Source organism: Anarhichas minor, unplaced genomic scaffold (genome assembly GCF_050575085.1).
Source record: "Anarhichas minor isolate MPS153535 unplaced genomic scaffold, ASM5057508v1 ptg000028l, whole genome shotgun sequence".
Taxonomy (NCBI): Eukaryota; Metazoa; Chordata; class Actinopteri; order Perciformes; family Anarhichadidae; genus Anarhichas; species Anarhichas minor.
In genome coordinates, this window is record NW_027466474.1 from 6,485,304 (window position 1) to 6,728,096 (window position 242,793).

Consider the following 242,793-nt stretch of genomic DNA (forward strand, 5'->3'; position numbering starts at 1 on the left):
GTGAGTTTTGTTAGGACACTTGCTTCCAGGGGTTAGGTGTCTGACAGTGGAGTGATCATTTCCTGACACTACAATATATGAAAATTTGTTTTAATTATGCTCAAATGACAAATATATAAAATAAAGTTGCCACGATGAGTCACCAGAGCAGCTTTGTTCATTGTAACCCATCTGTTAAGCTAGAGTAAAGTAAAACATGAGATGCAAACGTGACTAAAATTCAAACACTACCATGGTAAATACTTCCATATTTCTGTTGAATCTCCACTACTTTACTCTGGTTGCTATGTTAGTCTCTCAATTCACATAGTCCACCTTGGGGACGTCATTGCTAACATGCTACCTAGACTGAATCTATCATGTCATAATAGATTGCCTTATGGGTCAACACTAAAGTGATCTATGGCAATTTAAATATTTCTGGGGCCCTGTTGACTCCGTTTATGGCAACAAACTGACAATAAGGGACCATTGTGGTAATGTCTAAATATCATTATTTAATGCTGACATGAACTTCCAAAGTGTAGATATTTATTTTTGTTCATAAATACAGAACACCTGTTCAGTCCTCCAAAGAGCAATAATATCTAAAAGGAGAATTTGCATGAGGTCATGTTGTGACTCACCCACAAAAAAGGCGTCGATATAATTTCAGATTGTGACTTTACTAAAAAAATGTATTTATTTATATATCTAAATGCAGTTCTTAGTTACCATGCCATCGGTGATTCATTTTAACCTACTGCGGAACCAATGTGCAGAAACGAAGTTTTACCCGGAGCCAGTTTACTTCCGTGCTAGTTGCTAGCTAGCTAGCGTCCTATAGCTCTCTAGCTAGCAGTCTGTTTAGTGTGTTTGTGTTTGATGCGGTGTGTGGAGGAGGAAAGAGGAGATGTGGTCCTTTTTTGCCAGGGATCCTGTCAAAGACTTTGCTTATGAAATTCTGCCAGACATCCAAGAGAAGTCTGGAATATGGAGTCTCCATCGGGGGAAGCGAAAGGTAAAAAGAGGCAAACCGCCACTAACGATTAGCCGTTAGCCTCTTTATGGAGGCCTGCCACTTGGCCGGCTAGCTAGCGTCTGTTTGCTTCTTTGATTTAGACCTTTAGATACGATGCCCGGTGTCATATTCTCGTATCTACATGTCAGCTCTGGTCGTATCTTTCTCCTCTTTCTCGCTGAATCAATGTCAGTGCTCATTTCTTTTATTTTCTTGCTCTGAGCATCGTTACCTTTCGCTAACGAAGTGGGTCAAAGCTTTGTTTACTGTGATTAGACCGACACGTCTTTTCTCGCCACGTCACCTCCTTTTTAAGCAGAGTTTAGTTACTGTTATTGAAACCGTTTTCATGCTAATGTTTTATCACATAAATAAAGATACCGTCCCTCATCACCGACAGCAACTCGCATAACTAAGATGATTATCGTTGAGCAGCTCAATTTGGACTTTTTAAGTGTCATCATCACTGCATGACCAGGGAAAGACAACCAAGCACCTGCTTCCTGTTTTAAGATAAGATAATCCTTTATTATTATTACATTTACAGGATTACAGCATAATAGAGGATAGTGCAAACAAGAGACATAGTAAAAACAAGATCAAAACAAGTATTATAAATAAGTAATAAACAGTAAAGAATATTAACTAAGTAAAAAGTAAAAAATCCACAATAACTAAAATATATCAAAAAATACTATACATACAGACACAATCAATTTTTTTGTTGCATGGTGTATTAATATTGAACAGATTTTTAGAGTTGGAATTTATGTTTGATGTGATTACAAAGCATAAATTGTAAATATTGTAATGTCTTAATGATCACAAATCACTGAACCCGTGTGATTAAGTAATTTTACCCAAATCTGCATCCTCAGACCAATGGAGAGCCAGTGTCGGTGTTTATCTACGAGCTGTCTCAGGGAACAGAGCAGCAGACCCAGCTGGCCAAGGCTGCCTTCAAGCGGATGAAGACCCTGCGGCACCCGAACATCCTGGCTTATGTGGATGGATTGGAGGTGTGTGTTTGTGTGTATTTTGCATCTGGTAGCTCTACACACACAATGCCATTGTTTAAAGTGTTCAGAGGACAATGTCACTCAGCTTGCTCAATGTATCTGTCATATTATTAGTGTCTCATCTCGGCCATCTTGCTTTTCATTGCATGTTTACGTTCAGATAGAGGTGAGTGTGAATACGCCAAAGTAGGCCTTTTAATATTTGTAGTGAGTAGTGTACTACATAACATAAGCAGATTCTTACTCTGTTTTATCAGTTTTGTGTTCCTAACGAGATCATAAAACACCCTAACTAACTATGCTGTACTCTCTCATTACAATCACACACATGAAATTGGTGCATCTGTTGCATGTCTTGCCAAAAGTATGAATTGAAAATCAAATTCATCAAGGAAAATGGGACAGTTGCTTGTCCGCCTTTGTTGGTTGCATATTCATAATTCTGCGGAGGCTTATCATTCAATATAACTTACTAGTTTAGTATAATTCCTGCCATAAATTCCTTTTAAATACTTCTGTGCTGTGTTTCTCTCACAGTTTAGTGGGTCTGGGTAATAATTCAGTATTAACATTTACTGCCTTTTAATCTGTGGTGATGAAATAATGTTTATTATGAAATAGGGGTTTTGCGATATACTGGTATTGATCATAGAAGTTACATAAAAAAATAAATATTGACATCATGTTAATAATACACATTTGATCATACTGAGTTAATAATCGAGGGCCTTCTAAGTCATCGTATATATACTGTTATGGTTACAGACTGATAGCGTTATTATTATTATTATAATGTTTTATTTATCATATTTTATAGATATCGTGATAACATTCTTTTGGTCACTATGACGTGTTGTGAATATCTGATATTGTGACAGCCCTCTATGAAACATTGTTGTATAACATAGATAACAAATAACAGAGTATGTTTGTTTGTTTTTTAAACTTGTGGTCGTTTCACAGACAGAGAAGAGCCTGTACCTGGTTACTGAGCAGGTGACACTGTTGGCAGTCCACCTGAAGGCCCAGGCAGAGAAGGGCGGATCTGGGGAGCTGGAGGTCTCCTGGGGACTGCACCAGATAGTGGTGAGGATCGGAGAGAGCGCCATCGGATACTCTTAGGGGAGCCATTTCTCCATAAGCCCTTACGCCACTTCTTCCGTTTGCCTCCTCCCACAGAAAGCTCTGAGTTTCCTGGTCAATGACTGCCACCTGCTCCATAACAACGTGGGTGTATCCGCTGTTTTTGTGGATCGAGCTGGGGAGTGGAAGCTGGGGGCCCTCGATCATGTGTCCCCTGAGCAGGGTGACCCAAGTGGGGTCTCACTCCCCACCCCAAAGGCTGTTTACCCAGACATGGAGAGATATGACCCACCAGAGATGTCCAATAGCAGTGGAGAGAAATGGTGAGAGAAGGGTGTGACAGAATAATAATAATAATGTTTTACAGGAAGAAAAGGGGAGCAGCAATAAGAATATTTGGACAAAGTAGAAATGACAGAAAGAAGAGATTCAGAATAGGACTCATTGGTTACTGCCTAGTTTTTTGTGGATAGGTTTGTATTGAACTGTATGTGTGTTTCTTTTAGGGCAGGGGAGGTGTGGCGGCTAGGCTGCCTGATATGGGAGGTGTTCAACGGGCCACTGCCTCGCACGTCCTCCCTTCGTTCACTGGGAAAGGTACGACACCCCCACAGTTTGTGTTATTACCGCATTATTGTCATTGATTCCATGGCATGTTGATATTCTACAGATGCTTCCTGTTGTTGTAGTTATAGGTATTAAAAATGTGCTTTGGTGAGGACAAATAGGATTCTATTGTTCAGCATTTTCTAAAAATTAGAAATACTGAAAATTAGACACACATAGATGATTCTGTTCTATATTTATTTCGCATTAGAGAGCAGATATTCTGCTCATGTAAAGAAGAAGCATTCTCAATTTGAACTTGAGAAGAGTAACAGAGACTGCGAATGAGACGCACATGTTTTTGCTAAGTTGCCTTCAAGCAACGACTTCAACCTGCAGTTGCTTCATGGTTTCAGTGGCTGCTGAAAGGATTGTAGTTGTTCACAGTCTTGTGTTCTCTCCTGTGTGTCCTCTGTGCCCACAGATCCCCAAGGCCCTGGTCCCTCATTACTGTGAGCTGGTGGGGGCCAACCCCCGAGCTCGGCCCAACCCGGCCCGCTTTCTCCAGAACTGTAGAGCCACCGGGGGATTTCTCAGCAACAGCTTTGTGGAGAGCAACCTTTTCCTGGAGGAGATACAGGTCCACAGACTTGCATAAAGACATGTATATCACTGGTGTTTGTATTAGTGTTTGAATCGAACCTTAACAGTAAACAAATCGAGTTCTAGTGGAACTATCATGGGACGCATCGTATAATTTGATAAAGTAATTACCAGCGAGTAGCGTCGTAAAATGTATGATAACTAGTGATAAGACAATAGATTAGCGTATAGCGTATATTCAAACTGTCTCTCTCTCCAGATCAAGGAGCCGGCTGAGAAGCAGCAGTTCTTCCAGGATCTGAGTGACAATCTGGACTCCTTCCCTGAAGACTTTTGCAAACATAAGGTCCTTCCTCAGCTGCTCACCGCCTTTGAGTTTGGCAATGCAGGCGCTGTAGTCCTCACACCGCTCTTCAAGGTGAATCTTTCAACTTTCACACCTCGAATATCAGACCGTATACTCCAGCGTCTCTGATCATTTTCACAGTAAAACATAAAACATTGTTACTGGTATTATTCTCTTGTCATTTGGAAGTTATTCTTCTATCCTCTTTTGTTTTTAAATCCCTCATGTCTTTCTGTTCGTCGGCTAGGTGGGGAAGTTCCTGTCGGCTGAAGAGTACCAACAGAAGATCATCCCTGTTATCGTGAAGATGTTCTCCTCCACAGACAGAGCCATGAGGATACGACTGCTGCAGCAGGTATGTGAGGCCTTTTCCATCTAGCCACTGACAACGTCCTGCAGTGATACGGTGGACATGTTGGTTGTGTTTTTCCATCCAGCACGAATACAAGACTTTGCAGCTCTAGAGCAAGGGAAGAACATTCAGTTCAAAGTAGGATGAAATGTCAGAAACAGCAGTAAATGATATCCCTATTTGCCATTTTTAAGCCTGTGTTAAAGGTTTTAAACATTTATCTGCTCTAACATTGTTTCTTGTCTCTGTCCATGTCTCTTGTGTTTCAGATGGAGCAGTTCATTCAGTATCTGAATGATGCAGCAGTCAATTCCCAGATTTTCCCTCACGTTGTTCACGGCTTCACAGATACCAACCCTGCCATCAGAGAACAGACTGTCAAGGTAGTTTGCATGTTTTGAACAAAAGCACAAACCAGGAGGTGTTACCACATATTACCTGTGTACAGGATGTTGTCGGCCTCCTGTGCCATCACTCTTCTCTGTTTCTCCGTATCACCCTCCAGTCTATGTTGCTGATGGCTCCCAAGCTGAATGAGAGCAACCTGAACCAGGAGCTGATGCGCCACTTCGCCCGACTGCAGGCCAGAGACGAACAAGGCCCGATCCGGTGCAACACCACCGTCTGCCTGGGCAAGATCGCCTCCTACCTCAACGCGGGGGTAGAGTACACCCACACCACTGTGCAACACTTAAGTCATTTCATGCCCAAAAACCACTTGAACCAAAGTTCAGTGAAGATTCCGTTCAAATCCAAGAATTTGTTCATCCCTCTCTTCACAGACTCGACAACGTGTTCTGATTTCTGCATTTTCACGAGCAACTAAAGATCCCTTCCCGGCTTCACGCTCCGCCGGCGTACTGGGCTTCGCCGCCACACACAACTTCTACGGCGTAACAGAGATTGCCGCCCGCATCCTCCCTACGCTCTGCGCCGTTACTGTTGACCCCGATAAGAGCGTCAGAGACCAGGTACACATGACTAATGGAGATTTGTGACATGGTGCTTCTTATGGCTTGTTACGTCCCTACAACCACAGTGTCTATAATATCTTTGATCAACTTGCTGATGTATTTCTGCTCACGGTGTTCTCTCTTGCCTTTCTCTCTCTGTCAGGCATTCAAAGCCATCAAGAGTTTCCTTTCCAAGCTGGAGACCGTGTCAGAAGACCCCACCAAGCTGGCGGATATAGGTACGTAGCACACTGCGCTGAGCTGCAGAGTCTGCTCTCTACTTTAATGTCTCATTCAGCAAGGAAACCAGTGTGTAACTTGAAACTGTCTCGTCCTGCAGAAAAGGATGTAGCGTCCTGTGCTCAGCCTGCAGGTGCGTCTTCCAGCTGGGCCGGCTGGGCTGTGACTGGCATGTCCACGATAACTTCTAAGCTGATCCGCAACGCTCCGGGGACGGAGGGCAGCGCAGCAGCTGAGGACAGCGAGCCCGCCAATGCCACCAGCCCTACCAGTGCCACAGATGGAGCACCTGCACCTGGTAAGGTTATCACTTGTTATTTGGAGCGTTTTTAAAAGGAGTATCAAAGTCGATGCAGCAGAACCAGAGATATTGTCTTTTTTTTATTCCACACATTCTTCTTCTTTGTCAAAACCTTCCTCTTTAAGAAGTCCTTAATATGTTATCTGAAACCATATCTCTTGTTTTTCTTTCTTTCGCAGGTTCTGAAGAGAAAACTCGTGAAGCCCCTGTGACTGACCACGCTGCCTCCAGCCATGCCAACCAATCACAGACTCATGAACTAACGGTCAATGATGAGGAGCCAATAGGAGAACGCTGGGATGAAGAGGAGGACTGGGGAAGTTTGGAGGTAAGATTTCACCACTTTTGACTGAAAAACGGATTATGTTTTGTATTATCTGTAATTGTAATTTCTGTCTCCGATAGGCGCCAGAGAAAACTCTCACTGAGCCAGATGACTGGAACACTGACTGGATGGCATCATCCAAAAAGAAAGCCAGTGTCAAAGGAGTATGATCCCTTTAATCTTTATCCATTATACAATACTATCTGTAGTGCTAATACGACTACTTCCAATGCTACCAACACCACTGGAATCAGTATTATAATATAGTTTATTGTGTAGGTTTGATACTGGGCTGAAATAGTATATGTGTGGAAACCAAGACAATATTCAAATTCAATATTTGTTTTTTATGTGGATGTGAAAGAACCAAAGAAAAATCCCACACACTTATATTCACTTTATTGACAGTGTTTCAGTGCTCAGACCGTAATCGTGAACAGTTCATAAATCCAAATGTTGTGACAGAGAGCTGCAGGAATGAGTACTAAAACCCAGAAGGGCGTTTGCATTTTTGCACCTCCGATTCCCTCGTCTCAAAGTAGATGTTAGTTCTTTTTTTTAATGGGTTTTTGGTGAGATGACTGAAATAAGGTCTGAGGTTAACACACGCTAAAGAGTATTTCATGTTTTTCTTATTCAACATGCAACACGTCACTAAATACTAAAATGTGTTTCTAAAAATGCGGCTGCTAAAAACTGGCTAAATGAGACAACAAAACGTCATCACACCAAACACTAGTCCGCCTTAATAAGCTTAGCGGTGGTGACATGAAGTCACATGACGGTGGTTGCCTAACATTAGTCCTTTGCTTCTTATTGTATTTATGCTTCAAAAATCATAAAAGTGGTGTCATCTTTTGTTCTTTCCCCGTCACGGTTTGTGATCTAACACCAAGAATGTTGTTGTCAGCGTTTTCTATGTAGATTAAAAAAAATAAGTTGTTTTAAAATAAATATTACTACAATTAGTCTCCATCTCAAGCATCAATCTTTCCCCATGTCCAGGTGGGCCGGGCGTCCTCCTCCATGGCGGGGAAGAAGCAGAGCGCTGACTGGAGCAGCTCAGGCTGGGACGCAGACGACAGCTGGTCCAACGAGAAGGAAGGGCCGGGTCAGAGCTCTGCGGGCGAGGAAGGCTGGGGCAACGACTGGGGGGAGGAGGACACGGACACAACCCTGGCCAATGCGACGCTCCCCCTGCCAGAGGGAGTGCGGTTAGCCAGCGAGTACAACTGGGACGGCAGCAGCTCGGCCACCAAGGCGGCCAGTCAGAATGACCTGTTCGCCAGCGTGTCCCAGAGAAACACAGCCGGCACTGCTGCCACCGCGGTGAGGGAGGAGGGAGGCAAACACACAGAGGAGCGAGAGAGAGACAGAATAAAGTGGTGTTGATTGGATCATTCTGATCATTCTGAATGTTGGTGATATCAGATGTATTTATAGAGTTGTCCTCTGAAGAAGATATTAAACAGAAACTATTGGATGACATGGAAGATTCAACCACCTGCTTTAAAGGAATAGTTTGACTTTTTGTAATACACTTTCTTGCTTAGCGTTAGCTCGTGTCTGTACAGTGAATATGAAGCTAGAATCTGCAAGCAGTTAGCTTAGCTTCCAGTCAAGACTGGTAATAAACTGTCCAAAGGTTAAAATAATTCACCTACCAGCACCTCTTTAGGTCACAACTTGACATTTCACATTTGTCTAATCTCTACAACAACCAAAGTGTAAATACAACAAGCTATGGTTTCACAGGGAGTTGCATGCTGAAACGTTTTAAGGTTATAAGACTGCACTCACTTGATGAGATATTGTAGGTCAAGAAATCTTGATGAAATGAGGACTATCATGACAGTACAAGCATTTCAGTATAGTGACGTGTGTATTTTCTCTGCTTGTCAGACTGGGGAAGGCTGGACTGCAGAGGCAACAGGAGACTGGGGAGCTGAAGAGAGCTGGGAGTCGGTGGATGGGAACCAGGGTAAGTCTCTCAGCTGGCCTCCCTTATCAGAGATATGAACCTTTTTTTACTTCTCTGTCCGACTTCTTCTGTATTCACACAAAACTGCAGTTATTCTTGTTAGATGACCATTAACTAATGTACTGTATGCCTGTCTTCATTGTCAACCAGGTATCAGCAAGGCCGAGCTTTCCAAGAAGAAACGTGAGGAGAGGAGGAAAGAGCTGGAGGCGAAACGGGCAGAGCGCAAAGCTGCTAAAGGTCCTCTTAAACTGGGCGCACGCAAGCTGGACTGACAGGGATGCAAAGAAAGATGTGAGGGTTGGGTTGGAGAGGGACGAACATGGACCACAGTGACTGGACCCAGAGCAGTAGATGGAGGCTTGACATTCCACAAACAAAGGACCAGAAAGAACAGTCAGAAGGAAACATTACTGTTGGTTAGTACAGTAGTTGACCATCAGCTCTGGGATTCCTGTTTTTCTTCATTCAGGAACTGACAGATGGGTGAAGAAGCAACAATCCAGTCCTTTATGAATGCATTATTGTGGATGGCAGAGCTGAAACAAACAGAGACAGAAACGTGGAAAAGTGCCACAGAGCAGCACTCCCTGCAGCCCGAGGGTTCCTTTTTTTTTTTTTTTTTTAAATACATAACATATAAAGTTGCAGTTGTAAAGTAAATGTATATAAATGCTGCATCTTGTCTTAAAATGACAAAGAAATTACCCTTTTTTTTAATTGAGAAATATACAGCATATACAACAATATTTCAGAATCAAACATGTATTATTATACTGAATGTTTTTCAGCACGTACACACACACACACACACACACAGTGGATATGAATGTTTTAGTTCAGCCGTCACTTACAGATTTAAGACTTTAAATCGATCCATGCATGCACTTGTGTATTTTTATGGCCTAACAAAAGGTTTCATGGCCCAGAATTACAAATATGTTGTGTTTACTTTGCACATTCAACACTGCATTTTGCTGTACTGAGCTGGCCTGACGGGGGACACGTTTGACTGGTTTCTGATCTGTTAACGTGTCACATGCACTGCAGACACATGATGGAAATAAGTAGTTAAATTGATGCTGGTGAACTGGTTTCAAGGGAAAATCAATGTATGTGTTTACATGCCTTTTTCCTGTGTGTCCTGGTAGTGCTGTGGTGGAGGAGTTCATGAAATCCAATGAGTCATTTTTTAAAGTAATGGGTGTGGTCAGGGTAAAGGAGTTCCTCTAAAAGTTCCTTTAACTCTTTTATTTGTGCCTTTATTTAATAGAACAGATCTGCTCTGTAGGATCACTTACAACAGCTCAAGTTTAAACATCTCCCGCAAGCAGATTCTGTGTTTTCATCAAACCTTTCAGTGTAACCCCCATATCTCCTGTCTGTGTTGGATATGGTATTGTTAGGTTTGGTGTTGCGCACCATGCAAGGAGCTCTGACTCAACCAGCAGCCGTCACCTTTGGAGCTAATGTCCTGGTGTTCAGGTCAGGTAAGGAACTAAGCTGCGTTTAGTTCAGATTGACTCCAGACTGCAACCTTCCACTGATAATCCAAATCATGTAGCATGTGAGCTGTTCTAAAAATAAAGATAAGTTATATAAATGTATGTTTCTTTTTTTAAATTAAAAGACTGTAGACATCATCCTCCCCAGTAAATATATGAGCCAAGAATGTATTGAGTTGTCTTCAGGAGGACATCTATCTCTGAGATGTCTGCCTCCACCACAAAACAGGTGAAAATGTCTTCAGACCTAAATGTGGACTATTTCTTCAGTATAAAATATGGGAATTATAGAAATACTTTTGCTTATTATCCATTCACCTCCATTGTACTGGGCTCTGATTCTGGAGAGAGATCTTGCTTGTTTTGTTTTAAATGCTGTAAGCGACACAAATGAACCTTCATTCATTTGTATTGAGGTGCAACGAGAGGTAATAAATAGTCTAATAAATAATAGTCCGTAATAGAGGTAATAAATAGTCCGCTGTAGAGTTTAAACTCCATACACAAACATTTTCTTTTCTAACTACTGTAACCGTTGGTACAATAACATGTGTTGTCATTGTTAGTAGCCTAACTATTGCCATATTTGGTTCTTTACTTTAACGATTAGAGAGATTGCGTACAATAAATGAAGGCACATCCATGCGCACCATAGCCTAAAGCCCCCACTGCCAACATTGTGAGACAAGGGGCATTGTAAATATGCAGCAACGCTTAGACATATAAACTAGACATTTGTATGTACAAACATATATATGACGTTTCAGAAAAACCTCGGGTGGCATGATGAGGCATTGGTGAGACATAGACATTTCGATCAGTCACCTAATAGAGATGAAATTGTTGAAACCTCAACGTGAAAAATGTTTTCTGATTTTGGAGACGTTGTGCGTGCGCCTCCGCCAAACACGTAATCGTGGCTTTTGCGCTGTCTAGGCCTGTATGTTTATGCAATGTTGATTCTTAGTGTACGTGTGGAGAAGGACTAGAAAGATCATGGTGGATCTGTCCTCTGCCATACTGTCAAAGTTAGAGCAGCTCAAATTACACCATACCATACCGGAATGATATCAATTTGCAAACAGATCCAGAAGAGCAGTCAGACAGAGACACAATATGCTAAAAAAACTATTTACAAATGCAACGTGTTTGGACGACCTGCTTCACAAACGGGCTGACAACTTTATAATCACTTATAGTATAGCCCAGATTGAACACATGAAGTCATTTTATCTGCGACCAAATGAACGTTTAGAGAGAAGTGAAAGTAAAAGTAACCTTTGTTATTCTCATGTATCAGGGTGAGATATAGGAAGTGCGCTTCTATCGAACAGGAACACTTTGCTCAGTTGACCAAAGTACGGATGTTGCTGATGAACAACTGAACACCCTTCGGTCTATCTGAACCGTATATTAAATAGTTCTTTTTTTTTTCTTGGGAAAAAAAGAAGATGGATGATAAGAGGTATCAAAGTCTTCTAATGATGCTCTTTGTGATTACAAATGAGTTCAGGAGTTTTATGGAACACCGACCGGGGCTAACGGAGGTACGCATTTACATTTAGGCACATTTTAACGGTTAATTTGCAATAACAGTTCTCCGTTTTTATATATTATCTTAAATCATGTTTTTTTTGTGCACTCTTGGTAGTTTTGATAAGATATTTTTAATACAAATATTTTTTATAAATGTTTTTTTATTATTATATTTAGCCTATCTGTATTCATTTTTAAAATGGCCTTTATCTGAGACACACACAAACTTTGTTTGAATTCTTTAACTCCAGGATATGAATATGCATGATCTGCAGACAGGACTGACACACAAGCAGCGACTGGATTTGGATTCTTGGATTTTGAATGATTTGGATCAGGTATGACACTACTACTAATAACAACAATAATAATATCTCCCTGTTTGAAAGGACTTGTTTACCAGAATGAGAACAATAAATCTTCCTCTCGCTACCTATATTACCCAAGACAAAAGAGACACGTTTTAAGATTACACATGTACAGTATATATATATATAGAATTCTGGAGACAGTGTTTTAATCTAGATGACAACTGCAGTAAAGGCATTGAAACCACAGACCATCTTCTTGTCACGCAATGGGTTTCATTTGCCCCCCTATTTCTAGTGGTGGACTGTACTACATTTATTTATCAACATCTGTGACTAGTATACTTTGCAGATTCAAATTATTAATACAAACTATAAATCAGCAAATAAAATATCATGTAACCTAAATTAACACTGGGATACATATGGTTGAAAATATATGTAGCTGGTTTTATGTACTTTGGGCAAGAATTCAGTAATTAGTGATATTTGAACAGTTCAAATTTCAAATGACCACAAGGAATATATACATCATCAAAGGTTAATATTAGCAAAAAATAATAAATGAATATTAATAGAAGATCCAAAAACCAACCATCAAATAATAAATATATACGCCTAATGATGAACAAATATTGCAATTTATGAAATAATGAAAAATACATGCAGATTAAATAATGAATAGCTTGCCATCAAGTAATTGATACAAAATAATAACATGCAAATCACCACAGTCCCAAAATTAACCTCCATACTAATTAAATGATTAAATGTACTGTCTGCTTATAATGTTCAACAACCAATGATTGAAAGAACATAACATTCCTTGAAATCATAATGTGATTCCAATTATCTTGAATATCAGTTGACAGAACTAGAGGAACAGTCTGTTGCGCTGGAAGAAGACCTTCGTAGAACGATGACAGAGATTTCAAGATCTCAGAGAGGCATGTCACGATGGTTGAGGCATGTTAGTAGACTACACAGACACTTGAAAATACTGCAAGAAGAATTAAGAGCCACCATCGAAATCCTGGAGGGTAGGTCAGCAAGGAAATACCGGTGCTGCTTTTTCTCCAGAAGAAAGTCCATGCTGGAGAGCCAGGTAAAAACATATTCTTATTTCACTTTTTTTTTTAACTTAAAACTTTGTGCATGTTTAGATAATAATAATACAACTCATATTTTCTGTTCATCATAATATGATTTGTATGTTTATCCTTTTGACAGACAATTTGAAGGAATACCCCCCAATCTGTGTAATCCTGATATTGTGATATGTGTAAGGGTTACAGATACTAGAACCCAAAAGCACAACTCGGAGACAAGATACAAGTTCAGTTCTTTTACTAGAGTTCAGGCAGGGTCAAAACCGGGAGGTCAGTCAAACAGGCGAACAAATCCAATAAGGGGCAGGCAAAAATCCAAGGTCGAAAAACAGGCAGACAGGGTCGGAACAGGCAGATCATGAACAATATAAAGGTACGCTGGAGAACTTGGCAATAACACACAAGACAATCTGGCAGGGAACAAGTGAAAGAGAGGGAACCTAAATAGTGAGGGCTAATGAGGGAATGGGCTGCAGGTGAGATGGATGTGGAGGACCAGGTGAGGGGAATGAGAGATGATCAGGTGTGAATGGTAGGATCTGAAATGACACGAGAGTTAATAAAACAAGCCGACAGGATGAAAACAAACTAATATGAAGGGGAATTCGTGACAGATATGCATATTATGTGCCTGATTTGCAAAGTGTACTATATTGATAGACCACCTAGGCCTAATTATCTATTAAATGTCCGTAAGAGCAATTAATTAAGAAACTGTTTGAGAGATGGATTGTCTATTTCAGCATACTACATTTAGCATGTAGAATTACACAGGTAACATGCTAAGCATTACTCTCAGCCATCTCAGTCAACTGAAGACTACTTTAACAATAATGCTGTTCTGAACTCTTCATGATACTGTAGCTCTGTATCATTTTGATCAGCCAGGTATGGCGCGTTTCATCCCCTCCCAAGATCAAAGAAGTGATGTCTCTCATTGTTAGAAAGGATATATTCATTGTGACATGCAATTAAAAAAAGGGGCATTTTTTCATGTGGTAAGCAAGTATAAGTCATTTAATTCTAGGCAGTTAAGACGACATATGTGTACACTAGGTACCTGCTTTAAAACTTTAATGAGAAAAAAATAATAAAATAATATACTAAAACAGACTTTATTTGATAAAAAAACAAAAAGAGGCTCATTAAATTGATGTCAATCACTATTCACAACAATGTTCAGTGTTCATCTTTCAAGTTTGCACTTGAAGGTTAAAGGAGTTATGGACAATTCTACGAGCCTCCTATCATCCTCCTTTTATTTCCTTGTATTGCCTCTCTTCTGCTTAGGTGAGAGAAAGATGTCCATTGCGTTTCCAGTCTTGTCCCAACATCCCATCAGAAGCCCTCCTCAAAGACTCTAAATTACATTGTCTCAATAAGTGGAGCAGCTTGAGTAGAACAATACGATTTAAAGACTCTTTGAAAGACATAATCAAAGGGTTTGATGACAATGTTGAATCCCTTGAAATATCCTGCAAAAGCATCATGAACAAACTGGAGCGGACCTGGCACATTGATTTCCACCAGTCTCAGCAGCTAACACCTGGCCCTGGCCACCGAGATCAAGACAACACCACTTTACCGTCATCCCAGGCTGCAGGACAGGACCTTAGATCTGAGTTTCAACCCAGTACATCTCATTCATCTAGGGCCGGAGAAACAGCACGTAATGCTACCAGTCACCACTCAGATCAGAGTGTACGACACCAGGTGAGTTTGCTTTCATAATATTTCTACTGTGTGTGTGATAGTTTATATTACTGTACCATGAGATAAGAAAGTGTTTTCAGGCTTCAGATGTCAGAGTGAAACTGCAGAGTACCAAACTAAAATAATTTAAGAGGGGTCACAAAAGATACATAAACGGTGGCAGGATTACTTTTGGTTTGAAATTATTTTACCCGCTGTTGAGTCTTTTTAAACTGAAATGAAGAATATCGTGAAACAGAACTTGTCTTTTAAATTATTTATTTTTGCAAGAAGAGGCACAGTTATACAGAGTCACAAAGAATCTGCAGAAGTGCCCACTGCAGAGTTCACTAACAAGGACCACGGCAATAACAATATGAGTTTCGAGAGGTTTATTGCGTGATAGAATGATAGGAGAGGGATTAAGGGGTAGGGGGAGGCAGGGGTAGAGGGATGAAGGGATGTAAGAGTGTAGGGGAGAAGAAACAAGGAGGGTATAAGGTCGTAGAACAAAGGTTGGGCGAGCGATGGGGGACCGTTGGTGTCCAATGGCTGGCGGGAACTGGGGGAATGGAGACTGTAGAGTGGGGGCCGTCTCTTTGGAAGCTCTGGTTGTGCAGAATCCCCTGTTGTTCCTGTAAACCAGAGAGAGAGAGAGAGAGAGAGAGAGAGAGTATAGACAAAAACGGGGTTGGAGGAGAGGGATGTGAAAGCAGAGTCGAAGAGGAAGTGAACAGCTTCGTTGTACTTGTTAGCCATCACAGAGAAGAAGAGGAAATGTGTGCAGGCAGTCAGCTGCTGCATAGATCACAAGTCTTATGATGCAAGCATATAATACACTGTTTTATAACAAGTTATAAAACAGTTTACTTATAAGATTATAAGATACTCATAAGAATATCAAATTTCCATTACACAAACAGCAAGATACATTTGAGCACGTACTGCATGTTAACACAAATATTCCCCCTTTTGCCAAGTTATCTCTGCTGTGAGCTAATTTAGTGTAACAATGGAAGAGATCACGTGGCAATTGTCTGGGCCCATCCATCCATAATTTGTGTAAGCTGCACCAGATGAGGCCCAGCACTTTCACTCTGCAGGGGTAGCCAATGTCTGCAATAATTGGGATATTTCTGTTGTTGTGAGCTGAAAAGAGTAACCTGAACAAAAACGCTTGCTTAGTTGCAGCATTTCCTGTTGAAATAGGGTCAGAAGCGTAAGTGTGAGCATACATTTCATACCACAGACAGTTTTAGCGAGCAGTATGGCGAGCAGAAAGTCAGCCACAAGACGATGGTGAGAAATGGGCTTGCCAGATGATTTCAGAAAGCACGTGTTTCCACAGAAAAGTAGTTTGCACTACATCAAAGCTGTAGCAAGAGTCTGTGTAAATTTGAACTGTTTTGTCAGCAGAAAGCTTAGAGCCACAAGTTCTGCAGCTTGAGCAGAGAAGTGTGATGGCAACTTATCGCTGCACAGAATGTCATATGATGAGACTACAGCAAAACTAAGGGTGAGACTAAGGGTAGTACATCGTTTCACAGTAATTTTAGGCAAATCTAATGGATTAATCTAATTTAATGCGTAAAACAGCACAAGGAACCATGTCACAATGTCACAGCACGACTGGTAAGACAGGTGAAAAGAAAAGCACTCCATATCTCTTCAGAAGACTTCTTCCTCTTTTAACATTGATGGGCCCAAAATAGTCAACTCCAACATTTGTAAGCGGAGCTTTATCAGGCAACACTCTCTCCTCCTGCAAGTCTGCCATCTTCTGTTCACCAAGCTTTCCTCTGTTGTGTCTACAAACAACACAGTCAGATATGACTTTCCTGGCAGCAGAGTTTGCATTTATGATCCAGTACTTTTGCCGTGACCTTGACAGCATGTGATTTCTTCCTGCATGTCCCAGCTGATGATGGATATGGCGCAAAATCAGCGTGGATACATGCAGGTCTTTGGAGAAAATGACTGGATGTTTGGATTTTTTTTCAAAAAATCATGCGATTAATCGCGATTCAAAATTTGAAACGTTGCCCAGCACTAATAAATATACAGTAGAGTAATGTCTACCTGAGGAGAGAATACAGTCACTCTTCCTCCGTGTGTGTTGTTATCTGAGCTTCTCCTGTTTTGTTAACAAGCTGGGCCGGCTGCGCATGCTTTTAGTGTATGTGAGTGTGCCCTTCTGGTTAGATCATGGCCGCCAGTCTGCACTGCTTTCATACAGCTACAGCTGATAATACCGTCCGGACCGACAGCGTTGTAGCAGAAGTGTATCACCAACCCTCTGGTATCCCCTTAGGTAAACACTGTTAACTCTGTCAGTACTTCGCCTTAGTTTGTACTGTTAGCACTGTTAACGTCGAGCCGGTGGCTCGAAGCTAACATGTTGAGAGCGGTTGAGAGGCAATCAAATTGCTCCAATACATATTTAAGGAAAATTATCATACAAACAAAACAAAAATTTGAGTGTTACTCACCAAAACACATTGTTTGTGTCCTCCAGGTCTAAAATCTGTGTTAAATATTTTCTTCATCAACCAATTGCAAAGCCCATTTTTCAAAAAGCTATCTAGCTTGCAGTCTTCCTCTTGGCTGCCTTTGTTGTATATTACTATGCTTAATGTAGATCAGTGTGATATTGTGAAATCATGGGACAGAACAAATATTACATGCTCGCATGCCCCAGCCATGGCGCGAGTGTGCTGCTCCATTCACTGACATAAAAAAAGTGCTGCAAATACAACACATAAAACCAAATAGAGAAACATTGCAAGTCATACACAACATTTCTGTATTTGCTCGTGTGTTCTATATTTGTCGCTCGTTTCTTTATGCCGTGTATGTATTGTCAAATTTGCAAATGTGTTTCCTAATTTGTGTTTTATTTATTTGCAGAATTCTTTGCAATTGCTGCCATATTTGTTGTCAAATTGGTTACAATGCTTTCTTCTTTTGCTTGTTTTCTTAAGCTGCATTGTATTGAACTCTCATTAACAATAAAATGCAATTTGTGAAGAAAGAGATACATAAGCTATCTAAGCATTGAACATCACTTTATGATGTTACAATGCACAGAGTCAAAAAACACACTATGTCAAAATTAAATAAAACAATATAAAAACAAGTGTTATTGCAAGAATAAGGCTGATTCTTTCTTCAATTTCTTTTTTAAAAGATTTTCATGGGAATCGGCCATTCTGGAACCTCTGCACAACAGGACAATGAATCCCACAGTACCAGAGTGAGGGAGGAAATGCGTAAGAAGGCGCCTACCACAGCAGTGAAGACTGTCGTAGCCGAATCCATTGGCAGCCCATCTGTCTCTCTGGCCAACATCAGCACAGCTATATATAAGACAATGGCTGCCAGCTGTGCTGCAATTTTTATTTTCCTTTAATTTTAATGATTTTGAACAGAATAATCTCACCAATTTGATAAAACACAAATCAGAATAAAGCTACGATAAATTCTCCTTTTAACAGCCGGTTTGCAAATAACGGCAAACAAATGAAGTACGATTGCTAATAAAGGTTGGGGGGAAAAACTTGCTGGGGGTGTAGGAAATACCTTTAGCCTACTATGACAGTTTATACAGTAAATTAAGTATAATGTACCTTTCCGCAGTATTAATTCCATCAATAGAACAGTGTCATGTTATAACGTAACGTTGCCAGACACGAAGTGGGCTCTGCACAGACTCTTTAGGACCACCTGGACCCCAATCTGATCTTTTAATGGCCTCGACCCAAAGCCTCCTTCTGATCGTAGGAAAGGCATTTGATCCCTTCAGAATATTGAACATTTTCCATCTATCTTTTTTACTGGTGCAGTTTACTGCACAACAACTCAGTGTCATCTCAGCTTTGGAGTGCTGCTTTCAGCCGAGCTGCGCTTGTCTCTGTTACAACGTTGGACAGAAACCCATCGACGGGATAAATTAACTATGGATGCACAAAACATAATTCCTATAGATTATTAGTTCAGCAAGGAAAATCATGTGATTGCTTGTGTGCGTCTGTGAGTGAGTGAGCACCTCTGCGTCTGTCCACGGATAATCTTGTTTTCTGTTGCAGCAAACTGCATAGTATTCGGGGTGCTCAGGTCCTTGAGTCTGCATGCTCAAGGACCTCTTGTGGTTGCAGAGATTCAAACTTTCTCTGAACCCCTGTTATTGGCTGTTTTATACTGCCACTGACTGCTGGCTGACTCCTCACTCACCACTCCTAACCAGCTCCCTGCCAGTAGGGGATGCAAGTGATAAGACAGCTGAGTGCATCGTCTACCCCCAGCGGCTACGCTGCGCCCAGAGACACAGAGGGGGAAAAAACACTTTGCACACTTTTATTTTTTTGGACGCTGTGTTTGGCTATCAGCTAACGGAATTACCAATCCATGTTGAGAACATCGCTGCCACTCATTTTTTTAACCTTCAACTAGTCTTGTTTTTTCCTCTTCAGTTGTTGGATTCTGTATTTAGTACCAGCCAGATTAAAGCTGAACAAATATATAAAAAATGTAAAGCCTTATATTCAGTCAAATTCTAGCACTTTATCATCCATTAAGGAAATTAAAGTCCAGGTAACGATAAATTAATGGTTTAACGTTACACTGAATACAACTTTACAATCTGCGCTTGTCAGTGGCAAAAATAAGTACTTTTAAAACGTAAATTGAGGGTGAGGAGTTGTCGCCATTAGTCACTTTGACACAAAAACATGGGAAAATAAGGTTTAATGATACCAGTTTACCCGTTAAGTGCACTGATGCTGATATTCTGATCAAAGAATGACAATCATGTATATAGCTTGCTTTACATTTGTGCACACATTTATATGCGCACATTATTATTTTGTGTTAAAATGTAAACCATTGTGTTATATCCAAGTAATAATCACCCTGTAGCTTGTATGTATGTGGGGGTGAAAGTGAATAGAATGTTATTGATTCAAAATGATGTTTGCTGTAGGCCTACAAAAAAATTAAATTAAATATTTTGAATATTCTGGGCAAGTCGGAAAAAGGACAACAAGGTCAATATGTTTTTGTAAGGATCGCCAAATATTACACAAAATATTGAGAAACCAATCTCAGGTGCATTTGCTGTTCATGGTTCACTGACATTAACATATCTGGAGCCAGTGTGTAAAGTGTGTGTAAAATGTATACCACAGTAGTCAAAACATGATCAAAGATCAATACTTATTGGATTCAGGCAAGGTGGCAAAGAAATAAATGTCTATTTTGAGGATAGGAAAGAATACAGTGCATGAACTATAGCACAAACGTGATCTAGAGTAGCAAGACAAATTTTAAACTGCCAGGAAATGACTAGGAAAGTAACAAATTTACATTGACGATTAAAGCAAATCTTTATTTTTCCATGACTTGCCTAAAGTGCATTCACTTAATTGTGTTTTTTACATTCACATATTCAATGATTTATTTTAATCATTTAACTCATCAGTGTAACTAAACAGTTAAACATCTTTTTTTACCAAATATGAATGTAATTTTTTTGTGATTTCTTTTTTTTTTTTTTTGATGTAATCATGTAATCAGTCATTTGATCTTTTATATTCTGTGTGCATTTCTTTGTGACTATTCAAATTTTGACTTGATATCCTGTATTTACTGCTTTTTACTTTTTCATTGGTTAAATAAAATTCATATTGCTATGTTTTCCCAATGCAAGTGGGTTGGAAGTCACACTGTAATGAGCTAGAAAAAACAAATGATTCTGTAAAGTCGCTTAAATTAGCATCAGGGTTTTGGGATGGACAGGAGACACAGGTGTAATGTAAAGATGTTTAAATAAAAACAAAGATTTCAGAGTATTCAGGGATAAAAGGAGGTGGCTTGTCTCTACAACACTATACTACTAATATGCGGCGTCTAACAAAATGAGTAGAGATTCAAATGAGCAAAAGTGACTTAGGGAAATAAGTGAACAGTGAAAGATGAAATGCATTTAAAACTGACAGGGACCACATGGTTTTCAAGAACCATGACCCTGTTTGAGGGGACACTAATGACATCAAGAATCACACAAATTATTCTTTATTCAAAACACTTACACACAATTAAATGTCAGAGATGTCATATGAAAACTGCAGGAGTGTTAGTTTGGTCTCCTCTCAGCCCAGGATCCCCAGTTTATCAAGGTGCTTTTACACTAAACAGAAAACTGTAGTGCATTACAGAGCTTATCTTTTAGTACAGCCAAAATATCATTATATTATCTGATTTTTGATTATGTAAAATATTCTTCTTGTCAATAGGTTCAACTCAAGTAAGTAATATTATTTCTTTATAAGCAAAGACCGCAAACAATTTTTGTTTTTATAAATAGAAAGGACCCCCACAAACCTTTCACGTCCTTTACAATCCAAAAAATATCAACATTCATCTTCAAAATCTTCATTTTGAATTAAAACATTTAAACATATTTCATCTTGGCAGCCTAATTAGGTTAAATATTGTTTGTTGTGCTCATATTTGCTGTCTGTAGAAATGTTAAAAGGTCTGAAAAATACAGGAACCAACCAGCTTTGTACTGTTAATCAAACTAAAGAGGACATGCGGGACACATGTAAGTGAAGTAGGCAAGATAGTGAACGTTTTCTGTGAGTGATCTTAATAAGTACAAGTTAGGCTTTGCCGGTGATCCGTTCATCAAGTCCCCGAACAGGCGACGCGGGACTTCAATCACTCTGTGTTCTTGTTTTCTTTTCTGCCGCCGCTCAACATATACATGAAACCCAGAACCACCGCTGCAACCCCACCGGCCACCAGGAGAGTTTCTCCGGCCTTACGCACCTGCAGAGGGAAACAGACACCTTTTAGTTATTCACAACTCTGGGAAATGCATCACTCACATACTAGGACATTTTTCAGTACCACTGAAATTCCATTTTCTATTATAATATAATGGACAGCACCAATGTAGATTATGCTGTGAGGATTTATTTCAGGTCTCTATAGTAACTGACATAACTTTTACCTTGCCTGCTTCCAAAAAAGTTATGAATTGCTTATTCATATAAATCAATTTGTGTCTTTATAGTCCATGTACAAACATTTGATTCCTTTAATGCATTTATGTTTTTTGTCCAACACAATGTTCACCACCCCACACGGGTCCACCGACCTGACGGGACTCCGCCTTTCCGTAGCGCAGCTCGTTTGCAAAGTGCTCACAGTTGCCCCTGAAGACGCAGTAGGGCAGCTCATCGCCCACCATCGCACAGGCCTGCCTCACAATGACGTGAGCCGGGCGGGGCTGGTACTGCTTGTCCAGGCTGTTGTTGATTTTCCAGTGGTTGCTTCCCACCACGTCCCACAGCTCCTCTTTCTTCACGATGGCCTTCTCAGCTATTACAGACATCATACTGTTGGCGCCCGCCCCCGGGACCTCAGCTATTTATGGAAAAGAGTGACAGAAAAAGGGGAGACACAGACATTACTTATGTGGGGTGATGCACTAAACATGGTTTGTGTTTGAGTTTTTTAAGTTTTGAGCTTAAACTCACAGGGTGGTGCCAAGTGGACAATGAAGCCATCGCCAACATACACAGCCCAGTGCTGATAGGAGCCCCGGAAGATCTCAATCAAGTCCCCGACCTCTGGTTTCTCATCATACTTGGATTACAACAAAAAAATGTTTGACTTTGCAACAGACTGTTTGGTAACAACTGCAGTACATTTGACCTGACTGGACTCTCTGTGGGTTGAACGAAGATAAGATGAGACTTGTATTGGGCTAAATAAAACATTTTTTGACTTGACTTGAAAACGTTTAAACTCAATAAATTCAATGAAATGCTACATACAGTAGTACACACGTGCTATACAAGTGGCATAATGACATGTAATTGCTATAATAGAACACAAAAACAGCAAAACAAAAAAACTCTATAGTCCAATTTTCTATAATCTGATTAAGTGATCATTTCCTAACCAGTGTCGGGGCCATGTCAGTGTTTCTTTTGTCTGGTTTGGACCGTCTGGACTTTCAGCACCTGCAGCACCAAATCACAGACCACATATTAGCACACAACATAAGATATGGAGAAGAGTAAAAGATACAGAAAGGTTTAAAAAAGAAAAGTAGTTCACTATCCCTTTGATACTTTTGATACAGTTTTACTTGTTTGCTCGTGATTCATGTTAGCTCAAAGGTGTAACACAGCATTTTAAGAAGATAATTACATGTAATGCTGTACTTATATTATTATAATATAATGTTAATGTGCCATTTAGTATTGTGTGATCACTCATTGTAACTATAATAACAATCAGGCATACTGTCCTCACATGTGGATTATCAAGTACCCAGATGATGTGTGACATGTCATTACAGCTCATCTGTAAATACTAAATCTATATACACTCAGTTGCCAGTTTATTAGGTACACCTAAACCAATGCAGTCTCATACAAAAGTCCTGTAATATATCCCACCTTCATGAACGTTATAATAGTATAGTATAATTTTAGAGAGGCGCTTATTCAACTTTCACTTTTCATTTTAGAGGCCGTAGTTTATGGCGCTGTTGACAGTTTCTGTTATTTAGTTTACCCTCATTGATATAAATGCGGTGGACAAAATAATAGATACAACTGTAAAACGCCATTCAAGTCAACAGCACCACAAACTACAGCCTCCAGAATAATCAGAAAGTATATTATGTTATGATAACCTTAACTTAGATATTTTATGTGCGTGCGCTTTAATAAAGATATTCTTGATCATTTAAACAACATCCTTCTGTAATGTAAACAATGTGTGTCATTCGGTTCAGATTTTAACTTTCAGCAATCTGTTTCAACAAGCGACGAAACATGAAGGTACCCGAAAGCTAGTGATTAGCACGTCTGTGTTGACGTCACCCAAAGGCCTTTAACAGCCGCTGGTTTGAAGCCATAACGTCACATCATCGGTCAAAACACCGCCATTCTCTGACATTATACGGTTCACTTTGTTTAAATGTGTCAACGGTCCATCCACCTACCGCTGAAGACGATGTCCACAGCTCGTTTGAATATTAGAGACCACGGCAAAGAAACGACGCCAAAACTCAGCTTTGCGCGACCAGCTGATCGTTGCTGTGTTTATCCGGAGCACGTGACCTTCAGAACAAAAGCCTAACCCAAACGTCAGAAATTACGCCGATACTTCAGTAACAACACGTTAGTAACTAAATAATTGTAATAATAATAAAGGTAATAGTAGTTGTTTAAATAATAATAATAATTAGTTCGTAGTGATAGCTTGTGTTTAAACTGTTTAAACTGTTTGTTGTTTATATGCTTAAACGTTTTCATGAAATGGAAACTGTAAATGTGAGAGCAAGCACATATATAAATATAATACCAGGAAGTGCAATTTAAAAGCTGTATATTGCAATTCAAGTTTTGGGATTTTTTACAGTTTACAGAGGACACCGAATTATTAGTTGACACGGTGGTAAAGGGAGGAGACAGACAACATTGACACCAGCTAAATAAAAAAAACGATTCCACTCAGTACCACCAGGTGTCGCCCGTGACGTCAGCTGTCAGTGTCGGCTTTTCCTTTTTCTACCAACGAAGAAGTCGCAACATCCGGCCTGTGGCGCCCTTTCGGTGTATTTCTGTCCTGAAATTGGACAGAGAAATCAACACAAAAGCTGTCACAATTGCTCCCGTCGAAGCCCTACAGCCCCGGGGAGGATTATTTTATGTAAATATTAAATGTTAAAAGACCAAACGATGTCCGTGGTGGTGGACGGGAGTCCGCTGAAGGCGATGCAGAGCTCACACAGTCACACAGCGCAGAGCGCCCTGAGGTGAGTGGGAACGATCACTGTGAGAGAGGAAGCGGCAGGTCTGACAGAACATAAGCTCTAAAGTCACTTTACTACATTTTATATGGAAGTAAACTGTGCAAAGATGAGTGGGTTAGACCGTTATATGTTCCTATAGTATTCTTTCGAGACAATTTATTTTGTAAATTACAGAATTAAGAAAAGACGTCAGGGCTAACGTTACATGGAGCACTTATCAGATTAGATTATTCATGTGCTCTATTAAAGGTTTAAAAGACAACAGACACACGTGACAAGTTGTTAGACCCCCAAAATGTTGTTTTGTTGTTGTTTGTCCTTTAAAAATGATATCAGTTGGAGCAAAGCTAGTATTTGTAGAGCAAATGTTTTGTGTTTTTATTTTATATAAGATTTGATTGGAATATATTTTACATCTGCAATGTAAATAAGGACTATTTCCATTAATAATAACAGTTTTTATAGAGTGGTAAGTCTAATTGTATACAAAGATTTATCAATGAGTTGATAAACAGAAAATTAATCAACTTTTTTTGAAGATTTATGAATTGTTTTTAAAAAGTCAGAAATTGTCAACATCAAGTTGCAGCTTATTAATTATGGGATTTTCTGTGTTTCTTTGTCTTATGTAATAGTAAACTAAACACGTCAACATCTTAAAACACATTTGCTTGCAATAAGTGATTAATCGATACATTGAGAACAATTATTTTTAGTTCCTTCCCTTTTCTGTTCATAATTCTTTTCCATTAATCGGTCGATTAGTGTATCAGATATCAGAAAATAGTGGAAACATGCTGACCACAACTAAGAACTTAAGCCTATTCAGGTTACAGAGATATGAAACAGTGAAAAGCAGTAAATTCTAAGTTAAGTTGGAAACAATGTGCTCGTCATTTTTGTTCAATAAATGATAAATCGGTTGTGAAGGATTCATTTTCTGTTGATCAACGAGCCTAATCGATTAATAGACTATCATTTTAGAATGATATATCTTACGCTTAATCGATAATGAATATGATTAATTGCAACCCTGAAAGATATCTTTTTCCGTCTGGTTAGTAGTGATGTATGAATAGATCTTTATGTGAAGTCTGAATGAACCTTCCCTACTCTCACACACATTCCTCATCATCTCATCATGTTCACTCTTCTCCTCCAGCGCCCAGGAACTCTCCCAGGAGATCAAGTCCTTCATCAGTGGGGTCGACACCGTTCAGGGCCGGAAGCTCAGTGTCCGGGAACACGCCCGCTGTGCTGTGCGCCTGCTGCGCTCGGTCCCGGCCTGTCGAGGGGCAGTGCTGGAGCACTTGAGGGGCGTGTATGATGAGCATGTCTCCGCCTTCCTGCACAACCTGGAGACGGAGAGCGATGCCAGCTCCGGGGTCAGCTCCAACCTGGAGGACATCATACAGGTGTGATGACAGAGTCTATAAAGATTAGAGCATTACATTGGTTTCATGGGCCCACAAGAGGAACAGATCCAGACCCTGTCCAATCTCCCTAACCTAGATGTTTTCCTGAATTCATAGAAAATACAATATATTTTCTGTTATTTCTGTTTGTCTGTAGGAGGTCCATGGTGTCCTGTCAGAGTTCATCTGTCTCAACCCCCGAGCCTGGGCCCCTCTGGTGTCCACCTGGGCTGTGGACTTGTTGGGCCAGCTGAGCAGCAAGCACGCCGGCCGCAGGGTGGCCCCCCACTCGTCCAGTCTCAACGAGCTGCTCCAGCTCTGGATGTCCTGCGCTGCCACCCGGTCCCTCATGGAGGCCTACTCCCAGTGTTTGGCCGCCATGCTGGCCTGGTGCCCTGATGCGTGTGTGGATGCGCTGTTGGACACCTCAGTTCAGCACTCCCCGCATTTCGATTGGGTGGTGGCTCACATCGGCTCCGCCTTCCCGGGTACGATCATCAGCCGAGTTTTGGCGTGTGGACTCAAGGACTTCTGCTCTCATGGCGCTAAGGATCAAGGGCTGATGGTGATGGTCGGGGACAAAGGCAGCAGAGTGCCAAAGATTGGCTCGGTGGTGGGCATCCTTGGACATCTTGCAGTGCACCACTCGGACAGCATCAGGAAGGAGCTGCTCAGGATGTTTCAGGAAAGCCTGATTCCGTCAAGTCCACTATCTCCCACTTCATCCTCAACGTCCTGGGAGAGTTCTCCTCAACTCCGTCGCGCTGCAGTACCATTTCTGCTGCAGCTGGCTGCGATGTCCCCCAACCTCTTTGGTGCAGTGTCTGCAGAGCTGGTAGAGCTGCTACGCCCTCCTGTTCTGCTCCAGCTGCAGGTCTTGCTGCAGGGCCTCCCCAGAGAGGAACTGGATAACATGCTGGGGCTGGCTGTCCACCTTATAAGCCAGAGCCCATCAGGAGGGTCCCGGGTCCTCCGTTTTCTGGCAGACACGGCAACCCCGGCCTCGGTCATCATCTCCGGGCCTACACCCTCCCCGCATGAAGGTGTCAGAGAAGGCTGCGATCGGCTCCTCCAGATGCTGCTTCTGCATCTCCACAAACTGGTCTTCAACCGCTCAGATGGAGCCGAAGTCAGCCCCCATCACCCTGCTTCCTCTCAACCCAAGCGGGTCATCCCCTTCTTGGAGGAGCTGCAGTCTCACGTAAGTGAGCTCTGCGCAGAGACGCTGCGACTGGAAAGGAAGCGTCACCTCTGGCTGCACCAGTTGCTGTGTCTGCTGTCGGTGTATGGGGGTCCCAGCGTGGCCACTGAGGCTTTCTGCCAGCTACTCACCCAGGCCCACAACCCAGAGGAGCTGGCTCTGGCCTGGCAGCTGCACACCACACTCTCCTCTTGCATGGCGGGACTCATTCCTGCCGCTATAACTCGGTGTGTAGCCCAAATCCATACACACACTCTGGGGCCCCGGCAGCTGAGGCAGCTGTTGCTTAACCTGGCTGCGGCCATCCAGAGTCAGGATGAGGAGAGAAGAGGAGCAGCGGGTGTTCAGTCCTCCATGGCCATCCAGGTGGGCTCAGCGGTCTCGGGACACCTCCACGATTTTGGCCCTCTCCTTCTCCACGGTGACTCGGCTGTATCTCATGCTACGGTGCGCCTCCTGTCCTGTAGCCCACTCCCACGCGCCCCCTCCCCAGCACACCTGCTCCTGCTCTCACGCGCTGCCGTCACTCATTTCTTTATGGCGCTGCGGAGAAGAGTGGAAGGAGGGAAGGTGGGGAGAGATGGGGGACAGGCAGGCGAGGCGGTGAACTGTTCGGTCCTGCTCCTGTCCCGTTTGGCAGCGTATTCTCCGCTCACTCTCAAAGCGGTACTTCAGCAGCTGGTCGAGGGCGCCCTACATAGAGGCAACGCTGGGTTGTTTGGAGGGCAGATCGCAGACATGTCTGGCGCCCCTTTGCCTGCCCCATCTCTGTCTCCTGACATCGGAGCCTCTTTGCTGGACATCAACTGTCGGTTCGGTACCATCGTCAACTTCTCCGGCAGTGTGTGGTCTGTGTTTCATGCCGGGGTGATTGGCAAGGGGCTGAAGGTCCGCACTGACACACAGCTGCCTGACCCATCGGGCGTCATGCAGGTGGGTTGCACAATTTGTGAATGATAGTTTAGCACGGCAGGCAAAATGTGGATGACATAAGATAACAGTGGAGCAGTCGATGCTATATACAAATTAGGGAACTGTTTTTTTCTCTATGAATTAGGTCAGGAATGCACATTTCAGCTGTCTTTTCTTTCACTTTGAAGTTGAAACTACATGTTCACGTAAACATTTGACAGGACTTTTTTTTTTTTTTTTTAAATGTATTGGGTGGAGGTAGGTCTATGTGGGTGGCCCACCCAAGTAAATTCTGAATATTACACACACTGCAAATATATAGACTTGTATCCTGCATGTGACTATTACCTCAACTATACCTGTAAATGATTAAAGATACTGTGATTAGGTGTATTTTCTGCTGCAGCAGAAAAGACTTTAAATGTCTGTTTCTTCCTTCGGTAGAACGTCCAGACTCTGCTGACTGTCGTAGTCCAGTGTTGCAGCTCTTCCGGTCTCAACGGCTCTATCAACAGCTCACGACCGTCTGACCCAGACGAGCCGCTGCCCATCAACGCCGAGGCAGCCAAGGTCATTGCAGTTACCATGGTGGAAAACGTCTGTCCAGATGTGGCCAACGGCGAGCTGTCCTGGCCCCCAGAGGAGCACGCCCGCACCACGGTGGAGCGAGACATCCACATCCGACGCTGCTTTGAGGCCCACCCGGTGCTCTTCCCTCTGCTCCAGGTGGTGGCAGCCGGACGCCCGGCTCTCTGCTACTGCTCAGCGGTGCTCAGAGGTCTCCTGGCCACTCTGCTGGCCCACTGGGAGGCGGCCCGCGAGACGTTGTCCACAGACTACCTGTGGCACCTCCAGGCCTCCTGCCTCCTGGTGTCCTGCATGGGAGAGGGTCAGCTCCTGCCTCCTGTCCTGGCCAACGTCCACGAAGCCTTCCCCCACCTCACCCCCTTCGAGGTGAGGCTGCTGCTCCTGGCTGTGTGGGAGTACGTGCGAGGCAATGGGCCCATGCCCCAGAAGTTTGTCTTTAGCTCAGAGAAGGGGCTGTTCTGCAGGGACTTCTCTCGGGATGGTGACGTGGCAAGATACGTGGCACCGATTCACAGTGTCCTGCATAAAAACATTGATAGATTAGGACATCTGTGCTGGCGGTTCCAGCTCTAAAGGGTTGTGGAGAGAAGACTGTGTGGAGGAGGTAACAAGAAATAAATAGACTGAATGCTGTGTTGCATCGCTCCAAGAGTGAGCCGCAAAGTTGCTTTCACTGTACTTCAGTTTCATACAAGTTTAGGTGTGTGTGTGTGTGTGTGTGTGTGTGTGTGTGTGTGTGTGTGTGTGTGTGTGTGTGTGTGTGTGTGTGTGTGTGTGTGTGTGTGTGTGTGTGTGTGTGTGTGTGTGTGTGTGTGTGTGTGTGTGTGTGTGTGTGTGTGTACCTTTTTGTACCATATTTTTAGACTTGATGCGTTTCTAACTAGTTGTTCCTGGGACAAGACAAATGGCAGATGTGTATATTATGTTGATAGAGAATTTGCTCCACACAAAACACAGCCTTAAAGTGTGACTTTGGTTGGAAAATACAATTTAACTCAGCTAATTCACTTTTAAGTTGTTTTGTATAATTTTCAGGTTGTATATGTTCTAAAATTGTGGCGACAAACATGCCTTCTATCTGTTGTTATACGCCCCAAAACTGTTGTTTAAACCACTTTACAAAATAAATAATTTGGTCCAAGAATGTGTCTTGAATTGAGAGATTGAAAGAGTTTTTATCACAGGACTCTCCTGATGATTAAAGATCACCACACAGTTGTATCATCATGTTCTTTGCATCGTGTAAATCCTCTAAGCCAGTTGTTTCCAACCTTTTTTTCTTTGTGACCGCTTTAATAAAATCAAAGTGCAAGATGGTAGTTTTTTCTTCTTAGAGACTATTTAATTTCAATAGTTTTTGGGGTTAAAGATATACTATATTTCACAAGAAAATAAACATTAGAAAACTCTTATTTTTTTCTTTAAAAAAATGGAAACGCCTACACTACAATGTAATCCATTAGCCCTGCCCTTGTTATTACTTAAAGACAAAATAACTCAAGTATTTTTCAACACGACAAACTGCAGCCTTGCAAATTACCATAGAGTTGATTCAACGATGTCTACTTGTAACTGCATACCCAAAGTAGTGGAGTACAGTTTGGTAAATAAAACAAATAATGATTTGTTTTTTTCTTCTCAAACTAAAGGATGAAATCATAAAAGTAAAGTACATTTTGTATAATAAAATTAATAATGGTGTCATCCTTATTATATGTACCTTGGGGGGGGGGGGTCAAAAGTTTGGGAATCACTGCTTTATGTATTAAATATAAATCACAACCATATAAAGATACACAAAGTGAGGAGTGATTCCAGGACCGTTGAGGTGGATTGCATTAGCCTGTACACGTGTTTCCTCCACTGATACGTTGCGCTGGTTGTTTCATCCCGGATAAATGTGCACTTCGTTGACTGGAGCTCAGGAATGACGTGTCCGCTCCTGAGAAGGTGACGTAGTTAAGCCACGCCCCTATCTTATCTTGAACCACTGACCCAATTTACATTTTATCATCAACCAGATTAAAAAAAAAATACAACCTTGATTAAGTACAATCAAACTCGATAGGATATTTGTTATAATCGAATTCACTTTATGTATATTAGTTTAGCGAAAACAAAGTAAATATCTCAGTTACTATTCGACGATCTTTGTTGCGGACTCAAATGGGTGGAGTCTAACGGAAGCATAATCAAGATGGCCACCTTCACTGAAAGGTAAGACAAAGCAGGACCGCCGTTACATCGTGAATTTATCATTTGTTTGATATATTATCAGCGCGCCGGAGGCCAGAGATTATCGCTGTGGGTACACACTTAGTAGACGTGTGAGCAAACGTTTCTGTGTCAAAGTTTAACGGCCGCCAGGGGAAATTGTAACCGTTACTGGAAAAGTCTCGATCCTTCCAATTGAATTAACGCTAAAGCTAGCGGGTTGACAGTCCGCCTGTGCCGCTCTTAGCAAGGTTAGCACGATATCCAGATCCTAATTAACGACAAAGCCGCTGTCAGACAACCAGGCGTTAGTCCGTCTGTAAAAAACTGATGCACTATTGTGGTGAAATTATTAATTTGGTGTCTTTTTCCAGAAATCCGATTGCATGCTAGCTACGTTTAGCCCACATTACATCATACGTCTTTGGGCCGGAAATACGTCTCTACATCCAGGCCCTGGGGTCTAACGCGAAAAACTGGATTTTGGATACTGTTAAAAATGCTAATATGTGCATAAATGTATAGCTGTAGCATGACGAGGAAACGGGAAATGGGTTAGTTCGCTGCCTGTGACAGTTTCAGTTGAGGACATATTTGACCAGCACAGAGAGATCAAAGTCCGTTTGTGTGTGTCTGTAGAACCGTAACCCCTGTATACATACAGATGTTTGGGTAGGGTCCTCTTAGGTGTTTACTCGGGCAATGTTCAACCAAATGAATTGGAGAGTAGACCATCTAAACTTCAGGTCGTCTCTTTGGTTTTCTCTGCAGGATGGCGCCTGTCTTGGTGCTCTGGCTGGCTATGTCCCTCAGCGGGACATGGGCTGTGGACAAGGGCAACTTCAAGACCTGTGACCAGAGTGCCTTCTGCAAGTGAGTGCAAAAATAATACATTTACTAACCTGAAGTTGGTGTTGCAGGAAAAGCACACAGTTACTGATTCATCACCGGTGGTCACTCTTGTTATGACTTTTTTTTTTTTAAAGGCGTCAGCGAGCGTTGAAGCCTGGTGAGTCTCCCTATCGAGCTCTGCTGGAGACCATGGAGCTGACCAACACCAGGCTCACGCTGCAGCTCATCAATGACAACAACAAGGTAAATCACACAGAAGCAATTCACATTGGGGACATGATGGCTGCCATAAAGATAAGGCACTAACGGCTCCATGTCAAGTCTTGTTTGAGCCTTGATTTGAATTGTAAACTGTTTACTAAAATGATGAATATAGCCATATGTGAAGCACTTTCCCGGATCGTAAAATGTTCATATTATTGTGAAAACATAATTTAGCAGTTTCCCATATTAAAACCAAATGCCTAATATGGCAAACTAAGTGGAATGAGATAATAATGAAAGTCCTCTTTTGCTTCTGCATTTGTCTCTCAGGTGCATCTGCTGCTTGAGCTTTACCGTCTCCAGGGAAACATAACGAGGGTGAAGATTAACGAGCTGAAGCCGCTGAGGCCTCGCTATGAGGTCCCAGACGTGCTCATCAGGGAGCCGCTTACTGAGCCGTAAGTCTCCCAGGGGTGTTCCTGACTGTGTGGGGTGGCTGGAGGTTTGGATATGACAGAATCAAGCTGAAAAAGCAAAAAAATATTTTCAGTTTTATTAATTTAGCCCCAAATCACAAATTTGTCTTGCGTGTTCTATTTGGATCAAAAACAGGCAAAAAAAATATATTACAAACATTTTTTCACTCATGACATTTTGACATGTCGCAGAAGTATAAAGAATAACATTATTGATGGCTGTATTCCAGTTAGCTGCTTCAGTTTCAGGGTCCTGGTATTGTACATACACTTGAATAGAACAGAGCCTTCGTTAATGGAATTATTAATACCTGTGCCCATAGGCATGTCTAAATTAAGTAACACCTAATGAATAATTGCATATCAAGAATATTTTATTTGACTGTAATTATTTCAAGGAAATGAAACGGTGTGTTCCACTGAAGGTAGAAGCTTTTACCCACGGTGTATAACTCGATTGACTTTCTTCCGGTGAAACAAGAGTCGAGATGAGAAACAGGCTTTTCAGATAATTGCTTTTTTGGCTTCATCTCAGAATCTCATTTCAAATAAATCTACAACCTTGAAGTTTAGTTTTGCTTCACTTGGATATAATAAGACAACCCTACAGAATTTAGATAGTCAGTGAGTAGATAGTAATTGAGTTCTTTAATTCTTTGTCCTCACTTTAGTTTTTCTGAACCAAATTGTCTCTTTAACTTCACCTCCTCTCTCTCTCAGCCTGTCTCTCCTGTCTCAGGATGAGAACGGAGTGGTGTTGTCTCTGGGGTCGGAGTCTCAGAGGGTCATCGTCAGCGCCCGGCCCTTCCGCCTGGACATCATGGAGGGGAGAGAAGTGCTGATGTCTCTGAACTCGCGCGGCCTGCTGGCCTTTGAGCACCTGAGGATGCGCAAGGACACGTGAGAAACCACGCATGCATTCACATTTACAAATGCTAGCCCTCTCTTTTTAATCCACGTCATCACTCAGTGGATGATTTCGATTTTTGTTCCCATGAAATGGTTTGTTTTTTAAGTATTGTCTCTGACTCGTTGTTCTGTCCTCTTCTCCCTATCATCCTAGTTTCTCCTATAAAGTATCTAGCACAGTGGCTAGCGTGTGGGATAATATCAAGAGGGTATTCTCTAGGTAAAGACCCTTAAGATTTGTAAGTGTGTATTCTGTTCCTTGTGCTAATGCTGCCAACAGTGACAAATTCAAAGGGACTCCCATCACACCAAATACAGTGTTTACCCTCCAATAAATGTGAGCGTGAGAGAGGGCTGTGGCTGAGTGTTTGCATGTCTGTGTTTAATTCGATCCATAATTAAGGGTTAAGTCCAGCCTCCTGGTATCATCCTCCATGTTTTTGAAGGATCATTTAAACTAATGATTAAATAATTGCCACTTAAGATGTAGATTTTTCGTCTCATTTCATGAAACAAAAGAAAAATCATTCTGATCATGAAAAAAACGCATCTGAATGATTTGGGGTCGGCTGCACCGACCAGTGATTTTACTGTCTTGTGTCAGATCAGCGTCCACTTAACTGAATCGTCTGGTAGTGTCACGCCAGCAGATCCAACTAACATTTTAGCTGCATGACTTGACCAGTTGTGTTGACTGAAACTAGTTTTCACGCTTGCTCAGCTCCTGGTAGATGAAATATAACGCTAGTGGCAGCAGGTTTAGAAGGCACATCAAAGTAAAGCTTTTTGTCTTCACACACATGTAGTTTGAGATCCACTAGATAGTTAGTGTCTTATTTTCCAGTACGGCAGCCCAGTTCCCAAACCCAACAGCAACATCTCTCTTTGTGGTTATACTTCAGTTTGCATTTCAGTTTAAGTTTTCAAGATATTTGAAAAAAATTCAGCATTTTTTTTCTGGTACGATGCTTCTTTTGAGCTCTAAACCGTACTCTCATTATTGCGGAAAGACGGCTTTTGTAGGCGCCTTCACCATTGTTGTGTTTGTGCTGTATTGTGACCATTTAAGATGGAGACTAAATTAATGAATGTCAGAGTGAAACTACAATATTAAATCACATTGAGACCAAACTGACAACGTCTGCTTGGTGAACCATCAGGCTTCAGCTTTCTTACAAAAACACAGTTTGAGCCTCAGTACTGATCTAACGACTGTTAAGTCCATTTGCCCGGTATGTTTAGAAGCTAATAAAGAGAAACTCCACTATTACTACAAATTAATAACATTTTACTTTACAGACTTTACTCCTGCATATGTAAAAACAAAATGCTTGCCAAAATCTGATAAAAATTGCCTCGCATGATTTCACTCGCGTCTACGTCGGTAGCCCGCACTTTTGGTGGTCACGCTGCATTGTGGGTAATGTAGGCGCCTCTTGAAGAACGTGTGGAATAAAAAAACACTCTGGTTCTGCTGCATCAATGTCTTTTTTTTTTTTTAACTGTACGTCATGAGTCTGTTACTGTTATAGTGTTAACATGCTTTATTTGTGGAGTACTCTACACAGACCCCCCCCCCACTCACTCACCTCATGCAGTGCGACACAAGAGACTCGTTTTTCCGCTGAAATGTGAATATGGCGTAACAGGCTTTCAAAATGCATTTTTGCACCACTGCCTCTTGCGTGTGCGCTGCTGCAGATCATGCACCTCCACAGCTGTGTGTGACTACCACATGTCGGTGTATTGCTATGGCCTTTATCGCACCATGGTGCACTAAGGGTTCCACTGGATACCAGTTGGTTCTGTGAGGAACCTTTTGGGTGTTACAAGCAGCAGCCACTAGAGATCCAGTCCCATAATGCCTAGCTTGAAATAGCCACAAGGTAGGGAGTTGCTCAGTCCCCTTTGTCATTAAAGTCAAGTCGATCAAGTTCTTGTAGATCATTTGCTCGTTGTCGATGTAGAATCAGGGAATATTCACCAACCTCCCTGTTTGTATGTGTCTTTCTTTTTTATCATGGTTTAATTATACCCCCATATATTGTCCCAAGAGAGCGTCTATTAGCCAAAGTGACACATCTTTATCTTTCCTATAACCCCTTTCTCACTTTGGACCATGGAGCAGTCAGGTGGACCCAGAGGATGAGAAGAAAGAGGAGGCTGATCCGGCAACCCAGGCAGAGGTACTACACACTAAAATACACTTTCTGTTCCACTTCCTCTCTATTTTAAGCGCACTGTTTCTATGCGGTATCTTCTCTTCTAAACGAAGTCACTGTTCTTCCTGTTTGGCTGCCAGAAAGCAAAAGAAGAGGAAGACAAAGTAGAAGACGGGATGTGGGAGGAAACGTTTAAATCTCACTCAGACGGCAAACCTAATGGTAATCATTTCAGTTAGTTAATTCATTTAGATTCATTACTGTTGCCATAATATCTGCATTAGGGGTTAACTTGTGTTGATCTTGCCTCACAGGTCCATCTGCTATTAGTTTAGACTTTTCGTTGCCGGGTGTGGAGCACGTCTACGGCATCCCAGAACACGCAGACACCCTCCGGCTCAAAACAACAGAGTGAGTGTCAACAATAAGTCACGTTTCACGTACAAAAAGGAGTTTGAATGGCACATGCACATTGGTCAGTGTCGTCTTCGCTGCGTTGGATCAAGCCCGTGTGTATTTTTCTGTTTCAGGAATGGGGATCCATATCGGCTCTACAACTTGGATGTGTTCCAGTACGAGCTGTACAACCCTATGGCTCTCTATGGCGCTGTCCCAGTCATGTTGGCCCACAACGCCCAGCGCACCACCGGCATCTTCTGGTTCAATGCTGCTGAGACCTGGGTGGATATCAGCTCCAACACAGCTGGAAAGGTATGTCCCTTTTTTCTGTTTCCTTACTTCCTGGGACTTGAGCCAGTAGTGAGTGTCCGCTTCACTAAAGCACAGAGCTTCACTCACTCACTTTTGCCTCTTTCCAGACTGTGTTTGGAAAAATGTTGGATTACGTTCAAGGCTCTAGCGAGACTCCACAGACGGATGTGCGTTGGATCTCTGAAAGCGGCATCATTGATGTCTTCATCATGCTTGGGCCGACACCCAAAGATGTCTTCTCTCAGTATGCCTCCCTCACAGGTAGGAAGCTTGCTTTTGAGCATGAGTACGGGTATCTGCACAGCCCAATAAAAGATCAGCGTTCGACTGACGTCCTCGGTCTCAGTTCCTCTCCTCATGTCCTACCTCCTTCTGCTGTCGTCCATCAGGCACTCAGTCCTTCCCTCCCAAAGCTGCTGTGGGCTACCACCAGTGCCGCTGGAACTACAATGACCAGGAGGACGTGGCTTCAGTGGACGCGGGCTTTGACGAGCACGACATCCCCTATGACTACATCTGGCTCGACATTGAGCACACGGATGGCAAGCGCTACTTCACCTGGGATCCACACAAGTTTGCAACGCCAAAGGAAATGCTGCAGGGTCTCGTGGAGAAGAAACGCAAGGTACATAATACAAATAATCCAACATCACGGTACCAGCAGACAATGTTAGGAGCCACTAATTCTTGGGTTTTCTTGCCAGAAGTTCTCCAGTTTCTATTTTACTTTCTATCTCATGTCACCTGAAATCTCAGTAAAGTAACCTGCAGGCATCTTCTTGACAGGACTTACACGTATAGTTTCAAGACTCTCTGCTCGGTCTTCTTTCTTTTCTTTAGATGGTGGCCATTGTGGACCCTCATATCAAGGTAGACAGCAACTACAAGATCCATAATGAAATCCGAAATAAGGGTTTCTATATCAAGAACAAAGACGGTGGAGACTACGAGGGCTGGTGCTGGCCTGGTAAGAGACTGACAACTTTGCATCAATGTGTGAAAGTGCATTTGTAAATATTCTTTATGAAATTGCTCGTTGCTGAGACACCGACATTTATAGTGACACGTTGCTCACTGATATAACTACAATGAATATTTCCCTCACTTTCCTTTCTGTGCTTCGGATGATGAACTTTAGGTAGTGCCGGCTATCCAGACTTCACTCGTGCAGACATGAGGGACTGGTGGGCCAGCATGTTCGCATACGATCAGTATGAGGTGAGTCTGAAGGACACTTGTCTCTCATTCAACCTTTATTTAACCGGAAAATGTCACAAGCTCCCAGTGACATTAACATATTGTCACTGAGGAGCTGCCAACCACAACCTCAGTTTTCTTCTGTTGGCCACTGACTCTGAAAGGATTTTTTATTTGTAATTTCTGAGCACAGGTTTATTGACTCTTTTCCAATAATATGGTTTGTCTGGCCTCAAGACTGTAATCCACAATCTCTGTCCGCCCTCCAGGGTTCCATGGAGAACCTGTACACATGGAACGACATGAATGAGCCGTCTGTCTTTAACGGGCCGGAGGTGACCATGCACAAGGACGCGGTGCACGGAGCCTGGGAGCACCGCGACGTGCACAACTTGTATGGCTTCTATGTGGTGAGTGCACACAGTCAGTCTGTGGCTTGATGTTAAAGACTGAACCGTTCTCTTCAATATTTAACATTTCATCCTTATGTCTTTTCCTTGATTCTATGCTACCATTTTCTAGCAGTGAGATTAAAATCTGGGAAATTAGGATTTTAAAATAATCTTATTGTCATGATTCTACTGTCTGGCTTTGAAAGAGAAACGAACTATAAAAATCTGATGCTATGGGTAAAACATAGCAGTGATTATCATGTGTACAACCTGCAGCAAATGGCCACAGCGGAGGGTCTGATCCAGAGGTCAGGGGGAGTTGAGCGTCCGTTTGTCCTGACCAGAGCCTTCTTTGCTGGGTCGCAGCGCTACGGTAAGCCCTTCGGCGGTTTCACTTTTCTTTCTTCCTGCTAGAAATCTTTCATGTCGGGCTATTTTAGCGCAAGACCTTAACTGTCGTCGTGCGTCTGTAGGAGCTGTGTGGACGGGAGATAATGCTGCTGAATGGGACCATCTGAAGATCTCCATCCCCATGTGTCTGAGCCTCGGCCTGGTGGGAATCTCCTTCTGCGGCGGTGAGTTTGTCCTTTTAGTCTGCGTTGAATGACCTGGACAAAAAAAAAATATTCTGAGAAGTTTTGTGGCTGACTTTTGAAGCAGTTGTTTTGTTTGTCAGTGTTTTTTAAATATATGTAAAATGATTTTACAATACAACTTCTACAATGTGTATTTCCTCATGGTTATATCTTCCTATAAACCAGGAGGTGTTAGCCTAGAATATGGACATATCCTCATTATGTTTCAGAACATTTGATAAAATATACCTGTAAAATCAATAAACTGTGAAAAGGAAACTAGTGATCTGCAGAAATTGAAAAAAAGATAAGATGTTGTATTTAACCAGTAATTATCAGTACCCTGACACTAACACGACTCCATCTGTCTCACAGCTGACGTCGGTGGTTTCTTCAAGTCTCCGAGCACCGAGCTGCTGGTGCGCTGGTACCAGACGGGAGCCTACCAGCCGTTCTTCAGGGCCCACGCCCACCTGGACACCCCCCGCCGAGAGCCCTGGCTGTTTGGTCCGGACAACACGGCGCTGATCCGCGAAGCGGTTCGTCAGCGCTACACCCTGCTGCCCTACTGGTACCAGCAGTTCTACCACGCTCACCGTACTGGAGAGCCCATCATGAGGTGAGGACAGGCCAGGAAACATTGCTTATGTCGGTTTCATCTTTCCTGTACATCACCAATCGTTGTGCGTTATTGGCCTCATACACAGGAATGGAAATTCAAACAAAATATGTTTCTTACTCTGACTTGCAGTTATGCATAATAGCTCAATGCACAGAAATGCTTAATTTTGTTTGTTCTTTCAGACCACTGTGGGTGGAGTATCCTCAGGATCCTGCTACATTCGCTCTGGATGACGAGTTCTTGATCGGTAAGAAGACACAAGACATCAAATCTTTATTAATAATAATAAAGGCATTTTACTTTAAGTGTGCCTGAAGTAAGCCCAGGGGTTTCCCCTTTTATAGTTTTACCAGAACTTTAATGTTGTCCTCTGCCTAGTTTCATCAGATCCATCATGAGATCTCTTTATGGTTTTAGTTTTTAAATCTGTGCCTGAAGGTTTAAGTGCCTTTTGGCACAATGTCGGTATGTCTTGGGTGTGGATCACTTCTGTTAATCCTGCGAGCAGCCGCGGTACAACAAGACGAACTACAATGGAAACTGTAAATCAACTGTTACAGCAAGACAGACGTGATTCAAAGCGATTATCAGATCCACTGACGCTGCTTAACTCTGCTGCAGGGAGAGACCTGTTGGTGCACCCGGTCACTGAGGAAGGGGCGAGGGGACTCACCGCCTACCTACCTGGCAAAGACGAGGTAAGAGGAAGAAACATGGACGCTTTAACACATCTTACTATTACTGTCTCTCTGCGTTCAGACTGAAGCTCAGTGTTACAATGTAATGGTTCTGTCAAGAAAAGGTGTTTTTAGAGGACTGCTGATTCAGGCGTCGTCTCAACTTGTGTTCCTCAGGTTTGGTTTGACGTCCACACCTTCCAAAAGCACAACGGGGCCCAGAACCTTTACATCCCGGTCACCATGAGTTCTGTAAGACACACTTTCTATATTTTCGAGGCTCCACATCCTTTTAACAATTATTATTTTCCTCATATCCTCTGATGTTAACGTGGAGCTTCCTGTCTTCTGTTCAGATCCCCGTGTTCCAGCGTGGCGGCTCCATTATTCCCAGGAAGATTCGAGTTCGCAGGTCCTCCTCCTGCATGATGCACGATCCCTACACTTTATATGTGGCCCTTAACCCCCAGGTAACGCAACTCTCATCCACTGCTGTGTTTTTGATTGTTTCTTCACTCCTGTACATTTGGCTCCTACAGGGATTGCTCCTATAATATAAAACAATGGATCTAGGTGTAAATAAATGTTCATCCGCTGCTGTTCTGAAATGTTGCTTTGTCCTAATGGTGTTTTGACCATTTCTGTGACAGAGAACTGCAGAGGGTGAGCTCTACATAGATGATGGCCACACCTTCAACTATGAAAAGAAGGAGTACATCCACAGGAAGCTGTCCTTTGCCAAAAACATGCTCTCTTCTGCGTGAGTGACCAATATTCTCTTGCTTGCATCTCTATTGTATCGCAGACTTCGGACTGTAAAACATTCATAACTTGTTTTATAAGGTTTAACATTTTTGTGTCCATGTCTCTGCTCGGTTCTCAGGAACCTGGCTCCAGATGCCCAGTTTTCCACCCGTTCCTGGATTGAACGCATTGTCATACTGGGAGCCAGTAAACCCAGCAAGGTTACCCTCAAGACTGCTGGTGAGTGCAATATACAGCATTTCACTCGCACGTTAATGCTCATATGTGTAATTAATTTAAAGTTATAGACTGTATGCTGACTAAAGGAATCTGTTCAACATTTATACCATTTTAAACAGAAGAACAATCTTTTTCTGAAGCTCAAATACCATTTTCTTTGGACAACTAAACTTTGGGTGCATTTTAACTGATTTTACCCGTCGTTTTACACCCTCAGCATTCTTATTACGATCTTATTGTTGCTGTTTTACAAAAATGATCTGTTGTGAGACCATGATGAGATTCACGTACCCTTTTCTCTCTTTGTGCTTTGCAGAGGGTCAGGAGAGCCAGCTAGAGTTTGACTTTGACGCCTCCATGTCGGTGTTGACGCTTCGTAAGCCCGGCGTGAACGCAGGGTTGGACTGGAACGTGACGCTTCAGTAATCATCAGGAGGCGCAAGAGGAGAAACTGACTGAAATGGAACAGGAGCGACAGAGGAGAAACAAGGCGCTGATGCACAAGACTAACCACAGCAAGACAACAGGATAGCCATCATGGAAAATAAAGGACATTAACACACACAACACATTGAATACACACACTTTTAATCCCTGCACACACACGCACACATCCATGTAGACCTGTCAGTCGAACTGAGCCACGTGACGTCGCTGCCATTTCCCTCTTGTGTTCAGTCACACTGTAATACCTAACAACAGAAGAGGTTACTGTTAGATAGATAGTTATGTTTGTCACATTTATAAATGGATAACAATTGAGAAATATCATGTCATTGTAATGAATTTTTGGGGTAAAGAAAACATTCAGGCACACTTTATTTTTTTTTATTGTCTACTTTGTTGTCATCCAGTCTGCCTCAGAGGAAAGATCACTGTGACGGACTGTTTGCTATTTAAAATGAAGGTTCAGATTCAAAGCACATGCTCCACCTGCTGGTGATTCCCTCATCTGCTTCTGACTGAATCCTTAAACTCATTCCAACCCTCTCTATTAAGCCAATCAGCTCAGAGCTCCACCGTCTGTACTCGTGCCACATTTCATATATTTTGGAGAGGGCTTGCCAACAATCAGCTGTGTGGCTCTACACTTAACTTTCATCCTGCTGTACTTAATATTTCCACAAAATGGGAAGAGATAATCATCTTTCTCACCAATTCCGAGCAGTAAAGTATTGTCACGTCTCTCCCTGAGCTCGTCAGTGATTAATCTGTGTGCATGGAAATGATTATCATCGCTTCAACATGGAAGTGACCGGGTTGTTAAACTACTGCACAGAGAGATTTTCAGCTGTTGGGAATCCCTTCAGGGGACTGAACCGCTGATGTTTGCGGATCATCCTGTTGACGTGCTTTCTTTGTTTTATTGAGTTCTTTCCCAGCTTTGTTTACTAAATTCTTTTTAATGCACTTGGGGAAGAGTGAGAACTTTAAAAGTTGTTTAGATTTTCATGTGTTTCTAGATGTCGGGATCATCCAGGATTTCCAGTGTGTCGTTTGGATCTTAATGAATGGTTCAAATCCGTGAAAGGCTTTTCACAAGCAAATGTTCATTTACAGCCTTTTTGATTCTCACAACGAATCAATCCTAAATGCACACAGAGCACTCATTAATATTCAAATGGTTCTCAGGAGATCCTGGATTGTCGAATCATTGGACCTTTTAGGGGTTTTGTTATGAATTTGTCTCTTTGATTGTTTTATGATCATTAATGTACATGTTGCTGCAATTTTGTTGGCGATGGCTTGAATTGGTGGAAATGTAAGTGAAGGAACAGACTCAAAGTTGTCAGATGTACTCTAAAAGATAAGACCAAGTAAAAATAAAGTTGACCAAATGTGAAAGAAGTCCCTTTTTTGTTCTTCTAGCCTGAAACAATTCTGTAATTTCAGAGTCAGAATTTGGTTTATCGTCAAGTAGTTTTTTGCATACAAGGAATTTAATTTGATGTATTGATGCATAGACCAGGAACTCAGAAAAAATGCAATAAAAATATAAAGTACTATTTAACAATTTAAATATATGTACAATGTAACTGTTGAAAACAGAGACCTAAGCAAGAATGTGCAACAATATGTTTAAGGGGATGTGCAAAGGTTCACAGTATTTAGAATAGAAAGAATGTCCAATAAGTAAATTTAATGAGACATTGGTAGTTTTAAAAAAATACTGGATTGTATTTATATTTGTTTGGATCTATTTCTGTTGGTTTCAGAGAGATTTTTGGATGCTTTCTACGTGCAGATTTAAGGCTTGCAGTATGTTTAAAAAAAACCTCTCTTTTATTGAGCATAGAACAACAAAACTAGACGCACACTAACCGAAGCCAGCTTTGTAATTAATTACTACATCCTAAGTGCAAAATCAAGGGGTTATTTATTTATTGATCATGTTTAAAGTATTACAATATCCAACATTACAAAAGAAGAAAACATGAAACAAAAAGCAATGCGTTCAACATCAAACTGTACGAGGGAGATGTAACTAACATATATTATACAACTCTTTTATAACAAGCCATTTCTTTCCATTCTTTTTTTGGCTGTTTATTTCCGTCAGAGTTTTGTCGCGGATGAATGACGTCAGTGAGACGTTTCCCATCATGGCGGCGGAAGGCTATGAGGAGATGAGCGGCAACGGGGAGCTCGAGGAGTCTTCAGGTAGTTAGATCAACATTAATGAATGTACGATGCGCCGTTTTGTCGTTTCACGGATATTAATAAGCACTGGTTTCATCTGCAAGTGTTTTTAATAAAGGTCCGATGCGACCGGAGGCTTGTTGACAAGCATGACAAGCTAAGCTAGGCTAACGTGATCTCAAGTAACGTAACACACACACAGCACGAAGCAGCACAGTGTTCACCAACTTTTAACCCACTTAGCACGCAGTGTTTAAAAAATAGATTTGCGGTCACTAATCAGTTATTAGTTGAGTTATGTCCACAACATCCCAACAGGACCCGAGTCAGCGCTGTGGTGGAGCTCTAACCCGTGTAAACTGTTACTGCATGAAGTCTGTCTCTGCAGGTGTAACCAGAGGCTTTCAGGAATAGAGGCAGAAAATCAATTATTTCGTTTTTGTTTTGTTTACTGTTTTTGTTTTGCCTGCTGCGGGTAGTAGATAAGCTGCTTAACTAGTTTGACTCGTCAGTGTAATTGTTATATATTTAGTTTTTATAAAAGCATTTAAACTGCACTAGTATTCATCTTCTATCTGCTTTTTTTCTTTTATTGGTTTACTTATAGTTTGTATTAATTGATGGATGTGCGTGTGGGGTTTTCACACTTTGTTGTTGTATTGTTTGAACACCTGTTGGCCCTTTGTTTTACGAAACTGTCCAGGAAGCAGAGGAAGCTTTATGAATCTCATTACACTCATTTCACCAGTGCCTTTTTCTATGTTGAAGTTTATTGCATTTTTCTATTATTATTATTATTATTTTTCTCACAATAAATGCAAAAGCTAGATGTCAGAAGCACTCAAGTGTCTGTGTTTTTGTTGCTACCACACCTCAAGCAAATTAAGAGGAATGGATAGGAACGGTGTTTCAGGGTTAAAGCTGTTTCATCGTGCAGAGAGAATAAACAGCATTACAGCAAACTAACTTAACTTCTCAGTCATTTGTTGTTGAGTGAAAATAGTTGTCGCTGTTGAAATTTGGTTGAGGGTTTTTTCATAAAAGAGTTGGCTGTGACATTGTTGTGTTTCTGTTTGAAAGGACTTTGGGAGGTTGGGATTATGGCCCAAATTCAGTGCCATAGCTTCATGAAAAGAGTTTTGGTAAAAAGCAAAACTCATTACCTTTTTGATCTACCCCCTCTTCAGCCATGGAGGCCTCTGAGGATGCTGCGTCGCCTCCGGCTGAAATGGCAGAGATGTCAGAAGAGAACGGCAGTCCCGCCGTGGCCCCTGAGGCCCCCGTAGGCCCCGACCCGGTTACCTTCTCAATGCCCCCACCTGCAGAAGACGAGGAGGGAGAATTTCCGGCAGACTTTGAGCGCCTGTGGAAGGCTGCCCACGACAATCCTCAAGACTTCACCAGCTGGACTGACCTGCTGCAGTACTGCGAGCAAGAGGTGTGTGTTAGTTGTTTCGACGTGAGAGACGGAGGAGAATCGACTGGGTTTAGATTTTAAATAATGTGGGAAAATATCATATTCTCCCTCAGTAAACATTTAAAACATTTGGACTTTTCTCTCGTATGTCCAGAGTCACATCACAGCGTCACGCAGAGCGCTAGAGGCTTTCCTCACTCGTTACCCGCTCTGCTACGGCTACTGGAAGAAATATGCTGATCTGGAGCGCCGTGCTGGCTACAACAACAAAGCAGAGGAGGTAAAACCTGGAGAAGGGGTTTACAAGTCTGTGCCCACACCATTAGGAATGCTTTTAAGTTTATTTAGGAAGTGTTTTTCACTGGTTTTCGATGTTGCTGTGTCAGGTGTGTGTTCAGGGTCTGCAGGCGATCCCTCTGAGTGTAGATCTGTGGATCCACTACATCAATCTGCTGCTGGGAACGCTGGACATGAACATGCCCGAGTCGCCCACGCGGATTCGCAGGTACTTCCATTTAAGACTCGTCTTTTGTTGTTGTGTTTTATGCTGTTTGACGTGCAAAAAATAGAAATTAATGAGTAAATAAGCTGCTGTTTGTTAAAGCTGTAGGCTTCATTGTTTTCCAATCCTCAGTGTGTTTGAGGATGCGGTTGTGGCAGCAGGTCTGGACTTCCACTCAGACCGGCTTTGGGATCTGTATGTCGAGTGGGAGAAGGAGCAGGGGAACACGAAGAAAGCAGCAGCCGTCCTGGACAGAGTCCTCAAAGTCCCCACCCAGCTCTATAACACCAACTACGACAAGTAAGACCACACACACACGAGCCAAGTGTGTGTGTGCCAATCACAAATTCTTGGAAGTAAATTACAAAACAAAAATGCCAATCTTATTTTTGAATTTAGTTGGATAATGAATATTTTCAGTTGTTTCTTATTCAACATTAAGTCAACATACTATCGTGATCTTTCTCTTTCTCTTTCTCCCCTTCTCTCTCTTTTCCCCTCCGATTAATCTCATCTTGCATCCTCCCCTCCTTTCCTCCATCAGGTACAAGGAGCACCTGAACAGCCAGGAGCCTAAAGACGTGCTGTCCGCGGAGGAGTACGAGGAGCTGAGGACGTTGTGCCGTCAGAGTCAGAAGGCAGAGCGCGCCGAACAAGCCCAGGAGGAGGAGGAGGAGAGGCCGCCGGGGGAGGAAGAGCCCGCCACACCCGAGGGCACAGACACGGTGAGTGACACGTGACCGCCTCACACTCAGTTTGAACGTTTCAAACGTGTAGACCAGTGAGACGTAAGTTAAAGACATAGTCAAATAGATGATTGTTCTGATGGTTTCCTACTTTCTGTGTTTAGGAGGAATTGATGCAGAAGATGAGGGAACAAGTGCTCGTTCGCAGGGACAAAGTGTACCAGGACAACGAGGGAGAAGTCCGCAAGAGATGGCACTTTGAAGACGCTGTGAGATTTTCTTTTCTCTCTTTCTTCTCCGCTCTGTTCCTTCATAAGTTCTTTTTGTGATTTTGTGATTTTGAAACTCAAAAAACGAGGCTTGACGGCAAACATATTTTCCAGACGCTTATCTGAATCATTCTGAATCCAGAGCGAGGTCAAATTTAATAACATGTATACGTTTGATGCCTGAGTTTTAGTACTGGTAGAACAACTAATTTATTGATCCCTTACTTTGAGGAGTAGCAACACTTTTTTCTTCCAAAGCCTTTTTCATTTGGTAAAACAGGCCAAATTCAAATGTTAGATACTATGTTATACATAGTATTAATATATTTTATTTAATTTTACTGTTTGCAGTTTTACAGCTAAATATTTAGAATTCTGGTAAATATTCTATTGCCCTTTTATTTGTCTTTATTGAACTGGTGACACACTTTCATCCCTTGCTGGTTTCTTGTTCTCTGGCCTGTAGATCAAACGTCCTTACTTCCATGTCAAGCCACTGGATCGCCTCCAGCTGCGGGCCTGGCACTCCTACCTGGACTGGGAGATCGCTCAGCTGAACAAGGACACCAAAGACCCCCAAGACCCCCAACAAGGTCAGCTGTCACCTGTCCCGGCGGGTCTACAAATCGGTGTTAACATCTGAACGCGTTCTCAGTTTTTAACGCCCCTTTTTTATCCTCGCAGATCCAGACCAGGCAGCCACAGAGGAGTCGGAGGTCACAGCCCAGCCTCAGGAAGAATCAGAGGAAGCTGCGGTTAGCAATGACGACTACAGGGTTCGCATCCTCTTTGAGCGTTGCCTGATCGCCTGCGCTCTGTATGAGGAGTTCTGGATCAGGGTGAGGAAGAAAAGTGTGTTTGTGTGTGAGTGAAAGAGCACACAAAAGGGCATACACTGGCCATCACTGGTGTGTGTGTGTGTGTGTGTGTGTGTGTGTGTGTGTGTGTGTGTGTGTGTGTGTGTGTGTGTGTGTGTGTGTGTGTGTGTGTGTGTGTGTGTGTGTGTGTGTGTGTGTGTGTGTGTGTGTGTGTATATATAGACATATACACACACAAGATCTCTGTAACATGTTCTCGTATGTGTCGTTCAGTACAATCAGTACCTGGAGTCGCAGAGTGTGGACGAGGCGCGGGTTATTTTCAAACGAGCCTGTGAGATCCACCTGGCGTACAAACCCAACATCCACATGCAGTGGGCCACCTTCGAGGAGAGGCACGGTACGACCAAACATGAACACACCGTACAAACACAGCTTTATTTCTTTACTCACCAACACTCTGTGTCGTCTCAACATCAAGCATCAACATCTTGAATGCATTCTCTTCCTCATTAAGCCTTTGCAACACTGATTTAATGAAATAACATCTCCACACTCATGAAAACTCACCTCACCTTTTCCATCAGGTGACTTAACCGAGGCCCGGCGGGTGCTGGAGGCTCTGGAGAAAACGCTACCAGGGTTGGCGGTGGTCCGTCTTCGCAGGGCAGCTTTAGAGAGGCGAGCGGGCCAGCTGGACCAATCGGAGGCGTTGCTGCGTGAGGCGGTGGACGAGTCCACAGAGAAGCCCACGTTACACGCTTTTTATTCCGTCAAGCTGGCTCGTCTGCTGCTGAAGCTCGGCAGGAACCCCAGCAGAGCCCGCAGAGTTTTACAGGAGGCCCTGGAGATCAGTCCGGTGAGGAAAATGGCACCCACGAATATTTCAGCAAAGAACACAGACTTTTGGTCAATCTTCTCTCAACCCTTCATCCTAAAAGTTAAAGAATGTCGATGCTGAACACAAGATGTTAAGCTTGCAGTAGGCTTTGCTTATTGATGGCTCGACCTGCTGAGCATGTTTTTTAACAGTCTGACTTAACGTCCCTTCTGATAACTGAAAAAGTTATATGAAAAAAATGAAAGAAAAGTCGCTTCCATATGATTTTAATGCTGGTAAAATTTGAATGGCTAGTCCATGATTTTATTATGTGATTGTATTATTATTTCTGCCTCGCGCACTAAACATCGAGTACTTTGTGTGGCACAAAAAAAAACATTTCAGAGAAAATGAGTTCATGCGTGTAGCTTCAGGAGTCAAAAGCCAAAACTTGGTACTTAAAGGAACAGAATGTGTCATTTAGGGGGATCTATTGGCAGAAATGGAATATAATATTAATAAGCATGTTTCCTTTAGATTATAATCACCTGAAATTAAGAATCGTTGTGTTTTTGTTTGCTTTGAATGAGCCATTTATAGCTACATACGGAGCCGGCTGCCATGTTTCCACAGTAGCCCAGAAAGACCAACTGATTGACCTACACACTGCACCTTTTTTTAAGTCATTCTAGTTCTTAGTCTTCCTCTCTATGTGCCCCCCCCCTCAGGATAACGATAAGCTGCACCTGAACCTGTTGGAGCTGGAGGTGTCGGGGGACCCCTCAGCAGAGGCGGTGCAGGAGTGTGTGACGCGAGCCCTGGCAGCTCCCCTCGCCCCACACACCAAGATCCTCTTCTCACAGAGACGCCTGCAGTTTGCAGAGGACTACAGCAACTCTATCCAGAGGTCAGAGTTCAACACGAGTCTTCTGTAAACCCCGATGGTTTACCGAACAAACCGTTCGTCGTCTCCGACCTGAATGTAGTTCTTCATTGTCTCTTGTGTCGTCCGCAGTGTGCTGTCCGTCTATGAGGAGCACCAGAAGCTGCTGAAGGAGTTAGGAGGAACGAAGAGAGAAGCAGAGAACGGGTAAATTCGTATTTAGTATTTAGTTTGTTCCTGTTGTTTCATGTTAGCAAATTGTCAAATCTGTCCATTTCAAATTCTTAATCCACAATGTTTCGTTATTTTAACCTAGAACTCACACAACCGTCTTTTAAATGTTAACGTTTGAAAAATATGACATCGTTGCAGCTCCTGCGTCAGATTTCTTCATGAGTTTAATGTATTAAAATAAAGTTTGCTTTGTAACTTCAATATTGACTATTGAACATTATGCATGCTTTTATTTTGAAGAGCAACTTTTTTCTTTCTCTGTCTTAACGAGACTTTTTGTCTATTATTGAGTCCTAGAATCAAATTTCTTCTTAAAACAATCAAAATGAAATAGACCAGCAGTGAAAAACAAGACAAATAAGATCTAAAGTCTGCAGATAAGATTGTTTTTTGTTATTTTTCTGCGTAAATAAGATCTGCGTTGAGATTATTGGTAATAATCAGATTTTTTTTTTTTTTAGGGATGAGGACTCGGAGAAGATGAGCAAAAGTGACGACGGCTCAGCCGTTGCCGTGTCCGCACAAGTCCCGCCCACCATGCCGCATGTCCCCATCACGACACCCCCCCCTCCTGTGATGGGCGCCGACGCCAGCTCACAGGCCGGCTACGGGGGGTACGGCAGCTGGTACCAGGTAAGATGGAGTTTATAACACAGACGGCTGATTGTGTGGAGGGAAAACTATTCAGGGAAGTCTGTAAATGAACAAATATGGCTTTGATTGATCTAAAGAAAGTTTTTATTGTTTTACAGTAGGTTTTATTGAGCCTTTTCCTGCACCTCAATAAAACCTACTGTAAAACCAGAAGGACAGCCCAGTTCTTAAAGCTGCACTGGTTGCCAGTAAGCCACATAATTTATTTTAACGTCTTATTACTTATTTGTAAATCTCTACTTGGGCCTGAATATGTGACTGAATCGAGCAATGTAACCCTGCGAGATCTATTAGATCACCGGGGAGTGAACCGCTAGTGGTGCCGAGAGCAAAGTCTAAACAAAGAGACGGTGGCTTTTGGTCCAACTGCCTCCTGGTGTTAGGAACCAGGCTTTAAAACCTTATTGTTTTTAATTCTATGTTTTTAACTTTATATTGTTGTTTTAACTTATGTGTACAGTACCTTGAACCTACCTTTGTGTATGAAATGTGCTTCATGAATAATCGTGCTTTTAACTGGAGGTAAACCGACTCTCGTCGGGTTACGGTGCAGTTTGAGATGTTCTGTGTACTTTATGTTTCGGGTTCAATATTGATGTTTTTTTCACTTGCCAGACCAGAAATACAGAAAATGTATTTAATTAAATGAATCCTCTAACACCACCCAATTAATCTCCTGTTTCCAGGATTTTAAATGCTCACGAGCACTTCTTTTTGATTGGGAAATACTACCTTATCATTAGATTGCAAGTTGAACTCTGACCCTCTTGTCTCATACATCTGCTGTGCAGAGGATTGTGGGACAGAATAGCCAGAAAAACATGCTGGCTTGCATTCCTTAAATGCGACCAGATGTAGAAGTCGGACATCCTGGTGTTTTTGGAATATTGCATTTGACATACTATGTATTGTCACATACTAAATCTTTTTTTCTGGCCTACTGAATAGTATGGCGGCACGGTTTGTCTTCACCCGCCGCCATTTTCTCCAGAGTGCCCAATCGGTGCTCCACTTGTGCAACTCTCAACAGAGACGAGAAGGAAGTGAGATGGCTCACTCCTTAGCTTATTGTTTGTTTCTTGTGATTGTTTTCCAGCAACCGCAGTACGGCAACTACGGCAACTACGGTTACCAGAACACCTGGAACTACAACCAAGGCTACTATCCTCCCAGCTAAAGGGGGCCACAGTGACTGTGACACCAGAAAGCCACAGTAAATGGTTTGGACCCAGGATGACTCTCAGCTGAACAAAACTGAACCACCCAGTCCTGCCGGTCCACCTGCTAAAAATAATATCCCAGCATCCTCTCCTCCCCGTCCTTCCTCTGAGTTACCTCACTGTCCTGGATGTGATTAAATAAGGGTCGGGATTTGAGCTCTTTTAGCATGTTGTGTCATTTCAGTGTTGAGTCTTCAGTGACAGTTGGAAAGACGATGAAAGGAAACCACTCCTATCGTCAGTGCATCAGTGTCTCTCCATTTTAATCAGAACTATTTTTGTATTTGTTTGCAAGCCCTTCGCTCCCGTTTTAAACTCATCCAGTTTATCCAACTTCACAGGTGATGTATGATCGACATTTTGTACCATTCCAGAGTAGGATATTTGTTGTTTTTTCTAATGTATATAAAGGTGTTTTATAGTGTCACAACAGAACTGTTTGTGTCGTGTTGTCGTTTGCTTGTACTTTCATAATGAGGGTGAAAAATCCACCGTCGCACTACTTGGTTGTGAAACGTAAACTCTTGCTTCTCGTATCTACAGCAGTGTTATCTGAAGAGTATTCTGAACATCAGTGCATTGGCTCGGGTCATGTGAATTGGAATTTTTAAGATAATCTAAAAAGATTCAAAGAATCAAGTTGTGTGAAGTCACATAGCCAGCAGGTTTAAGAGGCCGTAATCTTCATCCTAATCGTCTGAAAACAGAGGAAGGTACAGACTCTACTTGTTCCCTTTTATATTAAATCTCTGGAATCATTTAGGGTACCACCAGCCAAACGCAAAGTCCATTTAATTCACATACAAGTAGAGCAAGCACTCAAATGCTCTTCCTACAGGAACAGTCCCTTTACCCACACGGATGTTTCAGGTGCTGATGAAGAAATTGATATATATTTTTTTGTCCATTGGTCTGATAATATGATTAAAGTGAAGACTATATCCTCTGAAACCTGCTTGCTGTATTTGTCAATAAGCCTTTATTACAGCATTTTCCCTCATGTCAGGAGAAGCTCATGTGTTACGAATGAAAGCTCTGTTCAAGTGTCCCAGTAAGTCGACCCAGGACCCTGAAACTGTAATAATTTACTAAATCAGCTGGGATTTGTATTTTTTACTCAAACAGGAGTAAATAGTTAATTTGAGGATTATTATAAGCCATAGATTTGGTGCTCTCGTGAGTATTTACAGCATCATGGTGATGAAGGAAAATGCAACAGTGTGTCTGATTGCATAACATACATAACATCAGAGTACAGAATCAATTCATTGTTGGTTTTGGTCTTTTTATGATATTCTTTGGCAAACACTTATTTTAAGAAAAAATTCAGTCCATCATCATTTTCAGTGAGCTTTATTTGAAGTAGATTCTTGGTGAGTATGTAGACAACTGTCATCAATATATTTTAACTTATAAAAAAAAAAAACTGGCAAAGTAGAATGTCACAAAATCAGGAAGATCGTGCGGATTAAATCGAAGGCCCTTTCATCGAGTAGGTCTTGTGAGGTACTTTGCTTTGTAAAGATCAGGTTAAAATTAAACAATTCTGTTTGGAATCCTTCCTATAAATGTGTTGTTTGAGACCATGAAGCAGTATCCATCAGAAGCCAGCTATCTCACTGTCCATCTCACTGCACACAACAAAATCTATATCAAGCCCAGAGTGGCAAAGGGCATCATTCATTCAGTGAGTTAGCCAAACTGTTTATCGCTGTAAACTTCATAAGAGTAGATAGAAACAATCTAAATGCAGCCTCGAGCTACATCTCTCTCTCTCTCTCTCTCTCTCTCTGCTTTAGTTCAGTTAGCTGACTTGTTGAGTGATACTAAAGAGGTGGTGGCTCTGCTCCCGGTTCAATCTGTTCCTGGTGTTGATGCAGTGACGGTGGTGAGGTAGGCTCACGGAGCAGATCCTCCTCATCTCACTTTTTGGCAACAACCAGCACAGCTGAAGGCACCAAACCTAAAAACAACAGAAAGGAAAGTCACAAAATAAGGTCAGATAAGTCTGTAAGTGTCAGTTTTAGGTCCACACAGAAGCTAAACCACAAACACAGAGTTAAGTTTAATGTATATTACAGTGAATGTGGTCTGTATTCAAATGTTCCTGCGCTCACCCAGTTCTTTGAGGGGCTTCTCCATGTCCAGTTCGGTGTAGACGTGGCGGGGGTAGGGTGACAGCAGCGTGAAGTCTTGACCCTCAGGTGTGTTGCCGTTCACCTGCACATAGACGCGCACCGCCGCCAGCGGCTCCTGGGCCTTGAAGACTGCCGTGAGGGTCGAGCCGTCCAGCATACGTACCTTTACCGAAGAGAAGAGCACGGGAGCAGAAGGAGAGAACAGTTGGGCAGTGGATGAGGGAGTTGTTTTTACATTAAAATAAGAAATTAAATTATTGTCTCACATTGAAAGTAAATCAAAACTAGTTCTAGTTCTTGCTCATCTTCCACTGCTCTTCAGTGGTGTAAAGAGAAGCGTGTCGGTGCATTCATCACACTACTGTGACTGAAGCCTGTACCTGTATCCTGGACTCGTCATACTCCTTCTTAGTGGGTGGGGGGCCGTGACTGGTGGGTGACGGGGGGCTGGGCTGGGCAGGCTGAGACGATGCTGCGGTGCTCGGGGGTCCACCGCCTCCGAACTAAACGGGTAAATAAAAAAATCATCAAAGCCGTTTTTTGGTTCCGTCAGAAGTGGTCATAGATATGAAGTGAAAAGGACAAATAACTAGATGAGCATTGATTGGTTACCTTTTGTGCTCTCTCCTCTCTGTCTCGTGCAATCTTGTCTTTAACCCTTTGCCTGACAGGAATAACAACACAATGACAGGAATGAAGAAGATACAAATAGATTTCTTACTTCGACAGTTGTAGAGTTTGCTGACTTAAAAGCTAAGATGTCTGTTCAATTACATGTGAATCTGTCACTCATTCCTCATCTTAATTTATGAGTTTCTTATCTTCTTCTGTGCCCTCCTCAACTTTCCCAGATTCTATTATTTCCACCCACTTTCTTGTCTTCAGAGGGAAGTCAAGATCTCTGCAGACCCTTCACACCCTGGACACAAGCTGTTCCAACTCCTCCCCTCTGGTAGGCGCTACAGGGCTCTGTACGCCAAGACCACCAGACACAGGAACAGCTTCTTTCCACTGGCCATCACTCTCATGAACAATAAATAAGTTATACTGCACTATTACCACCACTTATAATTCATGCCATTGTCTATAGGTTTATGTTCACATGTATATATATACTGTATATACACTTTTTCTCTTGAATATATATTTATACTTATATTGTATATAGCTAAATGTCTATGCCTACATCCGTTCTACTTTTTTGCTGCCCTTTTTTATTCTTTATATATATATTGTCTTGTTTATTGTAAATTGGTGTTTGTACATTGAGAGCGGAGTGGAAACCGGAGACAAATTCCATGTATGCGTAAGCATGGTATTGTATTATTTCATCCCTGGTCAGAAATGTACTGTTATTACTACCCAACTATATAATATCTATACCAGTGGTTCTTAACCTTATTGGAGGTACTGAACCCTGCGAGCTTCATCAGTGCATTCACCGAACCCTTCGTAATTGGAAAAATAAAATATGATTTCTTCAAAATCATAGGTATATATTTTGTTAGTGCACAAAATGAACCATGCATCAGTTGCACACAAAATCACTGTGTGCAAAGAACAAAACAAACAAAACATTAATTTCACACAAAAACATAACTCAATGAATGATTTGCGATCAGGTACGCAACTTCGTACGATGCTGTGAGGATCGGTTTGTCGACAAACAAAACATGAATTTCACACAAAAACATAACTCAGTGAATATTTACTGCAAATCAATGTGACTTTTGCTGTTGCCTTTCAGATACAAGTTCAGAAATGCGCGGCTTCACCTTGGCAAGTGCCACTCTCATATCATTTTCGCAGCAAAGTCTGTTCCTTTTCTTAGTTTTCATGTCCACCATCCTCGAAAAGGATTGCTCACAAAGATACGTTGTAACAAACGGTGTGAGTATCTCAAGGGCTTTCTTGGCAATACGAGGGTATGGTACGATTTGGTGACACCAAAACGTTGAGAGCGTTGTTGTTCCGAAGAGTTGCTGTTGAAGCTGGCTCTGCTGAAGTTCAATGATTTCGTCGAGGCATTCATCGTTGACATCGGCTGTCGCAACACTAAACGTGAATAATATTCATAATATTTTCCGTAGTCGCACAACTGCGTCTGAATGACGGTCGCTTCCAGCGTCATTCGCGCAGCCCGGTGGAAATTCGCGTCATTCGCAACCATTCGCGTCTGTGCATTGACTTTACATGTAAACTACCTCGCAGTGTGTGTCTGCCGAGGGGTTCGGCAGACACACACTGCGATCAAGTGAGCCGCCGCTTTAAAAATGAATGACCGTCTATTCCTTAAGGTGCGTTCACACCGAGCGCCCCGTTCGGTGTGAACGCAGCATAAGTTTTAGCTTTCTCCGTGCTTTTTGGGCTACCCAAGCCACCGTAGGGCTATCCAAGCCACCGTACAGTTATGCTGCGTTCACACCGAACGGGGCGCTCGGTGTGAACGCACCTTAAGGAATAGACGGTCATTAATTTTTAAAGCAGCGGCTCACTTGACCGCAGTGTGTGTCTGCCGAACCCCTGAGAGTGACTCAACGAACCCCTGGGGTTCGATCGAACCCAGGTTAAGAACCACTGATCTATACTGTGTTAAAATGAATACCGTACCTTGCCATTTTGTCCTCCATCTTCTCCTTCATGCGCTGATCAGTGAGCTTCTTCATATCGTCATCCTGCAGCTTTTGGCGGATCTGCTGCAGCTCTTGGCCGTGTTTCCTCCGCTGCTTCTCATGCTCCAACTCTTCTGCCCGCTCTCGCTCTCGCCTCTCCGCCTGCTTCACCCGCATCAGCTCCTCTAGCCTGAAAAAAACAGACACAGATATTTGCCTTTCCTTTTTTCAAGTGATATAGATAAGTGTAGTAAAGTAGCCTTGTTATGTAAGGAGAAGAAGCTGTGAGGTGGACACACAGTGCTGGAGGGATTTTATCAATGGCGTGCACTCTGACCGTCTAACTTGCTCAAGTTTCTCGTCCTCTGACATCGGAATCCTTGCACTGTCATCATTATCGCAGCTGCCGTCTCCTGCTGTCCCTGAAGCCAAAACAAATGCACACGAGAAAGACATATGTATTGTGTAGGATTGAAAAATCTTACTGTGAACCACGATTCATAGCAAAAATGCAATCCATAAGGACAAAGAAAGAAATCCACCACAAGACACTCCTGGAAACAAACAAAGATTGGACGGACCAATTCTATCTCCTGAGTGGAGGCGATGACACAGAAGAGAAAGTAAAACCTGAAAAAAAACTGTGACACCCACTAAATTTACGAAAGATAATTTGGAGTTTATACCTTGTTCATAGATGGTGACTAAATCTGTTTACGGATACAATAACCAAACAAGAATGTCTGTCTTTGTCTAATTGTGTGAATATAACAATATTGTCATATTGGACGTCCCTAGAGGGCTTCCATGGCGGCGTCTAGCTTCCATTGTCCTGACCTTCAGCGGTGTCTGCTAGTGACGGCTGTTCCGTGGTGGACTGGCTGTCGGCTTCTCCTCCCAGGACATTCCCCACGGGCGGCACAAAGGGCTCATCAATGTCTGGGTCGTTCTCATGTTCCATCAACCTGAGGAGAGCACATCACACAGGAAAGATGAGGCCTGCTTACGGGAATCAGTAGCACAGGTAGGTTTCAGGAGAGAGGACCGTGTCCATCCAGTCATCTCAACACTAATATGTTCATTCGCGAGTGTGAGTGTGCGTGAGGCTCACCAGTCCATGGCTTGTTCTATTCCCTGGTTCCCCGTGTTGGCCACCGCCTTTTCCCTGCAAACACCGGACAAAAAAAGGAGAGACAGGTTCACTCTACTGTTACCCACTTTTACTTTCACTTCTTTGAAAGTTGTCTCAAGTCTAGGAACTACATGAACCAGGGTGCATTTTGGGCGATTTGGTGTCACTCACGCTCTGTTTCGATCAAAGCCCATCTCCAGCAGGCTCTCTAGTGTTGTTAGCTCTGCCATCTTGACCTGAAACAGATTGTACACAAAAGTTATATTAGATAAGAAGAATACGTTATGAAAACAAAAAGCTACAACTATCGAGCAGGGTGACGTAAAACAAGCACTGTGACGTTATGCTAGTCGAGGAAAGTCTATATTTAGTTCATAGTGTTATATTCTGAATACAATGGTAACGTTCGTGTAGCTTCTTGACACAGGACTGAGCTAAAGAAAAGTCATGAGCTGTTGTATTTAGCTAGTACGTCAAGTTTGCTGAAACGTGCTGGTGTTTTTTAATGTAACTTACTCTCTATTAGCAGCAAATAGCAGTAGTGTAACAATACGTCCAAGTTAAAGTTGATGATTCGATCGTTAATGTGGCGTTATGCTGAGTGCTAAGATTAGCATTAATGTGGCTAACGTTCAAATTGCGAAAGCTAACTGAGATCCCTCGCTGGCTAGCACGATTAAAAACGAACAGGCATTCTCATAAGCTCTCCGTCACTTTATCTATTAATGTTTGTTCGTAAGTAACACGTAAAGGTACATATACGCGTAATTGTATTATCTACAGAGGTAATATCAGCTAGTATATTCATGAAGACACCGTTAGTTAGCTACTCACACCTCACACAGCTTCAACAGTACGGGAAACCACATAGATCAAACAGAACCGCACGAGAAAAGCGAAAAAAAAATGTCATGTTCTCTGGGCTATTTCCGAAATATTCTTATAACGTGCTTAAAATGTATAAGCATAATAATATATCTGAACCTATGAAAATGTAAAACAAAATAAAGTATAATTCTAACTTAAATATAGAGTAGAAGCTAAAGCACCATAAAATGGAAATAATGTAGAAAAGTACAATTACATTTCCTTCACAATTGTATGCAAAACAAACACTTCCCCCAGCTGCTACATTGCCTTTACAAATAAATATAATTTAGTGTGCTAATGTTTATAGATCTGATGAACCATTGCAGCCACCTCAGGACAGTATTAGAACAAACCGGGACACCCTTTCAGTTTCTTTCTCACAAGCTGCTTACAGATGTGTTCAGCGTACTTTCTTGCCTGGGTGATACATGGATAGGGGATGAGAATGGGTCAAAAGAGTAGGTTTCTACCCTATGTATTAATTATGTTCCACATTCATCAATATAAAAGTGAGTTTGTGAAGGCTAAAAGACAAGTTAGTGTACAAAGCAAGTGTCACATGAATTCTTGTCTTCATGTGTAATATCTTCTTCATGTATCTGTCTCCACATGCGTTATTCAACAATTATGACAAATCCGACAAAAAAACTTTATTTTAATCGTCATGCACATACAGGTATACCAGAATGTTAAAATGAACCTGCTGGCTCAAATTAAATCACTGCTAAATATTAGTCTAAATTATGTCAACAATGTCAAACAAGCTCAACATTTTGACGTATGCTTCTTGGGTGCATCAGCTGTGATTAATTGTCTCTTCATTTATTTATTTAATCAACTCATTATCATTGCATCTGCTACACATGAGGTAGACTTGATCTCTATGTAGTTTTTGGATAATGTGTGAGCAGAGGCAGGAAGCAAACGCAGTGAATGAAGAGGTTTTAGGGTGAGGAGGCCCATTTGAGGTGCTTAAGGGCCTGATGGTGTCTCTTATTGGCTGCTCTCCATCTTGAATGCTTTTGTCCCATCCTCTTGTGTCTGTGGGTGTTCAAACAGAATGCAATTTGCTGACTTTTATGAGAAGGTTGGGTCTGTCACATATTTACAGTGAGTGTAATGATTAATTTTTTCTCTCCCCCACGTAGTCTTAAGCAGCCCTCGTTGACGAGTCTGCCATTACTTAGAGACAGACTTCTGCCTCAGCCTGCTTGCATCTGTCTTCTCACCCACTAACTGTTTTCTCTCCACTTCTTTGTTTGCTTTTCCTCACACTTTCTTTTCTCTCAGAATTAATGACTGAAATAAGCCTCATTTGCAGTTATGACTTGGTGAGTATGAACTTTTTATGTATATTTAAATGTGGCTATATAACTGAACATTTGTAATATAAGAGACCGTTTATTTTCATAATGTATTAGTCACTGGATTGAGCAGATTATGGGACATATATAAGATAGTTCTAGTTTGCATTTACACCAAACTATCATGTAATTTTGTATTGATTAGATATCAAATGTGCATCAACTCTGCAAGCAACTTGAGCAACCTGTCACGGGAAGTGCATTCATTTCCCAGAGTGGGTCTATTTGTTCTATCTGTCCGTTAACCATAACAACTGTTTATAATGGAAACCTTGAGTCTGTTCAGGATGGAAAGGTGTCTCTGTAGATTACTTAACCTGACTCTTGTCTTTAGTGTTGAGTCAACCATGCATCGCAAAAGCCTTGTTTAAATTGTTTGATTCTGACCAGATCAGACTCTCCGTCCATACTTCATCATTGTTAATTTGAGTGCTGAGATTCACAACACAGATTTTCTGAATGCACAAATAAAACGTTCACAGTGGAATTGTCTCATAAAATATATATATACATGGCTGGGCGGGCAAAGTCGAAGGAGACAACAGGGATGAAGGTCTCTTTCGTCTCCTCTTGAAATTGCTTTATGGCCCTGTTTTTCACTGAAGGAGAGGGTTAAGGGTCAATGCTCAGTCGTGATAAGTTAAGAGAGATACTGGTAAACTATAGGAGATGTGGTGTATAAAAGGAAACACACTTGTGTTTACTACTTGAGTTCAAAGCCATATCAATGCCTGTGTGTAAAAGATTAATTTTAATGGTCTAAAGTCTCCCTCCTGACTCAAATCACACTTTCATTTGAATGAATCACCCTAATTTTATTGGTGTCATAAGGGTAACATGTTTCTTAGAAGCAGTAAAAACCAAGATCAGGAGATGTTAGACTATGCTGGATGATATTTTACTCACCTTTTATTAGGTGTGGGTGGTATTATCACATGAGGGCTCAGATAAAAATGCAGTAAAATGATTTGATTTTATGAGGCCCAACCAGAAGAGGGCAGCATTACTTCATGTGGAACTTTTATCACACCGGTGGCATGTAGTTGAAATGTGTAGGATTGTGAAAATCTTATCTTTGAAACATAGTTGGTATCTTGTGGGTACAATAATCCTTTGATTCTGGACCTGATAAATTCACACACATACACACACACACACACACACACACACATCCAAGGCCAGATGAGCAAGGAAAGTTTTTTTTACAATCACACCTAGTATTTTCAAACACTTGGTGTGTCCTCCATCTATTTCCACCACCACATTCTCATGGTCTGCAGGTGCTGCCAGCTGTGCGGTTTCTGTGGGTCTCACCAGCTGTAACAGCATCTCCATATGGAACAACTCTGGCTTCCAGTGGAGCTGCTGTTATCTGTGGTGGGACACCCCTCGTCATCGGGAATCTCTGTAACGCACAGTTCACACAGCTGAATTTAAAGAATCAATAGTGTGTGTACAGTAATGCTTTGTTTTTGCCGTTTTTACAATATGTGTCATTTTTATGCCTATTTCTGTGCAGGTTGCTCTTTGCAATAAAAATAAATTGATCCCTTAAATCCGGTATAACTGTCTTTCTGTTTCTTTATTGTTCTGTTTCTACAGAGTAAACATATAGATAACATTGACACCTCACTTTATCTTTACATATCATGTGTATGTGTGTGTGTGTGTGTGTGTGTGTGTGTGTGTGTGTGTGTGTGTGTGTGTGTGTGTGTATGACTTTACCAAATGAAACACAAAATGCTTATACTGACATAATGGCACCCCAAAGTATATATAATCTTTTCAGTTTCAATGTTGTGATATATTTAAAAAAATGTTTTTACAAAGCTTACAAGATTCTAACATTACATACAGACGCAAGAGAAAATAAAAACATATGGTACTGTATCTCTTTTTGTCAAAACATAGTATATCACATGTAAACCTGACCATTTAAACATAAAAGTCTGTCTTATTGACATAATAGGATAAGACGGGAATAAAATCATCTTTTCAGTTTCAGTGTGAACAGTGAAATGATGAGAGGAAAGTTTGGTTGTGATTTGAATGAATTACTGCTGTTATAACAGGTCAATTACAGAGATTTATTCCACTGATGCCTGCAACACAAAGGAACAGATCAACGTCTGACTAAAAATGTTTTTGGGACACAAAATTAAAAAAGGAACATAAAACTGAAAATATTAGAAAATACACACTACCCAGTCTGAGAAAAATAAATGTAGATATCATTGTGACTACATCTGAGTGCGATTAGATATAACAATTTGTAAGGATAGCCCAAACTACACATGAATATGAAACCAACATTTCTTGTTCAAGGTTAAAAAAAGCTACTAGACGTTTCAGTGAATCGGATGACTGAATACTTTCATTTGAGTGTCCATAGGCTATAGGTCAAGACATAGTGTATCAGATACACACTTAATATATGAAACACTGTCATACTGAAACAATGGCATCACATTTAATGGTAAGACTTTATGCAGCATTATATGCATGAATTGTGCGATATGAATATAAATGTTTATTATAGTAATAATAAAAATAATAATGACAATAATAATGATAATAAAAGAGAGGAATACAATTATCTTTTCAATTTCAGAGTGTAAAAAAGTGTTTGTGAAAGCATGTTTGGGACAAAACTAAAAATGTATACATAATTTCCTACTATCATAGGTTAATTCATGTGGCAGACTATAAACCTTTCTGCAGCTGAAGGCAAAAACTCCAAAACTGATAAATCGTGGAAGGCTGTGAGCATAAACCCACACTATTGGACACTGGATTAGCTAGCATCGTTGACGCTCTTATTGTGAAATACGTGTATTTCCGGTATCTACGTACCAGCCTTCTTCAGAGGGGTTCACTAACTGACAGCCGTTGCCGGTTGCGAAGCGAGTTAGCAGTCACAGTTCAGTTAGTACTAGACGACATCCGGCTTCCTAGAGCTACATGTTTATAGTAGAGTGTAGTTGACTGTCTTACTTTAGCCAACAGTCAGCTGAATACGGGTCCTCCCTGAATGACTTGACTCGCAGTGTGTGGCTAGCTAGCACAGAGGAGGGTGGGGACAAAAAACTTCCACAGACCTCGCCCAGCCTTTCGCTTCATTCCAGCAGGCAGCTACTCTTTTTGACGGTGTGAGAGTTCCACACCGCGTAACCAGATACTTATTCAACGGGAAACTGACACAGTTGTGTTAACTAAAGGGCATAAATAATTAATCATGTTCAGAAAGAACTTGAAGAAGGACCCCGAGCTGTTTCAGAACGTGTCGGAGGGTCTACGGCGGCTCTACCGGACCAAACTGTTCCCTCTGGAGGACGCGTATCGATTCCACGACTTCCACTCTCCTGCGCTCGAAGATGCCGACTTCGACAACAAACCCATGGTGCTCCTGGTGGGTCAGTACTCCACCGGTAAGACCACGTTCATCCGGCACCTCATGGAGCAGGACTTCCCCGGTATGCGGATTGGCCCCGAGCCCACGACGGACTCTTTCATCGCGGTGATGCACGGTGATCAGGACGGGGTGATACCGGGAAACGCTCTGGTGGTCGACCCCAAGAAGCCCTTCCGCAAACTCAACGCCTTTGGCAACGCGTTTCTGAACAGGTAATACTGTTAGAGCCAGAGCCACAGAGCTTACACTGAGCAATGTGGAGAATGTATTAATACAACCAGGATTATAGAAGCTGAGCAAGTTAGAGCCCTGCAGTTATGTATTAATGTGTGATTGTAATGGATATGTCAGCTGTGTTAAGAACCACGTCAAAAGAACACGTCACCCATGATTTAAATGCCCTCGTTACGTGTCCTTACATGTTGCCACCATTCAGGTAAACGCACAGTATTCTGTTGCACAATGTTCCCAGCAGTGTGTGTGTGTGTGTGTGTGTGTGTGTGTGTGTGTGTGTGTGTGTGTGTGTGTGTGTGTGTGTGTGTGTGTGTGTGTGTGTGTGTGTGTGTGTGTGTGTGTGTGTGTGTGTGTGTGTGTGTGTGTGTGTGTGTGTTTCTCTCTCCTCTTTCATCATCCTGTTTTAGTGTCAACAGCTACGTGGAAGTGCCACTCTGTGTATGGCAAAGCAAATAGACAGGTAGGTGCTTCCCAACACCTGAAGTCCTTTCACTTTTGGATCAAACCCTGCCAGTTTGACATTGCACCTTGCCCCTTCTTCAGGCAGCTTCTTAGTGAAAAAAGCACCAGAGAGAGAGAGAGAGAGAGACACGCTGGTGACGGATCTTTGTGTCCCAAATGTGAAAGCGTGGCCCCTTGAACATAGAAACAGTTGTAAGTGTTGCCAGGCAATGAGATGACCCTGTCCTGCCCTCAGATGTAGGTGCTAAAAGTTTCGTACCCTTTGGTCATATAAGTGTTACCTCATCAGTAGAAGCCGACAAGCCAACTCCCTTATTCACTGCCAGTGTGTAGGCCCCTATGAGATAGTACCACTATCTTCTGTTTCATTGAGTCATTCAGCTCTTTGGAGTTTGATCCACATGCCCGATGATCCGGAGGTTCTGAGAAAACCTCCAGAGCACTTCCCAACGTTTTATGAATCACTTTGGCCTGATGTCACAACTCTGATGACTCGCATGAAGTATTGAACAGGTTGTACTTTCAACTAATGAGTAAGAGATGAAATGGCAGAAATTTGGCAAAATAAAAGCGGAAGAGAAAGTGAAACACAGGAATAGTACAGAGCGAACCCAGAGTGCAAGGTGAGGCTGCAAACCGTGTACTGTGAGTCAGAGCCAGTGTTACGATGTGTGGTGAAAACATCTTAATCCAATCTATTTGTGTGATGACATCAGATGGCTGACATCCAGTTGCTGATGATGTCACTTCCTGTAGAGGATGTAGGTATATCCTCTCTCTTCTCTGTGTGGTGGTGTCACCCTGCACAGGAATAAAGCAAAACAAATACACAAATGACTAACAAACTCTCAAGTTGACACTTCCCCCGGTTAGGCCCATGTCCTATTATCTGTTGAGCTGGTAAATGGTAAATTAACTCACATTTATTAAGCTCTTCTGTAGTCTTCTGACCACATGTACACTACATGTCAACATTCAGTCAGACACATTAATACATTGATGGCAGAGGTTGCAGATTCCTTCCGTCAATTGTGTGGAGTGTTTGTTTTATCGTGCATCGGTGCAAATTGCTGCTAAACGGCATCAGTCAAAGTCATGCATTTCAGATAACATTTCAAAAGTGTGGAACCTCCTGGGCCACAATTCACCCTTTTGGAGTTTATTACAGACTTGAGGGGAAACCAGATAAGATTGTGTATAAACAAAGACTATTGACTATTGTAGCAAACTGTTGGACGGACTCCTGCGGTATCATGGGACTCGTGGCCCTCTTCGAGTTCAGGCCTTCATTGGTTTGGGGAAAGTTCACATGATCACACATAACATAATGTTTGTATGACAACAGCAGGTGTGTGACCTGTTGGAACAGCTCTGTGTCAGTGTAGGCCTCATGCATAATTAATCAGTTGTGATGGCACCCAGCCCAGAGCAGACCTACGAAAAAAAAGGTCAAGAACCAGATCCAGTGAAACATTTGGAACTCTGCTGCTTTTGGCTCAGACTCTGCCAGTTTTCCACTTTCCTTCTGAGGAGGCCAAAAGTATTTGGATTGGCCTTCAGCGAGTTGGCTGACTGAATGTGTGTTATTCATAGAAGTAGATAGATATAGATATCGAGGATCAGATTGTGTTAATTGACCTGATTCGAGGTGGAGGAGAAAACGCCATGTCAGAGGAGCCTCGCTCAGTTCCCAGTGTAGCTCTTTAACCATAGTCATCCAACCTGCAGATTAGCCTTTAACTACCTGCCTTAGACAGGACTTACCCCTCAATATAATCAGTTATTTATGAAGAGAGTAAACAAAAATTAGTCATGTGATCCACCCTACAGTTTGTTCTTGGATTTGGAAAACCAAAAAGCAAGTGGCTGGTGTGCTCTGCCTGCTGCAGCCTGGTTTCACAGCGCTCCCCATTGCATGTGCACTGATTCATACTAAATCCTAAATGTTTCTGTAAAATGAACTCCAGATAAACCTGCATATTAGGTTCCCTTTTAGTCAACATGCCGCTGCAGTCAAGAGGGCCTTGGTGTGTTTGTTCTCTCTGTAAGCCATTAGTCAGTAAAACCGAGTCAGCAAAGTTTAGGTTCCGCACTGGCCTACCCTGGCCGACACTGTCCCGCTCCGTCCTGTCCTGCACATGGCCTTTTATTCCAGGACACTGAGTCTGCACTTTTACTCAGATAGGGGGTTTGACACACGCATAGCCTTATGGAGCACATAACAAACACAAATACACACGAGGATATATATGCTCTATAAATAATTTAATCACACATGCATAAGACACACCAGATTTTAGAGGAAGCAAACATTTAAAAGTGAAACAATTGTAAACTCCCTGTTCACATCCACAAATGCTAGCGGCAGCCGCCCTGTTTCCTCTTCTCTACGGGAAGTGGAGGTTGCGATGTGAGTGAAGGTCATTGGTCAGGAGGTGGGGCAAGAGAGGAAGACCCTCCTTCATGAGCTGGGACCCAGACCCCCGATCACATGAGAGGTCTGATGTGGAGTGTGAGCCCCAGGCCTTCATGCCTCACAGAGAAGATGGGTTTCTCACTTTCACGAGACATAATTGAACAGCGAAGCATCTCAGCTAGTTCAAGGCTCTCTGCCCCCCCCCCCCCCCCGTGCCTGGTAGGGTCCTCTGTTTCTGAGAATTCCCGCTAAGAGTTCATCGCTAAGAGTTTTTTTTCCTACTAGCTCTGTCTGGAAAATGTCGGGATGGATAGTTAAATGGAAAACCTAAGCCAAAATTCCAACTGGATATCATATGCCATCAGCTAGGCAATGGAAAAGCCTGCATGTTTGTTGTCTTTGGCAGTCTCTGCTATTGTAATGTAATAGCTCGTATAGGATCTCTATGCGAGGAGCCCTTCTCTCATATATCTCTGACTTTGTTCTGTGTGTGTGTGTGTGTGTGTGTGTGTGTGTGTGTGTGTGTGTGTGTGTGTGTGTGTGTGTGTGTGTGTGTGTGTGTGTGTGTGTGTGTGTGTGTGTGTGTGTGTGTGTGTGTGTGTGTGTGTGTGTGTGTGTGTGTGTGTGTGTGTGTGTGTGTGTGTAAAAGCATGGTTCTCCCGGTCTTATGACCCGGTGCCTCTGAGCTCATGTTGTGAGTATCGGTTCAGATTGAGTGAAAGGGCAGCAGAGCGAGAAGAAGTACTCGGAGCTGTTTGGTGTCTTAACAATCACCTTCTTTGTCCTGAGTGGGACTCCATGGATTTATGCAAAACCACTCTTCCTCTCACACTTTATAGTGTGTGTCTGTCTGTGTTTATGTGTGTGTGTGCCTTGGCTCAATTTCTGTTGGAGAGCAACGCTCCCTTTTAAAGTTTAAACCCCAGTGTGTCAGCTTAAAGGAAACCATTGTCTAGTGACTAATGTTGTGAATGAGTATTCATAACTTATGATCTATTGTACCAGTGTTTCCCTAACATTCCTACATCAATGGCTACAAGCAAGCCACGCCCCCACTGTTTCATGTGGACATTTTGAAGGACTGGTGGCAGCACCCTGAACCCAAACCTTTCCTGTTCATCCACTGCTACTGTGTTCTAGCTGCGTGACTTTCCAGCCAAGGGTATCCCACTAACGTTAGTGCCAGAGAGCCAGAAGGTTGTTACTGAAAAGCTCCAGAATAATGTCTGTTTAATGCCAAGCTTATGTATAAACACTCACCCAACTGTTTTCTCTCTCCCACCCTCCCGCTCCACCCCTATGCCTCATACTCTCTACCCTCTCTCTCTCTTTTACTTTCTTCTTCTCCCCTCTGTTCCCTTCTTGGCAGGTTCATGTGTGCCCAGATGCCTAACCCCGTCCTGGAGAGCATCAGCATCATCGATACTCCTGGAATTCTGTCTGGGGAGAAGCAGAGGATAAGCAGAGGTCTGCACACTCACACTTTACCCACTCTCTCTCCCTCACCTTAGTCGTTCGTGTTATCATTGTCTAACAGAGCCACACCGTCTCTGCTCAAAACCGCCGAAATACTGTGGTGACATGCATGCAAAATGAACCCACCGGAAGTCACACGTTCAGATATGAAGAGGAAACGCTATTTAACAACATACACACTCTTCCTTTCCCTATACGCTGGTATTTCTGTTTGGTATGCGCTCTACAAAGTCAACTGTCGCCGTGTAGCTTTTAATCCCGTCAGACCTGTATTTAACTCTAAACACCTTCTGGTCGAATCCTCATGTAAAACAGCCTGGTGGTAGCAAGCAGAGGGCACAGAGTCCTTTGAAGTTCACTTCCTGTCTCTGTACCTGTAGTTTTCTGCAGCACCATCCTCTTTCACATCCTTCCCTCATTTTAGTTCTTCTCTCTGTTTTCAGATCGGCCTGTAGCCGAGGTTTATATATAAAGATAGAATGAGCGTCAATAATCAAAAACATTTCCTCTTGTATAACTGTGTGCCCTCTCTATTTGTCCTGTGTTGTATCATTTATCACTTTACATCCGAGTCATTTCCCTGTGCGCTGTGGACATAAATCAATTAATACTTTTCTCCACGTGCTCCAACAGTTCTGTGACCTACAGGGTGTCTTCAGAACTGCTACGTACACAGTTTTTACTTTTACTTTTGATGATCCGACAGAAGTGAGAACTGACAGACGATAACAGTACAGCCCAACGCAGCTTCTGCTTATTCTACCTGATTTGAGCCCCTTCTAAGAGGAAGCCCACGTACAAGAGTTATGGTGTAATTGAGGGAAAGGACGTGGAGTCAAATGGCAAACATAGCAGAGAGTTTCCCAAGACTGCCCCCACCCCCCCACCACCACCGCACAGTCAGTAAATCTGCTTTTCATTACTGAGTTGCATTTCCCACGAGACACCGCAAGAAGGAAAGGAGAAACAATGTTAAGACGTTAAACAACGTTTTATAGCTTATGGTTATAGCTTCTGTTGACTATTAATTTAATATCTTTGAGTTTTTGGACCGAAGCACAAAACAAGCGATGTGATGACATTCATTTGGTCTTTAGAACATTTTTATGTTTTTTTTTTTGTTTTTTTTTGTTTTTTTTACTGTTTTCTGACATTTCTTAGACGAAACGATGAATCAGTTAATAGAGAAAGTAGTTGACAGATGAACTGATGATGAGAAGCAGATGAGAGACAGGAAGAGTACGGATTGTTGGCAAAGCAGTGTAGAGGCCAAACATGCGACTGTAAACATACAAGCAGAAATTAGTGCTGATTAGAAACTGAAAAAAGTGTCTGTATGAATGAAAAGACGAGGTCGAGGGGACTCAGTCCAAAAAGAGGAGCAGACGATTTCCGCGATACCTCAGTTGTGTTTCTATACATACTTACACCATACATACTCTGGAGAACGGAACAGGAAGACACACAGGCCACTAACTCTCTCTCTCACTCACACACACACACACACACACACACACACACACACACACACACACACACACACACTGTTATCCTCTTATCTGTTTCTACATAAACAGATACAATACTGTACTACCAACACATACTGTACTCACTGTATCCTATACAAACACTGATATGTGTGTGTGTGTGTACAGCCAGCTTTATATTCAGACACAATGAATTTGTGGTTGCGTAATGCTTTTATTGTGGATTCATTTTTGATGAGGTCAGCATGTAAGTGTAGCTCAGAGCTTGTTCCTCTGTGAACCACAAAGTGCCAAAAACTATTACGGAACGATTTTGCAGAACTTGTTGGCGTCTTTCCCATAATCGTTGCTGATGACTCGACACGTTTCACGGTGTTCAGCATGTTCAGCTGACAGAAATAAAAAAAGATTTCTCAGAAGCTCACTTTAAACTTTTAGAACTTGTGGCCATAACGTATCCCTGCACCTTTTGTTTTAAGGAGTAGTTTGACATTTTGAGAAACACCTGTATTCACCTTCTGGCCCAGAAAATAAACAACACTCTCATGTCTGTACACACTAGATATGAAACTACTGCCAGAGACAGTTGGCTCTAAACTGAATATCTTTAAAGTTTCAGACTCTTGGTCAAAAAACAATAAAAGCAATGTGAAGTCATTTCCGTTTGTGCTCTGGGAAATTGGGATTACATTTGGATTTTGGGTGGATTCTTTTTGCCTCTGGACAGAGCAAGGCCAGCTGTCCCCCCCCCCCCCCAGCTTTATATTTGCTCTGAAGACATGACAATGGTATCAACCTTCTGAGCAAGACGGTGAATACGTTGTTTTCCCCCTAAATTCCAAACTATTTATCAAACTATCCTGGAGATTTGAGTAACAATGTGTTTTTATAATATGACCAGGTTTTCGACTACAGCTTGATGTTCCCACTTCTCTGTCAATGATTGGCACATGAGTCCAGATTCGTCATGAGTGCATGGGTGTGTCCCTGCATGTCTAAACACAGGGTAAAGGAGCAGCAGTTGTCGATGCTGTGTGCTATAAGTACGTCTAAGCTTGACCAGCTGTCGCTCTGTCTGATTCCCTGACCCATGTGTTAAAAACAGGCTTGAGAGAGAATGAGCAAATGTCCTCGGTGGGCTCCCACAGGGATCTTGGACTTTAAATATTCCCCTTTTATGCTTCCACATGCCGTCATGCGCACAAACTTGTTGTTGAGGGGCTTTGCCTGCGTCCCTCCTCTATGTCCATCTCTTATTGCATTAATGTCTTTTACTTTCACTTTTACTCACCCCGTCTCTCTCTCTCTCCCCCTCCTCTTTTTATCTCTTCATATCACGCTCTCATTTTGTCCATCTACTGTATCGCTGTCTCTCTTTTGTATACATGTGCTCAGACACAGACAAAGGCCAGCTATGTTGGAATGCGTGTGCAGCAGATCTACCGCTGATTGTGCGACAGCCGAGACGAGCTTTTAGAGCAACTGCATTCTTCTCTGATCAGATGACACACGGACGCTAATCAGAACCATAATTCTCTCCTCCTCACTCCCTCCTCAGCGCCTCGAGGCAAAAGGAAAGCTCGGTTAAAAAGGCCTGTTTTATGTCATTTGAGTTAGTCCCCTTGTTTCTCAGATAACCAGAGGAAGTGAATAGTACGTTGAGTTTTTGGTGTTATCGTCATCACTGACACTGCGTAATATTTTATCGTAACACTTGAACTTCTTGTCTATCTCAAATGTTTCCCCTCTTGCTTCATTTTTTCTGCTTTCATTACTGTCAAGCTTGTTTCTTAGAAGGCGCATTGCTGAAAACTGTCCCTAATAATAATAATAATAATAATAATAATAATAATAATAATAATAATAATAAGAGGTCATTTCATACCTAATACATGCTGTAGATTGAAAAGTGAGATTCACTAAATGGACTTCAAACTGTCTTTACCTTCCTGCTGTCTCAGTAAAGCTAGTTAATAGGTAACGAGGGGGAAAAATGTCCTGCCTCTTGAAAGCTCTTATCTAAACATTAATAGATCAACATGATTTGGAATATGAACGTGAAACACACAATTTATTGACCGATTGGAGCCATTGAGCTCTTTGTCAGGTTGTTTTTCTCCAACCTGAATGGTCGGCTTTATTTGCAAGTTTTGAATGTGTCTTGGACACAATTAAAAGAAATAAATAAATAAAAAATATCCATTGAAGTGTTTGCTTCAAACAATCTTCTACTACTCAGAATAACTGCCAAATACTTTAGGCAACAAAGAAAAAAGAGTAATTGACATGATACAGTACGCTAAATCTAAATACTACCATTCCTCACTCACCATGTGTTACAGCAATGCAATGTTTCTTTTTTAAAACTAATGTCATATAGTTGTTTCCAGCCTAAATACATACAAAATGTAATGTTATTCTGACAATCCAGTGAATGTGGTTGTCATAAGGGTTCACAACGGTGTCTGTGCAGATCCCGTCTTTAACCGGCCACTCTCCTCTTCTTACTCTCTCTCCAGGTTACGACTTCGCCGCAGTGCTGGAGTGGTTTGCAGAGCGCGTGGACCGCATCATCCTCCTGTTCGACGCCCACAAGCTGGACATCTCGGACGAGTTCTCCGAGGTCATCCGGGCGCTGAAGAACCACGAGGACAAGATGCGCGTGGTGCTGAACAAGGCGGACCAGATCAGCACCCAGCAGCTGATGAGGGTCTACGGAGCACTGATGTGGTCTTTAGGAAAAATCATCAACACGCCTGAGGTATAAAAAAAAAAAAAGCATTTATTTTTTACATTTTAGCTTTTGTGATCCACAGGTTTATTTTAAAATGGACAACGTTTCAATCTTTCGGATCTGGGACTGAAATGTTCATGTATTGAGGGGAAATTTAGCTAATGGCTCCTCTGGACAGATGTCGCATGACTTTTCCAAACAGTAATTGAAAAGTGACATATTTTGAGATGGTTCCAGCTAATATTCTCAGTTTGTCACTGTAAAAAAAAAAAAAGTATAAAGCTGGTGCTTCCTGATATCGGCTGACCCAGCCTGTCTTATGATTTTTACTGTTTAGTTAATGTTTGATCCAGGGCCATATTCATAAACCCATCCAAGAGAAACCTTTGGATCGTGTTGAGAATTATTCATTGACTTTGAGAGTGTGTTGTATTGTGAAGCCTCTCTACGAGATGTGAAACAGAGAACGCATAAGTTTTTAATATTGCTTCACTGTCGACCTCACAGTCCTGTATTGCATTGCCACACATCCTCTTGTGTGGGCAGTTAAGTGTAACCTACGGAACAGATTAATGGATGTTAACTTCTCTCCAGGTGGTACGCGTGTACATTGGGTCGTTCTGGGCTCAGCCCCTGTTGGTCCCAGACAACAGGAAGTTGTTTGAAGCGGAGGAGCAGGACCTGTTCTTGGACATCCAGACGTTGCCGCGTAACGCAGCTCTACGCAAACTCAACGACCTCATCAAACGAGCCCGCCTCGCCAAGGTCCGTACTAACGACACCACGGATATGGTCCAATACTTTTCATTTTTTATTTTAGTACGTAGTGCACAAAACGTACTGTTGCATGCAGTACGTATACAATTTGGACATACTACTTCGTCATTACACTGCGCCTTGAGCTTTGACCATCTTGCTCATATATCCAATATATGTGATATCTGTCATCAGGCTGTCTGTGCTCTCTCGCCTGCTCAGTGGATGTGACACATCTTTTAAAGGCTAATTTCATGTTAATTCATCCAACAGTTCAGGTCAGAATCAAATGTGGTGGACCGACAGACAGACATCGCCATCTCAAGTTTCGTGCTCCTAGAGTGGCTTAAAAATACATCATTCTCACATCACTACCCTCTGTCCTCCAGCACCACAAGAGGGGGATTACACAAAAACAAGTCCTGTTTTATGCAACTTTGTTAGTGTTTAGTTTCTTAACTAACCAAAGGAAGAAGTGAGCGCAATCTTATGTCTGAAGATTTGAGCATTTTGATAAACCAGAAGGGAAGAGGGATTATTTGTTACCTCTGCTACACGTCTATATGCATATTTTTCGACCCCCCCCCCCCCCCAAGAAACACATGAAATACTCCGATAGGGTTTTTCCACAAAAAGCTTAGCTTGATTAACTAAATATTTTGATAACTACTTGCCCTTAAAATTGCATCTGCTCCTTTTGCCCCATGAAACATCCGGCATCTATAAATCATTTTTTTAAAGTTGAACTGCTGGACACAAGATGTTTCATTCCTCACTCAGTCCTTCACTCTCAGTGTATGTTTCCACATCACAGTTGCATACAAGACCATTAACTCAGTTTATTCAATCGGGTCATGAATTGGTTTCAATAATCACCTAAAGCATGTCTGTTCTGTTTCCTTCATGGTGTCTAGGTTCAGGCCTACATTATCAGCTCTCTGAAAAGAGACATGCCGAGTGTGTTTGGGAAGGACTCCAAGAAGAAGGAGCTGATAGCCAACCTGGGAGAGATCTACCATAAGATTGAGAAGGAGCACCAGATCTCACCTGGAGATTTCCCCAACTTGGCCAAGATGCAGGTATGATTAAAACAAAGAAAAGAAGATGAATCCATCCACCTACATAGCAGACTGTGATGTACCGTTCAGTGCAGGCTGCTCTCATCCAGCATTCGTACGAAAAGTGACGAAAAACCAATTTGCTATAATAGATACATAATTCGTATGTTATCCACGAATTCATGAATGAGGAAGAATAAAAGCCAGTAAATCTCACACAGGGCGGATGGTAGGAGAGGTGGATGGGTCCAACAAACAGAGGAGACTGCTGTTCATTCCCAGCGCGAAACAAGAAGTCAACGTTGATGATTGTGTCCTGTAACTTTCGTACTTAGTAACAGCACTTCCGGGGGTATATTAACCCAAACGACCATCTTTTCCTAAACTTAACTTAAGTGGTTTTGTTGCCCAAACCTAACCGAGTTTCCTGTAAAAGTGAAAGTTTATTTTGAAAAGACTGTATGCATGTAACGAGTGGAAATTGACACTTGTTGCTGGCTTTTGTAAGAAAAGGCACACAAAATGAGGAGTACATTTTAGTAGAGTATCATACGAACCGTCAGTGTTACATGTTTGATGAAAAAACGTCTTTGCGTGCTACATAGTGTGTAAGAAGCTAAGGGTTCAGAGTAGAATGACCTTCCAACCTTTACTCTCTTCACATCTTTGCCCTTCTTTCCTGCTCTTGCCCTCCAGGATGGGCCAGGACGGGGATAAGATTTATTTTTCCTGGTTTGTCAGGAAATCCTGCTTCTTGTATGCTGCACCCATTGGTAGCCATTGAAGACTGATCTATTTCTATCACCAATTCCTGTTTTCTCTCAACCCCCCCCCTCCTGTCCCTTCAGGATCAACTGAACGGCCAGGACTTCTCTAAGTTCTCAGTGCTGAAGCCCAAGCTGCTGGAGGCTGTGGAGGACATGCTGGCCAACGACATCGCCCGTCTCATGGCCTTGGTGCGCCAGGAAGAGGCCGCCATGCCCAGCCAGTCCGTCAAGGGTGGAGCTTTTGAGGGAACCATGAATGGACCCTTTGGTCACGGCTATGGAGAGGGTGCCAGCGAAGGCATCGATGAGCTGGAGTGGGTGGTGGGTCGCGATAAGCCCACATACGATGAGATCTTCTACACCCTCTCTCCCATCAACGGCAAAGTGTCCGGCGCTACAGCCAAGAAGGAGATGCTGAAGTCCAAGCTGCCCAACACGGTCCTGGGAAAGATCTGGAAGCTAGCGGACGTGGATAAAGATGGCCTCCTCGATGACGACGAGTTCGCCCTGGCCAACCACCTGATCAAAGTGAAGCTGGAGGGCCACGAGCTGCCGTCCGCGCTCCCTAGACACCTGATCCCCCCGTCCAAACGCGACACAGCCATGGAGGACTAGAGGAGGAGACGGGAGGGGGCAGCCCGGAGACCAGCCATGTCAACGCTTTGCATCATGTTCAGGACTCTCCAGAAGAAAAGTCCAACCACAGGCATGAACGGCATCGTCCTCCATCAAAGTGAGTCTCCAGGCTTCCTGACACACCACGAGGAGGTATCGCTGTGATCTTTTTCACCAGAGAGAGACTGGAGGGGATCAGGGGGGAGGTGCGAGGGTGGGCAGGTCCATCTTTGTGCATTTGGGGATAGTATTTAGGTATATGTTAGAAATCAATTGGGGGGGGGGGTGCAAACTGATGAAAAGACAAGATCGTGAACTGATGGGTAGATGGAGTTTGTATGATGGGGCTGAACATGGATTTGTGCATCCTGTGTAAAAGATGTCTTCTAAGCATTCAGTCCATATTATTATATGTTGATCCAAAGAAATATAGAGTTTTTTTTCCATTTCGAGAGTGAAAGAGGAAATAAATCAAAACAGCAGTTATAATTGTTTTATCTATATTTTTGTATTTCCTGACTGTTCACTTTGACTCTTTCCAAATGCTTCCCTTTTTATTATTTTGCCAGATAAATAAAAAGGATTGCTGTACCATCTGACTCGTGGTAATGTGGATTTTTATTGATATACAACATTGATTGGAGTTCATCAGATGTTTGACTCAAAGAAGAAAGTCTCACTGGAAGAGATGCTGGTTAGAATTGGGGAACATACTGGTTGTGTGGCTTTAATGTGTCATTTAGGGTCACGTCAAGGACTGTGTCACCCAGAGGTCATCAACACTGAGTTATATTTTGAAACACTCTCATTTTGATGGTTCCAATATGGTGTACTGCCCTCTGTAGGACAGAGAGAGTCACCGACTGCACCGCCACAGGACATATAAGGTCATTTGCCCCACGATACAAGTGGCCTCTGCATATTGAAACCAGGCAGACACTTGTGACTTTCTCTGGAGAATTTTTCAGGACACATGGAGACAATTTAGAGAGCTATAAATTCAGTCCAGGCTCAAGCAGATGAGCACAAATTATAAACAGAAAGACAGGAGGCGGTAGCTTTATTAAAGTCATATTGAGTCGGTATAAAGATGAAACTGGCTGCTTATAATTTCCCTTTACGTTCCAATTGTTAACCTGCTCAGTTGTATAACTTTAGCCAGTATGAATCTGCTCTGAGATATGTTTGCATAACTCAAATAAGATGTAGGTATAAGAAAGTGAAATCTATATCAGTGGTTGATGGTAGATTTGAAGGAATCTTGTTACTCTAAGGAGCAGCATCCAGGTTATTAATGCAAGGCCAAAGATTATATAGACACACTCCCACACTATCTTTATTGTCGGTTTACATTTTTCCACATCTGTTACTTGTTGTACATCTTTTAGCCTCAACTTCGAAACATCACCTGGTTGTTTTCCAATTTTTGTGACGAGAGCACCAATCCTCTAAAAAACACAATGTAATGATTCATTTTCACGTTGCACTCGTCTCACAGTCATGCGTCTCTCCCTCATCAGCACACTCAGCCCTCCGTGGGGGGAAACTGCACACTGACTCACTGGATTATCAGTCAGAATCAGAAACACATGTTCTCCAGCTGTTATTTCATTTTGACAAAGTCCAGAGGCGCTCTCTTGTGTCTTGATAAGTTATTACAGGTATCGTGTCTGGATAGACTCATAATAGTCAAATGTATAGTTGTGTCCTTTAGGACGGTTAAAAAACATGTACAGACTTCGTATATACAGACGTAGTTAAGGATCATGATAGAGGTGTGATCAGAAGGATAACATTCATCAAGTAACAGCAATAAATATATCATAATAAAGATGTAAAAACAGATGCAAAGTAGATTCAAATATTTTTAAAATGTTCTTATATCTATATTAACCAAATAAAATGTTTTAGAAACAGACTTTTCTTGCAAATCAGAGAAGAGACTGACTGAAGCATCTTATTTATGCCATCCATTAAATACTTTTTTTGGTTTCTGTCAGATGTTGAGTGTTTGTTACTGCAGACTAAATTGTTGTCTAATGTTAAATCCTTTCCAGCATTACTGTGGCTTGCTGTAGTAACGTAAACTTACAAGTGGTTGAAATATCTATGGTTTGGTGTCTTGAATGAGACAAACAGAAAAAGTAAACTGATGCATTGAAGTACAGACAAAAATTATAATTTTTCTTCATATTTGAGACTACATGATCTATATTTACAGCGTAATTCAAGGTTTCCAAAAATCTTGTGCTATATAATTCTAATGGTCACTTCTGCTTTTCCCCCGCTGCTGTTTTTAAAACCTAAAACCACCGCGGTCTGTTTTGATGTGCATTTGCACTGACACCATTAGATAATTCACAGCTTGCAGTAGCTTCAGGGTTGCTCTTGTTCTGGTATGATAATATATTGACAGAGAGCTGCTTGAATGCCCACGGTGGTGTGAAGTGACTGTACGTCCCTGTGTGTTTGGATAGCTGTCCCACTCCCCCACTGTATATCTCTCCTATACAGGGTTTCCTTTTTCCTGTCCTCTGTTAGGACGCTGCTGTCCTCTTTCCCCCTCCTTTTCTTCCACATGTTTATGGAGAGCAGCTTGTCCCTAAGTTTCTTTGTTTTTCATTTGTATTCCCGTCACTCCCCCCCGCCTCTTTCTCTTGTTTTGAGTCACATTTATGACTTCTACCTCTAAAAATAATCCCGTCGGCCCTCTGACACACTGACCCCTGCAGATAGTTGAGTGGGTCGGGCTTATACAACACAGTTGTGTGGAGGGAGTGCTGCTTCTCAGAGGCAGGTGAGGAATGAGGCGTGTACAGTACAATCTGAGTACAAGTTTAACCTTATAAAGCCTTCTATAACATTGTCTATTTTTGATGCTTTCATTGAACAAGAAGGATTAAGCTGTGTCTCTGTGGTTTGACAACATTTGTAGTCCATTCAAGCTCTGTGCAATGAACTACAAACATCTGGAGTTCAAACTAACATTTCTGTCTTTCTAAAGCAGCACATAAAGTTTGAACACAATACCTTTCATAAAGTAAACATAAATATCACACAAAGTCAGTAAATTGAAAGGACAAGGATTTATTTTTTGCAATGCTGACAGCTGAAAACATTCAATTGACATCCATGTTTTCAACGAGTGCCTCAAGAGTCCGCAGCACAGTTTCACATTTTTAAGGAAAGACGAGGATGAAGAGGCAATCAACGAAAGGAGAGGAGGATGGGGAGATAAGTGCTGAAAAGGAGTCTGATTACCAGCAAGACATCGACCCTGTTTGTGTAGAGTGGAGAGGGCGGTGGTGATTTTACACTGAACTGGCATTACAGCAACGTTACAACAGGTTTGTTTGCATTGAAGCTCAATGTTTCTGATGTATTTATAGAGCAAATATTTACATTTTTTACCCAGTAAAGACATAAAACAGACAAAAAAACGTTACAAAATAATGATTACAACTGTTGCATCTGTATTGATTTGCCAATCAAACAATCAATCTGTCTACAACAAATTATCAGGGTGAGTCTTGTCCACTCCAGTCTGGTTTTAGCGAGCTGAGGAGCATGCAGCAATAGAGATCTGCTGTGTTTGAAAGTCCAGAAAGTTTCATGAGGTAGGCTGAAATGCAGTTTGTGGCTGCTTAGTTTTTTTCTTCTCCTCCAGTTTGGTTGCTAGTTGTCACTTCTGTTGGTTCAGTTCATTTTATCTGCTTCAGGCTCAGCAGTGTGGCCTGGCTGCTGGTTGAGGTGCTCCGAACACCTCCTGCGAGGCGTAGGTGATGTAGAGGAAGCCGTCAGTGTCGCTGTGGTGGGAATAAACCTCCCCCATGCTGGAGGACATGCAGGACATGCTCTTCTCTGCCACCAGGAGGAACAGAGCCTGGGTGGATTCCAATGAAATCTTATTCCTGAAAGAATTAGAGAGGCAGTTGGAGGTGGACAAAGGATGGAAAACAACATATTTTTAGGACAAAGGAGGAGAGCGTATGAGGGAGGCACGCGGAGAACAATGGCAAATCTGACAGTTTGGGGGAGAAAGTGGAGAGAAGGGAGGGTTGGATTGAGGAGGAAAAAGGCTAGAAAACTCAAAAACAAGTTGGTTGAGAAGTGAGTGGGAGCCTTGAGAAAGTCTGTTGGTTCCACGAGCACACAGAGTCACAAATCATTTACCTGAGCAGACAGAGGAACTGACCCAAGGTGAGCTCGAAGGGAACCAGGAACTTTGTTTTGTCCAACAAAGGGAGAGTCTTTTCACGGATGTAACGTTCAACTATAACCTGAACACAAACACATATCTGGGGTCAGCTGGTGGTGCCATCACATGCAATTTAAAGTGTGAAACTGATGATTAAATGCATTACGTTTGTATGGAAAACCAACTTACCGGCAGTTTGTTGGGGAATTTAGTCCGAATGGTGCATACTTCATCTTTTCTTGTTTCTAAAAAGAAACAGAGTGGAGTGTTTTATGCAGCATCCATACATTGTGAGTTCAATGTTGAAAAGCAAGTAACAAATGTGACTTACCGAGGCATTTCCTTTGCTTAAAGGGCATCATCTCCATGGATTTCTCAAAAGGAGCCATGTTTGTTTGTCGCTTAGGGCGGTTTGCAGAGACCAGCGGTGATGGAGGCGGTGCGGCGGTCTTGCCCGGGCTGACGGTAAAGTCCCCTCGGGTGGAAGTCAGCAAACCCCACTATGCTGCTGAGACCACTGGTGTTTTATAGAGGACGGGGCGGGGAGGAGTCGAAATGGGACACACACAATCAAAGGCACACTCCTCGTCCTGGTGGGCAGTGTGTGCGGCTGCAGGTTCACATGCACTGGTTATCTAACTGGGCATTCTCACATCTACTGGTGATTTTGGGTGCTGCTGTCAAGTACACAGGCACACCGAGGTGTACAAACATGAGGCAGGGAGCGTAATGAGGGCAGCCCAACATGTGAGGAGCATAAACACCACATGACATTAATGATTTAGACACACGGGGACCCCAGAGGAACCTGGTGGCACTTTTATCATGAGATTGCTCTGACCTTTGACCTCACTGTCTGATGGCCATGCCTGCCACATAACAGTTACGCTCTGAATGATCATAATCAATCGTAACACTGACTGGAGTGTTGATGAGGAGGTTTCAATTCTGGTGCAGAATCTCTAAACTCTAATAAGATGTAAATATCTTCCAGTTCTTGTTTTTCTGATCTACTATTTATTGACTCCCCATTGTCGCATTTACTATTCTCTATTTCCTCCCAAGCAGAACTTGAAGTCTGATCAGTGGGTGGTGGTGGAAAGTAACTAACATAATATATACTTACTATGCTGTACTATACAATTTTTAGATAGTAGTACTTTAATTCAATATTTCCATTGTCTTCCACTTTATACTACTCCACTACATTTCAGAGGGAAATATTGTACTTTTCACTCAACTCAACTACTTTGCAGGCTCAGATTAATAATACTAATTATAATCAACAAGATTGTTTTGATGTAATGTTGTAAAGAAGATAACACTTTATTGATTGGTGAAATTAACAAGCAGCCCAGCAGATAACGTATATGGAATAATTGAAATTAGCTCCGCTTTTACCAGCTTCAAAAATAGCTAATACATCTATCATTTAAAATCCAATAACATGGTATGAATTATTCAAAAATGGGTCATTCTGCATGATGAATACTTTTAATTTGGTACTTTGATTGGTATTTGGTATTTTGAGCCTAATACTTTTGTGCTTTTACTTAAGTAAAACTTTGAATCATCACTTTAACTTGTAACTGAGTATTTATACCATGTATTTACTTCAGTAAAATTATCTGAGTACATCTTCCTCCTCTGATGGGCAAACTATGTGCTGATGAAGATCATGTGATATGTTGTTTTGTCAGCTGATTTGTTTTTAAAGGATTGAATGAGGCAAGCTACATGTATTAAGGCAGTGTCTGCTGTCTGTTTAAGGATATAATGTGGTAAGTAAATGTACATATAGTTTAATTAAGTTTAATTCAATCTAAACAAATGGTAGAAACATTACTAGGGACGGAGGCTCTGTTGTGGATGAAGATCACCCTCTGCTGGTTGAAAGGTGGCACTAGAGCAAAGTGCACTGCATCTGTCACATTCAGAATACAGATACATGATTGGCTGATCTTTTTTCAAATTGAAAATTGTGCTTTTGGGGTTTTTAAACTTTGTGGACTTTGACATTTTGATAGTCATCAACGGAAAGAATATAAATGCATTTGCCATCAAGTTTGTATTTACCAAAATAGTAGAAATAAAGCAAAGAGTGGACAACACATTTAATAATAATAATGATATTAATAATTTCCATTACTTTTGAGTCTTCTTACATTTTAGAAGGCTCCAGGCAAACATATGCTGTTAGGCAATTAGTTTGTGGTAATTTGATTAAACAGAACTTTATTTATAATAATAATAATAATAATAATAATACATTTTATTTATATAGCGCTTTTCATAGTACTCAAAGACACTTTGATTTAGGATTATACACCATTTCAACACAACATAAACTAAAATAATAATGTTCTAAAACTACATGTTGACACCGGTCCGTTGTAAAAGACAGGGCCACATGATAAGGGAAACAATTATATTGAATTTGTGCTGCAAATAGGCATTTTTCACAGCAGACACTTTAACTCCATCACAGGCAATTAAGAAAAAGCACAGTGGTTACTAATAACACCGACGATGTCTCTGTTACATCCAAGTGTCCCAGTGAGAGAGCATGCACGATACCATGGCTCTGAAACTGAAGCGATTTATAATTCTATTATTTTCAAAATGTCTTGAAAAAGGTGCATTCCCAGACCAAAGTTGTTTTGTTTAAGTTTTGGGGCCCTTGGGGGATACTGCAGCGTGCATGTTTACACCAAAAAGTATCATGTGCAAAATGACAATACCCCAGAGCATGATGAGGCCACTTTATTAACCCACTACCTTCATGGGAACACCACAGGAATGTGAGTATGTGTGCTTTGGGGAAGTATGAGTTGGACAAGCGTGGATCCGTTCGAAAAACTTCCCTGTCCAATCCGTGCGCAGCTCTGGTGCAGCGGCTCCTCCTCCCCGCTGCCTGCTCCCACATGTTACGTTATCACCCCCCGTCAGTCTGTTGCATTGTCTCAGTGGGGACGCTGCTTTCAGGAGCACCGCGCCATGGTAACTCCACTGGACCGGGAGGCTATTAAGTGACATTAAGAAAGGATCGTGTCAACAGGAAATGAAGGCACGGCTCGTTGATGTTCCGTCAGTGTACCGGTGGATTCATTAGTACTGGTCTTGTGCCAGTCAGCAGGCTGCCTGAAGCTGTAGGCACGTTAGAGATGGTGATTACATTTTGCGTATCGCGTTAATTCAAGCGGCTACTATGTTGCAATCGCTCGTCCGGACCTGTGTTGCTCAACCCGGAGCTGCACCATAGCCCACTCAGTCCTCTCATCAATTGCACGGCAACTGAGCGGTGGTCAGCGGTGCGCCCCGGTTCCGCCTGCCCGGCGGCACCCCCGACGAGGATGGCCGGCAGCCGCGGTTGCATGAACTCGCTCTGGTCGGGCACCGAGCGCGTCCGCATCGGAGAGCGCCTCAAAGCGACGCTTGCCGGGGTGCTGGAGCTGGAGCTGCTCAGGTGCAAACACCTGGAGATGGTGGACACCGCACTGGAGGACCGAGCCTCCGCTACTGCCAGCGCCGAAGAGCCACGGGCGGAGGAGGCGAGCAGAACCCCGGAGAGCGCCGCCTCGGAAGCCGAGCATGGCTCTGCGACATCCCGCAGGCAACAGGTCAGTCAGTGCGTCTGTCACGGAGCTCTACATGACGAGATTATTAAATATGGATGCGGGGATGACGGTGATCTGCCAACAAGCCGGTCCCTCTGCGGCTCAGTAGACAGATTTCATCGCTGCCCGGCGGCGCACGACTGTGCCGACGGCTGAGCACCCATCTGATTGAGATGGTGCCAGGGGCCATCCGTGCATGCAGCCTGATCATTTTACACAACAGCAGTGTGTGACCGTCACATGGAGCAAATGTCAATGAAGTCAGGGTACAAGGACCAGCTCAGTCTGGCTGGCTCTGTGCCCTGCCTCAAGGTTAGAGAGGAGGATGTGGTGGGATACAGGCGCTAAAATCAGCTGCAGGTATTAACAAGCAGCCACCAGACACTGCTGCAGTTTTTTTGGCTCTGGCCGGTAATACTCATCAGCTGTAAAGGCCACTGTGGTACCCAGTTTGCATTCAAATCACTCCGATCACAATATGAAGGTAGATGTCTGTCATGTTGTCCTGAGCAAAAAGTGCAGTTTTTGAAATCTTTAATGCTCCAGTAGAGCCTTCAATCCGAAAGGTCTTGATGTGTGATCTTCAAACACACCCGCAGACAAAGTAACCCAGTTCCAGACCTTTCCCTGAAATGCATACGCAGGTCTTTTTGTGTTGAGAATGAGATGAATGTGGGTTGACATGTAATACAGGAGGACAGGAGGTGAGCAGGTCATGCTGGAGGCCTGGATACTGAGGGTGTTGATGGTCTGGTCCATTACTTGTGAACATGAACTATATTTGAACCTGTGAAGTGATGTAAAATCTGTTGGAAATGAGAGGATAAATGTGAATGCGAGTGCACCCAACACGTGTTTCTAGTTAGAAATGGGAGATGTTGTAGTTTATTGCATCTTGCGTTGGCAAGAACATATTGAACCTATGGAGCTGAATAATTTGTTGATTAGTCAATTAGAGGACTGACGGCAACTATTTTGAAAAGGAATTATTCTTTCAACTAATTTTTTTCATGCAAAATTGATAGAAGCTCCGTAGTAACTTCTTAAATGTGAGGATGTGCTGCTGTTTTGTCTCTCTTTGATAGTAAACTGAACATGTTTTGGTTTTGGTTGGACAAGACGAGCAATTTGAAGCCGTCACATTGGGCACTAGGAACCTGTGATGGAATCCCATCCCACCCCCACTCCCTCATTTTTTTGAACCAAAGGGAGCAACAATAATTGCATCTCACCACCACATCGACAACCTTTTTAATGATCCTCTTTCCAGCCGTGAAATTCCTCTTTAAAATGTCATCAAGAAATAATTGCCTTACTTTTTTCTTTGCACCTAATTCACTGCATTGTACGGAGGTTGCATTGCTGTGCGTGTTCGTCAGTCCGTCATGGATTATCTCCGGATCATTTCCAAACCAGTAACATGACTTGTGTTGTGTTCAGAGTCTGCTGGTGCTGCATTAATAACATTTCTATTGTTATTCTGACAAAGTAACAGACCCTTCATCCACTTCACTTTGCACACAGTGTTGTTACACTGTGAATATGTGTGCCTGATACTAATGAGCCGTATTAGTCAGCGCGTTAATGCATGTTCTGTCTAAACCAGGCCACAGCTGAAGTCACCTTTTTGCAGAACGGTGTATTTATTTGACAAAATGATATTATATCATAGCATTTACAGACTGCACTGAAGGGAGGAAGATAATAATAATAATCTGCTTTTTATCAGTTCAAGCGACAGAAATGTCAGTCCCATCTGAGGGTATCTGCATGGAAGTGTGGCTCATAATGTGCCGCCTTCCTCGCCGCCCACCTCCTAACATCTTCTCTGTAGTTCCCCCCCCCGTGGTGCTGAGATATCCTGCAGAGAGGCCGAGCAGCATTGCTCATTCTCACCTCCGAAGGGAGCTGCCAGTGTAGCAGAGCAGGCTGGCCCTCTGCCCTCTGGCCCGGCCGACCTCCGCCAACTCAAACGCAACATTTGCATAAATGGAAACAAATAGTTGTTCTTCGTTGTTTCAAAAGTGAGCACACCTAGCTTAAACAGCAGCTGGAGAGCGAACAAAGACGAGGGAGTATATGTTTATTACTACCATAAAGGTGCAAAAGTGATGCTTTGGGTTTCATTACTTACTGCTTTTACAAACACAAGTTGTTCTGCTTTTAAAAATAGAACTATTATAACTATAACTGAGGATTGAATGACTCACAACATAATGCGCTCGACTTTAAAACCCACTTTGTTTTTTGTTTGCTTTGGAATTAAACTCTTGAAATGTGATTCACCCTTTCTCTCACTAGTCGTCCAGAGAGAGTAGGAGTTTGTTTTGGCAAATCGGGATTATGGCTGGTTAGTGTCATCTGTGATGGAAAAAAATGTAATTTAAAATGACATCTTTTCAACCATGTGATGTGTTCTGGCGTTTGTGGCGCACGCAGGTTTTTGAAAGAAGCAATAACCCCCCCCCCCCCCCCCCAAAAAAATGCATCTTCAACATTGTTTGTGGAAAGAAAACACATTTGATTTCTTTATCATGAATAATTCAGTTTTGGGGTTGCAATATTTTTTTTAAATAAATGGACCCAGCTTTGATTTCCAATGAAGTATTCAACATGTATTTTATAAATTAGAAGATAACTTGTTTGTAACATTTGAATCTTTTCACACATTTCAGCAACTCTTTTTGCCTTCAGAATGGGTGTCAAGGCCGAGTTGTTCAAACACTGATTGTTGCCGTAGAATGTTCAGTGTTCAAAAACAGAATTGTCCTCGCTGAAGAAAGCACAGAGAGCACAGGAGTGAGGGGGGGGGGAATAGGGATAGGCAGAAAATTAATCAGCAACTCTTCTGTTAATTTATTTTAAAGCAAAAAATACCCCAAATCCATTGGTTTCTGCCTCCCAAATGTGAAAACGAGTTGCCTTTTCTTGTCTTAACAGTCTTCCATATTGAATAACGTTTTGGGCTGTTGGTTGATCAAAACCAAGCATTCGATGACATTACTTTGGTCATCACCATATTAAAGATATCTGCTGTTTTATAGACCAAATTACTTTTCAATGATCGAGACAATCAGCAGATGAATCGATTATAAAGATAATAGTTAGTTGTAGCCATAATACACAGCATGTGTACATGTCTCTACACCATCTGCAGTGCTGTATTCACTATTACTGAGGGCAGCCTGTCTTGAAATTAGGTTTGGTATTGGAAAGCATCATCTTACATGGAGAGCCATTACCCTGACTTGTGGAGTGAGACAGATTTTGTTTCTTGGTTCTTGCCTTGGGGATCTTTCTGAGCTCACCAAAAAAAAAAAACCTCTGTAAAGCTGATACTTTTATGTGCAATGAAAGATTCACCTGAACGTTTCAGAAAAGCTGCAGCGCATATCACTCCACTCAGCTGGTGAAGATGAAGGTGCACAGCGTGGGCTGTCTTTTAAATTTCAATACCACATTTATAATGCATGAAACAATAAACACTGCGCCGCGTAGAACAAGCACGTACTTCTCACCGAACACCCGCTCCTGTTTGACCAAATGATTCTGCCTCAACATGGCAACCGCTGCCATTTGTCTCGCTGTAATGACATAATGCACTTATTAAGAGGTGTGTTGCTTGTGCAGCTGCCATCACTGTAGCATTATTTTTCCAATCGACCCATACATTTCCTTCACATTGTTCCAGAGGGACTGAGCTGCTCCCTCACATGGAGGCATATCATGTTACAGAGCTCTGAGCAGACCCCCCCATCCACTTGCCTCCTATGATTTGATCATACACTGGTCTCTGTGTAACATTATATCCTGTAATGTGCAACGCATTATATTGTTGGGGGATAATACGGAGGAGATGAAGGATATATATATATATATATATATATATATATATATATATATATATATATATATATATATATTTCAACGGAAGTGAAGGGAAAACAGCTGAGGCTCTTCCAAGTGCAGATAGATAAACATGTTCTTTTATGGCAGGAAGAAGAATTTGCAGTGAGTGGGACTTTATGGCAGAACAGTTAACAGTCACAGTGAGAATGGATTGTGGATGGTGTGTGTTCAGGCTGAGGATGAGTTAAATATTTCGCCGGGCCTGTTGTGCTGTTGTGGTTCTGTGTGGGAGGAGAAGCGAGCGAGAGTTAGAGAGCGAGCAGCTGTAGCTATGGTGAGCACGGGGCGGCTGGCTCGAAGTATATTACAGAAGTGGGAGGGGGGGGGGGGGGGATTATTTGTTATGGGGAGTGTGGGGGAGGTGGGGGTCCTTCAAGATGCCCTTCTCTCTCACCCGGCAACCGCTCACCCCCTCCTCAACTCACCCTCCCTTCACCGCCCTCACTCAGTGACTCACTCTCTTATTTCTCTCCGTTTTTGGTCCCTCTAACTCTTTTTATTTTTTTATTTTTTTTTTTGGTCACCCACTCAGCCTCGACTCACTTTAGATTCACTGGGAAATTTAAAAAAACGGGGGACAGTGGTGAGTAAAAGCTCCTAATCTCACACGGAGAGGGGAGATAAGTCGAAGACGGGTCAAAGTCTCGACTCTTTCTCCCACTTCTTTTCCTTCCTTCCCTCCTCACTCCATCCCCCCCTTTCCCCTTCTGCCGCTCCGGCTGCTCTTTGTTACGTCATCTGTCTTCTCCCATTATCCTCTGAACCCCCCCCCCCCCCCCCCCCCCCCCTCTCTCTCCTGTCAACCCAGCAGTGAGTCACTACCTGTATTGTTTCCTCAGTAAGAGGAGGATTGATCAGTGCCACTCACAGTGTTTCAATTGTCTGGGCTCGATCAGTCTAATGCAGGGGCTCCTCTTGGCTGCTGTCCTGGAGGGGTTGGGGATTTGGAGGATAATTGGAGGAGGGGGGTTTCTCCAGCAAGCACTTACTAATCTAGGAAATGGAGGCACTTTGCTTTACTTGACTTGTTCTTGCTGGTGTGGGTGTGTGTGTGTGTGTTGGGTCAAATTATTCCTGGCTGTTCCAGTAAGCGGTATGACATCACCGGTGCACGTCTGGTAAATGATATCCTGGATGTTCATCCCTACATGTGTGTTTAAAGCAGTGGCCTTATTGTCAGTGGTGAAAAGCAACTGAGTACATTTACTCAAGTATTGTACTTAAGTACTGTAGTATGATGCTACATTCTACTTCTACTCCACTACATTCAGTGGGAAATACTGGACTTTTTACTCCACTACTTTCAGTCGACAACCATAGTTATCAGCTACGTTTCAGATTAAGATTGTGTAAAAAAAAAAAAACACATGAAAAACGTATAAAATACAATACATTGGTAAAGGTAAAGTCAGTGGTTCCTGAGCTTTTTGTGTTGTGACCCCTATAGGCTATCAAAGCATGGTCCAACAATTTTTAAGATGAGATCTAATAACAAGCGATGACGAGTGAAAACAATGCTTCTTCAATGTTGTTTGTGGAAAGAAACGCATTTCATTTGCATAAATATGTTTCAGTATCCTAAATAATTCATTTTATTTTCTATAAATAGAACCAGCTTTGACTTCCAAATGAAGTGTTCTTCATGTGTTGTATAAACTAGAAGATAACTTGTTTGTAACATTTTAGTGTTTTCACACTTTTCAGCAGCTCTTCTTGCCTTCAGAAGGTGTTTCAAGGCTAACTTGGTGAAATAGTGATTGTTGAAGCAGCTCATGGTTGATGCTGCAAACCTCCAGGATGTCTTGATTTTGAAGATAAGATTTATAAGAGGTGGGAGCTACCGGTGTATGAGGGGCTACTCTTAGTATGTGATCATGCATGAACATCTAGAGAACTGGGCCCGCTATAATTTACAATCTTTCTCAGAGGTGAAACTCTACTTAAGCAAACAAGCCGTGCACTGTGTATAATGAGTGACTCATGTTATTACACCCATTGGCTGATCCCATCCATATCAAATTAGACCAAATATCATTTTGCCTCTGTATGACTGAATGCTGAATTTTTCAGGACTCTTATAATTGGGTAAAGTTAACTACAAATGTTGTTACCTGGTTGGCCTTTTCCTCCATATCACCAATGATTTTTACTTAGAAAAATATGTTGTACTTGTATATAATCATAGTCACATTATTTAGATAGTGTGTCAAAGATATTGTAATATTTGATTTTGTCAATATTGCTTAGGTCTAACTTGTCACATGTTTTCTTTTTCTCAGGCTCCCTCAGATACAGTGATATTTCCCTGTCAGAGCAGCTCAGAGGACTATGGCAGTAATTCAGGGGACGGGACAGTCCACTCCTCGTCTTGCAGGGGGAATAACTCACGCTGGTCCACTCTGTCCTGGGACGCCCCGTCTGACCTGCTTTCGCCCCCAACACCAGACGCTGGCGGTACGGTCCATCTGGACAGCGACTCCAGACCTAGTTCAGGTAAACATATAGACTTGTTTTCAGTGGTTCAATGTTTGGTCCACAGCTCTGACTAGTGTGCAACACAGTCAATTTCTGCTCACCTTGTGTAAGCGAAGTCCCATTAAACATTAACCAGGCTCTTTTTTACGTGTGTTTACTTGCAGTCAGGGACTTGGCACCGACTCATTTGTTTCTCTCTCACAGTCAGCTTTTCATGCCAAACTCTAATCCACTCTCATTGTAACTGTGGTCTCTGTGTCTCTACACCCAACTCAGACAGTCCTCTCCCTGCTATGCACTCATGCACGCCTTCTTTTATATGACTCTTTACTCTCTTGCAAAGGGTGACTTGAAACCTGCAAGGCATTATTTCAGAATTTTAGGTTTGAAGTTAGTTTCATAGCTTAACCTTTTCATTCTTCCAAATATTAAATACAAATGAAGGTTTTTGTGATATTTTTCGAGCTAATGCAAGTCTTCACAGCACTTGTGTTTTTGCACTGCAGTACCTTCATGTTACTTGTTAGTCAACCAGAGGATACAGTATGGTGACGCCTTTCTACTGGAATTTATGTGACCGCAGTTTGAGTTTCTATCGGCGATGTCTTTGTTTAGCTGGTTTTCATTGACCTTCCTACCTACCTAGTTCTCTTTACAGTATGTACAACCAAACTACACTTACAGAAAACATAATTTCCCTTCTCAAGAAAGACTTAATAGACAAAGAGTATATGGAACAGCAAACAACTTGGTGTATGAAACTGTTGGATGTTTTTTTTAGTCACCAGTTTTTTTAGTCACCAGTCAAGAGCAGTGAAATAATAAATAAAAAGAAAACCAACAAGTCAGTAACAGTACAAAATACAATCTCTAATTCAGGGAACTAATAATTCAAAGGAAATAACGAGCAGTATATTACATCATTATATCTAATCAATTGTTATCTATTGTCACTTAGATATCAACATAAGATACATACATACTAAACTTTTCCTCACTCTTTTTAAGGTTTCTATTCAGTGAGCGGGAGCTCTCTCTCGGACTCTTGCTACTCGGTGTCCAGTGACGCTGCTCAGGGAGGATCGGTGCCACCAGCCAGACCCCTGAAGCTGTGGGAGCAGGTTCCTCTGTCCGCTGACAACACTGACATCCTGTGGTCAGAAAGTACGGTGCCTCAACAGCAGCCTGCATTGCAGAGCAGCCTGGAAGACGCTGAACCCACAGAAGGGACACCAGCTTCAGGTGAGCTGGTGCACCGAATAGATCCGTGTCATGTACATCCGTTCATTTAATATAGCAGGTTTAAAAATGTCAACTGAAGGCGGTTCAAGGTAGTGCTCTGGCTATAAACATCAGTAGAGCTCTTAAGCCTGAAAATAGATAAATATATATACATTTAGTGAATGATGATCTAGAATAATAGATAAATGTTTTGTTTGAAATTCTCCTCTTCTTGTCTCTTACAGTCCAAAGTGACATTGAAGCGACTGGTCTGAGCTTTCTGTCTGATCTCTGCTCAGGACTCGGTGACTCCCTGATGTCTTCCCTCCTCCCCCTTCTTGACTCCACCTCCTCTTCCTCCTCCTCCTCTTCCCTCCATCCAAACCCCCAAATGGACCCTCGCTACTGCATAGACCTGGTGTCCCGTCGGACCAAAGAAGTGTACCCCTACCCCAGCCCGCTGCATGCCGTCGCCCTCCAGAGTCCCCTCTTCACCTCCCAGAGCCGGGAGCAATCAGCCTCTCCGAGCCCTGAAGGAGCCCAAATAGATGAATCACAAGAGTCCAATGCTGATCCAACTCTGCTTCTCCAGCCCCCTGCCCTGGCTTCTTTCACCCAGCTGGAGCAGTACATCTCTCGACTGGCTCGCCAGTACCAAAGTCGAGTAACTTCCTCCACCTCCAATCTCACTTCAGCTGCCACCCCAGGTCAAGTCAGGCACAGAGGCCTTTGTACCCCTGGCAAAAGTCACGGTTCTACGCAGTCCCTTTCTGCCTTTGAGAGCCGCAGTACACCCTCCACCCTGCCAGGGGGCAGCATCACTCCCTGTAAGTCACTGCTGGGTAACTCCGCCAGAATTAGCCTGAGCACCACGGGGAAAAAAGCCACTAGGAATTCTATCAACTTGGGTAACCTTCCTTCAGCAACCGGAGAGGACGTGAACATAAATCTGCACCTGAACTTTAACTTGAACCTGACTCCTGGTTTAAATTCTAGCCGGGGACTGGTGGACAATCCCAAAAATGGCAGCTGTGGAGCTTTGAAGAGCGACTTTGCTTCAGCTTCCACGGCCTCTGCTACATCACTCTCCTCCGCTACACCCGCCCCGGCACTTAGGGCTCGCCCTCGCATTTCAACATGTCCAAGCAGCCTGAGCCACCGCAGTTCCCTGGAGGTCACTTCAGGGTCTGGACCCAATTCTGGATTTGGATCATCTACCTTCTGTCGCTCATTAGACTGGAGCAGCGGTGCTCCACCTGACACTGGACCATCAGTGTTTGGTACAAATTCTGGATCAGCTCCTAGGTCTCAGCGCAGTAGCTTCATCCAAGAGTCCAGCTCCAGTCCCAAGATAAGCGAAGACTCCCCCATGGTGGAGGAGATCTCCCGCCTCTCAGGCCTCTCCAGGTCTGTCGTGGTCGGACTGATGGAACAAGGTGTGGAGCTGGATATTGACTGCTTCCAAACAGATACTGCAGGCGAGGTGAGGGGTCACAGTAAAAATCACTTGACAGCCCAGTCAGATCAGTCACATGACTATACTAGACTGACCGACCTGAATCCCCAGAGACCAATACAGCTGTCTCTCAGTGTCACCCATTCTCCACAGTCTCAGTCCAGCATCACCCCTCCTCTTTCACACTCTAGCAGCCCCATACACCCTTATCAGTCCATCCATATTCCCTCACCCCACTACTCCTCACACTGCCACTACCAGCAGATCCCTTCCCCATCCGATCTTCCCTCCTCCACAGCCTCCTCCCCTGCCTCCCGCCCCACCACCAGGGGCCGATCACCTCCCCGGCCTCTCCAGCCATCCCCTCTGGGTGCCACCCCGCTCTCGGTTTTCCATCGGGATGCGCCCTTCCAGTGCTCCCTACCTCGCACCAATACGAGGAGCTCTCCTTTGGAGCATAGCGGTATCCAACCAAGGGGTGGATCACTTCGGCAGGGTGGGGGAGGAAGTGGGGGGAGTGGCGGGTGGAAGAGGGTGGAAGGGGAGGGGCTTTATAGAGGAAAGCATGCCTCCCACAAGTTGATCCGGGCATCCACGGTAAGCAGCTACGCCAAGAGAGAGGACTATAGCTCTGATTGGGCTGAGAAGCAGGAGAGGGAGCGATCAGCAGCCCAGACACCCAGGAAGACCTCCAACAAACTCTGGAGGGGCTTTGAGGGACGCATCTGGGGCAAAGAGTCCGAAAGCGAAAGAGAGGAGATGGACAGAGCTGAGTATGGCTACAGGTGGAGGAGGAACAGCATTGAAAGCTGGAGGAGGGAGCATCGAAGGGGGAAGGCCTCATCTAGCAGCAATGACAAGAGGCCAAAAGTTGAGAACTCCCCCATCTTCTCAAAGAAGAGGGCGAAGGAAGATGGGGAGAGATGTAGCACCAGCCTCAGGCTTTCCAGGAGGGCGTTGTTCAGGAGTGAGTCCCAAGGCTTGCTGGTGTCACGTAACCACGCCGAGGAGCCCCCAAAGCGGGCACACTGGGTCTCCTCATTAGATGTGGGGCAAGGTGGCATGGGCCTCAGCAAACACGAAGGCGTCAGACGGCTGAGAGCAGAGGAAGACAAACGTCTGTCCTCCACAGCAAGCCTCTTTAACCTCTCTCGCTCTCAGAGCCTGGAAGGCAGCTGCCATTCCCTCTCCCCGCTCTCCTCCCCTTCCTTCTCTCCATCCCCTCCTCCACTGATGCCCCTGCAGCGCTCTCGGTCACTGAGGGACTTGGGGAGGAGAGTGTTTGGCTCCATGAGGTCCCTGAGTCTCAAACGGAAGCCATCCAAGAAATGACACTTGTACAATAACATAACCATCACAGTAAATGCATCTTCTACGTGTTACGTTCAAAACACCAGTGATGGTTGGTATTATATTTCGTGTAAAAGGAAGTGCCATCATTTTAAATCTTCAAAGACTTATGATTGATTAGACAGATGCACTGGTTTTATGATACTGGCTATAAGATATCTTCTAGTCTAGACCTTCTAGTATGATGGAAGTTCCTCTCAGGCACATAAAGTCTGTAAAACCTGCTATTAATTTTGCTCTTGGCTCACGTCATTCATCTCAGTAATGTTTTCGTATATTTTTACAGACACTTTATAGCCTCCTGAAAAACTACAAAATGTCAGCATAATCACAGTGCTTTGCAGCCAATTGATTTCATTGTTGCCTAAAGTCTTTTCTCACTGACAATGTATTATTGTAGATTGTGCACCCTACAGTAGCAAAGGTGAGCACCGTAGGGTGCAGCAAGGCCCGCATCGAAATGTCAGTGAAGAAAACATAGGCTACAACTGTTGGGGTGAACAATTCTTTTTAGAACAAAGAACTACAAATCTTCTTTACTACTGTGGGTTTCAGTGGAGTTTTTCAGAGTGTGAATGTTGTTTCAAAGGATTTAACGTCTAAAGCCCAATTTAAGGATATTGAATATGAACTCATATTAGTTATAAGCAGAACCCTCCTGTAACCATGAGTATGAATGTGTATCTGTATACTTCTGCATGCTGCTCTGTGACTAGTTCAGTGATTATAGCTATTGTGAGTGATATTCCTCCGTTTTTAAGGGCAGCAGTGCCTCTGAAGTACAATCATATTGGCCAGATAATGACCAAAACCAAGCAAATACTCTTTAACTTGATATTGTGCTCAGGATTTTCAAATAAATATGGAATGATTAAAGATATTGATGCGTTATTTGAGACAAGATGTGGCTTCTCATGGCTTACGAATAATAAAAGAACCAATAACTAAACTTGGACTGTGCCTGAACTACCTTATTGCATTATATAATCAAATGAGTTTGTTAAAGAGACAGAGACTGGATGTTATTTATTTAAAAAAAATATTTTACTTGAAAACTCACAAAATCGCATTCACAGTACTGACCAAACAGCTGCAATGATGAAGGCGAAATCAGAACTTTTAGTGCATTATGTCACTTTAGCTTTCAAAAGCATTTTTGTGAAATATCCAAACTAAATACAGCTTTGCATCCGTGTTGCTAGGAAACTAAACTTCCCCCATCCTCTCCTTTCTATTTTCAGCAGCGACATCTTTCGTTTCATTACGACTGCCTCCCAGTCCTCTGTGTAATTTTCAATTCTTACTTTCCTATGCTCACCTAAAAGGTCACACGAGTCAAGATGTGTGAACATTCTTCAGTTGGTTTGTAATCAGTTGAACAGAGTCTCTTTTAGTTTGAGGTTTCATTTGGTGGGCTGAGCTGGCTGGCTAAAACTCCTTCACTGGCTCTGTGGGTTTGGTAAATGCCTTCTTCGGAGTTGCTCTTCGGGCTGGGGGAAAACATGCCTCGGTACATGGCCCTCTCTTTTTGTAAATCACGACTCAGTTTCTCCTCGGCCCTCTGCAGCTGTTTCCTCACATTGGCATCTGAGACAGAAAAAGGAAGATGTTTTATTTTGGAAAGACATACTTTCCTTTATCCAAGAGCTGAGGACTAGTAAAGAATCTGCAGGATTATGCATTTAATGTATAGATATGATTCACCCAGCAATTCTGTGACAGAACCTACTGTCCTTTGAAGGAAAATCAGCATGGTGCAAAAATCGAATATTACATTTGAAAAACCTTTATTACAGGACGCTTTAAACGTATCTTGCTTGTTTAATCAGTGACAAGATATAACATGCTTTAGAGCTGCTGGTGGGTGGATTTTTTTAGTACCATGAGACACAGTAAGGCTAGCTGTTTCCCCAGTCTTTATGCTAAGTTAAGCTAACTGGCTTTAGCTTCATATTTAACGACGTGTGGTATCGAGCTTCTCAGCTAACTCTTGGCAAAAAGGTGAATAAGCACATTTAAACGTAATAAATACATAATGACAGTATGTATTCACTGTACAAAGAAAAGGAAATCTCACAAATAAGAATAGGGACTAATTAAACATTTGAGATAAATAACCATCTTAAGTGATTTGTGAAAACATACACTGATGGCCTAAGTGGGCTGTGGATGACCCTGATGTGCTGGCTCTTTTTCTTACCATTAGGCTGCTCTCTGCAGGCCTGGGTGAGGTACTGTTTGGCAGTCTGTGCATCTCCCATCTCCAGAGTGGCTACTCCTGCCCTGTACAGTGCCTTGACATCACCCGGCCGCCACTGCAGCACCCGCAGGCTGTAGTCCCGCACACGAGAATAGTCAACACTCTGTCTCTGCAACAAACAGGCTGAAAGAGATATATTTATACATATATAAATATAATACTACATATACGGTACCCGGCTGGCAATTTCCCTCATAATGCAATCAATGAAAAAGCTTATAAAGGAAGTCACTGAATTGCAGAGGGATTTGTTGGTCGGGCATTTTCACATTGAAATGATTATCAGGACTCCATATAAAACTAGCAACTACATGAAACTACTTAGCCGATATTCATATGCATAGTTGTGATGATATCTACCAGCTAAGTTGTTGTAGCAGTCCACTTGTGTGTTTCTCAGTAAAGCCTCCTGTTCAGGTGTGAGAGCAGGTATCTCAGGCGCAAACCCTTTCACTGACGCCATCACTTCAGAGTCGAGGCCTCTGAGAACCAGCAGAGCTCGGTGATAACGCCCAATGGCTGAGCGAATGTTCTTCTCCTTGTAGAAAACATTCCCTTCTGTTTTCATTTGGGCTGCTTCCTCTAGCGAAGTCCAAACAGGCTTTACAGAAGTCTGTCGGTGTCCAGAAAAGCTTGGTTCCGCCGCTTCCCCTTGCACATCCATACACTCATCTCCTGCAGCCTCCATTTCTGCGGTGGAGATAGTTAGCTGTTGAGATTAATTAATAAGTACGTATTAATACTAGTTTTATGGGACCTTGTTAAATAGGCGCTCAACTGGTTTTACAGTTGTTTTTTCCTTTTTGGCTGGTAATTAACTGTACTGCTGGAGTAGAAAGAGAGGAAACTCACAAAATGATAGATGCAGTGGGAGTTTCTACAGCAGCAGTTGAGAGCCTCTCTCAAACAGCTGGGAAATACAGAGTTTATAGAAGAGTGAGGAGGAGTCGGAATGAGCTATTATTATATTTAGTAAGTGGAGATGTTGGTTTGAATCCAGTAGTTGGCGGTAATGCAACACTTTGGATGTCAACCGCTATTAAAAGCCAAAGAAGAAGAACGTCTCTAATAGCTACAGCCTCCTCGAACCAGTCCTGCAGGTGCACAGTGTTTAAATGGTTAAAGGCATTAAGTTCACTGGTTTACCCTGAAGAGAAGTGGGATCGTTGCATCCCACTGAACCAACGTATGACTATTCCCATGTTGCAAAGTAACGTTAGCTGGATAACTGCTCCCTGCGTGGACCTGGCTCTCTGGTAACGTTACAGCTAACCGAGCTAGCAAAGTTACCAACGCCACCGACCTACACACTAGCTATTCACGCTCATTCTGTTCAATTACAGGATGCCTACTCATTGTAGCGGTTTGGTATCTTAATGTGTGGTCGATAAATTGCTCACCTTATTTAGCAACCGAAAGGAGAACCAACGGACAACTACGTCATGCAGTTGACAGTCATTCTGCTGTTGTAGTGGCGCTTCCTTGTTCTCTTGAGAAGAGATCAAAACTTCTACTTCTTGCAGCGTTACCGCCACAACAAGGCCAAAGCAGGAACTACCAGCACATGAATATAAGAATGTCTATCGCTACATTTAATAAATACGTGATGCTCTTTCTTTTCCTTGGGTCCAACTTGAACTTTCATTTCATTTTGTGTGTTGAACACACCTTATTTGAAAACCTTATTACGTTAGGTGGGACAACTGTGAACTACATTCCCATATAAGATACACCACAAAATCAGTTATTTTAGTTAGTTTATTTTACCATATAAAACTGGACTCATCCCTGGTTTTTCTTAGAAAGTGCAAAATTACTGTGCTCTGATTCAGATAATCAATCAATCAATCAATCAATTAAAGAATCAATTGGAGCCATCTTATCCACTACTTTTTTTTAAAAACATAAAAGCCATAATGACTTAAATATATTTTATTGAATTAGAAAATGACATGAACATTCTGGAACTGTTGGAATTTATAATATAACCATGTTTAATCATTGCAAACATTAAACGCTGTCCTCACTTCACTGCTGTATCATAAGAAATCATAATTATCAATATTAATTCAACATTTACCACTTAGAACACAAAACATTACATAATAAAATGCTTATTATAAACTAGTCAATAATCAGTCAGCTTTCTTCCACATTGTCTTCCTGCTCTGACACATCCTCCAAATCACTATCAACCTCCTCATCTTGGAAGAACAGATCAAGGGCCTGTTGCACACTAAATCTTGCTGCCATGATGTCAGTCACTGAAATGGCAGCTCAGGTACCTTTATAATGTTATGACCCCCCCACATTGCAAGTGCTTGTGCTTGCAGGTGCAGATCTTGTGTCTGTGACAAGGCACCCTCTGACCTCTGGATGACTCCCTTTGTGCACCATATATGATCACTCCTGTGCTGTTTTACTATTTCACTGTTTCGAGGCTCCCCCATGCCCCTTCAAAGACCAGCAGGTGTCTGTCTCTGCGGGAACCTGGACAAATGTTGGAACACAGACAGTTCTCGTGCCAGTGTCGAGGTCCCCCTTGAACTCTGTCACCACTGTCCCATAAAAAATACACACAGACATGGCCTGTACAGTTTCACAGTTTCAAGATTCTCTAAAACCACCATTTCCCTTGATTTGACCCACACTGGTAGATCTAAAATCCATCTCAATAGATACGGGTCAAAATACACAAACTTTTTAATATTTTTGTGTATTTTGGGTCACTTTAGGAAAAAGTCATCAAATTTCAGGCTAAAAGAATGACGTTTAGGGTATTTTTACTGCTGTCAAATGTCAAAACGGGTCAAATTTGACCCTAACAGTATGTAAGGGTTAAAACATTTTTTTATTTCTAGTGGGATACAGAAAATGTTTTTTAAGGCCATAATACCAAGAAATTGTTGCAAGTGATGAATTCTTACACCATATGTGGCCAACAGTATTTTGTTTGTGTAAAAACACATTTGTGCTATCACAAACCTGTTTGCATCCCATTAAATCATTTGTCTTTCAATCCTGCTGATTTGTGGTCAACATTAATTCAATCTCATTATGAAATTCAGGTTCCTCCTTGTCTGTTTTGGTGGTGCCATTGCTCACTAATGCTATTTTCTTTGGCGGTTCGTGGGTTTTCACTTTATATACATCCCACCTCTCAGGAATCAGTCCTCTATTGAAGAGCAGTGAAGCTAGGTAGGAGAACGACAAAGTAGCAAACATGTTGGACAACATGCAGATAGTCTGAACAGGAGAGTGCTGGACATATACACCATTCTCAAGTGTGCAACCTGGGAAGTGAAGAACAACAGGCAACCCTATTGTTGGCTCGCCACTCAGCACTCTCAGCAACACTCCAACAAACAAGCCTATGATGGAGCCGTAGCCATTGGAGATGTGAAAGAAGAGGACACAGACGAGTTGGGGGAACATGATGGTGTAGGTTATGCCTGAGCCCAGGATCCAGAAAAACATAATGCTGTTGTGTACGAAGGTGAGCATGGTGCCAGCTAAGCCCACCAACACCACGGTGGCACGGATCACCCACTGGAGCTCCCTATCTGATGCCTGCAGGGGGGGGGGAGGGGGGGGGGGGAAGCCCGTAAGCTGAAATAGAAAAAGGAATAACCACAAGCCTAATCTTCCCCTCAGGTCTCCTCTTACCATGGTCCTCAGCATGTTCCTATAGATACTGGATGTGAAGATGGAGGCAGCGGACAATAAAGCCGAGTCTGTCGATGACATCACTGCAGCAGCTATAGCTCCGACACCGATGATGGAGATGTAGTGTGGGGTGAGGTGCTGCAAGACAATGGGCAGAACCCGACTGGCCTCGCCACGCTCGTATGGGGTCGGGGAGCCGTACCCGGTTGTGTTCCAATCTGACACCAAAAATGTGACATAAATTAACATAGTCTCTCTGCACATCTGCTATTTAATTCTATTGCTGTACCTGTTGATGCTGCCACCGCTCCAATCAACACGGATGGGATCCCGAGTATGAAGACGAGGAGAGCTGCAATAAAACAGGTGATCCTGGCTATAGCTGATGAGGCAGCTGACAGCGTCCTCTGGTGGAAGTCCTGATATCCGAGGTTACCTAATGACTTTTAAAAACACTCTTACACTCTGTACATCAAGGACCACAGTGCAAATAATACTTATGTGTGTCATCCTGAATGACCCTAAGAATGGCTCTGTTCTATTCAATTCCCAGTAAGCCATGATAGGGAGCCAGCATGCACAGTACGACCCTGAAACCGCAGCAGCTAAATGGAATTCAGCTGCTGTAAATACTTCATTTGAGTATTTACACTTAGTCTTTTACTGCTGTGTCAAAATGTAACCCTTACCAATATTAAGAAATGATCAATCCACCTCCACGCTCTTTCTTTATCCACTGAACCAATCCAGGGGGCCTGGTAGGTGAAGTTGAAAGCAGTCTTGGTGATGTCAGTTGAATGGGGGTTCATAAAGAGGAAGGGGACACATAACCACTGCAGAAAAGAAAAAGAACCACTGACTTAAACATTTTAAAACATGCATATTTACTTGATAAAGTGATATGACAGTTGTATGTGTGACGAGCAGTTGCTTATAGACTTGGCAGGATACCTTGGCAAAGCGCCACAAGCTTTTCTGTTATGTAAGAACAAAGGAGATGTTGTGCCACGAGGGCGCACTTTCTCCAGGAAGTTTCAATTGAATTGTCTCATGAAAGGCTTTCGAAGAAAGCGAGGAACTCACCAAACTGATGAATATGAGGGTTAACTGTATGATGTCTGTGTAGGCGACAGAGTAGAGGCCTCCCAGCAGTGTGTAGATGATCGCTACTGAGGCAGAGATCCAAATGCAAACGGTATAGGGCAAATCCAGGATCACACTCATTGTTGCACCTAAAAAAGTAACACAATCATGCAGACTCGTAAACAAAATGTATACATTTAAAAATAATTGCTCTTTCTGTTGAGTATGATATAAACTGTACACAATAGTATGATTAAATGAAGTTTTGATAGATGGTTTTAACTTAATTCAATAATTATTGTTAACTTAACTTCCCTCAGCTGTGTTTCAGTGTGTAACTGACACGTACAATACTTTAAACACAGACTGTGCTTCAAATCTAGTTGCATATCAACTAGATTTGAATCAAGTTGCTAAATCAAACAGATTTGACATCTGTCAAATCTTTTCAGGTTGACGGGTGAAAGGTTCAAATCACAACACTTGTTTTAATCCTTTCATCAGCTATTGAAACATATTTCAGCAACTTCCCTGATGACATTCTTGGACTTGTTCTATACTCACCCAAACACAAGATGCTTGTGGTTGGGGCATAACACCAGGCTTGTTAGCTTATTGTTTGCAAGTTAAAGGCAGTTTCTAACCAAAAGTACGTTCCACATGGTGCAAAAAGTAAACAATGGTTTGAAGTATAAATTATATTATTACAAAATGTGACTTTTAGAGAAAAGTGTTGGTGTGATTTACCTAAACCAATTAGAGATCCTGTAACCCAGATTATATCGGATATCAGCAGTGCCAGGGACAGAACCGCACTTATTCCATTTCCATACTTGATCTGGAACGGGTCCATCATCGTCACATATCGTTTGTCTCTCATCGTCTTAGCGAAGAAAAGTCCACCTTAAGAATTGACAAAGGGTGACGGATTTGTTTCACAGTGCCAAACTGATTTAGAATTGCACCCCTGTATTATTGTCAGACTCGCAATGGACAGTTTAGTTTTTTTATTCCACACATTATTCTTTCCTGTCATTATTATTTCCTTCAGGATAAACACAAAATGTTGACGTCATTTTAACGTCACTTCACTATCACGTATGTAACTTACAAGCCAGATCTGCCCAACCTGAATACCACACATACTGTATACTGTATCTAGTAGTACAAACCCTGACAGAAATGTTCGCTATTTCAGATGTTTAGATATTCGTTCCAGCTGTGAGGGACAGTGTGATGTCACAAATGTCCCTTAATATGTCACTACTGGGGGGGGGGGGGACAATGTTTAATTTATATTTTAACATATACACGTGATGCCATTATTAAGATGCCTGAAAAACTGTCTTACCAATAATGAAAGCCAGGGATGATGCTGCCGGCATGACAGCCCACGCCAGTCCCATAGTTGGAGTGTACACTATCTCTGTCAGACCAATAATGAAGCCCCCTCCAACAAATGTAGCTGTAGGAAAAATACACACACACGCACACACACACACACACACACACACACATACACACACTATTGTATACATAAATATTCCCTATATTTGTGAGACAGGTTTACAACAGTATAGAAACCCTCACTGATCACATTGTTATCCTCTGTTTAGGATAAACTGACCTGTGAGAAATACAAATTGTCCAAAAAATAAGTTGTAGCATACAGAATACTGTGCCATTTAACAACTTAATGTTGTTTTATAAGTAGTATAAAGAAAAGTAAAACATTTAAAAAACATCACATTAAACTATTAAAGAATATGTACCATGAAATCAAAAAGTAAGTCTAATGAGATTACTGTTAATATTTTATTTCAGGCCTTCTTAGCAAACATGTCCACCTATAACATCGTGATAGATCAAAGAAAGTGCAGATATGTGCTGATTATGATAGAAACAGATTATATATTTAAGTTATAACCCCCCCTAATAATGCCACATACTTGCATACAGTTTTGAAATACTTGTACTTGATTATATCCATTTTATGATGCTTTCTTCTCCACTACATTTTGGAGGAAAATATTGTAAGTTTTACTCCACTACAGTTATTTGCCAGCTTTAGTTATGAGTTGCTTCGTATTGATAAAAATTAAAATCTAATAAATTACTATGTATTGTTTATTGGTATTAGTAAAGGTTAAGCTACCCAGCAGTATACAAAGAAATGAACAGAGTATTTTTATACTGTAGGAGGCTAATTCTACTTTTACTTAAGTAAAAGATCTGAATATGAGTAATGCTAATCCTCTGAGTTAAACACTTTAAACAGTAGTTATCAACGACTACGTATATATTTTCGTCTTGACGACTACATGTGTAGGTCTAGTTGCTGAAGTAAACTTGACATGAAGTAAACTTGACATGCGTTTACTTGACATAAACAGGAAAAGAGTTAGATTCGTTAGAATAAGGCAGCTATTATTTTAGTCACATTCGAATCAACATGCGGCTCATTGTGATAGCTTTCAATTAAAAAAAAGGTCCATCTAGATGTACCCCTGAAACTACTGACCTGTGACTTTTATTTGAATTCAGCTGCCCCCATCCCCCACACTCACCTGTTGTAGTGAACACTCCCACCACCAGGCTGATCCCCCTGTTGCCCAGCAGAGTAATCTCTGTTTGGTCACCCTGGCAGCTCTTCTGCAGCCCCTTGGTCTTCATGGCGGCCCAGATGCCGATGCCCAGCACCAGCAGGTAGAAGAGCACCATCACCACTAGTCCAGGGATGTTTAGGCTCATCGTGCAATGATTTACTGACCTACTGACTGACGTACTGTGGCTCCCACCGCCTTTACTGCCTTTGCGTGCAGCAACAAGCAAATCTGGTTTTGATACTCAACACAGCTATCCTGACAGACTATAGTCTTATCAGCTATAGCCCATCTCTTACTAGCTGAGGAGGAATGAAAAAAACTATTAGGAGTCAACCGGTTAGGTCGAATACACAGCAAAACTGCTTCATTATCACTGTATTGCATATATGTACTTTGTCTTGTAGCCTATTAGAAATGTGTAGGTTTAGTTGTGGATTAACTATACAATAATCGTTTTATATATCTATTTTTTTTTTCATTCATTCATTTATTCATTCATCTCATTGCGATATAATATACTGTATATCTGTTATCCTGTTCTACGCACTGTTATCCTGTTCGACACACTAGGATCGAGTTCAGTCTATTGGTCCGGCCCTCCACAACAGTCCTTGTTTCTCATGTGGCCCCTTGGGAAAAATAATTGCCCACCCCTGCTGTAGATGCACCATTCAGTTACTGTGCTCATGTAGCCTACTCGTACTCGTAAAACTAGCGTGTGAGACCACGTGTTTGATGATGAGTATGAAGTCAACAGTAACATCATAGCTTTGAAAATAGCACTGCAGTGTGTGTGCAGTTTATTTGTCTGTGATTATATACTACAACTCTTCAAGTTCCCATGTCTTGTTTGACACCTGCTGATTTTAGTAAAAGGGGGTTGGTATTATTTTATTATTAAGTACTCATATCGGTAGCCTACTCTATAATGCCAATACTGGAAAAAAAACAAAAAACTGAGCGGATAAGAAATATGTCCTAAAGTCATTATAGAATATTAGTTTTGCTTGATCTACATACTACTAATAAATTGACCTAACCTGAAAATTTATATTTTACGTATATAAAATTATGTATTTTTTGCAAAACGTTTTTTAAGTAGATCAAGCAGGACATTTTTATCAGTGAAGTACCCAAATGTATGTACTTGTACTTGGTCTGGAACAAAATTTACATAATTTATTTAAAGTGTGGACATATTTTGTTTATTTTAATACTGTCACATAGATTCACATATTACAGAACAAGAAAGCTGTGTGGCTAGTGCTGGGGACTGGGACCGGCAGACAGCTCTCTGGTATAAAATCGCAAGAATGTTTCTAAAGCTACTATTAAATATTCAAGGCTAAATAAGCAAAAACCGAAATTGTTGACTTAACTGAAGTTAAGAAAAAAAACATCGTTAAGTAGCCTCTGAAAGTTGTAGTTGTAGTATTATCGGTGTCGATTTTTCATTTTCATTTAATTTCATGTTTATTTGGCAGAGACAAATGCAGTGTATCACCGCATATTTAGCTACTGCTAATTTCCAAGACTCGTCCCAAAGGCCTTTGAAATAACAAATATAAAACTATGTGGCATATTTTGTTGTTTGTCGTGGACAATCCAAGGGCCTGTAACAGTCGCACCATGTCACAGAGAGCCTGAGGGGCCTGGCCATGTTAACACTTGTTGTTTGCAAACGCAATGTAGTTGTTCAAAGCTGAACATTTAGCATGTTCAGTTTTTGCAGGGAGTGACAATGGTGTGATATCCGTGACCTTTTGTCAAATGTTTAATCTCACAATTGTCAAACCCGTCTTGGGGTTGAGTCAATGATGAACTTGCCTGCATGCGACCATAATACCAGTGGCAGGCCGTCAGGGCCTGCAAAGCCTTCTCTGCTGGCCTAAACAGAATCACAAAGCTATATCTATTTTATAATTTTATAATTTTTCCTAAATACACTACATGTATTATAATTTATAAAAATATTTTCCCCATTAGCTTATTTTCTCATTGCACAGCTACTGTCTTCCTCAGTTGCTCTGCTTCCAGTGCAGCTTGTTTTAAGTAGAGCTTTTATCCAATCAGATCTCACCTCTGTGTCTCTAAGAAGAGAGGCCAGAGGCCTGCAGACTCACAAGTGCATCCATGTGCAGTTTAAGTGAATGGGGATGATATTGTTGACTGTCATAGTCTTCAACCAATCAGATCTTTAGTTTGACATGTTGGGCGTATTCTTTGACGTGGCAGAGCCTGCTAGCCGGCCTATAGCTACGTCAGCATTACGTGCAGCTCAGTTTCGATGTGCAGCTCTGCAGTGAGGTACAGCGTGGGCTGTGATTGGTCAGTGGGCGAGCACGTGACTATCGTGAAACGAAACTTAACAGCAGAGGCTTAGTCGGCGTTGTGAATCACATCACGTGATGCAGCTCAGCCAATCAAATATGGGCATTCTGACTGAGTGAGACGTACCACACACCGTGACACAGGGGGCTGAGACGAGGGAAGACATTGCAGAGCAGTACATTGTGAAAGTAAAATCATAAGATGATATCTTTGGGCCGCGGCTTGTCATTAAGGAATGATGGTGGGTCCCATAGCCAGACCAGCTGAGAACCGCTGTCCTACATGAGCGCAGAAAACATTATATTTTCCTGAATTTAAGCTTCTGCATTTTCCAAATGCTCTAGTCTAGTATTATTCAAACGTATTGTAAGCCTCGTACCGAACGGTTTAATATGAATACGTACATAGATACAGCCTTAGAAACGAATATTAGCTGTGGTGCCATCATGTGGTTATAAGGTGGTATGTCAGCTGCAGGACAGCAGTGAAGGCCTAGGTATAAAATGCACGGCCCGCCACTGCATAATACAGTGACTGAGGTATGAGAAAATCATTGTGTGCGTATATATATATTTTGGCTGCATCAAATGTTAGACAGTCCCTGATTAGATCTACTCATTTTTTTTAACATGATAGTCAAATTTCAGGTGAGGGTCCAGCTTAAGACCTATATATTTTACCTTTTAAAATCTGTTAAGTAGTAGGCCTAACTATATGTAAAATAGTTTAAAAAATTTTACAATATTGTCCACAGAAATTAAGTGTACTTACAGAATAATCTCAAGTAGCACAAAATGGATCAATCCCAGTAAAAGTAGCCTAACGTTACCTCACAATTAACATTATACACTTTCACTTCAGCACTACTCACTGGGTTGTCCTCAGTAATGTTATCTAAAGTATATGTTTACTGTCTCACAGTCAGATTAATGTTGTCAAACATTTGCTAACAAACTAAGTTCAATTCAAAATTCAGCTGCAAGTTCAAATTTAGAAAGCAGCAGTTAGAGCTTTCTGTTGACTGCAATGTCTCTGGTTTACTCACCAGCCTGCTGAACGTTTGGTCGACTGTCTGTGTGAATGGGTTCATCTAGGACTGTCTTCTTCACTTCTCCACTCTGTTTGCCTGTCTCTCTCTCTCTGTCACATGAGCCCTCATATACCCTTCTTAAAGGGGGAGGTGAGACTATTATTGGGTACTTGATAAGAGTCAACTGAGCAATTAATTATGTTTTATATATCTAGCTCCTTCAAGCTGCTTTCCATTAAACCATTTACAAGGAAAAACGATTAGTATACTATTTATGAATCTGAAGACATGTTAAGACACCATCAACTTATGACAGACAAGACATCTTTCAAAAATGTAGGAAAGAATATCAGATACATCAATGCAATCCTGACTGCTGCCTATAGCCTACTGCAAATACATTAGTGTTTGAAGGTGAATTCTTCATAAAAAATAGTTTACAAAGTACTGGCTTCTTGTACTTTATTGGCTTTATTGACCAAGTATGTGTGCACAACAAGTTTGACTCTGTTTTCATGCATCTCTCATAATGTACTTACACCGAACTAGAAATAACAGCTAGGGACAGGGACAGCTATAAACAGATAAATGTAAAGATAGACAGGACTGTGATGTTCACAAGTAATGAAAAATAGGTGTAAATATACAGTACATATTATACAAATATGTATAAAAAGCACCGATAACCAAGAATAAAATAGGAAATAAAACATCTATATATGAGTCAAGTGTTCTGTAAATTGTAAATGAAAAAAGTAATATTAATACAGAATGAAATAACATAAATGGACTGGATGATTCTGTACAGCATGTACAAATAAAGATGTCTATATTCTGTATATACAGCGAGTAGGATTTAAAATGACAGTGACAGATGATATGTACGTATTAATTATAGTCTATAAAAGCAGCAGTGGATATTTTGGTTTTAGAAACTTTGGAGACTTGACTGATTAAACTGTTTAACTGGGAACAAACTCCTCTTGTGTGTGGTTGTTTTGGCTTACAGTGTTCTGCGGCGCCTATGGGAAGACATAAACAATGAGATTTTTCACTACATTATCACATTGTATCATAATGCTTGTTATTGCTAGATTGTGTTTCGAACTGTGGACGCAATGCAATGAATTGTGTGACTATTGGTTCTGAAGGCGAGAGCAAAGGTTTAGAAAACAGACAGTGAAGTAGAAGCGGTGATAATTGAACGCTTTGACCCAGAGAGGAAAAATTGCTGCCACTATTTTCCACTTAAAAACAGCTGATATCAACATTTAAATATCATGATTTAAACCTAAAATAAATTACTGACTGAAGTGTAATTTGAATTTAAGACATTTTGCAACTTTTTGAGGAAAAGACAAAAACATACTTAAACACAAAATACAATTATTTTTACCTTTCCATACCCAGACATTTAATATGAGGCAAGGTTGATAATAAATGAAACACATTCATGCAACTGCAGGGGTTTTGATAAAAGTTTTCACACCAACAGCTGCCATTTATTTCCAGTAGTGGAAATTGGAAGCAAAATTGACAGCCCAAGTCGACAGTGGTGTGTTTGTCCAGTCAGCAAAGGCTCATGATTATGTCTGGGCAAAAGTCATAAGCATTTATCCACGGCTGGAGGATTTGGTTTCAATTCAATTCATTAAATAACAACAACATAAATATGTATTGGCTTTTTGGGCTGACAACGAAAACTGCACCATTTTCTTAATGGCTTTAGATTTGGGGTGTAGTAGCTACAGGGGTGGGCAATTATTTTTCCCAAGGGGCCACATGAGAAACAAGGACTGTTGTGGAGGGCCGGACCAATAGACTGAACTCGATCCTGCTCTATATTATTCCACCTCTTTATAAAAAGTAAATTGTATGGTTTTGATAAGCTGTGAGTGGTAAGAGTAAATATTATGATCAGTGGTGGAACGTAACTAAGTATATTTGTACAAATTCAAGGTACTTTACTATAGAGTGTTTCCATTTTATTAATAAACTTTGTACTTTTTACTCCACTCTTGTCTGACAGCTTTAGTTAGTTACTTTGTACATTATTATTTTTCAAAAGTATAAAGGAGTTAAAATGACCTCCACCATAAACATCTGCAGCAGGAATAATGGTCCAAACAAATATCCATAATATCCATATATAATAGTAAAACACCGACAGGGATCATGTTTCTGCAAAATTAGTACTTTTATTACTGTTGTTTGTAGTCCAATTACCTCCTTTTCAGTGTTTCCGTTCTGTGGGAGAAATCTAGTCTGTGTTGGGCTTGAACGAGTGCTCTGAAGGCAGGTTGAATGTCTGAGGTGGAGATGTGAAGGACAGCTGACAGGTGATCGTCAGTGAGAGAGGATCTGGATCTGGATTTGTTCAACTTCATCACGGAGAGTGTTTGTTCACATATGTATGTCGATCCAAGGAGAACGATCATCTTCTGAGCATGTTGCTTTTGCAGCTTAGCTAGCAAAGCCTCAGATGTCCGTGCAGCTCTGCATCACCAACACATCTCAGGTAGCCAAAATGACCTGGCCCAACTCTGGCTCAACTCTGGCGTAAACTCGGCATGCCAGAAGAAACACGTCAGGCAGAGTCCGGTTGCCGACTCGGGATGAATTACGCCCCAGAATCGGGCCAAATACACCGGCCAGGTTCCACAATACTATTAATGGGATTGCAGTGACGCTGCTGCTCGAGCACATACACGAACATACTAACGTAGTAAATTGAGAAAAAAAACGGAAACAGTCGCCTTCAAAATAAAAGCAATGCAGCAGTATTCCATGCATGATGTAGGCTGCACTTATTTACGTTTTATTCCTAATTTCTCATTGACGTCCCGCGGTTCCGGTCGGCGACGGCCATACAATGCCCAGGTCTGGTGTAGTAGGTCATGGTCGCACTGCGGGACTAATAAAGGATTATCTTCTCTTATCTTATCTTATTTTATCTTATCTTATCTTATCTTAAGTGTTTGGGGCCCTTGGCCTTTGTTGCCTCCGAAGTCCCATCAGTATACACTACACAGCTCAAGATGGCAGCTTCATTACATTGTATGTCTCCTGGTTTTTATGGTGCTGGTCTTATGTTTTGTCATTTTTATAAGGGCTTTGTTTATGTATGTGTGTTGCTGGTTATATTTCTGCTGTGTTTTTACTGCTTGTGTTAGTAATCAATTGTGGAATTGTGTCTTTATTCCTAACCAATTCAAAGGTATGAGGACTGTTGGGCTGATTGATACCTAAAGTCTCAGAGCTACCGACACTAGCTAGTATCTAAATAGCTTCAATAACTAGATTTCTAGTATCAAACACTAGCTTCAATAGGTTCATGAATGATGAATTCAAGTTAAACCTGGTCTCACATTGTGACCACATTTTGCCTAGAGCTAGGGACCAATTGATACTGTTATTTAGTGGTGCACATTCTCCAACAACTTTACAAGTATTTCAATAACCAACAACAACTGAACAGTGAATTGGTACATTTGGGGCCCCTGATGATGTGGCGTGCTGTGCAGTTGCCCACTTTGGAAGATTGGTAATCCAGCCTTGACAATGGTAGTGACAATTTTGAATTTGATTGTTTGGTTTTTAGACACTGATTGAGCAATTATATAGTCCCAAATGCACTGAAAGCATCTGAAGCGGGAGTTTTGTAGTACACCTATTGTTTTAAACGGCTGAACAAGCACCAAAAGCGTTAGGTGCGCCAAATATTGCATTCAGTGCGTTTGGGCCTTTAAAATCAAGTTAAAAGATGAATGGGTATCTGTAATATACAAAAATACGCCTGAATAGCACCTTTTCATAAAATACTGTCTGTCCTGTAGTGTTGGCATCTGAAATCAGATGCCTGCAGTGCATCAATTGGCGTCAGTTATCACTTTCAACACGTTTGGGCCTTATGTCTGTGAAAAAAAGTTAAGAGATTTTAATGAAAAAGAAAAGTTGATCAACGAGGTGAAAGATTGAGTTTGTTAAATATCGTCTGATCAAAATAAGTATCTTATTGTTAGTGAAAGTGGAGTGTCTGCTGAATTGATATATGCAGTCTGTTTAAAGGGCACTTCATGTTTTTCACCTGAGGAGGCGGTAACGGTTACTAACGTCCATGCGCAGGCGCAGTGGCACTTTACACAACCGCAATAAGCAAACATGGCGGCGGCCGTCGACAGTGTTGTGAAAGTGTAAGTTTACCTTTTATTTGTTGTGAGAATAAAACGAGCAGCCAGACAGAGTTGAATCTATAAATTGATCAATCATCATGTTACTACAGGGTGCTGAAAACTTTAGCGTTAAACATCGCATCCTTAATCTTCAGTACAATGTTTGTCCCGAGAGAATATCGTTACACTGAGCTAATGTTAGCTTGTTAGCTGTGGGCAAATAGACTTGAGGCGAACCCATTGTGGAGCCGTAATTTAGTCATTACTTCTTTCTAACATAGCCACATGGGTATGTTTAAGGTGGGTTTGCACACAATATATCCGAACTGTTGCTAGCCAGCCGCCTGCAGGTAAATAAGAGCGTTATTTTAGCAGTAACCTGTCAGGTTGGCGGGTGCTTTGTTGTGACGAGAGGCTTGCTAACAATCAACCTTTTGTTCTGACGTCCGTCCATCGGTACTGATGTTGTTGTGCGTTGTAGTGAAGCCAGGCTTCGTCGATGTGTGCTTGCTGTTAATACATGTAGCGATAGTACAGTCCTGAGAGCAGGCTGCTTATTACAATGCGACAGATTGGTTCGAGAACAAATGCTGTATTTGTGAGGAACGGCGGCACTCACTCGTTCACCATATGGTGATTATTCATTCTAGTTGCGTTACAACGAAAATGGCTGCCCTATTATAATGTGTGATCATGTTAAAGGATAGAAATATCAAAGTGGTGGAAGTGAGAGTCATGAATTACGCTTCTACATGCACACAAAGTAACAGTCGGTTGTCTAGAAACACTGCAGTGATGACAGCTTAATACTGTCTTAATATAAGTTAACACACAAAGGAGACCCTTCAGACGGTTTTTATGTTCTCAGCAACGTGGTCAATTGTTCACTTTAATTTTTTTAAGTTTTTCTGGGTCAATGTATTAAAATCACCCAAAGTGTATAGCCTACTGGTGTTGCACTCACATTTATATCCCCACAGTGGCTCAACAGACTTTTACCATTTAAACTGCATTTGAAGCATCCGCCCCCATCATTCTTTTGCATTTTCAACAGCAAAGATGGCTCTTACTAATCCCTTTATAATGTTAGTTTATATCACAAGACACACATGCCCTGGGAACATGGAGATGATCCGGTGCAGTGTGTGTGTGTGATCACATAGTTTAGGTTACTGCGACACATAACCATTCAAGAAAATGTGTTTTCATGTGAACATAACTTTCATTGTGAATGTGTCTCCTTTTCACTTAAGTGTAGTGTTGGCCAGGCTGATATTGGCTTATTGCATCTATATAATTATCTGTTTGTATGTTGGCAGATTTGTAGCAAGAAATTGTTAGAAAGATATTTATTTAAGTAAAAACAGTGTTACCTAGTTGTTTGCCCTGAGGGGAATTAAAAGTTTATATTTTAATTGAGAAATGTCTCACTAAGTGCATGCCTTGGTAATTGTTTCTTAAAAAAAAAAAAAAAAGACGGTAATCTTGATGAAGAAGACAGTCTTGAATTCGATGCATTTGAGAGCTCCAGAAAAAGAAATAAAACTTGAACACAACAAGGCCATTTTAAAATTGTAAAGATAGTGTGGATTGCATACGTGTGAGAATGCAGAGACAGTTATAGATACTACTTGCATACATTACATTGTAGCTCAACTGTGTTTCATTTACACTGTTTTATTATTTTAAAGCTTAATTTGCAATATTTATCCATCAATGATTATTATTATCGTAATCTGTGTTATTTGACTTATCGGTGTTCAACTTTCTCACTCCAGGCTGGGAGAGCAGTATTACAGAGACGCCATGGAGCAGTGTCATAGTTACAACGCTCGCTTGTGTGCTGAGCGCAGCATCCTCATGCCTTTCCTGGACTCTCAGACTGGTGTCGCCCAGTCCAACTGTTACATCTGGATGGAGAAGAGACACCGGAGTGCAGGTATATAATGAGTGTGGAATGATAATTTAATACTGCCATTTAAATTTGCACTGTACTTTTAGCATGCTATCTGTACAAAAAACACACCGTTCAATACACAAAAGGGGAGTTATAAGTGCCACAGATCACACCGAAACATACTCCGCCTGCTGCTTCTTCTATATGTGCGGTTCTGTGTGTCATCAGGTGTCGCTCCGGGGCAGCTGTACACTTACCCAGCCCGTCGCTGGAGAAAGAAACGCCGCTCTCATCCCCCGGAGGACCCCCGCTTGGCCTTCCCGCCTCTCAAAGCAGGTATCACTATTGGTGGAACATCCTGTCTCCCATCACAAAAACAGTCACGTGGGTTCATTCATCCTCGTAGAACTTTGTAAATATATTTAGTAAATATCTGTTCGTATTTAATTGTCACAGGAGGGTCCTCTGTCTGGTTCTGTGTTCATATCATGGCAATGCATGTTTTACCGTTTTGCTTGGTGTGTGTTCAGCAGATGTGGAGGTGAATCTGAAGCGTGACGCGTTGGGGGCAGTGGATGGCAGCAGTCTGGAGGCCCTACTGAAGGGGGAGCCCCTTGACAGGAGGAGCGGGGTGTCGGACATTCGAGGCCCCGAGGATGACTCGGCAGCTGTGGAGCCTCCGGCCACCTCGGCGACCACTCACACGTCCTCTGGGCGTATCCGCAAGGTGAAGCTCAAAGCCGGTTTAACACTCTTGTTTTCTGCCAATGCAACTGCTATTCAGTAACTTGTATGACAAGGTTGTTGCTAGAGCACAGGACAAAGAACAGGAATGGATTTAGATTGTATTACAAGGTCTTCCCAAGCATTGAACTCTAAATGTTAGGAAAGTACTGTAATGAAGAGTTCCTAAATTCAATACAGTGAGATCTAATCCAGAACCTTCTTACTGCAGAGAGTCTTGGACCACGACGACTACTTGGACGACCTGGATGATGAAGACTTTGAGGATGAGACCCCGAAGAGACGAGGCAAGAGCAAGTCCAAGGTAAGTGCCTCATCTTTTTCTGGAGTCAGTTCCCCGTGGGATTGATGTTTCAGTAGTGTACAAAACGTGTCAACTGTTGAATGGGTTCTATAGGGGCGCAGCGACAAGAACGGCAAGAAGAAACAAGAGGCTGCGGCTGCAGCACTGGAGGAGAGGGAAAAACCGTACGCCTGCGACAGTGAGTTTCTTTCAATGCAATGTCCATGTGTGTCATGCATGTCAGCAAGAGAGGCTTTTGCATTTTACCCTGAAAGACAAGAACGAGCCCTTTGCCATGCATGGTGCGATGTGAAAGACCCCGTCTGGAACTTAAGTTTGACAGCATAGAAATGTAAAACGTCCAAATGCATTGTTTTTGTCTTCCTGAGATGCCGCTCCGTGTGTGCTCTGTAACTTCCTGCTGGCCACATCAAACTGTGCAAATGCTCACCTCCGCTGTATGAATTGCCTACTAGCACGTTAGCGGCATAGTTTTGTGGTTCAATCTTGGGCCTTTTTTTGGACGGTAGTTAGAATTAGCCGCCATCACTGTAACACTTTTGTATGACCGTGTGTGTGTGTGTGTGTGTGTGTGTCAGTCTGTGGGAAGCGCTACAAGAACCGCCCTGGACTGAGCTACCACTATACACACTCTCACCTGGCCGAAGAGGAGGGCGAGGACCGCGAGGAGATCGAGGCACCACCCACTCCTCGCCAGCCTGAGGAGCAGAAGAGTGAGTCACTCTCTAGTGCTGAGAGAGAGACAGAGAGAGCATGTGTGTGTTTGTACAAGGGAAGTCTCTCTCTCATTCTTTTATCTTTTTATATTATTTTGTTTTACACCTTTTTTCACTTTTTGATTTTCATGTTTTTAAATCCCACGTTTGGGATTAGACTCGGTGTTCCTGACTGAAACATGCTTGCACAGTTGGGATTCCTGTCTTCTTTTTTAAGCATATCATTCATATTTTTAATTTTTTTCCTCCAACATATCCATCGCATTGCTGTTTTCTTTTGTGCACCCAACATCGTGTTAGCAAATCCATTCAACACGTGTGTTTTGTCAGTTGTCAGTCATTCATGTGTTTGGATCATGAGCATGAACAAGTTTGTCTCTGCTTTAAAGTTTAAAATATTTAATTTATAATCTGCATTTTACTACCGTCAGACCAACAGCTACATGTTCATCTGGAAGAAGATAGTGGTATTCATCCTCAATTTAGAGTGTTTTAAGGTGCACTGAATGGTTTCTTCACTCGTTCTCCTCTCAGCTACTAAGAAGGGTCCCAATGGGCTGGCACTGCCCAACGATTACTGTGACTTCTGTCTGGGAGACTCCACTTTAAACCAGAAGACTGGCCAATCAGAGGGGCTGGTGTCCTGCTCCGACTGTGGACGCTCAGGTATGACCTGGACATGTCTCTCTCATTACTAATTGACTGTTCACTCAGTGCCCAATAGTTACTGTTGCTATGCCTGTCAAGTTTTCTGTTCTTGCTTCTTCCGTGACAACATCTCTCCCACGTCCTCTCCTTCCGGCAGGCCACCCGACATGCTTGCAGTTCACGCCAGTGATGATGGCGGCAGTGAAGACCTACCGCTGGCAGTGCATAGAGTGCAAGTGCTGCAATGTTTGCGGCACCTCAGAGAATGATGTAAGCCCCTTTTTATGTATACACACTTGACAACATTTCTCCCTTGTCTCGTCCTTCCTGCAGGTCATGTATGCATGCATGCACACATGTATACATGCAGCTGACATGAAGGAAACACTGGCTAGCCCACTTTCCGCTCTCTGTGATCACCTACGCTTTGCTTTAATACAGCGTTAGTTTGGACAGAGGGCAGAAATGGAGAGAAAATGGTGCTTTTTCTAAAGTTTATGGACATATTGTCAGTGTCTCTCACTTGCCTTGTTTACTGATTTAGTTGTCGAACGTTACTGATGTAGGTCTGATTAATATCTGGCCATGTGACTGTTAAACATGAAGCAAAATCGGCAACAAGATTACAGCAAGTTGGTTGCCAACAGAAATACAGACTAGTTGGATATGCTAAATATTGCACCATCCCTTCACTGCCACTACAAGATTTCAATCTCGTTTTCATTGTAAAACTGCACCCAAGATTGTACACCAGACTCCTGAAATATAAGGAAATTAGTTATTGTAAGTGAAAATGAAATGTCTACATTTTAGAATACAATGAAATTCAGAATCGTTAAGTTAATTATCACAAGCACTGCAGCTCTCAGCCAGAGTTTTCATCACGAACACAACGGTCTCCCTTCCTCGCTTGTCTGATGTTCTCTTCCTGTCTAATCAGTGGACTGAACAGGATGTTGTGTTTTTGTAGGACCAACTGCTGTTCTGTGATGACTGTGACCGAGGCTACCACATGTACTGTCTAAGTCCCCCCATGACTGAACCACCGGAGGGTAAGCTGATACTGCAGAAGTTAACCGACTCGAAGGACATGTTGTTATACATACCTGATGTCATCACTTGGTTGAAGGCCAGTTTTACTGCCGGTTATTAACGGCTGATATTCAGTAAAAATATGCAATCGGGTGATCGGCATTAGTGCTTTTTAGTCGTTGATCACTGATAAATCCATGTTGAAATCGAGAGGAGCAGAGCTAATGTTAGTAATTTTGGCAGTAATGCGCTAACGTACCGAGGTTCCATTATGATGCGTTCAGCTCTGCTCAGTAAAAAGCATTGACGAAGGTAAATTATAACGTTATCATGATTTGATTAAATGCAACCACTGGTGTAGAAATACACTATCAGTCAAGCGTATTTATTTGTTGAGTCTATTTAGGAGTAAACCTGGCCTCACTGTGTTTATATTGTGTACAGGGAGCTGGAGCTGCCACCTGTGCCTGGTTCTGTTGAAGGACAAAGCCTCCATATACCAGCAGAACCAGAGCTCCACCCCGGAGTGACATCATATCAACAAGTCCCGCCCCCGATGGCAACATCTGACCTCCTCTCAGTCCAGAGCACCAGGCTCTGTCCAGATGTAGCTGAGCCAGATCGCAGATCAGCTTTAGAAGTCTTAATATCTACAGAGTCAGGGAGGGGGGGGGGATCAGGGATCAGTCAACATGGGAATCAAACTATCACTACCAACCTGCCTGCAAAACGCCCGCGGCTTGCCATCAAACACATACATATTGTGAGTATATACAGTATAGACACACACTCTCTTCTGGACTGTTACACACACACACACACACACACACACACACTAGATACAGAGACGGAGAGCATGCAGTAACCGCTGTCTCCATGGGAGCTCCCAGGAGCAAACGGGTTAGCCTCACAGCTAATGATCTGCACGCTTTCACACTCAAAGACACAGCGTGGACTGTCAAGACAACACAGTTTTTTTTCTGCCAAAATATCTATTTTTACTCCCTGAATGCGGGAGAAAGATAAAAAAAATCACCACTTATACGGTCGAGGAATATTATTATTATTATTATTATTACTACTATTGTTATTGTTCTGGTTACTAGTGGACTTTTGTAGTGGCATTTGTTTGTGTACTTTTGTCTGATCCATTGGAGCGTAAATCTGTTAAAGAGGTGTCATTGCCAAGGTCCACCATCGTAAGAAATGCACACAACAATTACCCATGGAGTTTATCATAATCACGTCAGCCATCTTTGTTTCATTTTAAATCAGTGGGACAAAGATGGTAAAAAAAAAAGTCTTCATTTTTTCCCAACAAAAAACTTTGGCTTTGACTCGTTAAGCTGTTAGCACAACATCTTTGGCCTTGCTTCTTTAGGGTTGCACCAAAACCAACTTATCGTCTTTGATTCTGTTACTGGTTTGATCAGTTACTTTAAGCAAACACTATACAACAGAACATAATAATGTAAGTTGGGCTCAGAAGCATTTAGTGAAATGCCTGTCTTCAATGTTATTTCTCCAGCAGACAGAGCTAACATTCTCTTATTTTGAAAAACATGGCTTTTAATAAGTCAGATAGTTCTTTTTCCTTTTTTGGAGGAAACTGATCAATACAGGAAACTAGTAAACATAAAGGTGCATCCTTTTCTCAAAGATGTTTTGTGCTAGCTTTGAAAACAGTTTTGCAGTGACATCATCCTTCACAAGTCAACATCTGCTGTTAAACTGATGACACAGAATCATTTATAGACGTAGCTGCTTTCATCATTTGTCACACTGAGGCAGATTTGCATGCAGATTGCACCTGTATGAATGCACACACACACTCACACCACAAATGTTTCTTTTTTGTTGTGCCTTTTTTCTTTTTTTTACATTTTATATTACCTGATATTCCATTGGTATTGGGGAGTTTTTTCTAGTAGAATTTTGTAAAGTCTATGGTATAGCAAACACTTCAATATAGCTCCTAATGCATTCTATGTACTGTATTGACTTTTTCTATTTTTGTTATGACTGTGACATGTTTGAATTTATTTGATTATTCTGATATGTCAGACCTCCATTATGAGTATTTGTAAAATGATGTACTTTGTTGTACTATTTTTATTTTTTACATTTCTTTGGTATCAAAGCCAATTTAGCCTGACTGAAATAAAATCACTTTGAATTACATGCTCGTTGTATTTGTTTTACACAATAATACATATTTTCCTGCTGGAATTGCATAATGTAGTTGACATACATTTTGATTTCCTTCAACTCAAAACAGAAGAGATGTGCTGCTGCAAATATTTACTTTTACATAGAATTATACTACATCTTATTATTACCTTTTCCACTAGTCCTTTCTCATAAGTCATAGCCGTCTGCACTGCAGATTACTTGGTGTTAACGTATTGTGTTGCTTCTGTGGTGGGGGGGCTTGGTTTGTGTACATCCACACTACCAACTCATTTTAAGCAATTCTTAAGTACCAAGGCTGTTCACACAGGAAAATGTGACAAACACAGGAAATGGAGCGGTTATTCACAGCTGTGAAATGTTTCTTAAAATGGATGGTGATTGACAACCCTCAACGAAAACAGAAATATAAATATGAAATCTTTGGAAAAGCATCTTGAGGTTCAAGACTATCCGCTGGTACACCTATTGTAACATTTCTTGATGGTACAGAACAGATTCTTTCTATACTAAGAGCAAAAATGGTGTACTATAAGAAGTAGAATATGTTATATATTGTATAATGTATGCAGTCAGCATACAGAGTGCAATGACCATTCGTTATGTGTCAAGACAGTTGGATGATCGATGTTTATAATGCGTGTGTCCCGGCTTCAGCACCTGGACAGCTCCCTGTACCCAGCCAGCTGAAGGCGGTGTAGCTGTCCACAGTGCTGAAGTACTAAAGGTAATAGCTCTGTGTCTCCGAACTACATTACAATAGTCTGTAAACGCACCATGTTATACTATTGCACCATTTCCTAAAACCACAGAACTTGTATTTTCATCCCATGAATTATATTGATAGCAAGCACTGTGCTCCACATTTGGAACAATTATTAATATCTGTGGCGTAACCACAATAAACGTATATACAACTTCTGAAAAACTAGTAGTATAGTATGCCATAAAAGTGCCATAAAAAATCATAAATGAGTAGTTTAGCATGTCGAAAGAAGTCATAATATTGTATATAATAAAAAAAAGATGGTATAGGAAGTCTAAAAAAGTCATAAATAAATCCTAGTATAGCCTGTCAAAAAATGTATAAAAAATGTCAAGAAAAAGTATAGTATGATGTCAAAATCTCATGAAAAAAGTCATAGTATATAGCATGTCGTCAAAATCTCATGAAATAACTTATGGTGTAATATGTTGAAAAAATTCATAAAAAAGTAATTGTATGTGGAAAAAAACAAATCATCGTATGTTATTTTGAAAAAAATCATAAAAGTTATACTCATTTTCTAGTTAAGTCATAAAAAAGCCAGGGTATAGTATGTCGAAATAAGTAATTAAAAAGTCATAGTTATAAAAGTCAAAATATAGTATGTCGAAAAAAAGTCCTAAAAAAGTCATAGGATAGTATGTTAATGCTTGTGCTGCTAACTAACCTAGCTCAGCATTTTAATGTGGAAGTGAGATGAAAAAGACATTTTGTTCATGTGTACACTTTTGGATTTCACTGTTCATCTGTAAGTTTCAAAGATTTTCTATCTAGACCCCCCTTGGGGTTAGGGTTCACTGCGTATGCCTTACATGTTATTTGTTTTCCTTTAATTTGGTTGTTAAATACAAGACACATTTCATAGTGTATGTAATTTACAGAAGACAAAAGCAAAACCTCACAGAACACAATATTTTATTTCACTCAACACACACTCAAGGACTCTCTCCAAACACAGACATTCACAAACACATTGCCTTCATTCCAGCACAGAAATACCACCTCTGTGCTGAGAAGCTTTGAGGAAAGCGAGGGGAGGGGGGGGGGGGGGCAAGACAACAGCGGCTTTGTGCAATTATCTGGAGCGTGATGATCAGCCATGCTTTGCTGGTTACAACCACAGACACAAAGGCGTGAAACTCAACATTAAACTTTACATAAAATAACTTCAAGCACTGAGAAGCAACTACATAACTGTATATGTGTAATCATCTGGTCATTGAGGTTACTCGTGGCAGTCATAGCATATGAATAAGTTACACACATTGGGGTTTCTTATACAATATTTGTTTCAGAATACAAATACAATACTTTATAAATTTGTTTGTGAGACCAGTTGGGTCTGATTACACAAAATCTGGGCTGGAGGTACAAAACCATGTAAAATACTTGTTTATCAAAGGTAAACAATGTAGCTTTTTAGGCAGCCGGTGTCGAAGTAACACTGCTCAAACATGTGAAATGAAAATTCATCCGTCCGTACGTGAGTGTGCATGGGGAGGGTGCATGTCCTTTACAAACTCTCGAAGCCGACGGCGCAGAGGAGGAAGATGGCGTAGAGCAGTATGAGACAGAGTCCCAGCCTGCGGTCCAACCTCCAGCTGTTCAGATGGACACACAGGACCTGAGAAAGTAATGGACGGACAGACAGAGAGCTTCATTTCCTTTGCACTGCCCGAAATATAATTCTCTGAGTTTGAAAACAGAGACAAGGGCACTCAGGCCTAGACAGGAAAAATACAAGACGAAATGATTGGTGAAGAAAAACAGGCAACAGATGTTGGTGCAGACTTTGTTTACTCATGTTACAATCTAAGAAATAAGATGATTTAACTGAATTTGAACAACAATGATCAGAAAGGACGGGGATCTAACTCACAGTGAGTATGACGGAGGCCAACAGAAGAATCACTGAGTATACCAGGCCTTTGCTGTTGATTGTCACCTAAAAAACAGAGATGACAAAGCATTAACATGTTGAGAAATGATACAATCTGTGTTCATCCAAGGTGTTCTATACATCAATACAGTCATTTACTTTATTTTGGCCTCCACTACATTCACGTTTAAAGGCATCTTCATTTCTTCTTTGAAATGCTGAGCAATATTCAGATATAAGATATATTTTATAAAAGTATTTTTTTTATATATGAGTCAAGAGTTGACAAGGGGGAGAGACGGGATAACCAATATGATATTGTTATGTTATTAAGATCATGGGTCAAGTCAGCTGTATAAGACATCAATCAGGTAAACTTTTGGGGTTACCACTGATCCGTAGCTGACGACGATAGTCCTCAGTGCCCAGGGGAAGCCCAGGCCCAGCAGCACATCAAAGATATTACTGCCAATGGAATTGGACACAGCCATGTCGCCCATCCCTGCAACGATTTGACATACACACAATACAACTTTGTGAAATTTAAGAAGTCCGAAGGCATTCAAATAACATCCAGTCAGTTTTCTGTCAAAAGTGTGCTTGTGAATGCGATTTAGTTTTGTAACATAGTAAAATGTGTAAGAAAGCTAGGTGGTATACATGATTCATCAATGTAAATATGTGCTGAGACACTTTAAACACACCTTGTCGGGCGACAATGAGGCTTGCCATACAGTCCGGGACACTGGTGCCGGCTGCCAGAAACGTGATGCCCATGATGACTTCTGGAATTCCAAGTGTGTAGCTGATTATGGTCACCTAGACAGAGACACAGAGGGAAGAGGCTGTGTATATTTATGTGTGTGTGTGTGTGTGTGTGTGCACGCAAGCATGCTGGTGCATTGCTGTGTTTCTTACCATCCAGACCATGAGGTAAGAGTAGATGGCTATCCAGAGCGTGGAGGACAGGAAGGTGAGCAGGTACCAGCGCTCCCATTGCGGCAGGTTACAGTTGGGGATGGTGAAGTGAAGCAGGACGCTCAAGGGCCAAGAGAGCAGCCACTTCAGACGCACACACCAACCATCTGAAGGAATTATGAAAACACACACACACACACACATGTGCACACAAGTTTCCCCACAGGGACAGATTACAGATTCATCCAAACTTATTCATGTGGCATGGCTTGATAATCTTAGTATCATCCCTTTTTAATGAGCTTTTTAATGTGTGAGTGTCTGATTTCATTCACCCTCACCTGGCAGGACGAAGGGTTGGAAAGGAGTGTTCTCCTCCTCTCCTTCCTCCTGCTCTTCCTCTTCCTCCTCTTTAGGCTGCACTCCACCGCCCGTCTCCCCCCCGGTCTCTTTACCCCCCTCCTTATCTTCCTCAAGCGGCTGCCTGTCTCCCTCCGACGCCGTCCCGTTCTCCCTCCCCCACGGCCCGTTAGCACCGAAACCTTCCTCCCCCGAAGCTTCCCCCTCCTCCGGCCCCCCCTGGGACCGAATCAGCCTCTGCCTCTGTTGGGTGGGGAGGGAGTGAGGGTTAAGTCAGAGAAAAGAAAGAAGGAAATTAAAAGAGAAGAAATCAAAATGAAATGAGAAAGAACTTAATCTGACTGTAGCACAGCCAGGCATGTCCTCACATTCACCAGAGCGGATTTGGTAAGCAGCGATCTGGGGCATGGCACAGAGCAGGGGCAGCAGGGGAAGTCACACTTTAATTTGGTACTGGAAATGGCAAGCACACATGCAGGAGAGCCTAGAGAGTGAGGAAGCCAATTTTGAAGATTGAGTTCTTGTCTGCTTTTGTGGGTTAATATTATGCATTCGGGAGCAGTCTGTGTGTTTGTTTGTTTTGTGGTAGCAAATAGGATGTTGTTTGATAATATGACATAAAAAAAATCAATCTCATCTTTCTGTCTAACTGCAAAACTCCTGTGCACAAGCTGCGCTGTGATTAGTATCCATATAGCAATTAAAAACATAAACACCACCACCACCACCAAGCTGAAATGGTAGCCTCTAAACGCACACAGACCTTTCTTTCAGTACAAGTGGAGATAAGCTGAAAGAGTTCTCATAATGGCAGATTGTGGGAGGATTGAAAAATCACTGAGATCGGCTGTTTCTTTCAATAAGTCCATATAATGCCACGCTTTGCTTTCTGCTATGAATAAAAACAGTCAGTTAGTTCAGCATTTCCCACTCATTGTAACCTGTATGGATACTACTAACTCTGAAACACACATTTCTCAATATATACACGTTGAAATTAAACGTAGCAAAGGCCCCGAAAACAAAATTTGGGCCGTTATTTTACAACTTGTCATATAAGATTTAATGGTGCAACACAATTTAGTAAAGACACTATTAAGTAGTTAGTAGCTACTAAGAGAGGCCTTTACAACCGCTGGAGCAGTTCAGGTACACAAGCGTGAGTGCCGTGTTCCTTCATTAAATATACTGTAATTTGGCCAATATGACCCTGCTTATTTGACAGTGATGTGTTGCTTTTTAAAATGCTGCACATGCACATTTAAATACCCACCAACCTAGCCGAAAACACGGGGGAACTTGACGTTATGTGAAGGGTGCAAGCAAGTGCAGTGTACCTCGTTGATGACCATGCGTGCTGCCATGCGCAGGCGGGTGAAAGGGGGGAAATGCGGGGTGATGAGAAGGCGGAGGCTTGCCTCTGAGAAGGAGAGCTGGTGGGGATGCAGGTTCAGCATCTCATCCACCATCACCACCCCTGAGTCCTGGCCGGCCACCACACATGATTCTGGGGGTGGATGGAAGTTAGCAGGAGATATCAGTGGAAAAGAGAGGATCGTTTAATAAGACAGCAGACAAACAAGAACACAAAGAGTACAGAGTGGAGAAAAATCTTGTCCATCAATGTGGTCTCGTTCTATTTCAGCCTGTTGGAAATCCACAGGGCAACAAAAATGGGTTTGACTGTCAGCCTTAAATGTGTCACTGGGTCTGCTGAATGCTGCTCAGAGACCGAGGCGCCATTTTGTCATGTTTTGAACGTTCACATTCACACGTGCATACACAAGGTCCAGCACCTGGCTTCAGCGGTACCATGTCGTTGTCACAGTCTCCAATATTTCCGACTGCAGTGGTCCGTCGCAGGCTACTCAGACATGGTTGACATGCCCTGGTGCAGTGTCTCTCTACCAGGCTGCACAGAGATCTGTTGAACCTACACACACACACACACACACACACACACCACACACAGATGTCGTGTCTTCAGGAGGTATAGAGAGTGTGGTGGCTTGATTACAGCAGGATGTAAATGTGAGAGGAATAAAAAGAGACTCACTTCATGATGATTATGTATAGTCCGTACATGGACATCAGGATGATGGTCTCCCACCTGAAACATGCACACACACACACCAACAGATATTTATAAATACGAATACATTCGTCACACTGCCAATCTATTATATCCAATCAACAGAGGCTTACCACAGGACTTTGTCATCATAGATAACCTGCAAAAACAATTAAAATATACTTTAATTACATCTAAAAAAATATATATATACTTTTTCCATACCTCATCAAAGGAAAATAGAAGATTGATTAGCTAAATATCGGCTAATAAAGTTACTAGCATTAGCTCATCGCATCTTGGTTACAATTCTAAAACTAAACAAATTAAAAGGATCCTCATGAAAAAATGTTTTGATTATGTGTTTATGTAAAAAAAAGCATATTACAACTGATAGGATAATGAATGAATATTGGCCTCAAATGTCCAGTTCCATCAAGCTGTAATTTTGTATGGAGCGAGTAGTTTCTCTCCACTAGTATCCGTACAAACCGTTTTTGTGATAAATGTAGGAATTAAAGTAGGTGGTGTCTGTGGACACTGGAGGATTTCTCACCATGATAAGCACCACGATGGACAGGATGTAGAAGACAGCATCACGGAACAAAGGCCACCAGCTCAGAGAAATGGGCTGGAAAGAGACACACATTGTACATTTTCATTCGTGAAATCAAGCATATTGAGATGAGATGATGTCATCATATTTTTTTTTAAAAAGCTTGAAAAACATCCATTGGCTTTTAGGTCTGAAAAAGTGATATTATTCCTCCTTTTCGCTTTCGCTGTACCTGTCCAGAGAAGATGCCACAGAGGCCGATGATGACCAGGATGTTAAAGACAGCTGATCCCACGATAGTTCCCACACCCACGTCTCCTTTCGTGATAAACACCCCTAAGAACACGGAACAGGGAAAAAAAGAAGCCATGAATCATCAGAAAAAATGTGGTTGTCTGAAAATGAATAAATGTTGTATTGTATTTCCCAAGCATACATAAATGTGTTAAAGTTAGACATAATGTCTCTCACCCTTGAACAGAAATATTGCATCTTGGGTTCATAACCAGACGCTGTGCGGATATCTTTCATCTTATGCTACTCATGTGGAATATTCACTGCAATATTGCCTAAAGCCATTCCAATACTTATGAAAGCCAGCCTTTCTTATTTTGAGAATAAAATAGATTACGCAAGAGGCAATATATGACAAAGTGTCCTTAAGCCACATGGATTCAGAAGCAAAGGTTTCATTCTTACAAATTACAACAATATATCTGTTTTAATAAACTGTATCTGTGTCTTCTATTGAAAGTAGTATTCAGGATATATCCCCCATAGTGTTCCTGTGTCGATGCGATGGTTTCTGTCTGTTTTGTATCTGGGCCAAAGCTTCCAAACACTCTGGAAACCTTTGATTTCATCAATGCCAAAGCCTGGATTAAAGAAAGAAAAATCTAAATTTCTGTGATTTTTCTACCAAAAGTGTATTTTTTCACATTTAAGTCCACATATATCAATACTGATTTGGAAGAAAATACTTGTGAGAACATCTTGGCCACTGAAGTAATCCATCAAGCAAAATGAAACGTGCTCTGCTCGCCATCTTTGTTCACATCTACTTAACGCTTTAAATCAGCGCGTCTGATTCACTCGACTCCTCTCAGTCTGAACCAGGTGAAGATGTGATTGCACTCAATTGGAGAACTGATGTAGCACTCATTGGGCTGACCCATTAGAGTGAGTAATCGATGAGACGAGCGTCCATACTGACCAATCAGAGAGGTGAAGAGCTCGGGGGCGGAGCTCCCAGCTGCCATGAAGGTTGCCCCAGCAACATCCTGACTGAGGTGAAGGTTCTGGAGGAAGACGAGTTTCGACAGATTAAAAGGATGAAACTGGTGATATTCTACATGTTTCTTACTGTCAACAAACCCTAAATCAATGCTTTGATCCTACTATGTGTATCCAAAGCCTGATACAGTCTCCAAAAACGATTAAAAGCACATAAATGAGCCACACTGTTGCACTAGAGACGAACATGGCTCTGGAATTTAATTTGAGTCAGTCCCACATCACCCAAAAGAATATTAATCCGCATTTGAAAATAGTCCCCAACAAATGCACTATTTACTCATTTTGATTCATTTTTAATCAACACTAGACTGCATAACTGTTTAGGTGATTTTTTTTGATAAAAAAATAAACTGAGTATGTAATCTGTGACAGATGGGGAAGACAGAACGTACTGATATATATCTGGACTAATGCATTGTTGGTTTACTTTGTTTCGTGGGATATAAAGACAGTAAGAAAATAACTCTTTATCCTTGAAACATTAAGAGGGGAAAAAAATAAACAGGTGCTTCATTAAAAATCCCTGTTTATCTAAAAAAAACACGGAGACAACATCAACTATCTAATTGTAGACAAACTACAGTATAAGTCCCACATGCTTTTATTTATGTATGTATTAGATGTGTCTTTAGTTCATACCTCTGATACTTTTTCCAGTGATGGCACAAAGTAAAATTCACACACAATGGCCAGCGCATGAAACATGTAGATAGCCTGTGAAATACAGGAGACACGTTATTGACCATATGGCTTATATAAACTTATATATCTGTTTGTGAGTTTAATCCAACAAAAAATGAAGCTTCCGTCATTTCAAATTCTGGCTTTCGGGCAGAGTCGATACTCACACAGAGAACATGAAGGAGTACCGCTCCCTGTCTCCTCTGCTCTGGAGTGAAGATGTCTTCAGGAAAATCACTGATAGCTGCAGAAGAGACGCACAGACACTAATGATGTATAAAAGGAGGGAAATCCCTGAACTGCAGCTGAAACGATAAGTGGATTGATCGATTGGTTGATCCCAGAAGAATCAGTCAAAGCAAACATTTTCCAGCCTCTCAAATCAGAAGATGTGTTGCAACACACAGCGATTTAACAACCCGTTGTTTGTCAAATACCACCACTTTGACGACCTGGGAGGCAACGAGAATGGGCTGAACACAGTGAACACTGTTATTGTCTGGGGGTTACACTCCCATGTGGGGCCCAAAGGCTCTTTGCTGACGCAAAAATGGGATTATTTTTGTATCAGCCTATATATAGTGTGATAGGAAAATGTTGAATATGCCTTCAAATGTGTTGTTTATGGAGCTTTTTATCTTTAATCAAGAGAGTGGTCTTTCAATTCGAGAGCATGACTCATTGATTTCACTTCAGATTTTGTAATGCTTTCCTTTAAAACCCGGTCCTCACTCTCAGATAGCCCCTGCTTGCAATTTGAATTCTGCTCAAACTGTACACTTGCATATTATTGTACGCCTGCACAATGATATACTGTGCAGGCAATATATTATTGCCTGCACAGATTTCATGCGCCTCAGCCCTTCTCCTCACACTTCTTCTGCTTCTGTGTGCTCGTAAAACATCATTTCTCAGATTTCTCCTCTGCTCATAGATTTCTTTTGGGGGGCAATAACCCTGTCAAAATGCCCCCAACCAATGGAATACCAGATGTAGTATTGATCCTGCCTCGTTGCGGATGCGTACGCTATATTTCTTATAAGGCATCTAATTTGGGTGAGTTAGACAGTGCATTGCAGCCACCCTCTTTCCAACTGAGAAGAGGTGTTATGCTAGACTGCACCGTCTTTCAAAGAAGCTCAAACAAATGCCACGACTCACTGCGCCATAAAAAAAAAAAGAAGCTTTTGTTATGAGGCAGCTCAAAGCAACAATAACATGGAAAGTTGCCTCCCAAGTGACTTTCAGATTTACTTGTGAGTCAGGATTTATAAAACCGCCGCAACAAACATGTGAGTTAAACAAGTGTGACTAAAGTGGATGAGATCTTGCACAGAGGCAACATTGTGCAGTTAGAGGCGAACAAGCATCATGTTTGGTGATGGAGACACAGATATTGAATGATACTATGATTTAGTTTTCATATTTTTTTATCACCAAGAACAAGATGCTACTCTTGAAAATAGTAATATGGTAATAGGAAGACAATGTCTTTGAGGCCTTGAAGTGTAATCTGTACTGTTTCCCCCACAGGGAGTTTTCTTTAGCTCAACACATGCAGCTTTATTATCTGTAATTGGCAACTAAATCTCTTCATCGCTCAGATCGTAAGATGATGTCACTGTTTCTCTCTCAGTCTTTCAAACCAGCCAAATGGATCCAAGCGCCACACAAGCGATGCAGGAACTGCTGATGAGAGGCTACAGCAGGTCATTAGAACGGGGCAGAGGCACTTTGAACAGCTCCAGATGCACCACGACCATCCAACCACAAACTCAGCATTCAGTTTCCTAGCAACCGGGTCCCCTCAAAGGCCTAACTGTGTTTAAACATCAAGATGTGTTGATGGATGAGGTGGAGCGGAGAGGTATAGATTGATGCACGGAGGAGATAGACTTGGATTAAACACAACGCTCTCACACACGCACACACTTGTGTTACTAAAATCATCACAGTATTTACGACATGAATATCCAAACCCAAACTTAAATCTAGGCCTGAAGGTCCCCAGTCCAATTCAACACACTCACAAGTGACTGTAGGTCTATTTTTGTAAGGATAAAAAAGAAGAAATCACCTTATCTCGTACACACACACACATACGTATTTATACACACACACCCATGGTTAAATGTCTCACCAGATCTAGAAATACTGTCAGTCTTGTTGTTGTCTTCTTCTTGCTGGATGAGCTCTCTCTTGGACAAGGAGATGTCATAATTCACAGTGGATGCGTGGGAACCTAAAAAATAGGGATTGACATATAAATACATAACTAAATATATAAGTCACTATACTGTATATCTGAGTGTTTGAGAAATACAGTAAGTTTGCCCAACTTTAACGTTTTTATTTGTGTCTACTGTGCTGCTAAAACATTCTATGGTTGTAAAAAGCTAATATTACTGCAATCTAACATTTACATCATGTTATTTGCATGTTAAAGACAACACAAGTAACGAATGTGTGTGTATTCCTTGTGAAGCACCTGTAACATCGTTGAAGTTGAAGACCCAGGCGACTGCGAGCAGAGTGACTCCACAGACGCAGAGCCGCGGGAGGAGACGCGTCTGTCTCGGTCTCCTCGGTGCCTTCATCCCGACAGACGCCCTCCGGCTCTCCGCTCAGAACATGTCGCCTCCGCCGCTACACGGTCCTCCTCAAAACAGACTGGATCAAACTGGCCTCTCCTTGTTTTTACGATGTATCTTATATGCTATTTTAGCTTTGGGCTCCATCCACGATACAGGAGTATGTCTGGCGGGTTCGGCCTGTCATCAGCATCTCAGCACCGACGCAGCATCCGCACGCACGAGCTCAAACTCCAGCAGACACACAATGAAATCATCAGCCAGCTCCGATATAAAAAAACATCTCTCGATTCAGACCGTCATCTCCTTCTCCTTCTGCCCTACATATGAAGCCCCACTTAGTGGTTCTCCGTCTGGGAGGGGGTGTTTTCAAGTCATGGATAAGACCACCAGGGAGCGCCTTCAACTGGGAGGGGCGACTGGAGAGACGGGAAGGCATTGGGCGCAAATATGCACTTTCACTGGTGCATGTAATTCAAAATGTGAAAAGTAATTGTTAACATTTATACTGTTGTAGTGAAACTACGAGACTCACCTGATAATAATTGATGGGTTAAAAAAAGTCAGCAATGGTCCTATTGGCAGACTGTTCTCTTAAGCTATTCCTCTAAATTGGGCAGGGAGGCTGTTCTCACCAAATAACTAAGAAGTCACCTCTTCGTGTTAGCTACACGTTATTCAAGTGGATCTTCATACAATACTCACATGGCTTCATATGCACACTGAATGATTTATTGGCTGCTGTAATTTCTCCATACTTGCCACAAAGACATCCCCATCTAAAGCTATTTGTATGCAAGTAGAAGCCAAAGTGATCTTTCTGTGTAAATAAAAAAGAAAGTACTACAAAAGTGCAGCAAAAAATGAAGTGGACTTTTTCTAAACTTAGTACAATTTCCCTCGTTGTGCCAAAATAGGAGAAAACTGTCCGAGTATGTTTTTAATAGAGTTGAAAACGTATACATATAAACAGTATATATATTATTTTCATTGATTGACTTTGGTGTAATTTAAGTCAGACGTGTGGTAGCCAGGAAGAATAGTTTCTTAAATTATACAAATGTTGTATAAAAATTGGGTTGAGCAGGATTTTCTTCAATGTAAAAAAATAAAATCATGCATCTCCTCCTCTAAACTAAAATCAAATCAATTTTTTTTAAATAAAATGTATACAGTAAGTTATGTTGATATATATCTGTTCTTCCAATTCACACACATCTAAGTCCTTTTAAATCGAGACATTTACTGATACAATATGTAGTATGTTCCACTGCAGACATTTTTATCAAGTTATTGATTGTATTTTATCAAACTCATTTATTATTATAGAACTGACCAATCAGCTACCCAAACGCGTAGTAAATGTGCAGAATGATTTATATTAAACTGCAAATTTCAGCGCGCTATGGTCTGCTGAGTAGAAACCATATTCAAAAACCCAGACTATCAGTCAGATAAAAGGATTCAACATGTTTAAAAGAGTGTTTGAATCAAAAAGGAGGTAAGGCCACATAATGCACACGGCAGTAGGGTTCTATCATCAGGCGTGCATGGCTCCACAAGGTGTTGATGGAAAAACAATTTCCTGTCAAGCTTGCTGAAGCCACAAAGGCCAAAACAGTGAGAACGACGACAAACACCAGAAGAAGTCCTGCTCTCTGGACGGCTGTCTCCAAAACACCTGCACACCTTAGACAACAGAGAAAACAGAGGGACGACAATGAATGAGGAAACAAAAAGAAAACAAAATCTGTATTTTTGATGTGAAACTGAAGTACCTTTTGGTCTGAAGGTCTAGTGTGAGACTTGGAGGTTTCAGCAGCTCCTCAGCCTCAGCTTCCTCCTGCAGACACAGTAACAGACATCACTGATCTCATCATCCCTACGTCTACTGTACAGTCAGCTGCTGTCTGACAGAAAGGGTTTGAATCATAGTGGCACACTCTAGTGGTCACTTGTAGACGTACAGGACAATCAGATACATCTTTACTAATAAACTGGCAACTGAGTGATTTTACATCCTCTCAAGTTCAAACGTGTAAACACAGAAGGGAGGGGTCCTACATGTCTAAGATCTGGGGAGTCTGACACGCTGGTCTCCACTCCAGCTGAAGAGGCCAACAGCTCAATTTCCTCCGCAAAGGACAAAGGAGGACTGAGCGATCCTTCATTCTCTCCCATCCGCTCGTTCACAACAGTGCTGGGAACCAACAGCAGAAACACGGCGCAGTGTGAGTGCATACAGGTGACTCAATGGAGGTCACCATATCATTTCACAGCAGGAGAATATTTGTGCGTCAGGGTTACAACGAGGCCTCGTCCAGTCTGTCCTCCAACTGCTCTCTTAGCTCCTGGATTGTCAGCCTGAGGTACTGGAGCAGAGAGACAACAAAACACACGTTCAACAGCTCATAACATGAAGATATTATCCGACAGCTGAGTGAATACTGTTCTTTCTACTATGAATGAGGTCATCTTTACCTCTATGGAAGTGGAGTACTCTTCGACGGTTTCCTCCAAAAGCTTCAACTGTGAGTTGTTCTATCACAAACACACAATAACAAAATAATATTAAAAGACAAAGAACAGTCAGAATATTCATGTTTGAACTCCAAGGAGAAAGATCAATATTTCGGTTGCTGCGTTGTACTGGTGTCTCTGTTCCTACCTGACAAATAACCTCGTCCCTATTCTGAAGCCCTAACTGAGCCTCTTCCATTCCACACTGAAGAAACACACGACATAACAAATCAGGAGCTGTTTGACGATGTAACGCGACTCATGGTAGTATCAATGGAGAGAGAAAAAGTAGTTAAATATCTGCCATGTTGAATCCATGGCGTCACCTCAAGGGTTTGAAGTGAAGCCTTAAGGTTGCTAAAGCTGATCTTGTCCTGGTCTCTCTCTTGCTCGAGGCTCTTAAGCTGAGAAAAAAAAGGCAGAATTATATTTATATGTATATTTTGGTACTACTTCCAACTGTAGTATGACAGATTAGAGTTGTGACAAGTAACAGACATCGTGCCTCTTCAGTTAGCTTCTTATTCTGTTTCTTCATCGTGGTGATTTCATCTGCCTGCACAAAGAGAAGAACATGAAGGTTTACCTGATATGTAAAATGACAACTATCTGCCTATTTGAGGTTTAACCGTTTGTCAACCATAACTATAACTCCCATAACTAACTGTGAATGCTCCGATGTTTGGATCAAAATGAATGTGCAATTATCCTGTTGTATGTGTGCTGTATAACCCGAGCTTGTATTAAGCTATTTTATGTTTATAAATCAACAAACGTAATGTAATGAAATCATAGAGAATGAAATACAAAATCTGAAACTAAAGTTTGAAGATGAATTCTGTTATTTCTTGGCGGACGTTACCTAAAAAGTAAAATCCTTGACGTATACTTCAGTGTTATTGCATAGGTTTACAAGTGAGATGCCATTGTGGCCTGTGTACGTCCGGCCTGGATTAGACTACAATAAAAGACACAATTTAACATTTAGCACAAATTATGAGGATGTTAAGAACGAGAATATAGTGGTTTCTTAAATATCAAACATCATTAAATGTTTGTTACAATTTACTCGTAGATCTGAGCTCGTATAACGAGATGTCATCAAGGATTTAGCTCAAGTGTGGTCTCGAAGGCAGCGTTATATTTTTATCCAACACGTATACGTACACCAGTAATACAAATTGTAACACTTTCATTTCTGGTAACGCACCAATTCCTGAATCCTTTTGTCACTGCATCTCTTCACAGCGAGGTCATCAGCCAGGAGACCGTTGCAAGGCTCTGCTTCAACCTTCAGCGCTTCACTGATGATTTTCTCCTGGCTGCAGATACGCAAACACACACGCATGTTAAAGTTAAGCTTCAAAAAGTAGTAAGGAACAAAGATAACGTGGCTGACACATAACAACATTGAATAACAAAACATAAAAGCTCAAAGGGAGATCTCACAGATGAAGATAAAACAGACAGATTAAGTTTGACGGCTTGAGACAATCATGTGACTCCTTACGCTTTAACTTGTTGTCGGAGAGTGGTGTTTTCTGAACGCAGCATTGCCATGTCATCATCCGCAACATCCAGCCAGTGCCTCATTTTAGCAGTCAAGTCTCTCTGCTGGTTCAGACTGTAATCCCGCTCTGCTATCTTCTCGAGCAGCTCCCTCAGTGTCCTGCAAACACACACACACACACACACACACACACACACATACAAACCAGAAGAAGAAGCGTCATATATTGGTGCCGAGTAACTCAACCAAACATTTTTAGTGTGTGTTTATTCGGTGAACATCACTCACATAGTTTCCTCTGTGACATCCATCCTGCTGGCTTACTCCTCCCTGGTGCACATAAATTACCAAAAGGTTAGCTCCAGCTAAAACTTATCTAACAATTCTTAAAACACTTTATAAAAATCAGCACTGCCTGCAATGAGAGGGGCAAACATATTTAAGCAATTTTCTAACCTTTCAAAGTGGATTTCACCTGATATTTAAAAAAAGAATAACAGATTCTGGGATTGCAATTATTTTATCTCAGTGTATAAGTGGGGTTAGTTACATATTTAACAGTCAACCAAATAATGTTTAACCCATGAGCACAATTTGATATTTAAAAAAAAGAATTTTAAAAGTAGGAAACGTTAACTTTCCTTATCTAATGTTATCTAACTTAGGTTACAGACACATTTTAAAAACTGAGGCAGCTAGACTTATCATTAATTAGCTAGTTAAAATGCTAACAATTCGCCTAAATGTACTGTTGAGTTTCCATTAATTTACGTTTTTTATGCTAGTTACACGCTAGCATAAGCTAGCTAGGTTTCTCAGCTAGCTAACCTAGCGTTCCTTAAATGTCGAACCAGCGAGTAAATACAAACCCAGGAGGTTGTCAGCAGCTAGCTTAACTAAATTGTAGTTCTGGCTGCCATACCGAGCCCAGGAAGCCGTCAAAATAAACCGACAGTTACCGTTACCGCGTTGTCACTATGACGTCAGACACGGGACCGGTACGGTACAGGATCGCGAGGAAGGGACCAAAAAGTTTTCCTGGCTATTTCAAATTCTAAATCACATTTATAAGATATTTTAACCGCGTGTTGGACATTCTCCACGATAATTAATAAAAAATGGTCTCAGTACTTTTCAGAATTGTTTCTCTGTATTAGATACAATTAAGACTTTTAAACCAAAATTTCAGTAAAAACTACAAAAGATCAAATACATTTCAGCATTTTTTTATTGAAACATTTTTTTTTCAGCACTCAAATGGCAAAAGCCAAACATCATGGTGTGACCCATATGAAATAGCACAAGAAGGCAGACTTCAAACAGATAATCAACAATAATACAAAAATATTTTTGGATGCAAAATCAGAGCTCCTGTCAAAACAAAGGCTTGGAATTTGACACTACATTTTAAGGCCAGCAGAAATAAGTTAACTTCTGAGGTAACAATACTCCCGTTGGCATCGAGTAATGTGAGATATGTGTTTTGTAGCATCGTATTGTATCAAACATATTGTACAAAACAGTGATGCATGTTGATTTTCTGTATACTTACTGCAAGAACAGGGTGATATAAAGATTATAAACAGTGTATACTGAGACACAGCAGTTGCTTGAATCAGAACATGACTCTTCATGTTGTTACACTGTAGGTTTGGTTTGTAGTAGTACCTTACTGACTGAAACATGGACAACGTAATGTGAAACACGGGGAAAAGCTGTTCACATGTGCCGTCAATAGGTACATTTTACACAGTGTATTTGCTAGATTACTATGTAAACGGCAATACTAGACTCTCATTGTCTAACTTAGTGCAACAGTATCCGGTAAAAGGCTCGGTGTAATCAAATAAGATGGAGCTCAGGAGTGATGATCCTAGCTGCTTACGCACAACAGCAGATTTTATAATCCTACGGAGTATTTAGGGACAGTGCAAGCCACATTTGTATGACCTTTAGATTTAGGCAAAATAAACAATAATAGAAAGAACAATTTAAGTGACTACCTGAGGGTAGTAGTAAGGGAGTTGTGAGTGCTTGTTAACAAGGATTTATAAGTATAACATTTTTCCCAATCAATAAAATACATTCTCATTTCAGTGTCGTTTACATACACTTTCAGTGCTCAGTATTCCAGAGGAACACTGCTAACGTCTGTGTTAATATTCTGAGGCAAGCCTCAATGAGTGAACAGATTACCTTTAAATTAAGGTCAATGTACCTTCCACAGTAGACCCATAACTTCCTTAACTCAGCACAGGTAAAGGCTACGGAGAAGATACCAGTAGACCGTATTACCCATTAACATCATAACACCCACACAACGCCTTCTTCCCATCCCGAGCTACCTCTTCTTGAACTGAGGTGATGTTCCCTGCTGCTCCCGATAACATTAACCATCCCCATTAAAGCAAAGACACACGGCCTGTTTCAGCCGTTACCGGGTGGATTCCAGCGATCCCGTGACCTGGAAGTTCATCCCATCTCCAGGGAGAGGTGATGGGATGAGTGGGCAGAGCCAGCAGAGGTACCAGCGAAGGCCCAGAGCGTGACGCAGGTTGCCCCGCAGCCCCAGGCTGTAGGGTCGGCGGGTCGAGTACCACTCCCTGGTGGTCTGTCCCCGAAGCATCAGGAGGAGATGGAAGAAGAAGAAGGCGGACACCAGCAGGAAGCCCACGACGCATGTATCGGCGATGAAGGCGAAGGCAAAAGCACGCGCCGAGACCTGGCCTGGGGAGAGATGGGACAGCAGCGATGATTAAGTCACAGTCAGTGATATAAATACAAGCGTTGTTATTTTAAACTAGACATCTTAAGAAGTCATTCTTGTCTCTGGAAAAATGTGACGGGCATTTTTGAGTCAACATAGAAATCTTTATAGAGTATATTCTACCTATCTGTGGTAAGTACCACAGCTACAAGGAATAGACAGGAAATAGAGCAACCAATATGTTACAAACAAGCTCATACCTGAAACTAGCATGAGCCAGGGAATGAGCAGCAGCAGGACGCTGTGCACCGTCACGCCCTCCTTCAATATGACAAGGAAGACCTCTGCATTCATCAGAGTGGCGTACAGCAGCCCCGACCACATGAATAACAAGCAGCTCAGGAAGTACCGGTAGTTACGGAAGCCCACACACTGGCCAAAGAAGACGCAGTGGTGATCCCTCCGCAGCACGCACACGTTGCAGTCGTAGCAGTGGGAGCACCGAGGAGGAGTGTGTGTCTCACAGGTATAACAGTACCTGGGAAGGAAAAAGAACAGAGAAAAACACTATTATTTATGGTCTGAGATGCTCCTAAATGTCTAAACTGAAACATAAAAACTGTGACCATCAGTTGAAGCCAATGGAAATAATACACATGAAGTGAAAACTTAGAACAAATCTATCTTTATACCTGTGAAAAAGCAGAGGACTGAGGTTCTTTTTACCGTGTTTACACTTGTGTGGATGTCTGACTGCTGGGATTACATATTCTCAAACACTATTGTCTAACATATCATTTACATGTCATGTTATCTGTAATAATCCCTCCAGCTGCTCCCTCCTTACCTCCACCCCTGGCCCATGCCCTCTCCACCCAAGAACACCCCTTTGATGCTGGGGCTGGTCCTGAGGAAGAGCAGCGCGTTCCAGCAGATGTTCCCCAGCATGAAGTACTGAGCCAGCAGGTGCGCCGCTTTCCACCAGGCGGACCACACGGTCTTCTTCTGGTCCGCGTCCAGCGGAGCCTCGAGCAGCACCAAGTAGCTCACCTCCCCGGTGATGGAGAAGACCAAGAAGGTGTTGAGGACCATGGGGAGGGGGCGACAAAACCTGTCGACCCTGGCAAAAACTTGACTGGCAAAACTCGTCATGTTTTCCTGCTCCTCCGCGAGCTCAGCGGAAGTACCGATTTGACAGACGCACTGTGATAATCGTCGGTTAGCTTAGTTAGCCGAACAAAATAACCGCTCCGTTAGCTTTCTTTTAAGAAGTTAAATAAACCACACGATACCAATGATACTTTATATAACTTCTGAGCAAATGAATGTCATTCATGAGTTGAAATGTTACGCTGTTAGGCTCTCAAAACTCTCTCCCTACCACGATCTCTGCTACTGGACGGAATCGAGCTTCTACTCTGGTAGGGGTGTTACGTGAAAATACATCCGCAATGAAACAACATACTGGTTCCGCTTGTAAAAGGTCTCCACGGTGTGTATGCCCGTTTTAAAATACTAATCAAAAAGTTATGTAGATTTTATTGTGGTTTTGAATTGGATATTAGTATCAAACTTTTTTTTAAATAGATATTTGTGCCTGAAATAGCCTGTTGCTGTTTCATTGCCTTGATAAGAGAAAGAGGCTTGACCAGGGTAAGTATGAAATAGCCACATGGTTTTGTACACTCTTGAGCAAATACAATATTTACACAATATAATGTGTATTTTCTCATTTAATTAATAACTTTAGTGCAAAAAAATCTGATTTTCGGAGAAATATGACTTACTCTGTGCTTGTTCACGATATCTCAATGTATATTTTCATAACGATATGATTCCATTGAAATACTTTATCATATTAAATTATCGTCCAGCCCTATATTTAAGTGGCTGTTTCAATAACTTTGTTACCTGTGTGGCACTGAAAAAAGCTCTCACTACTGATTAAGTTATTCCCATGACCATGTGTGGATTGAGAGCATGTTTCTGGTCCCTCCCCCCCGCCCAAAGCACAGACCTTAATCCCCGATAATCTCTACATCCACTGAACGCCTGCAGTCATGGCTGCACCGAAGGAGAATTAACTGTCTCTTGAGCATCTCACCGACCCAGAAAGAAACACTTTCACAAAACAAAGAGAGCACAGGCTAAAAATGAGGTAAGATCCTTGAGTGCTTTAATGAAGTATATTAGTACTGTCAACTCATAGTTGTGTGTGAGGGCAGAGAAGTGGGATGGGTTACAATGATGCACTGTCTCTTCATCTCAGTATCAACAGGCCTCTGTTGTTGCAACCTGACTTTTCAACTCCTCAGTCATCAAAAGCTGTAGTGCAAATACAAAAGGCAGCAAAATGCTTGCAAGATGCATCATCCTGTATGTTGGTGTAAATATTTTGAATAACTGACTCGGTGTTTGTGCGTTTCCTGCAGCAGGGCGATGCTTCTGCAACAGCGCTGGCAGGAGCTGAAGGAGAGAGAGCTTAGAGCCCAACAAAACAACAGGCAGATGCTGCAGCAGTTTGAGGAAGCCCAGGACACACTGAAGGAGATGTTAACCCTCACTGCTGCCATGAAAACTATTCGGGTGCACAGGCACAAACACTCACTTCCCATACTTTACCCCTGCCTCTGTGACGCTTGGTGTTGAACCTTCTTCTTGAACTTCGATCCCTCCAGATGGAGTATGAACGGTACCTGGAGGAGAGCTGCCCCCGCTGGCAGCAGCAACTCAAGGAGAAAACACAGGCTGCTCAGAGGAAGGTACAAGCAAATCACAGTAATCAGCCACTTCATTAGGGGCCAATGCACACAGCTGGTTCGATCATAAGAGCCATCCAATTATACCTAAATCATTTTTTTCCGCTCTGCCTATTAAGTCATAATCATTGTAATCGTTTCTACCTCATCTTGCCTGATGTAAATAAATAAATAATAATTCAAAAATATATCCAAAAATAACTTATACATGTAAAAGGCATTTCTGTTCACCTTTTACCGCATGCTGTGCAGCTCTATGAAAAACAATGTGTCTTTAACAGAGGATGGAGGAGTATTTGAGGTCACGTCTAAAGAACACAGAGGAACGAGAGGCAGCATCCTCTGCAGATCAACCTTTCCTGTCACAAGGTTTCTCCTTCTGACTCTAAATATCATGTTGTCACATGTATTCTTTAATTGTAATGGTGTGTTCCAGAGATATACAAGCTATTATCTAATATGCATCTTCATCTTTCTTGCAGGCTCCACCACAATGAACCAAAATATTGTTGCACCTCCAAGGCACTACAGCCCAAACAGCCACTTAGCCTACAACCAAGATGGCTCCCCTCATCTCCCCAACCCGCAGTCTTCCTGGCAGACCCGCCTTCAATCCCAGACGGCCAGGTGTCCTATCAGAGCGCCTTACCAACCTCAGGGTTCCTCACACGTCCCTCCATCTTTCCTCCCACCACACATCTTCCCACAGCTCCACCACCTCACCTCCTCACCCGGTGATCGACAACCCAGACCCAGGCTAAATCCACCAGGCTGGGCTGCCCTGCAGCCCGACCAACCCTGGTCCTGGGCTGCTGGTGCAGCTGGGATCCTCTCTGGCACTGAGGCTCTGTGGGGTCAGCTGTACCCGGAGGAGCCTCCTCCTGAGATGGGGATAGCGCAGGTGGTGGGGGAGGAGACTGACACAAGCCGGGCATCAAGCTCAAAGAGAGAGAGAGGTGGTGGAGGCAGGAGCAGTCGTTTATCCCCGGAGCTGGATGTCAAACCAGGTGGGAAATTAAATATGAGAATCTTCAGTGTCTGTAAGCTACTTTTACTTATGCAAGTTATCTTCCTCAGTAGATATTTTCATTCACCGATATGTCATTTTTGTATGGGTGTGTGTGTGTGTGTACGTACTGTGCCTAGTTCGTCTGTCCGGTGGCCTCGCAGAAAGCAGTGAGAGCAGCAGGGAGCCCAGCCAGGTGAGCAGAGAGAAGAGAAAGAAGAGGGAGGAGAGAGGGAGATCACATTGTTCCTCCTCAGCCAGCCAAAGCTGCAGCTCTCAGGAGTAAGTCATATTCTCTTCAATGTTCCGCCTGCCATATAAATCCACTTCTTCACTAGCCTCTTATTCTGTACAATTTTATTTTTCATTCACTGCTGATCTCAGGTCATCCAGTGCCATTGTCATTGCTGCAGTGAAAGTGGTCCAAAGCTCAGAGAGTGACGCCTCATCAGAGAAAGGCAGAACCAGCACAAGGAGAACCAGGAGAAGTGGGGGGCTTGCTGTTGGATCACCAAGGGATGAGAAGGTGGTGAAGGGAAGCAAGGGAGACGACCCAGGGAGTCACAAAGAGGAGAGTCAGTCTACTAGTGAGGAGTTAGGGGGGCGAATTGAGGAATTCAGAAGTGAAAACACAGAGAATCAAAATCCTGACGATAAATCAGAAAGCTGTGGAGAGGAGTCTGGATCCCAAAAGGAGGAAACAGGAAGTGTTAGTATAAAGATTGAAAACAGAGGTGGAGATGAAGTAAAAAAACAGGAGCGTAGCAGCTCTGAACGAAGCAATGTAGGAGAAAAGAATGAGGAAGATCTAGATGGAGAAGATGATGGTGACGCTGAAGAAAAAGAGAACAGTCAGATAGATGAAGAGCAAGAGGAGAGAGATGGGGAGGAGGATCATGAGGCTTCTGAGAGAAAGAGTGCAAAGGAGGAAGACAAGGAGACAGGAGCAGAGGATAAGGAGCAGGATTCAGAGGTAAAGGATGTCCGTGAAGAAGAACAGTCAGTCAGGTTAAAGAATGAATATGGTGAGAACTGAAAAAAGGGTTCTGCATCTTTTCAGGATGAAGAGGACGAGGGTGACGGAGGAGAGGACAACATGGAGGACGAGGAGTCAGATGAAGAGGAACAGAGAGGAGACTTAGCAGGAGAACCAGAGGAGGAAAAAGACTCGGACGACAGCATCATCTCACCACAGGACAAGTAAGATAAGTAAAGAATATAATCTTAAACACAAACGGCACCTGAACTTTTAAAATCTGTTTTTTAGGTCTAAAAAGATGCACATTATTCCAGAGGAGGCAAGTGAAGAAGATGAGGAAGAGGGGAGTAAAACAGGATCCTCTGACGATGACTCGAACGAGATAAGTGATGAAGACGATGTTGAGAATCTACTTGCACCTCAAAAACAATCACAGAAAAAAGAGTGAGTCTTTGTTTTTATGTCTGATGGCAAAAACTACATCCTGAAGTAAGGCTCACATTTTTTTTTTTACATATTTTCAGAGAAAAGGACCTGAAAGCAGACGAGCAACCCAAAGGTACAGTATCACCAGAGTGTATAATTAAAAGATGGGATGTACACAAAAACACAACTCGTTTTTAAAGATGTTGATCTGTAATTTCTTTTCCAGCAATTTGTGACGGGGAGATTTTTCAAGTGGAGCCGGATAAATCAACAAAGTCTGATCACCCAAGTGACTCTGATGAGTTTGACCACTTTTATGGTTAAATGCGTTTGTCTCAACTGCCAAAATCCAGAAACAAAGGAAATATACTTACCTCAGAATTTAGTGTTACATCAGAAACAGTATATTAAAAACTTGTGAAAAAGGAGGTCTGTAACGGTAATGTTTTGTGTTCTGATGTTTGATAAGAGATTGATATCTAAATGTATAATTACTTCATATCCATAACTAAACTACATTAAACTGCCACATAAATATGCTTTTTAAGCAGGTTTTTCTTCTCCTCTACTCAAAGCCTTTGAAAGAGATACAATGCTGAGACAAACACTTAGGTAGTTGCAAGAAAATAGTATAAAAAAACAATACAAAGAATAATTTATTGAAAGATTGTTATTGCCATTGTGCCTGAGAGACTGATATTCCACCCCAGTAATGACAGCACCAAACAGACATGTTTGTCAAGTAAAAATAGACCAAAGGACAAAACAGTGAATTGTTTCTTTAAACATATTTTACATCAGGGTGCCTGGAGAGCACAGCGTTCAAAGCTGCTCCTGGTAAAGTCAACAAGCATTCAGAGTCTTAATCTCCTTGAAGATTCAGATTTTCACCACCTGAGCTGCCAAACAGGGGCTCGCTCTCCTCCCGTCTTCGGGTGCAGCGCTGCGCTGAATGAGCAACCTGCCGTAGGTCCCGCCCACCTGGCCTTTGGTCAGCCGTCCGGGATTGACGCACACGCAGCCGACCACATCCTGAGGACAAGTTGAGATGAGGTGTTAAAAGAAAGCATCTGTCAAATCATCAGAAAAGAAAAAGCACATCTTTTAACAGCAGTTCTGCACCTTTACAAAGTAGCGCAGCTCGGAGGGAATGATGAGGACGTCAGGAGTCAGCGGCATTTGACCGAAGCTCTGAAACTTCTCGTAATCCATGTTCACCTCCTCCACAGGCGGGTACAGCGGGTAGTAACTAGAGAGGGGAAACACAAACATGGGGGGTCATTAATGTTGGAGGAGCCTCCTCAGACCAGAGAGAGCAAGTGAACGTTTTTAGGACTCTACCTTCTCTGGGTCAGCATGTGTTTCAGTATGCGAGAAAATCGGTCCGATCCAGTGCCGCTGAAACAACATTGTGGTGATGCCATTAATTGAAATATATATTTAATATTATGCTGGTATTTGAGTAAACTCCCATAGAAAAGTCAAAGTGAAAAGTCTGGCTGAGAGGTTTGTTCATGTGAATATTAAACATGAAGTTCATCGACACATTTTCCTCTCAAATTCATCTCTAACTGAGCTCCAGTGCTGAAAGTTAGAACTCTTCCTCACCAGCTGATCTCCTCTGCGCCCATGTGGAACAGGATGTCAGTGGACGTCAAGCCCAAGGTGACTCCATCAATTAGCAGGGTGCAGGGGTCAGGGACCAGGGTGACGCGCTGCAGAGTATGAAGAGAAACACTCGGTAAGGCTGAACAGTTTCCTCAGCTCTTCTGCTTGAATCTAGTCAATAACAAGCCTGAAAGTAAGACCAGCCACTCCCCGACTCAAACGTTTAAAGCTAAACTATTACAATTTGGCTTTACGGGATTGCTCACACACCTGTTGCATGTGCTCATCAGTAAATTATAAACTTTAATTTAGTTTATGGAGTCGGGTCTTTGTGTGTCTGACCTGGGCCTGGTCCTTGCCGAGGTTCGGCAGGGTGAAGGGAGGCTGTGGGTAGATGAAGTGATGGTGGATGTCTCTTTGGGAGGGCACAAACACCAGGCGGCAGCCAACACTGGGTAAAGAACACACGAGCTGTCATTGTGGTTAAGGTTTCTCATTGGGGTACATTATTTAAAAAAAGATGGCATAATGAAAATCTTTAAGGAGCTTCAGGAGTTTAAATAGCGTCATCATACTTAGGGAGATACGAGACATACCTTTTGGTGCCATCCACAATGCTTTCAATACATCTTGAGAAAATGGCCTCAAACGTCTCGGTCACCTGAGCTTTCTATTTCACAAACAGGTGGGAATAAAGATGGTCACATCAAGTCAGGATCAACCAACTTAATTTAAAAAGCTGGACACAAGAAATGAATATGTTGAACAAATGGAATTCACTTTGCCGTGCATTGACTTCGGATGAGGACGTTTAAACGAGATTGTTTTAAAATGCTAAACATTAGATGTTGGAGCGGAGGGTTTCCTAAGATAAACACATGAAGTGTCCGCTGCTAAACGCACCTCAATTTGTTCATGTTTGGAGTCCACAAACGGGCCCAGCTGGAGAAGTGAAGGGAGGATTAGAAAAGATACGAGCATTCTGTGCATCTTCCAAGACATGCATTCACTTGTGGAAGAACAAACGATTTTGAAACAGCAAAATAAATAAGTAACGATACCAGCAGGCAGACGTCAGGACGATCCTTGACAATGACATTGATTAGGTCCAGCAGCGGGTCAAAGGTGAGGCTGTCAGAGGGAGTGTAGGGTCCACACGCCACCAGAACATTCATCGGCTCTGCAATTGCATGATATGACAAGTGTGTATGCAAAGTACATGAAAGGGACACAAGCAGACTGCTCATCCCTTGTATTGTGGTTGAAAGCTTAACAAATAAACTTTTATTATTACAGAAAAGTGATTATCATCACTTACCTTCATCCATCTCCATTTTCACCTCAGAAGAGTAGAAAGGAAGAGGGACTCCCTAAAAAAGAAAGAAAGAGAAGACTATCAACAGAAGACACACAAACAGTTCTAAAAGTTGAGATACTCATAATTTGGAAGCAATATTTCAAGTAAATCTCTCTTTATGTGCCAACACAACTTGTTAACTTGTAGCTGACCTCATAGAGTTTGGAAGCCATCAGTTTTCTTCCTGTTGTGTTCATTCCCTCCAACGCCACCACCTGAGGAGAGAGAACAGAGTTTCATACACTGCAGGCCGGTGGTTTTTTATTCTCATGTGGGAGTTGTAGATCGGTTGTCAGAGTTCTCGGTCAGACGCTGGGTGACTCTCCTGCCCAGGTCCTTGGCATGCTCTGTTACTCTTGGTGGCCGCGTAACCTGCTGCACACACCTCAGTGCACAGGTAAAGGAGGGACCACCGTGCTCATCAATACTGCCATCACAATGCACTCTAGTCGAGTGACTTCTTAATACAGTTAAAAAGACTTTTAAAGCAGACCCATCTTCAGCTTAATCTGCCAAGACGAGAAGTTTCCTTCTGCTCACCTGACCAGGAAACAGCGAGTACTCTTTAAGCTCCGATAGGTCAACGGGTACTTGCTGACCGCCTTGCTCCGGCCCCGCCTCCAACAGAACAGAGTGTGCGTTCAGTTTGCCGTTACTGTCGCAGCAGACCTGACCCGACACGGTGATACTGTCCTAGAGACGAAAAACACAACAAACCGAGCTGTCAGGAAATACTTAATTTTACGAATACATTTAATGAAGTGTATCTAGTTTAGGAGAGCTGAAACAACAAATGTGGAGCACACGATGACGCTTTCCTAGAAATAACTAGACAAAATAAGCAAGTTAGGCCTGCAGGGATAAACATATCGTGACCAACAGTGGATTCAAATGTACAAAGTTTAGCACGGACAAGCTCTCACGTCTGTAGGCTCTAGTGTTAAAAAAAAAAACGTTACCTAGCTAGTAATACAACTTTGTGAGTAAAATATCAAATTATTACTATAAGATATGATGTTTCCAATACTTTTGAAAGTCACAGGTTTAAGGCGTCTATGATTTTAGAGGTTCTTCACAGCAGTAACACCGTTGTACCTGAGCGGGCAGAGAGACGGGGGCAAACTCTTCGATGTTGAAGTGAGACCGGAGACCATCGCCAAGCTCCTCTATCTTCTCCGTCAACACTGTGGAGAACAGACGCACAAATCTTTTACTTCAAACAACCTGTAATCATGTGAACCAGGGTGTACAGGGTCAGTGTTGTTCAAGACATATAATAAAGGACTCTTGATCCAAAGTACTTATATGAATTTGCAGGCGCTTTACGTTTTTTTTTTTTTGTCTCTCACCATTTCGAACATCGCGCAGCCTCTGGAACATGTACTTGTAGCTGCAGCGGAGCGAGTCTTCGGGCCCTTCCAGGAGCTCCAGCTGGATGCCGTCGCCCTGAGTCTTTCTGCCGGCCCAGCGGGTGCCCTGCACGACCCCGAAAGAAACCACCACCTCCCCTTTGGCTCCTCGCTGGCTGTACTTCTGGGAGGGTGTTGAACTTCCAAAGAGAGAAGGGAAGAGTCGGGTCACAACGTTAGCTGCGTTTCCATCAAGTTCCTCGTAATTTGAGTGCCTGGGACTACTGTCAAAGAACTAAAAGTTTCCTTCAGCCTATTGTTGTCTGCGTTTCCATAACGGTCTAAAGACTTGCAAAGATCAGTTCACTGACTGTTGGTCTGTGTTGGTGCTGAGTACCTGGGGGAGAAGCTAGCCGGAGACAGCAGCAGGCTCGGGCTGGACAGCAGAGCTGCACTTCTTTTTGACTGAGGGTGTTCAGGAGTGGTCAGTGCTCGTTTCTGAGAACCCTACACACGAACACACAGTCGGCGTCGAGCACGCAAGTGAGTCACGACGACTTCGCTTAGCTTTGAAAATGTATATCACAACAGAATCACTGTGTGAAGTCAAAGGTGAGAGCTTACCTTCGCAGGAGTAGAGTACGCATCCAGGAGATTCTCCTCCTCTTCCTCAACTTTGAGTCTGAACAAATAATGTCAAGGATTGTGACACAATCGCAATACCACACACCCATGATGGACAACAGATAAAACACAGAAGGAGAAGCTGCTGGACGGTCATGAAGAGTTCACTGTGAAGGATACAAGTCCTGTAGTAAGAGGATGTCTCTGGTTCTGTTATGAGTTTCTTCTTTTCTGAAGCTTTTTTTGGATTTACTCTTCTTGTTTAACACCTTCAAAGAAAAACAACTCATTGTGAATAAAAATTTAAAAAAAGTCTGACGGTGAGGACAGTGTGTTGACATAGAAGTTCAAAGCAACGATATCAGTAACACCGGTACCTCATGATCAAATAGCTCCAGGGTGTCCGTGGTGAGTTTTAGTCCATTTTTTGTGGTGCTGTAGGCCACCCACTCCAGCACCATCTCCTTGGCCTGTATCCTGTTACAAATACACTGCTCCACCACTGAGGACGTATGAGCGAAGGAGAGAAAGTAAACAAAAGGGAGACGTAACAAGACATAGAGGACTGCAAATACAGTACACAGAGGCACCACAACTGTAACATTTCAACTGAACTTTGGAGGGTTATTACAGCAGAGCTACGTGAGCATTATCACTCCGACTTGAGCATTCAAATTACTAATGAATTACTTTTATACACCACTGAGAGATCATGCACCTTAAATAAATTCAGTAGGTTTATACACTAAATAACAGTGTGATGTAAAGGTGGCAGATTTGTCCACCTGCCATCCACATCAATGTTAGGCTCTGAGAGAAACCAATGAGCAAGGCATGAGCACACATGTAATAATGAGCACAACTAAGTAACATCAAAGACTAATAACAAACATGACGTAATGTAACGAGACATACGGTATAGTGATGTTATACAAAATGTAGCAGTGCAGTCGCGTGACGTTACACCTTGTTGACTACTTGAGTGGTTGTTGGGGCAAGTTGCACTTAATGGCTAAAGCTACTTTTGACCCAAATGTTTCCTCGAAATGTACAAAATCAGCATGTTATACTTACTCTTATCGAGGACGGAGTCATCTTGGCAGCATATGTCGAACATGTCCAGCTCTGATTTGAGGCTTTCTCCGGTTACTAGCGCCATTGTTTAGTGCTGTATCGTTACCAGATTGTTTAAGTTCACTGTGGAGAGGATAACACGTCAGACGATCCAACGTCTGTATATATAAATACTGTTTAACTACCTAACGTTACACGTTAGTTGGCAGAATAAATCATCAGACGCTCATTTCATTTTGCCGCGAAAAATAGCTGCTGCCGGTGTTGGCGGCCGGAACATACGTCACTTTCAAAAACAATAATAAGCGGAAGTCAGCATCGTCACAAAAATAAAAGCCTCTAACGCCGTCTAGCGGTCAGCACGAGAGTGTCTGTTTTGGATTCAGCCCTCAGGCCTGTCGACATATTTCAATGTTTAACCAGTCTGGTTATCCAAGCTTAACTTGTTTTACAGACACAAACAATAGCGTGAACTACAGCACTATATGACGCAACCTTACAGTCTCAATAATGTATACACTGAACTACATTGTATTAAACAGATGTTTATGTTATTGTACTATATGTTTAATTAGGGGTACAAAATCATATTTTAAAAAAAAGCAGCTCAGGGTTATCTCAGATCAGAAATTCAGTTCAATGTAAATCTCTTTAGGAACTGTGTTTAAAAAGAACATCTGGTGATACAAACAAACTATAATAATGCATTTTGTTTTCTAATTAGATGTTAAATAGCTATTTTTTATCACCACCACATTTACGACACTCACTACTAGCACACATTTAATTGCTAAAGATATTAATTTCAGTGAAAACTGCTTCCACAGCCTTCAGCCAGAACAAACAATAGATTTCTCAGATTTCTGTTCTGGTGGGCTCATCACTGTCAGGATGTTCTTCCATCTGTGAAAGTAAACATGTGGCGTTAGCTTGTGGATTTAAAATCACATGTCTGAAACCACTGAAGTGCTGCTGGAGTAATTAGTTGGCATCAGTGAACAACAAACATCTCACTCACCTGAGCTGAATAGCAGCCGCTCCTGGGAGTGAATTTCCATGATGTCACCCTCCTCAGCGATTCACAGAGGGAGGCTGACAATTCGTGAGTGTCATGCACCTGACAAACACAAACATTATGGATGCACATCTGACTTCTGTCACACATACATGTACATCCCTGTAAGTAACAAGGGTATTAACAGTGTAGCACATCATCTAATTACATCTATACCAGTGGCTTCTTTCTAAAATATGAGTTGTGGAAGTGAATAACTTATATTTTAGAATTAACTATAAATTTATGCAAAATGCATATTCAAAATAATTGTTTTCAAACCTTCATGCTGTTCAGACAAGCGTTTCTGAAGTCCATGTTACTGCTGCAGCTCACAATACTGACGGCTGAACTGAGAATCACCTCAGCAGCTGAACGCAGCTTCTCTTGATCCTTAAAACCCAAACATATAATATTAGGGCCCAAATCAATAAACCATTTGAATTAATTTATTGATTTATTTAATTTGATTTAGTTTGATCTTTAAAATGTCAGAAAATAATAAAAAATAACCATCACAATGTCCCAAAGCTGACATCTTTGAATTTAAATATGTTGACCAACAAACCCAAAGATATTATCGTTTTTAGTGATGAAAGAAGAGAAAAGCAGTAACTTCCAAGATTTGAAAAGCTGAAACCTACACATGTCTGACATCGTTCAACAATAAACTGATCATTAAAATGTTTTTGACCCATTTTTCTGGATAATTGTTGAGGTAATACACACTATTATATAAAATTGTTAAATAATAATAATAAACAAATACATTATTAAAGGAATGATTGCCTCTCTGGAAGTTGCAGTGTGTGTCAGGCTTGCCTTTTTCCTGTGATTTTGGGGTTTCAGTGCGTTCCTCAGCTCGGTCTGCAGGGCTGTTGTGACTGCCTGCCTGTTGTTGTTCAGAATATCCTCCAGGTGGTGCTCTATCAGCACCTCTGTGGCTGTGGGAGGATCACAGACACAGACAAAGAAGTAAGGAAGACCAACTTCAATGCAGCGTTTTGGGATTATACGTGCAGCCGTCTCTCACCCATCATATCAGAGAGCTGGTAGGTGAAGGGGTCACTGTGCTGCAGGAAGAGGTAAAGCAGGAGACTCTGCTGCATTGGGGGAAGACCTGATTCTTGCTCTGGATCCTCACAGTTTTCTTGCTCTACGGTGTACACAGTGCCACCCCTGTGCACTGGATCTGCAGAGAATGTTAAAACAATTTTTGTAAAGTAAAAAATGAATAGGAAATTAAAGGAACACATGATTATTAGTGACGATATTCACTTTAAACAGATAAAATGACAAGTCTACACTGGTTGAAGGCCCGTTGGTACAACTGAGGGTTAACAATTACAACATGTACCTAACGTTGTGGCAATGGAAGACGCACCTTTTGGGTTGGGCAAATAATTGCTACAACATATAGCTTTACAACTTTAGTTCTAAAACTTGAGTTCACCAATGTTGAATGAGTCAACAGATGTTTACAAAATCTTTTCTTGGTTGTAAAGTAACAACAATTATGACCTCAAAATGTATCCCCAAAAGACCAGACCAGACTGTATCATGGGGCCCTTTCTAGTTTATATCATGTCTTGTGAATGACTAAACTACTTGGATGTAGACCTGTGCTTTTGCTTCTGAGTCATTGTGTAATCTACAAGGACACAAAACATTTATTATGCAAGGGCAGTTTATGAGAAATCGCCCACATTTTACAAGTGATACAAAGACTATTTAGTGATGATTAAGCTTAGTTCTACATAAAGTGACTCAAACACGGTCAGCTTAATTCAGATTTCTAACACACGGCTTAGAATAAAACCTTTCTGAGGAATATTCATGTGCCAGAACTTATAAAAAATATTTGGGGGGAAATGTAATGTTTCAGACATTAGACATCGACATTAGCCACTAAACCCACTTCGGTAAGGGACCATGGTCAAAGTTTAAGACAGGATGGAAACCTGAGCCCCTCAGTTTGAACTCAAACACGTTGTAAACTCTTTCCCAACACTGCTGTGAGAATGTTTTTGTGATATGAATGCAGAACTACTTCTTGCATCAGAACCAACTGTTCACAATATACGTGATAGAGCAGATTGGTTGCATGTGGTCATAATTCCCAGCAGATTTGTTTGTATAACATTCTGTTACAATCATTTCGCTTCTGGAGCCCAGATTAGCAGACGGTGTTGGAGCCTTAGTACTGTCACTTTAAGGGGTTTTGTTACCATGTGGTATGTGTGTTTTCTACGTCCATTGTTCTTTCTGGTTTCATATGATTCAACTCATGGGCCTTTTGTGATCCAATAAAGTTTTTATATGCAGCTTTGGGCCAGGGCTGCGTGTTCATTCTCTAACAAATAAACACAGGTGGTTGAAATTAGTCTCCAACTCAGGCCTCATCAAGTGTTTCAGATCACTTTACAAGAAAGGATTAACTGTCCAGGACATTTTTACCCTGTTTACAGTTCCTCTAGCAAATTACATAAAATGTAAACTGGCCATCGGTATCGGTACGTGTTGTTCCCATGAGTGGGTGTTGTCTACCTTTGGAGGAGGAGCAGTGAAGGCCATGCAGGCCCAGTTCCTGACAGTCCAGATGAGCAGGGAGGTTCTGGAGGAGGGTGGAAGGGCCTGTGAATGGAACATTACTGGGGCCGCATACCAACACCTGGACACATGTGATGTCAAGGAAAACTAATCCAAATCAGAGGCCCGAAACGCCTTGACTGAGTCGACACGTATGAGCAGCGGTTCAAGTCTGAGTTCCCCCCAGATGTCAGATTTCAATGTTTTGGTCATTACCGAAAGCTTATTACTTTTGGGTAAATGTTGGAACGTAGCTCAACCAACAGAAGGGGAACTGTGTCTGATTATTTTTGTAACTCTCCCAAACCGACAATCACACCGACTTCATGCCGCGATTGGCCCGCTGTGCTGAGGTAAGAAAATAAGCAGGCTTTTTTATCTCGTACATAAACTCGCAAAACTAACTCGACCCTCACCCTGACTCGTGAATAAGACCCCAAGATACTCTTTCGTTTAGAGCAGTGACTCACTCCCAATTCAAAGAGAGCAGTGGAGGAGTTGACCCTCATCCCTGCTTTCACGCCACAAACTGTCCCCTTGTGCACTGGAAGTCATGGTCCGATGAAGACAGCTGAACTACGTCATCAAGCAGGAAAGCAATCATGAGGCCACCACCATAGCTCGGCCCCCTTTATACTGTAGATTCTTCTGTGTCTGTGAAAATCACAAACAGACTTATGATGAAATCAGCAAAGGATATTTGTATGTCAGTGAGTTGTGTTGCCAGATTGGGGTACTGAAGCACACAAGGGCTCAGGAGAGTGACTGGCTGGACGCTGAGCTCCCCAAACAGGCCGTGGTCCATGGCTTCAGGTGGGATACTGAGCGGCAACCTGCCTCCCAGGACCGGGTGTCCTCCATGACACCAGCATCCTTTCTTCACGCACTCTGGAGGCCTTTAAACCCGAAGAGAGAGAGAGAGAGAGAGAATCACTCTCTATAAACAACAGTGGACATACCCGTGTTTTGGTTTTCGTTGCATTAATAGATGAAAATAAAGTTATTTTGGTTACACATCCGTAAACTAAGACAGAATTGATCCACACATCAACTACACATGAACTAATGCTGAACAAGAGCTTAACTGACTGTGTTTTACATGTGACATCCAAGATCAGTGATGGTCGGTTCGCACAGGCAACTTTTCTCACAATATTCACTCTGCAAGAATATGAACATGTTAGCACTCCGTAAAAACAGGACTGAGGGGTTTTAACATTAGTCAGATTTAGTGTTTTTTGTTATGCTCTAAATCCTAAAGTCAAAAACATAGCAACTTAAATAAGTTACTTTATATAATGCATTCTTTATGAAACAAAATAGATAAATGCTGCATAATACAGCGTGACTAAATGAATTCTTGCAGAATATATCGAGCAGTTTTGTCATCTAACAAGAGGGGAATTTACCAAATCTACCAAAAAAAGAAAGCTTAGGCGTTGCTTGCATTCATACCTAAAGTCTCGCTGGACGCTCTGCTGACTGAATTTGAATTTAAAGTGGATTTTGATCTGTGAAAAAGAAGGGCAGTAAAATGATTACTGCCAATTTAAAAATACAAAACATATGGTGGAATCATATTGTGGAAACCTCTCCTACCTTTGCGTTAGCCGAGCTGAACGAGTGTAGGAACGCCTCTATGCGAGCGCACCACTCTGGAATGAAAAGTCTTGCCTCTTTCATCTGTATACAGTGCAAAGATATAGACAGAGATGATATTTACTCACTGTGATCATCTATCATCATCCCACCCAGATACGTGACTTAGTGAGATGAAAACAATGCCGAGGCTGTCAGTGATTGTAGTAAAGGATCCCTGTGGGTTGTACCTGAAAAGACAGGAGCAATCTGAGAGAACCATACGTGTCGGTGAAGGCACACAGTTCCTCGGGATCCGGCTGAGGACACGACCACGTACAGGCAAACATGCTCTCCTTCAAATCTGTGAGGGCTGAAGTTGGTAAAAGGAGGTGATGTTCAACAGCTGAAGATATGCGATTGTGTTAGGTGTACGTGTGTACATACCAGGTTGGAGTGCTTTCATTTCAGTCCCTGTGCACCAGGGACCAGCAGCCGCAACTGCACCGCAAATGTGAACAATGTTACGACACTTGCTGTACACACTACGTGTCCGAGAAAGCCTAACAGCTGCTGGCAACAGTCACATTCCTTCGTCCATAAAGTAGTTTTATTTACAGCAATAATCAAGTGAAATGTGGAAATGAATCTAAATGCATCCCTACTGGTGTGACCAATTAATCACATATTTGTATTGTGGTGATCTGTTTCTGTTTTGGGTGGATTGCACATTTATTCTCAGATTCCTCTGATATTCAGTGTGTGATGTATTAGTGTGTTTTCACCATATCTATCTGAAATGTTAATATACTTCTATACGGATGGTCACTAACGTTAGCTTTGCTATATTTGATTGAAACAATATAAAATGTATCACACTGCTATTGGAACTGTTCATATGGAGCGTTGTAGCTTTTGTCCTGTCAGAATAAACACGAGTTTGTTTATTACATTTGACTTGGATAATGTCACTCTACTTTAGAGGCCCTTTTATTCACTGCTAGTTCCTCCTGATGAACTGTTTTTTTAAACTTACCAGTGCAGTTCATACTTGCTCCCGTTTCCGTCCACAGAAGTACCAGAAGCCCTCGTGTATTGTTTAAACCAGGATGCCGTCTCTGTTTTTCCAAAAGCATGATCAACCTCAGCGCCTGAAGAGGTAATTAAAAACACCTGGTTTAGCTAAAGCTAAAGCTACAGCTAACTATATGCTAGCTAGCTTCAAACATTAGCTGAGTGGTCATTTTTATAAATAACTACGAGCAGAGATTAACTGTGAATTAGTAGACAATACTTTTAACACGTACAGACGTTATGTTTCTATTATTCAAACCCTTACCTGCTGTATTTCTCTGATCATCTTTAGCTAATTGAACTACCATGCGCGCGCTGAATTGGCTTTTATATTGTGCACGTGCCCCACTCTTAAATACTAAACAAACTTACATCTTTTCTACACACAATATCACAGCTAGCACGTGTGTGAACTCTGTGAAATCACTGTTAACACCAGATATGTAGTCTATAGAATCAATGATACATTTGGGGAAATTATACCGTGACTTGTTCATTGTAATTACGCACCTTAAAGCATGACGTAGCCAGGAATTTAGAAATACTGAGATCATAATATGCGATTCCACCAGCTAAACATGGTAAATGTTTATGCTCATTAGAAAAAATTAAATAATTAAAAAAATGTTTTAAAAAAAACACAAGAAAGGCCCATCAAATTAAAATAAAACGAATCATTGACTGTAAAGGAATAAAACAAATCCTGCACATTTGTTACTGCTTTGTATTTTCATATTCAATGTATTTTCATAACAGGAGTTACTGAGGACACGACCTTTACTGAAGTTTTTTCCTTGAGCAGTCTTCTTCCTCAGCCGACTTTCTTCTGTATCAGGTCTGTTTGTACATTTGATGCCACCACTGTGTAAATCTTATTTTAGCAAGCAGTGTTTTTTTCCCTATAGTTTTTGCACGTCTAGAATTTCAGCACTCTGAAATGATCCCCACAAATGCACATAAATCTGAGTAGATAACATCATTTATTTTATTTGCATCTATTCATATATCTGAAATACAATGACGTAAAGTATCAAAACAAAACAGAATGATTTTGATGGCTTTTACAGTCACTATTTATATATATTTATATATATGACGTTTTCCTTCAACACGAATCACTTTCCCTCTTTCTCAGACCACTCCTTGTATCCTCCGGTATAATTACGTGCACTGAAACAGAAAGACAGAGGAAAAAATAAGAAAATGGAACAAATACAAAACACATGGACAGCAAAGCTCAAGAGGCAATGTTACCGTGAGGAAACAACATTTGTACAGGAGTAGTAAAAGCAAGACGGGCTGTGTGAGGGTTTGTGTGTAATGTATAGCAACCAATAACTTATTTACTTCACGTATCCAAGTTCGCAGGCCTTGGTTGTGGCAGCTACCCCTCGTTTGCCCATCTGGCAGTGAAACACCAGCTCTGGCGCCTCCAGCAGTGGCTTGGTTACTCCGTACTTGGCCTTGAATTGTTCTGGCGCCATCGCAAAAGCAGCCTCTACTGTATCAACTGAATGAATAAAAAGGGAGCCAGAGAGGAAGAAAGACAAATATTTCAAGATTAAATAGATGATGGCACACACCCAGGAGAACTTTGGTCTGAAGGTTTATGATGGGTGATAATATTGAGGGGGGAAAAAACTCAGTGTTCACTATGTGACAGTGGTACATTCCCTATGTGTTCACCTGGGATGTGAACGGATCCTTGAATTTGTCCTTTATCCACTTCCTCTTTACTGCGAACATCCACCAGGAAGAGATTCTCGCTCTTTCCCAGGAGCGCTTTCAGATCCTCATAGGAGATGTCCTTGGTGACTGGCAATGAGAGAGGAAACACATTAAAGGCTTTGAAGAGCAGATGAGCCTTTGTCGGGACCTCCCATAACATTTTTAAATCCAAGTTAGGCTTCAAGTGAAAAAACAGCCGGATACAAGATGTTGTTATTGCACTGTGTTCATTGTTAGGCACCATTCACCAAGCCAGATTCCTTGTATGTGTAACGTACTCGGCAATAAACAGTAAAAAACAGTTCCATACAGTGAGCTTTACACATTTTGAATCTGGGGAAAAAGAGAGTGCTGGTGCAGATAATATGTTGAGTTGAGGTATTTCATGAGAGCAAATCACATTAAATTGCTTTGGGATAATGATTGAAAAGATCTGGACCCAGATTAGGATACAAAGAGTAGAATGCTGATTTTTTTATTTTTTTTAAATTCCTGATGCCCTCTCGACCTTCAGGTTGCATTCCTCTCCAGATGATTGCTCCCTCATGTTGGCACTCTCTTATCAGAGTGTGTGTGTGTGTGTGTGTGTGTGTGTGTGACTGAAAAATTAGGAGTAAAGGTACAATGCACTCAGTCACCTTTGATGTAACAGGTCACGGTATGCAATCGTGTTTAGCTTCATTTGAGAGTGAAATATGAAACCGTTTTTTAGCTCCCTGAAGACACAGAAAGCTTCCGGTTTGACGTTGTCAAGACGATCCTTTGTCTGCTGAGTCATTGAATCATTAATAAATCAATACCTTAATATTCTATATTATATTATATATATATAATATAATATATTATATAATATATTATATAACAAGGGATTCCTTCTTCATCTATTATTCATTAGTTGGGGAAATCTGTGCTCAAGATAGTTAACATGCAACAACTAAAGTTAAGAGACCCGCCGTTACGCAATCAGTCAACAACAACAATTAGCGTTAACGTTACGAACGTCATGTTAACGTTATTCATTAGCTAAACAAGTTAACGTTAACTACTAAACTAACGTTTCTCAACCACTATTAGGGATGTTTCAAGTTGTTTACTGCAGTCAGTAAAATGATATCTGTCTCTCTCAATGAGGTAAGTGTAATGAGACTCACCTGAGGTCGCCATTCTTCTTAAAAAGTAATTTCACACACTAGTTAACGTGAGATACATCTTCTTCCTCAAATTGTTTAGTGACCAGTCATTGGCTTAAACACCGAAGAAAGGCGGGACTTTCTCCAGTTGTTAGCCAATAAAATCAACTTCCTTCTAGTGCTTTTAAATGACTTTCAAAATAAAAGTTGCCAAGTTATTTACTTTACGGGGACTCAGTCCCCGTAAAAAAGAAAAGATAGTACAGTGTAAAAGTATTCTGTTAGGTAAAAGTCCTGCATCCAAAATTCAACTAAAATGATCAGTAAAATGTACTTAAAAGTAACTAAAAATACTCACTCTGCAAAATGGCCTATTTCAGAGTGTTATATTATAGGTTAATATATACAGCATGTTATTGAACTATTATTAGAGATGCATCAATTTGTGACGTTAATGTGAAGCTGGTCTAGGTGGAGCTAATTTTAACAACTTATATATAACTTTAATATCGTGCTGAATATTTTCCTCTATAAAAAGGCAAATATATAAAATCTCTTCAAAGAAAAAAGGTAACTAAAGCTCTGAAATAAATGTTGTGGCGTGAAAAGTAATATATAATGATGTATAATATGTCAACGCACATTAAAACTGTTTTTATAGCTTGTACACCTTACTAAGACACATTATGTTGTTTTCGATTAATTCAATTTCTCACTCTTCTGTATGTTACAACACGTAAGCCTGCGCAAATAAGGCAACTATTCAGACCTTTTTCACATTGTTTTTATTAAAATAAGTTTTAGTTTCTTATGAAAGTCAGTACCTATATCCTAAAAAAATATCTACAATTAAATTCAGCCATAACAATACAAAAAAACACTACAATAAACCTACAAAGCTTAATTTGCCAGCAAATAAACCTGTAGTTATAACCACAAAGTAACAGAATTGTTAGTGTTATTTCCATGAACATATTCCTTGAAACAGGAGTATAAACAACTTCTTAATTTCTATAATCAATCATAACACCACCCCAGAAATGTTTGCCTTTTGTTCATGATTACACCGTTGCTGTGCCCCGTGTCTCCTGGGGCCTGTTCAGTGTCACTGGGATGGATTGTCTGTGCTGAACTAGTCTTGATCACAGAGTCCCCTCTGTGCTGTAAGAAGGGTTCCCTAGTCCATCAGCGGAGTCCCTCTTTGCCTTTTTACGCATTTGATACTTCCAGAAGATCACAGCTGCTATGATGAGAAGTAGAAAGAGGGCAACTCCTCCTCCTATAACCCCAGCCAACAGTTTATGGTTGGAAGATTCAGGAGGGTCGTACCGCTTACAGGAGAAATCTGAGAGGGTGCTGTGTCCTGCACTGTTCACTGCCTCCACGCACACCTTAGTGCCAACTTCCAAAGATATGACCAAACCTCGTCGCGAAACTTTCTGAAACTCCAGGGTTTCCCTCCCCTCTATCACCACTCTGTACCCAGAAACCACAGAAGATGGAGCACACCACTGGACCTCTATCTTCCCTCTGTCACCCCCTTCACTGATTGGCTGCAGCACATGGATGCGTGGAGCATGAGGAGGCTCATCGGCCCCGCTGACCCCAGGACAGAGGCACCCAATCCTTTCTGAAATTTGGTTGCAGGGCTCCTGATTCTCCAAGCAGGGGTTGTACTGGCAGAACTGCGGCTTTTGTTGGAGTAAGGTAGTCTGCACGGATTCCACCACTTTAGGAGGAGTGCTGTGGTTGTCATTGTCAAAGTACTCATCTTCATAGTTATCATCTGAGGTTAAGCCAGTCACGAATATGATCTGCGCACGAGTGGCGGGAGCTGAAGTAGAGGCGGCATGGGTGAAGAGGTGGGAGTGGAGGAGAGGCGAGGCACTCAGAAAAAGGATTAGCACAGCCAGGTTCTTACGCAGTGACGTCATCTCTATGGACAGAAGTGAATAAGAAATTATAAGAATGAATTCTAAAAATATTGGTTACTGCAAAAGCAATACAGAAAATAGATCTAAACAGATCACTAACACCGTTAACAGTTCATCCAGTCAGTGTAAGAGATGAAATACGTCTTCATTGGCCATTGTTTCATTGTTTCTCTATCGACCTTGTAAAAAATGATTATTCCTAGAGGCCAGTTATGAGAAGGAATTTAAAGTGTGATTAAGTTGGAGTAAAGAAACTGAAATGTAGTGGTCACTGCATCAAAACACAGAAACCAAAATACAGAACTTGGTTACAATACCAGACAAAAATAAGCAAGGCAACAAGGATCCACGGTACTAAGGATAAGAGATAGGACACATGACATTTTTAAAGAAAGGTTTGTTGTGAGTGGTAAGACTTTAAACACATGTATTTGGCTTGTTGACTAAGAGGCTATTTTACCTTGGAAATAGCTCTGTGGATAATCAAACAATCGCGTAGTTCTAGTTTCCATCCTGTAAACAGCTTAAGATAAATAAATGCTGAGTGCTGGAAGAAAGAAATACAACTGTTTGTGTGACCCCAACAGCACTTCCATGTTCTGCTGGCACCAAGCCAGAAGAGTTCTGTGTGAACCCATGACTGAAGTTTTACTTTACACTTTCTGGTTATTTTTTAAATAACGCTAATACTCAGAAGATCATTTTGTCATGCCTGTAAATGCAACTGATGACTAAACCTCTAAGAATAAACATCCAACCATGCCAGTGTTTTGCATCTGGTGAACACACAAATCAGCATTGTGACAAATGTGACTTTAAAGTAAAGAAAAGTGTTCAAAATGGTTTACCTGTTTGATGGTGGTGGACGTTTCAAGTCTTATTTTCTCTGGTTCCCACTCTGTCTGCTCTCACCGTGTACTCACGACAGTCCTCTGCTCTCACCGTCTTAAGTTCCCTCCCTCAGAATCTCCCCTCCTCCTCAACACCCCCTCATTTTCTCCCCTGAGTGCCTCTCCCTCCCATTTCACTCTTTCATGCTCTCCTCTCTCCTTTTTTTCCATGTCTTGCCCCCTCCTCTTTCTCAACTTGGAACCAGCCGTTGTTGCTCTTTTCTTTTTCTTTTGTATTTGTGTGTGACTGTGTGTCGGGAAAGTGGATGGGGGTGCAGAGCCACCATGTGCCTGTGTGCTGCTCCGCATATTAATTTGCTGGGTAGCAGCAGGAGGCAGGCTTGTGCTTGTTTCAGTATGTGTTTGTGTAATCCGTAGGTGTAGCGGCCTGTTTTTGATTACCTCTTTAAAAACCTAAACTGCCGGCATACTTTGCAGGTGTTGTGGAAACTAACAGGACATAGGGTCACTTCAGTGTGTTTATGTGTGCCTTTGAGAGTGGGGGGTGAGGAATGCATGCATGTGTATTTATTATAGACCCCCTCCACCTCTTGTAGCCCCCATTGCGACAAGCTGGGGTACGATAAAGGCTTTCTCCTCTTTCGTCCTTTTAAGGGGTAGAGCTGGCAAAGACGACAAGTTCTTTCTTATTGAAAGTGCCCACATTCACTGATGAGAGGAAAAGTACCAAGGCAGGATCCTCCTGAACTTCAAAACTTAAAGGATTTACTCAACCTGCTTCTTCCTAGAATAAATGGCTTCATTTAAATGTATACAAGGAATTATTGGAAGAGCAAAACCAACGACAAAAAGCAGACCACAGTTAAGAGACATTGGGAGTGTCCACTTGCATTCACAAGAAGGCAAAATGGTTTGACAATATGTTCACAAGAAAAGGGCTGAGAGCACAGAAACAATAAATCATTGGGAGATGAATAAACACCAAAGGCAGGCTTAAATGTACTGCCACTTAGAGTCTACAGCAGGAAATAGAATATAGATTTATGTACTGTTTTTATACAAAATTCTATTTACTCATTTGGGAGAAAATATGTTCCAATATGTGCACATTGGGTGTACAGTTGTGTACATGCTTAAATACAGTACGTAACATAAAAGAATCCCAAATCATAAACAGTCAAAACCCACTTTACTTTGAACAAACTAAAGGAGTAGCTTATACCTTGATGACGCACATATATTGATGGGTCAGTGTAGCTTTTCCGTAACTTGTGAAATGTGTTGTTTGTTGAGGTTTTGGGGAAGTGGCTGAAGTTCTGTGGTAATTTCCATGTGTGATTAATTGGAAAAGGTGGTGCCTGTGAGTTGAGACGTGTTTCCATCTGCTCCACATTCTCACTCCCAACTCTTATAATACAGCAGCTTGGTCAGTGGCCCCTTGGTTGTTGTTGTCATACCTTCGGCATGTTATATCCGAATGATCTTGTCTCCGCGCTAGATGACACACACAGCCGTGCTCTTCCGTGCCGGGTGGCTGCTTCGAGCCAGATATCTACAAAGAAGGAAAAGATGGGCCGACTGAAATGCTTAACTAATCATACTTCTATTGCAGATCATAGGGCATCACAGTTCCCAGGAATTTATAAATATTGTTGATTGTTTGACTTTATATATGAAACTATTGGTTAGTCTATATGTATTATGAATTATAATGCAACACACTAGAGAGGAAAATTCAGAAATGCATATATTGTTTATCAAAGGATGTAGATGTGGATCAAAGAGGAGGACTTCGCCTCAATAAATACTGGCAGTTTTTCCAGCTTCAAGCTTCAGGTTGTTTTAGCTGCATGAGACAACCATCTCTTCCACCCCCTGTCGTCCCGGTCCGCAACGTCAGGATCTGATAAGTCTCAACAGCCTGCTGGTAACTGGATGGTACAGGTTGCTGTGACTTATCAGAAGTGAAGTGATTCATTTCAACATTCGCTCCTGAGCGAAACAATCCATCTGCAGCCATCTTTTCTCACATTTCCTGGCAGTAGTCGTTTTACAGCGTTTCATCATTCAGCTGCACATTTCCTTCATTTTCCTCCATTAAGCAGTTCTTATTGTAATATCATTGTTACACTCACACTATAATGTGTGATGGTTGAAAAATCAGACCCTGTACTTGAATGAACAAGGTTTCCAAAACAACAAAAAAACATACATATACAAACACAACAGTGATTTGTGGGGATATGGTAATGTTAGTTTGTCACTGTGTCTGTTGGTGAGTGGGTGACCACAGAATTAGTCTGTGATCAATAGAGCTATTAATATTGTATGAGTGAACCTCTGGACGAGGCTTAGAAACACTTTGACAAGTTCAAAGGCTATTTCTATGAATGAGCTCATACTGTACTTGTGTATGGATCAGATTTCCATGAATAAAGTACTATTCTATTCTTCTATTCTATTCTTCTTTCATCCGAAAATGAAGGAGTTCCTCTCTTGTTCAAATAAGGGAAGAGGACAAGAAAGAGGCGAACACAAACAAGTATGTGAAATGTTTACAGGGACCACCAACCATCTGTATTCTTCAGATCGACTTTTTGGTCTCTTGTACTTTGCCGCCACCTTTCATATCCTTGTCACTTATCAGAGGGGAAAAGAAAGGAACCGTTCAGTAACACTCATGATCATCGGCAGGTTAGTCAATCACTTATGAATGTCTAGACTCATCTAGACTAATTTGAACTGTTCAATAGTTTTCTTCAAAGTAGGCGACATCACTGAGGAGATGCTAGTGACAGGCCAGCATGCTGAACTTTTCTTCAAACTGTGGCTCCAATGTCCTCAAGGAATAAAGGAAGAGGCTGAGCGTGAGTCATACTACTCTAATAACTAGCCCGCCAGTGCATTTTCCCTCTCCCACCAACCCAGCATGTCTGAGCATGCTGCTGGACATTTGTCAGACAACCTGCACGTATCCCCGTCACCATCATCTGATTGTAGATAGCACCACAATTTCACAAGAGTGCTGTAAAGCCTGAGAGAAACAATACCTTTATTTATACCTCAATAAGATAATAGTCGTTTAAGGCAGGAATTCCCCTCCGCCTGTTAAGCAAGTTAAAACAAATACACTTTACTTTCACATTCACTCACTTAATTCGGCCTTCAAGCCTCATAGTGTGACTTTATCAAACTCAGAAATGTGTGGGCCTCTCACAGATGCTCATTCCCTCTCCTACCCACACCTCTCTAAGGAGTTGAAGTATTCCAATTTAAACAGGAAGCTCTGCTATTGGCTATATCCCCATCACCTTTGACCTGTACTTCATTCAAAAGGAATCCCAGGGTAGTCTTGCAATCATGACTATGTGAAGTTGTGTGAACTGCTATTTTTAGCTTTAAAAAAACACTGTGGAGCCAGAGTGGGCAATGCAGACTACTGATCCATAAGTGGCTAATTGGAAGCAGACGTGTGATGATGCAGCAGCTCCATCTGATGACAACTTCCCACATTCCTGCCGCCACTGCATGTTTGAGTCATTAAAAACTATGCAGTAAAAGAGTGGGCTGCATCACAGAAACCCTGCTGCAACAGGCGGCTTAAGTGAATCTTCATGGATGTTGATTGATATTAACCTTTGTTAGGGAAGGAAAACCTGCTGAATGTCCCTTTATGTATCATATTAATGTCATACAAGACAACTCAAGACAACTTTGACTGGATTAAGTGATGATGTTACGGACACATCACGTGTTGATACGTGTTGGTGTTGTCTTATGACAGACCTCGGATAGATTACACAATGTAAAATATACATAGTGTGAGTGGAAAGTGGGCATGTTCGCCGTCTGGATGTCTGGATGTCTGTGACGACGAGACTAGATCTTTATCAATATTTACGGTTAAGACTACGGTTAAGGCATGTTGGGGCCTAACACACATCTCAGCTATTTAACATTATATGAAAAGATAGTTTAATCAGCCTGCAACCTGTGGCACCATAATCAGGTAACGGGACTGATAAACCACAACACCAACTTGACTACATTAGAATGCTTTTTTGTTCCTCAACCGTATACAACCACATAACAGGCCTTTTTTGTTGTTGTTTTAATGTTACCAAAAACATTAATGATGATTAATGAATCAAGTGTCCCTGTTAGTCATGACAGTGTGACAGTGAGCCAGCATAAAAAAAATATTAGGACCCTGAAACTGAAGCAGCTAAATTAAATTCAGCCGTCATTAATGTTATTATTTACACGTTTTTCCTGCTGTAACATGTCCTAATGTCTTTGATGACAAAGGTATATGCAGTTTGTAAAAAATACATTTGTGTTTTGTTATGTGAAATAGACAAAAACAAGCTCAAAAAACTTGCTAGAGTAAGTTAAGGTCTGTAACTAACGTATTAAGCAAATCCGTCTAAGAATAAACTCCACTGAATGTCAAATGTTGGGTAACTTCCAACCTAAACAAACCACTTACACTGAGTTATAGCTCCACTTAGTGGTGAATAGTACTTGTCAGCTACGATCATGTGAATACAAATAAATAAATCCCCTGGCCTACCTCTGGAACAAATCTGGCAGTGGCTCTTGCCTATTTGAGGTTATCTTATTGAATCGAATTGATTGGTAAATAGGCTGATTTGATTTGTTCTTTGTGCCAGGGGAGAAAAAGGCAGACATGATGTCCAAAGACACAAGATCAACATGGCAACATGGTGTTTTTGTTGCTCACTCACTGGAGAACTCTTTTCGAGTGTGAAATTCCTTCCCAATAATTATCTCGGCCTGGGGACTCTCCCTCACTTCATAAACATGAATCAGATGAGGCAGCACATATTTTGTTTGGAAGCTATATGGTTGACCCAGATGTTTAGAAGAAAAACACAACTATCCTGTTTTTGTTTTTCACAGTGGTTTAAGAAGCATCCAGATGTTTTACTTGAGTAAAAGATGACAGATGAAAATAACCAAGGACATTTACTGAAGCACTATACTTGTATTGAGATACGTGTATTTCACTTGAGTATTTTTTTTTTTAATACTCCATTTAGATTACAAAGATAGTTACCTGATAATTTTCAGATTACTATTTTAAATGTATTTAGCTGATGCTTTTATCCAATGCAACTTACAATAATTGCATTCAATCATGTGGATACAACCCAAACAATTGCAATCATGTAGTCAAAGTAAAATATGCTGAAATGCTAAATGTTGCATTTGGAGTAAATGCTGTTTACACATTCATCCATGAGTAGTAACAATCCAATGATATATCCACTAATAATAAAATACAACTATAGTGTAATATAAGTATAATGAAGCATAAATTGTAAATGCTAAAGTAAATTACAAGTACCCTACTTGTACTCTCGTCAATAATCTAGTACTTGAGTAAATGTAGTTACTTATTAAATTACATATTTTTCTAAATACTTTAGCATGGAGTTACCAGAAATGGGTGGGAACATGCAGTTAGTTTTTTACTCCCAGTAAAGTGTACTAGAATTATTATGTACTGTACATGGGGCAGGAACACATCAAAAACATGTGTCGAAGCACCACATTTATAAAGCGATAAATGACCTAAACTGTCAAAAGTTACGTGAATCCGAAGCAGATCCGAAGTGCAAACTCGTTCCACAACTGTAAACTACCGTAACTGTACTGGAGCTCAGCCATTGGTTAGAACGGTCCATCCGCCGGGGGAGGTAGGCGGGGGCGAGCCGTTGAATGACGGCCGTTGCTCTATTTACATTTGAGAGAGCAGAGACAGCCTCCAGGACCCACGCGGGGCCTACATATTTCTTATTTATACCGAGTAACGATATCAGATGAAAGAGGAGGAGCGCGTAATCGTTTTGTAATCACCGGGGGGGGGATGTTGCGGATCGTGCGCGGACATGCGTGACGGTACGACACGGTGTCGAGACCAAGCGGACGTCTTCACAGGTTGATGAGCTGTGGGGAAGCCAGCAAAAAAGTAGCCTACATGATTGTAGTCTATAGGCGGCTTCAACTGACACGGACTCACACGTAAAGGAGGAATAGGCGGTGCCTGCTAATCCCTGGAAAAATACAGTGGACCGGAATGAGACATTTAACGTTTTGCAGGTTGGGGTTTATTCGCTGAAGTTGACGCTCAGACTTCGGCTATAAAGCAGCGTGTAAGGGTTGTCTAACAGTCAGGACCGTCCGTCTGCCTTGCACATTTTGACATAAAGTCAATCAAATCGGTTATTCAAATCGGCGCTCTTATGTCAGTGACCTATATCTCATGCATGTGCGCCAAAAGCTCACAGTAACCTCTTCGCCGGGACCAGACAGCATGGGGATCAACGGGTTAGACAACCAAGCGCAGCCGTCCAGCGGAGCGTCCCGGGCGGAGGAGACAGCTGCGGATCCTCAGACGGAGCAAAGAGTTGCCCCTCGAGAAGCAGACTGCGGGAAGGATGACCAGGCGGCGGGCAGCGAGTGTAAAACCGTGCAGGAGGACAGCTCCGTGCATTTGTTGGAGGCCGGGAGCAAGCCGCCCCTCTGCCCGGTGTCGGACTCCGAGTCGGGGGTCCAGGTGGAGGAGTGCGGCCACGGAGGAGCCGCGTTCGTCCCACCCGAAGGAGGTTTCGGCTGGCTGGTGGTTTTCGCGGCAACCTGGTGCAACGGGTCGATCTTCGGCATTCAAAACTCTTTCGGCATCCTACACATGATGCTGATGAAGGAGCACGCAGACCCAGACGACAAGACGTCTCAGTTCAAAGTGGGTGAGTACCACCAGACAGTCTGCTGACGCGAGCCTGAGGATGAGGTGAAACAACAACACATCAACTGGTGCACAGATGCACATTTATTTTTGTGTGTGTTGGATGCATGATATGAAAAGCTAAAAGGTGGAAATGGGAGCTCCAGTGAATGATTTGATAGAATATCAGCATCACGAAAACAATCTCCTCATGTAACACCAGCTTAATACTAGTTTAGTGTATATATGCATCTATGCCACTTAAAGAAATATGGGTCATCTCAGAGTACAAGTGGGTTCACCCAGCACTTAGAGTAGCACAATAAACATTACATTACGTGCCTCGTCGATACATTTAAACTCTGCATGTTATTTTTGTTCAGAAAAGTGTGCTTTTTAAAAACTCCTCCTTCCTCCTTGTTTGACTTGGTCAGCTGCATGTTTTGGAGAGCACCATCGCTGATGTTCAATCATTAACAGGCATTTTGACTGAGCAGCTCTCTCCTTCCATTCATCAACATCACTGTTATATTAACTCCTTTAACTAGATGTGGCAAATCCATTTCCAGTTAGTCACAAATGGCTCTTTTGACAGTGATTTCCCCCAAAGGCTGAAAGTTATAGAAATGTACCCCAGGTATTTTAATTACTTGAAAAGTGTGACCCAGCAAACTTTACAAACTTGCAAAAAGTTTCTGCTCAGAATCTAAATATTCCACAGAATGTTGAATATCCAATATTTAATCTATTATTACATTACTTTTATGGTTTTTCCTTGTTCGGACTATTTACAGTTAAAAGACTCAAAAGAGATGGGAGGCATGTGACAAAACTCCTATGCATTCAAGACATCCATTATTACAATGTTAAATATAGTATATAAGCTAAAAGACCTCGGGATAATTTAATTCCAGGAATTTATATTCCTGTGTGTCACAGTAAAGCTGTTGTTGGCCACATGCTGTTCATGGCCAGATTAAGGCCAATGTTCACTTCTCTGTCTCCACTGTTAGATAAATATCACAAGCGTTCACTGGTGAATGTTCTGTCAAAATACTGGGTGGTGCAAGACTATGATACAGCTATATACTGGAACAGACACACACATCTTAATATATAAATCTCTTATGTTACTTTCAAGGAATAAGACCAAACAGTCTCCAGACGAACTTTGAAAACAAAGACTTCCCGAGCCTCCAATAACTGACATTTCCTTGCTTGTGTTTGTTACCGTAGTGGAAATGTTGAGAAAAAAAACCTCAGGCTCCACTTTATTGTCAATGAAGCATCTTTGGAGGTTTGGTCCCTTGATGGTTTTGCAGAGTTTTGGCCTCCAGCTTTGAAGTCGTTAATCACATAAACGACCACTGACTAAATAAGTTGTTATGGAAGTTCTTGTTAAGGGAAGAACTTTGAAATGGTCTGTTTTAGATTATAGTGAAAATAAATGTTTTTTAGGATGTCACGGGGCATGATGAGGACTCAAGCGCAGACAGTCAGAGTAGGGGAAAAAAGGTATTTAATAGCTCACAAACAAAAACAGGTAATCCAAGGACAAGACAAAAGACGAGGGGGAAAATCCGGCAGGACAAGGCAGGGCAGACAGACTGGGAAACCGGGAACAGGATGAGCAAAACGGGCGGGTAGGTAGGAAACAAACAAAATGATCTGGCAGTGAGTGAGTGAAAGACAGGGGTTTAAATAGTGAACTAGGCAGAGTGAACAGGTGAGACTAATGAGCTGATGAGGTGAGTGTGACTGGCAGGTGCACTGAATGAACTGATTAGGTGAGTGAGGAGCTACAGAAAGAAACAAAGACACAGAACACACAGGGCAAAGCCTGATCGTGACAGTACCCCCCCTCCAAGGGACGGATTCCAGACGTCCAAAAGAAAAACAAAAAACAAAAACATGAACATCTTCCAAGGGAGGGCGGTGGGGGCCCGGAGGAGGGTTATCACTCCTCCGAGGCCGAGAGTCAGAGTCCACAACCGGGTGGGTGGAGGGGGTCCAGAGGAGGGATGGCCGGCCTGGCAGACTGGGGAGACAGAGGGTCCGGAGGACGGAGCTCTGGAGACAGAGGGTCCGGAGGACGGAGCTCTGGAGACTGAGGGTCCGGAGGACGGAGCTCTGGAGACTGAGGGTCCGGAGGACGGAGCTCTGGAGACTGAGGGTCCGGAGGACGGAGCTCTGGAGACTGAGGGTCCGGAGGACGGAGCTCTGGAGACTGAGGGTCCGGAGGACGGAGCTCTGGAGACTGAGGGTCCGGAGGACGGAGCTCTGGAGACTGAGGGTCCGGGGGTCGGAACTCTGGAGACTGGGGGTCCGGGGGTCGGAACTCTGGAGACTGGGGGTCCGGGGGTCGGAACTCTGGAGACTGGGGGTCCGGGGGTCGGAACTCTGGAGACTGGGGGTCCGGGGGTCGGAACGCGGGAGACTGGGGGTCCGGGGGTCGGAACGCGGGAGACTGGGGGTCCGGGGGTCGGAACGCGGGAGACTGGGGGTCCGGGGGTCGGAACTCGGGAGACTGGGGGTCCGGGGGTCGGAACTCGGGAGACTGGGGGTCCGAACTCGGGAGACTGGGGGTCCGGGGGTCGGAACTCGGGAGACTGGGGGTCCGGAACTCGAGAGACTGGGGGTCGGAACTCGAGAGACTGGGGGTCGGAACTCGAGAGACTGGGGGTCGGAACTCGAGAGACTGGGGGTCGGAACTCGAGAGACTGGGGGTCGGAACTCGAGAGACTGGGGGTCGGAACTCGAGAGACTGGGGGTCGGAACTCGAGAGACTGGGGGTCGGAACTCGAGAGACTGGGAACCAGGAGGGGGTCGGAACTCGAGAGACTGGGAACCAGGAGGGGAACTGCACTCGAGAGACTGGGAACCAGGAGGGGAACTGCACTCGAGAGACTGGGAACCAGGAGGGGAACTGCACTCGAGAGACTGGGAACCAGGAGGGGAACTGCACTCGAGAGACTGGGAACCAGGAGGGGAACTGCACTCGAGAGACTGGGAACCAGGAGGGGAACTGCACTCGAGAGACTGGGAACCAGGAGGGGAACTGCACTCGAGAGACTGGGAACCAGGAGGGGAACTGCACTCGAGAGACTGGGAACCAGGAGGGGAACTGCACTCGAGAGACTGGGAACCAGGAGGGGAACTGCACTCGAGAGACTGGGAACCAGGAGGGGAACTGCACTCGAGAGACTGGGAACCAGGAGGGGAACTGCACTCGAGAGACTGGGAACCAGGAGGGGAACTGCACTCGAGAGACTGGGAACCAGGAGGGGAACTGCACTCGAGAGACTGGGAACCAGGAGGGGAACTGCACTCGAGAGACTGGGAACCGGACTGGGAACTGCACTCGAGAGACTGGAGATCGGACTGGGAACTGCACTCGAGAGACTGGAGATCGGACTGGGAACTGCACTCGAGAGACTGGAGATCGGACTGGGAACTGCACTCGAGAGACTGGAGATCGGACTGGGAACTGCACTCGAGAGACTGGAGATCGGACTGGGAACTGCACTCGAGAGACTGGAGATCGGACTGGGAAGACGGCGGCGGCCGGGACTGGAGGTCGCTGCGGTTCGGAGACGGCGGCGGCCGGGACTGGAGGTCGCTGCGGTTCGGAGACGGCGGCGGCCGGGACTGGAGGTCGCTGCGGTTCGGAGACGGCGGCGGCCGGGACTGGAGGTCGCTGCGGTTCGGAGACGGCGGCGGCCCGGACTGGAGGTCGCTGCGGTTCGGAGACGGCGGCGGCCCGGACTGGAGGTCGCTGCGGTTCGGAGACGGCGGCGGCCCGGACTGGAGGTCGCTGCGGTCCGGAGACGGCGGCGGCCGGGACTGGAGGTCGCTGCGGTTCGGAGACGGCGGCGGCCGGGACTGGAGGTCGCTGCGGTTCGGAGACGGCGGCGGCCGGGACTGGAGGTCGCTGCAGTTCGGCGGCGGCCTAGACTGGAGGTCGCTGCAGTTCGGCGGCGGCCGGGACTGGAGGTCGCTGCGGTTCGGAGACGGCGGCGGCCGGGACTGGAGGTCGCTGCGGTTCGGAGACGGCGGCGGCCGGGACTGGAGGTCGCTGCGGTTCGGAGACGGCGGCGGCCCGGACTGGAGGTCGCTGCGGTTCGGAGACGGCGGCGGCCCGGACTGGAGGTCGCTGCGGTTCGGAGACGGCGGCGGCCCGGACTGGAGGTCGCTGCGGTTCGGAGACGGCGGCGGCCCGGACTGGAGGTCGCTGCGGTTCGGAGACGGCGGCGGCCCGGACTGGAGGTCGCTGCGGTTCGGAGACGGCGGCGGCCCGGACTGGAGGTCGCTGCGGTCCGGAGACGGCGGCGGCCCGGACTGGAGGTCGCTGCGGTTCGGAGACGGCGGCGGCCCGGACTGGAGGTCGCTGCGGTCCGGAGACGGCGGCGGCCCGGACTGGAGGTCGCTGCGGTTCGGAGACGGCGGCGGCCCGGACTGGAGGTCGCTGCGGTTCGGAGACGGCGGCGGCCCGGACTGGAGGTCGCTGCGGTTCAAAGACGGCGGCGGCCCGGACTGGGGATAGCTGCTGCTCCGAGGCGACAGCTGGAGTCGGCTGGATCGCCGACCGGACACGGGGAGGTGGAGTCGGTCGGACCGCCGACAGGACACGGGGAGCTGGAGTTAGCTGCGGCCCAGCGGGAGCGGGGAATCGCTGCGGCCCAGCGGGAGCGGGGAATCGCTGCGGCCCAGCAGGAGCGGAAGTCTGACCCTTCTTTCTCTGTCTCCTACGAGTGTTGAGCTGGCAGTCCATCAGGTCGCGGTTCGCCTTCTGGACACTCCGAGGCCCACCAAAGGCCAGGCGGGTTCCCATGAACTGCTCATACCACTCAGGGAGACGGCACTCCAACCCATGGTCTGCTGAGTCCATTGTAGGCCAGATCATTCTGTCACGGGGCATGATGAGGACTCAAGCGCAGACAGTCAGAGTAGGGGAAAAAAGGTATTTAATAGCTCACAAACAAAAAAGGTAATCCAAGGACAAGACAAAAGACGAGGGGGAAAATCCGGCAGGACAAGGCAGGGCAGACAGACTGGGAAACCGGGAACAGGATGAGCAAAACGGGCGGGTAGGTAGGAAACAAACAAAATGATCTGGCAGTGAGTGAGTGAAAGACAGGGGTTTAAATAGTGAACTAGGCAGAGTGAACAGGTGAGACTAATGAGCTGATGAGGTGAGTGTGACTGGCAGGTGCACTGAATGAACTGATTAGGTGAGTGAGGAGCTACAGAAAGAAACAAAGACACAGAACACACAGGGCAAAGCCTGATCGTGACATAGGAGGGGAGTAGCATGTAACAAGAGTAGGTATTTTCTTAACTTCCCGTCAAGATCCAACATCACCAGCGAAGGTTCAGGTCAGGATGTCGGAAGGGATTACGGCTCTAAGACTGTTCCCTGGAACAAATTCAACATTTCTCATCAGCATGAAAAACATGAAGTGACAACCAAAAGGCTCAGGCATGATCAGCCTCATTTAGGCACAGGTTGATTCATTTAATGGCATCTTGAACCTTGTCATCTCTAATTTATGTGAAGGAAATGACTGTGTCTGGGGACAGGGCATCACATTACTTTCAGGTTTTGCGTGATAGAGAGTCTCAGAGTGTGTTGGGCCTGAAACAGATTCCAGGCCAGATGTATTATTTACAGTATCTCTTGCATTCAACAGAAGGCAGTTGCTGTCAAGGTATTACTTGCCAGCTTTCCCCCTTTTTTTTGGCTTGTGAAGGATTTCGTCTTCAGTCGTTCCTTGGATGTGATTCTTGGTTATTCTCATATGTGGAAGGATGAAGCTAGTAGGCCGAGTACTGACCTTTCCCCCCTGCAATAGAAGAAAACGGAGGGAAACAGCTTAACAACAATAGCCACAGTTGTACAACTTTTAAACAAATATCCAGTCTGAGAGAAGTTCAATTTACATGTGCAGAACATCTTAAAACAATATACTTCAAAAGCAATACATTACAGCGCAGCAGGAGAGAAGGCAACACAAAATGATTGAGATGTGATTAGCATTAGGTCTTTATAGCAAGCTTGATTAAACTAGGTATTTATTAAGCCTTCAGGGGTAAGCAAGAGATTTTCAAAATAGCTTTATAAGTATCAAGGTGGGGGATTGGAACCGCTTTTTTTTTTTTTTTAAGTTAAAGAAGTTAAAGAAGGTAGGGGGTTATGAGTTGCAGATGTTGGTGTTCTACTCAATGATTACAGCATGGCAAGGTTAGAAGTTTCATTTCTGTTGTACAAAATTGCTTGCATGTAAAAGATGTGTAACCAACACAACATTCTTTTAAAGTTAAAGACTGTGACGCTTCTAAAATCAGTGGGGAGTGATGAGGTGATGTGTGGTTGACCATAGGTGAGCCACATGTGCAAGATACTCAGAAAACGTTTGCAAACACTGGGAATGTGAGTAAAGAAAAGGGGCTGAGTGAGTAAGTGATTCATCTTTTCTTAATACTTGAAATGATTTCCCGTCTCTATGCAACTAGTGTGAAACAGATCAGTGGGAAGACTGCAACGAGACAAACAGAGGCTCATTCAAGTACAGTCTGTCCTATTTGTGTCTAAATGTAGAGCTCAAGGACTGGAGTTGTTTCACTCCAGACTATAAACCTTAGTGACAGCAGCATTTGGCCTTTAATGGAGTTTTCCATTAAATGCTAAAAAAGACACTGATTACACTTAAGAAACCAGACATCTTAACAACGTAAGTTGGATAATGGAAACATATCAGAAAGCTACAAGCAACTCTGTGCCACAATTACACATTGACGCACACTTAGTAGTAGTTCAGAGTAGCTCATAGTGATTGCAGTAATAGTGGAGAAACAATGGTAACACAAGTAAAACTAGTCGGAGATTGTGTGTGTTTAAATGTTGAGTTGTTTGTTTTATCATGATGCTCTTATTTGGCTTGGTACTTAGGCTATGATCGGATTTGTGTGTCCCGGGTTAGGATTAGGGTTGATGAAATATTGTAAATATGCATACTATGTTATAGCTATTTACTTATTAAACTTTTGCCCCGCTTCCCAGAGGAGCTATAACACGCTATGACCATGACACTTAGGAGACAGAAAGTGCATACCATTTCAAACCATTGGTGTTGCTTGTAATGCATCTGCTTTATGGAGCATCTTTGGCACCATTGAGCAACTTTCATAAGAACAAACGGGGCGCTGCCACCAACGCTGTATCCTATTCTCTTTATATATATATATATTTTTTTTAACCGCGTCCAATGTGGTTTGGATCCAATTTGCAAAAATCACATTTCATGTTTTTTTTTTTGCTGTCCACACTTTCTAAAATCAATCTGGAGACAATCTGGGAATGCCAAAACAACATTTGAGCTGACAGTTTTAACAAGGGCTTAGTATTGAAATAAAGTCAGTAAACATGTTTGTATTGAAGCTGCAGATAAACAGTACTTAGCAGGTGTTTATTACCTGGGAATTACTGTATATATTTAAATTGTATTATTGTCAGGGTGGAACAGCCTGGAATCAATTCAATTGATGTACAGGTAAATAAAAGTTGTATCGAACTAGCTAATCTTTAAAGGACAATGCCCAATTCTACCCATTCAATTCAAGCATACTAGCCGGCTTCAACACTGTATTCCTTAATATCCTCCTCAATTCTCAAAAGAGAAGAAAAACAAAAACATCCAGGATTCAATAAATGTGGCTATGCTGTCACACTCAAACTCCTCCAATCATTAGCTTACTGCTGTGCTTTGTAGTGCTGTATTGTAGTTCCGCTGCCCAGAATTTCCCCAGCATCTCCAGGGCAGCTACAAATCCCAGGTTGGCAGATCAGAGAGTACTGTGGCATTTTTGGCATTCCAAAGAGCAGGGGAATGGGTTTGGCTGGGATCAGAGTCTCTTAAAGCTCCACATAATCAGAAACAGGTACGTACAGATGATCAGAAGCAGGGATGGACTGTTTTGTTGAAAGTGGGTTTACTTTAACATCAATAAATTAAGGTATTTAATTATAGAAAGTTTTCTAGCTAGCAGGGGCGAATGTAAATAGTTAGGAAAAAAGAAGACAAACTCTCCCTAGCCAATACAAAGGAATGGATCGGTGATAAACAGCAACCTTTTCACAACTAGAAGTGAGCGTCTGTGGGAAATATGGTGTTAACTTCGAGAAACTCAAGCAGTGAGATCCAGCATGAGGTGAGGGCTACCAGTTGTAAGTTAGTGGAGTTATTTGAGTGTGATTTATGCCTGACGCATCTACAAAGGTCGTGGGTGTCTGTACAAAGTGACGTCACATCTTCAGACGCGGCCCTTCGCAGGTGTTTGGTGCGGCAGGTTTTTCCTTGTCCTTTTGCACATCCGCCCATCGCGGACCTCGATGGGGCGGAGAAAACAGATAACTTTGGATCATGAGACGTTTCCTCGTCACAATTCCGCTTCAGCTCATATGTCCGTACGACCGTCCTTGTGGAATGTATAACCAAGACTTTAGAGTAGCACAACAGATGGTGTTTCAGGAGTGAAGTTTGAGAGCCGAGTCGTGCTGCTACACACACATATGACCCACTGTCCTCTCTGCAAAACATATCCCATACACATCCATTCAACCCCATTATTAAACGTGCCAACACGAGCTGTTTGTGCAGCAGTGGATATTGGTAACTTGGAGCTTGATGTAACTGGTAAATATCTTGATTGGTCCCAAATGCAGACAGTTGGAGGCAGTAGGAAGAATTCAGTGATTTATTGTAAATGACTCACAGGCAGGGAGTCCAAATGGCAGGCAGGAAACCAGCAGACAGGCAACTGGCAGTAAAATTGCAACTTTGATGATCTGACAATGGAACAAAGGAAGTGAACGGTAAATGTAGAGAGTGGTTGACAAGGGAATGAGATGCAGGTGAGGAGGTGGGCGGGGAAGGCCAGGCAGAGCTGATTAGGGAGGTGGGAACAGGTGTGTGGACGGGTGTGAAAGTATGAGAAACTGACAACGTAAATACCTTTTTTAAAAATGTCTTATCTTCTCGGCACTTGCTTGATACAGCTTATATCTGCTAGCTACCTTCTGAAATAGCTTGTTTCTCTTTAATGCGATTTTATTGAGCGAATCTCTCAAAATGTAGCTTCTATCCTTGCTGTGTGCTCATAAAGGGTACAACACACTCAAACATCAAACTTGTTTTGGGATAAAAATCCATTTCTGCTAACTAGTGCTGTGCAACATAGGCAAACATAAAATCATTTCACAGTATGTCAACCTAATTTCCATAAGGCTGTTTAGTTTCTTTTAGTTTGTGTTTTTCAATTGAAGTGACCATGTGCGTCATGCAACAACATGTTGCCCAGCCGTAGCCTGCTAAAGACATTAAATGTGGCCTCGAGGAAATGGGCTTGTACCGCAGCCTTTCCGTTAATGCATTGTCTAGCTGATGGAATATTTCTCCCATGTGTCTAAAGATAAAAGTGTAATCCAACAGAAGGCATTTGGACGGTGATGTGTTTTTGATTGTTTTTGGCACTCTGGATGTGAAATGAAACAGGGACTATGAGGTTGATTTCTTTATATGTTAAAGTTGTGTGTTCAGTGAAATTCCTCAAAAATATAGTTTCTTACTTACTGCAGTGACATCTATCTAGGCAGATAGTTTTAGTTACACTGGAGGGAGATAACATTTAATTGGTACAGCCGGGAGCAACATGCCTTTCCAGAAAACAATGCATTTTCCTCTCAGGATAATCTAAAGAGCATGCTGTGAACATTTTATTTGAAAGAACATCCTACGTTACTTTACCACCAACACTGAGGAACGTAAAGTCTTTAATCCATATGCGGCTCATTTGATAGGAATATTAACACTTTAAAATTAAAGCTAAAAGTATAAGGCAAACACAACCAAACGGTGTCACTGTCCAAATACTTTGTTCTTGCACTATAGCTGCAAATTGACAGGTGTGCCTTTGTGAATTTCATTTTGGACTCCATATTGTAACCTCTGTGTTGGGGTAATTGTTCCATCACAGCTATGTAAAATGTAAAATATAATGTTGTTTTGAAAGGCGCGGAAGAACCTGAACGCCATAATGACTCAATTGTGGTAGAAAAGAGGGTTTGTTTGGCATGCAGGAGGATGTTTATGTAGATACTGAAATAAATTAGGACCAGTTTCAGCTTTGTACTCACACATGACATCAGTCAAAGTATAGACACAAAAGCACATATGTACATATTGTACAGAAATATATATTTGGTTTGGTCATAATTTGTCATGATATACATTGAAACAAATGAACATAGTTCTAAAAATAAGGAACTAGAGCGAAACTAATTACTGTTGTGAAACTCTCTCTGCACATTAAACATCCCCCAACAGTGTTTCCCTGCCAAAGAGAAGATAGTTCCTCCAATATACAGAAGGCCCACATAGACACTCACTCGCTGTCAGATTGCACCCTCACCTAAAGAGAGGAACGATTGTTAAGCCTCCTCACCACCATGAACACACACACACACACACACACTTTTCATTTCACTTCAGTCTCCATCCCCGTGTCCTTTTTCCTTTGTTTGGAGCCCTAATTGTCTGTAATGAATGCACTCCACTCAGTCTATTCACAGACCTTTAGCTTGTGCCAGGACAGGGGGAGATGGGTGCTTCGTGGTGGGGTTAGTTGGCAAAGAGAGGAGAGAGTGGAGGAATGAAAAGATGTTGCTTTGCTAGCCTCTGATTGAAGGTTGATCCTTATATCTTGGTTCAGTACGCAGGAACAGTGAGTGCACTTTCAAACGGGGACTGCAATCATCTTCTCCACAGTGGTTCAGTCAAGAAAGCATGTGGATGCAGACTCGAATGAAGTAATTGTGAAATTTGAACAGAACAACGTGACATTATGCTGGTACTGATGACTGCATGTTACAAGGCTGCTTCCAGTTACACAACTTTCTTCCTCTGAAGTATTTTTTTCTGAAACTGGACAAATGATTGAGGATGCAAATGGTGAAAGGAGTTGATTGTGGAAGACTAACCATTGAGTCCAGTGTAGTAGACCTCAACAATATGCAGACTTATCCCCCTATATGTATGCAGATATTGTGTCATCGACATAGTACAGTAGCCCTAACTGAAGAGATTATTGGCCAAAGTCCAATTTCAAGTCTGCTGTATGCGAAACCTTTAGAGAGCAGTCTAAGTTGACTTCCATTGTGGGGAGTTTAATCTCGGTATTACCATACTGGAAAGCCACATGTTTGCCCCTCGGGGCAAATATGTTGCAAGAGCTAAACGGAACATGTGTTGTACAGCGTAACATACAGTCATGCTCAACATTGTTGCCTGATGTTCAGTTCTGGACATTTTAAGGGTTCAATATATTTTAAACTGCTGTCAACAATATTTTTATATTGACGTTAATCGGATCAAATTACTATGTGTAATGTGAAAGCTTGTAGTGACAAACCAACAGAGAATTGGGAGCCAACTCTGCAGTTCCCCTCAGCTCTACGGAGCATTTAGCATCTTCTAGCTCATTGTTTTGGTTTTACGACTTTGAACTTTAATTCACTCTCACAAGTTTCACTTTCAGCCACAGCAGGCAGCTGTTTTTAGTGATCTTAAAAACCCTGCTGTATGCTACCTGCCCAGCACCAAACAGTGGACAGGCACAGTTTGGGACTAGCAGGTGAACAAACTTAAGCATTTAGCAGCTAAAGAGCCAGATACACCCCTCAGGTGTAGACTGCCTCTGAATGGTGTGGGGTCAATCTGAAGACCATTAAGTTTAAAGCACACCGAGTCCCATACTGAGAGTGCTTGTTAGCTCTCTAAATCAGTGGTGCAAAATGGTGCTATTGTAATGCTAAGGTGCTTATGGGAAGCCAAATCCAAACTCTAGGGCTAATCTGATCTCATGCGACTTTGTCATTGAGTTCCATCTTAATGGTATATTATGTATGGTGTTTCAGTTGAAATGGGTTGGGAGGACAACGTACAACAACCATTTGAAATTCAATATAGCATTTGACCTACTTTACTATTGCACCATACTGATATCCACTCCTGGATACACTGCAGGTATCTGCTGTATGCCTGCAGATGTGACGTGAAATGCTTTTTACTAAGACCAAAGAATTCCCCCCTTTCTTGTTCCATTTGGATAAATAAACTATAGGAAGACTTGGGTGCAGTCCCACCCTTAAACTACACAAACTTTACTTTGTAGTGTACGCCGTGTACCGGCAGATGTGTGCTTGTATAGTATAGAATATTTATGTCATCCGCCATAACAAAGACGGGTTGTACAGTGTTGTAGAGCTCATGTTTCACACTGAACTCAGAGCGTGTGTGTGTGTGTGTCTCGGTAGGTAAATCAGTCCATCCACCTGTTTTTCTTTCTCTCTGGTCTCATTCCCATTGAGCTGTTAGATCAGTGTGACCTACAGCCCAGACACCATGGTAGACATTAAAGCTACCTTTGCTCCCCGGGAGATTGGATCCAGACATTTGTTTGCGCTTCAGGGTACGCGGTGTCTCTGCTGGATCATTCTGGTCCGTTATGTTTCAACACTGGATGGATACTACACCACAGGCCGGATCTGTCCACTTTCATACACTTTTTGATCTGCTTAATCACCATGAGAAATCTAATACTGTGTGTCTGATGTAAGTAAAGACACATTAAAGAGCAGAGTTACATAAATTCATATTAATAGCAAGTCACATCAGATGGTAGAGGGTCTCACTGAGAGAGAGAGAGATATAGAGATAGAGAGATATATATATATATATATAGAGAGAGAGATTTCCAAGAAGAAATAGTGCATACAAAGGCCTTTATTTTTTCAAAGCTTCTGCAAATATGACATTTTCATGACATCAAGGTATCGTTGAAATGCCTACAAGGCAATTGGAGCACAAGATTCAACATGAAGCACACGTTTACCTTCGACTGTGGCCTCCATAGAGATCACAGGTGGCACGTTGTTCATACAATGACTTCCTTATACAAATGATATATTGTAAAATTATAAAGGAAAAGTCTATTTGATTTTTACTCCTCTTTCTACTGTAACAACTTGTATGTCCTGTTCTCGAGTGGGGCGCTATTTACACTAAAGTTGTTTGACTTTAAAACTATGTAATAAAAAAAGCTGCTTTGAAGCAAATTCTCAAGCTGCATATGACAAAATGAGCCAGTTTATTGTCTCCATGCAGGAAAGGGAACAGGTTTCTACTCATTAATTTGACTATATGTCAGTTTTATTGCATGGTATTGTATCCTGTATATACAATTACACATTGATTCACAGCACACATTTCATGTTACATGGAAATCTGAGCCTTGCTTGGTGCACAAACGGGTACAAGACTGTCTTTTATTTCCTTTAGGTGACAGCTACAACATACAGGGTATCCACATGTTTCTGACAATGAATTCTCTCTCCTCTCCACTTCCTCTCCAGCATGGGTCGGGGCCCTGGCCATGGGCATGATCTTCTTCTGTTCACCCGTGGTCAGCATGTTTACAGACCGCTTCGGCTGTAGGAAGACAGCAGTCAGCGGGGCATTGCTGGCTTTTATAGGGCTGCTCAGTACATCCTTTGCAAAGTAAGCTACTGTACATTTATAATTAAAGACACTACTTGTCCTGGCCCCACTTTGTGCCCATGATGTATTAATAGTACATGTTAGTCACAGAGCAAAGCATTTGTGTTTCTGAAAAATAAATACTCCGAGATGTTTGAAATGCTCAAAAATCTTAGTTTTTATATTTACCTTCTTTAGAAGCCCGTGGCCATGTTCCACTTTCTTGGACGAATTCTATACACACAGCAGCTGCACAGACCGAGAGAAAAAAACATGAAGATGCAACAATGCAAATAAAGCTATACGAACAATTCCACAGAAACCTTTTAGGAAAACCTTGGATGTCTTATTACCTACAAAAATCTAAAAGGGGCAGCCAGAATTACAGTTCCGCCTTATGTCTGATATATATTCCTGCGACTGTGTGCCTATGCGTTCTGTGTTGGCTCCTCTCGTGCACACCAGGCATACATAGTTCTCTGGCGGATCGTGCATAGAAACTAATTTATTGGCAGTCTCACCGGTCTTTTGTTGTTGTTGTAAGGGATGTAAGGTCATTTTTTGAAAACCCACCTCCCGGCCCTGATATCCAATCAAACTTCTGCAGTTTGCGGTCCGTAGCGTAGTCACATTTTTCAGAAGGTGCGCGGTGCGTCTCTGCCTGCTCTCTGTGAGCTCCGCAAACAATACCTGCGGCTCTGCGGAAGCTTTTCTCGGAATGTATAGATACCAGTCTGATCATCAAGTCAATTATATTTATATTTCCCAATATCACAAATCTCAAATTTGCCACAAGGGGCTTTGCAATGTGTACAACATACAACACCCTCTGTCCTTTGACCCTCAATTTCTTTTCTATTGCAGCTCCCTGAGCCTTCGCTATTTCACATATGGCATACTGTTCGGCTGTGGCTCCTCCTTTGCCTTCCAGCCCTCGTTGGTCATCCTCGGCCACTACTTCCGCCGGCGCCTCGGCCTCGCCAACGGTGTGGTGACGGCCGGTGCCAGCCTCTTCTCCATGGGCCTCCCGGTTTTCCTCAACAAGGTGGTGGAACCTCTGGGCCTCAGCAGGACCTTCCAGATTCTCAGCCTCTTCATGTTGGTCCAGGCCCTGCTGGCGCTGTTGTTCAAACCTTTACTGCCTGCTGGAGGAGGCATGGGACCCCCAGGCATGGGTCCTGGCCCTGCCAATCCCCAAACCCAGCCAGGGGCCACCGCTCAGGAGGGGAGCAGGTGGAGCAGGGTTCTGGGTGGGGTCAGAAGGTACTTCAACCTGCGTGTGTTCCACATCTTGACATACCGAGTGTGGGCGTTTGGAGTAGCAACAGCTGTACTGGGCTACTTTGTGCCGTATGTCCATCTGGTAAGAACAATAATGGAAATGCTTGTACTTAAATTATAAGTGCACATTGTGTGTTTGCTCCTGCCTTGAATTGGGTTATCGAAACTAAAGACTGTACAAATATTAAGAAAGCAGTTCCTTAAAGTTTATAACATCCTTAGATAAAATGGTATGTGACTGTGAAAATGTAGCAATCCTGACCTCTTAATTGATATTAGAGGGTTATATAAATAGCATTACGGTGTTGATTAGCTGCACAGCTGAAGCACATTACATAGCATGTGAACGTAACAGCTAATGTCCCTTTGTTTTTGTTTTTCAAATGCTGGCGTGGTTCAATACCACTGCTAATAACATGATGTCTGCCCTTGGCTTGTAAGCTACAGCACAGATTTGTTTACGTTGTTTCTCGTTCCCTGCTGGGGCTCAGCCCGCCAGCTGCTATCCATCTAAAACACACACACACGCCCCTCCAGTGGCTGTGAGGAAAAGGAGCATTTCTGATATTTCTCCAAAGACATTTTTTTTTGTTTCTTTTTAAAATTAAAAAATTATAAAAAAAAATGTGTAAAATAAAACGGATTAATTTTGGCTGCAAAAAGAGGAAACGTGATTTTTTTTTGGACTTAAATAATGTGATGAAAAAATAAAATAAAAATCACCTTCAAGTCAAAGTATAGTAATTAAGCTTTCATGATGATAACAATCTAAAATTCAGAGTAGATTTGAAAAATCTGCACGTGACCTATGGCTGACTTTGGTGTGAAATAGTGAGATAGTGAAGGAAGAGGACGAAGTGTAAAGCTGCAGCGTGTAGCTGTGAAGTTGATCTCCCTCTATCCAGATGTCGGATGTTCCAGCTCCGGCCTCCCTCTGTCAGGCCTGTTGTTTCAGGCTGGGCCCAGATGTAAACACAGCCCCGGTCTTTGTATTGGCTCAACCACCTCAGGAAACCTCTCCTGTATGGCCTCTCTGTGTCCCTAAACATGCCTATCCTATGGCCATTGATGAATGTAGAGCCCTTCAAAGCAGAGCAAATATTTGACAAGATCAGGAAAGACTTCAGAGGGCGGTTTAATGTTTTGGATCTGATTTGGGGGGTCAGGGCTGAGAGAGTGGGAGGGTCTGACCTATATGCGTTGGGTCTTCCTGGTCTGCTGTTCCAAAGGTCTGTGGATGGAGACGTTTTGTTGTTGTTAGACCTTTGCTTTGGGGCTATGGATGGACAATTCCTCAACCCCCCCCCCCCCCTAAATGCACACCCATTTGCTGAGTTAATTGACTTCATAGACTTGAAGCACATAAACATATCAGAAACCAGCAGGTTGTGTGATAAATAATTGAATATGAGTAGCTTCTGGTGAGCTTCTTGTGCAGCACAATCACATTGAATCAACAAGCACACAGCCAAAGCTCACGCAGCACTGTGTCTGTTTTTCTTTCCGTGTCTCAGATGAATTTTGTGAAGGAGCAGTACAAGGGGACCCAGAAGGAATGGGTTCTACTGGTATGCATAGGAGCATCATCTGGGGTGGGACGCCTCGCTTTCGGCAAAATCGGAGACCTCATTCCTGGTCTTCAAAAGATCTACATGCAGGTGAGGAAATATTTGAAGGCATAAAATGTGAAAATATAAAATGTGGAGAAACCAAGCAAGAATACATTTTGAAAGTATTCAACCGATAAATGCAGCTAGCAGCACTAGCACCAGAATTAACTAAATACAACAAGAAAGTCACCAAGTCTGCAAGACCGACAGCTCGTCCCTTCAGGCCTCCCTCCAAAACCACTTATGTATGTAAACATATAATAAACATAAATAATAAAACACTATTTGCTATCGTCGGTACTCACAGCTGTCAAGCTGGCAGCTTGTAGAAGGCTCCGGTGACGCGCAATGAGTGCACCGACAGAGAGAGAGAGAGAGTTGGGATGTAAAAGGTAATTTCAACAAATGTAACAAAAACATGTTTCTAAAAAACATTCCCTACCCTCGCTTTAAAAGTGGTATGAGGGTCTGAAGCATTGAGTCGAGATTGAAACTAGCTCGATCTCTAATACCGCCTATAGTCTCACTTTCAGCCTAACATGATTTTAATAGGTTTTGTAAGTACTACATGTACATTCCTGTGCTACAGTTTCACGATGATAATAGCTTGTAACAATATTAAAATTAAAAATCTGCCCACCAACTTCAACCTGAATTAGAAGACTTAAGGTTACCTATTAACAGTTGTTTTTGAGGCTCTTTGTCAGACGCTGTGAACTCTGTTATGTGCACTTTCCCTTTGTTTTACTCACCCCTCTGGCACACATACTATCCCACTGAGCCAGGATGTATTTAATGGTATTCTATTGAAAGGGTTATATAGTGTCACTAAGTTGAACATTATTTATTTTGATTTGTAACCAGAGAGATTCAGTGTCTTTAATGGCTTATTAGGCTGCAGATAAACATGACTCAGATGCTGATCTGCACACACTTACAGTACCAGAATAGAAATAAGCTTTTGTGTTGCCATAAGAATTACCTGTCTGGACTATAGCGGGGATGATTTAGTCTGGAGAAAATGGAAGCACAGCAGTTCAAAGCAGAGGTGAATAGAAACAAGATTTTTCATTTTGTGCTGGTGTATATGGAGCGCCTGCTGAATGCAAATGATCCATAGGCTCTGTTGGCCAGAACCACCACAATCTGCATGTTGTCAATCAAGTGTGTAGTTCAGCAGAGGGACACTGAGTCACACGTGACATTCATGATATTTCAATAAAATCGCTCTCCTTTTTTTCCAGAGATGTTAAGTATTGCTTTTCATCTTGCTTCCTTGTACAATGTAGTAATAAGAACTACCAGGTTCTGCAATAGCTTCTACCCCCAAACCATTAGACTCTTAACTCTCAGAACTGTTAATATTTTTGTCAAATTAAAGTCAGTTTAATAACAGAGAAAATATATTTTGCTTTTAGTTTTCAGCATTCAGATGCCCATCTGTCCGTGTAGCTATCTGTTCACAGGCAACTCAGTGCATCTTTACCACATTGTTTTCCGACTCAAATATGTAGGTTTCTACCAAGTCCTAATAGTAGCTGGAGGGTGTACTCTGTCGCACAAATAACACCATGAAGTCAAAAGGCCTGGAGGTCTGTTCTCGATGTACAAGTTCAACGAGGATAGAAACTGAGTCATCTGTACGGTATTTCTCCCCTCACTTCCTGTCATCAGCGAGCTGAAAACAAGCAAGCACCTACTGCAGCTATGGCCTATGAAACAGGCAGCCATGTCATTTAGAAATAGAAATACTAGAGAGACTTAAAGCTTGTTACCGTGTCTGTTTCAGGTGGTGTCCTTCATGGCTCTGGGCCTGATGTCCATGATGATCCCTCAGTGCTTGGTGTTCGAGGGACTGGTGGTTGTGTGCGTGTTCTTGGGGCTGTGTGATGGCTGCTTCCTCACCATGATGGCTCCCATAGCCTTCGAACTGGTCGGGCCCATGCAGGCCTCACAGGCTATCGGCTACCTTCTTGGCCTTATGTCTCTTCCCATGACTGCGGGTCCACCCATTGCTGGTGAGAAGCAAAACATAGCACTGATTTACACAGTACAATCCAGAATTAGCGTCATCTGGTTTCTTGCACTGTCTCCAGGATGTTGGCAGTAGCAGCGCACAGCAAGCTTTTTGATGTTAACAGAGTAAAACAGAATGTAGGGAGTAAAGGGAGAGTAAGACAAATGCAGGGCAAGATAGATCGTACAGCAGATTGTGTATGTAGAGAGGGTGACTCTGTGGGTTTATCTTCAGGGAAAAAAATCACATCAGGGTCAGATCTTAGTACTCAACTCCCCTTATGTCTCCTCTACCTCCTCCCTCTAATAACACCAGTGTATAGAAGTGCACTGTGGGCAGACCATTACATTGTTGACTGAGGAATCCTTGTGCTCTCTCATGCCAACATCTTTAAGATCCCACACATACCTGGACTGCTTTTACTACAAAACACTCAGCGTTCCTTTTGTGGCCCTGATTCAGGGATTGACAAAATGTATCAGCAACTATTTTCAGCAGTTGGTCAAAAAAATGTTTCACTATTTTCTTACATTTTTTAGGGAGAACAATTAATTGGTTTATCAAGACAATAATCGGCTGATAATGAAAGTTATGGTTGGTTGCAGCTCTAAAGTATATATGTCTTTCTTTTATATGCTTATATTAAATATATTAATACTTTTTTTGTTCTCTTAATCTTATTTTAGCAAAATGACTATCTGACTAAGTTGATTGCGCGTTTTGTCTCTGCACACAAAGACCTGCATTCAGACATAAAGTACCGTAATGTGGCATATGGTTTAGATTTTCCTCATGACTAACCACAGATGAAAACGTCATCTCCTGTAGTTAAACAAAACATGACATTGATAGGATGCAGACTATAATAACATGTTTTTTATGTAGATGTATTCATATTAAATTAAATATTAAGACATCTACATAAAAAACAAAAGCAGCTACATGGAGGCTCCTCACCAGTCTGAACGCGATTACCACGGTGTTGCTCTGTATTTACTCTACAGTACATGGACAAGAAAGCATACATTACAGGCAACAATGTGAGTGCACACCAATCCCGCTGCTCTCACGTCACAAGCTCAGCGTAGATTAAACATTTAGTGCAGTGTTGAACTTCTTGACCTTGCTTTGTCACTGTCGGTACAGTGTGTTTGCCTCAGGCTACATGCAGATAAGTTTAGAATGTGGATATACGATCCGTAGACAGGGCGAGGTTTTAGTGCTGGATTTGAACACAATAGTACAGTCGCCTTGTTGGGTTCTACTATTTTGATATGTAATGGTGTTATTGTGGCCATATCTTGTGTTGCCACTTATATTAATATTAGCTAATTAAAGTGGCTCGTGCATCAATGAGCCAAAACAATTGACAGACAAATCTAAGGCACTGTATTAAGCGCTGACGATGTCATGGTGTACTGACACACACTGGAGCACACTTCTACATAACTGCATAAAGGCAAGACATTAAACCACAAGAGGTCAGCAAAAACAGGATTTTTATCTGCCGTTACGTCGCTCTTTTTACAGGAATAGTCAACGTTTAGGGTAAATATGCGTATTTGAATCCAACTGTGTATTTTAAGACATAATAACATGAATCGTGTCCCCCTGCCTCCACTGCCCAGGTCTCCTACACGATTACTTTGGAAACTACACGGTGGCCTTCTCCCTGGCCGGGGTGCCTCCTATAGTGGGCGGCGTGGTGCTGTTCTTTGTGCCCCTGATACACCGCAGGCTCCAGGCAGCGGCATCAGCAGAGGAGACGTCCACAACTGACCACATGCTTCCCACCGCAACACCAGCGGGGGAGCCCAAGAGCTGCTCCAATGGAGACATCCTGCCCGGCTACACTGACGTAGAGACACACATCTGAGTCGCACTGTACAAAGGTTACCCATAATTATACGTATCAAGCATAGATCCTGTCGGTGCACTTTGATATATTATGTATACATATTTCTCATTCTTACAAGTTACTCTGCTTTTGCTTCTACTCCCCAGGGATTCAGCCCGCCAGCACCGCTTCTCACCCTTAGATTTCCCTCCTCTCAAACATGGACCTTCTGTCGACTGACGTTTTACACCCCCCCCCCCCCCCCCCCCCCCCCCCCCCCCCGGACTCTCATGGGCTGTTTGTTACAAGCTACAGAGAGGACGAAAAGAAGGCACATCAGCGTAGGATGATGGGAATGTATGAAGGAGGATAAGCACAACACAGTCTCAACTAGGATTGTTTAATCTGTGGGGACTCTGTAGTAACACATGCCTCCGAGAGGAAAGAAACGAAGAGATTTGAACTGACTGATTTCACAGCATTTATCATACTGCTTTAGTTTTTTGAAGCTCTAAAAAATACTATGCTTTGTTTCTAGATTCTATATAAACACACTGTTAAGATAACAGGCATATAAAATGAAAATTAATTCACACTTTCTTTATGCAGTACCTCATGCATCTACTTTTTTTTTTAAAACACAATACATTGTATTTGGTTTGTGTAGCTGAACCACAATCTCATCTCGAGTGATTTGCTTTATTCCATTCCGCTGTGACAGCTACAAGAGAACATCGTGCGTCTGTTGTAAATGTCACAGGATGTAACGGACAATTCTTCTGAGAGATCAGCCACCGGTCACAATCACCTCAGCTCAACCGCACACTGTAATCACACACGCACGGTCCAGAATACTTCAGCAACACTTATTTCGCTACTCTACCAGCCTGCCTGCATGGGACACAGATGTGCGATTGTGGCAGCTGTTGATTCCCACTGAGTCATATGCCACGGACCCGAGAGTGTGAAGAGTTTTTTCACGCTTCGAATTAAGGTCAGTGACTTTGCAGCTTGTGGCAGGTTAATTTATGCAATCACAAGGGGTGTGTCGTGAGAGCTGTGCATCTGCTGCCTGAATTCATGAAACGCTACAGTCGATGCGAGGTCTTTTCGCGAGCCTGTACAGCCTTAACTCTCAGCATTTGTTTTTTTACAATCATCACACTCTCCAGTTATTATTGGCCTTTAAAAGTGTAAACAGGGTGCTAGATGAATCTGCATAAACTGTGTTTCCTATGGCTTTAAAAAATAATTCACAGTAGTTTGTTGGAATCATGCAGTCATAGCTGTTGGTAGCATCGGATGTTTATCAACTTCTGATTCGTATCATTTTATTCTGAATGTGTGTGTGTGTGTGCATCTGCACTTATGATAGTAGAGGCGGTTACTACGTTACAAGCTGTTAATAAGAGGGGGCTACTAACGAAACGAAAGGTCACAGCCTCATCGAGGTATTCCCTCAAGCAGTTATTACGTTTCTTAAACGTTTGGACCACTTACCTCTGCACTCTTAGATTACAAGTTCTCTTGAACCATGAATTTTAATGAGCAGATGTGAAGTAGAGCTGCTGTTTGAGTTACAATGTGGGTATAGGCATAACTGAGGAGCAGAGAGGGGAATTAGTGCACAGTAAGGAAGGAAATGCCCCGGTGTTCAGGTGGTGGCCTCTTTGCTGTCACTGCCAGCTTCTGTGTTACAACACTTTAGAGCCTAAAAGCTACACAAACCTCATTGCTGAGTGTAGATTTTGGGGGGGGGGGGGGGGGGGGGGGTAATGCTATTGGACAAACAGTTCTGAATAGGAAACATACATCTATACCTCAGTAATCTAACAATCCTCAGCAATCCAGATGAACAAGTTCTTTTCATTACTTTATTATTTCACTCTTCTGTGATGTGGTCTTTGTTGGTGGAATTTGAATCAGGACTCAGAGCCACAAAGCTGCCAAACGCCTGTTTTCAATCACCATGGCTTCCTCCGAAACTGTTTGTTTAGGAACCACAAAACTGTGGAAATGTCAAACTTCCATTCCCTATATTCTAACAGTTGGAGCGTAACCCATTTAGAGATTAATCCTTCCAGTTTATTTTGCCTTCATATCCACTTGCTCCTTTGTTCTTGATCCTCAGCATTCCTGCTCTCTCTCTCTCACCTCTACCTCCACATCATTAGCTTCTCTTCATCACAGCCTCATTTATCTGTCTGTGTTTGAAGAAATGCAGTTACATAAATGTCTAATTTCCTTAACTTAAATTAAAGAGACACTAAACCATAAGTAGTAATGAACCATATAATGGTTCAAGCCTGTTTGAAAGCAAAAACACACACATAGGCCTTTAGTTTGACTGAGGTAGTGTTACATTTTATTGGCAGTGCAAGTTGTTGAAAGCAATTGCAGCTGAAGCTACCAGACGGAAACAGAAGGTAGAGGTCATTTTAAAAAGTACCGCTGCCTGAATTGTCTACGTACCGGAGATGTAAGCTAACTAGTATCATTAGCCTGCTAGCAAATCAAATCACATTAACGTGAACGTGAAGCTCCTGAACACTGTGCTCAATTCAATTTAAAAAATAAGGACACCTTCTACTTTTACTAGCTAATTTTACTTGAAGTGTTGTATTTAGCCAAGTCAATATGCTCCTGTCTGATTACTTGTGGTTTATTTGATTTACTCGTTACAGTTTTGTGTTATGAAGGTTGCAAGAGATTCTCTTGCAACCTTCTCTGAAAATAACTCAAAAGCCAATTAGCTCTAATTGGACATCATTCATCCACAATGTAAAGATGACATTTTTACAGATAATAAAATAGAGGCAACATTTGATGAATCACTCAATATTTTAACTTGAAATTCTGTTACTTCTCCACTGAAACAAACGGAGCCAGTTACTTAGAAGTTGCACTAATGTACTGCTTTCAAACTAGAGGCCTGTTTCACTAAAGGCCAATATCTGGTAAATGAATGAGGGCATCAGAATCAGCGTGATTGGCCATGTATGCGTGCGCATACATGGAATTTGACTCCCGTTACACATTGCTCTCATCGTACATACAGTACATACATAGAATATACAATAAACAACAGAAATATAAAAACAAGGACGTTAAAGACAACAAAGTAGAACAGAGAAACTACGCATAAACATTAATATTTAAGTACTATGTACAATGTACAATACAAATATATATCAAGGAATATATATTTGGAAACTACAACAGAGGACTTCCCCTCTGGTGGCCATATTTAAGGACCTCAGCCTTTTGGTTAACAACCTGGAAAAGGCTGATTGTGTTTCTATGCACAAAATATATCCGTCGCAACAAGATTGAATACAAATGTTTGTCGATTATGTCGTCACTTTGTTAGCTAGCACCCTAACATCACTGTTTTTTTGTTTTTTTGGGTTAAACGACACGAGGACTAAAAGCAAGACATTTGATGGGAGTTGCTAGATTTGAGATTATAAAGTGAATTTTCCAGATCTTAACGTGACTTTTGACTCATTCTTTTTCTTCTTTTTGTATAGTCGTTGTTAATTCTCCATCTTTTCTAAATGGCCTCCTTACTTTCACCCGAGTCAGACTCACACAGTTTCTGGTCAGAATCGCCGGTGTGCTCCTTTATATTATTAGATTGTTAGAGAATACTGACATGTATGTACCAACATATGTACTTTATACTGTATACTTGTAATGGTTTTTAATTAACCATAAACTCTTTTATTTTACTAACAATTGTTTTTATTTGTTGGTGTTTTTAGTGATATACTTCGACTACTGGAAACCGTTGTTTTTTCTGTATAAAAAAAAAGTGAAGGAGCTTAATGAATGAAGAATGATCCAGTACATCTGGATGGTCGCACGGTGCCTATTGAACCAGTGTTTGGCTTTCAAAAGTGTTTTTGTCTATGCAGCGTCGATGGACTCGCAGTCAACCTCCTGTGACCGCTTCACTTTCTGTAGTAAACTCTAAACGATGAATTTGATCTCCTGTAGCCTGCGGTAGCTTCAGGACCAGCTCACCCTACAGTAGAGCCCCTTACCTAAACTATAAACTACTAACACTACTAGTTCATGTTTTTAAGTTGGACTTACAGCTGCTTTTCCCTGACAGTCAAAACCTGACATTTCTCTCCTGCGTTTGCTTTTTGTTTTCTTCTGGTGCTCGCCTGTCGTATGCAGGTCAGAGCTACAGAGGCACATTCGGGCTCTCTTTGGTCTTTTGGTTGTTACATTCTTCCATGATCGGTGTAAAACAGGTAAAATGAACAAGAATCAAAATGTGTCATATTTACTTACTTAGTCCGTTTGTAAAGTTATTCTGCTTTATTTCATTTAGCATTTGCTTGTGTTTACTGCTGTTGTCTATCAGTCAGTTGCCAGAAAACAGAACCAAGCCTCTCAGTCTCACCTCAGTAGACTTTTCTCTGGCAGAAAAAAAAACTAAAACGCTTCTGCAATGAGCCTTCTACTCTGCAACCTGCCATTTCTCTGCTCCTCTAACCTCAATCTCTTGCTTGCTGTTTAACTGCTGTGCTTTGCCCTCAGCCTGAAACTGTACAGCCCATATGTGAAACAGGACAGCTGAAGGTCTATATATCATGAAGCTGAGTCATGATTTGCTAAAAGCTCAACACCTCATATACTGCCACGGTCAACCTCCAGTCAGTTTTATTCTTTGTGAAGGAAAGCTTTCATTGCTTTTGAGCACACCTGGATAATGTCTTTAGATGCTCTATATATAGGTCATAGAAACCCTGTTATGTGTGCATATGTTTCATTGCCTTGACTCTAGGCATCATGTTTTCACAGCTATAAATACCCTCAACTATTTCTGGCGATGTATATTTCTGTATGGTGCCATGGAAACACTTGGCCCAGGCCTTTCCACAGCCTTACATGACAAAATATTGGTAATATTTCAGTGCTGGGCTCTGCTAAACTTTGTCCTTCTCTAAACCTCAATTGCCTCTCTTCACTTCTTCTGATATAAATACATATTTCTGTTTTAGTCATTTTACACAATGTTCTAACAAGGCCAGTGAGGCCACAAGATCTGACATGAAATCATGCTGCTAGAAAAATTAAGGTAATTTTTTTTTGTGTGTGTTTTTTTAAGTAACTTTGAATCAGTATCAAAGGAGGCACATTTTTCTATTAAACCAACAATAAAGAAGTAATATGAAAACAACTCATGCTGTCATTGCCAGTCACTCTTTTGTTGACGGTGTGCTTTCAGTCCTCAACTGTTCCACTTCCACGCTGCAGGCAATTATGTTGGGAGATTAACCCCAGACACTCTGCTGCTGTTCAGGGACACACTGACTGTGTCTTCCATCGTATGCTCCTTATCACCACAGCAACGTGGCTGAGTTCACTGAGGCAGTAAGTCCTCCCTTGACTCCCCATTACCCCGTTTAACCTCAGTATCTCGCAGCCAACGCCGACGTCTTTAAGATCACTTTGCTGAATCCGTTCCAAGCAGCATAGCTCTGAATGTACATACAGGGATCTGTTGTTTTTGATGTTGTCACAAGACAGGGAATACGTCACTTGTTGAGCCTGGGGCTATCGTTTCTCTTTTTTATAAATAAGAATTAATACAGTGAAGAAGAATCTTTAACTGGGGCACAGATGTAAAAACAGAATCATATTATTAAATCAAATGAAATCTAAAGTCTTCTTAAACCATGAACCACATCTTTTACTGGTCTGGCATGATTCTCTTTTTCAACAATTCATTTACATGATCAGAAACCGTCTCAAAACAAGTGTCTGTATAGAATAAGGATGCAGCAGACTATTGCACCAAAAACAACATATCAAGCACTTCGCTTTGGAAATAAAATAATTTAACTTATTTATTTATAAAACCATATAATATATATTTTAGTCTATAATTCTCAACTTTTTAGGATGGATATTTCTGCAGTGTACTTATCAAACATCTGTGTGGTTCAGTTACGCTTATTCTAAGGTAATTCTGGCCCTTGGTGATAAATTATTTTCATAGGCTACTGATACAAAATTCAGCTTCAGTTGTATTTAGCTAGTTTAAGTTCCTTCGGATCCTGATTAGCTTCACCATTACATAAGCTTTTGTTGCTGGGGTCCACCTGATCCCTACAGTATGTCAATAGCCAGAGGTACTATATCAGAGCGTGACACGTAGATTAAAACATTGTATCTTGAACGTCACGACTGGGCTCTTACGCCATAACATAAGGAGGGAAATGCATACAGTTGTACTGGTTGAAATGGTAAGTCAATTGAGCAGTAGTGTTGGAGAGTTGATGTGTGAAAGTGGATTTTTATGTAAAATAAAGATAAGTGCAACCAAACCAAAGAAAACATGTGGTGCAGCAGGAAGAGCCAGCAGCCAGGAGTGAGAGAAAGGACCTATGGGGATCCTCAATGCATTCTGGATGGAGTGACCAGGGGCACCCAGTTGCACTAATTCAAACTTAACCTACCAGTGTGGCAATACCGACTCGACAAATTTCAGGTCATCAGGAAAAAACCTGAGAACCAGTTCCCAACTGCACAATACAGAAACATTTACTTGGAGAAACAAATCTCAGAAGTACCTTCACAATGTAAGAAGCCTCTTCGATACGGTTTGCCCTGATGCAGGTGACCTATTAGTAAGGTGTTCATTAATATTTACTCAAATTAGATTTCAGAATGCTCAAAATCACTCAATTCTCAATTCGAAACAGATGATCTGAATAACCCTCCAATCAACTCAGTCATTGTGAAATTTCACTCAAATTTATTGGGAAAAGGGAAATGACAGCAAGTACCAAAGAATGAGTGACTGCTACACCTGCAGACCGCCGGAGACAGAGGGCCGACACGTAAAGCTGACTGATGCTGCAGAGCTGTCTTACTGTTTATTCCTTATTTTGGAGATAAAATAAATGAGTTGGATGGGTACGAATTGTAAAAGTGGAGACTGAATATTTGTATTTCTACAAACTGACCAGTAGGTCGCCATACAGTGCAGAAACCAACTGAACTGTTTCAATGCAATCACTAATGTAACACTGTAGATTCTCCAGTAGGGGTCCCCCCTCTCTGATTTCTGGAAATACATTCGATGTCAAAATATTTTATTGTCATTACACATGATTTACTAAAAAAAAAATCGTAATTTTAGGATATTATTACATAGCAATAAACAAAATAGTTTTTTTTATGCCAGTGTTCCAAACATCTGGCCTATCCAACATATATCTTCCAGTTACACCTATACAGAAAATAAAATAAAACATAGAAAAATACCACATTATAAACTACTTCTATATTCTTTAAAATAACATTTTAAATTATTTTAAATGAACTGTTCACTGAAGTAACTGCTACACATCTACAGTTTATCCGGACTTAAAGAGCTTTTTTTGTCATCTCCCAGGCTTTCTCTAATTAACTAGCTGATCTATATGTTGTGAACAGCAGCTCAATCTCTGTGCATCATCCACATTTACAAAGTCTAAATATACAAGTATAATATTTTAGTATTTCATGGGGATCTTTAATAACATTCATATTTTCCTTGTAAGCATATGACAAGCATGAATGTTTTCTATGGTTGTGAAACTTTCAGGAGATTTTCACATTAACTAATGTAGGCACACTTGTGGGAAATGCAGTGACACACACACACACACACACACACACACACTATGGAACAATTATGAAACATGTTACTTTTAATGGTGTTGTCACTTTGACCAAGAAGAAGAAGAAGAAAACGGGAAAGAGAAGGTCTACTTTAGTGTGTATTATCAGGGGCCTCTGGGGCCTCTGGGGCCCTGAAGAACAAAGCAGGAAGTGATGTAAGTGAGAATGATAAAACTGTGGTAAATGTTTCTGTTGTGTCACACTGTTTTCTTTCCTGCCCCCCTCATGGCGCTTCCTCACTTATCTGTCAACAGAGAAACAGATTATTTTACACTGCTGTTACACATTAGCAGGTTGTGAGAAAGGAAAGTGGCAATCATTCATCGGGGTCCAGATACATTGAAACTCCAGATCCATGTTTTGGAAGTTTCAAATCTGATGAAGTTTGATTATGGGTCACTGTTTTCAGCATCTGAGAGTCGAAAGACATCCAAAGTTCGGAGGGGTTCGGATTAAGTAAATGGCTGGGATAATAAAAGATGTTTATTTGAAAACAGTTGATGAAAACCATACATATTTTAGAAATCAGTACAAACCGTTTCTCAACTTTGTCTTCATTGGTAGAGGGAAGCTTGGGCTTCTGGTGTGTTGCAAATTTGAGGGTCACCATTTGTTACAGGACCTTTGTGGTCGATTGCGAGTTTCAGCCCAACAACCACAAAACCTACACCACATATGACTGCCACCCATTTTCCACTGAAAGTGCTTAGTTCTCTTCCTTCGAGGCAGCCGTTATTTTTAAATGCTTTCAGTACAGTCTGAAAATTAACTTACAAACAGATCTGAGACTTACTTGAGACAGAAAAGTAACAGAATTTGGCCTTACAAAGGTTGGTGTTCGACAGCCAACACTCAAGTCTTAGATGCAGTTTCCTACAAACACGAGGAGTTGTCACACCTGCATGAGTTAGTGCTGAAATGATTTGTTCGATTTTGGTGATTGACAAAAAGCTAATCACCAACAGCTTTCATTATCTCACTGGGTCATACTTGTACATACTCAAATGCATCACTTTTCTTTGTTTTATTTCATTGTTATATTTGGGTTTTGGACAAAACAAGCACTTTGGACATTCAATTCAGAAGTGCTAATAAATGACTTATCGAAACAATATTAATGAATCGCTGCTGCTGATGGGTAATCACACCTGGGCAGCAGGCCATGGCCTCTGCTCACTTATGTTTCATTCTGTTCAGATCACGTGTATTAACCATTAGTCAGTTGGACCTGTTTACAGGTGCTCAGCCTGTTGCTGAGATTACAGTCGGTGTGTTATTGTTTTCAGAAAGACAAAGTGTGACAGCCAGGCACGAATGTGCTGCTGCCATGTCTCTGCCAACGTATGTCCTGTCCTCAAAACAAAACACACCCACTGCCTGCACACTTCCTGCGCTGATAATGAGGTGATAAAGGCTGCTCTTGTTTTTATGTTTCACACAGTCTGGCCAAAAATGCACAACTTTAAAACATGCACACACACCGCGTTGTTCATTTCATCCTCGGCTGTGAATGTGCTTTTCCACTTTTCCCTCTGCTTAGGGAACTAGTAACGGGACAATGTTGGAGCAGAACTGTTCATTGTTTCTGCAGGGAGGGCCTGGTGGAGGTGGATAAGCCAGAATAACAGTTCATGGACATTTTGGACAAGTTAAAGACAGATGGGACAAAGAACGAACAGAGATAATGTGCTGGAAAAAGGGAAGGGAAGGAGGGAAGAAAGGGCTACATCCTCTCCTGACACGGACATGAAGACCAGGACAGGAAGCAGTGCACCGAGAGGTGTTTCTTATTGCTTAGAAGTGACCTTGTTTGAAGATGTTCAAATGTTCAAACACACACCTGAACTTGGTTAAGAGTTTTGAAAGCAAACAATTGAATTTTGCTGGAACAGAAGTGTGTGTGTGTGTGTGTGTGTGTCTGTCCCGTTTCTGTGTTTGTGAGCACAAGACGACGTCACAACGAGGCGATAAATAAATGCCAGTGAAACCCTTTGAGATTCATCGTTTATATAAACTCTAATAAAGCAGAAAAATACATTAATACTAACTTTTCCAACAATATACATCAAACATTCAAACTTTATACATCCATCTGAAATATTTACACACGCTTACATTCAAAAGGTTTGCTCTGAAGTGAAAGCAAAGCAAATAGCCTACTGTGTTGCTTAGCCGTTTTAAAAACTGTGGCTCTGTTTAAATTCACATCTTAAAATAGATTTCTACCAACATTAGAGATCCTTTTTAAAATGACATCAAACAAGATTCTTTGCTAAATAAAAAATGTCGAAAAGAACAAACAGCTTCATGTCATATATAACTTAAGTGCTCTTAAAAAGAATTTCAAAATGAAACCAGGATACATTACGCTACTAAAATGTTGCTGCGTGGCGTTGGTGAGTTGTCAGGGCCCCTGCTGTGTGTCACAGCCCAGGACCTCCAGACGCAGGGCGATGTCATTGATCCAACCCCGCGGGTGGACGCGGAGGTAGCGGCCGAACAGAGGAGGATCAAAAACGGTGAGAGCTTCATTGTCTGACTCGTTGTTTCCTGTGAAGATCTGAGGAAAGAAAAACAAAAATAGAGAAACAGGAAATGAATCGATGAACTAATTTAACACAGAAGACTGTGTGTCACTAACACACTTTAATAGGATTCCTTGGTGGTTGTCAGCTCCATAACACAGAGTGACTCATCCACCTGTGTAGCAGTAAGGAAACTGTGCGACAGATTAGGCCTTCTGAATCGATGATCCAGTGAAGGAATACGTGAAATGAGTAACAGGGACCTGGATCATTTTTAGCAGCATCACTGGCCTTCTTTTATTGGTAAACTGGGATGTGTACCTTTTCTCTTTGGGAGCTCTCCTCCAACACACTGCTCCAGGAGTGACCATCATGACTGACGGTGACTGAGAACTCGGTCACCATCATTTTGGTAAACACTGATCGTGCTCCTTGGGTTGTGACCCCTGTGATGCGTTTTACTTTCCCCAAGTCAACCTGCAGCCACTCGTGAGGGTTGTTGTTCTGGGCAGAAAAGAGCAGAGGAAACATTTCTAGATCTTACAAAGGAAAATACAAGTGTCAAAGAGAAACAGCAAAAAACAGATCTGCAAACAGGTATACCAGGGTCTGTATTTATTCATTTTGTTCTGTTCACTGATTTGATTTTCACAAAGTATATTCACCGTCTCCAAATGAGAACTACACGAAGATCATGTGATTATGAAATGATATGAGCAGAAATACGAAAGCCAGAAGTGTAATGCATAAAATAAAATAAAGGACATCTCATGAAACACAAATAAATAGATACCAGTTTCTGAACGAGGTAGAAGTAGGCCGAGCAAATGAAAACAAAAAACAGATGTAGGGATGACCAAAGGGAACACCACACCACTTCCTCTCCCACAATACGATTAGGAAACTTATAACCTAGGAAAGTGTTTCTGGCAGTGCATCTTTTTCCACTGACATGATGTGGCCGCACACTGCAAAACCAAACATCAACCAACAGTTAATGAGGGGATTTTGTTCCCATTTTAATTCATTTAACCAACATTTATGATCACTTCTGGTTTCAACTGACATGCAAAGAAAAGCCCCAACAAACAAAAATGACACAAAGTTGAACCCTATCTTAAATCACAGCTCTCACATTTTTACACAAGGAAAAGTAAATCTAGGCCATCCCATTTCATTCTGTTTCCTGGAACACGTTTTCCTGTTTAGCCTGATGTTGAGAACATTGAAAAATGAAGCTACTGTTGCCCATCTGTTTAGGCCATTACAGCCCTTTCAGGTTGCTATTCTAGAGAATAGTTGGCACACAGTGGTTGACCTCCAGCCATGGATCACAAGTGCTACTGATTGGCGCGTGACCTTTAATAACAGCTCAACAGTTTGACGGAGCGATGATTCACACCTCTACGGTTCAGTGCTGCAAAGAGTGGAAATGTTAAGCTGAGGAGGAGGAACTAGAGAACAAAACAATAATAAGAAAGAAAGAGGAGAGCGAAAGGGTGGTAAGTCTTATAATCTCTGGTTCCCATCACAATGTGAGAGAGCTAACGACTAATATCAATGACATCATTGCTAAGCGTGGTTGCAACGGAGCACACTTTTGACCTATCATCAATGCAGACTTGTGAGCTAAGCTAGCTGTTCCCCTCTGCTGTCAGTGTTCATGCTAAGCTAAGCTAAGCGTCTCCTCTGGTTGTAGCTTCATATTCAGCAGAAATGGTGTCAATCTTTTCATCCAACTCTTGGAAGGAAAGTGATCAAGCGTATTTACATGAATGTCAAATTATTCCTGTCAGTTACTCTTTAACTTGTGGTATAAATTACATTAGACAAATAGACAGCATTTGTGTTATTCGTGTTCACCTTTGGCCTCCAGGCGTTGGCGCTGCCTTCCTGGTGGAGGCGAGCGAGGTCGGGTCTCCAGCTACGCAGCAGAGATGAATAAAATGAGGAAGCACTAAAGCTGGCGTCAGGAATCAGCCTCTTCTGGAGCCCGAGAGGGAGAGAGCAGCCTGCTCACACGCACAAACACACATATAAGAGTCGTTCTCTGCACTTTCATACAGATCAAATGAACTCTGCGATAAATTCTGCTGCTGCCGGTGTAACTCACTGTTGAGATCGCAGCCCAGCAGCTCCAGGCGGAGAGCAGGCGTTTTCACAAAGTTTACCGGATGAATCCTGACGTAGCGAGCCACAAATGGTGGAGAGAAGGGGTTGTCTTTCACCTTGGAGCTGTCCATGTTGCCATAAAATGCCTAAACCAGAGCCATGCAAACAATTCAGTTTAAACTTCAAGGATCATTGAAACGTGCTTGAGATAGGCAACCCATTACATTGAACAATGTGTTGCCTTTACTGTATTAATTTACAATGAAACCGCATGATGTCATGTTTATGCAGCTGCAATTAGAGACCACTAGTGCCTCTTGGTACATGTAATACTAGTAACAGCAGAAGACAAACTTTGTTCTGCCGGTTTCCTTTGTAGGTGGTCCACGTCTCTTGGTCCAGGCTGTAGGAGATGCGGAAGATTGCTATGTAGTTGTCCCTCAGCTTGTAACTGACTCCCTGCGTCTGCACACCGTGCAACAGGGTGGGCCTCTGAAGGTCAACCTAATAACACACATTACAGCATGTTTCACTGTGTTTCTGTTTTACACGAGGATATTATAAAAAGAGTACTCAATTCAGATCTCGCATTCGCACACTACACAATATAGCATTGTTGTGCAATGGTTAACAGGAGAACGGCTGTATATCTTACTTGTATCCATGACATTTTGTTTCTGCCCATCCAGGCATTGATGAAACCCGACTGCTCCAGCCTCGCCAGCCTCGGCTCCCAGTTATCTGGAATCACGTGTGTAAACACGGTTATAATCCAACTCAGCGTGGGTAATTTCCTGGCTTTCAGATTTAATAAAGCTACTTGGTGGCCACAAGACTGGGGAGTTTTCATTCTCAGCACACTGGGTATTTGTGGTATGCACTTCCTCTCTCTACAAATATTGACAAATATTGTGGGTCTTAGCCTTTTAAATAAAAAACACTGTCTTACCTATGTGATCTGATGCTGTGATCTGGGAATCCTCGATCCTTCCTGATTTCATCCCCAGAGGCAAGGCACATCCTGCATGTGAAAATTCCAACTCAATATTGCCTTCCACAAATCCTTTTCTGTGCACTGAACACATCTGGACAGTACAGAACTACATATCTGTTTTCACATTTCTGGAAATGATGAAAAGTGGGAATCTACAGGTTTACTTCAGATATTCAATTTTGCAATATGGGAAGTGCATGAATTAATAAAAAGCCCCACAAATTACACAAAATACTTTAAAGTGTGGAAGATGTGGGGAATGCCGTTGACATTCACACAATGTGATGAAAATTGCACTGACAACATTGTTGTCACAAGTCCAAATGAACCGGACTGTTGGAAAGGTGGAAAATTGGAGCGACACATTTATCCCGACGTTGATGCTAGTATGGCAAAAAAAAACACCTACAGTAAATCCACCATTACTGCTCTGTTTAGCTATAAAATTACATTCTAAATATTAATATTATACAGATATGTTTCACAGATATGAGCCACTAGGTGTACCTACGTGGATTATAGACCAGTAGTTTAGCCCTCATGCCGGCCAGCTGGTAGTCTCCGATAGTGCACTCCACCAGCCACGTGCCGACTGTGGGGGGTCTCATCTCCACCGTGCCAAACACCCCTGAGTGACATAGAGCAATGCAACACATGAAATAATAGTCAAGAATAAGGCGTTCAGAGTGCAAGTAAGATAATTACTTAAAACAGAGACAATAAAAAGATGGAAGCGAGATCATTTTCTATGATTACATTTTTTTCAGTCCATAAAAAAACAGACAGGAATCATAATAACTCAAATCTGCAAATGCAGGGGTAAACATCTGTTCATGTGTTGCATGTTTTTATGCAACACATGAACAGAGAGTTTGCATGATCGAAGTGTAATGCGTCTCTTTATGCGTGTGTCTGTGTTTACCAGGGAAGAGGTTGTAGACCCCCATACGGTGTTCCTTTCCGGTGTGAACAGTGAAAGGTAAACCATGGAACTGCACAGCGTGGTACTCTCCATCACTTCCAACATTCAGAAGGTGCCACCTGACGAGCTGGTGCTGGGCGACCAACAGACCAGGAAGTGTCTCTGCCACATAACCGTTTATTGCTATGGAAGAACGCAGGCATTATTTCTGAGATTACATTTTTGAGTTTGAGATTAGAGTTCGCTCATTACAACATTCTCCACCTGCAAACTTATTGCTGGTGTGGTACCAGGGGTCCTCAGTGTTGGCCTGACAGGGCGGAGCACAGTGCCGCCGCAGGTTCTCCTCCATGTACCAGCTTTTAGTTTCATCAAAGGTGTGGAAGAGGAGGGCGAACTCCTGGACGTCTGGCTGCGTGTTCTGACGCGTCTGGAGAATACCGGATTTACAGATCACCAGTGGACCAATCAGACCTGAATGAAGGTCCTTCTCCTGGAACATAGAAAAGAAATATAATTTTCTTCTTGTCATGTAACTATAGCTCAAGACTATTAGCATTAATAACTATTTAATTTGTGATTGCCATTTGATTTCCGTGCAAGGAAATACATTTTGGATAAGAATTTATACAAATGAATACAGACATACAGTAAACACTGTATATCTATGGAAGATAAAGTAGGAACAGGCTTAAGGCAAAGACCTATCCAGACCTTATCCACAGTGGAGTAGTAAGCCCCAGTCTTGCAGGCAAATTGAGTGTTGGTTGGTCCTTGTTTGCTGGTTACTCTCCAGGTATATTGCCGTGCCTCCCCAGCGGCCACAGGCTCTCCTGGGACCCCGGGTGGAGCAGAGGAGGCATGGGTTTGGTCGATGCCGGCCCCCTGGCTGCGGTCATAGACCCCCTGAAGGTGAAAGGAGTAAGGCCTGGATGCCTTGTTCTTGAAGACCACCTTGAATAAGACACATTCACCAATAAAAAGTTAGTATTATTTACTAAATCATTCAATATTCTTTTATTTTGCTCAGGGACAATATCACTCACAGTGAGGACACCATTAATCTCAGCTCTGATGAAAGGTCCCATGATTCCCAGGTGTTGGTGGGGCTCTCCTCTGCTTACAGGAAGTAGGAAGTCTTTATCGCTGTAGGCCCGAAACACCACCTTCTTATACTCTGGCAGGAACTTCCTCATCCCTCGACGCATCTCTCTAAAAAGAGGAGTTGAATCAATACTGCTGCTTTACACATTGGGATTAGAATGAATACAAAATAAAAATAAATCTTTTGCAATTGTGAAAAATGTGTCTTCTTTTTATTTGATCCATGTCAAATAATAACATAACAAAGAAATTATCCAAAGCATCACCTAGTTCCAACAAACACAAATTAAATGAAGTAAGGCTCCTAACACCACAAAAGAAAAATGTTGGATAAAAAAATGTTGATTCCTAAATCAACAGGATATTAGCATGCTAACGAACCAACATTAGCATGGTAACATGCTTAAAGTTAGCATGCTAACTGAATAACCATTGCATGTGATCATGTTGATGTTTAGCGTTTTATCATGCTAACATGTCAACATTAGTATATTAAAAATGAGACATCCTAACATTTAGCATTTTAGTTTATTAAGGACAGAAGGAGAGAAAAAAACAACAACGAAATAGATTGATAAAACTCATGACCGTGCATTTGTTGTGGAGCTTGAGCCGGGAGACCATTCAATAAGCATAAAACCACAAATTGTGCAATTTCACATTTTTGTTTATGTACAGATTAAAGATACAGAAAATAACATGTTAAGCATGTTAGCGAGCTTTAGCGGTGCAGGTAGGCACATTTTTTTATTTTCCACAAAACAATGTTAAGGTCCTGCACGGATACCTGGATGAAATATCATTCCTACCTGGGTTTGATTAACTGGTGTGGTTTTCTGATGCCGTAGTCCCAGCTGATCTCCTCAGCAGCAATGTAGTAGACTTTGCGATGGCTGGTGTCTCCGGAGCGCAGGTCCATGTAATCCAAAGCAAGTATATCTGATGTGCCGTTCACCTATGATCAAATTTAGCATTTGCTGCGGTTGAGGGCGGTGTGTTTCGATTTGTGACAGTAGCCAATATATGGATATATATATATACTTAATGAATGTACAAAAGACATACACACGGAAAATAGTACCTCTTGTTCGTAGTCATCATACTCGAGGGACAGATCAATTCCTGTTGTGACGTTGTTATTAACAGTGTAGTTGTATTCCAGATCAGGCAGATCTACTGTAAGTCGTTCAGGTTCAGACCGGATGTGGTTTTGTGGGACTATGTTTTGATCCATCTCTTCTGAATTGCTTAGCCCTACAGTTGAGTCCTTCTCGTTCAGCTGTGGATTGCTGTCAAGTAAGATCTCGTTGATCTCTTCGAGCTTTCCATTCGTCCCATTATTCACACTTGACGCTTCTTTCCTTTCCTCAGCTTTTACCTCGGCACCAGCCTCAGTCCTATCTTTAGCCGCTTCTTCTCCAATCTCTAGCTCAGGTCCTTCTTCTGAGGCTCCAGAACCGATATCTCCATCTGTCCAGTTGCCGTCTGCTTGTCTCCTGTGCCTGCCACCTCCCTCTACTCCAGGTTCAGTGCCATTCGGAGAAACTGTCCGCTCCCCATCTCTCTCTATTTCCTCCAAGATATCCTGTGGGATTCCTCCCTCTTCTTCTGGTGATGTTGCAGTCACTTCCTTCAGCTGAGATGCTGAATGTTGTTCACCCCCAGTCCCCTCAGTTTTATTACAAATGACATTTTGACTGGAAGAGTTTCCTGATTGAGTATTGTTATTCGCGAGGGGTTTCTCACACACTGGAACCAACACTGTGCGATTTTTAGATCTTCTGCCCCTCGGCTGTAGATCTGGCTGATCGACATAGTCAAAGTAATCGCCTTCAATCTCGTCATGATCAACTCGGTCTCCATCGTCGCTATGACGTACGCTGTAGCGGATGCTCATCCCCTTGCTCTTGAGGCTGCCATCATAGGCACTGATCTCCCACTCACCTGGGAGAAGACAATTTATGACTCAAGAGCGACACACAATCCGAGAAGCATGACGCATCAAAACAATATATATGTTCTGTACAAGCCCACATATCAGCAGTATCCTGATGCGTTGATGTGCATCAATAAGTCAAGATCTGCAGCTGTCAAATTTCTCAGCATCGAGGCATGTCAGTGCTTCAGGAAAGCAGCATTTTTATGTTTCAGCTACTGAACCCTGGCTACTTCATCGGACTGTACAATATATATTTGGTTATAGTGTCTTGGAAATTATTCTGATTATGCTCTTTGTTTTTGTAAGTTTGTTGTAGAAAAATAAGACAAATGGAAATTTGAAAGCTACCGAGCTTGCAAAAGCTCTCTTGACGAAGCTCTGCACTAAAATGTGAAGCTAGCACCTGTTAGCAACTGCAGTCAAGCCATACAGTAGAGTCAGCCAAGCTTACCTTCCAAAGCACAACTAGCCAAAACTTCCAGCTAAAAGGTACTTATATTACGGTGACCTTCACCACCATCGATTCCAAGTATTCAATTAATGAGTTATTTAAAATGTGGTTACACCCACCAACATTATCAAACAAATAAGACGTCAGTCTCACCCATCAGCACGGTTTCCATTGGAACGGTTATGGCAGTCATGGGGAAGAGGGTGAGGACGGACTGGTAAAGGCCTTGGTACTCAAAGAGGTTTCCAGTGAAGTAAACAGAGAGGAAGTCACTCTGGGTGCCCACATAGGCCACATGCCAGAAGGCAACGTCTGTTTGAGACACCACAAACTGTCGCCCGCCGAACATGTCGCCGTTTATACCTGGAGTTAAAAGGAAATTAAGAGTTATTAAATTGATGGTGTGATGAATCAATGTATAATGGGCTGATCATACGAATAACAACAATCATACAAATAAGAATAAAACCAAATAGAGTAATGCCTGTTTGTGTGGACATAGAGAATGAATAGAAAGAATCCCTTTAAAGCAGCTATCATCAAATATTTTCAAAATAATGTATCAAATGACACTGTGAATTATCTTACTGTAAATGACATTAGAGCTGTAGAATTTAGGGTCTGTGATGTTCCAGGAGGTTTGGCTGGACTTCTGCATGTTTTCGTCGAAGTACCAACTTCTGTTCTCATCAAACACAGCAAATATCAGGCTCCACTCTTTGTCTGGGCCCAACTGCATGCAGCAGTAGATTCAGTGAAAGAGACAGAGGGTGTTATATTACATTAGTGCAGGTGAGAGAGAACACAGCGGGACTTTTTCAAATAATCCATTCAACATTGCGCTATGTTTACTATTGTTATAGAGACGTTCTTCTCACCAGACGTCCTCTGGTGTCCATGGTGTTGTGTTTGCAGATGAGCAGGGTGCCCACCAGCCCGGAGGCCAAGTCCCTCTCTCGGGAGACGGTGCTCTGATACAGCTGGGTCAGACACTGGGGGTCTCCCTCCAAGGGTCCATCATCTAATGTTAGCCTCCAATCGTAGCTAAACGTCGCGTTGGGCAGCACTCCCATGGAGCGCAAGTCTTTCTCTGCAGCTGTTTTAATGTGATGAGATAGATGAAACAGAAAATAAAACGAGAATAAGACCACTAAAGACAAGTAGGAAAACATATTACACTGAAAACTTTATACATGCCGTTTGTGTTGCCAAAATTACACATTTTTAGTATATTTGCAAGCTCGCATTGCTGATTGTGATATAAACGATTGATGAGTTTAGTCTGTTGGTTTATGTCTTTGCTTAAGCTTACAGTTGGCGGATCTATGCCGTGGAAGGATCTTGGTAAGGCCATTGGGGTAGATGTTAAAAGGGCGACTGGCCAGGTTTCTGAGCGTGATCTGGAGACACAGTTCAAACCAATGGAAGATCATTAGAAAGCCAAAAAAAAGAGCGCTACATCAATGCTTTTGTTTTTCTATGATTGACAACTGATGATTTTTTTCTTTTTGTAGCTTATATTTGATCATGTACAAAAGACCAAATTGAATATTTTTTGTCGTCACTCACAAAGATTTGATCGTTGATTTTTCCTTTCAGAAGTGGACCCAGCAGTGTCGGGGCAGGGTTCTTCCTCCGAGTGAAAGATCCATCTGTGTATTCCACATACACAGCCTTTGTATACTTGTAGTCCAGGTGATGGGGAGGTGCAACCAAATATCCTGACTGCAACTCACTGGATGAGTCAAAGACGATAGAGAAAAGACAACGAATTCAAATCAACTTTCAATCTCTGTTATTCTTCTTCCATCTCCTCCTCCATCTTTCCTACCTATCTGCGAGTTTGAAGCGAAGGGTGTAGTCCCAGGTGACCTCTTCAATAGCGATGTAATGCTCCCAGGCCCTAGATGGCTGTCCTCCGCTGGCTCTTGCTTGCAGTTGTTGCTTCCTAGGCTGAAAGCTTATGGTGTTGAACATATCCTCGCCATAGACACTGTAGTCATCGCCGCTGTCCGCGTTATCCTCGTGTTTGACGTTACGCAGGTCGGGTCCCGGCAGAATCACAGGTTCAGGGCATTTCTCCACCGTGAAGAAGGCGTTCATGCCATCTGAGCAGTAGCACACAATAACCACAAGAGTTATCATTTAAATAGAGGAAGTGAAGTACATTTGATTCGAGTGACAGATTGTCCTAAGTCCAGGAGACTTATCTGGTCTTTCTTACCGTGGCGGTGAGCATGTATCTGACAGCTCATAAGGAAGCGGCCTAAAGCAACAGGTCTCATTTCTGCAGTGATGAATGTCATCGGGGTCATCTCAACAGTGACTTTGCGATGGGTCAACACCTAAAACAATAACAATACAAGTGTCAATGTTAGAGGGAGGCCTGAAAGGACGCACTGTCAAATTGCCAACATGACAACTTTCTAGCTAGATTTAGAGACTTTTGGAGCGCCGCTGCTCCTTAAACTGGAAAAGAGTTGGCAGCACTGATACTTTCAAAATCTAGCACACTCTTGCTGGTTTGATTGATCATAATTTCTTTTTTGATTTAGGAGTTTAGGAAATATCTCCTTTACTCTTTAAAATGTGTGAGTGCTTTATGTAAAGACTTGAATTACCTGCAAAGTGTGATCCTGAAACTGAATAGAGTGGATTTCTGGAGTTGTGCCTATCCCAATCAGATGCCAGAACACATCTTTACGGCTCTGACACATTGACAAACCTACACACAAACAGACAGAGAGAGATAAAATTAGCCACATACAGCACAGCCACGGATACACTGAGCACAGTGTTAGCAACACTTAACACTACAATACGACTTCATGGAACAGACTCCCCGTCTACAGCCGGTCTGGTTCATTACCGGGTAACGTAGAGTTGATATATCCGTTGATGGTGTGGTATTCCTTTCTGCCGATGCTTCTCTTGAACTTCTCTCTGCTCTTCCTCTCTCCTATCTCTCCATACCAGCTCTTGGTCTCATCAAATACTGCAAACAGCAGGACAAACGCCAGGTTTCTCCTCTGGCCATCATCTGTGAGGGCACCTGGGAAAAAAAAACACACACATACACAAAATACATGTGATTCAAGATGTGATACTATGCTTGCAATGCTATGGAGCAATTTAAAATACAGGAGCGTTTTCATCTTATATTCCACCAATATTCCTTTTCCTATACATTTTTATTCACTTTTCTGAACATTCAGATAAACCCGTGCTCATTGCGAGCGTCTCTATCCAGTGCAGGAATGATGATGTTGATCTGTTGGTCGATTGGTCCACCACTTTGTTCGAGACTGAAACACCCCAACAGGTATTGGAGGGATTGCCGTAGAATTTTGTACAGATATTCAGGTGCCTACTGGGTGAACTTCAATGACTGATACAACATGAGGCTCACATTTGTAGTTTTAAATGAAATATCTCAGTAACTACAGAATGTATACTATTGATTTTTTTTTAAATTGTCAAATACTTTGGTTTCTGACACTAATGTAAGAGCTTTAAAGAACAATAATTTACATAAAGACACAAGACATGACGAGAGGTAATGCATGTTTATAGGTGTGATTAGATGCTGTGTCTGTACCCTTTGCCCGACCACACACACTGACTTGTTTTGCAGATGAGCAAGGCACCGATGAGTCCTGAGTTCACATCTCGGACTGTGTCCACCTGGGATGAGTAGGAGTAGGTGAGGCACTCTGGATCACTGGTAGTGGGACCGTCATTAGGGCTGATCTCCCACACGTACTTATAGTAGCCTCCAGGAGAGACGGCATCATCCTCCTTCTCATGGCCTGCTGTGTAGTCATCATAGCCGGCTCCTGGAAACAAAGACGCAGCATGACTCCTCTGATTTTATTCAGCAGTAGAGGAGGGTCGAAGCAGGAGAATGGGTGGCACAAGAATGCAAGTAATCCGGTAAAAAGAAAATCCTATAATGACATTGCAGGAACACAACAAATAAATAACGAAACATAACGTTAGGAAAATTATGTTTTGGGAACTTTACCGATAAAAAAAACATACAGTCAGGAATAAAAGTGAAAGTAACAATGTACACTGCTGTAAAAACATATCAAGAGGATTCACTGACTCAAGATCATTTGCAGTACACACACACACACACACACACTTTTCTTCAATCTCGATATCACATGCTGCTGCGATTAGATCCGACGCCTCATTCCTATATGTGACAGGTGCAGCCTTTCAGATTATGATGAACTCCATTATGATAATCTACCCTGTGACAGGAAGGCCTGAGCTGTTTACAAGAACTGGCTGCTTTGGATCTACAGCAGCATTAGGACATTTGCCAATGGCTTCTGTGAAGGGTATTAACCTTCAAAAGCTGCTCTGATCAGGGATCATTAATTATTTCCTTTGAAGTTGGGTATTGTAATTCAAAGGCACCTAACATTAGTCATCAGTCTGTAAGACTGGCCGTTTGGCTCAAACATGCAGCAAGAAATTTGCACAGACAAGATAATGATAACCGTTGCTCGCTGTAATTTCCCAAGAATGAGGAGTCAACTTTGTTTTTTAATCTCTTAATGAAGTCACACTGTTTGCCTCTGATATCATTCTGGTTAGTAGCAATTTGACATTTACATCATCGCCTTTTCTGTGGATCTTTCTCCTTCTTGGGCCTAAAATTATTTCAGACTTTAGTAAAAAAAATAAAAATAAAAAAAGCATGTGAGTAAGAAGATACATTTTTCCTGAAAGCCGTAAAAGTAGGATTAAGTAGTAGGAGTAAGTGTTTTGCCATTGACTCATCTAAACTGTAAAATGGACTTCACATTAAAAAGTAATTATGAGTCAAAATGCTGAGTCAAAAAATGAAGTATGCTGCTGACTAATAAAAAAGCAGCTCCCTCCATTGGGTTTCCTACCTTCAGACTGTTTCCAGTAGGTGATCCCCACAGGGCTGATACTGTAGGACTGAGAGGCCAGGTTTTTAAAGTGGATCACCACCGTCTCACCAGCCTGAGCAACAATCACTGGGCCTTGAATACCTGCAATAACAAGGACACAACATTCTTAAAGAAGTCATAGATATGACCTCCTACTTCAAGACAAAAGGTACACGCTCCGAAACAGAACTGTTCGTTCTTTGTGTTGAAAAGTCAGGCAAACGCTATATTTGTCCACAACATCAGTATTCAAATCACATTATTGACTGTAAAACTACTAAATTTGACTTTTTACTTTCTGTTTCAGGTTCTGGACATTATTTAGTTTGTTTTATTTATTAAATTAATATAGCAGTAGACTATTAAACCATTAATGAAAATTATGATTAAATAACACAAAGCTAATGACATATTTGATTGATTGAGAAAATGGAGAACATCAAAAGAGACCTACCTGTCCATGCTGGCCTTGGTTTGGGGACAGTGTATGTAGAATCTGTATACTCTCTGTAAACTGCCTTGACGTATTTTTGAGGAATATCTCTGGATCTCCTTAAAAAAAAAAAAAAAATCAATGGAACCAAACAAATCAAATAATAAGAAAATGAACACTTATGAACAGCCCTCTAAATCAATTGTTCCCACCTTTATCAATTGTAATTGTGTTACTTTCTAAAACATGAGCTTGTATTGGAAGCATGGAAGCCTAATTGTACGAGACTTAATTTTCTATATTTTTCTATTCTACTAAACCAGCGTTTGGAAACTGTCTGTGGGTAGTTTGAATTAAACAAAGAAATATTCACCTTTGGTCGGGCGCTGGGTCAACAGCGTCCAAGTACACGTAGTCCCAACCGATTTCTACAGCTGCTATGTAATACGCTTTTCCAGCAGCGGACTGTTGCGCTCCTCCGGCGGAGGAGCAGAGCAGGAGCAGAAGTGTTGCGGCTCTCATCGCGCTCAGCTCCATGTCCAGGGTCAAACACTGCACCGGCTGTGCCGCTTCCCCTGTGGGCTGAAACATTTAAAGGAAGAGAGGGGTGGGGGTTGGGGAGAGGAGTAACAGGGTTGCTGGAATTGCACGTGGGGGCGTGTGTGGTGGGTGAAATGCGCACGCTCTGCTATGATAAAATCAGGTTAATAAGTTGTATTGTCCAGTGGGAGAAATCTGTCTTGGACACACCGCGCACAATTAACTCGTAAAAAAAACAGTAAACTCATGAAATAAAAAGCACAAACACCTACAATGATGCCTCATCAAGAAGCATAATATAAAATATTAATGACACATATTGGTTTGCCAAGTAGTGAAAAGTTCCTTTGTCAGGTGCTCCAGCGTGACACTGGCTGGATCAAAATCCATTTAAAAACGTATTATTTACCTATAACTGCATCGCTTATTTGAAAGTGAGAAACAACGGACTATTATTCTAACTGATGGATTGCAGACATTTATAACTTTGTGAGCTTTCTTTTTTTCCGCGGTAAAGTGTATTTTTTGGGGGGTCCAAGGACAGAGGATGTCGTGTGCTGTACAGATTGTAAAGCTCTCGGTGGTAAATGTGTGATATTAGGCTGTACAAATAGAGTTAATTCAATAGTCAAACTTTTTTTAAAAGATTTGGTCCAAACTGTGACAATGAATTAATGAATATGACAGAGCTTTTAGCTGATGGTGTAATACAAAATAACCCACATTGAACAAATAACAGAATGTAGTCCCATTTATTTCATTTAGGATCCAACTAACTGACGGCAATACTTGCAAGAGAAAAAGTTAGTCTCAAAACAAAAAACAATTGTCAAATTAAATGATGATTTCTGAGATTTTCATATCCTTAACACTCCAAGAATATGGATTTAAGAGCCACATTTTCATAAATAGGCTTCACTGCCACCTTGTGGAAAATAAGAGGTACTGCAGAACTTCTGCATTTTAAGCAAGAGCACACTTTTAATTAACCTTGAAAATAAAGAGGCAGTGTACAATAAGTGGTTTCAGTATTTTAATGCAAACGTAAAAAGTCTCATTTACGGATGTGTGAACAAATCTAGAAACAAGCATGAATCCATGTTGATCACATGCGTATAAAACTAATTTAAATAGAAGCAAAACAAAAAACAGCATCACACTTTTTAGAAACAGTACATTTAAAATGTTATATGTTCGTCAATGGGACAGAAATGTTCACAACAATGCTTCTTGAAATAAACGAGCGCACGAAAGGGATGCAAAGTGAACTGGCAATATGTGTGGAGGCAAAGAAAGCTTAATAGACCGTTTGTCTTACGACTCTGAAAACAAAGACTACAAATGTCAATCCAAACTTTGCATATAAAAAACATCTTGGTTTATAACAGTACTGATCATAGCTTCAGTGAGTTGACCTCTATGATCTGCTGCAGGATGTTGTCCACGTCGGTGGTCTCCATGCTGATGCCAGCCAGGTCCAGTTGAGGCAAGAGGGCCGTGAGAAGCACCACCACGTTGTTACGGATGCTGCGCAGATCTTCCTGTGAAGGTCTGATTGGAGAACAGCTTAATCATTTAAAGCTATTAAAATATTTCAGTAGCTCAGGTGATTAAACTCTGTCAAGGGGAATTCACATTTTATTTACGAATCAGCAAAAATGGAGAACAAGAATGTGTAAACAACTGCGAAAGAGGACATGACTTAACCGTTTTTGGAGAAGTGCGAGTAGAAGAAACAGCAAAGAGTGTTGGTAAAGATGGAAGCAGATATTTGTACTGTGATCGCTTGGATTGCTTTATCTTTTAGAAACATTTACGCCCCTGCACACAAATGTGGTCCTGCCAGCTACAGGAAATGACTCTTTAAACTGGAAGTATATAGAGACAGATCTTTATATCTGAAAGTCAGCAGTTTGCCATGCTTGGAAAGTACAGACAAACCACAGTCAAAGATAGTAAATAAAGTTAGAGGTTGAAGTTGGATTTATTTTTTACTGCCATCCACGACCGGAATCTTCAAAGAAAAGCTATGATTGAGTAACAAATTTCTGGCCTGTAAACAAACTGATTCTGAACATTTAGGGGTGCCGGCGCACGTCTGTCGAGAATACACACCCGTTGCTTTCACAGGCCTCGCTGTCGCCGACTATCATCCTGCTATGAGTTTCCGTCTTCTCCTTCTTAGACACGTTCTGCTCAGGCTGCACTATTGACCCGCACACAGCTCTCTGACTCAGGACCACCATCTCCAGACGTCCTGGAGCCAGCACCGAGCTGCTGGATGAACTAGAGCTCTGAAGCAGAGGAAAGAGAATCCAGGATTACACAGAGTTTGCCGTTAGATCTTCATTTAAGATTAGTCTGAGTAGATGGCCTTAAAAAAAGACATTTATCTTTATCAAGCACTCTGCTCATATGCGATTTTTTTTGTCATGTATCATCAAAATGAACCTAAAATATTGGGTATAAACTCTGCTGACCTCAGCCACGTCGGTCTGGCAGCCGACCTCTCTGTTTGCTCGGGATGCTGGCGGAGTCTCCGGCCCTCCGGTGGGCTTTTCAGCGCTGCTATCAGCAGTCGTCATCGTGCCTCGAGTCGTCTTTGTGACCTCCAGAGCTAGAAGCCGCCGTAGCCTCTGGGCCTCTTTCTCCAAGCCCGCCAGCTTCTGCACGTTAGCTTCCCGCCCACTCCCCTCTGGAGGCAGTGGTCTGCTCCAAGGCCCTTCTGTTCGACTCAGAGGAGATACCATCACAGTCTGGGTGGAGGGGAGCGAGTGGGTCCAGGTGAGACTGCTGGGGGTTCGCTGTGCTGCATCACCTGGTTTCTCCACTCGGCTGCTACCGTCAGGATTGGGCTTCTCCAAGGACACCGTCTCGGGTATATTTATTTGTTTCTCAGGATTCATCTCTTGGGCCATCTTTTCTGAGTCACGCTGCTCCTCCTGAGGACATCGCTTCTTTCTCACACCGTGAATTAAAGATCCTGATTTCCTCTTGTGGCTACAGAGGACAAAAGCTAATCAGTGAAATTAACTGACAGACACTCCAAACATTCTTGAGACAGGAAATCCATAACAGAGTATTTCATGAGCTCTATCTTGTTGTCAAAGTCATGTTATTATTGTGAGATAATGCAGCTGAAAACATACACGGCTCTGACAATACTCACTGCACTACATGTTAGCGTCAGGGTTAGCACTATTAACTAGTCTTTTTTCACTCAATGCTCGTTATATAAGGGTTGGCAGGGTCAGGTTTAGATTGTCTGTGGAAGCAGAACTCCGGTTGTGTAAGAGGACACTTCAACATCAGAGATGTGAGAGTCAGTGATTCCCATAAAACACACCCAGAAGACTACTAATAACTAAACATTGACATAGTTGAACGGAAATGTCTAAAATACGCGTCAGCAAACAGACAGCAGCAACCTCTTGAATCTCAAAAGGTTGGAGTTTCCTCTATCTACTGCACGTCCAGCTCCCAACTGCATTACCATTCATTAACAACACAACTTTGTAATTGAGTTTTCATCGAAAACTAAAGTGAATGAACAAATAATAGTTAAGGGGGGTTAAAAAAACATTGTAAAATTTAAAACATGCCTTTAAAATGACGACACTGGAGTATTATTCACGATTCTGAACTGGCACACAATACACATGCAACATAGCGAACCTTAATGCGTATCTGTTCTCCTCTTCTCTTTCAACCGGCTCCATGTTTTTGTCTCCCTCTTTATCTTCACCCCTGTTATCAATGGTCTCATTTTCCACATGCGTGACTTCAATGGCCGTGCCTCTTCCAGCGCGATTCTGTTGCGTGCGTGCGACTTCAGCTGCGACTGTACTTTGCGTCTGTGCATCATCGTGAACGCGTGCGTCTGTCAGGTGATCTGTGCTGGTCCGATCTGGCTCTAGCGCGTCTCCCTCTGTGTGGCATTGACCTGTCCGCAAGGTGGGCCAACTTGGCTCTGATGAACTGCGTGAGACGATGTTGTGTTTAGCCGTTTGGGCCTGGGACTCGCACACCTGCGGCACAAACAAACAAGCACACTTATAGGCAATGTATCCAGACGTTGTACAGCTAAACAGCACACTGGCGTCTTTATCAATAGCAAAGTTGCCTAAAGTTTCCAACTTTTCACAAACCTCCAAGGATTTTTCTCGTTTTCTGCTTTTGGGATGCTCTCTGCAGGAAAAACAAACGGAGATTAATGACTTGAGAGGGGAAAATGATCTAAATTTGGCAATGTCTAACTGTACTGTATATATTGTTTATAACTCCAATAACTGAATAGGTTCTCACTCAGTTTTACTCATTGGTCTTCTCTCTAATTCCTTTGTGGTCCCAAATCCTTAAGATCTGAGAGTATTAAAGATTGTTTTTGTGTGCCAGTTATAGAAAAATGATCAGTTAGTAAGTTAAATTAGAATAAGTAATAATTTCTGATTGGCTGTTTTGTCTCCAATCCAACTGCTAGCAGGATTATCTGTTACTAGGGAAGAATGGAAGCACTGGGAAAATAGTAAGAAGGCCCATTGCAGCCATGCATATAGTTTTTACAGTTCCGGTTACATAAACCTTTTTATTATATTTTATGAACCTGAAATTCCATTTCTAAGTTCGTCTATAATGTATCACCTTGCAACAAAGGTTTGTAGCTAACTCCTGCAAGTTAAACAGTAGTTATCTCAGCTAGTAAACTAATTTGATGATCCTGGATCCTAATAAGCCCAAAATTTCCAATGATGCACAAACAAATTTTCATATTAGAGGTTAAACAATTTTTGGTTTCAATCAATATTTGAATCACTTTGCATTTATGAGTAACAAGTCACCACGTTTTGAAGAACTGACTGATTTCTCATTTCAGTCCTTCTACGTTGATCACGGTTGGGCAGAGTATCGCAAAACCAGACAGACGCAGTCACATGAACAGGAAATAAGAGCGTGAAACTGACAGATGAAAACCACAACATGGTACATGAACCCACATGACGTTAGAGTAGCAGTGTGAAACGTCTCTCCGTGTCTAAATTCTCACACAGACCAAGTTTGAGAGGTCTAGAGAAATTAAATGAGAGCTTACTGTTTCTTGTGGTTTTTCTGGTAGCTGGGTGTTAACAGCTCGCAGTCTTCTGCTTCCTCTGGTGAAGAGCAGCTTCTGAAAGACAAAGAGACCTGGCAGCTCAATAACTGCTAAACTTCAGCTCAGGGCCTTCCTGGTTTAGCCAAAACAGACACACACTGACCTCCGTGCATTTGATCTTAATTATCTTATTTATTTTGCAGCATTTTAAGCCTTTATTATAGACCATAGAGAGATGACAATAAACGAGGGTGAGAGAGATACCTATCTAACATCTTTCTGGTACACAGACCAAGGTACTATGGGGAAACTGAAATGTGACTCGTCTGTGGACGAATGACGAGTTGCTGCTTTGCTTCACCATACAATACCGGTAGTCCGTTCAACAACATTGTTGTCGCCGTTTCTGGCGCATGCTCATTACATAAAACAATGGGCACGAGCGAATTGAGATGACGTCATTTGTTTCCCAAAGACTCCGGTTTACGTCCACACAGTTACACAGAGTGTTTTCAAAAATGCAAAAATTGTTTTAGTGACGAGAGGACAAAACGTAGAAGAAAATATCGGTTTTCAAAAATATCTGAATACGTAAGTAGACGGAGCATGAAAGGGTCACTTCAGTAATTCAGTACTGCACTTTCATAAAGCTGGGAGACTTATACGATACAAATAAAAATAAGTAATTGTCTAAAATGGAGGCCGGGGTATCCCGACGTTAAATCAGTGGTATAGGTGAAAATCCCCCAAAATGCTCGATCCTGCATTAATACATTAATACAACTGAACAGTGGCCTTCATTAGACCATTCTTGCCTGGTAAATGTCTCCACTCCACGCCTTCAGTTCAAAACACAAGCTCTCCAGCATTTAATGTCTTAAGTCGGATCCAAGGAAATCAATAATAAGAAATACACACCTGTAACTTGGATTGGGGTTCTGGCTGCAGTTCCAGCTTTCAGGAACCACATTGTAATGACTTGCCGGGACGCATCGCCACTTCAGGCAGTCTTCACACTGTAACCACATGGGACCCCTGTACATACAGACATACATGTATGAGAAGTGTCAGTACACAGAAGCTGGCACTAGAGGGGGAAGTTCTTTCACCAAAAATAATAATTATTAGAACAAACATCACAGTGAGTCTATCCGTTTGTGTACATGAACGTGTCTTTTCAAAAGCCATATACGACATAAAAATATTTTCTGTTGGAGCCGTTTATTTTATGGTTCTGCATGCCAAATAACTATTGCTCAATGGGTATAAAGGCTGTTGAAGATCCTTGCCTCAGCAGGTTTACTGTTCTTTGCTACTGTCGAGACAGCAGCTCAAGCGTCGCAAGTCTCTAATTTCAAGCTTTGGGAGAAAAATGACCTATTTTACACTTTCAGTTAATTTGACAAGTTCCTACATGAGTGGGTTATTAACTGACCTGCATCCTCCTGTATTGTTACCGTCTTTATCCATAAAAGGCTTCTTGAACGTGGACCAGTTATTTCACTCTTCCAGTGGATTTAACAATTTTGTGTACAGATTTAGAGGCAGATGGACCAGACGAACCAAATCCTCTTTCAGTAGTGAAAGACACAAATCAAACACGTTTTTCTCAATTAAATTAACAAATTCAATTTCATATTTTGGACCAAAGTTATGAAAACGCTTGAAGGCGAGGAGAAGAATTTTCTTTTCACTCCTTGCACTGCAACTGCCAAGATAAAAAAAACAACTAAGTCAACACTTACTCGTCAGCATCCGGCTGGTCCTCATTTTCATCTCTTTCCACGGCGTGAAACTCACGCTCTCTGGCCTTCTTCTCGATCACCTCTTTCCAGTAGTCGTTCAGCTTTTGGCCCAAAGCACCAAGTGTGAGTCTTGGGAGAAGAAAAAGTAGAAGACAGTGCATTTCTTTAACTGTTTTACCTTATATCATAAACACAACAGTGTTATCAGGCCAATACTGCTCAACTGGTCTGTTTCTCTAGAAGAAAATAAAGTCTTTAATCAAAATTATTTTAAGGATTCTCTGATCATCATCAGCTTCCTGGCTGTAAAACACTCACATTTGGTGTGAAGTTTGCAGAAATAAAAGCCCTTCCGGGAAGAGCTGCATGAGTCACTAGTGCTATGTTTCCTAATAACTTTGTAAACACTGTATTGTAGCAGTTATTTTCTGCCATTCTCTGCTTTATGGCAAGAACCAATCCAAGCAGATAGCTAATTGGCGCATATTAGCACAAAACTTCTACCTCTTGGTTTTGTCTGTGTGTGTGTGTTGTACCTGTATTCTTTGGTGTATTCAAAGTCTTGCTTGTTGTGGGCAGGTTTGAGAAAGTTACACTCGATGATACCGATGACTCCGACACCTGCCCTTTGACCTGAAGCCTGCAGGGAATTGGGAAGTGTGATTAAGATCACCGCGTCTGCAATGAATGAAGACATACAGTCGCATGCTTTTCCCTTACCTTCAGCTGGCAGCCCACTTTCTCGAAGGCTTTAATGAGTCGGTTCCTGTGGTACATCATGATGCCATAGTGGTCTTTGTTTTTCGGGTTCAGCCCAAAGGTCACCTTCACCTTCTCTTTCTGACAGACACCAGTCAAGGTTAACACCACTGGGCATTAGCAGGTTGAAAAAGCAAATGTTTACATTTTTTTGGTTGATACAAATATAATATACTAATATTAACGCAAATATGAAATAAATGTATTTTTGCAATGATTTAAATTACAACTAAACATGAAAGGAGCCTGTTTTTTTCAACAGCAAATTAAGGATAACTCTATGAAATTACCGATACGATACCCGAGTTTCAGTACGAGTGTCACCAGTGTGGATATAAAAAATCAACATAGTTCTGCATTTGCCATTATTTTGCCTCGGGTATATTTCGGTGGACGTAGTCCATATTAAAAGTTTTGATGGATACTGTTAAACAAATTTGAGAGAAAAGATTTTCAGAGACAATGCGTTTTTTCCATTTTAAAAAATTGATAAGAAAAATCCCAGACAGCCAAGAGAGTGGCGCATTTCAATTGTGTAGAAAAAAAGCTACTGTCTTCCCACTTCCTGTTCGCATCTGATACGGATAATGACCATCCACACTGATATTTTAGGGATACACTGAAGTGGGGTTTGTACACATCATGCTCAATGTGTTTCAGCCTCCTAGACACCAGCTTAACCAGAATCTTCTTCCCCCTCAGTATAATCCGTGTCCTCGGCTTCAGATACAAGATACCGAGGTAGGCCTGAGTCCAACACAGAAACAGAAAGAGAAAGAGAAAGCATAAAAGTAAAAACAATTAAATTTAAAACACCTACTCATAATATATTTAGTCTGATGCCATCTGTTGACACTCTTTAACATGTTGATGTATAGCCTGAGAGTAAGTTATTCAAACTTTCTCTTGAAAAACTACATCTACAGTAATTATGAATCTTATGACTCATGGGTTCAAAAGGAAACTGGGGCAGTGTTACTACAAAACCAAAGGCACGTCTCTGCATGAACAGGCACCTTCACCCAGCCACACACACGAGCACAAGTTTGCATAGGACTTATATTTTCAATGTACTCTAGGGGATTACCCGCACTTTAACCACTCAAACCCTGATCTTCACCACTTGACCTAAAATCATCCAGAAGAGCTTCAAGTGTCCTAACGAGCTTGAATATTGACGCTATCCAATTAAAATGATCTTTTTCAAATTTGGTAAATATGACTTTTTCAGATAAATTTAACGATAAATCAGTAAATCAGTACCACTTTTGTACTGAAATGGCAGTATTATCATTTACCAAAATGATATACTATATGTAATTGCTAGTACTGCTATACTATACTATAATTACCACAAACACACAAGACCACCACCATAAACGTCATCCTTTACATTGGATAGATATGATCCACCGGACTGAAGGGACATAACTGTATCAAACAGGAAGAGGGTGCTGTTTTGGTACAACCATGTTTCCCGTCTAGCAGGTGTAACATCAAACGTTCTCATATCCTCCTCTGTGTTTGTAATGATCACACAGGTGATCCACTCACGCCGAGACTGTAGTGTATGTCGGGGATGTCATGTTGGGCTGTCAGGGATCCACCGTTCCTCAGACATGTCTTCAGCTCCTCGTTATGAATCTCGGGCAAACGGAAGTCACTCACATCGGTCTCAAAGTCCATCTCTGGCTTGCCATCTTTTGCCCTTCAGGATAACGTCAAAATACATGATACTTTCCTTTAGGAGCAGCAAAAATAAGATCTCGTAGATTTTCCAGTTGTAATGCTACGCAAAACAGGGATTTTAAGTGCGTCGCCTTACACATGCATACAGATACATTAGCACAATTTCACTCACCCTGGACAATCTTCATAAGTGCGGTACTTAGTATTGGATGACAATGATAATAGTCTAGACATTTTTGAACCAACGTAAAGAAGAAGAGAAACAGAAGAACTCCTTAACATGAACTGTTGTATTTGAGAGAACTTTGCTTCAGAAAGCAACTAGGAAAAGGGACTTCAAATCGTTAAATTCAAATTTCATCTGCTCTTCATATGATGAGGATATGAGGCTTTGTTTCCGAATGTGTTGTTTTGCATGGCTTTGAATAAAAGGAATCCTAAACAAATGTCTTATGCGTGTGCTCATGCTTATTTGCCTGTTTCAGTTTGAGTCAGTTTTTTGCATACTCATCAATCTCGTCATATTAGAGCAGGGGTCACCAACCTTTTTTAAACTGAGAGCTACTTCAAAGGTACCGAGTAGTACGAAGGGCTACTTATTTGATACAAACTTCCTGAATAACAAAATTGCACAGATCACCTTAATAATAATAATATATGTGAAGAGACTGATCACATGTCAGTTAATTATTCCTCACAATAATTATTAATAATGATTTCCACAACAATGATGGTATAGCTACACATACATGTTTAAACATGCAACTTTTATTTCTGTTAATCTGTTTCAACATTTGAAAGTCAGAGGTATCACATCTCTGATATTTTTGTATCATCACATGATCAAAGCCGGTTACTTTTGCACATAGCGCCTGCTGGTGAATGATCCAGTGGTAGCCTAATGTAGAAATTTTGCGAAGTCTGGGTCACCTTTGCATTGTGCAATGAAGCCTGCATGCCGGCCCGTCATCGCGGGAGCCCGGTCTGTTATCACCGACACTAGCTTTTCCAACGGTACCTTTTTCTCAACGAAGAAACTAGTAAAAAGTCTCGTCTATAGCCGAGCGGGGGATCCAACCCTCCGAGGCGTTCAAACCTCTAGTCTGGGCCTTTTCGGTCTGATTGCGTTGCCTCGCCTCTACCCCCGCCACCCCTGAGTTGTTCCCCGCGGCCTGTTCCGAGGATTTACGGACCTGACGACGGGGTGCGCTCGCGGCTCGCGTCTGGCACCAATGGGATGCGCCCGCCATTCAGAACCTGAAAACCTAGTGCGGTGCGGCAGCCTCGTCCTGGCTGTCCGCCGTGCGCCTCCGGGTACCCAACTCTCTTAACTCTGTGCAAGCGTTTTTGATTAAAAAAAGAACAGCAACTACAATTTTAGACGGAGCTCCAATGGTGACTAGTGCTATTTTTAGAACATGTCTTGCGGGCGACTCACGTGGTCCCTGCGGGCGACAGGGTGCCCGCGGGCACCGTGTTGGCTACCTCTGTATTAGAGCATACCCCCAACACATCTAGCTACTAACTCAAACCAAGGTTTAAGGCACAGTTTCAACATTTTGTGAAATATGTTCATTGGCATAAACGTAAATTATTAATTGCCAACATGCAGGTGAAAAGACAACAACTCATATCGCTTACTTTGGAGCAAATGTATGATTCTGACCTGCGGATGTTCCAGATTAATATCTTGGTGCCTTTCTTGGAGAGAATGGAGTCAAAGTGTGCATGTATCTGCTCCTGGGAGGTGATGATGGAGTGTTTGAGGATGGCTGCCAGGCTGGCCTCCGAGTCCTCAGTCACCACCAGAGACTGTTACACTGAGTTAAGGTCAGAACATAGAGGAGGTATGTTTGTGCAAGGTGACAAACATATTCTCTACCAATCAGTGTGGAGAAACCATATTTTTTCATGAAGGATATTGGTTTGTTGGTTGAAGGGGACAATGGGGACAATGACGGCCTGGGCCTTGATGTTTTCCAGGTAGGTCTGAGACAGCATCCCCATAGTCTGGCAGCCGCCATTCTTGGTGAAGATGAGCGCGTCGCGGCCCAGACGCATTGAGCCAGACTTGAAACCGTTCCCGTACACGCCGATGGCCTGCTGACTGGCCTTACCTGAACCCTTTTCTGTAAAACCAAAGCTGGACATATGGAGAATTAAGGATGTAGGTTTGATCATTTTTATTGTCGACAAAACCGTCATCATTAATAAATAGAAGTCAATAGATGTGATTCATTTTTACATAGAGTAAATGTGCCTTCAAATTAATTGTTCGAACTCACACAGGCTCCGCTCTCTACTGGACTCTATGGGTAATACTGTCACATGCGTGCATTCGCCCACTGAAAACCCGCATATGTGTAGCCAGCCATTCAGTGTGTGCCTGCCCGAATACGTGCGGACCCCACAGTATATTATAAGGCAGCACTTTTTCTCTTCACTGCTTATCTTCAAGACCTCCCTGGGTTAACAGTGGGATGTGGCATTACCTCTCTGTAAGGAGGTAATACACCTCATTCCAGCTTCACCCAGGGGAGGGGTAGTACACATGTGTCTGTTCAATCCTCATCGATCTCCAAATGGGAGACAAGACGGATTAAACACAGTGACACGATGTCTGCTGCTGCATTTACAGGTGAGCCGGCAGCGATGCGTTCACGGACCTCATCACCGGCTCTGCCCTTTCCATGTTGTTCATGAAGGGTGTGGCGGCGGACAGGACCGAGACAGAATGTCGCAGCTTTTTTTGCTGCTGCTCCACAGCTGGTCGCTCATCCTCTAACACAGTCTTAACAGAATGGATGGACAGGACACAGAGTGGGTTATTGTCTCCAGTTCTGCAGAGTCCCTACTCCATTCATGGAGATCAAGGGGGCAAATCTAGCCTGTGTGAGTAAGACGGAAGGTTACAATAATGTAACCCAAGTGCTATGAGTACAAGCTCAGCCCTCCACCAAAGGGGTCCTGTGGCTCCTACGCTGCACGCTGAAGAGGGTGTAGGAGGTCAGACAGCGGTGTGTACTGTGGGGTCTGGACGTATTCGACTAGGCACGTTATGATAGGCCGGCTATGCTTATTCTAATTTTCAGTGGCCAGTAGAGGGCTCCCCCTGTGCTTATAGAACTAGTGTTACACTATTGTAACATCATTTTGTCCAACCAGGAGCCAAAAACCTAAAGACATTAACTTTATAATGCTAGAAAAAAGCAGCAAACCCTCAACATTCGTAAATTGAAATAATGTTTAGTATTTAATTTATTTATACACTTAAAGGATTAATGGATTATCAAACCTCTGACAATTAAATGTATTCATACTCTAGTAATTAATCAACTCATCTCTTCAGCTCTATGTATGCGTGTGTAGTTACATTCTTATTTGTGTGAATTTGATGGACACTCTTTGGTAAGAGTCTTTGCCAGAGAATGTGTTTGTGTATCAATTTGCGGTCTGAAATGCTGGTGAGTCACACTGTGGTTTAAAGGAGGGAGGAACCTATCAGTGTTTGACAACATGCCATTAAATGTTTCTGATGCAACGTTGACATTTTTGACGTGTTTTTCATTAACACGTCAACTTGATGTGGATTTGCATGTGTGCGTCTTACCTGAGCATCTTGTGCAATTTGTTGGGAGTCATGCCGCTGCCATTATCAGTGAAGGTTAGACACAGTTGACCAGCTTCATCAACTACATCTATCCAGATCTGTTTAGCGGATACACCAGGATCTGAAGCATTGTCTAGAACACAAGATGAAATAAATGAATTAAAAACAGAGAAGAAGAGATCTCTGTGATCTTTTGAACCATTATTATAAGGCCTACTAGTTAGATGATTACTTTAAAATATTTTAATAATTATATTTGTTCACAAATAGTAAGCAGTTCACTAATTATTTTAGTAACAGGTTGTGAACATAGCATTGATAATTCACAGCACCTGGCATTATGTATCGCCCAGAGGACCTAATATGGAGAGGGCAGAAAAGAGTACCAGCAGCATGTGAGAAGTGCCACTGTACAGGAAAAAGCCTTGGTACGCCAGGAGTAAAATGAAGCAGTGCTAGTACGGTGTACCGGTGAGTACCAACCTACTTAGAGCGCGGTTTAAAAATGTACAGGTTGTAGCTCCGCCCACCTTAGTTACCTTTGCTACCTCTGACAAGCGTTAGATTGACCAAGGAGGTTCAACGTTTTTGCGCCCTGAGCAACTTTCAAAGGAATTAAGGGAACACCGTTTCCGACGCTGTATCTAGTTCTCTTTATACATCTGTGGTTTCCAAAAGTATACCTCATATCACATAGGGAATAACGAAACAAAAAAGCCATGACAATACACACACTTATATACTTTACACTTATTAGTTATGAACCCCACTGTGTATTGCGGTCATTAAGCTTACATGCACTTTGCAATGGTAACAGCTGCAGATTTAATAAATTTATTTGATTTCGCCGGCCGAAATAACACCGTAAATGTCTGATCAATTGGATCAGTTGCAGCTAGCTAGCTAATTAAGCTAATTTTAGCTCCTTATGTTGCTTAAAAACGCCGTCTCTAACTACCTTAGTGTTTAAAAATGGACTCGTAAAATTGGAACAAAGGAAATTACCAGATAGATCATTAGACAACACAGGGCGTGTTCCTATTATTCTGCCCCAAGCTGCATGTACAGAGTTTAAATATTAGAAACATCTGTTTTCCACACACCACAGCTACAGCACGAAAAACTAGTGTCGAAGTGTGAATACATCAAGTCTTTTGCTATTTTCATGCTTCATATTGTATACACTGTATGCCAATACATATTCTCATCCAGTTTTAGTTTACTTCTCTAATCTCTACCATGCAGCTGTTTTTACTTTGTTGCATATGACCTTTTGCTTTTCTTCTCGACATGTTTATCTTATCGCGGATCTCAACACCTCTCTGACACTCAACTAACATTGAATATAATATTCTCAGAGCTAGAATTAGCTGCAGATCGTCCAGCTTTTCATGAGCTATTGAGTCACTATTGTGAGAACGTACGGCATTCCCTTTACAAACATGAGCTTTTTAATGCAAACATAAACTCAAGGTGCAATGCCCCTGTGAGCAGAGATCACAGACGATCATCATGTACGATCATCATGTCCAAACAGTGCACTTACTGCATTATACAGCACACTCCCACTGCTCCTCCTGTCAAAACCTAGCAGCCAACAGACTGTCAGCACGTCTGAACTAGTAGGAGAGCACAGAGTGGAGGATTGGCAATGTTGACAGCCCAGAAACAGACTCTTTGTATCAAGTGGAAGGACAAATCATATGGTGAATAAATGCTGAGTTGTAAAAAGTTCAGGCTTTTTGTCTTTTTCAACCCAGAGATCTTAAAGCCATACGGTGAATTTATGTACAATTACTGTACTGTGAAACCTGACCACAGTTTACAAGTTAGTAGCATTTTAGGAATATTATGAGCATTGCATGATGATAACTAACGCATTATAATAAGCCCACTTGTTGTTATTGTTATAATTATCTCCGTAACACTCCGCTGTACTTTCAACAGACACAGAGAGGCGTGTAACAGTCACACAGTCGCTAAAGGGTGAGAAAGAGGAAGTCCACTCGGTCCATTATAGCACCAACACAAATATCTGTTAAACACACGGTTCAGGATGCGCGTTACAGCGGAAGAGTGCGCGACATGAAGTCATGGAAAGTTGCAGCAGCAACAACGGGCACCAGAGCTGCAGGTGCACGAGTCTCAGCGTAGTCCTTCATAATAGCACCCACCTATTAACTCCGCCACTGCGCTGAAGGGCCAGGTGTGACTTGTGGAGTTGCTATTCAGGAAGGAGGGACTCATCTTGAAAACAAAAACGATCAGTTTCAATTATTCTGCCCCCTTCAAGTTATTTTGCAAGTAAATACACATTCTGCCATGATGTGAAAAAATGTGAAATACGTACGGAACTCAGGCGAATCCCATGCTCGCTTAACCTCGCCATGACTGCGACTGAGTATTTGGCCTCTCGCGGTCTGTTTTCTGCGCGCAGACACGTGACCAGTCACAGGCTGTGGGCGTAGCGCATCTCCGAGCTGCGCTGTCAAAGGAAGTCACTGAGAAAGATTAAAGAGGCGAGCGAGCAACACCTCACTCACTCTGAACACCAACAGTCTGAAGGATTTTTATTTTTATTTTTTTATTTGAGGATATAAATCCGTATCTAGCAGTTCTCTGTGACATTGCCTGTGATTGATAACGTTCTCAAAACACCTTTTAATTGTCCTCGTCCTATCAATACTTTTAGAAAGCCACGTGCCATAGTTGTGTTGTCAGCGTGTCTGTTCGGCATTGCATTGATGTTTTACAGAGCAATGTCACGCGTTAGTGTGTCGGCCAAAAAGATACATGAGGTAGTATTTAGTTAGGTGTTTAGGATGCTTCAACGAAGGTGGGAGCTGCTGTAGTTCCTGACCGTCGCATGAATACATTACGTCACAACAATACTTGACAATCCAGCTGCCTGACGTGAATGCAGACAGCATGCAATAATTGAAACAAGAAAAGCTTGTTTAACTGCCGGTTTAGTTTACTTTCAACATCTGTCTATTTTAGTAACCTGTGTAACATTTGCTGCACAGCAGCCGCTGTGGCCACGAGTGGCCATCACAAGATAATTAAATGCTAAAACAAAGTGTAGAAGCAACACAAGGAGGGTCATTATGGAGCCAAATCCAGGTCAATAGTTTTGATCATTTGAAAAAAAAAAAAAAAAAAACGTGAACCTGAAAGTTCAAGTTGTGGTCTTGAACATTGAAAAATACAGCAATGTATTCAAAATTAAAATAAGTGAATGAAAAGTTTTTTTGGGTTGAATATAATTTTGATTCAGTTCTGGAAGTTTTTTTGAATACATTTTTTTTTTCATTTTTCACTTTCATATATATTTTGGTATTTGAAGTCTTATATACTTCAGATTTTATATTTTCGGTTTCAAATCTTTTTGCACAGCCAAGGGAGCAATTTTGGGGTTAAGTGTCTTGCTCAAGGACACGCAACTAGCAGAACCGCCGACCCTCTGATTGAAAGACGGCCCTGCTATCCACTTAGCCACAGTCGCCCCCCACTAAACTAACTGAAAATATACACAGTTGTTTTTTTTACAACAAGCAAGACAAATACATAGACAAGGAAATCAGAAAAGAAACATTTCCTTTTTTTCTTTTATTATCTTCTCAAATCTTGGTGCAATCACTCAATCCCTCGTTGCATAAAAGAGTCCCCATCGTTGGTCTCCACTGCTGGAACGTTTCAGTTTTTCCCCCCATCCGTTTACTATTGCAAAATAGTCTTCTTCAGAGAATTCCTGCGGGGAACAAGAACAGGTATGATGAGCAGGTATTTAAAGAATTTAGAGACAAATTAAGGTTCAGTTGGTTTCTGTTTATGTAAGCCAACCTGAATGAATTCTTCCTTGATGAGCTCTGCTCTCTGCAGCTCTGTCTTTATCACCTGGATGAACTGGGTTGTCCGGTCTTCTGACTGAACGTTGCAGAAACCGGCTTCCTGAAGGAACTACAGCAGAACAGACAGAAAGGGTGACGTAGTAGGGAATCAGCACTACCAGCTGGTGGACGGTAGTAATACAATAGAAACACATCTACAGAGCAGACTTTTTATAAGTTACCCAATTTGTCTGGGGACTTGGTAAAACAGACATAGCATTCATTAAAAAAAGTATACAGTCTTTAATAGCATAAGATCTTAACTTGAGCTCTTAGCTTAACTAACAGTTAAAGGATCATAGTTATGTTGTGTTTTATGGCTCATTTGATACGTCTTGGTTTTCTTTGTCTTTTAGGGAATTCTATGCATTTATTAGATAGCCAACAGTGCACACACAGGAAACCATGAAAAAATATATGAATATTCTATACATATGTTGATCTTTGCACCGCACAGTGACGGCAGAGGAGCACGACATTGCACAGTTTCAAAACGTAATTGTCAGTGCTATCTGGTGGACAAAATATGTAATGCTGCTACGGTTTCTTTATTCTATATTGGATGGTAAAGTGTCATATCATAGTAAAGAGGACCAAAGGGTTGAAATCCCCATAGGGCAGTGTGGTCCTCTCACAAACCGTTACATAATCAGGCTCTACTGTATATTTACCTTGCCATACTGTGAGGGTGTATAGAGGACGTAGCCTCTTTGTTTCACGTAGGCCTCGAACACCGGGGTCCAGGGCTTCTCCCCGCCGCAGTAATCACTGATAAGCAACTTGCCACCTGGCTTTAACCAAGACTGGACACAAAGAACAAGGTGAACGAAAAAAACAAGGCAGTTAGACCAGATCAAATCACATAAAAGGCACTAGTTTCCTAAGGACATTAAAGAGGTTTGGAAGTCAATGAAAGGACTTTCTGCTACTGTTTAAAGTACGAGAGTAAATGCTCACATGGAAGCGTTTGAAGAGGGCGAGTTTGTCGTCTATGTGCAGGATTGTGTCTCTGCTGTAGATCACATCAAAGGATCCTTCAGGGAACGACCTCCTAGTGGCATCAGCCACCTCAAACTGGACCTGAAGTGGAGTGCATGCCATTACTGAATAAAAACAATATTTTTTATATATATATATATATAAATAAATCAAACCATTATCTGAGGTATTTAAACCAGTAGGATATGGGAACATTTGGACGTACTGATGGCAACTTCTCAGTGATCGCCCTCTCCATGGCGATTTCCACCATATTGTCCGACAGGTCCAGCCCAAGCACCGCTACTCCAAATGTCTGAAAAGTAATATAATCGTTGCCACCACTGTAGTCCCTTTAAATCATTATAAAAAACCCCTATCATCACAAGTGTCACCCTAACTATGCCAGATGCCGTAGGCTCTCACCTTTGCCATGTAGAAATCTCCTCCACCGATGCCACAGCCAACATCTAGAACCTTCTGTCCGGGCTTCAGGTTCAGCCGGTCCACAAACTCCTGTCGGCACAAAAACAAGGGTTCATTTTTTAGTTTATCCAAAGTCCCAGGAGATAAAGCCACGTACTTGTCTTGTGTGTTCAGTGTCAAATATAGATGACTAGGGCGATGATAGCGAGCGAAGGTTTTATGTTACATTTTCAATATTTCTATTATTTCATTCATGAGTCATGACACACATGAGTCATATCTCACCAACATGTTAGTGCTGTTGAATGATGCATAAATGCCGATAATAAGCGGCTATAATGTCATAATGGTATGCTATACCGTGTTCACCATTTTAGTTTAGCATGTTAGCATGCAAACATTTGAATTAAATAAAAAATGAAAGCACTAAACACAAAGTACAGCTGAGGCTGATGGGCGTGTCATTAGTTTAGCTGGTAATTGGTCATAAACCGAAGTATTGGACAAATTGGCCGCTAGAAGAAAGGTTGGCGGTTATTAAAATTCAGCAAAAATGATCAACAATCCAAAAGCAGCTATTGATTGCTTCCAGCCAAAGTCTTTGGTGTTTTCCAGACTTTATTCCTACCTTGGTGGTGCTGGGCCCGCCTGTGCTGACGTAACCAGCCCCGAACATCTTCTCGTAGCGCAGGATGCCGCGGCTAGTGTACTGCTGGTTGTCCAGGAACTGCTGGAAGGTGCTGAATCCGTTCTGGGTGCTCGAGGAGCGGGGGACCTTCTCCAGAAGCCAACAGATCTGATTCGGATTGTTTTTCATCTGGAAAAGGAGAAGGACGAGGACAGAAAGGACAGACGGGGAGGGAGAGGGTCAACTACACATCCTCACACCTACAGCACACGCAGCTTTGTCCTTCTTTTTCATACTCAGTTTCACTAGAAGACTGAAATGCCTACCTCAACATAGGCCTGAACTTTCTTTTTCAACACAATGTCGAAACCAAACATTTGGCCCCCCTCTGGCTCCTCCACTTGTAGCGATGAGACAATGTGGCTGTATTGTGCCTCGGTGCGGTAGCAGGTGGGGTTGAAGTCCCTCTTGGAATCACCTTGGTTCAAATATACAAGTTAAAACAAATCCTTCTTATGTTGCTGCACATTCATAGTCAACTGAGAACATCTTAAGTCAGTTTGAGTTAGTTTGCATCAATGTTTAAATCATTATTACAGATGAAAGAAAGATGTGGATGTTTTATTGTCAGCTCAGTACCTGACCGGTGGTTGCAGGACTCTCTGAAGAAAAGAAAGCCACCGGGACGCAGCCAGCCCATCATCTTCTCTATGAAGGACTTTAGCTCCTTGTCGCTCAGGTACATCAGCAGCCAGTTGGAGAAGATGATGTCAATGCTGAGGGGAGCAATGAATGGATGCATTCAAACAAAACAAAAGAGCTAAAATTGCTTTTTGTCTAAACAAAGCCAGTATTCTGGGTTCAGTCGAAAGCTTGGGATTGTCCAATGTATGATCTAATGGCCAGTGGATTCAATTGCTGCCAGCGAGCACTAGTTCATTACTGTCCGTCATTAATCATCCTGCAGAATGCATGACTTGCAACCTGCTTACAGTCTACGACCATACAGATAGCACTGTGAGGCTGTACTTTGCTAAATGCTAACATCAGCAGACAAAATGAAGGTTTTGAACCGGATGATGGTGCTAAATGAAAACGTAAGGGATCACCATAATGATTACAATTCCTCCTGACGGTGGGGGCATGAATGTCTCATTGATCCAACATATGTTGAGGCACTTCAATAAAAATCACAAATGTCAACCTCATGATGGCGCTACAGGAAAAGCCAGGGGACCATCAAAGTGAGTAGGCTTCATCATCTGCCGACTATGAATGTCTGAACCACTTTGCGATCCATCGAAGAGTTGTTGAAGTTGACAGTCTGGACCAATGTGACGGACTGACCGTCATACCTGTACTGCCATCCCTAGAGCGCTGCACGGCTAAAAATTGAAGGTATAAAATGTTTCCAAACAACAGATTTCTTAACACACACCTGTTTTGGGGAATATCCAGCTTTGTGACGTCAGCTTGGATGAAGGTAGCGTTGCTGTGGTGACCATTGTTCTGCCTGTTCCTCTCCACAAAGCTCTCCATGAAGTCCACAGCCGTCACATGGGAGGCCTTGGTCAGCAGGTGGCTGGTGTAACGGCTGTAGAGACACGCCAGTATAAATCCATCTCACGATCTCCATTAAGTGCAGAACCAAAATTTTAAGTATTTCTTTTAACATCACAATATTAAAAAGACATAATGGGATTACCTAAACTTGAAAATGGCCTTCTGCTACATGCCCTTAAATTAAAAAGAGACCCTGAAAACCCTGCTCACACGCATCCCCTACTACAGACTAGCCCGATGCAGCGGGGCGCTCACCCGATGCCAGCTCCCAGCTCCAGCACTCTGAATCCAGCCAGGCAGGGCAGCATGGACAGGATCTCGGGCAGCTCCTGCTGGGTGAGCTCCTTGGCACGAGTGTCCAGCATCATCTCCTCCACTGTGGCAGCCTGGGAGTGCTCCTTCCAAAACTCGGTCATGTTGTTTCGAGCTGTGAAGCAAAAAAAGTGTCCAGATTAGAGAAACAAAAGTGAGATTTGAAGAGGATGGCGATGACCTAAAAGAGGAATTGTATATAACTTTGTTACTGCTTGGTCAAACAAAAACGTAACTAGACATGTACTACTACCTCTGGAATATGTGGCAAAGTTCAAGTACTCCTGCCTGTGAATCATCTATCACAGGGGTGGGCAAACTTTTTGGCTCGGGGGCCACATTGAGTTTTAAAATTTGACAGACGGGCCGGGCCAGTAGCAGATGAATGGAGTGTTTGTGTGAACTAATATAAATTACAAGCACAATTTAATTTCAGTGGGAACAGTGTTGTTGGTCACCCTTTTTAACCAGTGCGTCAACGTTTGGTGTCAGTTTGGTTGTGGCAATTCTCAGAACAGATCTGAGGTGTTCATCAGTTAGCTGGGATCTTACATGGTATTTTTTTATCGCATTAATGCATATTTTATTGTGCACTTAATTATTAAGCAGTCATTTTCAACACAGTGTTTTCAGTGTAAAGGTTAATAACTGTGGTCTTTTTATCAGTTAGATTCTTTGACCGGATCATACAAATGGTTGACTGTCACATCTAACGTCTTTCCTTGTCTCTCCCCCCTGTATCACGGTGTGGGTGCATCTCACTGGAGTCAGGAAACGTATCAGAATACCCTTATTTTATTGGCTAAACTGCATCACGTGACATGATTTGCAACGCATTGGTCGGTGTTTTTTCTGCACCGCTTAACAAGTGCCGTAAATGCTGGAAAGGAGCGTGAATAACTCCGCTGCATAAAGCAAAGTCCCGCGACCCACTGAAAACGGGTCCGCGACGAACCACCAGTTGAGAATCACTGGTCTACAGGATCGTGACGAGCGGTGAACAGCTGTTTGTGTGGCGTGTCTTCCGTTTCTTCCTGTTTCCTTCACCTACATTCCCCTGGGCCCTAAGCCCCTCCACGTACAGCTTATCACCTCTTTGCATCAATGTACATTTATAACAAATACCACGCATATTACACGGTAATCAGCGTTATTATGTGTCAAACTCTATCGGTGCATCTCCGGTTCTTTAATGTAACGTAAGTGGAGCGACGAGCCTCTCCCAGCAGACTGTTGTGCTAGCAAGCAGGCTCGCGAGCGAGCTGTACCCAGCATGCAGTTCGGCTGTGAAATTTTATAAATGTACAATTATTAGTGTTACAAATTGTTTATGTGTCACAGACTGTTATGTGCTGTTGTGTTTTTCTCTGTTAAAGAGCGTTAGTTGTGGGTTGTTAATTGTTGTGTTATAAAGTTATGACCATGACTAGGGTTCCCTCTCAATACATATAAGACAACTAGCGCTGACCACTGCGTAATAGCGGCACAGAATACATTTAGCTGCCTGTTGAAAGCAGACAGCAGTTGTTTCGGATATGCACCGTTATAATGGTGTGTGAAGAATTCATATCATACGGGAAATTAAAACCGGTATACTTCCCAGCCATAGTCTTTATTATAGTATGGGCAATTTTGTACCAATATTTGACGGGCCGGATTAAAACGCCCAACGGGCCGTAGTTTGCCCATGCCTGATCTATCAGGTAGTTCAGAAAACAAAGTATTCATTATTTCTATTTTACCGATTATATCCCCGACATAAAATGTGCAACCACACACGTTTTTAAGAAGAAACTACTATGCCATTCATTCGATTTAAAAGTGACATTTTACAGAGATGCGTTTTAATACATAATGTTTTTGATGAAGTTCTTCAAAACACAGATTAACCATTAGTCTGGTAACAGCAAGCGATCTTAAAACAATACATTGGTGTGGCACACACACACAGCTACTGTGTTGGGTAGACGGTAAATGTAGCAAATAAAAGAAGAAATGCCAAAAAAAGGCTACAAATATTTGAATAAAAGTAATTTATCAAAAGCAGAGAAAGCCACAGTAGATAATGCAATGCTTCAGGACATGTTGCAATAATGTAGATAATAAAAAAAGTATTGTTTACTATGGCCTTCATGTTTAAAAAGCAGCCACAACAAATAATACATTAACATTTTAAAAAGGACAAACTTAAAAACTTTTTTCTACTCTTCTGTTGCTTTTCATCCACCGACACCCCATGCTATCCTGCTTTGCTACGCTGCCAGCAGCACAGCGTTGTGGACACTAACCTCCCATCTTCCAGTGCAAAGATGACAACGAAGTTAAGGTAAATGTCTTCACAGTCCACTACCTGGTTACACACCAAGCACTAGGATCACCGCAGGGTAACGTTCAAGCAGACAAACTCTACATGGAGGGATCATTTGACACTAAAAATCAGTCAAACCACTGACACATTCCAGCAGGATTACTTCCACCAGCTGAGTGAACACATTAGCACAGAACAACGTGTGGCAGCTCCAACACAGTCAGGTTGCATCACATTTAAAAGACACGTTTCAATCAGGCCGTCACATCACCAAAATAATCCACATTTACTCTGCTCATACTGTACCTTTTTCCATGGTGGTCGTAAATGTATTTTAACTTATTGTAAATGTATTCTACACTTCCAATGTAGTCTGGCAATTAACTGTTATTTATACGATGGTTACTGTTAGTAACCCCTCTGTGACAGAGTGCAGGTTTCTGAGAGTGTGGTGCTCTTTAAATAACACGACGCGTGGAGGAGATGGTCCGCCAGGTGGCAAACTGGCCATTAGGATGCGCCCAACATGAGGACAGGGGAGGGGAGGGGGGGTGTGTGAACATGAATAATCATATGGGGACAAGGGTCCATGCACCATCACAGGCATGTTCATGGACGTGCACGCATCTGTTTACAATCCCCATAAAAAGACCCGCGTGTTGTCCTGCCCCGGATAAATTTGTGTCAGTGATGCAAACTCACGATGGTTGGTTAATGGAGTGGTGTGTGTGTGCGAGAGTCCCAGCGGCAGTCTCCTCTCACCGGCTCCCGATTCACCGCGCCTCAGTTGTGCTGACACAAGCCAGAAATGTCCCGTGGCATTCGGCGCCGATTGCGCAACATTGCGTCATAGTGCCACTGAAAACATCAAGGTGGAAAGCGATGCGTGCGGAGCCGCCGCCCCCCTGGACCTAACAATGCATGTTAAATTATGTCTTTTTTACATTTTATTTTAAAATATTGTTACGTAGTGACATGTTATGTTGTGAGTGTTATTGTGTTTACAGGAAGAAGGCGATCAAGACAAGAGTAATTACTGCATTTCCTGAGTTCAGTGAAGGTGTCATGACCTGTGAAGCAGTTAGCGGCTGGGATTGGCACAGACAGACAGACAGACGTTTTTGTCCCATACTAGACTGTTGGGAGTCAGTGACCAACCGACTGCGGTCAAGTGAGTCATCTGCGAAACTTCGGCCGTCACTTGAAATGTAATGCTCGTCTATTCGTGGTGTTACGGTATGGGTGCTTGGAAAGCTCAAAAAGCACGAATATTGACAACAGACTCCCTAAACTCCCTGGATAAAGATATTGTAATCCATTGGTTGATGGATTATAAAAATTGTTTCACTCTACCATCAATGTAATTTAGTCCAAATAGGAAACAACACGTTGGTCAAACTTTACAAACAAATACGACTACAAAGAGAGAACCAACTGTTGTATTTACAAAATGAATGAAAAACAGAAATTTTCTTTTTTCAAAATAAAAAAAAATTGACTTCTGGTACTAACGCAGTACAAAACCTGGGTGTGTCATTTTCTGCTTAAGTGCAAATGTGTGTTTATTAGTGCGTTTGACCATCTGCACAGTTCCAACGTAACCATCCAAAGTTCACAATAACCAGACCGCACTGGATGAGGTCAGCAGCTGGAAGAGGGTTAGAAAAAGAGGCTTTTAGGTGCAGATAGTGGCTCAGAAAGTCCCTCTACACTCGGATAATGACATAACATCAATCAATAGTATGTGTTCAATGTGAACACAGATACACATACAGTCAAAGCCATAAGTATTTGGACTGTGACAGAATTTTTCTAATTTTGCCTCTTTATAAGATTCCAATGGATTTAAAATAAAGCAGTCAGTATGTCGTTGAAGTGTAGACTTTCAGCTTTAATTCCATAGATAAAACAAAACTATCACATTAACTGTTTAGGAATTACATTTTTGCACAGTTCCACACATTTTCAGAGTCTAAAAAGAAATATATATATCATAATATAATATATATTATTACTCAAATAAGAAGACAACATGAAATGGAACTTGACATTTCAGCAGATGGCACCGTTATACCACAATTGCTTTACATTAGAAACTAAGGTAGCATAAAGATTAAACATTGTCATTTCTACAGTTCTCCAACCATGCATTTTGTATGTACATATAGCAATAAAGCTAAACCTTTCTGAAAAACTGAAACAAAACTAAAACTAGCAAACACTCTATAAACTAACTTAAAAGTAAAATGAATTTGAAAAGTAAAAACTTTAATAAGCTTGGCCTGAGGGCCATTTGAGAAGGATGATGCAACTTCAGAAGCTATCAAAGATGTTTTGTTGGAGGAGGAAACACTTTGGAAGTGTATTTTCAAGAGTCAGAATCTCCCACCGCAGTGAAGAGCCTGTAAATGATTATTCACAGTGATAATATTGACACAGTTGTTGTGAAAGGCTTTCTAAAAACGGTGTCTAAATCACATCTGTTACATTCAGAGCGTTTGTTTGTCGTCTGCTTTTCACTGCTGGTTTGATAACCTTGGCCCGTGCCGGTAGTTACACTTCCAGTAAAACCAGATCTCAAACTATTGGTTCGAGTGTGCAAATCTCACTGGTGTATGATAAACCCCTATTCCACAACATGGGAACGAGGGCTTTGATCAAGGCAACCTTAACCCTAAATCCTGCTCAGTGCATAACAGCAATGACTGAAAGATGGACAGACAACGGTACAAATCACAATATGATGGAGTTTAAACCATGAAACTAACAGGAAGAAACTGTCCTATAACGTTTTGCAGAGTTTCGAAGATAAATGTGTTGTGTGTGGACTTTTCAACGTGTTTGTTATTCATCGACAATCAAGTAAGAAAAGAGAAGAAAACTCTCCACTAGAGAATGTCAACGTAAAGAACATGTTCCCTTTTGTCCACTAGATGTCAGGACAGGCACACAAAAAACATATATATATATTACAACCAGACAGTGGTTGTGGGTTGAGGGGGTATGAGAAGTTCATGTGCTGTAGAGCTTTAGCAGCAAAGTGAATGAGTGAATGAAGGCTCATGTTCAGACACAGCTGTTATGTTTGTCTTCCTTTTAGAGAGACAAACAAAAAGAGAAAAACAGACGACAGCTAAGACGGATTTTAAACAACTAGTTTGGCAAGCAGCAAAGCAGGACACCCATTACATCACAATGCTCAAAAGCTTCATCGTATATCTTACATAGCACCCAAAGAACGGTTTCTGTATTCTCAACTTAGTGTTCACTTCAGGTCTGAATGGAGTACAGGGAATCATGGAGAAACACTTAGAATCACTCTTTTTTTCCCCAAATGACTTCTTCTGTTTGAAATGCTTTGTGGCTCACATCACATTCAACTCTCTGCCTTCAGGTCGCATTTACAAAAAAAAAAAGAAGAAAAAGAAATGATGCATCAAGGATGAGATTTAAGACGACTTTTGGAGCTCTGCATGTGTGCAGGCTTTACATTTGTTGCAATGAAGAGAGGTATGATGATAATAATAATACCCACTGTGATCATCACTCTTAAATATTCAGGGGGCCTTTCATGTGGGAGACGGTTTGTTTTGTTTTCCTTGCTATTCTCCAAAAATGATCAACTTCCCCTGAGACAAGTCTTTGTCCATTTTACAAACAGGTTCCACTAACGGGGAGAATCTGTTGCTGCTGAAGTGCTGTTGCTGTAGGTGGAGAAAAAACACATGTGTGTGCTTGGTCCCAGGGAGAAAATAAAGTAATTGCACTTCACTTGAACTTGAGTGCAGATGAGCAGACACTGAAGGAAAAAAAAAACAAAAAAAAAAAAACATCTTGGCTTGGCACATGAAAGATTCATTGGAAATCTCACAATCCCCATCTCAGTTGTTCCAGGGTTTCTTACTCCCATGAGAGCGGGTGAAAGGTGGAACGAAACATCAGCGGTGAGAGCAATCATGGTGTATGTAAAATGGATTTATTTATTGATTTCACTACTGGGGGGGGGGGGGGGGGTGCATTTGTGGATAATAGAATACCGCAGATGCAACAATGCTCTTAAAAATAACATGTCGTGTTTTTTGTGTGTGTGTGCTGTGCTGGTCTGACTTCATCCATCCACACACACCCCCGTGGACCCATCCTCTCAACTTAGTATACGAACCCCACACAGGCTGAGTTCACTGCGATATCGATTGGTCTCTGTGGGGAAGCTCGGGTACCCCCCCCCCACACACACACACTCCTTTCTCTTGTCTGTCAAGGAAAATGGAGACACAGGGACGTGGTCAATATCCTCTTTGCTTCCAGGAGAATGCGCTCCCAGTAGAAGGCAATGATGGACAATATCTCGAAGTGAACTGCATGGGCTTTAATGATCCAAGTTTTATTCCAAGTAAATATAAAAGGAACCAGTTTTTAGACTTTTCTCAATATAGTTCATGGAGACCAAGTAGACACTGGCTCCATCCCTCCACACACACGCCGATTTCTCAAAGCAAAGACTCCTGGCTTAGGGCAAACGAGTGCAGTTGTGTTATTGGACTGGACATTGAACCGTGTGTTTTATCCCAGGATAAAGAGGTTCCACAATAGATCTTCTTCTGTTGGCCAAAGGGGCTACAGCTGGTTTGATGCCATTATTTAGGAGGAGAGTTGGACAAACTGACCCCTTTAACTCAGGGATCGCGATCAAACCGTGATCATTTAGTACGAAGTCTTGTCGGCAGGAGCGTCAAATTCTAGACTTGGAACTGTGATGCAAAAAGTCTTGCACACCGTCAATCACTTGCACTCACTTTTTTTATGATGTTTCGGTGCCTCAGAACCTCAACAGCACCTGTACTGTAAATGTACCCAGCAAAAAAACTCAAACCCAAGAGCACCAGCAGCTGCACCTCCATCCACACTAATCAAGGTTGATGAGCTTGTATACATTGTACTAAGCTCTTCCAAGTGTAAGCAAGAATAATACATTTACAAATGTGAAACCATAAACTACATATATCATATTTTACAAGGCTGAAACACCATAGAAAATATAGATTTAAGTCTCCAGATACTTGTCATCACGCAAGGAAAACCTGTCTGGAAAAAGTCAAAGAGAAATTTGTACTAAAAGAACCAACTTTGGTAGATTCTCACTTGAGAGTCGACTAAATTTGAGAATGCCTTTTTGCACAGAACAGAGACTGTATCAGAGTCATGCCAGGAAGGGATCACTTCACCTCTAGTATGAACAATCAATAAGTGTTTTCAAAGTAAATGCATGAGGGTATTGCATTAAAAACAGACTTAAAACAGTAACCTAGCAGTACAGTAAATGTTACCTTGCCATTTCTGTCTGTGCGTTTGTCCTGGTGAAATCAAATATGAATGTTGTGTGGGCACCAGAGAGGTCTCATCACAGTGAGGCGTCTAGAAGGAATTACAGTTGACAGGAAGCGCGTGTTTCCCAGCCGAAAAAACTGTCAGGACTGCGCACCGTCCCTCAGAAGGACGGCATGCTTCGTGAACACGATTTGATGCATGGAAAAAGTCGACCTGTTGTGGCAAATCCTCACCTGACTAATCCTCCGCTGAGGGAGTTAAACCAGAGAGAGTCGGGCTGTGACTGGGACATTGTTGAGGAAAATGAGGAGGAACAGTGGAGGGGAACAGCGAATAGGTAATGCTTCTTCATCCCTTGACACCAACTGTCAAGGTCCCCTTGAAATAAAAAGTTTACCATAATAAAAAAAAAATGAATAAATAAAAAAAAAAAAAAAAAAAAAAGTCTTGAGTTTCTCAGTGAAGTTAATATTTAAGATGTACCTGGATGCTCCCAGTGCCAATCATAGTTTGAGTTGAGAGGTAAAGGTTGAAGATCCCCTCCAGACATTTTGTTATTGAATACGCAAATACTGTTTCAAAAGTCTGCTGAACACTGGACCATCATTGGCTTTCAAACCATTTGTGATCCTGCTTGTATGTTCACGTCGTTAAGATGAGCACAGAGAAACTCTCTAAACCACCTGTTTTTACTTTCCAATGCACATGGAGAAAAAAAAAAATCTATATAATAACTAATAAAAAAATTTCCCCGACATATTAATTGTCTCCGTTCTCATAAATTGTAGAATGTAGCTTGAGTAGCAAAATCCCTGTGGGTCCAACGATCCCATATTATGTCAACAATGTACAATATTTGGTGACATTTTTCGGTTTTCCAAAATGCAGACGCTAGTTTTGGTTTGAGGTTTGTTTCCTGCACACAGGCTGGGATTTTTTACCAAAAAACCAAACCAAAATGTTTCAGTACAATTTTGATGTACTTCCCGTTTGTGATTATGATTTTACACATCAAACATATAAGCTCATGAAATATGTTGGTGTGGTTCACCAGCACAACAGTAAACAAAAAGGTTTGACTTCAGTAATACTGCTGTACTTTTACTAAATTACAATTCTGAATGCAGGATTTGTTGAACTATTCTGTGTGCGGTATTGAATATGAACGAATACTTCAAAGTTTAACATCATAAAATCATGTACAGTAGGTGGCAGTATGCACCTGGATGTTGCAACTATGAGCAAACGGTGTGCAGAGGAAGGTAACTGCTGTCTCACACCTGATGAATCAATTTCAAAACCCTGTACTCCGTTAATAACCGTCTCTTGTCTTTCTCATTTCCCTCCACAGGTGTGATTATGTCACCAATACCACCTGCTTTCTCAGAGGAGACAACAGCACAGATCTTTATTTACACCTCTGAAGCAAGGTTAACCTTCGCTTCCACCGGGGAGTTTCACACTGAGATTAAATTCTTGTTGTTGGAAACTTCGGATTATTGACTAGGAACCAAATTTATTACAAGTGTTGTCATCATCATAACCATGAGGTCTGAACTCGTATTAAAAAGGTGGGAGTTGATTACTACAGAATATATACATATATTTAATCTTTCTTCATTCCTCAGTCTATATTTTATGATACCGAGGACACTTGGGTTCACCTCTAGTAGTGTCACGACTCTGGCAGTTAATCATTTCACTGCTACTGACTGAACCAACACGACTTCAGGTGAGGCGAGTGAGAGGAGTCAACATTAATCTGCTCTGTATCTACAGTTGAACACTAAAAAGAGCCCGGCCATCATTCCCTCACAGTTAAATATAAAAAGAAGACATCATGACCCATTTCTTCACCTTGTCAGTGCTTTGATATCTTTACGTTCCCTCTTCTTCTTCTTCTACGTAGCAGGTGAGCACAAAATATAGTGTTTTCTCCCAAGGTGCCGGAAGGCAGCATGCGCTTGAAGAAACAATAAATTAGCAAATTAGTAGAGAGCTATTTAAGTATGTCGAGATTAATTTAGACCACCAGTCTAACACCTGCCTGATGGTCTGTTTGTACGACGAATCTACCACCTCATCAGTGCTCTGTAGTTTATATATTCTTTAGCAGGGCATGCTGTTTAACATAAAGTGCCCAGAAAAAAACTAAGATGACCTTTGCCTGCCGGCTTTCAGTAGAACAAACGAGCACAGAAGGGATCACAATTTGAACACAGGATGCACTCCCCGCTCCAATGTCACCCGCAATCTTTAACCCCGTTAGGCCTCCCCCCTTTCCTCCAGTCTTTCCTTGTCCTGGAAGCTCAACTTGAACTTGAGCATTTTTGCGCCACATGATAAATGTCAGGTGCATCCAAACACTAAAATTTGGGATCGGTAATAACCTGCTTCAGGACTTGGAAATCTCTGTTGCAGGCCAGGGCCACCAGGGCAAAAGTAATTACACAATCTGTTTAGGTGTCATCAGCACATAATTTCTGTGGTCGCTCAAACATGAAGGAGACCTTGAGGTGCTTATTTGTGTGTTTGTGTGTTTGTGTGTTTGTGTGTGTGTGTGTGTGTGTGTGTGTGTGTGCTCCTCATCAGGCCTGGCGAGCTGCTGTCAAGGTGTGGAAATGTAATAAGTAATAAGAGTTGCTGTTCTAACTTATCGATTTCAGATGCCCTTGCAAACGATCAGAGTCAACAACAGTCTTTTATAGAAGAGAATGATGGTGCAGAGGATGAGAGGTGACATTTTACTAAAGCTTTTTTTAGGAACTGAAGAAGTCTCTACACATAGGAAGTAGTACTACTACTACTACTACTACTACTACTACTAATAATAATGACTGGATGCGATTTCAGTTGGACTTTAATATCAATATTCAGCCATCCTTTTTGCAGTCAAAAATAATGTCAATGGCTTAACCTCTTCTTTGAGGAAATATCAGATGTATGTAAAGATCTTTTTGTCTCAGTTGCCGGAGGGACATACTGTACGTGTTCATGCTCGATTGACAGCAGCTGGCAGGCCGAACATCAGAGGGTAAACAAGACAAAGTAAACAAATTTGCTCTGAGGCTTACGAGCCATAGGATGACTGTGTAAGATGTGGTATGAACCACACTGAAGTGACGTTTGCAGGTACATTTAAATCTACTCTTATAACAATGAAATAAAATGTTCCAGGCAGTCTTACACTTCACAGTTAATTGCCAAAAATCGTTCTTCTTCCTCACGATTGATAAACCCATTGATATGATCAATGGGTTTATACACTTTTCTTAAGAATGAAGTTTACCCCCCTGGATGGAAACTAAAAACAGTATTTGGAAATGATTGACATGAAGATGAATCTGTCTGCATAAAGATGATAAAAATGTACAGGTCTGCTTTAATGTCATTATTTATAACAATATGAATGGTTATTGTCCTATCAGACAAAGCCTTCTGAAGACGTTTGAACCTAGTATGAAGAAGAAACTTACAAAATGTTAAAGCGCTACATCAATTTAATCAAGTACCAAAAGTTGCAGTACTCAAAAGTGCAGCGGTGAAGGTTTTGATTGATTTCCCACCTTTGGACCAGCGCTGGACCACAAGCAATCTGTTATTTTATGTGAAAATCAATTTTTAGAGTGAGTGTACAAAATATTTTTAGATTTATTAAACTGCAATTTTTTTTAATCACACTTCCTCCCATCAGGCTCATGCATTTCTGTGTTTTATGACAATATATTGCTGCTGAGAAACATTTGTGCCAACATTTGCAGACCTGGTGGTGTTGACTTCTCATTGATCCAGAACTTTTATATAATCAAACAGCAAATAGCGGATCGAAAAATCAAAACGCTCAATCTCTCCTTTGCTCCCCGACACTTCCACCATATATCAGCTGCTACCATAATCAAAATGGAAATAGACAGCAGTGTGGTATTGGTATTGTAACAGTGCATAAAGGGTTAATTGGATCAAGATTCAATTTGGGACTGAAACCTAAACCACAAACATCCAATTACCACCAACCAAAGAGCGGTTCATGGCCTAGCCACCGGACTCATTAAGCTCGGACGGAACAGGCAGCTTGGGTCAGACTGAAATTGCATCTTACTCTTAAATGAAAGTGCGTTACTTTGCCTTCGAAGCAGAACTGTAAGCTGAGTGGTTCAGCAGTTCTGAAGTTCAGTATTACTACATAACCTTTTAATGATTTATTTTGGATTAAAAACACAAAGCCGGGGCATGGAGGTCTGACATTTTTAAGCTGTTGCTGATTTCCAGGGCCTGGAGGGCAGCTGCCTCTCCTGCTTCTCTTCTCTAGCAGCACGAGGCAGAGCTTTTCCTCATGCTTAAACTGACTCCTGCAGACTCAGGGATCAGTACCCTTGAGGTGGTTTCCGACCCTCCACCCTTCCAACTCCAACATCCCTAACATCCAGCATCCTGCTAACCCCGACAGTTCAAGCTTCTAATCCCATCGGAAGCGGTTTTCTGTACATCAGAAAAAGGATGCATCAGAGTAGGAGAGAGGCAGACAGAAAGGAGGGATAGTAAATGAGGAAAAGAGGAAAGAAGGGAAACAAAAATGATGTCAAAACAAATCAGACAATCCTCCAAAGATCAAACTCCTGTCTGCACTAAGGTCAATAAATTGGCTTAAGCGGGATCTGAGCTGGAGAGCTGGTTGATCTTAAAGCATCTTTGAAGATTTAGGAGAACAGCTGCACAGTATCCTTGTGTGTAAACAGTGTGTGAGGTTAGGTATGCGGGTACCTGTGTGCGGCGTTTCCTAAAACCGTGTTCTGTACCGTTTGTATATTGCTGTGGATAGACAACCTTCAAAGCCTTTTCTTTCATTTGACAAACCCAAAGAAACGGGAACAGGAAATTAAGCAATATATAAAGTCTGTTTAGTCTGTCAGGGAAGTTCCTATTGGCTCAGCGTAGCAGCTCTACAAGCAACAGCATTCCAGCAAACAGGATGGATGGAAAGGCATTCTGTCGTCTGCAGAGAGGTTGTTTCACAAGCCTTCGCCACATACAAGCTTCACTCAAGAGTGAACATAGTCAGAGTTGATTGAACAAACTCTGAACAGCTGTTCCAAGAGTTTTTCCAGGCTCAACTCAGGCTTCAGAGTTTCTGAAACAGGCCCCAGGTGACAAACTTCTTGTCCACACTATCTAAAGCCCAAGCTTAACATTTCTGCATGGTCTGTGCGAGTCCCTTTGGCCTCTTTTAAGATAAAACCTTAAACTGGACAGCTCTATAAAAAGCAAACGTCACTCACCATTTCATCTAAAATCCTTAAAAAAGAAAAGAAAAAAAAAGGCATTTTCTTTCCAACACCAAATACATTCTATAAACCTACATCTA

At 42.1% G+C, this 242,793-nt stretch overlaps 23 protein-coding genes and 4 long non-coding RNA genes across 42 annotated transcripts; 11 read left to right on the forward strand and 16 right to left on the reverse strand.

Annotated features, from left to right (window-relative positions):
• The first annotated feature begins 806 nt into the window (after positions 1-806).
• Positions 807-10,352, forward strand: scyl1 (SCY1-like, kinase-like 1). The gene is made up of 18 exons (XM_076103230.1): positions 807-1,000; positions 1,879-2,019; positions 2,983-3,105; positions 3,199-3,425; positions 3,609-3,699; positions 4,133-4,288; positions 4,511-4,669; positions 4,845-4,952; positions 5,219-5,332; positions 5,455-5,610; positions 5,732-5,920; positions 6,066-6,141; positions 6,243-6,440; positions 6,623-6,771; positions 6,849-6,932; positions 7,774-8,097; positions 8,671-8,749; positions 8,900-10,352. The coding sequence occupies exons 1-18, from the start codon at positions 893-895 to the stop codon at positions 9,022-9,024; spliced, it is 2,607 nt and encodes an 868-aa protein (XP_075959345.1). The 5' UTR covers positions 807-892; the 3' UTR covers positions 9,025-10,352.
• Positions 10,353-11,537: 1,185 nt separating this feature from the next.
• LOC142962435 (uncharacterized) lies at positions 11,538-20,745 on the forward strand. The gene is made up of 5 exons (XM_076102921.1): positions 11,538-11,801; positions 12,042-12,128; positions 12,964-13,203; positions 14,498-14,920; positions 18,087-20,745. The coding sequence occupies exons 1-5, from the start codon at positions 11,706-11,708 to the stop codon at positions 18,306-18,308; spliced, it is 1,068 nt and encodes a 355-aa protein (XP_075959036.1). The 5' UTR covers positions 11,538-11,705; the 3' UTR covers positions 18,309-20,745.
• A 207-nt stretch (positions 20,746-20,952) lies between these two features.
• Positions 20,953-24,069, reverse strand: LOC142962436 (phospholipase A and acyltransferase 3-like). Its single transcript, XM_076102922.1, has 5 exons — positions 23,922-24,069; positions 22,869-22,929; positions 22,441-22,549; positions 22,059-22,327; positions 20,953-21,727 (listed from the first exon to the last, which is right to left on the reverse strand). The coding sequence occupies exons 2-5, from the start codon at positions 22,881-22,883 to the stop codon at positions 21,617-21,619; spliced, it is 504 nt and encodes a 167-aa protein (XP_075959037.1). The 5' UTR covers positions 22,884-22,929; positions 23,922-24,069; the 3' UTR covers positions 20,953-21,616.
• Positions 24,070-24,486: 417 nt separating this feature from the next.
• Positions 24,487-30,162, forward strand: ints5 (integrator complex subunit 5). Its single transcript, XM_076103008.1, has 4 exons — positions 24,487-24,737; positions 25,897-26,149; positions 26,307-28,283; positions 28,707-30,162. The coding sequence occupies exons 1-4, from the start codon at positions 24,643-24,645 to the stop codon at positions 29,421-29,423; spliced, it is 3,042 nt and encodes a 1,013-aa protein (XP_075959123.1). The 5' UTR covers positions 24,487-24,642; the 3' UTR covers positions 29,424-30,162.
• An 869-nt stretch (positions 30,163-31,031) lies between these two features.
• ganabb (glucosidase II alpha subunit b) lies at positions 31,032-42,673 on the forward strand. Of its 2 annotated transcripts, XM_076103010.1 has the most exons (25): positions 31,032-31,067; positions 31,836-31,937; positions 32,051-32,159; positions 32,451-32,578; positions 33,317-33,496; positions 33,660-33,725; positions 35,634-35,691; positions 35,808-35,889; positions 35,982-36,078; positions 36,198-36,378; positions 36,486-36,639; positions 36,768-37,003; positions 37,219-37,345; positions 37,517-37,596; positions 37,845-37,985; positions 38,244-38,340; positions 38,441-38,542; positions 38,918-39,161; positions 39,347-39,411; positions 39,786-39,862; positions 40,019-40,093; positions 40,198-40,311; positions 40,492-40,601; positions 40,725-40,825; positions 41,142-42,673. In XM_076103010.1, the coding sequence occupies exons 1-25, from the start codon at positions 31,048-31,050 to the stop codon at positions 41,249-41,251; spliced, it is 2,856 nt and encodes a 951-aa protein (XP_075959125.1). In that variant the 5' UTR covers positions 31,032-31,047; the 3' UTR covers positions 41,252-42,673. The 2 variants fall into 2 exon arrangements, with proteins under 2 accessions (XP_075959125.1, XP_075959126.1); XM_076103011.1 differs by lacking the exon at positions 33,660-33,725.
• Positions 42,674-43,383: 710 nt separating this feature from the next.
• LOC142963298 (pre-mRNA-processing factor 39) lies at positions 43,384-51,919 on the forward strand. Its single transcript, XM_076104055.1, has 15 exons — positions 43,384-43,486; positions 44,653-44,903; positions 45,037-45,162; positions 45,269-45,387; positions 45,517-45,684; positions 45,929-46,109; positions 46,235-46,339; positions 46,806-46,932; positions 47,024-47,178; positions 47,431-47,557; positions 47,745-48,016; positions 48,706-48,884; positions 48,993-49,067; positions 49,556-49,727; positions 50,845-51,919. Exons 1-15 carry the CDS (start codon positions 43,399-43,401, stop codon positions 50,923-50,925), a joined length of 2,226 nt encoding a protein of 741 aa, XP_075960170.1. The 5' UTR covers positions 43,384-43,398; the 3' UTR covers positions 50,926-51,919.
• A 386-nt stretch (positions 51,920-52,305) lies between these two features.
• Positions 52,306-62,069, reverse strand: ubxn1 (UBX domain protein 1). Of its 4 annotated transcripts, none has more exons than XM_076104058.1 (11): positions 61,938-62,069; positions 60,399-60,489; positions 57,022-57,086; positions 56,830-56,883; positions 56,556-56,683; positions 56,068-56,140; positions 55,717-55,908; positions 53,719-53,770; positions 53,487-53,609; positions 53,086-53,269; positions 52,306-52,931 (listed from the first exon to the last, which is right to left on the reverse strand). In XM_076104058.1, exons 2-11 carry the CDS (start codon positions 60,417-60,419, stop codon positions 52,891-52,893), a joined length of 933 nt encoding a protein of 310 aa, XP_075960173.1. In that variant the 5' UTR covers positions 60,420-60,489; positions 61,938-62,069; the 3' UTR covers positions 52,306-52,890. The 4 variants fall into 4 exon arrangements, with proteins under 4 accessions (XP_075960173.1, XP_075960172.1, XP_075960175.1 ...); XM_076104057.1 differs by having other exon boundaries at positions 56,056-56,140; positions 61,938-62,066; XM_076104060.1 differs by lacking the exons at positions 60,399-60,489; positions 61,938-62,069 and adding an exon at positions 57,687-57,701 and having other exon boundaries at positions 56,056-56,140.
• Positions 58,356-60,404, reverse strand: LOC142963301 (uncharacterized). The gene is made up of 2 exons (XR_012957419.1): positions 60,299-60,404; positions 58,356-58,761 (listed from the first exon to the last, which is right to left on the reverse strand). It is a non-coding gene; the product is annotated as an uncharacterized LOC142963301 (long non-coding RNA).
• ehd1a (EH-domain containing 1a) lies at positions 61,963-75,100 on the forward strand. The gene is made up of 6 exons (XM_076104056.1): positions 61,963-62,708; positions 66,978-67,075; positions 71,091-71,332; positions 71,900-72,070; positions 72,976-73,140; positions 73,968-75,100. The coding sequence occupies exons 1-6, from the start codon at positions 62,320-62,322 to the stop codon at positions 74,499-74,501; spliced, it is 1,599 nt and encodes a 532-aa protein (XP_075960171.1). The 5' UTR covers positions 61,963-62,319; the 3' UTR covers positions 74,502-75,100.
• Positions 75,101-77,572: 2,472 nt separating this feature from the next.
• Positions 77,573-79,185, reverse strand: map1lc3cl (microtubule-associated protein 1 light chain 3 gamma, like). The gene is made up of 4 exons (XM_076103407.1): positions 79,031-79,185; positions 78,889-78,944; positions 78,675-78,781; positions 77,573-78,412 (listed from the first exon to the last, which is right to left on the reverse strand). The coding sequence occupies exons 1-4, from the start codon at positions 79,086-79,088 to the stop codon at positions 78,223-78,225; spliced, it is 411 nt and encodes a 136-aa protein (XP_075959522.1). The 5' UTR covers positions 79,089-79,185; the 3' UTR covers positions 77,573-78,222.
• A 14,553-nt stretch (positions 79,186-93,738) lies between these two features.
• Positions 93,739-96,488, reverse strand: ttc9c (tetratricopeptide repeat domain 9C). Of its 2 annotated transcripts, none has more exons than XM_076103626.1 (4): positions 96,388-96,488; positions 95,348-95,696; positions 94,928-95,110; positions 93,739-94,314 (listed from the first exon to the last, which is right to left on the reverse strand). In XM_076103626.1, exons 2-4 carry the CDS (start codon positions 95,673-95,675, stop codon positions 94,118-94,120), a joined length of 708 nt encoding a protein of 235 aa, XP_075959741.1. In that variant the 5' UTR covers positions 95,676-95,696; positions 96,388-96,488; the 3' UTR covers positions 93,739-94,117. The 2 variants fall into 2 exon arrangements, with proteins under 2 accessions (XP_075959741.1, XP_075959742.1); XM_076103627.1 differs by having other exon boundaries at positions 95,348-95,677; positions 96,388-96,460.
• A 1,514-nt stretch (positions 96,489-98,002) lies between these two features.
• LOC142962868 (high-affinity choline transporter 1-like) lies at positions 98,003-102,487 on the reverse strand. The gene is made up of 8 exons (XM_076103546.1): positions 102,304-102,487; positions 101,088-101,201; positions 100,484-100,639; positions 99,737-99,885; positions 99,343-99,486; positions 98,943-99,096; positions 98,654-98,871; positions 98,003-98,557 (listed from the first exon to the last, which is right to left on the reverse strand). The coding sequence occupies exons 1-8, from the start codon at positions 102,485-102,487 to the stop codon at positions 98,003-98,005; spliced, it is 1,674 nt and encodes a 557-aa protein (XP_075959661.1).
• A 7,353-nt stretch (positions 102,488-109,840) lies between these two features.
• On the forward strand, positions 109,841-117,397 carry LOC142962664 (zinc finger protein ubi-d4-like). Of its 3 annotated transcripts, none has more exons than XM_076103259.1 (11): positions 109,841-109,896; positions 111,654-111,814; positions 112,001-112,156; positions 112,306-112,499; positions 112,728-112,820; positions 112,914-112,998; positions 113,399-113,533; positions 114,071-114,202; positions 114,342-114,454; positions 115,155-115,236; positions 115,661-117,397. In XM_076103259.1, the coding sequence occupies exons 1-11, from the start codon at positions 109,865-109,867 to the stop codon at positions 115,744-115,746; spliced, it is 1,269 nt and encodes a 422-aa protein (XP_075959374.1). In that variant the 5' UTR covers positions 109,841-109,864; the 3' UTR covers positions 115,747-117,397. The 3 variants fall into 3 exon arrangements, with proteins under 3 accessions (XP_075959374.1, XP_075959375.1, XP_075959376.1); XM_076103260.1 differs by having other exon boundaries at positions 112,001-112,108; positions 112,303-112,499; XM_076103261.1 differs by having other exon boundaries at positions 112,001-112,108.
• A 2,288-nt stretch (positions 117,398-119,685) lies between these two features.
• LOC142962786 (sodium/potassium/calcium exchanger 3-like) lies at positions 119,686-128,530 on the reverse strand. Its single transcript, XM_076103433.1, has 17 exons — positions 128,422-128,530; positions 128,074-128,175; positions 126,101-126,177; positions 125,892-125,966; positions 125,170-125,254; positions 124,189-124,292; positions 123,957-124,031; positions 123,535-123,560; positions 123,386-123,439; positions 123,126-123,262; positions 122,667-122,836; positions 121,311-121,572; positions 120,970-121,136; positions 120,756-120,870; positions 120,441-120,553; positions 120,052-120,117; positions 119,686-119,796 (listed from the first exon to the last, which is right to left on the reverse strand). The coding sequence occupies exons 1-17, from the start codon at positions 128,528-128,530 to the stop codon at positions 119,686-119,688; spliced, it is 1,848 nt and encodes a 615-aa protein (XP_075959548.1).
• A 5,234-nt stretch (positions 128,531-133,764) lies between these two features.
• On the reverse strand, positions 133,765-136,671 carry zdhhc24 (zDHHC palmitoyltransferase 24). The gene is made up of 3 exons (XM_076103659.1): positions 136,109-136,671; positions 135,522-135,799; positions 133,765-135,281 (listed from the first exon to the last, which is right to left on the reverse strand). The coding sequence occupies exons 1-3, from the start codon at positions 136,411-136,413 to the stop codon at positions 134,989-134,991; spliced, it is 876 nt and encodes a 291-aa protein (XP_075959774.1). The 5' UTR covers positions 136,414-136,671; the 3' UTR covers positions 133,765-134,988.
• A 1,286-nt stretch (positions 136,672-137,957) lies between these two features.
• On the forward strand, positions 137,958-138,639 carry LOC142962644 (uncharacterized). Its single transcript, XR_012957345.1, has 3 exons — positions 137,958-138,023; positions 138,302-138,389; positions 138,503-138,639. It is a non-coding gene; the product is annotated as an uncharacterized LOC142962644 (long non-coding RNA).
• Positions 138,640-138,765: 126 nt separating this feature from the next.
• On the forward strand, positions 138,766-140,875 carry LOC142963234 (uncharacterized). The gene is made up of 7 exons (XM_076103964.1): positions 138,766-139,027; positions 139,167-139,308; positions 139,411-139,999; positions 140,087-140,226; positions 140,294-140,449; positions 140,530-140,564; positions 140,658-140,875. The coding sequence occupies exons 1-7, from the start codon at positions 138,907-138,909 to the stop codon at positions 140,753-140,755; spliced, it is 1,281 nt and encodes a 426-aa protein (XP_075960079.1). The 5' UTR covers positions 138,766-138,906; the 3' UTR covers positions 140,756-140,875.
• Positions 140,876-141,069: 194 nt separating this feature from the next.
• On the reverse strand, positions 141,070-146,731 carry pola2 (polymerase (DNA directed), alpha 2). The gene is made up of 18 exons (XM_076103169.1): positions 146,444-146,731; positions 145,747-145,871; positions 145,550-145,638; positions 145,370-145,427; positions 145,143-145,252; positions 144,746-144,945; positions 144,492-144,580; positions 143,937-144,089; positions 143,549-143,611; positions 143,358-143,409; positions 143,101-143,219; positions 142,943-142,981; positions 142,636-142,709; positions 142,382-142,490; positions 142,040-142,146; positions 141,773-141,829; positions 141,554-141,680; positions 141,070-141,463 (listed from the first exon to the last, which is right to left on the reverse strand). Exons 1-18 carry the CDS (start codon positions 146,526-146,528, stop codon positions 141,311-141,313), a joined length of 1,809 nt encoding a protein of 602 aa, XP_075959284.1. The 5' UTR covers positions 146,529-146,731; the 3' UTR covers positions 141,070-141,310.
• A 295-nt stretch (positions 146,732-147,026) lies between these two features.
• Positions 147,027-153,561, reverse strand: top6bl (TOP6B like initiator of meiotic double strand breaks). The gene is made up of 13 exons (XM_076103848.1): positions 152,701-153,561; positions 152,112-152,165; positions 151,916-152,037; positions 151,686-151,769; positions 151,542-151,597; positions 151,176-151,247; positions 150,778-150,982; positions 150,045-150,168; positions 148,531-148,689; positions 148,320-148,441; positions 147,780-147,890; positions 147,462-147,560; positions 147,027-147,346 (listed from the first exon to the last, which is right to left on the reverse strand). Exons 1-13 carry the CDS (start codon positions 152,798-152,800, stop codon positions 147,299-147,301), a joined length of 1,356 nt encoding a protein of 451 aa, XP_075959963.1. The 5' UTR covers positions 152,801-153,561; the 3' UTR covers positions 147,027-147,298.
• A 138-nt stretch (positions 153,562-153,699) lies between these two features.
• Positions 153,700-155,701, reverse strand: tstd1 (thiosulfate sulfurtransferase like domain containing 1). Its single transcript, XM_076103846.1, has 4 exons — positions 155,618-155,701; positions 154,425-154,553; positions 154,086-154,248; positions 153,700-153,908 (listed from the first exon to the last, which is right to left on the reverse strand). Exons 1-4 carry the CDS (start codon positions 155,628-155,630, stop codon positions 153,854-153,856), a joined length of 360 nt encoding a protein of 119 aa, XP_075959961.1. The 5' UTR covers positions 155,631-155,701; the 3' UTR covers positions 153,700-153,853.
• Positions 155,702-156,418: 717 nt separating this feature from the next.
• On the reverse strand, positions 156,419-157,530 carry LOC142962943 (uncharacterized). Its single transcript, XM_076103632.1, has one exon. The coding sequence runs from the start codon at positions 157,528-157,530 to the stop codon at positions 156,739-156,741; it is 792 nt and encodes a 263-aa protein (XP_075959747.1). The 3' UTR covers positions 156,419-156,738.
• A 6,758-nt stretch (positions 157,531-164,288) lies between these two features.
• Positions 164,289-185,711, forward strand: slc16a2 (solute carrier family 16 member 2). The gene is made up of 6 exons (XM_076103724.1): positions 164,289-165,154; positions 178,601-178,745; positions 179,589-180,087; positions 181,520-181,663; positions 183,405-183,633; positions 185,261-185,711. Exons 1-6 carry the CDS (start codon positions 164,671-164,673, stop codon positions 185,506-185,508), a joined length of 1,749 nt encoding a protein of 582 aa, XP_075959839.1. The 5' UTR covers positions 164,289-164,670; the 3' UTR covers positions 185,509-185,711.
• Positions 177,962-184,026, reverse strand: LOC142963030 (uncharacterized). 7 transcript variants are annotated; one of them, XR_012957382.1, is made up of 5 exons: positions 183,391-184,026; positions 182,598-182,627; positions 181,921-181,948; positions 178,914-181,653; positions 177,962-178,676 (listed from the first exon to the last, which is right to left on the reverse strand). It is a non-coding gene; the product is annotated as an uncharacterized LOC142963030 (long non-coding RNA). The 7 variants fall into 7 exon arrangements; XR_012957381.1 differs by lacking the exon at positions 183,391-184,026 and having other exon boundaries at positions 178,914-181,087; positions 181,197-181,236; positions 181,485-181,653; positions 181,921-183,384; XR_012957377.1 differs by having other exon boundaries at positions 181,921-182,627.
• A 9,434-nt stretch (positions 185,712-195,145) lies between the features above and the next one.
• On the reverse strand, positions 195,146-209,143 carry f8 (coagulation factor VIII, procoagulant component). 2 transcript variants are annotated; one of them, XM_076102988.1, is made up of 27 exons: positions 208,940-209,142; positions 208,588-208,685; positions 208,113-208,235; positions 206,826-207,038; positions 206,072-206,254; positions 205,824-205,927; positions 205,427-205,547; positions 205,034-205,310; positions 204,772-204,937; positions 204,515-204,602; positions 204,081-204,298; positions 203,791-203,935; positions 203,356-203,565; positions 201,894-202,756; positions 201,622-201,767; positions 200,755-200,920; positions 200,423-200,662; positions 199,973-200,201; positions 199,709-199,891; positions 199,298-199,414; positions 198,742-198,813; positions 198,448-198,533; positions 198,147-198,296; positions 197,794-197,938; positions 197,544-197,692; positions 196,002-196,184; positions 195,146-195,715 (listed from the first exon to the last, which is right to left on the reverse strand). In XM_076102988.1, the coding sequence occupies exons 1-27, from the start codon at positions 209,101-209,103 to the stop codon at positions 195,560-195,562; spliced, it is 4,995 nt and encodes a 1,664-aa protein (XP_075959103.1). In that variant the 5' UTR covers positions 209,104-209,142; the 3' UTR covers positions 195,146-195,559. The 2 variants fall into 2 exon arrangements, with proteins under 2 accessions (XP_075959103.1, XP_075959104.1); XM_076102989.1 differs by lacking the exons at positions 195,146-195,715; positions 196,002-196,184 and adding an exon at positions 196,281-197,097 and having other exon boundaries at positions 208,940-209,143.
• LOC142962481 (uncharacterized) lies at positions 207,470-208,902 on the forward strand. The gene is made up of 2 exons (XR_012957323.1): positions 207,470-208,302; positions 208,441-208,902. It is a non-coding gene; the product is annotated as an uncharacterized LOC142962481 (long non-coding RNA).
• A 983-nt stretch (positions 209,144-210,126) lies between the features above and the next one.
• Positions 210,127-224,483, reverse strand: LOC142962478 (MORC family CW-type zinc finger protein 3). Of its 2 annotated transcripts, none has more exons than XM_076102991.1 (17): positions 224,349-224,483; positions 224,173-224,245; positions 221,999-222,131; positions 220,310-220,531; positions 220,055-220,201; positions 218,254-218,407; positions 217,318-217,446; positions 216,661-216,780; positions 216,477-216,580; positions 215,941-216,069; positions 215,114-215,230; positions 214,196-214,267; positions 213,255-213,294; positions 212,782-213,134; positions 211,587-212,106; positions 211,222-211,400; positions 210,127-210,657 (listed from the first exon to the last, which is right to left on the reverse strand). In XM_076102991.1, the coding sequence occupies exons 1-17, from the start codon at positions 224,385-224,387 to the stop codon at positions 210,501-210,503; spliced, it is 2,688 nt and encodes an 895-aa protein (XP_075959106.1). In that variant the 5' UTR covers positions 224,388-224,483; the 3' UTR covers positions 210,127-210,500. The 2 variants fall into 2 exon arrangements, with proteins under 2 accessions (XP_075959106.1, XP_075959105.1); XM_076102990.1 differs by having other exon boundaries at positions 214,196-214,270; positions 224,349-224,476.
• A 1,117-nt stretch (positions 224,484-225,600) lies between these two features.
• pmt (phosphoethanolamine methyltransferase) lies at positions 225,601-232,965 on the reverse strand. Its single transcript, XM_076102992.1, has 12 exons — positions 232,806-232,965; positions 229,739-229,910; positions 229,359-229,514; positions 228,560-228,696; positions 228,247-228,398; positions 227,921-228,109; positions 227,293-227,382; positions 227,093-227,182; positions 226,846-226,968; positions 226,560-226,691; positions 225,842-225,958; positions 225,601-225,749 (listed from the first exon to the last, which is right to left on the reverse strand). The coding sequence occupies exons 2-12, from the start codon at positions 229,897-229,899 to the stop codon at positions 225,639-225,641; spliced, it is 1,458 nt and encodes a 485-aa protein (XP_075959107.1). The 5' UTR covers positions 229,900-229,910; positions 232,806-232,965; the 3' UTR covers positions 225,601-225,638.
• Positions 232,966-242,793: the final 9,828 nt, after the last annotated feature.

Coding starts and splice junctions, on each gene's coding strand:
- scyl1 (XM_076103230.1), top strand. CDS start 893: ATGTGGTCCTTTTTTGCCAGGGATCCTGTCAAAGACTTTGCTTATGAA. Junction 3,106..3,198: donor GGGGACTGCACCAGATAGTG/GTGAGGATCGGA, acceptor CTCCTCCCACAG/AAAGCTCTGAGTTTCCTGGT. Junction 5,611..5,731: donor CCTCCTACCTCAACGCGGGG/GTAGAGTACACC, acceptor CTCTCTTCACAG/ACTCGACAACGTGTTCTGAT.
- LOC142962435 (XM_076102921.1), top strand. CDS start 11,706: ATGGATGATAAGAGGTATCAAAGTCTTCTAATGATGCTCTTTGTGATT. Junction 11,802..12,041: donor ACCGACCGGGGCTAACGGAG/GTACGCATTTAC, acceptor CTTTAACTCCAG/GATATGAATATGCATGATCT. Junction 14,921..18,086: donor ATCAGAGTGTACGACACCAG/GTGAGTTTGCTT, acceptor CTTTTTTAAAAG/ATTTTCATGGGAATCGGCCA.
- LOC142962436 (XM_076102922.1), bottom strand. Junction 22,328..22,440: donor TGTCCACTTGGCACCACCCT/GTGAGTTTAAGC, acceptor TTCCATAAATAG/CTGAGGTCCCGGGGGCGGGC. Junction 21,728..22,058: donor GAAAGGCGGAGTCCCGTCAG/GTCGGTGGACCC, acceptor TTCCCTCTGCAG/GTGCGTAAGGCCGGAGAAAC.
- ints5 (XM_076103008.1), top strand. CDS start 24,643: ATGTTAAAAGACCAAACGATGTCCGTGGTGGTGGACGGGAGTCCGCTG. Junction 24,738..25,896: donor ACAGCGCAGAGCGCCCTGAG/GTGAGTGGGAAC, acceptor CTTCTCCTCCAG/CGCCCAGGAACTCTCCCAGG. Junction 28,284..28,706: donor ACCCATCGGGCGTCATGCAG/GTGGGTTGCACA, acceptor TTCCTTCGGTAG/AACGTCCAGACTCTGCTGAC.
- ganabb (XM_076103010.1), top strand. CDS start 31,048: ATGGCCACCTTCACTGAAAG. Junction 32,160..32,450: donor TCATCAATGACAACAACAAG/GTAAATCACACA, acceptor TTTGTCTCTCAG/GTGCATCTGCTGCTTGAGCT. Junction 37,597..37,844: donor TCGCATACGATCAGTATGAG/GTGAGTCTGAAG, acceptor TCCGCCCTCCAG/GGTTCCATGGAGAACCTGTA.
- LOC142963298 (XM_076104055.1), top strand. CDS start 43,399: ATGAATGACGTCAGTGAGACGTTTCCCATCATGGCGGCGGAAGGCTAT. Junction 43,487..44,652: donor GGAGCTCGAGGAGTCTTCAG/GTAGTTAGATCA, acceptor CCCCCTCTTCAG/CCATGGAGGCCTCTGAGGAT. Junction 45,163..45,268: donor ACAACAACAAAGCAGAGGAG/GTAAAACCTGGA, acceptor TTGCTGTGTCAG/GTGTGTGTTCAGGGTCTGCA.
- ubxn1 (XM_076104057.1), bottom strand. CDS start 60,419: ATGGAGATGCTGTTACAGCTG. Junction 53,270..53,486: donor ATGACGAGTCCAGGATACAG/GTACAGGCTTCA, acceptor TCTTCGGTAAAG/GTACGTATGCTGGACGGCTC. Junction 52,932..53,085: donor GAAGCCCCTCAAAGAACTGG/GTGAGCGCAGGA, acceptor TGTTGTTTTTAG/GTTTGGTGCCTTCAGCTGTG.
- ehd1a (XM_076104056.1), top strand. CDS start 62,320: ATGTTCAGAAAGAACTTGAAGAAGGACCCCGAGCTGTTTCAGAACGTG. Junction 67,076..71,090: donor GAAGCAGAGGATAAGCAGAG/GTCTGCACACTC, acceptor CTCTCTCTCCAG/GTTACGACTTCGCCGCAGTG. Junction 72,071..72,975: donor AACGAGCCCGCCTCGCCAAG/GTCCGTACTAAC, acceptor CATGGTGTCTAG/GTTCAGGCCTACATTATCAG.
- map1lc3cl (XM_076103407.1), bottom strand. CDS start 79,088: ATGGCTCCTTTTGAGAAATCCATGGAGATGATGCCCTTTAAGCAAAGG. Junction 78,782..78,888: donor AATTCCCCAACAAACTGCCG/GTAAGTTGGTTT, acceptor GTTTGTGTTCAG/GTTATAGTTGAACGTTACAT. Junction 78,413..78,674: donor CAGTTCCTCTGTCTGCTCAG/GTAAATGATTTG, acceptor TAATTCTTTCAG/GAATAAGATTTCATTGGAAT.
- ttc9c (XM_076103626.1), bottom strand. CDS start 95,675: ATGGAGGCTGCAGGAGATGAGTGTATGGATGTGCAAGGGGAAGCGGCG. Junction 95,111..95,347: donor CTGCTACAACAACTTAGCTG/GTAGATATCATC, acceptor TATCTCTTTCAG/CCTGTTTGTTGCAGAGACAG. Junction 94,315..94,927: donor CTGCAGAGAGCAGCCTAATG/GTAAGAAAAAGA, acceptor TTTCTGTCTCAG/ATGCCAATGTGAGGAAACAG.
- LOC142962868 (XM_076103546.1), bottom strand. CDS start 102,487: ATGAGCCTAAACATCCCTGGACTAGTGGTGATGGTGCTCTTCTACCTG. Junction 100,640..101,087: donor ATCCCTGGCTTTCATTATTG/GTAAGACAGTTT, acceptor TCAATTCTTAAG/GTGGACTTTTCTTCGCTAAG. Junction 98,872..98,942: donor AGCGGTGGCAGCATCAACAG/GTACAGCAATAG, acceptor TTTTGGTGTCAG/ATTGGAACACAACCGGGTAC.
- LOC142962664 (XM_076103259.1), top strand. CDS start 109,865: ATGGCGGCGGCCGTCGACAGTGTTGTGAAAGT. Junction 109,897..111,653: donor GTCGACAGTGTTGTGAAAGT/GTAAGTTTACCT, acceptor TTCTCACTCCAG/GCTGGGAGAGCAGTATTACA. Junction 112,999..113,398: donor AAAACCGTACGCCTGCGACA/GTGAGTTTCTTT, acceptor TGTGTGTGTCAG/TCTGTGGGAAGCGCTACAAG.
- LOC142962786 (XM_076103433.1), bottom strand. CDS start 128,530: ATGAAGGCACCGAGGAGACCGAGACAGACGCGTCTCCTCCCGCGGCTC. Junction 126,178..128,073: donor TGACAGTATTTCTAGATCTG/GTGAGACATTTA, acceptor TCTCTTCTGCAG/CTATCAGTGATTTTCCTGAA. Junction 123,440..123,534: donor TATGATGACAAAGTCCTGTG/GTAAGCCTCTGT, acceptor TGCATGTTTCAG/GTGGGAGACCATCATCCTGA.
- zdhhc24 (XM_076103659.1), bottom strand. CDS start 136,413: ATGACGAGTTTTGCCAGTCAAGTTTTTGCCAGGGTCGACAGGTTTTGT. Junction 135,800..136,108: donor GGCATGGGCCAGGGGTGGAG/GTAAGGAGGGAG, acceptor TTTCCTTCCCAG/GTACTGTTATACCTGTGAGA. Junction 135,282..135,521: donor CTGGCTCATGCTAGTTTCAG/GTATGAGCTTGT, acceptor ATCTCTCCCCAG/GCCAGGTCTCGGCGCGTGCT.
- LOC142963234 (XM_076103964.1), top strand. CDS start 138,907: ATGGGGATAGCGCAGGTGGTGGGGGAGGAGACTGACACAAGCCGGGCA. Junction 139,309..139,410: donor CAAAGCTGCAGCTCTCAGGA/GTAAGTCATATT, acceptor TGCTGATCTCAG/GTCATCCAGTGCCATTGTCA. Junction 140,565..140,657: donor AGCAGACGAGCAACCCAAAG/GTACAGTATCAC, acceptor TTTCTTTTCCAG/CAATTTGTGACGGGGAGATT.
- pola2 (XM_076103169.1), bottom strand. CDS start 146,528: ATGGCGCTAGTAACCGGAGAAAGCCTCAAATCAGAGCTGGACATGTTC. Junction 144,946..145,142: donor CCGGCTAGCTTCTCCCCCAG/GTACTCAGCACC, acceptor TCTCTTTGGAAG/TTCAACACCCTCCCAGAAGT. Junction 142,147..142,381: donor TCGGCAAGGACCAGGCCCAG/GTCAGACACACA, acceptor CATACTCTGCAG/CGCGTCACCCTGGTCCCTGA.
- top6bl (XM_076103848.1), bottom strand. CDS start 152,800: ATGCTTTTGGAAAAACAGAGACGGCATCCTGGTTTAAACAATACACGA. Junction 148,690..150,044: donor TCACTGCTCCTCCTCCAAAG/GTAGACAACACC, acceptor CATTCTCTGCAG/ATCCAGTGCACAGGGGTGGC. Junction 148,442..148,530: donor CCAGCTCTCTGATATGATGG/GTGAGAGACGGC, acceptor ATCCTCCCACAG/CCACAGAGGTGCTGATAGAG.
- tstd1 (XM_076103846.1), bottom strand. Junction 154,249..154,424: donor AGGATCCGTTCACATCCCAG/GTGAACACATAG, acceptor TTATTCATTCAG/TTGATACAGTAGAGGCTGCT. Junction 153,909..154,085: donor TGCGAACTTGGATACGTGAA/GTAAATAAGTTA, acceptor TTTCTGTTTCAG/TGCACGTAATTATACCGGAG.
- LOC142962943 (XM_076103632.1), bottom strand. CDS start 157,530: ATGACGTCACTGCGTAAGAACCTGGCTGTGCTAATCCTTTTTCTGAGT.
- slc16a2 (XM_076103724.1), top strand. CDS start 164,671: ATGCATGTGCGCCAAAAGCTCACAGTAACCTCTTCGCCGGGACCAGAC. Junction 178,746..179,588: donor CTCAGTACATCCTTTGCAAA/GTAAGCTACTGT, acceptor TTTCTATTGCAG/CTCCCTGAGCCTTCGCTATT. Junction 180,088..181,519: donor TTGTGCCGTATGTCCATCTG/GTAAGAACAATA, acceptor TCCGTGTCTCAG/ATGAATTTTGTGAAGGAGCA.
- f8 (XM_076102988.1), bottom strand. CDS start 209,103: ATGGAGCTGAGCGCGATGAGAGCCGCAACACTTCTGCTCCTGCTCTGC. Junction 206,255..206,825: donor CTTGCTCATCTGCAAAACAA/GTCAGTGTGTGT, acceptor TTTTTTTCCCAG/GTGCCCTCACAGATGATGGC. Junction 205,928..206,071: donor TATCAACTCTACGTTACCCG/GTAATGAACCAG, acceptor GTTTGTGTGTAG/GTTTGTCAATGTGTCAGAGC.
- LOC142962478 (XM_076102990.1), bottom strand. CDS start 224,387: ATGGCGAGGTTAAGCGAGCATGGGATTCGCCTGAGTTCC. Junction 224,246..224,348: donor ATGGGATTCGCCTGAGTTCC/GTACGTATTTCA, acceptor TTTGTTTTCAAG/ATGAGTCCCTCCTTCCTGAA. Junction 215,231..215,940: donor GACCAGCCGGATGCTGACGA/GTAAGTGTTGAC, acceptor CTGTATGTACAG/GGGTCCCATGTGGTTACAGT.
- pmt (XM_076102992.1), bottom strand. CDS start 229,899: ATGACCGAGTTTTGGAAGGAGCACTCCCAGGCTGCCACAGTGGAGGAG. Junction 228,110..228,246: donor AAGTTCAGGCCTATGTTGAG/GTAGGCATTTCA, acceptor CTCCTTTTCCAG/ATGAAAAACAATCCGAATCA. Junction 225,750..225,841: donor TCAAGGAAGAATTCATTCAG/GTTGGCTTACAT, acceptor TGTTCCCCGCAG/GAATTCTCTGAAGAAGACTA.